This window comes from Calypte anna, chromosome 3 (assembly GCF_003957555.1).
Source record: "Calypte anna isolate BGI_N300 chromosome 3, bCalAnn1_v1.p, whole genome shotgun sequence".
Taxonomy (NCBI): Eukaryota; Metazoa; Chordata; class Aves; order Apodiformes; family Trochilidae; genus Calypte; species Calypte anna.
In genome coordinates, this window is record NC_044246.1 from 6582706 (window position 1) to 6795793 (window position 213088).

General features: G+C 39.1%; 5 protein-coding genes across 11 annotated transcripts; 4 read left to right on the top strand and 1 right to left on the bottom strand.

Annotated features, from left to right (window-relative positions):
- Window positions 1-1554: 1554 nt before the first annotated feature.
- EDARADD (EDAR associated death domain) lies at window positions 1555-17716 on the top strand. Of its 5 annotated transcripts, XM_030448650.1 has the most exons (8): window positions 1561-1634; window positions 5603-5664; window positions 7250-7289; window positions 9683-9783; window positions 9941-9983; window positions 12018-12120; window positions 12554-12599; window positions 15096-15287. In XM_030448650.1, the coding sequence occupies exons 1-8, from the start codon at window positions 1604-1606 to the stop codon at window positions 15198-15200; spliced, it is 531 nt and encodes a 176-aa protein (XP_030304510.1). In that variant the 5' UTR covers window positions 1561-1603; the 3' UTR covers window positions 15201-15287. The 5 variants fall into 5 exon arrangements, with proteins under 5 accessions (XP_030304508.1, XP_030304510.1, XP_030304506.1 ...); XM_030448648.1 differs by lacking the exons at window positions 9941-9983; window positions 12018-12120 and having other exon boundaries at window positions 1555-1634; window positions 9695-9783; window positions 15096-17716; XM_030448646.1 differs by lacking the exons at window positions 9941-9983; window positions 12018-12120 and having other exon boundaries at window positions 15096-17716.
- A 6207-nt stretch (window positions 17717-23923) lies between these two features.
- Window positions 23924-37145, top strand: LGALS8 (galectin 8). 2 transcript variants are annotated; one of them, XM_030448411.1, is made up of 10 exons: window positions 23924-24013; window positions 26457-26593; window positions 29197-29285; window positions 30063-30273; window positions 30884-31000; window positions 32840-32896; window positions 32976-33002; window positions 34156-34244; window positions 36030-36195; window positions 36593-37145. In XM_030448411.1, the coding sequence occupies exons 2-10, from the start codon at window positions 26552-26554 to the stop codon at window positions 36740-36742; spliced, it is 948 nt and encodes a 315-aa protein (XP_030304271.1). In that variant the 5' UTR covers window positions 23924-24013; window positions 26457-26551; the 3' UTR covers window positions 36743-37145. The 2 variants fall into 2 exon arrangements, with proteins under 2 accessions (XP_030304271.1, XP_030304272.1); XM_030448412.1 differs by lacking the exon at window positions 32840-32896 and having other exon boundaries at window positions 36593-37133.
- A 965-nt stretch (window positions 37146-38110) lies between these two features.
- HEATR1 (HEAT repeat containing 1) lies at window positions 38111-74115 on the bottom strand. The gene is made up of 45 exons (XM_030448232.1): window positions 74067-74115; window positions 73672-73850; window positions 72265-72481; window positions 71226-71367; window positions 70608-70709; window positions 69638-69778; window positions 68847-69058; window positions 67713-67846; window positions 66801-66909; window positions 66354-66464; window positions 65821-65938; window positions 64497-64604; window positions 63985-64080; window positions 62922-63010; window positions 62388-62599; window positions 62089-62210; window positions 61408-61605; window positions 60424-60607; window positions 60010-60158; window positions 58120-58312; window positions 57517-57689; window positions 56987-57154; window positions 55573-55815; window positions 54702-54833; window positions 54205-54311; window positions 52499-52642; window positions 51627-51745; window positions 51250-51371; window positions 49706-49834; window positions 48630-48860; window positions 47817-47943; window positions 46574-46743; window positions 45893-45939; window positions 44976-45099; window positions 44644-44784; window positions 44157-44446; window positions 43214-43364; window positions 42541-42699; window positions 41747-41881; window positions 41383-41487; window positions 41126-41294; window positions 40050-40204; window positions 39545-39703; window positions 38750-38858; window positions 38111-38320 (listed from the first exon to the last, which is right to left on the bottom strand). Exons 2-45 carry the CDS (start codon window positions 73811-73813, stop codon window positions 38232-38234), a joined length of 6477 nt encoding a protein of 2158 aa, XP_030304092.1. The 5' UTR covers window positions 73814-73850; window positions 74067-74115; the 3' UTR covers window positions 38111-38231.
- A 13393-nt stretch (window positions 74116-87508) lies between these two features.
- ACTN2 (actinin alpha 2) lies at window positions 87509-154779 on the top strand. The gene is made up of 21 exons (XM_008496494.2): window positions 87509-87953; window positions 111319-111433; window positions 112497-112616; window positions 118670-118756; window positions 119825-119912; window positions 121997-122075; window positions 125392-125473; window positions 128755-128840; window positions 130297-130389; window positions 131336-131566; window positions 132619-132766; window positions 134660-134810; window positions 140286-140394; window positions 141202-141342; window positions 141517-141699; window positions 142734-142868; window positions 143322-143501; window positions 143869-144015; window positions 150981-151046; window positions 151942-152100; window positions 153438-154779. Exons 1-21 carry the CDS (start codon window positions 87819-87821, stop codon window positions 153594-153596), a joined length of 2694 nt encoding a protein of 897 aa, XP_008494716.1. The 5' UTR covers window positions 87509-87818; the 3' UTR covers window positions 153597-154779.
- Window positions 154780-162146: 7367 nt separating this feature from the next.
- On the top strand, window positions 162147-211471 carry MTR (5-methyltetrahydrofolate-homocysteine methyltransferase). 2 transcript variants are annotated; one of them, XM_030448303.1, is made up of 33 exons: window positions 162147-162256; window positions 169484-169698; window positions 171993-172082; window positions 173478-173547; window positions 174881-174973; window positions 175061-175167; window positions 176371-176430; window positions 178112-178206; window positions 181384-181484; window positions 181805-181866; window positions 182683-182750; window positions 183779-183855; window positions 184979-185091; window positions 186077-186217; window positions 186857-187042; window positions 187620-187799; window positions 188958-189074; window positions 189155-189295; window positions 190191-190280; window positions 190916-191068; window positions 191657-191764; window positions 195016-195116; window positions 196552-196619; window positions 197463-197583; window positions 200501-200582; window positions 201341-201439; window positions 202604-202679; window positions 203858-204013; window positions 204721-204917; window positions 207376-207576; window positions 208798-208990; window positions 209747-209859; window positions 209994-211471. In XM_030448303.1, exons 1-33 carry the CDS (start codon window positions 162220-162222, stop codon window positions 210078-210080), a joined length of 3798 nt encoding a protein of 1265 aa, XP_030304163.1. In that variant the 5' UTR covers window positions 162147-162219; the 3' UTR covers window positions 210081-211471. The 2 variants fall into 2 exon arrangements, with proteins under 2 accessions (XP_030304163.1, XP_008494719.2); XM_008496497.2 differs by having other exon boundaries at window positions 169487-169698.
- The last annotated feature ends 1617 nt before the right edge of the window (window positions 211472-213088 follow it).

The window sequence follows — 213088 nt, forward strand, 5'->3', positions numbered from 1 at the left end:
ACTTTCAGTGCCATCTAACTCTCAGCCTGATTATCCATCACTTAAAAGTGTGCCTCTAAGGAAAAGGTAGGGAAACATGCAGAATCATCAATTTTATTTTTGTTTAGAGTTGGTATTACCCTTTAAAACAAAGAAATGCCTCCATTCTTTGAAAATTAGTTTCAATTTTAATATGGAAGCAATCAGCCAACCCATAACTTGGACAGGCTCCAATGATATGGCTAGAAAATACTTTTTTTAGTTTTTTTACACATAATGAATTACAGAAATATTAGTGATCTGTTAGCTCCACCTTGGAGATTAGATGTATAGATATATGTGTTTGTGTGTCATCTAGTGGCAAAACCTCAGTTCATTTCAGGTGAAATAAGGATGATGCTTTGCATCTTCCAAACACCAAGTCAACACTGTCAGCAGCAGAATGATTTTGGTGTACACTATAAGAGCTCACTTGGTCTTTTACAAGAACTCACCAATTCAGTAACAGAATCATTGAAAAAATACTGGTATAAATGCTTTATAGCCAAATAGCAGGATGAGCCACTGTATTTAATCAAAATTCTAAACTAGGAGCATTTTCATCTGTACAACATTTCATAATAGATGTGTAATATGCATGAGAGATAGAAAATTAACTCAAATTTTCATGCTTTGTGGACCAAAGGCTACTTATAGCTATGTCTGTTTAACTTCTTTCTTGCCAGCTGACTGAAGTGGAGCTCTCCCCGTCTAGCAGGGTAAAATTTATCTGTAAAGTAACCTCAATAATAAATGAGAAAGGTGGCTAATACAGTGATGTGGTCTTTATAATAGCAAATTCAGTTTGGTTTTTTTTTTTTTTTTTTTTTTTTTTTTTACAGCAAATAGCCATACATTATATTTCTTTGTTTAGAAACTGATTCCATGCATGGACCCCAATCAAGAAACCTGTATTGCTTTCTACTGAAACTTTCAGTGAGAGATTTTGGCAGACCACAACAGAGACCCAAACCAATTGCAGGTAAAGATTTGACATCATCCTGGTCTTGAAAGTGCCTGTAGCATAAGAGAATGATTTTTAAATATTTGTGAAAAGCCAGTAGCGTTCATGATTGTTGCTCTACATCGGGATCTTAATCTGTCCCTGCACTTCGAGGCATCTGCAGGTGTCCCTTAAACGCTGCTCTGCCTTAAGGCGGTTTTTAAGGGCGTGTATTTCGGAGACCGAGAAAAAGAAAGAAAAAAATCAACAAAACCAAAACAAAAAGGCAACAAGAAATCCGTGATTTTATATTACTGAAGTAACTTACTGCCAGTCCAAACTAGTGTTACTGTCTGACCCCAATGCGCACCCTCTGTCTGCGCTGCTAACCAAACACACCGCTTTCACCCAGCGGAGCGAATGGGCGTATTTCCCGCGGGGAAACGCGGGTCCCCGCCGCTCCTGGGACCAGGGATGGGCGCTCCCTTCCCTCCCCTTCCCTTCGCTCCCCGGCGGGGCCCCGCGCCCGGCCCTACCTGCGGCGGGGCTACGGGTGGGGCGGCGGCAGGAAGGGGGCGGCGCGGCGGGGCGGCGGTTCCGGGCACGTCGGCGGGCGCCGATCGTTCCTGGCCCCGGGACCCCATGGCCGCTCCGCAGGACCCGCTGCCCGCAGGTGAGGAGCCGCGGCCGCCGCGGGGAGCCGGGAGGGAGGGTGGGCTGGATGGGTGGGTGGGTGGGTGGATGAGTGCCCCGCGGGGGCGGCTGCGCCCGGTTCTCCCCGCGGGTTCGGGGCAGGCGCTGCGCTGGGTCCGGCCCTGGGGGGGGTCCTGCTGCTCCGCTTCCCACTCTGGGTGGGAGTGACCCGAGGCTTGTGTGGGACAGGGGAGAAGCGTAGCCCCCCAGGCTGAGGTTAAAAGGGTTTGTGGGTTGCTCCCTTCCCCCTCCGCACAGGCTAATTAAGGATGGTAATAATTTATCATGTGCTCTGCTTTAGTGATTTAGTGCAACTTGTCTTGTCAAGCCTACTCCAGTGTTTAGCGTGTAAGCTACCCTGTGCTTTCTAACAGCACGTTAAAAGGATTTTCTTTAAATCCCAAGCTCTGTGTGTTTAGGAAGCCCACTCTCTTTAATTTACACGGCTAATGATGAAAATGACTTTTCAGTACCTCATCACAGGTGTGCCAGCAGTCACAATTTTTCTCTACCTGTCTGCTTAGAGACTTCAAAACTACAAAGTTTTGAGTACTCAACAGTAAACAGTAAATGCCTGGTGGCTGCTGGACTTCGACTTTTTAGAGAACAGAACATTCTAAAGTGCTTTGCTGTGTTTCCTCCTCTTACTTAAATCTGGAATTCATGTGCCTCTGGTCAAAGCATTGTTGTTGATTTGAGTTTAATCCAAGGGTTTGTCTCTGTGATCATTAGTACCAGAGTGGTCACTTTGATTGAACTGAGTTGTACTGTTAATTCATATGTGTTACTTTGGCATGAAATAGGTCTTGGTTGAACTACATAACACCAGTAGAGCTTACATGATCCACTCACTACTGATGGTGTCAAAGTTATGCTTTGAAAAAAGAGGGAAAAAAGACGGGGGAAAAACCCCAATTTTGGCTACATGGTGCTCTGTAAGCCTCCTCTTTCTTGAAAGTCGAAATGCTGAGGTCTCCAAAGTTCACCTTCAGACACTGCAAGGATGAAGAGCAGATGTAGGATTAAAAGTTTGAATGCGTATATGTGTACACATGTATACATTTGTGTGTAAGTATAATAAGAAACTTTTCACACTGTTAAGTGCAGAGCATTGCAGCTCTGTTAGAGTAGCAGTACTGAACAGAGAGAAACAGTGGTGATGGGTACAGGTCTGCTGCTCCTGTTGCAGACTGGTTATACTGGACAGGCTGAGGCAGAAAAGCCAAGGCAGCCTTTAAGCAGTCAGTGTGCAGGTGCTGGGCAGCAGAAAGGAACCTTGGGAGCAACTGTTGAACTCATCTCATGTCTGTCTGAGTCAATTTGCACGTGCTGATTTCTGTCCAACTGAGTCAACTCATGTGTGGTTCCTGGCAGAAGCATAAGGAGGTAAATATAGGCCAGTGGCTCTGTGCTGTCAGTGGGGAGTAGGGTGATAGTGACTTTTTATTTGAGGGATCCCAGAGGATGCTGTTATCAGCCTGGCTGTCAAAGTGACTGTGAAATCAGGTGCAATGAGTAGTCAGTCAGATGATACCTATATTTCCTGTTGGCCTTTCAAAATCCAAAAAATGTGGATGTTTTACATTGGAGATAAACAGAAAACCTTCCTCCTTACTGTTCTGTGCCTCTGGGTCCAGTGGTATGACATGAGCTACAGAATGCTGTGGGAAAGAGAGGGGGGACGTGGCATTTTAATTGCCTTATTCACAACTTAACATGAAGTGTGTGGATTTCAAATTACCTGCCTGCTATCAGTGGTCAGTACAACCATGGTGAATCATCCACAGCTGGGTTGTGGAGCCTATATTCTGGGTACAAATATTTATATGCATATATGCCACCCAGAGAAAATGTTGGAACTTGATAGTGCTCTACAGCCTAAAAACCATGGAAATTGCTGACAAACTAGAAAACAAAAGGGAAGAAATTGAACTACAGGGAAAGAAATACAGTTTTAAACTATTTTTTGAGATGGATACTAAGTAGGAAAGATGCAGAATTACAGTGACTTTGTTTCTGTGTGAGACTTAGAAAGCAGAAGTCAATTAAAGGTACCAACCTGTACTCCATTCGTTCTTTCAGAGTCATGCTGAGGTCTGTCAAGTCATTTCTTCAAATGCCTATATTCTGGGAGCTGCTTCTATTTTTTTAGAGCTTCCCCCTGCATTGTGGAAAATAAATTACCAGTGTTACAATGTATATTGGCCATATCTTGGAGATGTAGCAGAAGATAGGGATAAAGCCCTTACCATAGCTACAGTAGACAGCAAGGTTCAGCAGGGCATAGACCTTTTATGGGGTCTGCATTCATCTACCTGAAGGCTCCTCTTAATGTTACAACAGGGTTTTTTTGGTGGTTGGTCTTTTCATGTTTTTTGCTTTTTTGTTTTTTAATGCATCTAAAAACCCACCACCAACAAATGGTGTCTTTGCTGATAGTGGAAAAACAGTGATGCCTGAGAAGAGTCACCAAATACTGATTCCAATCTCCTCTTACTGGTTGTGGCTGAAAAGATTTAATATGTACTTGTAGTAAATGGTAAGGGCTTTTATAAAGAGAATGAGAAGAATGAAGTGAAAATCCTACTGCATAATTTAATATACTTTTCAGTTTTTTGAAAGCTTTTGATACTTATCAGCAGAAGAGATTCCTCTAGGAAATGGCAGGGTGATGTTAAATTTCATGAGTAATTTTGTGAATTCTGACTTCCATATGAGATTTGTTTCATATCCTCTGCACTTTTGGTCAGTTACCCAGTATTGTATCAGTTTAGCCCTTGATGCAGAGGGGTTGACATTAAATGATTCATCTGGAGGTACTTTGAATATTTATTTTCATATCCTTTTGACGTTTATATAATTTAAGTTTATATTATGTACAGATAGAATAACAGAATCATTCTGGTTGGAAAAGAACTTTAAGATAATTGAGACCAACCATTAACCTAACTCTGATGAATCCAGTGCTAAACTATGTTCCTAAGCAGCACATATGTATGTCTTTTAAACATCTCCAAGGGATGGTGATTCAGTCACCTCCCTGGGAAGCTTATTGCAGTGTCTAATAACCCTTTCAGTGAAGAAGTTTCTTCTTATATCCAATCTAAACTTCCCCCAGTCCAACTTGAACCTCTTGCCCTGTTGTTGCTTGTTACTTGGGAGAAGAGACCAACACCCACCTCACTACATTCTCCTTTCAGGTAGTTCTAGAGAGAGATAAGGTCTCTTAATCTCCTTCAGACAAAACAACCCCAGTTCCCTTATCCACTCATCATAAGATTTGTTCTTCAGACCCTTCAGTGGCTTTGTTGTCCTTCTTGGAACACACTCCAGTACCTTAATGTCCTCCTTGCAATGAGGAGCCCAAAACTGAACACAGTACTTGAGGTGCAGCCTCACCAGTGCTGAGTACTGGGGCACCATCACTTCCCTGATCCTGCTGGCCATACCATTTTTGATACAAGCCAGAATGCCACTGGCCATAATTCCTGTTTACCTCCAGAATTTTTTATCATTAGGTTTTGTGCCATAATCTGTTGTATTAATAGTATTAATTTTTTTGTAGTAGGTATGTTTACTCTTTTAATTATTGCTTTGAGGAAAAAAATAGAGTGCTTTCACTTGGAGAATAAAAATTACCTTTTAGCAGATTTTAATCTGTATTGTTTTTGTGATTTTTAGTAAATTAAATTGAAAACTTTCATTTAAGTCTGTCTTTGCTAGCTTAGAGTTGGGTTTCCTCGTTGCATGTAGTTTCTCACCTGTGTGCTAGTATCTCTGACTATTTCTAGTTTGTCCTTTTTTTCTTGTTGAAATGTAATATAGCATAGTACATGTAATGGCTGCATAGTTGTGCTTTATCTTGGTCAGACAAAGAGGTGAAATGTGAATTGCCAGACAGAAATATTTTGGAATATGATGTAGTTGATAAAGCTTTCTTATTTCCAGCAGATCATGCAGCAAAAGAGCCAGTGGAGGATACAGATCCAAGTACTCTCTCTTTAACAGTGGTACGTGTTTCTGACACACTTAAAATCATGATGGTTCTTTGCAGTTACATAGTGCAGAAATGAGGGAAAACACTTAAGAATGTTTATTCCAACTGTGTTTATCTAGGGGTTTACTTACCTTCACAATTGCATAAGCAAGTTTTAATTTACTAACGCAGTGCAATTAAAGTGTGAATAAAAATACCAGTAGGTACTTAAGTTGAATTGGCTGCTATCAGCTGAGCTGTCAATGGGAAAGCCTCTAGAGGCTATGACAGTACTATTTTTTTTATTAAAAACAAACAAACAGACTAAAAAACCCCAAGAAATATAGGTTCTGATATTTTTTTTGTCTTTATGAGCTGATGGGATGAATAACCTCCCTAAGGCTTATAATTATAATTAAGTTATTATTCCTTCCTGTACCTCTGGTGTACAGCAGGTATGGGTGAGCCTAAGGAGAGAGCAAACAGCGCACTCTGGTGCTTGTGGAAAGCAGAGAAACGCCCATTATGCCAAGTTTTGTCTTAGGAAATTAAAGATGACAGGTTTATGCTGAGACAAGGAGTGTATCAGGTAAAAGTAATATGAAATTCTCTCAAGTCGTTTAAGGGTTTTTCTTTCTGATGTTGCTATGGATTGTTTACTCTGGGGGGTTGTTTACCCAGCTAAGGCTGTTGCTTTGCTATGGTTTTGGTTTGGTTTTTTTTTTCAGTTGGAAGCTTTGCATTAAGGAGTCAGCAGGAAACTCTGAACACTTCACTAGTACTTTAAATGCTGATCCTTCACTGGGATCTGTTATTGCAGTGTGTGTACATGCAACTGTGTTACCAGGTTTTAATGAAAGATGCAGACATTGTGATGGGTTTTGTGGACTGAATAAATTAGATTCTCTGTTTTCCTAAGTGCAGTTTTGTTTTTTTTTTGAAAGGTGAGGGAAAGTTGCTGTGTCTGAGACAAATTACAGTTTTGTTTATCTCCTCCCCCCCACTCCCTTAAATCAAGATGTCTTTAATGTGTTTGCTTGGTTACAAGCTTCTATGAAAGCCACACCTACTTTTACATTAGGGTAGGGGTCATAAGGAAGAAGGTAAATTTCAGGTATAGTAAGTTATAATGTGCATGGAGATCAGCAGTCCCTTTGAACTCAGTAATTGTAGTTTATTAAATATTGCATTTTAATCAGCTTTTAGAACAGAAGAGAAAAATAATTGTTTTCTTCGAGCACAGTAACATTTTAGTAAAAGCTTGTATCTGCTAAAAGAGCTTTTGATCTCATCTCTGTATCTCATAGTATGCATTACCTTTTCTAGATTATATTGCTACTTAAATGCAAAATTTCTTTCCCTATCTCTGGTTTTTCACTAAAAATTAGTACCTTTAAAGGTACTCCAGCAAAGCAGCAATCTCTTTTACTGTTGCATGTACTAATCAGTAGTGTTAGTAGCATCTCAGTTCCTGTGTGTTACTATATCTGATTGTAGACAGATCAACTAATAGCAGTTTAAGTTATGCAGCTATAATGATGCATTTTTATATAATCTTTCTCTAGAACAATTGCACTCAATTAATGAACATCTGTGTTTGTTTTGCCTTTTTGTGACAGACTGAAAAATATCCTGTCCAAGACACAGGGGTACCTAAAGGTAAGTATTGTATCATAGATCTGTATTGTTAGGAGCAGTAAAACCATTGGTGTTACCCAACAGATTGAAATACTTTTTCCTAGATGGTTGTATTTTAAATGTAGTGTTGTCTGCTGTATTTTTAAGGTCAGTTTGGTGTGTATATATAGAGAGAATTTTTGAAATTTCCTTCCAAAGTCTAGTTTTGATCTCAAAGTCAGTCTAAAACTATCTTAGTTCTCAGTCTGGAAGGAAAATACAGCGGTGGCATCAAAAAACAGTGTTCAGAGGACAGATGGTAGAGACATGATAATGTTAAGAGAATGCTTTGAAGAGATTACCAGTGCCTTCAGGTTATCAGAAATACAATCCAGAAAGTCTTCCTCAAAATTCATTAGATAAATTCCTAAATTTTAGATTGTCAAAGTTGTTTGAAATCTGAGATACTATGGTTTAAACACATTTACTTTAAAAAGAGAAGCTGAGTGGAAGCTGAGAGGAAATTTCAGTACTTTCTGTAGAAAGGAAATGAACTTGGTTTATTTTTAATTTTTCTGCTTCCTCTTGCTAAGTGTAAAAAGATGTGAGTTCTTGTACAGCTTAACGTTTACCCTTTGCAGCTGAAATGATGCAAATACCTCTTAATACTCTGCACATTTCCATTACTAAATTATTATTTTTTTTTCTTAAGTGTGGGTTTTCATTAATTTAGGGTTAGATTGCATATTAGGAAAAATTTCTTGACTGGAAGTGCTGTCAGGCACTGAACAGGCTGCCCAGGGTAGTGGTAAAGTTATTATCCCTGGAGGTATTTAAAAGATGTTTGTATGCTGCTTAGGGGACATGGTTTGCTGTGGATGTGGCAGTGCTGGGTTAACAGTTGGACTTGATGATCCCAATGGTCTTTTCCAACCAAAGAGATTCTATGAAACTCATATAAATCATACTAGGAAAAAATCCCAGATTCTTTTTTTCCAGCTTAGGACTGGACATAATTCCAATTCTGTAACTATTTCTATAAAAATACAGACTTGGAGGTATGACCCTCTGAGCCAGTAAGTGTTGCAGGTGTGCAGGTAGATTTCTGTGTAACACAAAACGAGGTTTGCTTCAGATGTAATGTTCAATGAAAATACATTGACTGGGGTTGGTGTGGGAACTTGTTGTTGTTTTTATAGGTCATTTAATTAATGGGCTGGTTTGGGGCCATAACTCATTAAAGCTCTTAGCACCCTCTATCCATTATGAATTAGGGGTGAGTTGAGGTAACTTTTCATCTTGCAGGACAAGGCTTAATGTTTACATCATGTTTTGATTATAATTCTACCTCCTCTCAAATACAAAACACATTTCACACATAATATTTCCACACCATTGAAGTGGATTTCCACACCATACTCTGAATTTTCAGCCTGATGGTTTTTGAATTTTTTTTTTTTTTGTCTCTGGACCTACAGTGATAAATAATGAAAATGATCCTTATTAAACATTTACCCTGCTGCAGGTGAAATACTATTTGGCTTTAAGTTGCAATGCTCTTATAAAAGCAGAAAAAGAAGAAAATAATGATTCTGGGATGGATGAATTCTTTGATTGAAATCAGCATCTTGGCAGATAAGGAGTTATGTATAGTGTAGATGTAGATGTGTAGATGTAACCTCTTCTAAGCTCCTGTTAAAGGTTAGTCAGCACCTGATCTAGGGGAATTCTGCAAGTAGTTTGCTGATGAGAACCATATTAATCAGGCAGAGTGAAATGAAATGTGTCTGCTGAAGATTCTCATAGGGTTTATGCATCCCTTTGTATCCCATTTTTAGGACTGAAGTGAAGCTTAAAAGATAAATAGGTGTTATGCTGAACTGGAAAATGTGCTTTTCAGTGGACTCCTAGGGCAGGTGATAAACACACTTTGAAACACATTTATTTCAGTGCTTCTGAAAATTCCTGTGTGGTAGAGATAGGTAGGATGGGTGAGCTTAATTCCTAAAGGAGAAAAAAAAAATAGAAAAAAAAAAGATAAATATGTGTAGTACATATTTCAATAATTATCATTGCATGATGAGAAAAGCAAAGCCAAAAGGATTATATTGTTTTCAGCCTATTTTATAGGTCCAGCTAATAATCTCTTTTGTTTTCTGGAAGATGTACATGGCTCTTGCTTCAAAAAGTGTGATGTTTGTTTTAAAAAATAATCTGCTATACTAATATCTGATCTCTGCAAGGATTATTTTTCTTCACACAGTCATGCTCTTCATGATTGTTGCAGTGTCTGCTAATTTAATGTTTTGGGCTTTTAATCCATCATTTCTGGGTGATTGATCGTGATATAGAGTTAAATTTTGTATGCTAGATATCAATAATTTCTGTTTGATAGCCTAAAATTGGTATTTGGGTAGAAGACCAGTGTTTCTTAGTTTTTCTCTTAGATGAGGAATACCTAACAGATCAAGTTACATTGGAAATTGCATCTGTGAACATCAAGACCCTTACATCAGAGTCTGGCTTAATCCAACAGGTAAGAAAAATGCCACCTGGATGTGACCTAAATTACTGTTGACCTAAATTACTGCTGTTGATTAAATATATGTCAGCAGATAAATATGTTTGCAGACTATATCTGGAAAGCATGGAATTACACAGTAAACTAGATCACAAATATCCTTTCTTTTCAGGAGTTCAATGAAGTGAGCTTTTGTGGAGAAGAGCAAAAGAAAGGTTATTTAATCATTAATGTGTACTTTGTAGTTTAAATAGGTTTTGATCAGCATGTAGATGCTCTTAAGAAGAGCTGAAAAAACATTTTCTGTGATGCATACACTCCCTCTTTCCTGCTGAAAGCAGAGCCAGGGTGGAGAATTAAGTGAAGAAGTAAGGAATCCTAGGGTTTTGGACTCCTTATATTTTGCCCTTAGGGAGGGATTTGACTGTTCTGCTTTGACTTTTGGGCACTGCTCTTCCATGTGGAAACACTCTTGTCTGTTTATGAAATCTTACATTGCCATAGGGTGGCCTGCATGCTCAGTGGTTACCATCTTTCAAATGAATGTTATTTGCTGAATTTAAAATTGATTCTCTTTGGGTTGAGCAGCAAACTTGGAGAAGAGAAATGAATGAGCATTTTCCAGTGAGATGAAGAGTTAAAAAGGAGTTCCTTATGCCAGAGCCCCAGCAGAATTTTGTCAGAAACAAACATGGGTTTGGTATGCATTTCACAGATGATGGAGGTAACCATCTCATTCCCATCATCATGAAGAGAGCATTTATTGCCATCTTAGAATCACTGTAAGGATATTTCAGTGTGGTAAGGGGTCTACAGAACTGGAAAAAATTCAGTTTATCTCCAGATTGTGCATGGGCTTATGGTTTTCATTAGACTCATAGATGTTGATGAGATTTTTGTTGTGGGCAAAAAATGCTTTTGCTTAATCCCTTCATCTGATGGACAATAACACTACATTGTTTTATTGGAATTATATTACAAGAAAATTATCTTGAATGAACCTGAGTGCATCTGATTTGATAAAGGTGGATAACAGTGGATAATCAGTTTTGAAAACAGATGTGTAGGTATCCCTGTTTTTCTTTATACTTCTTGCAGCACTAACCACTCATTCTTTTTTGTCAGAAGACATGAGCATTGTGGCATCTCTTAAAGGCATTTAGGTCTCAGATTTTACAATATAATTGTATCACCAGGAATTCATAAAGACTGGGAAATGTTACTGCAGTTCAGGACAGCAACTTGGCTATTGCAAACCAGAGGAAGAGAATCCACTTAACTGTTTTTTTTTTTTCCCCTTTCATTTTTTCTTGTTTGTTTCCTCTGATTCCAACCTCTGAAGAGGCCAAGCTGAGCTCATTTTTCCAATGAATAACACTTCTGAGGATTTTCTCCTAGGGGCTCAGTAATAATGTTCTACCTTTTTAAGGAATTTTTGGGAATGGAGGCAATTACTACAGGCAGGATTTCCAGATTTAGTTTTTCTTAAACTTTGAGTGTTTACACGGTGCCATGAAGGCCAAGTTCATGTTTAAAAATCTGTTGAGAGAAAGCTTATGTGCTGCTGGTGGAAAAGTAAACTGCTAGAAGATAATGTCAAGGATTTTTCTGTTGCAAGTGGCTCAAAATACCTCTTGGTCAGAGAGCAGATATTTTGTGGGGTGAATTGATGTTGTATCTGTCATCTTCTAGTTTTAAAGGAATTAAGAAACGCTGAAAAAAGCATACTAATTTTTGAATTCCTAACGAAGTCTCTGAGCAGTTTGAAGATGGTTTACCTTCCTTATAATTGAACTGTACATGTTCATCACATCAACTGAAACTCTCTGTATTTTCAGTGGATTTCTTAGTAAGGAAGGTGTAGCAGGTAGGAATAGAGTATCTTATTACACTGTATTGTCACCCAGCTGACTTGTGTTTGCATGCTCAGCCTGCAGAAGGTGAAGAAGCCTGCTGTGATAGTTCTGGAAGAATGACACCATACAAAAATATCAACAATACTTTATTGCAGTTATCTAAGGGGAAAATCCCCTTCTGCTTTTATCTTTAAATCCTCAACAGAAGAAATCTATTTCACCTGGCTTGACACCTGCATAGTTTAAGTAAAGGCAGCTGCAGTTTCCCATAGACCCAGGATCAAGATGCTGTCTATCCAGGTCATAGATGTCTCTCTCTAAATAGTAGAATTGAAAAGTTATGATGTGTGCTGCAGTTTCAAGCTGCTAAGTAATTTCATTATCTTTAAATAGGCAAAGAAGTCACTGAGGGAATGTTGTCTTCAAACAGGAGCAGGGTCAGATGTGAACCAGCAAAAATATTGAAGTCCATCTGTTGTCTAGAAAAGCTTCCTGTGTATGTAAAGAAATTTTTGAAAAAAGATCCTCCACTTTTCCTAGATCAATGAAACATTCCCTTACTGCTTCATGTTATAGGCAAAATTATCTTTTTTTTTTTCACTACAAAGCATGTAGGAAACCATATGAATTGTTGGCCAACTGTTGAAGGATTAGGAACAAATTATTCAAAATATGTAAACCCATAGCATATTGTTAATAAAGATTGCATTCTTCAGTGGGTACAACCAACAGGGCAATTTTGTGAGCCAAAGCATGCAAATGCTGTCTGAGAAGACTGCAGATTGCCAGTAATTCCTCAAAACCAGCTATATTCCCTGTCTGATTTTACAAATAACTCAAGATTTGTAAAGCCACTTGTAAATTAGCCAAGTAGATATTTTGGTGTTCAAATACATTGTTTTGATTTATATTTGTTTTCTGCTTTGTAGCCAGAAGACAAAGACACAGAAATCCATACTGATGAATCACTTTCAGGTAAAAATTCAGCTTTACTGTTCTACATATTTTATTCCCAGATTTTCTTTCTAAGTTTTTATTAAAAACTGCTATGTATCATAACCAAGAACTGCCTGGTTAGTCAATGCTGTGGAGCTGTGGAGCTCATACTGGTGTCATTTACAGCTTTCTCTTTGTTCTACAGGGGGTAGTGATCAATAATGCAGACCATAAAAAATGTGTATGTTGGGCTTTCCAAAATCATCCAGTAAAGCCACCTTTGGAAATTATCTGTAAAGAGTTACTTGGAGAGAGCAGAAGCTGGCAGTAGACTGGGAGGGCTTATCACATAAATGTGTGAGATCAGCTGGGGGTAGTGTGTGTGTGGATGATGTGCAGCCCTGTTAATCTAACAGTGAGCAACTGAGAATTTCCTGTTTGTAAGGAAGCTTGTTCTATCATGTAACATTGGGATCAAGCAATTAGGCAGGTAGCTCATCAGTATTTGGTACAGGGCATCTTAGAAAAGCAGAATTCTTCATAATGCTTTTCATAGGTCTGCACATAATTGGCACAAGAAGCAGGCTGGTTTAGTTTTGTTTACCTGTAACTGTGCTGTATGTTTTTTTTACCTCTTCTTCCCTGTTTCTATTGGAGGTTAAAACTTATTCTGGCATCCTTGCAAAGCAAAGGAGATGAAATTCAGATAGGTGATCTCCTGCCCTTTGAGCTCAGCCAGAACTTTGTTTGGGTTATCTTCATTTTGCCTTGTTTGTATAACTAAATCTTAGTTTGAGTGAAGGGAGCAAGTTTTGTCTTATTTCAACAAGAGCTGAGGGTGCACAAGAACAGAATAGTTAATGCTGATATTTCTGTAGGGAACAGCTGCAAGGCCTGTGGAATACCCACGAGCAAAGATGTCACCAGAACGTGTTCCCCTTAACAGGGAATCTAAGTATTTGTATGAAATTATGTTTCTGAAGCAGTGTTGCTGCACGTCCTGACTTGCTGAAGGCTTCAGAAGTTGTGTTTGGCCTGCTAAAAAAGCAAGCTGATGAGCAATGTTATAAAAATAACAATACCCTGTTCTTCCTTTAAGAGCAAAAACCAAATGCACACAGAAGCTATACTCTGCTGAGTTGCTTTTATTAGCATTAAAAAAAAACAAACAAACTTTATGGTCTTTCTGGAATTTTGACACAATCTAACAATAATTACTGCAAATGAAAAAACAGAAAAAAATCCAAAACCTTAACAGATGCCATTTCCTATATGAAAAGGTGGCACTGAGTACCAGATTTGTCCTTTGCCAGAGAGATAGTTCAGGTCTCTTACACTAGCACTGATCCAGCACCTCTAAATTGTGTGTCACTATTTTATGGCTTTGCTTTTAATCAATTTTCTGATTAATATCAGTTTTCTTATTGCAGTGTGCCTTTTAAAAATAGTTTCATACCATGTATGACCATTTACTTCCCTATTTGAAGCTCTATAATAAGGCTGGAGGGCAGAAGCTTTGGAAAGTGCTTTTAAGCTGCATCCATTAATTACTATTCTTTGGAGATACCATATTCTGCCTTTAAGAGGAGCAGGGAGAGTTAAGGTCGCATCTACAGCCAAAATGCTCAAACAGTGCTCTACACCACTGCAATGTTAAAGGTCTTAGTATTATTATTTAACTAGAAGTGTGACTAGAACTGGTTTCTACATGCTTTTGCAGGTTATTAATAGGTAATATTGTCTGATGGCACCACACTGTTCAGAGTGGTGGGGAGGTATTGACTCGTGTGTGGGAGACCTCTAAATGGCAATTTTTGATACTTGATGCAGATTTTAGAACATATCACCACCCACTTGCAGCAACTGGTTATTTTTATTTTTCTCACACATGGAGGACTATGCACTTTATTCCTTTGCATAATGTACTTTTAAAACAGGCTTGTTTGTTAGAACAGGGACAGTTTTTATTTTAAGAGCCCTTAAAAAGCAAAGGAACGTTTCCTACTTTTCATTAAGTTATACTCCAGGTGTTAGTTGTGTTTGCAGCTGTCAGCAGAGATTCTCCTTGTGCAAATACTTGATGTTGTTATGAAGGCAGCAGCTCAGAAGTGAAAAACCTTTTCCTTCATCTTACAACATATGCATACAGGGTGCACATAAAGCACACATGATTCTTTTGGTGATGTTAGCAGGGGTTATGGCAGATCCAAGGAAGTGATACAATTCCCAAAACTGAAAAAGGGAAATAACACAGCTTGTGTACATTAAGGCATTAAATTGCACGCCTTTTCTGTAAGTGTAAATATGTTGCTTTTGAAAATTACTGTCCTTTAGCTTATAGCCACTGAGCATAGTGAAGAAAGAAGTCTTAGAAAGTCTTAGAAAGTTAATTTCATCCGTACTTCATAATGAAATAATGAAGTGCTTCATTAGATATTGCTGTTCTGATGTTTTCAGAGACTGTTCACAGAAACTTTTCTGTAAAACCACAGCAATGGATCCTAACTTCTCCCCTTGTACTGGTTTTCACTGCAGATCTCAAGAAAACCTGCAAGGAAAACAGCACCTGCTCCTTGTGCTTATTCCGTGCACCGACCATCAGTGACATGCTCAATGATGAGGACTTGTTGTACACAGTGAGGCTAAAGCTGGATCCCTGCCACCCAACAGTGAAAAACTGGAGAAATTTAGCAAGCAAGTGGGGGATGACTTATGATGAATTGTGTTTCCTTGAACAGAAGCCCCAGAGCCCCACCTTGGAGTTCTTGTTACGGAATAGTGACAGGACTGTGGAGCAGCTGATTGATCTCTGTAAATTTTATAAGAGAATTGATGTTGTGAAAGTGCTGCTGAAATGGGTGGAGGAGGAATGGCCCAAGAGAGGGAGGAGAACTTACCAGAATGACTTCTAGGTGAAAGTTGTTAGTACCTATGTGTTAAATGCTGGGACTTGCTGCCTCTGTGGTGCATGGGAGATTTCCCTCACAAGAGAGAGCCTGTAATGACAGTTTGTATACTGTGTAAGCTTTATGTACTGTACACACATATATACATTCTGTGACCTCAGGGTTGCAAAGATAACCTTCTGAAAGTGGATGGAATAATGCAGGTTGTGTTCTTGAGTCTACAAATGCATTTGGTTTCTTTGCTGCTGTTTGTAGACTTCCTAAAGCAGAAGAGGAATGAAAAAGTCAGAGCACTGGTTTTACTTGCAGCACTTGTGAATCATGTCAGTTGTGTGCTGCTGCTATTGGGAAAGCCACAGTTAGAAGGCAAGTCTCTTGACCTTTCTGGCAGCCCTCCCACAATTTTATATGTTCTACCTAGTAGAAGATAAGAGGTTATTTTTTTCTTCCATTTTTTTATAAGAAAATCTAAGCTTTATGACACTTTTTTTCCACACAGGGACACCTCAGTGTTCTAAGTAGCAGTTTGCATTTTTATTTTACAACTAACTCAGTGTTTCAAAATCACATTCAGGCAAATTAAGCTATTAAATCTCTTTGATAAATGGGAAGAGATGTTAACAAACCAATGATTTGCTTATTTCTATAATTATAGAGTATATATTTGCTATAGAAGGCATTATGCAATTGAGAGACTTTTCAGCCCATAACCACTAGGGACCAAAAAAGCCCAATTAAAATGCTTTATACTTAGAGTTACTTTCAAAGGTTTGAAGACAATATAGACACTGAGTGCACTTACCTGTTGACTTGATATGCCTCCTGCTTTGCAGGATGAGGTGTTGGCTAATACCTCACCCACAGTATACCCTTAATATTGAGTATAACTTCCCTTTTCACAGGCTGTGGTTTTCTTTACAGTCTCATTGATTGACCTACTTTCTGTCCCACACCAAAGTAGTTGCACTCTTGTGTGAAACTAGCACAAGTTTATGTTTTGATTAAAGCCACTCCAATGGGAAATTCACAAGTACATTTGTCTGCAGTCCAGGTGGTTGGTTATTAAAGCACTTATGGTGGTTTAGACTGGTGGTTCTCAAAGAATTCTGATACACTGATTTACACTGTTTACATTTAAAATATTTTAGAAACTGATCTTTTTCCTACCATTCTCCTGTGTTCTAATGTTTTTTAAAAACTCCTTAAAAGTCAGTTCTACTATATGATGTATAAAGTACTTACAGCTATAATGCCACACTCAAAAACGTTGCTTCTTAATAATTCTCCTAGTTGCTACCCTTGCTAAAAGCATCTCAGACAATACTAATATGTACATAGGTGTATATACCAAAGCACTGGTGAACAGTATGTCAAGATGTGGGGCAAAACTAGAATGGGGTACAGGCTGATGCACTATTTGCTCTTCTCAAGTAGCATTTACTAAGAATTAGTAGCAAAGCTGTGGGAAGTCTAATGTTGTATATTGAGTTTCTGACTGTGAGAGAGTGAAAAGGCACCTCCAGTAATGTTACACTGTAGATACTGAGTGATATGGTTACAGAGGAGCTAGAAGACAGACTAACATTTTCAATGTCAAGTGCTAGTCCTGAAGTGACATAAATTAACTTTATTTTAGTGACTTCAAGAAGCTGAAGATTTACTTTCAAGGTGAAAAGACTGACCTAAATTTTAGGTTTGAATTCTTTTAAAAGCTTGTGGAAAGTCGCAATTTTAAATAACTTCTTTTTCTTAACTATTCCTCAAAAAAAGCTGCTACTCTTTAGAACAGTAAGTTTTCAAGCCATATTTTAAAGAGGATATTGTACTGCTGTATCTTGTTGGGTCTGCAGCTCAAATATTTCATGCTCCTCTTCTAGGAACCAGGTGTCCCTGATAGATTTTTGTAAACTCATAACTTTGCAAGTAATCTTCTCTCTTTAGTTAGGAGCTCTAGAATAAGCTTTGAGGACTATGGTTGTGGCTTGGCTGGCTGCTGCTCTCAACTTCTAGAGAGACATCCCCTGTGTATGTGCAAGTAGCTCATAATGCAGCTTGTCCAATATAATTCCCATATTTTGTATGTGTGATTAGGATCATGGCTCTGTGTTAAGTTGTTGTTCTGAGTGGTGAGTGCCAGCAAAGACACCAACAACTCTTCTCTCCTGTAAAATATTGCAAAAAAGCCTGTGGTATTTTATTCTCTGCTTTGGTAGAAGTCCAGTCCAGCAAGGAGCTGGAGCCCTCACCTAAGAATCACAGTGGAAAAATTAAATGATGAAGCAGCATTTCTGAATCAAGATGTTCAACTGGAATCTATCCCTTTTCCTGTTTTGTGGATAAAGCTTGTAAAACAGAAACACTGTTGTCTTGTGGAAATGAGTTCTGAACCTTTGATGCTCTTGAAAAGTTAATTTCAGCTGCAAGGATTCATGTCTGATGGAAAAAAAGCTGCTTCTAAGAGTTCACAAGTGAATTTGTATAGATTTAGCACTGAAGATTGAAAATGTTAGCCTTAAACTTCATCACACACTGGATTACTCATTAGTATACTTGAAATATTTTTTCATCTTTGTATGGCATGAATTGAGATGTACACACTTTTTTAGTTTTATATCTGTTTACAAGATCTCGGGTCTGAGTGTTTATTCTTATATCTTCTGTTATAATGTATTCTATTTTTAGGAGAAATATAGATTGCCAGTGTTTCACATTATTGTATTTGTTTTTATTACAGATAGGGAAACAGCTGTTTTCTTCCTCACCAGTCACCTTGGAACTAAACTATCAACTAATTGTGCTGTGTAAAAAACTTCATATATACAAGATTCATGGCATCTTAAAGCACGTATGTTTGCAACAGATACTGCTGTTCAAGAAAGGAATATGTATTTTTTAAATCTTTTCCATATGAAAAATGTGTTAATTTTCATAAGGTGATGAAAAAAAAAGAGGTTTATCTAGAAACTTGCAGCACAGCTACTAACCATAGAGAGGTATAAATCCTGCATTAGGTGAACTCTTCTTGAATTAAGAACCAATCTGATAATGAAGGTTAGATAAACACATGGACACTGAAAAGGCTCTACTAACCTTTTGGTTTTGTTCCATTTTGTCTCTGCTGTTCCCATACATGACCTGCCCTCCCATTTAGGGATTTCCAGTTCTTTGGATGGATTTTCTGTGCCTGCACTATAATCAATGGCCCTTCCCATCCACTGTAGCTTCTATGAAGATATCCAAACCACTGTGGTTTATTTCTGAAGCTTTATCTAAGATGTGGTGAATCTGGTAACTGTTCTTCAACAGCAAAGATACAGTCTTGTGCTCCAGGATCCCCAAGTTTTGCTGTGAGGTCAACTACAGGGCATCCCCAACAAAATGGTGACAGTATCCAGTTGACTTAACTCACTGCAAATGCTTCCCTTTAATCTGTGGAGAGGAATGCAAGATAGGTTTGGGGCTGTCCTTTGGAAGCCTGCCATAAAGGATAAGGTAGTCAGCATGGCCCCAGGTACTTGCTTGGAAGGAAGTTACACAGAGACTAAACCATTCTGCTTCCTGAATTGCTACTGAGTAACGGAGAGCTGCAGCTCATGAGCTGCAAGAGATTGTGTATTTTTCACTGTCTCAAACTCAGTGCCTCCCACAGTTCCAATTCAGAATTTTAACAAGTCGAAAAAAAATGTAAAATATGCCTTATGGTGGTTTAAGGGAGGGTAACACTGTTAACTTGTGGCCAGACATAGTTGGAAATTATTTGTCAGACAGCAAAATTGTTTAAACAAGGTCAAGGAAAGTGCATGGCATTTATGTATAGTACCTTAAAGAACAGCCTATTGTAATTTTTGCAGCATATCAAGTTCTCTGTCCACAAAGGAAAAGCAGTTAGTTATTAATAACTAATCTCAATATATCTTGTAATTTAAGTTGTGGGTCAGTTTTTGACAGCTGGGCAGAGCACCATTGAATGAGGACTTGGGCCAGTTGCCTGTTTTGACAGAAAAGTACTTTTCTTTGCCCCTGGGCTCAGCCTGTCATGGTTGCATGGCTGTGGTCAGCAGCACTGAGAAGAAATTATTTGTAAAGGTGGACCCTGTAGTATTTGTACATGTGTTTTTTGGCCAAGGGCTGGGACTGACTCCCTCTTAGAAGAAACTGATGGCAAGCAGTAGCTGTCAAACTTGAGAAGGGCTTGCCTGTACCCCTTGCTGGGGTTGTGTGATTAAACATCTGGGTAGGCTTACCAGGTGGTTTAACCTCTTGTAGATATTTCTGATCTGTTACCAGTCTGTTAAGGGCTCTTGATGAAACCTGCAGAGAGCCATGGAGGTTATTAATATGGTCACAGTGGTGTACACCATATAAGCAGTATGTACAGGGGGGAGAAGCTTCTGGTTCTGGACAGGATTTTTCGTGCAGTATATTCACAGTGATTCATTAAAATGTACTACATGCTGCCATCAGTCATGTTGTGGAGGCCCAAAAGTCATGACATTCACCTAAAAAATTAATCAGGCAAATTCAGTCTGCTTATTAATGAAGATGGTGCAGTTGTAACCTCTGTCTCAGGAACTCCTAAATGGGTGATGATCAGAAGCTGAATGTGTTGTACTGTGTGCTTGCCTTGGTTCTCTTCTCCTCTAGGCAGCTCCTGATGGCCACAATCTGTAATGACCATAGGGTGTGTGTCCCTTTGACTTGATGTAGTCCAGCCTGTTTTGTCCCTACCACACTGCAGATGTTGTGTAGCAAACTCAAAAAATCAGCACTACTTAGGAAAACTCTTAGGGCACTGTATGCATAAAAAAATGTAGCCAGCCATGCAGCCTGCCCTGCTCCTAGACTCAGGTCAGCATAACTTTGGGCTTTGGTGCATTGGCTGGGAAGAAAATTGACAAACACAAGTCCCCTGCTACAGAAAATGTTGGATAGGCCTAAAAGGGAAAAGGGAAGAATGGTTGTTTAAATTGTGGAGAGCTGAACAAAAAAGGATCCATTAAAGGTTTTGAAATGTGTTTATTAGTGTCAAGTCTAGAGACTTCTCTTTTTTAAAAAAGCTCACCATTAATTAAGTGGAATATTTCCCACTAGAAGTTTTCATAAAACTTTGGGCAATGATTTGCTGCCCTGAGAGATATAGGTTGTAGGCTGGGAAGCAAGGACTGCTTAAGAAGTTTCTTTTGAGGAACTAGGATGGAATGTACCCACTTCCTGGCACTCTGCTGAAAAATGAGAAGTAGTGCAGAGCAGGAACAGATAACTGGATGGCAGCAGGTAGGAAAAGCAGCTGGCAGAGCCAAAGCACTGCTGGAGTGACTCTGAAAGGACAGAGCAGCTTGTAATGCAGTCTGGATACAGCCCTGCTGCTCAGCAGGGAAGGCAGACTCTGCTTTGGAGATGTGCAGATGTGAGGTGTTTGCTGCAGGAAGGAAAGAGCAAACATAGCAGCTCCTTTACCAAGAAGTTACAAGAGGACTCAAAATAGTTGTGGTTGTATTCTTTCTATCCAGTGAAGTGGCGTTTGTGAAGCCATCTGTGAGAAAGGATTTTAAAAAGTGCCAGGTCATCAGTTGAGTTGAATTTTCCCAGGTTTCTGAGTGGACTTTAACTGATGAATCAAAACTGTTGGTACCCAAGAAGGAATAGGTAAGATTTGGAGATTAAGAGTGAAAATGTGGAGGAAGCTCCTAATGGCTCCTGCACTGCTGGGTCCTCTCCCAGTCCTTGTGGCTGGGGCAGGAAAGGCAGGTAAAATTTCTTGGGGATAACAGGGTCCTCCCTCAAATGCTTGGCCTCCTTTTGGCCAAGAACAGCTGCTAAATTTGCTTAAGCAGAAACTGCCTGCTTTTGTCTTGACTAAGCATTTCTGTTTCCCCAGCAAGCAAAATTCTGCTGGAACATGAGAAGTCAGATTGCTGACAGGAGTGCACAGTCCCAGCAAGTTGTGTGCAAGTTGAATTGTAGCTCTAAAAGCAAAAGCCTCAATTAGGACTTGGACTGTGGAAATATGGGGAGGCACTGTTGTTTTTCATCATGACTGCTGCTAGTAAATGGTGCTAAAAAAAGCAGTCCTGAGAAATCAGCAGTAAAATGACAGTCTGAACAAAACTGCAATGTAGTGCAAGGCTACTCGAGCTGTAATCCAGCTGACTCATTGCCAGTGGTGCATTAGGTTTGGGAGCTGAAATAGGGATTTTCATAAACTGATTTCATAAACAGATTTCATAAACTGCCTATGGGTCAGCCTTCAAAATTATAATCAGTATCTTAATTAAATATCTGCTTCAATAAAAAACTGCTGCATACTTTAAATTACACATACCTCCTTTGGATTGTTTCCTCCCAAAAGCAGAAGAAACAGTAATAAAGTAGTGGAACTGTATTTTCCATGGCTCGTGTAGAAACAATTCCACTTACTACTCCTCCTTTCAGCATCACTATTTTTTCATTCTAGCCTTTCAGCATCTTTTCTGTCCCTGTTGTTTGGCCCAAACCTTCAAACTTTGAGGTTGTTTTCTAATACTGAGAAGTGAAGGCATTAAATGTACTTCTGTCAGCCCAGTTTTATCAAAACTTTCCACTCTTTAAACTGGAATGCCTGGAACAATAGCTTCAAAGGAAAACTTGAGTGTCAGTTCAGACCCTAAGACCTTTTCTTCATTCTCTTTTTAAAAAGTGTTTTGGAATTTTGTAGAACAATTCAATCACAGGCTTTTTGTTATAACATGATTACAGACAATAATTCTCAGTCTCCTCTCAAAACCATGTCTGATTCTAAAGTATCTTTCCCCACGTGATCTACTTTGCTGCTTTTTAACCTGAATAGCTCATTTCTGCAGTTCTTAAAATAAATGTTATCTCTCCATGAATTAATCCTTCAGATTTGATACAGCTAAGCTGATGTACCTTTTAAAGCAGCTGTCCTACAACTGTAAGCAGAACTCGAGCAAGCAGGTGTGATTTGGTAGAGAGTTTTTTTTGTGTGCTGGTTAATTGTAGAACAGAAGACCAGGTATTATCTACTAAACTCAGCTGCTGACAAGAGGGGCTGGATACTGTTCTGACTTTCCTATAGCCACATGCACTGTTTCCTGCAAGGCAAAGAAAATGCTGTAATGCCTGTAATTGAATGGGATACAGTAATTTAATTTTGTGAGCCTTTCCCATTTGCAGCCTTTAGTTTTGTGGGCTTAATTACCCTATCAGTTTACTAGACTGAAATAGCCAAAACCACATTTAGCAAAGCATGCGAGGAACTGGAGGATAAAAGCACAGCCCTGGGGCCGTGGGTGTAAGACTGATGTGTGTGTACCCAGGATCTCCAGGTTTCACAAACTCCACAGTCCTGACATGACCCAGTGGCTATTTTGGGTCTGGTCACAGGAGATGCATCTTGCTAGGAGCAGACAGGGTTGGGCTGTAACCAGAGAGCTACAGAGGAAGCACAAAGCATGGAGGAAGTGAAGAGCTTGCAGGGAAATCCTCCAGTACCATTAAGGGCTGAATTATCTTAGTGACCAAGTTGTTACTCGAGCTCTTATAAATCCAAACCCAAAAGGCAGGTGCTGAAGTGTTGGGCAAGGGGCCCATGGCCTCTCAGACAGGTGCCGGGCATGGTTTGGTGGGAAGGCCATGAAACGATGCAGCCCTCCTGCCAGGGTCACATCGGATGCACCCTCCCGGGGTAGCAGAGCAATGCCCACCCCTCAGGAAGAAGTCGTTAGCTCTGGGCTGAGCCCAAGGACCAGGTATTGGTTGGCAGGCGACTTAATGTGAGTGTGTGCAGGTGGCCAAGAAGGCCAATGGCATCCTGGCTTGTGTTAGGGAGACTGTGGCCAGCAGGAATAGGGAGGTGCTCATCCCTCTGTACTCAGCTCTGGTGAGTACAGTGTTGAGTACTGTGTTCAGTTCTGGGCACATGGCTGTAAGAGGGACACAGAAGTGCTGGAGCGTGTCCAGAGAAGGGCAACCAAGCTCACAAAGGGCCTGGAGCACAAGTCCTGTGAGGAACGACTGAGGGAGCTGGGGGTGTTTGGTCTGGAGAAGAGGAGGTGAGAGGAGACCTGATTGCTCTCTTCAGCTACCTCAAGGGAGGTTGGAGCAAGGAGGGAAAAAGCCTCCTCCTTAGTCAGTCGTGGTAGGACCAGAGGAAATGGATGGAAACTGCACCAGGGGAGGTTCAGGCTGGATGGTAGGAAATATTTTTTCACTGAGAGTGTTGTCAGACATTGGAATGACCCAGCGGAGTGGTGGAGTCGCCATCCCCATAGGCATTTAAAAGGACCTGATCCTTAAGGACATGGTTTAGTCGTTTGATTATGGTGTTGGTCAAGGGTTGGACCGGATGATCTTGGAGGACACAGTCCGTGAACCTCCCCTCCAGCCGCCCCCCCAGCCCCACCCCGGCTCCTGAGGCAGCGCGCGGGGCACGTTGTGCGCGGTGACGTCACGGGCGGGAGGAGGAGCCGGGCCGGGCGGGGCAATGGTGTCGGCGGGCGGGCAGGGACCCGGGGTCTGCGGGCGCTGGTAGCCACCTGGCGACCTTGGGTGAGTAAAGAGGGAGCGTGGCTTTAAGGGGCGAACCAGAGCGTAAAAGCAGCAGTAACCGTCTCCACAGCGAGTGTCTGCCCGTGGGGGCTGAGGCGGCCCCGGCTGATGGGGGACTCTGGAGCTGAGGGTTGCTCGGAGGGCCTGAGGGAGCTGAGGTGGCTGAGGGAGCTGAGGTGGCTGAAGGAGCTGAGGTGGCTGAAGGAGCTGAGTTTTCCCGGTGAAGTGGGCAGCACTGGTGTTTTGATTGCATGGGGGTATCCATGGAATAATTTCACTTATTCTCTTGTTTGACTTGGTGTAAACTTTAGCTTTTTGGCTTTAAAGTCTGGTTTGAGTTACCCTCATGAAAGACGTTTTCTGCATGTCACAGTGGGACAGTGTAAGAGCTGGTTGTTGACTTTTCTGTTTTTTACTGTTGTGGTGTGGTTTTGGTTTGTTGTTTTTTGTTTGTTTGTTTTGTGCGTGTGGGTTTTGTTTTTCTTGGTTTTGTTTTTTTTTAATTGAAGGGTTTCCAGCTGCTTTGCAGTATGTGAGATAACAGTAAAACATACAGATCTTTTTCAGTCTCAAAGTGTAGTCAGAATGTTGTTCCAAGTCTGGGTTCTTACACTGGTGTGCAGTAAGCCAGTCAACACACAGTGTCAAGATTATTTGCCTTTATTTCTAGTCTGTATTTAACATCAGCCAGCACCCCTTTTGGCACACAGGATCATACATAGAAAATAGTGACAAAGGAAAATCACAACAAATGATCTACCACTCCTATGTATGTGCATCTAAGTGCATGTTTGAAACATTTAGAGAGATTAACAGATTAGCATGCTCATTATTCAGAAAGGGGTGTGATTTTTACTATTAAAATTTGCTAAGGTAACTGAAAATTTATACCTTCATCCTATCAGCTGCTTTAGTGTTCTCACTCATTCTTGCTTGTTTTTTCATCCTGTTACAGGTCAGGACAATAGTTGACGACCAGATATTGCCTTGGGTATCCAGCAGTGGGACCTGAATTGCAATATTCTTTTATTATTGTGACCTTTTCAATAAACAAAGTCCCACCAGGTCTGGCAAAACTGGCAGTCAGTTCTGTTCCAGATTCCTCTTTCAGCAGGCTCTAGCATGCCTAGAGAAGTTCAGTTAGGAGACTGCTGGGCACTGGGTTATAGATCTGGGTTTCTTTTTTTGGGGGTCTGCTATTGGGCTTCTCAATGCTGAAGGGCAGGATTACTGCTTGCTTACATCTTGTTTTTCTTTTAAAAATGAAAGTGATGGAATTTGTCTGCCTTGGCACTTCCCTCTTGTGAGCTGATGGTGGTATCACACCCTTGAGAAGATCAGAGGGCAAAACAGTTATGCAGCATTAGCACCTTTTGTTACCTGAATTGAATTCTAGGCACTGGTCTAAAGTAGAAAAACTGATACCTTTCTGGCCCACATTTCCCACGAGATAAACTAAATGTTGCAATTTGCGACTCTATTGTTGGATCATTGCAGAAGATTAACCCCAGGGTCCTCTGGGACAAGTCACAGGCTTTGGGGGTTTGGTTTGGTTGTGGTTTGTGGGTTTTTTCGTTTGGTTTTTGGTTGGTTGGTTGTTTTTTTTATAACTTGCTAGCAGTTGTCACACAGTAATGATCCTAGAACCCTTATCTTTGCCCTTTCCCTATCTGTCTGTCAGCACACAGTTTGCATGCTGCCTTTACTTATTTCTCCAGAATGTGCAAGAAATAATTGCCTAGCAGTTTCAGTTAGGCCCTGAATTTTGGTCACTTTGTTAGCAGATTTGCTGAAGAAATTTTAGTGTGGAAGTACTCACAAGCTGTTGTTTCATTTCTTACTAATGCTGTGCCCTGTAGTTATTCGTGGAGTTCAGGGATTGTATGTTTTGGAGGAAGAAATATGAAACACCCTTTCCTTCCTTGATATGTCTTTGCCTGGTATCTCTTAACTTTATGTCAGAAAAAACTGAAAAAAGCAAATTCAGGATTGTCGGCCTTGGGAAGTCTGGAAACAGCACAGAAAGTGTTAAAGGAAAGAGAAGTGTTTGTTTTGTTTGTTTGTCTTGGAAAAAAACTCTTTTGTAATGTGTAGCTCTCCCCTGTCTGCAGGCAAGGGTCAGCTGCAAATGGGGATGTTACTGAGTTACAAGTGTTCCCCTATACAATGGTGATTTTTAGGTGGAAGTCTCTCTCAGTGTATGTCCTCTTGGGAAGCTACTAATGACATGGTGCTACCCATTATGCACTGTCCCTTGTTAGACTGGCATCTTGTTTCTTTAAGCAAGCCTTCAATATTTGTATTTCAAAACACCAGCAAATTTTGGGGAAAAATGTCTGCATCATTTCTTGTGCTGGCTTCAAGTTATACCTTGGAGGGTTTCACTTCATAAAGTGTCACTTTGTTTCTTTCTAATTAAAAGCTTTGTTTTTTTTTTTTAAAGGATCCATCCTGTGGTGCTGCTCAGCCAGTGAGTCCTATAAATACATTCCAGCAGGGATCACACAGAACTGACAAACTTGAACTGGAGGAGGAAAGATGATGTCCTTGGATGGACCACAGAAAACCATCAGTAACCCGGTAACTCTCCAGCCATGCCAGCAGCTTCTCCCTTGGGAACTGGGACTTGGCTGTTTTGTGTCAATAGTTACTACTTGCAGTGTTTTGCCCGGAGAGGACTGTTACTGACACCTCTGTGCATCATTCAGTTATTTGAGGGGATATCTCTGTCAGAGGGGACTGTAGGAGCTGATGGTGTTTAGATACTGTGCAGTAAGCAAGCAGACACTTCATGCACAGGACATCCAGCACAGGAAGGAAATTCTGTTGGCCTTGGGGAGTAATTTCATACAGAGCTTATGTGGATGGCTGGTGTTGTGGCAGAATGTGCTGGAGTGAAAGTGAAAGTATGATAAGCAGTGTTTTCACTCCTCTGTAAACATGGGCGGTGCCCTTGTAAAATGTAGGTTGGTTTTTGGTGGTTTTTTTTCGTTGATTGTGCTTGTAACTTCAGTCTGAACGATTGCACTTAGAATTTTCTTTCAAGAGGAGATATTTTCCAATAAATTCTGTTTTGCAGGGAAGACTTCAGCTAGCGCAATTCAGCAATTGCACAGAGTGAATTAGGCAGAATGTTGTTTGCCTGGCTTAGAGTCCGGAGAGTTTCTCTGAAAAGCTGTACTATTCTCATGATGAGGGACAGCAGCCTGACACTGGCATGTGGCTAAAGGAAACTGTGCTTTTTTATGGTATCTAAAAAAAAAAAAAATAGTTCCTTTGAGCCTGCAGGAACTGGTATTGTTAATATTCTGGGCTAGAACTCTTTAAAATATGGAAGTCTGTAGAGTATGTATGTGGAGTGTCCAGCAGTGCAGACCTGCACAGGACTTCCTGACCTATTGCAGCTTTGCACTGGTACAACCTCATCCTTAGTGAATGCCACTATTCAGTCCCAGTACTGGTTCATTGCTTGCAAAGTGGTTAGAGTTAGGGATGATGGGGAAGAGCTTCAACCTTCTTCATAACCCAGCTGGGGGAGGAATAAAACCTGTGTGGAGATTAACTAGAAGGTGGAAGGACTGACCTGTAAAAGGAAAGGGGTGCTTAAAGTTGGGGATTTTGGTTGGAGAGAAGGTGTGAAAGATTTTAGGATAAATAATCTGTAATGGAGAGAGTAAAAGCTCAGCAAAATTGGATGCCTGCAAGGTGACTGATTGAGTATGATGGGTGACAAGACCAGGCTGGAGAGTTCAAAGGGGTAAAAGAGGGCTTAGGGGTCGAAACCCTAAGGTGGGGATAAGGGAGCATTTGGGATTGGGATTGGAATATGAAGGTAGAGTTGGGAAAGATTGTGCTGATGACTTCTGAACAGCCTCCAGAAAAGGCCATGAGCAACCTGATGTTGAACTGTCTTCATCCTCTGCCTGGCTGTGGTTGTCACCTGTCTGAATACCACAAGGTGAAGGTAGTAGGGATGGAGGAAGGAGGGCTATAAAGATTTCACTGTTTCAGTGAATTGTTCCAGGAGACAGAACTGTTCAGACAGTTCCAGGAGCAGAACTGAAAAGCTTAATTACAGCTTTGAGTCTGGGACGTGTTCCTTCCTTCCTGTACTGTTCTGAATCATCCAGAATATCCTGTTTCTTCTTTATGCCCTTGACCCATGTGGCAAGAAATGTTGTCACACCCCATCTGATGGGGCAGTGGTCTGCTACTCAGCAAGCTGGGTGGAAGCTGTGTTATCACAGTCCTTTCCTCCTTAAGACCATAACCTGGTCCTCTTGTTTTATGAAAACTGGCAAGTATTAGAAAAAACTTGATCTTTAAGACCTTGTAAAATCAGTTGACATTGACCAGTTGGCTTTAGAGGTATTTTTGGAGGTCTGAAAGAGAGCTGGGATGCTTATAAGGTCATATGATGTCACAAGCATTGCTCTTAATACACAAGGAAAAATCAGTAGAACGTTTTTGAGATGTGAGGAAGGTACAGGCACAGTCTGTGGTGACAAAACCTCATTAAGATTGTGGTGTTGCTCCCAGGAAATGCTCTATTATGGCCTTGCATATTCTGTGCCTGAGCTTCTGAAGAGCTGATGGGCCAACCTTCTTTCCTCTGAAATAAATACATCCTTTTGAATGTAAAGAAGTGCTTTTGCCACAGCTTCTCTTCCATGGGTAAATAACTTCAATCCATTAGAATGGTTCATTCCCAGCATCCCTGTGTTCTGTCTGTATGTTTATCATTTTTGGAGACTGAACCAGCAATTTCTTACTCTGCTGCATTGCTCAGAGCTACTGCCCCTCAGCAGCAGTGTACTAAAATTAAAATGACCAAGATAGGTGTTTTTTTTCTTATTATTCTTCTTTATTCTTTGAATAAAAACGAGCCTCTTGTGTACAGCTTCTATATTAAGCAATCCAAGCAACTACCAGCAAGCAAAGGGATTGCAGCCTATTTATTTTATGTTTATCACCTAATACAATGTTTTGGTCCTCCTCTACTGCCAAGAAAAGTGCTTTTCTACTGTTTCTTTCAAAAGTTAACTGTGTTTCTTTTCATGTGCTAGACCACCACATAACTAAGTATTAGAATATTAATTTTTAAACTATTCTGTATTTTTTTCTCCATCACAAAATATAATTTGACTCTTTTTTAATCTTTTTTCCCCCCTTCTTTCTTTTAGATCATTCCATATGTTGGGACAATACTTGGCGGTCTTGTTCCTGGAGAGCTGATTGTGATAAATGGTGCTGTTCCTGATGATGCAGACAGGTACTGGCTGTGGTGTCACATTTTGCAGTGTGACCATGTGAACAAGAATGCAATGGAGAATATATTTCCAGAGGTCCTAATTATGATGGCATTCAAAGGTTTGGTCTGGATGCTTGAGATAGCATCAGATGATGGCATTCAAAGGTTTGGTCTGGATGCTTGAGATAGCATCAGAGTGAGTACAGGCTGAAGTGGCTGATGAAAGCTTTGTGATGAGAAGTGGAGAATGAACTAATATTTTACTTTCTCCTCATGCCCTCTTCTCTCTTTTCACTTTGCCTACTTTGGTAACTTTTTTCTCTGCCACAGCATATGTCTGTGTGTCTAAAGAGGTTCTCTGAAACAAACCAAATTGATAACTGAATGTGTGGTGTGAAGGAATTAACTGAAACTGGGATGAGGAAGTGTGGACTTGTGTGTTTGCCCAGTATGGGGGTTCTGTTCCCTGACTTTGCCCGAGGTCTATTTAGTTGTTATACTGCAGATGATGGCAGAAAAGGTGCCCTTACACCATTGCATGATATGAAGAATGACCACTAAATAAATACTTAACTGTTTTAATTTGTTACAATAAATCATGGGAGAAGCTTTCACAAGTGTGTACGACACATCTGGGTTGGACAAATAGAGGTTTGTTTTGGGTTTTTTTCCTTATCCAGCAACACTCATTGTGTCTGACTGGTCTGAGGCTCCACCAGAGAACACAAATACACTAAACTTTTTGGTGATTTCTTGACAAACTGAGCTGAATGTGGTTTGCCTTATTTCTGTGATTAGGTTCCAGGTGGATTTACAGTGTGGCAGCAGCATAAAACCTCGAGCTGATGTGGCTTTTCATTTCAACCCCCGCTTCAAAAGGTCTGGCTGCATTGTTTGCAACACCCTGGAGAGGGAAAAATGGGGCTGGGAGGAGATCACTTATGAGATGCCATTTCAAAAAGGGAAGTCATTTGAGATTGTCATCATGGTTTTAAAGGATAAATTCCAGGTGAGCCTGGGTTGATTCTTTATCTGCAGCCAGTTATCAGGCCAAGAAGTGAGAGTATACTTAGAATAAATATTTAGAATAAAGCCTTAAGTTTCTTTGTTATCTAGGTATAGTCTAACTACAAGAAAGTTTACAAGCTTTTCTTTAAAGAGGTGCTAAAACAAAGCAAACCTTTAATCCTGGATTTCCTCTAAGTTGGATGAGTAGGCAAGTTAATTCCTGCTGTGGTTGCTGGCTACTCTATCCTTCCCTTATGTGCAAAGGATAGGATAAACTTTGGGATAAACCAGTCATGTGACTAGTGTTGTACAGTCTTCTTGGAGGAAATATCTGTGGTGTATTTGTCTTGTTCTGTTAGACTGCACTAATAAATTCCATTAAATTGATAATACCACATTGGTAAATGATCATTTGTGAAATGCAAATTTTATTGGACAAATAAATCTCGAGATCGAGTCATGGATGAGCTGAGCTTAGTTGCTCTGAAATTCCAAGGAAACTCCCTGCTTCTGTAGCAAACCAGTGTAAACCAGAAATATATGCATGCAGTTTGATACTGGCTGGTGTAATACAGTGTTTAATGCAATTTTTCTGTTTCCTGTCTCTTCAGGTGTCTGTAAACAAGAAGCACTTGCTGCTCTACAACCACAGAGTTAGCCTTGAAAGAATAGATACTCTTGGAATATATGGCAAAGTGCACATCATAAGTATAGATTTTGTTTCTAAAGTAAGTTATACAGACAGCTGACTTGTTTGATCCCTTTTCTCTGTCTTGCTAAGCTACAGAATAGGATTTGTGGTGAAAAGGAAATAAAGAAAAGCAGCTGTGATGTGTAATGTCAGTAACAAGTTTTCAGCCCACCTCCCCTTTGCATTTCAACATGTCTCTCTCAACATGAGGATCTCTCTTCCTGTGTTAGTCTTGAGCTTAGGGGCAAAAGTGTGACTAAGTTTACAGCTTACAAAGTTAACAGAACAGATGGTATATGAACTGATTGGATACTGGAGCTAGAAAAGGATTGGACTTTTCAAGGATTGCAGGAGCTCTGCAATGAACTCGTAGTATTCAGTGCTTCTAAGTGACAAGTTCAGCTAAAGCTGTAACTTGGTGCTTGGCTTCCAGATACCAGGTTCAGCCACAGCTGGAACTGCTTGTGCATATAACCCTGTTTTTCCTGCTAAAATGACTAAACTGCTGAATTAAGTGATAAGTGCAAGTGTAAGTTTATTTCTGATAGGTGAGGTGCCCTTTTTTGAAGACCTTGTGCTTGACTTGCACTTGAACAAAACCTTGCTGTCATAGGTAGGGCATCTGGAAATATTTAATCCATTACACTCTTAGACCAAACTGCAGTGAATTTCAAGTGAAGGCAGTGCTGTGCTTCCTCTCAGCTGCCAGCTCTGCTAGAGAATTAAGTCAGCAGGGAGAAACTGAAAGTTGTTCCCTGTGCAAAAGGGAGAGATGCTTCTGCTCTGGAAGGGGGATACTTTTCAAACAGAAACAGAAGGTGTTGAGTTCCAGGGAGATGTAGCAGGTAAATGCTTTTTCTTTACTGCCACTCACTAAAGGCAGCCTGTGTACTCCTCTGTAATATTTGGGTCTCTTCTGTCCCATCCTCACTACACTGTGGACAAAATGTGAGCCTTTTGCTGCCAAATCTCAGATCTGACTCAGCAAACTAATAATTGTGTTGATAGAAGGTGGAGATTTTGGCCTAAAATGGGGCCTAAACATAAAGGTATGTATACTCAGTGATCCTTTGCAAAACCTATGTACAGACTTTTATGGGCCCCATCACTCGACCTTGGGCATGTTGCCAAAATAATGTTACTTCAAAGCTGTGGGAGTCCTGATCTTAGAGGACTGACTCCATGAAGAGCTTGGGGCAAGCAGGTGCTGCTGTAGATTAATTTCTGTCCCAAGCATATGATAAATCAGAGTTTAATCTGTGGTTGCTCATGTTATATCCTTTGGGGAAGAAAGGAGAGGAGAAGAGCAATTGTTTCCTTTTTGTCTTTGTTTCTAATACAGTCTTCTGAGGAAGAACATGGAGGATTGTGTGGGAATAAATAAACTGAAGACACAGTCTGACCAGGGCTAGGAACTGTATCTGTTTGTGGCTGTGTTGCTCATCTGTCCTTCCTATGGGAAAGGACTGGGATGCAGGGGGCTGCTTAGAATCCCAAGCCCCCCTGCACGGACTTGCCCTGCTGGAATCCCTGCCCCAGTGAAGAAAGTGCAGTGGGTACCCTCAGATACTAAGGGGTTAACAGTGCTCTGACCATGAAATAAAGATTCAAACTAAAAAGAAATCTCTAGAAATCTTGATTCGGCTTCAGCAATTGATCTTCAGGACTTTCTCTAGGTTTGTAGGGGTTTGGCAATCTTTTCCTCTACCATAGCCCCAGATCTCCACGTTTGCCATAGCCCTACGTTTCTATGCTTACCTCTGAAGAGAACCCTCTGTATTCCAAAGCAGTACAGACTTTTATATGGTTCTGAACCAATTTTATGTTAAAATTCTATGGTGTTAGCAATGACATCTAAATATCTCTCTCTCTGCAGTCCTTGCAAGGCTCTCAGCCATCATCTCTAGGAGTAACAAAGATAAACACACAAAATGTACGTATGTTTGTAGAAGGTGGAATGAATCTCCCTGGTGTTTGATAAGCTTGTTAATGCTGTTTGTTTTCTCTTGTAGGGGGAAGTGCCAGATGGCTCACAATTTGTAAGTGTCTCGTGTAGACTTGATGCAAATGTGAAGAGTTAAAAAAAAAAAAAGTAAACCCATCTGAATTATTAATGAAAAAATATAGAACAAGGGAATTGAGAATACACTGAGAGATGACCATCAGTGGGGTTTTGTAGAGAGTAATCCTCTTTGCTGCTGTTAGTAGAAATGAAGCTCTTCGTTAAACATTTAGGAAGCCCAGAAGATAAACATAGCTTCACAGCCATAAACAGTGAAATAAAAAGTGAGCTGCCTGAGGTTTTAACAGACCATATCACGTTTAAAACTTTTTTTTTCAAGTAAGCATGCTTAGTTTTCTGTGCCTTAGGAAATACTGGCAAAAACCAAAAGTATTCTGCAGTTGTAGTACACCAAATGTCCCTATGGTAAGGGTTCCATATCTTGGAACCTGTCTGGCTACCTCTTCATCTTGTGGACACATCCACACCTGTGCACGCTTCAGGTGGCTGTGTGCAAACATCACACCTTAGAGTTGGAACTTGCACCCAATTAGCAAGGAGCAGAGACAGAGTGAGTGCTAATCGTTTTGCAGAAAGCTGTACCAGGTGGACAGGATCTGGACTGGAGTAAGGACCATGTTTAAACTGAAAAGAGATTGAGAGCCAGGAATATATACAAACAGAATTTGTGGAGAAAGGGAAGTTGCAGTGAGGGCTGTTGTCACTTGACAGTCTGCCTTCCTCAGTCTTTTTTCAAAACCAAATAATATGCAGTATTGTAATTTGCAAGTAGTGGGCTTAAATACCAAATACTTCTACATTCAGTCCTTTTCCCTGGTACAAATAACTTCTCACACAATGAATAAAAAAGCAGCAAATCAGCACTGGGATTTTAATGGCTTTTTTTCTCTATTTCACCTCCTTCCACCATAAGTGGAGGTAGAAGTAGTTGTAAATAATTTTGAATTTTAAATTTATTTTGAACATAAAGTGGTAGTCCAAAACAAAAATCCAACATTAATATGTTTAACTTAATGTAACTTTTCCACTATAGTTTTAGTGCCCCAGAACATGATGGTAGGAATAACTTTAGCTATAAATGCAAACTGGCAGTTGTAGGCCAAATTTCTTCCTGCCATAGTATATCTTGGTTTGTATATTGAAAAACAGTCACATTTTTTACCTTCCAGGGAGTTCCTTACGTTGGGAGACTTGATACTGCACTTTGTCCAGGATGCACAGTTGCCATTAAAGGAGAAGTGAATAAAAGACCAAAGAGGTAAGCATTACTGAACTTTTTGCTATTTACCTTGGGCACTCTTGAGAATGAGTAGTGTTTTCCATGGCCTTACTTATAACTTTGCATCTGGGATCATATGAAATGACTTTTCTCAGGAACTTGAAGGATACTGCTTTAGAGAGGACTTCAAGGAAGGAGCTCCACTGTGCAAAGTGAAGGTAGAACCTGAGTGTTTAACCTCCTAAATCTGCTTTATTCACAAGACTGTGTGTCTGTTCAGGGTTACCAGTGTGAGCACACATATCATACAGAGGCAGTTTTTATTCTAAAAAGATCCAAAAGTAAGGAGCAGGAAGAAGTAAATGGAAAATGGAGTGAGTTGGATCTGAGTTGCAGGTGTGCTCAAATGCTACAACCTTTCTCTGAATACTTCTTGGACATCTTCCTTAGGGATTGTATAAGAATAGAAGTGCCTAAAACTGACTGATGAAAGCTGGTAGGGGAGAATGAGCTGTCATTTTGATACCTAATGAGGAAAAACTGGTTGAAAAGATGACTTTTTCCCAACATGATTTAAAGGGGCAGGGGGAAGGGCAGCACAACATGGGCAAAGTAGAGCTGAGAAAATATTTGTGCTTCAGCATGCCCTTTGCTTGAAGGGTGGTTTTGACTCTGCAGAAACATGCCTAAAAATGAAGCAATTAGTGCTAAGGATGAGAATCAGGGGTTTTATGTTGTGTGTGTGCATTGCACTCTTGCTTCCTCACAGCACATACCTTCCATGCAGCTGAGTAGCACTCAGAGTTTATATGAATGCTGGAAATCGAGATATCTCATCCACAAGGTCTGAATGGGCTTTAAATTGGACAGGATAATTAATACTTAGCATTTGTTTACTCCCTTTTGCCTTAAAAATCTTAATAGCACATTTCAAGTGCTGAATGTACTGCTTATAAGTGTGAAGAAACTTTTGGGTTTCTTTGGGCATTGCAGGTTGTCTCATCTTGGTGGTTGTGCTTTTAAAGGTATAGGTCTTTATAGAGTTTGTAAGTTACTTTACTTAACGTCTTTTCACTCAGTTCACACTTGTAGATGTTCCTTTTCCTCAGTGAGAAAGAGGACTTCACATCTTGGAAGTGTGGCCATTGCTGTTATTTCTTACATATGTTGTAAATCTAGGCTTCTCAAAGGGAAATAACCTGACAGCTGGAGCTAATTTCAGGAGAAGAATATTCCTTCTGCAAATGCAGTGGGGTCTTTGCCACAGTTTGAAGCATTCATTTGAATGTGGGTGACTCTTCCCTCTGGTCACTCTTCTCCAGAGCACCTCTTTAGGTACCTTGTCTTGTGGACATGTCTGAGGTTGCAGAGAATTCACTCAGCCTGGGCAGAGCTGCACTGCCTACAAAGCAACACTTTGTATGCACGGTGTCCCACCTGCCTTAAATGTATGGAGAACTTTAGAGTCTAACCAGGTAAAACAAAACCTTCCTCTCTCCATTGTCCAAGTTTGGAGGAGATGGTGGAGCAAATAGCACTCTATGTTTGTGTGAGAACATTGCAGGAGAGAGGCACTTGGCTCACCTGCCTCCAAACCTCTTTGCTGAGACATGAACAGAAAGCTGTGAGTGATGCAGCAGATCAGGCAGGGTCATTTGCTGCCTCCAGTGCTGTCAACTTCCTGCTGGGTTCTTCAGGTGAATCATGGCCCTGACTCTGGAACAGTTCTGAGTATTGGCAAAGGGCTTGGTTTACCAAACAAGGGCTACTGCAGCACCTCAATAAACCCTTGGGATAGTAAAACTTTGAAAAAATATTTTCCAGCTTTGCAATAAACCTGAAAACAAGTGACTCAAAGGACATTGTGTTACATCTGAATCCCCGAGTGAAAAATAAACTCTTTGTAAGGAACTCCTACCTTAATGACAGCTGGGGAGAAGAAGAGAGGGAACTTGCTGACTTCCCTTTCAGTCCAGGGATGTACTTTGAGGTAAGATTGACCAAAACATAGCATCAAACTGGTAATTGTGCCCAAAGGATTAGCAGTGGTGCTTAAATGTTATATCACTAATAGAGATTTAAACAAAACTGCTAAACCTGCATTTCAGTGTCTGAAGAATATTTAGAATTATATGGGACCACAAGGAGCAAAGATCTTACTTGGGTTTAATGGCAATTCTCTTTTAAAATAGTTGCAAGAATTGAGACTGAGTTGGACTTGCTGATGATTACATGAATTTTGATGATGTTTCACTTTTAAAAGTACTTCCCATTAAATATTTTTTGTAACAGTAGCAGGGCTTGCCCAAGTCTAGGCTGGATCACAAGGTTGTTTTTCATCTCTTACATCAGCTAACAACATGACTGTTTCTCTTCTTGGTTTTCAGCTGATCATTTTCTGTGAAGCCCACCAGTTCAAAGTTGCTGTTAATGGTGTTCACATTCTGGAGTACAAGCACCGTTTTAAACAATTTGAAAAGATCAGCATAGTAGAAATCACAGGAGATGTTCAAGTGTTAGATGTGAGGAGCTGGTAGTTTTCTATCAGTACTAAAATAATTAAACCTTTTCTAGTAACAGTGCCTCCTTATCAAGTACACACAGGCACTGAGTTGTGCTGAGCCTGCATTTATCTATCTCAGCTCCTCTGTCTGCCTGAGTTAGGTGAGTACCTGAACTACTAATCCTCTAGTTGACAGTAACCTGGCAAGCTGGCCCAGTGTTTGCTCAGATAAATCTGTACTACTGATCCTAGCAATATAAAAATGCTGCATCATACTGTGATACATGTACATACTTGAGGAATGTTCCTATTTAGCAGCTGTTAGGAGAATGATGCAAAGGAAAGAATACGATGTACCCTAAAAGATTCTAAGGTAAATTGCCAGATTTCATGTATAAAAAGTATAAATAAAAATATTTCTGTAGCTAAGTAGCAATGATCCCTTCTTGGTCTACATTTTGTGTTTCACATATTAACTTATTACTATCTCCAGGGTGGCAGAGTGATCCTGACTGAGGAGTTAGCAGTGCCCAGACCACTTAACCCAAGTAGCCCCAGGCTGTCTATGCTGGTGGCCTTCAGGACAGTGTTGTGCTCTACATACTCCTTGGTTGCTGGACAGACGGAGCTGGCTGCTTGTTACAGAGGAGATGGTAGGCAGCTCCCACTCAGTAATGGCAATTGCAAAACTTTTGTGTCCTTGTTTTTATCTTAGAGTTCAATGTGAACATTCCTCTTGCTTCACAGCAGACATTAGTTTCTTTTTCAAGAAGTTCTGTAAGAGCAAGTGTAACTACAACCTTTCCTCTGATGAGATCTAAAAGGACAGTTTCCAGCACCTGATGGGATATAAAATTATATTTATATTGTTAATTCTGAACAGTTGCATTTTGAACTATGCTTTAGAGTCAGTCTTTCTTAGTAGCAGTGTAATGAACAAGCACCTCCTGGTGCAAAACGAGTGGTAATTTTTTTTTGTGAATTCATTAACAGAGCAAGCAATATATTCTTGATCTTCAGGTGATTTCAAAGCTAACCAGTGCAGCAGTTTTTACAGTCTAAACAACAGCTTTAGCTCCTACATGAGTTCTAGTTTCTTGTAACTTCATTTTCAGTATCTTCAGTGGGTTTACCTTTTCCCTTCCTAAAAATGACAGAGAAGCAGATTCTCAGGATTGTAGTGCAGGGGTTCAGTGAGTACCATGCTTACACTGAAGCAGAACAGCCCCTCCACAGAGACAGTAACTGCATGCCCCAAGCACAGGGGAATTCAGTGAGTCTCAGATGTTGTTGTGCTCTTTATGCCCAGCTATCAGAATTTGCTTACAGCTTGTTCCAGTTTCCCACTGTTAAAAAGAGAGCAGTTAAGGAAAATTCACATGAAAAGTCCCTAACCCATCCAGAAATGATAAAGCCAGATTCTTACAAGATTTTATTATAAAGTTAATATCTTAGCTCTGATAAAAATTACTATGAATGACAGTTTGCCCATAACTTGTACATTTGAAACAAAGGGGATGAACTTAGAAGTAGCTTTGGAGTGGTTCTCCCAAAATGACTTCCAGTTGTTGAATTGTCTTCTGACACTGCTGTTCAACTTCTTCACATTCATCTAGAAAAAGAAAGAAAGCAGGAATTAACTAGAATAGTGATTACTGCCCTAGGCAGACTTTGTCACTCACAGAGGCCAGAACTGTCTTCAACCACCAGGTATGAAATAATTTTTCAAACATATTTGACTGAGGACTTAAATAAATTATTTCTACTGTAACACTGATCTAAAACAGGCAACTGGGGAGCTGTGCACAGGTTATAACACTGAAGAAACTATCATAATGTAACTGAATTTTAGGAGGGCGTTGGATACTATCCATTTCATTTTGCATCCTGCACAGTTTTAGCTACCATATACCAATTATTAAGATTTATAACAATTAGAACAATCATCCTGTCTGAATCTTTGAAATAAGTGGCTTTTTTTTTTTTTTTGCCATAGGCCAGTTGTCTGCCTTCACCAGTGCCAGGTAATTATGAACATTACCTTCCATGAGCTCAGCTAAGAATGGAATAGATTCTGGTAGCAGGATCAGGTAGTTCTCTTTCAGTTTTTGTGCAACTTCTACCAAAGCAAGCAGAGCAGCAAATCGGACCTAAAAGAGAACAATAATCTTTGTAAGGAAACAGTATAGTTCCCTGTTTTCTCTCCCCACTCCCCTTCTTTGCATGTAAATTTGTAAAATTTAGCTTTCCCTACTGAAGGGAACTAGTATTAAGCTTCTTTTTAAAATCTCACCCACTGCTGTCAAAGGAAAAATAGGATGCAAGAAGCAGGTATGTTGCAGGAGGTTATTTGATGTTAAGTATTCAACTTCCTGTTACTCTGTTCTACTGTATCAGACTTGGCACAATGAAAAACCAAGGGCTCTCCCTGAATATTTAAAATATCTGTACAAATAAGAGTCTTAACAAAACTTGACAAAAATTATTATATAGAGAATTATTATATAAACACTCTTCCAGTTCCCCCTCTGAAGTGCCCCTTCTTCAGACACAAACAGGTCAGCTCTTGCTCCATGAGATACCAAATCTTTAATAACCTCAAACCCCAGAGTACTGAAGACATTACCACATGGAATTCTGACTGCTAACAGTAAGAGCAGAAGCCATGCTGTAAACACATCTCTCCAACTTGGGAGTAATATAGTACAATATCAATACTTCAATTTAGGCAAGTATTTTAGCAAAGGCTTGACTAATCCAATTCTGGGTTTTGGGGCACTGCTTCCATTCTTTAACACCACAAAGAAAACCAGTTCAAACTGTAGTAACTCCCAACCTTAGAGGAAGTGTGCCTCATTTTCAGCAGGATGTGGTAGTTCAATGGTTTCCAAAGAGAATCATCTGCCATTGCCACACAAAACTGAGCTATGCAGGGTATTAAGTGTGTTGTCACTCTTTCCTGGAACTTTTCATCTCCTCCAAGCATATTTTCCAGCTGTGGAAATAAAAGGCTTGTCAAATAGATCCAGGTGCAGATAAACCCAGCCAAAAGCACTTCTAGCTTCAGCATTCAGGTACTCAAGAGAGCCTTAGTGGAAATGCACTGTGCTGCAGGAGCTCAACAGCATACATCAACCTTACAGAATAAAGACTTAAGAGAATGAGGATAAAAAAAATTAATAATTCAGAGCCTTAGGCAAGGCAGTTAATATTTGCTGTAGTTCTGTGACAATTAAATTAATTTTAAAGGAGGGGACTGAAGCCTGATGGTTAAAGAAAATCAGATGAGAGGGGAAAAAAAATCAGCTATCAATTGGTTTTTTGTGTGTGTTTGTCAGTACCTGATCTACGAGAGGCATCATCAAGGTTTCTGCTCTTTCCTTACTGAGGAACTTCTGGGTGTCAAACAGGAAGAGCTTGTGCAGACAGTCCACAGTGAACTGCAAGAGTAGACAGCTCTTTTCTATGTTCTTCTCAGAGTCAAAGAAAGCTTCATCTACATATCAAACAAGGTGAAGGAAAATAATCATAAAAAAAGCCCCACAGCCTTCCCTACAAGATAGAAACATTATGAATATAGAATCAGAGAATAGCTCGGGTTGTTAAGGGACCTTAAAGATCATTCCAATCCCCTTGCCTGGGTAGGGACACCTTCCACTAGATCAGGTTACTCAAGGCCCCATCCAAACTGGCCTTGAACACTTCAAGGGAGGGGACAGCCACAAGGGTTAGGCTAGTTAGAGGATGTACTGCATAGCAGTTATGTACTCATCACTCAGAACAACAGAGAGGATGCAATATGTTATATGGCTTATAGCTAATGCCCTAGCAGGTCTGACACTGCCACTGCCACTCAGTCAGCTGGGGGTAATAGAGAACAGCCACAGGCTACAGGCAAAGTGATTGGCCAGGACTTGTGGAGAATTTCTTCAAGGTCACTACAAACAGGATGGGCAAATAATTTCCCATACAAAAAAATAAGTATTTTTGCCAAGAAAGCAGAGAAGTCTGAACATACCAGTAGCATAAAAGAGAAGTCAATGAGAGAATCCCTACCCCCAAACAACCAAACCCCAAAAATTCCAAACACAACAAGCTAAAAAAACCCCAAACCCTAAACAGAATAAGTCACTCTCTTTCCACACAATTTCATTCATGGAACTCACTGGGACTGACACTGCAAATTTTCATGTGGTCTCAACTTTACCCTGGCAGCCCAGAGCCCACAGATGAAAAATGTCCTTTGGTTCCATCAGAATAAGAAAGATGCCTTATTCACAACACAAAGGAGAGAAATGAGAGGGATGTGCTGTGAAGTAAATCCTGTAAGACTCAACTTTCAGCAATTATAATTAACTTCTTTCATCAATTAGTGTTAGCCTGCCCATACCTCTCTGCAGTTAGTAACTGAACTTACCAGTTTTAGAAATGTTGACCTGGTCCAGGGTCTCAGCAAATGGCTTCACTAAGTGACCAGCAAAGAGGGTGAAGAGACCCTTGAGCTTGTCTGCAATGCAGTCAGCTATTCGGTGGAATGTCAGCAGTCTGTCTTTGAGGGCAGACTCTGTTTTGGACCAATCAAAGAGCTGAAAGTGAAAGAAAGATTAGCTCTTTCCTGTCTCTGTGCACTGGAAAACAAATATGCTGATGCAGATAAGTTGTATTTAAACTTACCTTAAAGAAGAGGGGTCTGAAAGAAGCTTCAGAAAGTTTCATAACCATACTTATTAGACAATCAATTATGTAAGACTCTGTCTTGCCAACTTCCTCTAAATCATCCTAGAAAAATTAGAAAACATAATTTCCCATTTGAAATGTAAAAATCTGAGCTTTCAAAAGAGATTTTCACTTTGTCTGTTTCAGACTAAACACCTAACCATAATGCTCTCTACCCCAAGAACAACTGTAAAACAGATTATTTGGTATCCAGAATTTCAGAGGACATGAAGAATGGAAATTACAAATACATTTTAAAACAATTGATAGGATTAGCACATAGAAGTTGAACTGCTGCTGTTCATCCCCCTAAAACAGCCACCTCAGCATGTTCTGTTCGGAAGTCCAGGGCTTTCATGAATAATGCTGTCAGCTCAGACTGATGGGAGATCAGGTGCTCCTTCTCCATACCAGTGATGTGCTCCTTCAAAATGCTCATAAGGGGACGCAGGCAATTCTGCCAAGACAAAAGCAAAGCAATGCAAAGGCAGCTGTGATATTGACAGCAACTGAGAAATGTAACAAGGGAATTGGATTTTTGCACTTTACACATTTTTTCATTAAAATACTGTCGATAAAATCAATAAACATTTTTCTGTACTTTTGGGAGGCTTAAGTAGGATTCCTGAAAAGTGTTTGGTCTCTCCTCACCAATACTGAAGATACAGAGTTAAGTGCAAGACAGGGGCAAAGCCCAGATGAAAATCAGGAATCAACCTGTGTTTCTAGCAGATAAATCAAGACCTTTATGAATGGGATGATCTCAGGTCCATTTCTCCCAGGTCTAACTTTCCTGAACAACCATTGTAGTACCCAAGAAAACAGACATAATATGAAGACTTTGCTAGGTTTGGCTGGAATGGAGTTAATTTTCTTCATAGCATCTGATACAGTTCCATGTCTCAGATTTGTGACCAAAACAACACTGCTAAGGCACCAGTTTTTCAGCTGTTGCTTTCCAGTTTTTCGGACTTGCTTTGTTTCTCACTCAGCAGGCTTGTGGTGGGGACAAGTTTGGGAGAGGACAGAGTGGGGCAGATGAACCAAATGTTACACTGCCTTTTTGGTTTTTTTTCCCTTTAATCACAGAGCAAAGGAAAACATTAAAATCCTTACCTTCCGGGTAGTTGCCACTTCACTGTAACACTTTGTAACTGCAGGCAGGAGTATCCGTGGAGCCAGCCTGGTAGCCAGGATAGTTTTCAGTGATGCTACACGCAAGCTGATCTGGGAAGAAGGATCAAACTCGACCACAATCTTTTCCAAGCGAACAACCTGTCAGGAAAGCCAACAAAAGTTAGGGATACTCAAGAGTATTTTTCAGTAGTTGTCTGTTGCAACTGTCAGACAGGAATTTTGCTGTTTGCACCACCTGGAGCACCTCACATTAGGATGTCTGTGCACAGAGCTTCACTGCCTGCAGAACAAAAACAGTGAAAAAATGCACATCTCAGTGGCTGGGGGTCAGAATTACCCCTACTAGAGCTGTTGGATACACATATGATGAGACTATGGATACTAGACAAAGATCCTTCAGGATTCATCTCCCTTTCCAACGAGGCAAGCTACAACCTATCAGAGGGAGGAGTAGGAGACCCTCTTCTATTCTGTATCTTCATTATCTGCATAAGGTGAGTAGATGAGTAATACAGTACAACTGTGCACAGAGTTGGCACACACTCCTAGCTTCAGTTTCAGAGAGAAAAAAGTAATCTCTGTAGCTTCTTCTAGGAACTGGACAGATCCTGTACCCCTTTACGTATCTGTAGGAGTCAGTCAGACAGCTCACCTGCAGCAGGCAATCCAAAAGATAAGGACTCAGGAAGTGTGGTAATGTTTCTGCAACCTTCAGCAGGGCAGTGACAGCACTCAGCAAGTAAATCTCATTAGAGACCAGCTCCTTCTTATATTTTAAAGTCTTCAACAGTGCTGGCATCAGCCTGTGAACCAAGCATAAATAGAGGTGAAACCACTGATCATTTTGAGTTATATAAATCCATCCGTACATAAATCCAAACACTGTATATAAATCCTAGAGTACATAAATCCATCTGTTAAGCCTGCAGGGAAAATCTTCACAAATTTCCACAAGTGTATCTGAGACAACTCAGTATCTCTACTGCTGTATTTCATTTTTCAAAGTTAATGAAGGATATTAGGTTTAGGACCATAGAATCAGAATGGTTAAAGATCATCTATTCCAATCCCCCTGCCAAGTGCCAGGACATAATTCACTAGATCAGGTTGCTCAAAGCCCCCCATCTTTAAACTAAAGATTCAATGACAATATAAAACCTGTATTTGTAATAAGAGAAAACAGTCTTAAAAGCAACAAGTTAGATGGTTGAATTCTTCTTGCATAGGGAGAGTAAAATAATGTAACAGACAGGGTTTCCAACTGTACAGGTTCTCATATTTTTAAATGCAATCTGTTCTACAGCAGAACTAGAGAATATGGTTTAACTTTTCTAAAGCCATGAGGATTGCCTCTCTATTCAGAGTAGAAGACTGCATAAGGAGCCCTGCTGATTATAAAACTCTTACAATTTCCTCACCATCTTCTTAATTCAATGACCAGGAAGCATCTTCAAGCACTGCGAAACTTTATTCTTATCTACACAAATCACACACATGGGCAAAGTGCCATTTGGCATTCATCAGTACTGCAGTAATGCATTCAGTATGACTGATTCCTGCTGCAGTTGGTTATGTTAAAAAGAACCCAACAGTACCTTGGAAGCTGAGGTATTGCTTGGGCTTTCAATGTGCAGGTGACTTCAGCTATACAGAGCAAAGCACTTCCCATCACATTCTTTTCCTCCTTCTCTGAAGAGATGAGATCAATGGCAGTTTTCAGAACAGGCACAAATGGTGCTGGGTTTTCTGTTCCAAAACCTTTGCAGAGTAGCTTGAGGCTGAACAAAGCAGTCTGCCTGTTGATGGCTTGCTCCTCCTCTTCCTCTTTTCTTTTACACTGCACAATAGCAATGAGCTCAGGAACAAGCTCCAAGAGCTGCAGGATCTAAGAGGACAGGAGAACACACACGTTAGTCATACAATTAGAACCTCAGAACCTGCAGGTAGCCTACATCTCACTACTCAAGAGCCACCTGCCAGACTTGGGACAGGTTCTTGATGTCTTTATATAGAGCAACTTCAAGATAAATTTCTCTCCAGCTCCTTCTGCTAAAGGAACTGAGTTTAACCTCTTGGCCTCACCTGGCTCTTCTGCCACTTCGTGCGCTGCTGCACCTTATTGTTCAACAGGTCCATTGCCTTACGCCTGACAGAGGGGAGCTGATTTATCATTAGTCCCCTGATTACTGGGATGAAGGTTTCTGTTGGCAATAAGGCATTGACCTACAAGAAAATACAAACAAAACAATACCATAAATGCTCTTCCAAGCACTGGGACATAGCAGCCTCCACATAAGACAGGCAAACCCTCTTAAATGTCCCACAGGGGTTTCAGGGTTGTAACAAATGTTACAATCATGGCAATGAGCAAATGCAGAAGTGTCCCTGCTAACACGAGCATTAATGAAACCTACTTTATCCAGCACATCATAGGACTTGTTAAGCAGAACTCTCCAGAATTTGGCTGTTGGCTTGTCCACATTTCCTTCCACTGAAGATGCCACAGTGTTTATATAGTGAAGAACATCTTCTAATAGCCTAGATGGAAAGGAAGCATCTCTTAGTAAGTAACAAGGACACTGAAGAAGCTGACTTGATTATTGGAAAGCATAAAATTTCACAGAACAGCAACAATAAAAGAAAATTAAATACTTTATGGAGAGACTAACAGATCACATCTACATATTGACAAGCATTAACAGCAATAAGAATAATAATGCACATTTTAGACAGCTGTGTGGTACCCCCAAATTACCATCTATGTACAATATTTCTACTTAAGATCTCTGAAGCAAAACCAGTCTGGGTGGAAAGAGATGCTTAAAAATGAGCAGTTAGGAATGCAAATTTTAAAATAAGTCCTAAACCCCTTTTTACTCGGACCAAACATAAAAGTTAAGCCTCTGCAAAAAATCCCCTCAGTTTTCATCATCAGCTCTTAAAGCCCAATGATTACAACTGTGATATGTGACTACTGCTAATTTTCTTACACCAATATAGGGGCATCTGTGAATAATGGTTTTTTTTTCCTATGAATTAAGTGATATAGCACAGTAATTATGGCAAGTCTGCAAATAAGTATTATTAGAAATACAGAACGAGTGGATATTAGGTACAGGAATCTTTCTGAACTAAAAATCTCCACATCATAAACCCCCCACAAAACAAAACCCAAATAACTTGCTTAAAATGCATACTGCTTTTTGCTAGGACAACGTTAAAAGTACCCTTGGGGAAAAAAAAATAGTCCAACTGGACTCCACTTAAAAAATATTCCCAGGCTGCAGTAAAAACTAGAAATAAGAGAAGAAGAGCAGAAGATAAAACATACCTCTGTTCCAACTTCTGAAGCTCTTCTGTTTCTTCATATTCAACTATCTGGTTCAGAAAGGAAGAATGAAAATGCCAAGTGTGACACTTACATTAACTTAATCCTTAACTTAATATCCCAGTATACACAAATTTTTTTTCCATTCTGAATGAAATGCCCCCTAACACTGTAATTATGAGCTCCCAACTAAGCCATCATTCTAAAAGAAAATCTGAGAATCTCAGGCAATGCAGTTACAGTAGCAAATACATGTCATGCTGGTGGATGTTGTTGAGTTGAAAAACTGGGAACTACTTCCAGCTAGAGCTGCTGCCTAAAATCTATGACATTTATTTTGTTTTTTCAGAATTAATAGCATGAATCCCACACCAAACTTATAGTTATGAGTGAAATCTCAGAATCCAGAGCCAGTGGGAATCCACTGGGACCAGAATTCCACTTTGTTACCTATCCATCAATCACACAAATGGAATCCATCTAGAAAAATTTTATCAAAAAGAAATTAATATTGCTGAGAGGTTTTGAAACTGTGTCAATAAGGGTGTCAACAAAATACACCAGATAGTGTATTCTTTTATCTCTGAACACAAAGACACCCTAAAAAGCAAATTAAACCCCATCTACTACAGCATGGCACTGTTACTTACTGTGCTCAGTTTAAAAGCAATCTGCCATTATTACCTTTTTCACAAAACCCTGAGAGGATAAAAGTTGTGACATGAAGGAGACTGACAAGAACTTGAAATGCCGAAGTTGTTTGTCTGAGTGAGACTCCACATTAAAAAGCTGCCCATCCTGATTTTCTAGCTTTGTCTTGCATGCTCTTGACTTCTTCGGTCCAGGATCATCTGCTGAAAACATTCACAAAACAAACTTGCAGCCAAGAGAAAGATATTTGATTTCTGATTACAGAAACAAAATAAAACTGAAGTCATATGCCTGTCAAGGACAGTCAGTCTGCAGTACCCAAAACTATGTCAAAGTTCCACAAAAGATACTCTGAAATTGCAGTGGAGATAAGTTTTTCATTTCAAGAGCCTCAAGAGAAGTAGTGTCATTTCACTGACATTCCATCTGATAATTTTATGTGAGGAATCTTTTTTCTTGTTGCTAAAGCTATAGTACACTGGCTACACATGAGACTTCTGAAGAAGGACCACATGCACATGCACTAAACATGTCACATATTTAGGAAAATTCCTCTCAGTGTCATTAACAGGTCCTTCTTGGCTGAAAAAATGTATTCAAACAGCAAATGCAGCAAGTCCTAACTTAAAAAGAAATCACCAACCCTCACTCACCTTCCCCATTGCCCTCTGAAATGACAGATTGGAAAAGTGTTTCATTATTGCTTCACTATATTCTAGCAAACAGAAATGAAACTAAAAACCCCAGAAATTATTGTTAGTGCCTGTGATCTTGTCTGCTATGAATAACAGCTTTTTATTTCAACTAAGTGGTTCACTGTAGCTTCTAAATGAGGATTGCTGTTTGATCTTAAGTGATCAAATTAATCTATAACTAAAAGGATTATAAATAAAAAGTAATCACAGATCTTAGCCATTATAATTAGAGTAATTCAGTGTGCCTTAGTCTTCTGTAAAGAGCAGTACCAGAATCACAGAATGGTTTGGGTTGGAATCCTATGGTTCAGTAACAGCCTTAAAGATCATCAAGTCCCTGCAGTGACAGGAACATCTTCAACTATATCTTCAACTTATCAGAGCCCTCTCCAACCTGGCTCTGAATGTTTCCACCAACATTCAGTCTGGGTCACCTGTTCCAGTGTTTCACCGCACTTATAAAAAACATTCTTCCTTCTTTCTAGTCTAAATATACCCTCTTTTAGTGTAAAAATATTACCACTTTATCTTTCTTGTGAAAGGAAGGTTTACATGCATTTGCTAGCTCTCTTTGTGGTTACCTTCTTTGTTCTCTGGCAGCTCTGTCAAGTACTGGATTATTTTCATAATGCTCTGGAACTGGGAACGGACATCAAATTCACAACAGATGGAAATCCAAAATTCAGTGTCTGCTTCCAAAACAGCATCCTGTAAATGGTTTAGAAAAAAAGAATTATTTCAAGAATCAAAAAACCCCAAACCACCTAAAAAGAAGACTTAAAACCTCCTCAATGAGTTTGTGAAAGTGCCATGAGCTGGAAACTACCAAGGCTGACACCCAGGGTAATGCCAGCAAGCTCTTGGAGACAACATAGTTCCAGAGGCTGTATAAAGAGACTGAACTGCTACAGCAAAGACAGTATTTTCTCTCCAATTTTCCTTTAATAATTCTTTTAGTTTTCTCCATAAACTATGCTTTCACCCAATCAGAGGGTCTGCCTACACAAAAGCAAAATAGATTTTTCATTTTGGTTTGTACAGGAACACCAGTGTCATGTTTCACAAACACGGGTAAAGAAAAAAAATGAAAAAAAATGAGCAAACTTTAAAAATATTAAAGCACTTCATAATTAGATTATCAGCTCTTCAGGTCAAGCGTTGCTGTATGATATGGTCTGATTTACTGTTCAGGCAACAGGACAAAACAATCTTGTATCTGTAACAGAAATCAGTCAACATCACCATTAGGTTCTGCTACAGCACAAGCTCAGAGCTCACCACTTGTGTCAGCATAACCTAGGAGCTTATCTTGCACCTTCTTAAAGGCAAGACCAGGAACAGAAAGGGGGAGACCAGTTGCATCAGGAAAAAGTTGACCCCACTAATCTTCCAACCTTGTCTGTGCTTGATGTTGCAGTCACAGTTTTGGTCACATACTGCTCAAAGAGCAGCACCAGGAGGACCCAGAGGAACTTTTCTCCCCCCACTGTAGTGATGAGCTGGGTCAGGATGGGCAGGCGGCGGTGCTCGGGCACATGGGGTAAGGCATCCACAAACACACGAATGATCTTGATCACCACCTCTTCCACACTTCCTGAGGACTCTGACAAATCACTGTCTTCAGCCTAGGTACAAATAGGTAGAAGTTTTCTTTCTTGTATATTCAGAAAATGAGAGAAAGCACTACGTGCCTGATAACAGTATTGCCAAAAGCATCACCTCAAGGAAAATACAAGTGCTCCAAAATAAAGTTTTCAGTCACTCAGTTCCTTTTCAGTGTTTAAGGAAGATGCTTCAAATAGAATTAAAAAACCCCAAACAAACAAACAAAAAAATACTATCTGGCATCAGCTGAAACATGCAGGACATTTTCAAGGGACAGCAATACAACATCCTTCTGAAAAAGGAAGTTCCCTTAGGTAGGGATTGGGCTTCAAGAGCCTAGTAAAAACAGTAGGAGTAGGCTACATGATCTCAGGTAGTTCTAGGACCTCCCTATATATAATAATAATGTGTGCCATGGATAACTTGTCACAGATATTTGTGATGATTGCTATGAATTTTTTTAAAGAAAAAAATAAATTAAAAAAAATTTTTAAACTAGTAACCTTATTTCTTAGAGAGAAATCTGCAAGAGGATGCAAAATGTGTATAAATACCATTAAGAAATACACCAGGAAATCCCCAGCCCATTGCTAGCAGAATTATTTTTTTTCCAATTCATTTTACATAAGAAAAGTATATGGCACTTTCTGCTACTTTTATGATGAAAAACTTTAAGCATGTTTAAGGTTCTCATCAGGTACAGTTGTGATACTGTTTTGGCTAAATAATCTAGTATCTGTCTCAAATAATCCTAGAATAGGCTACAACTTATTCTGTCATTGAAATTCTAAACCATTTACTCTACTTTATAGTAATCTTATTGCTCATTTTTTTCTACTCTTTTCCATTAAGTAGACAAATTTACCTGGATCAGAGCAGGAATAACCATCTGCACAGTCTTATTAATCACTTGGAACGTGTAAGTATCATCCAGACGCAAGACATTTGCTCCCATAAATGTAAAAATAGGCATAATGTTATGGAGAACTTTATCCTGGATAAGAAGAGAGATGAGATTAGTTTATTTTTTGAACCTCATGGCACTTCTTCCCCGAAATACCTCTAGATTCCTATAAAAGAAAAGGAGAATCATTGGTATTTGCTAAAATCTCCATTTGTTAAAATGTCTAGTGCCCCTTGAAGCTACTTTGTGATTGTCAGAGTTCTAAATATTATTTAGAAGCCAAGACAGATTCTGAATTAGTAACTGGAGAGTGGAAACTTAGGGTTTAGTCTAGTGGAATCCCCTGTATTCTTCAGCTCAGTGCCATGGTAGTATGAGAGGCTAAATCAGCCATGTGGAGATTTGCAGAAGCCCAAAGGCAGATTCCAGCAATTCTCAAAGCTGTCCCACCCACCCTCTTTATAACTGTAAAAGTTCTGCAATATCTACAATCATACAATGGAAAATAACCACACTCAGTTTAATTTTCAGCTTTTTCTGGGGGCTAGAGTGTAATCACAGTAATTAATTTTAAGAGGGCTGGATTAGAGGTGTCACCTAGTTTAAGAGTTAAGTTTCCTAGCCAGGACTTAGAGCAAGAAGTTTTGGGACAATTTTTTATTCAGCTTTAGTGAATGGAAAGAGGGTTTTGGATTTAAAAACAGGGAAGAGACTCAGGCAAAATATTTCTTTGTATTTTGACTTTGAAAACCTTTCAAGAACCAGTATAATGTAGTATAAAGGCTCAGTTCTATGGCAGGTGATGGCAGTAAGATGATAAATAAAAAAAATATCCAACAATAACAAAGCCGAATCCCTCAGTAATTTGTCAAAAACATTCTAGTTTTGTCTTTTGGGAAAAAAAGCTATATTCCCAAATGTGTGAAAAAAGTACTGAGGTAAAGATAAAGACGTTGAGTTTGATACATTTAGATAAATTTTTGTTTTTTATAGTTTCAAAGCAAAGGTTCTTATTTAGAAGAGTGTACACTCAAATTTCAGTCCATAGAACAAAAGGCTTGCTTTTCAGCTGATTAAAATTAGACCAGCATGAGTTTGTCATAAACTACAACAACATTTCTTGGTGTTGTACATGATAGGAATCTGTACAAATACATGAGATATTGGGCCAGGTGTTCTCTCTCTCTCGTGTATAAAAAAGCAAGGGAGAGAAACAACTGTGCAAGGGATCTTTAACCACAGCAGGAAGGTGAGGCAGCTCTTGTCAGAAAGCTCCTTCCACTTCTAACACCCTTCATTGCAAATCATAAATGCCTAGTTTCAAAAGCATGAAGACAAGAGGTTTGTTTTCAAGTAAAATGGAATTTATAGCCCTAAGAGAGCAGAAATGTGTAAAGTTTTCCTCTTGCTCTTTTCAGAAATGTTATCCTCAAAGAACAGCTCTGTAGGCCCTTCACTCTTCCCCATATCTGGAACCTGAGACATAAATTCCAGGTAGTGCTTACAGGAAACATGCCAGCAACAGCACCAAGGAGAAGCAGTGCATGGTGGTGTGTCTGGGGCATCTTAGAAATCCTGATGCACTGAACTATCAATTCCACGTTGAATTTTTCTTTGTCAAGGATATCTGCAAGTAAGAAATATTCACTGATTAAAACACTAACGGTCAACCACGTAGGAACAAACACTACATTCAAGTACAAGTTTCATACCACACCAAATGGATCTACAAAAAATTAAGGCAGCCAACTCGTGCATTTTGTAGAGGAATCTGTATTCTTAACTCTACAGCATAGGCTGAGAGAAGAAAAAACTTAAATGCCACTGTTTTAAGGCTCTTCTGGTGAGAAAAGTCCCAATAAATGAGTCTGACAATTTTTACCTGGTGAGATCTTGCTGCCATTTGAAGACAATTTCTGACAGATGCTTAGCAGGCAGCTGAGGATTAGCTGCTTTGTATACTCCATATTTTCTTCTTCTGATGCCATAGGTTCCAGACACCTACATAGTGTCAGAAAAAGAAAACAGAGATTGCAAAAGGAGTCAGAAAAGTAAGCGACCAAAATGCACACTAAGATGCATACAAGAAGTTGCAGTCTTCATTCTGTAGAAGTTCTACATGGAAGCTTCTAAAAAGTGTTTGCCAAAAAGTATCTCTTTTTTTTTGTTTGTTTTTTCAAATACACCAAACGGTCTAGCAAAAGACATCTAGCAAGATGAAAAGTGTAAGATGATTATATGAAATATGACTGCCAGACTATATAAAGGCAAGTCATAAGGAAAAGAAGACAAGCAGCCAACCTACATGTAAATTTTCCTAAGTGCCTGGACAGAGGCCTGGTAGGTAAAGCAATAGTTTTTTAGGTTGCACTGGATGAAAGCTATTCCACATGGTTTTGGGAGGAATCTTAAAGCTTAAGAATATTATTTGAATAGATCTGCAAAAGACACAAATCCTGTCACCTGTGCCAGTTTTAGCAGAGATGCCCTCCCCTTGAGAAACAAACCCCTTGCACCAAGAGCTACACATCAGGCACAAATCTTAATGAGCCCACCATGTTCTTTAAGGCACAAAAAAGTCCTAACAGCTTCTCATTCTCACCATCTGAGCTAACTAGAGGTTCAAGTATGAAAAGGCAAACTAAGCTACAAAACATGGCAACAAAGCAGAGAAAGCAGCTCGTGTTTTAATGCTGTCTGGTGTCTGCTGCAGAGGAGAATGCCCAAGGGCTGGTGTGAGGGAGGAACGATTACCGGCTCAGCAGGTTAAAAAGTGCAGGTACCAAAGCCTGCGGACGCCTCAGCTTCTTCTTATGCTGCAGCAATTCCAGGATAAGCATAACTCTCTGCCAGCTGAAGTGGCTTGTTTCTGGTGCCAGTTCTGCATCTTGAGGCTTTCTGGAGAGATAAGACAAACAACCAGGATTTACATTTGCAAAAGAAATAGTAGAGTGCTTCAGGGTATAAACGCATCATACTGCCCCTCATGTCTCCTGGGAGAGGTAGCAAAGTGCAGGCTTTTGGTTGGAACAGTAACACATTTTAAGCAATTAACAGAAAATCATAGAATCATAGAATTGGCTGGGTTGGAAGGGACCTCAGAGATCATCAAGTCCAACCCTTGATCCACTCCCGCTGCAGTTCCCAGCCCATGGCACTGAGTGCCACATCCAGTCTCTTTTGAAATAACTCCAGACACGGAGAATCCACTACTTCCCTGGGCAGCCCATTCCAATGGCTGATCACCCTCTCCAGAAAGAAATTCTTTCTAATATCCAACCTAAACCTCCCCTGGCACAACTTGAAACCTTTTGTGCCCTCTTGTCTTGCTGAGAGTTGCCTGGGAAAAGAGCCCAACCCCCCCTGGCTCCAACCTCCTTTCAGGGAGTTGTAGAGAGTGATGAGGTCTCCCCTGAGCCTCCTCTTCTCCAGCCTGAACACCCCCAGCTCCCTCAGCCTCTCCTCATAGGGTCTGTGCTCAAGTCCCTTCACCAGCCTGGTTGCCTCCTTTGGACCTGCTCCAGCACCTCAATCTCCTTCCTAAACTGAAGGGCCCAAACCCATCCAGAACCCAGAATCCAGAATCCAGACCCATCTTGAAGAAACAAATAGAGCATTGCCTTCTATGTATACAAAACTTCTACATAACAAAAGACTTTTCTGAGAGAAAAAAAATCAAATCTATTACCAGATAACTGTCCATGGGCTGATGTGCTTGCCAGCCACGAAACTTGGGTCCTCAGAACTACAAACTGCCTAACCACTGGCTATGCAGAGAATGGAGGGTGCAAGTGTGTGTGTTGATACTCTGACAGTTTACAGATGGATTCATCTAGTGGGTGATGATTGTTCAAAAAGGTCAAGTAAAGGAAAATAACAGCTACTGCAAGTCACACCAAGAGAACCAACTCAAGATCCCATTTCAACAACGACCAACAGCTGATGCTTAAAAAAAAAAAAAAAAAAAAAAAAAAAAGGGACTGTAATGGGCAACACAGCTCCTTTCTTCAAACAAACAAAGTGATCAAAAAAATAATGATTATGTTAACCTTTTAACTGAGATAAAATACTGCTTTTCTAACTAACAGGAACATTTTGATGAGCATCTCTTTGCTCCAGTCCTATGTATGTGATTTCTTCATGCACCTTTACTGCTAACCAAGTTTAATACCTACAAAAATGCATCTTGTTCAGCTGTGTCAAACCAGATTCTATAAGAGCAAACATGAACACTGAACTAGTGGAATTTTTTTTGTTTTGTTAGTTTTGACTATGGTTTTACTACTTCTCACACAGCATCGGGGGTTGGTTTTCTCCTAGTAAAAGCAACTCAGACTTATTGCACTGTAAAGTGAAGAAGAAATCCAAGCTTATGCTTCCAATACCAACTATGCAATGTAGTAAAACAAGTGGTGCTTTCAAACTGTACAGGTAATATTTTGAATTTCTAGTTATTTTACCTCTGTTGCTGCATTTTCTGCCTTCTTGTTTGCTGAATAGTGGACGGACTTCTGGCTTTCTCAGGAGGCTCCAGTTCTCTCACTATCTGCTCAGCACACACTGAAATCTGAAACAAATGAACAATAACTCAAGTACTAATGAACTTAGTACAACACACATCTGTGCCCCCTCCCTTTTCACATCCCTTTCAAGAACATACAAGATAAATAATCCACATACTCAGGTCATACCTCAGAAAACGAGAATCAGTTCAGTGGAAAAAAGTGAGTTTTGCTGAATTTATTCACCTGACTGACACTTCTAAAGAGATGCCTTCTAAAAGCAGTCATTTAACAACATTTCCATGCTATTAATATAGTTATATTATGTGAAAAATTGTTTCCAGTTGCTTTCATGCTATGAATGATATAAACAAATGAGTGTTCCTGAATGCAACAACACAGAACCCCTGCAACAGGGCTGAACATATTTATCTGTTACAGAGTTTGCTACTTACCCCTTTAAACACACTGCTAATGGTCTGAGCACAGAGTGGGTTCTTACAGTTTAACAGTAAATCAAACAATGCTTTCAACAGCTTCTGTTGCACCATCCCATCTGACACAGCTGCAAAGAATGGTTTAGTAATCTACAAAAGAGAAAAAAGAAAAGATGCAGAGGATTAATGTAAGAAGGTAACAAAATCACAAGCTATGGAACTTAGGCATGCTGGATGATGTATGATACACCTAACCACACATGCTTGTTCAGATGAATGTATGTGATAAAATTTGCCTATTAAAAATGCATTTGTATACATATCCAGGAATCCTTAGATGCAAAATACAATTTTGAAATATCCATCAGACATACTGATTCCTGAAATTTTTCACACAGCTTGCCTGGTGAGGGGAACAAACTCTCTGATGATAAGTATATACAGATATCTGGCTAATAAAAGGTCTGAATTTGTTGGCTCCTTCAAAAGAGGTTATTTATCACCTACTGTACCGTCTTGACAGTTTTTTCTCAGAAGAAAAACAAGAAGTCCTGCCTGAATGACAATAACTAAGGTATCTTAATAACAGTGGTATCTGCAGGCATTGATACACATATCCATCTGCACACAAATTCAATGATATTGCTATTCTCTACTTGTCAAAATGCACACATAAAGCAAGCAGCAATTTCTCCCAGTAAATTTAAGAGAGAAAGTTTTGCAGCATGTTGAGATGTTTCAAAGAAACTACACAGACCTTGAAAGCATTAAAAACCAGACAGATCAAAAGCTATGGACTCCTTAACACAGAAAGACTCCTCAGAAATCCAAACCTGAATACTGCTGTTTGCTTTGAGTATAAAAATAAAGAACTTTCATAAAGCCCTACCTGCCCAAGTGCTGTGATTTGGAATGGTGGAATTTCTTCATAGATTTTCTTGGCAGCATGCAGACTTTTGAGAAATAAATCCAGACTCTGCTGATTCGTGCAGAAGAGGGGTGCTGAATATTCAGTAAACTTCCCAAGGATGAGATGCAAAAGAACAACTTCATCTTTCAACATTGCCTCAGGTTTCTCAAAGACCTTGTCTAGCAAGCGGTCTAATGCAGGCAAGAGGTGAGAAAGAATCATCTGCCAACACAGGAAATTCAGACCTCAAGTTTTTATCCATTCTCATTTTAACAAAATTCCAATAGGACAAAGTCACTTGACTGCAACACCCCCTCTCTGTTCAAATGCAGTATTTTATGCAGCAGCTATTCAAGAGGAAAACCTCAAGATTTATTGTGAGACTCCCATGAGCACATGCTCATTTGCCCCTTTTCTATTCTCCTTTGCAGAGCAGGATTTGGTGATTTTAAAGTACAGACACGTTCCACCAATTTATGACTCCTGCCTCCTACAGAACCCAAATGTGAGGTAAGAATGCTCTTCCTATATGCAGTTCACAATCCTTTGAAGACACATACAACTGAACAGAGCACAAAACACATATTTTCAATCATTTTTTGAACAGTAAGACATTTTCATAGAATCATAGAATTGGCTGGGTTGGAAGGGACCTCAGAGATCATCAAGTCCAACCCTTGATCCACTCCCGCTGCAGTTCCCAGCCCATGGCACTGAGTGCCACATCCAGTCTCTTTTGAAATAACTCCAGACATGGAGAATCCACTACTTCCCTGGGCAGCCCATTCCAATGGCTGATCACCCTCTCCAGAAAGAAATGCTTTCTCATCTCCAACCTAAACCTCCCCTGGCACAACTTGAGACCTTTTGTGCCCTCTTGTCTTGCTGAGAGTTGCCTGGGAAAAGAGCCCAACCCCCCCTGGCTCCAACCTCCTTTCAGGGAGTTGTAGAGAGTGATGAGGTCTCCTCTGAGCCACCTAAATTTTCTAATTTTACAGCACTTTCAAAATTATGAATACAGTAAATAAGAGGAGATTAATACAGAGAAGTAAAGTTGATAGTACTACTTAGTACCTTACAATTCCATGCAGAAAACCAATGTAATGCATGTCTTCTGGAAGAATCTTTTTCTGAAACAGTTTTTTTAGTAATATAAGGGAGTTTCCTTAGGAACTCCAGTGCAACATTCTGCAGCCCTTACACTCCTGAATGGGTCATGCAAATATTTTATGTTTGCTGCTTTGCAGCACTACTGCACATTATTAGAGCTGTCAACTTAATGTCTAATAGCCTAATACACTTTGAAGCTATTTGACAGCATTATTAGTAAATGAACTTGATTTCAGCATTCCAGTCAAGTGTGGAACCCATAAAACAGTAAGGAAGTCCTTACCTCACCATGGATTTCATGAAGAATTTTCATTAGGTTTCTGGCAATGTATGATGGAAAAATAGGGTTCTGCACAGAATCAAGTATGTTTTCCAAAGCTTCCAACATTTTTTTCTTCTGAGATTTCTGTTTTGGTTGTGTCTCAAGCTCCTCAAATAAAGTTCCCATAATCTGGTTCATTAACAAAAGTAAAAATTAAGTTCTTTCCCTGCAATAACAATTTCTTGAACTAATGTTTATTCAAAGTTTGCATAATAATGTGATCTAGACACAAACAGAACTCTTGATCTGTAAATAAACCACAAATTATTACCTCTTAGTAACTACCTTCTCAATTCTATGTAATAAATAATTAAATATCTTTATAGGAAAAAAAATTAAAATTAAAAAACTAAAAAGTCTGTCTACTATAGTATACAGAGAAAATTAATTTTCCCAGTTAACTTCATTTCTTATAGAGAAAATGGGAGGTCACAGCAGCAGACAAAATTTGTACATGTTAATTAACATGTACAAGTTATTAACAACAATACCTGTGTTATGTATGTAGGGTCAGATACAATCTCTTCTGCCTTTTGTTCCAAATGCTGAAGAACAGGATGGAACAGAGACTCTTTTACCCCTCTAAAGGAATGGAGGCAGTTGAGAGCAGCCCTTCGAACTTCACTCACTGGGCTACACAAGTTAATTAGCAAGGAGATCACCACTGCAAAAGGAGTGAGGGAAGGAAGGAGTAAAAGAGAAGAATAAAGAATCAAGTGAGTGGTCAAAATTTTCTGTGTCTGTCCTTAAAAAGGCATCAACATGAATTTGGAATTAAAATTCATCTCTTCCCACTATACACGTTTAAACTGTAACCCACTTCTCCAGCTCAGGAGAATGTTTAATGCTTGAAAGATCAGAAAAAAGTGGTTTCACCTACTTCTAACCTTGGGCTAGTAACTGCAGCACTGAATCAGCAAGAAAGAACTGCCTCAGCCTACTGCAACTGAATGTAAGTAACTATATATACACTCTTCATGATAGAAACCAGTAAAATTGCAGAAAATTTAAAAATACTGTCTTATGTATTTTTTTTTATTTTAAGTAATATATCTTAAGTCTTAAGATGAGAGATAGATACCCTTTTACTTTACCTGGAGATGATTTTGACAGCAGCTGTTTCTTTTTTTGGTTTGTCATTGATTCAAGCAGTGCATAGCCAATATACAGAGCTTGAGTCTGCAGCATTGCATTGACTTCATAGTTCAGCTGATTTGAAAGGTTATAACTGTAAGTCCATAAAATTGAAAGGAATTTGAAGAGACTCTCTGGATCTTTTAGATGCACCTTAAATGTAACAATAACAACAAAAATTAAAAAAAAAAAAAAACACCACAAAGAAATCCCCAACAACAACAACTAAAAAAACAACAAAAACCAATTTGTTCAACAACTTCAACTTATTTGGCAAACTGCTGCTTGCATCACCTGATAAATCACTTAAAGGAGTACACAGAAAGAGAACTGAGGAGTTTCTTTTCTTTCGAAAAGAAACAGTTACCAAGTAAAGGCTTTTGGATAAACAGTACTTAAGTGAACATACAAGTCCACTTTGCTTAAGAGCTACCTTAACAGATAACCTGTAGTGTATAGGTATGTAAATACAAGCTTTTTTTTAAGAAAGTCATAACAGACTTAAACCACATCTCTATGAGCATTTGTATAGTCTGTCCACTGTGCAAGAAAACTGTCATGTGTAAAACAAAGAACTCTTATTTCCTGTTTTGTGCAGCAGTAACTTTGTAAAACTTTGCTTTAGGAACTTTTAGCAAAGACAACTTCTGATTTTGAAGCAGTTACATTGTCTTCTAATTGTATCCCAAATCAATTTGAAGTTCTTGCTTACTACATTGTTTGGCAATAGCAAAACACTTTCTGTCTGCAAGATGTTCCCTGGAAACCTAAGTTTTTCTTCCATCAAACAGAAGAGACCACTCAACATCCTGCAGATTGCAGCTACCTTGCCAGAGCAAATGATTCAGTTTCCAGTATATTCTTGCCTGTTCTCTTTTCCACAACTCCACCAATGTTCAGGCTTTAATTATATTAACTTTTCTAGAGTGGGCAGAAATAACTGGCTTGTCCCTTTCAAATCAAATTAAGCACTCACAATTGGAGAGCAACAGTACTCCACAAATAAAAGAAGTAATTTATTACTGCAGCTGCTGCCTTTGCCAGGTCCTAGAACATTACTAACCCCATCCCACAAACCTTCTTTAGTCCCTACCTTCTCTTCTTCTCTGATATGACCTAGCTTGGTCAGCCAAAAATCCCGATGTAACATCCTTCCTTCTCTGCTGACAGCCTTTTACTAGCCAGGCACTGAACCAGTCTAATAGCTCAGTGTCAATAAACTCACTAGATCTTGCAATGACTGATATTTAGGCAAAGTTATATACAAGAATTAATAGCAGAAACAAGTTTTGTTATGGAACCATTGCTATTCTTTCATTCCTCTGTGTTTGTCATGTGCTGTTCTTGATGAAACATGATCAAATTGCACCTGTGGCTCGATACTAATTCCCTTATTCTCTTCACAAATCCGAAGAAGATTCAGATTTAGGAAGACTCTCTTCACAAAAATGTATGAGTCAATGCAGGTCAGAAAACCTGAGATGCTGGTATAAGGAAACATAATTTCAATTTTTTTTCATTTAAAAAACCAAAACATTTTGTAGACCAACAGTCTGCTTTGCTGCCAGGCAGGAGCAAAACTTGTATCTCCAACTTCATGCTCTTGACCTTGCCTTGCACATTGTTTTATGTTTTCACCTTTCCCTCAACATTTATTGTTGCTTTTATTTTAGCTTTCTATTGTTACCTTTCATTAGGATTAACTAATGAGCTGAATCTCAAGACTTAGATCTCAGTGCTAACACGCCACAAACAGCATTGAATGATCAGTGCTCAGTTTTCCTTTAAATTCTGTAACTGCATATTAGGTGATGACTAAAAACTGAGAGCAACAAATGCAAAAATAATACCTTGAGAAAAAGATTCATCAGTGCTCTGTACTGAACAGCATTGCTTCCCTCACTAGCTCCACAGACAAGCAGGTCAAACAGCCCCAAGAGGAGATGCAGGTAGTCTTGGCCATCTTGATTCAGAGATTCAGGATTCCACCAAGTTTCCTCTAAAAAATACAGGTTAGAAAAAAAAGAGGGGCTGCATATGGAACTCCTTCAGAAACCAAGAGAAAGTGGACATCTCTAGTTAAAAGACAACACATTTGGTTGATTTCATGTTCACAAATCAGTAATCTTTACAGATCTCAACAACAACAAAGGAAGGTTAGCAAAGCAAGGCTTGTGTGTTTCCAGCAATTTTTGGGGACAAAAAAAGTAACTTTCCTTCTTTCCTTCATTGATATAAAAGACAGTCAGAACCTTAACACCTACCTTTTGAAAAGGATGAAGGAGGTTTTAGGCCATTAATGAAATTTTTCAATAGTAACAGAAACATAGCTGACTCCTCTGCATGAACAGTTTGATCACTATTAAGCTTTTCTATATATGCAATTAACAAATCCTTAGATATCCAAGTTTCCTCTACTGCTTCAACTGACCAATTTAGAGGAGCTTCCTGTGAATGAAAATACATTTTAATGTATATTGCCACGATTGCATGCAACACAAGACAGACATTTATCACTAAAATTTATCAATATTTTATTTCCAACCTTATGAAGTGAATTACATTTCTGAATTTAAAGTTGCTTCTGCATTTTTAAACATATGGCAGCTCTTACTACCATAATTAATAATGTACAGAAGTGAGGTAACAGAAGAGTAAAATACCAGTCTTTCTAAAATATCTCTTCAAAGGGATAAGGAGTTATTTACAGCATTTTGTGGAGATTAAACTGAATCCTTTCATCTAGCTCTGTTCCAGGAGCACAATCCCTCTATTCCAGACATTTGTATATCTAAAAATTCCTCACTGGAACACTCTGAGGTTGGAATATCTAATTACCATGTGTGTGTGGGTGAGGGGGTGTGCACAGAGAAACACAGCCCTCCTCACACGGGATTCTTACACATGAAAAAAACCACTAACTGTTTCAAGAACAAAATAAATCCAGAAAACCCCAATGGGAAATACTCAGAAGAATACAGCAAAAAAACAAGGCAGCTGAGAGACACAGAAATAGTATGTGAACCTTGTGTTCCTGCCCTCTGATGAGGCATTAGAGTGGTAAAATAAAAGAGCAACTATTAATGGGAGCTTCTAGTACTCTTGTCACAAGTGTGGTTTTGATCTGGAAAGAAATGAAAGTGGGATTTTCAGTCCTTCTCAAAGTTTCTGAACTTCTTGTTCTCCAGTAAAAAAAAAAAACCTACTTCTACATTACAAAGAAAATGTCCAAACTTTTTGCATCTTACCTCTGCAGGATCACAGGCTCTGAGATATTTTATTTTTTTATCCAAGAAATGGAAGACTCTGATAGTCACTGGAAAATAACTTTCCTTCCTCTGTGTATTGCAGCAGCACTGAACAAGCACTGAACCAATGATATGAGTAGTTACTCTCTGTCTCACACTCTCAGACTCTGTTTCTGCAACGAGTATCAGATCTTCAACCTTGGAAAGAGGAGTGGGGGAAAAACAACACGAGGTCTGTAAGACAGTGGGGCTTCACTATGGACTTTGCACTGTGTTTCATTTGCATGTTCAGTTAAATCCTTGTTACATTCTACCATCAGTAACAAGTTACTGTGTGCTGTAATGGTTCTCTTTGGAACCTGGGAATGTACAAGCATCTGTTTCTATGAAGTACCCAGAAGTATAACTGCTTATTCTTTAGAATTTTTTTTCAAGACATTAAAAATTACTGCAATTTACTTACACTAATCATCTGTCCAAATAGGTACAAAAAAATGGTTTATCTGGATTGTATTGGAATTTGTTATTTTACATATATATATATATTTGCCTAGCAACTTGATGATAGCATACTAATGCTATGAGAAACACATACAAATTCTTCTAGGTCAAATTTGTTCTACTGCAGTGACCACCTGGAAAGTAAGATTCCCTAGGGTTGGGTTAAGAAGGTACACATACCATTTTCAATAGTAAGGAAGGTTCCCCTGAAGTCATGTTTTTGGAAAGCAGCTGGATCATTTTCTTGTTGGCCTCTCCAATCAGCTCTGCAGACTTGCTGGATTTAATTGCCTCTTCAAGAGCTATTCCAAGGAAAAAAACCAAAATCAGACAATATAGGTAAATAAATCCTCCTGATGGCTCAATGGCTTGCTGATGACAGCCAGACTCCCTCAGTAAGTGTTTAGGTTCCATAGGGAGGATGTCCTAAATTGTCACAATTTAAAAAAAAATCAAATTAGTTACAACTAATGCTTTACCTTTTGGCCAGCCTTTCAGTAAAGGGTGTAAGGAGCAGAGATCAGATTCTGACAGACAAATGGCCATTTTCCAGTCTGAAGATTTTGAATTCTCATTAGTGATTACCATAAAAGGCAACAACTGCATTACTGCTTCATCCAGAAGTTCTTTTTTCTCTTTCAAAATCTCCTCTTTGACTAAAATTTTTACTGCTCGTTCCAGAACCTTGTACCTGGAAGAGAACAAGTAGTGTTGAAAACCCACTGCTCAATCTACCAGCAACATTTCTTTGATTTGTTCTCCATCTGTCACAGCAAGTTTCTGAATTCAAACAGCAGTGAGATCAAGTAAGAAATTAATTGGAAATGGTATGTGAACAATTGGAAGATTTCTCCTGTAACTCATCAGAGATATAGCATAACAAAAAGTATTTGAAGTTACAAAGTTTTTCAAGTATTCTTTATAGTTACTTTTAAAAAATGTAATTTATAGAGACACAAAATTTAATTTATACAGACATTTATATAGCACACTGAAAAAAGGCACAAACATACCACTTTCCATCCTTTGAAAGATCAGCTCTCTGGAAGATGTTCAAAAGACTGGATACTACTACTTCTGGATTGACTTGCTTCCTGAAAGTCTAAAAAAGTAATAAAGAAAATGAAATTAAGGTATAATGAAATACAAAATAACTTACCATATCATAAAGGAAAAATCTATCTCCTATTTCAAGTGGAAACAAGGATCAAATATCACTGAGAGCATTCCTATAGAGGATGACTGTCAGGGTAAACAGGAGTTACAAGGCTGACCAGCGTGCCCTCTTGATATGCTAAAGTATAGGGAATTTACCAAGTGTAGAAATGTTTGGTAAATATTATAAACAATATGCAAACCATTTCATAATTAAACAAGCATTGCTTTTACTTTACATAACACCTGCATGGAAAAAAAATGTAAGTCACATTAACAGAAGATATTAAATAAGCACTCATGTGCTTCTGTTCTCATTTTTTGGTGACTGAGGATGAATGAACACACAAGACCAACTGCTAATAATATTTTCCACTACTACGAGTTGAAGCAATATAGAAAGCCTGTTACTCTAGCTGGAAACAATCAGTACAAGATACCAGAGCCCTGTCCAGTAAACCTGAGCTGGAGTTCAGGGCTTTGCCACTATCAACTGACCAAATGACTCTCATGGAAAAACTCTACTGAGCACTTCTCACTAGGGTAATGACTTGTCCCTGCACCACTTTCCATCCAAAAGGCAGATAACATGACTTGTGCTGTTAGAGAAATACATGCAGGGTAAGCAGGAAGCACACTGCAAATAATATTCAAAGGCTGTAGTAAGCTTTAGTACCTAGATGAAAAGAAAATCAATAAATTCAGGCTAACTGCAAATGCTTTGGGAAAGATCAGGAAGCAGAAACTTGGAGGGGGTGGAATTGTCCTGCAGTAAACGCAAGCCTCCTAAATTTGTGCTGCTTTATCCCATTAAGGAACAAAAGCTGCATGCTAAGGGCATTTACAGTGAATATATTTCAGACACACATATTAAAGACCTGGTAAAATCTCACCTGACATATCCAAAGATACACAACTTACCTCCAAAGAGCTGAGAGCAGACATTACAACATCCCTGCTGTCATCCTTGAGCCGACCAAAAATTGCTTCTTCTATGAAAGACTGATCAAAGCCTTCCTACAGAAAGAAAGTGAAAAAAGAGCTAAAAAGGATAAAAAAGCATTTGCTGGTAGCACAGCTTACAGGCTTTTAATAAAATCTCTGAATCCTAGCACAAGGAAAATAGTAATGTCATCTAAATTAAAGCTGATGGGGTGACTAACTTCCAACAACAAAAGAAAAAAACCAAAACAAAGTATCCACTAACTTAAATTTTATTCTACAAACAGCTTAATAAAAAAGAATTACATCAAGACTTCAGAACATGGAAAAATGACAACAGGAGTCTACTGAAAACACCAGGAAAAATAGTGAGGATGACGTATGAATAGTTTAACATACCACTTGTCTGCAACTGATCTGTTTGGCAAACAGTTTTTTCAAGACATTATATGTTAAGTCAGCTCTGTAAGTGGGAGATTCAGGACACAAACCTTTGATGTTTCAATAACATCTTTCAAATGCTGAAGAGCTAGGACCCGCACAGCTGGCTGAGGATGATTCAAACTAAGCAGAAGGGAGGTATCAGAGTCTTCCAGAAACTGAAATACAGATTTCAGAGTGACTCACTGCATGTTAAAAATACTCTTAAGTATATATAAGGATAACAGGAAAAGTTCTTCCAGCAGTTTTTTGTACCAGAAGAAAACCTGCGTAATTAAGACCAAAAAACCCCATCAATTATGGAGCAATAATGTTGTATAACTGTTTCAAATTTGGTCCTCTTCACTTTGGCAAACAGTTTTTAGAATACAGCTCAAAAAGTACAGTAAGCCACAGACACCTTTTGTGTCCTAGAAAAGCACTACACTTATCTAAGGATTCTGAGAAAGCTCTGGTGACAATGTCAGTGTGACAGAGCACAGAGAGAAACTGCTAAAAAGGCATCTCTGCCAGTCCAAATGAGTGCACTTATCTCAGGAACCTTAAAGGCTAGAAGGGAGTCATATGCCTTTGTTCTGCATACCTCTTTTCTTGTTAATCCTCTCACTATTCTGTCACAGAATCTCTGCCTTGGTTAAATCAGCACAAAAATGCATAAAGCACTCCTTTATGTAGTTGATCATATTTTCCTAGGTGCTTTAATTAATTGCAAACAACAGCCACAATACTTAACCATCTCTTAATAATAAATTTCTTGGACAGATCTGGTGCACTCGTGGTTATTCTGTGTTAGGCTGAGTTTCAACTGCTCTTCAGAAATGGCTCAGGAAGGACTCTGTAGTCACTCTAATCTTCTGTGTGACTGCAAACATTCATAAAAATCAGTGCACAAAAAGGACTGAGCCACCTTCTCTCAAGAGTGATAACTGTCACCTTTCCCAAAACAGACACTTGTAACAGTGATATCATCTTGTAAGTAAGAAGAGGCCTAGCTGGGCATCACCATTTTGACACTATCAGCCAGTACAGTGTATGTAATGGCCATGCTCCTAAGGAGAAAAAATTATTGATAGCAACTGAAGCAGGTGGAAAAGTATGAATTTAACCTAAAAAACCCACCCCAAACTGCTCATATAAACACAAACCTGAAAGATCCAATAGCTTTTGTTTTTACACAGTTTTGATCAAGTCCCCCCTCCGTCCCACCCTCAAATCACATTAAAGTTTTGGGGTTAGGTTTTTGAGGGTTTTTTGGTGAGAATGATAGAGACTTTGTTTTGAAAGAAGACAAGAAAGCAGAACTTTACCAAAATATCCACCTTCTGACAGTACAACCAGATAAGAGCTAGAATCACAAACTGAGCTTCTACCTACCTTATATTTGCCACAGCTTAATGACAGAGAAATAAATTGGTGAAAAAGAGTTTGGTCAGCCTCATCTGTACAGTCTTCCAGATGCTTCTCCAGCACAGAGTCTAAGGCTTTAGGGTACCTGCCAACAGACAGATTCTCAAGATTTTCCACATAGCATTATAGAAGAACTAGAATTTACTGGAGCAATACAGGGAAATACAAGGAAGCAGAATGCACATGCACTGATCTCAACCAGCTATCTGAAGTAGCTTTGCAAAGGCAATCAACCATTATGTCTGAAGGCAAATGAACAATAAGCAGACCAAGTAAATAATGAGCAGAAAAGTTCATGGTACACAGCAAACAGCTGGACAAAGCCAGTTAGTCTGTGCCCATGTGCTACAGTGATAACAAAGTATTTAAGGACATATCAGTAAAATCAAATTTGGACAAGGATTAGGAGTCATTTATTTATACTGTATTTCTTTGCCAAGATCATAGCTGAAAGCACCACTCTACAGACTGTGGGTCTGTCATAGAAAAATGGAACTTACTTTATCTCCAGAAGTCTGATAAGAGGAAGCATCTTTTGATTGAGTGTAGCCATTTGGGTGGGATTAGATTCCATCTCTGTACCACAGGAGATAAACTCTTCAAGAAACTTTCTAAAATTACAAATAAAAGAAAAAGGCACTTTTTTTTTGGACAGTACAGTTTCCATTCATGTTATAAAGCACACTGCTAAACAGGGTAGGAGGAATCTGCATTACTTATTGCAAGGACAGATTTGCTCCTTGCCTAAAGTTTCACTCTCCCACAAGTGCTCCCTCAAGTGCTACAAGCACATCTCTTCTTGATTACCAAATGTTTGAGTATCAAAATCCAGGTTTGGACTTGAATTATGAACTCACAAAAACATAGAATACTAATGCCATAGTCAGGAATTAGCTGTTATTAAACCAGAAATTACTGCAGAAAAAAAATAACTGAAGTCAACTCACGAAGCCAACAGGTGATCCAAATCCTTTTCCAGTGGTATGGTCTGAATAATAGCTTCAAGATGTTGGATGTAAATCTGATTCTCAGCCTCCTCAGCTCCTTCTTGTTCCTCTAAGGACAACACATAATCATAAAAAATGAACAATAGTTTGATATTAAACCCCTACTGAAAACAGTTAATAGCTTGGGCAGACACCATCTGGTGAACCAAGCACACAACTTGAGGACCTTAATATTCATTGATACTGGCACTGACCCTCCCTGAGCTGCTAGCAGTGTTTTGTACCAACACCATTAAAATGCCAAAGGCTGTGTTGCTATCACTAAATTCAAGTATGCTTTGGAATGTTCCAAACCTGCTACCACAACCTGTGCCAGCAACTCCACATGGCATTCCATGGTGTGAATCTGGACCTTCCCAACATAAGAGCTTCCCCAGTCATGATTCAGCAGTTACAAGTCCACAGTACAAACAGAATTACTAGTGCAGACACGGGCTATCACTGCATGCCAGTCAGCCTTTCTGTCCCAGAGAGGTCCCAGGCACATTTAATTCATCAGGTAAACATGGATCTCCACTACTTAAACTACATACAGAGTACAGGTAATCTACGTAAAAACTATTTTGCTGTACTTTAATAAACCTCTAAGAGCCAGAAATTCCACACATCAAAATCAGGTTCCTGCTGAAATACTGCAAATCAATATCTAAATCAAATTGATGGATATAGCAATGCCTAAAATAGACTCCTCTGTAGGGTCTGGAAAAACAAAAACCAACACACATTAAAGTCTTCAGATGTATTAGCACAGTTTTCATGGCAGAAGCACCTAAAATTACACAGCTGTAACAGTGACCACAGCCATCTGTCCTTAAGACTTAACACAACTGTACAAAATGTATCCTGACTTACCCATGTCACTTCTCATGACAGTGCAAACAAGGTGAGGCAACAGGTAACGCAGAAGGGGAGAGACATCATAGCTTGCTGAAAGGCCTTGCAGAAGTGTTACCAGCTCTGGAGTTTTGCACAGATAGTGAAATGGCCTGCACAACGGGACAGGGAAATAAGAAAAGAATGGATGGTCATCTGGGTTACCAACACTTTCAAACCATGCAGACTCCTAAGGATTCAATTTTCAGCACCAGGTAACAGCTTCGTTGTAAATAAATGCTGAAAGGATTCAAAGGATTCCACTTTCTTATGGTCAGAATTTTTGGGCACATTTAAAATCCAACAAGCAAACAGGGCACTGCCAGTCATATTGAACACAGCTGCTGCAATGGCACAGTGAACGTGCTGTTTTTGCAAAGTTGGTAGTACAAGAAAAAATACTCCTATTGACTGCACACAGAGACATCCTCACATTCCAAGGAGTGTCACCTATTACCCAGCAACAGCAAAAAGACTGAGAAATAACAGAGCTCAGTGACAGGTGATGTTCAAGGAGAGCAGAAACAGTGTCTCTTGCTAGCAGAAAAAATCTCTCCTCCTGCTAACAGAACAGAGCTCTTATCTTGTCTCCTTTTATACCCACCTGCCTGGATGCTGCATAATGCAGCAGCATGCCCCTCCTTAGATCCCAAACTTGAGTCTTTTAACCCATTTGCCTCTTCTTTGACTGTCAAGCATCTGGAAGGTAGCTGCTGTACTTACCCAGCAAAGATTTACTGTTGGAATACCCATGCTAACCTCTCTGCCAGTAAGCAAACTCCCTGTGCACCCAGGAGTTCCACCACAATGTTCAGTGCAGGTGAACAGCACTAACTCTACCAGGGCAGACTGATGGGAATGACAAGCAATACTTCCAGAAAAATACCTGGCTTCTGGGACCAAATAAGTGGTGGAATAGAAGCATTTACACTTCAGGTGGCTACCCAGTGAAAGGCTAGAACATGTTTTTCCCAAGCTATTTAAATAACCTTACATTTGCACTACCATTATTATGCTGGTTTCTCTTCCAGAATTCCCACTTTCAGGTAAACCTTTCACTGGCAGAGCTTTTAAAAAGTGGAAAAAAATCACCCTAAATTCACGTAGACTTACTTTTTCCCCAGTTTGTCTCCTTTCTGAGTTTGCAGAAGTAGGTTCAAGCACGCCAACCCATCCCTGACTAGTGAGGGCACTTTAGATAAATTCTTGCTTATCTGTAACATCAAGGAATGCACCAAGGAAGTCTCCACTGTGACTTTTACTGTAATCTGGCAGATTATCATGTATGTTGCTGCTCTGTAATCCTGGATAGAGGATTTCAAGCCCTAGAAAAAGACACAGGTGAATTTGTAACACACACATGCACAGAAAAAAAAAAAAAGAAAAAGTGTAAATTAACATAAAAATAATTTTAATTTTGACATCCATGGAATTACACCATCATCTTCTCCATCTTTTAAGGGATCTATAAAGTCATCTTCCAAGAAGAAAAAGCTGTCATGCAGGGTGCATGCATACAGAATTCATATTCATTAACTGCTGCTCTGTTCATTAGCAGAACAACAATCCTGGAGGAAAGAGGATGTTACAGCAGGCTGCCCACTCTGACTCCATTTCCTTGCTGTTTAACATGATAAATCTCTAAGGCAAAGAGGTTCTTTATAACTGTATTTTCTTTCAGCTCCATTCCACACAGCAGAGGAAACAGAACCCTCAGAAGTGTTCATCTAAGGTGTGAGCAAACATTATGATTCATGAACCTTCATCTCACTGATGCTGCAAGGCAGGCTAAGTGTAGGTGGATATATTTCAGAGAGAATGTCTCTCAAGTGTTACCTGCAGATGCATGTCTGTGGAGCACAGTACAGTTACTCACTCGGGAAGTAACATAAAGCTTCACATACCTTTTGGATGTAAGGGAGCAGCATAGAGACTATAGTGTCTGTTATCTTCTCTGCAGCTCCAAGAGCTGATACAACAGTGGAGGCATAAAACACAAGAAGAACTCTCAACTGAGCTGAGTTGCCAGGACACTCTGAAAAGACCTGGACCACACAAAAATTGTTCAGACATCAGAAGTGGAAAAGCACACAGAACTTCCCTCCAAACCAAAAAAAGCCCAGGAATCCAGCATGTAATCTCTACCAGCTCCTGCTGACACAGCTGAAGCCATCACTTCCCCCTAGCACTAACCCTTGGCAGAGGTTCCTGCTCCCCCTTGCACACAAGGCAGAAGGAAACGGGTGCTATTTCCTCAGCTACAGTAGATAATCATAACAAGGTAACCTAAATCACTGCTGATTTTGTGTAACATTCAAGACTAAGAACTGGAGAGCCAAGAAACTGTTTGGTGTATGTTTAACACTCCCTACTACATCTGTGAACAAACCATGTTACTCTGCTTTGCTTATTGCATGTGCATCCTTGTTCTCCAAGTAACTGGAACTGTTGAACATCTTAATATTCTGAGACTGTAAAATTAGTTCTTGATCTGTTATTAATTGAAAAAAAAACCCCACTCACTTTACTAATGTTCTCAATGTTAAGCTGTCATTAATATTTGAAGGCATATGTTTAAAACACTGCTACAAATAGCAGAAAACAAAAGAAAACAACAAAGAACCTTGACACAATACAGTATCTTAAAGTAATAGAGCCCTGACAATTTTTTCTGCCATGGCTCACTGGTTCTCTGCCACTCCCTGACAAGAATTTCTCACAGACTGTCATCAAACAATAAGAAATTTCTGATAATGACTCCTTTTAATATTTGATATATAATTCAAAATATTTCTAAATAGCATAGTACTTCACAAATACAAAGATGGGGAAAACCAAGTGACAAGAAACAAAGTTCTACAATAAGTGACCAACCTTCACAGACTTTGCCACCAGCCTGCAGATGAAGTCCATGAAATTCAGGTCTTTGTAGCAGTGTGTGATGACAGTACCCCTTGCCAGTGGGACTCCAGGTTTCTTTAGAAGGTGGAAAAAGTAAAATTAGAGCATCCAATGGTAAAGTACCCAAAGTAAAAATTAATATAAACTCTAAATTAATCCTACAAATCAGTTAATAACATGAAAATGTAAATTAGCAATTGAAACCCTCACATCTCCTTGGAATTTTCTGTATCTATATTAAGACAATGAAGTATTACATATAATCTATATTGAAATAAACATATATTTAGTAATGGACATATCTTCCTAGTAGCAGCAAATACTTGTACCTTAAAAGCTTACTTTTTAACTTTGGCAAAACAAAGAGTAATTACAATCACAGATTGTTGTAATCAAATTTATATTTAAAAAAAGATGGCAGAAACAACACATGGGCATCCAGGCTCCATCTCTGAAATTAAGTTTTTCAGTACAGTTCTACAACTAAACACAAGAACAGGTGAACCATATTCATAAAGCCATTAACACAGTCAAGATATTTATTAATAAAGTTCCCCATGTTCCTCTCAACTGGCATGTTAAATACCTTACCCTTATTGGATCCATCCAATGCCATTTGTGAGTTGGGCTTTTTATATCTAAAAGTTGAATAACTCTGACAAATAAGTTGGTCTCATGATAGGGGAGAACACAACCAATCAAACTATCTTGATTGTAGAGGTGGATGTGAAATCTAGGAGGGAAAGAAAAAAGTATAAACAGTTAAAAATCATCTGGAAGTCCAAAACCAAAAGATAAAGTCAATCTTCTCCAAACACTTGATTTACTTGCTTTTAAGCAAGACAAAATATGATTGTCACACTGATGCAGACAACGTGGTTCACCTACAATCCCAAGGTGGCCCAAGCCTGGGTGGGTTACAGCAGAGAAACAGAGGCAGCAATTTTTTTCCCCCACTATCAATAATTTAGGTGTCTGTAGGGCTTAAATTACTTCAGTTTCTTCTGCATAGATTTCAGCATTAAACCAGTCACTGCAATAATCAAATACATATTTTGGTATAATACATATATTAAAAAAATTGTGATTCAAAGGTTGTATCAACCAAATCCCCCACTCTTCCATGACATGAAATACATCTGCTGCATCTGGACAGCTTAACCTACATAGACCAACACAACATCACTTCACTGGGTTTTTCGTTCAGCCCTTCCTACACAAAAGGATACTTTGCTCATTTAAGAACACAAGGCCAGGCTATTCATAGTTCACAGTTAACACAGAAAATCAGCTACTTTAAACAACCTGTTTCAAAAAGTCCATGAATGCCTCTCTAGTTCCTCTGTAAGATGGCTTGAGGTGAGCAAACTTGGTGAAAGCCAGGCAAGGAAATAATTTCTTTATTTGGAACACCATGACAGATCAGAATTTTCACAGAAATTTATCAAGACAAAAATTTAATTGGCCAGGAAGAACATCTGGATCCATCAAGACTAAGTCCAAACAGTTACTTTTAACATTTTAAGCTGAAAACTGATGTAGAAGTATTAAAAATTGTTCTCATGGAGGGAAAAAACCTGGCATTTCTAGAAACCTTATCTATCAACATACAGGATATTCAGTGGATTACCTGTGAATTAGCCATTCAAGGCACTTCTGGGCTGGCTTAAGCAGAAAGTAAGGGGATAAGTGAATCAGGAACAATGAAATATTCTTATTCAGCTGCTGATTTACTGCTTTAGTCTGAACACTGCGTTCCAGGGCTTTGGACATTGAACTAAACAAACTGGACTGGAACTCTTCAAACGAAGGATCAATACCCATGAGCTCTTCTAAGCCAGTGCATCCTGTGGAAAAAAAAAACAAAAAAACAGAAGATTGCTTTAAATGCAACAGTTTTATTCACCAGTTCTACCCACCTACCTCTTCCCTGGCCTACCCAACACTTCTTTGCTGTCCTGGCATGTCATCCTCTCTAAGCAAACCAAGCCAAACCAAACCAGCACAACAAGCATAAGCCCAAAACTTTTGCTACACTTAAAACTATTCCTGAACAGATGAAATTAAATTCATGGAATGGTTTGGCTTGGAAGTGGCCTCTAGGATCATCTAATTCCATCCCCCCCTGTCACGGGCTGGGAAAATCTCCTTGGACTGCTGACTCTTCCCAGTCACCTTTTCCTTCAGGAACCCAGAAACGTGCTTCAAATGTGCTTGCCCCTGTGCTCAGCCCTGGTGAGACCACAGCTTGAGTCCTGTGTCCAGTTCTGGGCCCCTCAGCTCAGGAAGGAGATTGAGGTGCTGGAGCAGGTCCAAAGGAGGGCAACGAGGCTGGTGAAGGGACTCGAGCACAGACCCTATGAGGAGAGGCTGAGGGAGCTGGGGGTGTTCAGCCTGGAGAAGAGGAGGCTCAGGGGAGACCTCATCACTCTCTACAACTCCCTGAAAGGAGATTGGAGCCAGGGGGGGGTTGGACTCTTTGCCAGATGACTTTCAACAAGACAAGAGGGTACGGTCTTAAGTTATGCCAGGGGAAGTTTAGGTTGGATATTAGAAAGAATTTCTTTCTGGAGAGGGTGATCAGGCATTGGAATGGGCTGCCCAGGGAAGTAGTGGATTCTCCGTGTCTGGAGATATTTCAAAAGAGACTGGATGTGGCACTGAGTGCCATGGGCTGGGAACTGCAGCGGGAGTGGATCAAGGGTTGGACTTGATGATCTCTGAGGTCCCTTCCAACCCAGCCAGTTCTATGATTCTAAGAGGACCATCTGGAGTGATGCTGACTAACCTCTAGTTTCTTGAATTTTTCTTTTTTTTTTTTTACTTTTTTGAAGATGGGTTTCCCTTTCTCATTTATTATTCAACTTTTAGGGTTTTTTGTAGTTCTTTTTGTGGGACTTTTCCGTGGGGTCTTTCGTGTTGGGTTTGGGGTTTTTTTGGGGAGAGGGGAGGTTGGTTTATTTATTTTTTTATTTTTTCAATTTTTTTTTTGACAGATAATTTTTAAAGTCACGGGAACCTAAACCGCCAAACTCACCGATTGCAAAAAAGGTGTCCCGGTCAATACCAGCAGCTTCTTTGGGGCTGAAGAGTAGGGACGCGGCCTCGGTTCGGTTCAGAAGGCTGGGATCGGTCTGGGGCAGCGCCAGCCGCTTCAGCTGCTCCGCCAGGGACGTCATAGCTCCGGGTTCCGAGACAAGGAGCTCCGACAGAAACCTAACGACCCAAAACCCCCGGAGGATGAAGCAGCTCCACCGACACGGTGTCCCCCAGGCCCCACCGCCACTCAGGGCTGCACCCACCCCCCACCCCCCGATGGGCCGGGCCCGGCTCAGTCAGGCCCAGGGAGAAGAGGTACAGCGGACAGAGCAATGACACGTGGTCCCGGTTCCGGTCCCGGTTCCGGTCCCGGTTCCGGTCCCAGACACCAACCTGACTCCCGCTGCCGGGCCCCACGTGGGCTGCGCGCACCCGTGACCCGGAAGCGCCGCTGTCCCCGGGCGGAAGAGGGAAGGGAAGCGGAAACTCCCGCCCTCGGGACGCGCGGCACCGCCCTTTCCCCTCCCCGCCCGCTCTGGGGGCGCCGCTGAGCATGCGCCGGCTGCAGGCGCGAGGGCGGGAAGCTCGAGGGCTGAAGTGACCGTTGTGACCGTTACGGCCGTTGGCGGCGGTTTCGCGCCTCCCAGCGGGTGCCTCAGAGCTCAGCGTCTGTGTGGAGGCTTCGTGCGGGTGTGAGGCAGGGGCCGAGCTGCCCGCGTCAGGGAAGCCGCCGGTTGGTGTGTGAAGGCCCTCAGGGGATGGAGGATGGAGAAGCCGCAGGGAGGTGTCTGTGGCGAGGCGTGATGGCCGGCTTGTGCTGAGCCCAGCCACGCAGCGAGTCTCTGCGTGGGGACCCACTAAGCCAGGGCAGCGTGTTTTAGGAGCAAGGACACACAAATGGAGTTATCCCACCTCAGGCTATGTCCGTGTCTGGAGGGAGCGATGCCAGGAGAAGTGCTGGAGCAAAGGTTTTGAATGTGAGTGTATTTTATGGCCTAGATTCCTGTGACAGAACCACAGGATTATATAGAGTGGAAAAGTTATTTATCTGATCTAGCCCTAGAGCAGGGCCAGCTTGGAGTGAATTGCCCAGTTATGTCCAGTTTGGAGTATCTCCAAGGATCGATGTTCCACAGCTTCACTGTGCTGCTCACCCAAGGTTTGGTTGCCATAAATCAAAAATAAATTCCTAATGTTAAAAACCATGATGTCTCCCACCAGTCTGCATTCGGGGCTGCAGGGTTGTTCTGCTCCTGTAAGTTGTTGCACAAAGCCAGAAATGGAACATGACCTGTGAGAAACCAGAGGAAGCCTTGGGGGGGAAAAAAAAACAGAAATAAACCTCATATCTGTTGATGCCAGCAAATGCACAAAATGATGCCAACTATAACAAATACAGCACCAGATTAGTAAAGTTATTTCCATATATTTTTTGGGAGCTGAATAGCTATGGCAAAAATAATGAACTTGTTTGCATAGTTAAGCTGCTTTATTTGGCAGTCATTTAGCATACAGCAGAAATGCAAAAAGCTGTTAAAGAGAACAGTTCATATGCTTTATTTTACACGTTAGGAGTATATACTGGTTTAACATGACTCTTTGATTGCATTAAGTTAAGCCTTTGGAGGAGTGGGAGCTTTGGAGGAAATGAAGCTGGATGTCTGACTTTATGCCTGATTATATTTGCTGATGCCTTGTCAGAGAGCATGTATTAACTGTATATATTGTGTTTTTCTGACATGGTATTATCTGGATGTGATGCCAGCAGCTGCTGGGCTGTTAAAGTTTGCTGCTGCTCCAATTATAACTGTTAAGGTGTTGGGAGGATATTACTGATTGAATGGTATCGTTATTTTTTGTAATTGTTCTAACATTGAGAATCTAATATCAGCAAATGAGCTGCCTAGAGGTGGTGCTAACCAGGAGGCCAGTTTGTTGCACTTTTTTCAAATTTTCTATAGCTTCTTTTTCCTTTATGAAGCTTTCGTATGACCTTATTTTTAGCTTATTTTAAACATGCATAAATATGCATGTTTCCTTGTCTAAAAATACCAAACATTAAATACAGTATAGACTTTGCAGAGGACAGAAAGCTGTTTCATAAAAACCCCACAAAACCAGTAGTTTTTAGCAATGTAGTTTATTATTTGAATTACTCAATCCAGAAAGATAAACCAGAAGTTGTAGATGCTGAAATGTGTTCAGAGTTTCCAGTACTCCTGTCTCACTGTGCTCTTTCTCCCGGAGAGCTGCAAGGCAGAGGTTTCATACCTTTATGCTTTCTGTTCTGTCCTTGTCTGGTTTCAGAGAAAATCTGGAATATCCTTTGGAGGAACAGGGACACCTCCTGCAGAGGGACAAATATTTTTTCTTGATTTCATTCTTTAAAAGTATTTCTTGTGAAAAATCACAAAAAAAAAAAGAGAAAGTCTTCTTATAGGGAAAAGGAAGAAGGAAATATGCTTAGTTAGCTTTGTAATTTCCCAGTGGTGAAGCTGAGTACCACAGAGGTTTGCTCCATGCTGGTCTACAAAGAGATGCTTTTCTGAACTTAAATCCAAGCCTGTTTCAACCAGTCCTTTCAGCTCCTTGGTGCCTGCATCACTGCATAGTGAGTCTGTATGGGTGGAGTTCTTGCAGCCATTCTACAGCTGAGATCCTATTTGCTGATGGCTGCCATTAAGCTGCATTCAGCCTCTTAGATTGCCTGTTAAAAAATCTTTGAGGTCTTGAAATATGAATTGTCATATGCTCATTTTTACTTTGACAAAAGTGATCTGTTTCAAGGTTTTTTTGTAAGCCTATTTGCTTGTAGTGTTGGTGTGCTTGAAAAGATTTGATTGAGAAATTCAAACGCTGTTAAACTTTATGTCTGGATAAATTTGTGCTACCACTGGAGCATATATAATTGGTGTCTTTAAGATCCAGTCTTTATATTCCTTCACTTCCAACCCACATCTCCAGCTGTGCACATGCAGAGCTCTATCTCTTTTGGTAAGTAATGCAGCCCTATAGGAGGAAATTTGTAGAGTGAACTGGTGGGAAGGAACCCTCATCACACTGTGTGCCTTTCTGAGGTTTTATACAGACAGGAGCTTAGTAGCTGCCCTGTAGTCCAAATTTCTATTAGGTGCACTCCTGGAATGTGTGTACTGGTTTGGTTTTATACGTAGACAACAGATAGGAAATAATTTCATTTAAAGAGGAAAAGGGAATAATTTCTGATACAAAAAAAAAGGAGTGTTCAGTAGCATTCCATTGTAATAGATCAAATAGGTGTAAAAATTAATACTACCTACAATTTACTGTGTACATGCAAAGCTAGAGTGTGTTTGTATTAGGTACTAGTAAGTACTCTCAAAAGCTTATTAATTCATTTACTATGATGATGCTTTTTTCTTCTTCTACCACCTCCTGTAATCTAATAGGCCACCAGGATTTCAGTTTCTAAAATGGTTCTGAAGGAGATAGGAGAGAGCCACACTCTGTGTGCTTCACTGTCACTTGCTAATAATCTTGGGATGTTCCCTGACATTTCCCCATGCCATTTCTAATAGAGAATGTGACAGTGCCTGACATCTAAAGTACGATCTGATTGCAGTGTAATGAAGTATTATTAACACCTTTCTAGGATGTGCAAAGGAGACCTTAACTTAGGGTGTATCAAGTTCCCTAACTTTTAAAGTAAAAGTAGGTGTTAACAGATGTGTGTGTTTAATGTGGGTATCAGTGTGCTAAGTGACCTGTAAACCAATCGGTGTTCTAGAGCAGTGGCTCAAACATCTTATAAACCAGGGTAATCTAATTGTCAAAGGATTTATTTTGTTTTGCTACTGGTTGTAGGAGGCATTCCAAGTTTTTGTAGTTTTGGAGGCTGTGTAGTTAAATCTGCTGCTACTCTGAGCTAATCTGTGTCTTTTTTTCTTAATTTATGAACATGTCTGCTCCCCATTGGAAATTTATAATTTGTAAGAATACATCTGTGGTCTCTAAATTTATAGAGTTACTGTAATTATCAGGAAAAACAGCACTTTATGTGTACTTTAATGCTGTAGTAGTGTATTTTTCTCTGTTTTCAGTTATTTCTGCTCTGTGTGACAATGCAGCAGTCAGTCTTCAGCTCTGGATATTGTGAAATGATGAGACTGTACCCTTCTGCAGTCCATACATTGTTAAGGCCTTGACACCGTTATTCCATTGGCTTAACTTTTTTAGAATTTGGGGCCATTGTATCACATAGCAACACAGATAAAATGAGAGAGTTAATTTTCCTTATCTCCCCTTCCTCCCTTTCCTGCTTTATGTTAGTGAGGCTCAGGAGTAGTTCTGATGAGGTCAGTGAGGTTGCATGAGTGGACAGCTAATGTAACTGGAGGCAGAGGCAATCAACCATAATTTGGTGGTTGTTGAGGTTTCAGGGAATTGCAGTTCTCATTGTGGGAACAGGACTGAAGGGAGAATAAATCATCATTTGAGCTGAAAGGCTGGAAGAAGTTTCCTTGCTAGTGTACCAAGCAAATCATCAACCTACTGGCCACAGAATCAGGCAGTATCAGGCAGTATATTTCCCTAGTTTTCCTTTGAAAAGCTATTGCCACTTTTCCCAGCCATAAACTCTCCTGTGTATCTGCATTCCAGGTCTGACAATAAATTTGATCCCTCTGGATAGGGTGGTGAGAGGCAATTTTGGGCTTTTTACTGTACGAAAATCTGTTAAGATAATATAAACTGAGGGCTTTTGAATCAAAATTGTCAAGTCCATTTATGAAAAGCTACCTGTGCCAGGCAATCTACTGAGAGTAGGTATCATAGATCTACTGTGTGGTAGTTGTGAGTGACTGCATTGAGAGAAATTGATAGTCAGAATGTAGCAATGCTGCCCTTAGGGACTTGGATGTAATAAGCAGTAAGGAGTGTTGTGTTTTAGAGATGCTTCATCTTTCATAGCAAGGCTGTAAACAGTAAAATAGGAAATAAACTGAGCAATGGGTAAAAGGAAAAAGGGATGAAGCAGGAATATGCTTAACACAGCATACTTTCATACTGCAGTATACAGCCTTGGTATCGCCTCCCTCAATTGCCTGTTATTCAAGCAAGTGACAAGCATTGGAATAGCAGTAGATATCATATGGTGCAACTACCCATTCCTGACATGCAGCTGTTCAGACCTCTATTTGCTTGCCAGACATCCATTTGCTGGTGGTTTTTTTGGTTTTTTTTGTGATCTGTATTCAGTAGCAGAGAATATATATCTCATTTTTGCTATTTAGTTATATTCAGTTATATACCCACTCTGTAGAGTTTATTTATTTTGCATATTTTTTTTAGAAATGAGTTATGCATAACTGTGAAGAACTGAGCTTTTTTTAACCTGGGTATACGTGCATATATATGAGAGATACTAATATTATAATATCTAAAAAGTATCAAAAAGCCAATGAATAGATTTCTGTGATACTGAATTATTCACAGTATCTCCAATTACAAAAATCCTCAAGACTTCTCTGCATTTCAGTGCTCTTTAAAATGTTTGGCTTTTGTATTTGTTTTCATAATGCATTGGAAACTGTGCTGTTATGTATCTTGTGAATTCTTGCAGAAAGAAACATCAGAGGAAACGGTATGTTTGATTTAGATGGTGAGGGCATGCAAATGAGTTTCACTGACTAGCTTAGATCTTCAGATTTGCTGATTTATTGGAGGTGTCACATTTTCAGAGTTGAAATAGTGGCCCAGCTGTCTCAAGATGATGTAAATACTCTGTGCTTCCTTTCATAAATAGTCTTCACAACTGTAAATGTTCTCAATAACAGCTAATAACTCTTATGGACAAAAGCATATGTCAATGTTTTTGCCAATGCATTTCTTACTGTCATTCTGCATGTATTGTGTTTGCTGGTGATTTGAGAGTTCTCTGCAGAGAAACTACTTGAGAGACTTAGAGGCCCAGTGACATCATTCCTTGAACACACTGAGAGGAGGGTGCTATTTCTGCAGAAGGCTTGACAGGCGATTAGTTTAGTGGGTGAGAAGGCAGCCCTGGTCTAGAAAATGTAGTGAAGGGGGCGTGTGGTGCCAAGAATCTGGTGATTCTGTCACTGATGCTGATACATCTCTTTTAGATAAGACTGGTGGCCAGAGACAAAGCAGTTCCTGCTGTGATGCTCTCAGATACGGCACAGGAAAGGTTACACTTTAAATTCTTTCTCACTTTACTTATGGTAGAATTCCTTGCAGTACCTGCTCATTCTTCACAGCATGGTGATGAGAGCTGCCTTGTTTTAATTGGTAGAGGGGAAGCAAAGCATTTGAAAAGTGTAGCTTGTTTAATCTTCAAAATATGCCTGGTCTGTCAGTGGTCACTCATTTAAAGACTTTTGTGTGAACTGCAACAGACAGGTATGAGATGCAAAACATGGTGGTTTTTCTTGAGCAGAAGCTGTAGTGGATATAGAATTGATAGGCTACACTGAAAACCGTTAGTGCTCTCCTTAACATTTTGTATGAACTGCCTTCCCATTCAGAACTCATTTATAATGAATTAATTTATGGTTTTATCATGGAAAAAGAAGACAGAGGAAGATGTGTGCAGACTATCTCAACTAAAAAATGAATTCCAGAGTTTACTATAAATACATGTGGAGCCTTACAGCCTGTAAGGGTAGGTTCACCTTTGTCCTAGTTGCTGACTGCCACCATTTACTATTGTCCATATAAACTGGAAAAATACCTAGAACAGCATCTGGCTTGAAAAAGGAAAACCCTCTGAAGTTGGTTCAGTTATGAAATTCTGATAGATTAAAGCTATTCCAGATTTAACTATGGGACACAACAGAGATCTAGAGTACACATTAGCATAACTGCTGCAATTTTCTTATGCACAAACTGGTTTCAAAGCGAAAAAGCATGCAAATACTCTCCTCCTCTTTTACTTCTGAACAGGACTTAATCATGGAGAGGTGAGCCAATTAAGAAATGAAGGACTTGTTCATTTTCAGAGGGATTGGGAATATGCAAAAGCCTTTGTGTGAATAGGTTATTGCTAGTACATCTCAAGAGCAGCCAGTCTCTTACTGGAAAGTATGTTGTGCAAAATTGCTCCTGAGAGCAATCATAGTTGGGCAGGGAACAGGTGTCTTCAGAAATTGGAAAATCCAGGCCTTGCTGCTTTCAGATCAGGAATGGCAAGAACATTGCTCATTTTATCAGTGCTGATTCTTAATACAGTTGAGTGTCAGAGTAATGCTTTGTTGGATGGGATGTAAGGACAAAGGAAAAATTGCACTATACGTGTTGCAAAAAGAACTCAATGTCCCTGCTTGGCAGTAATTCAATTGTACTTAAAGCTGCCTTATACAGGGATGAATTCGTCCCTTTTTGGTAATCTTTTTATTGCTCCCCTGGAAAGAAAGTAAGTAGCTAGTGCAGCTAGAAATGAGGGCATTGAGACAGCAACCTGTCTAAGGTCATTCAGTCAATCTGTACAAAGTTTAGAACACAACAATGTCTGATATCCTATGCCCATAATCTCTACCTCATACCTCAGTGATTTAAAACCTGCCAGGTCTCATCTGTGCCCTTTAGATAATTACTGTATGGAAACTCTGACTTAGTGAATGTTTGTTTCTAGATAAATAAAGGCATGCTGTATGTGCATTCCATATCTGACACACTTTTCTGTTCCCTTTTCTTAGTGTGACCAAAACTATTGCTGAAAAATGTTGTGCTTTTTTAGACAAGTAGTCTCAGGTAAATCAGTTGTCAGTCAGAAGCAGAATCACTAAGGGATTTTTTTAACTGGTTATATTCATGAAGTACAAATTGTACAGTAAGTTGCAGGCTTTCACATTGCCCTAGTTGCACAGTTTCTTCCTTGCTTAGTACCTTTATATGATAAGGCTAAGCCAACAGAAACCAGAAACACAGCCAAGATTCTGAGAACACATAATGGTGTGAAGGTTTCTTCAGAAGGTTTGTAACAGGCCATGCTATACCCCTAGTCCTGCCTCTTGCATTCTCATCACTGAACCATTTATAAACTCCTGGATCTGTCTCACCATTTTTTCCAATCTTATGCCAGCACTATTTGTAGTTTCCCCACCTGTTACTGTGTCTGTTACGTTGTGTCTGCATATTGCTCTACAACTTGTGTGCTAACAGACTGACTGCAGTGTTGTATATAAATTACCATATACATCTCCCATTTTTTCCTATGATGTCACATTTCTAATCTATGCAAAGTATCACTCAAAGCTTCTGATACTGAGTTCATGATCTTAATCTGTCTTTTTGAGTTGCCTCTACCCAGACAAGAACCACTGAACAGGAAAGACACCCTCAAGAAGCTAACTCAAGGGATAAGGGAGTTTGGGTATCATGGTTTCTTCTGAACTATTTAATAGAAACATGTCAGAATGTGAGGTCTGAGGGCACTTCTCATTCATTAAAGCTATGATCTTCTGTCGTGCTCCTTGGCAGTCTCCATCACTAGAGGGTTTGCCCTCTGCTACATTACATCTTTCAGCACTCAGATTGCAGTTTGTGATTGTTATTATGTATCACAGTCATGCCTAGTGATACTGTGGCAGAGACCAGCTGAATGTTTCCCGCTAGTATCTACCTTGCAGCCTATCTCAGAACCGGGGCCATCTGTGCAGGCTACAAAGCTGCAATTGTGGCCCTACACACACTAAGGACATACCCTCCAAAGTGTAAGAGACCCTGAATGTCTAAGCAAGCCTGACATTCTGGAATAACACTTGGAATTTTTGGGTTCAGGCTGCATACAGACCTGAGAGACATACATTGAGATGAGGGGATGTACAGTAGCTAAAGCACACTACAATTGCAATTTTTATGTAGCTTCCTAAGGGCTTGTAGACAGAAGAAGCTTCTGCTCCAGAGAATTTGTATTCTAGGTGGACATTAAGGCCTAAAGGAAGCATTGCTGACAATATTTTGGAGATGACAGAGCGAAGCACCAGGCACTAGTTTTTCTTTCTCTCAGTGAGAGTAATTTAATGGGCCAACACTTTCCTTCCCCAAAAAGTTTTATTTCAATTGACTTGCACAAGGTCACACAGGGGATCTTTAGCTGGTATGGATCATCACCCCAGGTCTCAGCCCCGTGATTTTCCTTCTGCACAAAGGGCTGGCAAAAGCCAGTGATCTCCGTGCTGTCAGCATTTTCTCCGTACTCCTGAAGCCCAAGCTATGCTTTGGTAATGTTTGTCCTATAAATGTTTCTTGTTACACTTCATCCATGGCTGAATTTCAGGGACAGAGTAAGTTGCTTCTATATATAGCTGATGAAACACTTTGGGATCTTCTGACAATGTCAGTTACTACTGTGAAGCCAGCAACACATTTTTTCACCTCTTTCTCTATTTTTATTTCCAAAAATGTAATTTGAAATTGCATACTTAAAAAAAAATGTATACTTAGCTTCTGTAGAGTGAATATCACAAGTAGCTTGGAGATTTTTCAGAGTCAAAGTTTGTAGCCCTTGGTCTCAGATGTGGGAGGGCTGGTGTGGTCACTGCTCACAATGCTTTTCCTTAGCTCAGGCAAAAGCAGAATTTTACTTCTCAGATGGGTGCTTCTCTTCTCTTCGTGTCTTTCTGCCTTCAGTCTCTGTGTTCATTTCAGAAACATGAAGCGAGTTTAACATTTATTAGCATTATCTTTACATATTGAATTTAATGCCTTGGGTTTTTTCTTGAGTTTATGAAATAGTGTGTTTCTTAGCTTGATAAAGGTGCATTGTTTTTGTGTATTGGGGGGAAAAAGGGTTATTTCTTCCAAGTGCTAGTAAAAAATAAATGCGTTTTGTACCACTCCCCACCTTTCTACTTAGCATTGTGTGGGAAACATGCTTAATTTTAACAGAATCCAACATTTTTGACCAACCTAAATTATCAATGTTTTTTAATTATTCCGCTTTTTGGTGGTTAACCTTTAAAGTAGTGGATATTTGCTACTAGGAATAGTAGCTTTTAAGTGACAGTTTGACATGCTTTGAAAAGGGTTTTTGACCCCTCTCTTAATATTCTGCTAGCAGTTTACACAAGAGAATAATCACTTTATTTTCTTTTATCTTTCATTGGCTTCTTTCGGGATAACCCATCCTACTGTTCTTTTTCACAAAGAAACAGCTTTTGCCTAGGGAAAGATGAATGCTGAAAGACTCAGCAGCTTATTGAGTTCTCATTAGATTTTTTATCTTCCTGTGTCCTCTCTAAGACAATTTTGGCACATGTTCACATGGAGTTTTTGTTGTGTTCCCACACACAAGTGTTACAGCTGAAAACTAAGCAGCAGTTGATTGTTTCACAGGTGATTAAGTAGAGAAATCTGGAAATTCTTATTGTAAATCTCATGAATTTCAAATAGAATAATGTTTTGGGCAAACCTTGTTGCAATCTGTAGCATTTTTAAAGTTTTATTTAAAAGTTGTTTTTCTTCTCATTCAAAGGTTTTTTTGAGAGGGAAAAGTAAGCAGCAAGTTGAAGGGATTGAAAGTCTGATGAACTTTGAAAATACTGAGTTCAGCCACAAACCTGTGCCTTTTAGGAAAGTTCTGACCTTGTTGTTTCTCTTGCATGAGAAATGAATGATACTCTGCTACTACGGTGTTCTCCTGGGGTTAAGGCATTTTCCTGGGTAGGTCCTTAGAAGCATTTATGTTAGGATGAATTACAGCACCTTTGGCCAAATAACAGATAAAAATAGTTAACAATTCACCTCTGCCATCTCCATTTCTGATCTTTCTGGGCCACTTTGTTCCTTCTGATCTATTTTCCAATTGTGAGTATTGTTTTTGTCTTACCACATTGTAAGATATCTGTCATTTCTGCCTCAAATATACCTGCTTACTCTCAACAGTCTTGCCAGATCAACTTAAAATTACATATCTATATGGTTCACTTTGTTTCTTCTTTTTTCTCTACTTGGGACTTCTGCCCTTTCTTTCCTGTTGAACTTATTTATTTCTGTTTTGATTTCATTTTCTTCCTCCTAAGGCACACAAAGGTTTCAGCTGTTCAACTCTGCCAGTGGGTATAGTCCTAACCTACCCTTGATGTGGAAATAAGCTGATTGAAGTGCACTGCTTTGTTTATACCACTCTGCTGAGCACAGCTTTCCTTTTCTCCAGGTGAGCTGAGAGAGGCATCTCCCTTTCAGCTTCAAGTTTGGCATCAGAGGTCCAGTTTGGCTCTCTTTCTACTATGGACCTCCATTCATATGATTCTCATTACCATCTGCATAGTCCATTTACAAAATTAAATTAAAGTAGTGAATAAAATACCAGATACTCCTCCTAAAGCTCCAGCTATAAATATCTCCACTGCCTACTCATGCTGTCTGATTAAGGGGCAGTAAGCTGTTATTTAGGGAGCCTAAAACAGGTCAGATACCATCAGGATAGGCAGGTTTTTTAAAATGGGGATGTTACATTTAGCTTCATGTTTCTCAGGTAAGAAGTCCAACTCTCAAAGTTGAAGCCCACTATTCTGACACTTTTAGACTTCCAGACACATTTTTTCATTCTGAAATATTTTTTTCATCCAGAATGAACTAATATAACCTACCCAAATTGGACTTTTAAATACGTTCTCCTTACAGGAAAATGTGGGTTTATTCCTATTTAGAATTAACTTGAATTTTTTGGGTTATTTCTTTCATTATGAAAGTACCAAGTTCACCTGTGTACCAAGTATACATGAAAAAATGAACAGTGCCTATGTGTCAGTTTCAAATAAATCCATTTATTTTGTAAAAAAGCTTAATAGCCTTATTTCAGAATATACAGGTAGATTTCTCTTTGAATTCCAGAAAACTAGGCATGGTTCTGGCTCCTAATCCACAGTGTGATCAGCCATTCTTTGACTTCATAATACCTGTTTTTATTTCATGACACGCTCACTCTGGCCTCTGTTACAGGATTAGTGCCAAAAAATAAAATGTGGCCATGAACTAGCACCTCCCTGGATGAAGTCCTTAGTGCCTGTAAAGCTCATCTGAACTGCACAGTGGTGAGTGGCTGGGGTATCATCTGACTTCATCCCTGCTGATCTCCAGACAGGCAGTTCTGGGGACAGGCCTGAAGCTGGTTTCAATGTCTCTGATGAGGTAGGGAATAAAAGGTCAAAGGTTTTTGCAAGTGCAGAAGGCAGCTCTGGATCCAAGCGTTACAGCTTTATATATATACTCCTGGGACTTCCCTGGCTTCTTCCTGCTTTTCCTTTAGAAATTTCTCCTGTGCTCTCTATAGTGAATAAGAAATGTTTTTAATTACTTCAAAGGCTTATATAGTCATTTAGGTTATTGAAATTAGATATGTATCACAAACCATATTGACTACACAGCCATGAAATGAAACCATACAAATTACACCAGCATACACACAATGTGTACATGTTAATTTTTTTTTATTTATTTTTGTAATTGTTATTTGATACTGTCTGAGAGTGTCTTAAGAGGGTGCTGAGCTGCACTTGAACAGTGTGTGGTCCTGACTTTGCTGCTTAGATTTGGAATTCGAATCTTTGACTGTTTATCTTACAGGATCTATGTACATCAGTCAGTCTTTGGAAGTTCAGTTTGTTTTAACTGCATGAAATGCTGCAATCTTCTTCTGAATTCCAGCTTGCAGTCCTAGAGCTGCATTTATGAAGTTTGAACGGATGGGTAGGTATTAGCTGTGCATGGATACATGTTCTTCTAAATTGCAAAGATTTAATGGGATAGAGGGCGACTTGGCAAAAAATAGATCTGTAGTTAGCAATATCAAGTGGAAGACATAAATGATGCAGGTTATTCATTCACATTAGATCAGAGACCTATGGTTGCTTTTACTGAACAGTTCTCCTATCTATCTGATTGTCTTTTTGTCTTTTGATTGTCTTTCCAAAAGCTCAGCTTTGGTGAGCATTATCTTTTTATAAAAAAGTTTGAATTGTATCCACTGTGGATACTGCTAGAGAGGACGACCTTGGCTGATGAAGAACGTAGTAAACTTGCCAATTCCCAGAGGAAACATAGCTGGCAGGGCAGCTCAAATGATATGACCTGAGACATAGAGGACATGCTTGCAAGGCTGCTTGATCTCAGTGCTATCTTTTTAGATTTTACCCTGTGGAAAGCATGGGGGAATGGTTCCTGTCACACATTTATAACGTCATTAGTTCCATTTCGTATCTGGTTCTTGGTGCCTGAGGAGCGTGTTTCCTACATGTTGCTGTTCTAAGTTGTGCTTCCATACTTTCCAGTTTAACTCCACACCTGATGTTTACTGAAAATTCTTTCATGTCTTAAGTGTCCTTTTCTGTGCTGACTCTCGTTATCCTTAAGCTGAATAGGAAAGTGTGAAGTGTGTGACTCGAGTGTTCTTTCAGACTACGGACTAATGATAAACAATGTCAAACTACATTAGCAAGTCATAGATGGCTCTTGAAAAGCAGAAATATAAGACAGCAGGAAAAAAAAAAAAAGTATATATATATGTGTATATAAATATATGTATAGCCGTTATTTTACCCAATTGGAAGGATAGACTGGCAGACGGGTGGACTCTATGGCTTATGGGAGGCGAGTTCCCTTGTCAGCCTTGCCCACTTGCAGGCAGTCCCGTTGGCCTGTACGGGAACACCACAGCGCTGGGCGCGGTGCTCCTTCCCGCTACTGCCCCGCCCGCGGGGGCGTCCCCTGTCCCGGCCCCTGTCCTGGCCCCTGTCCCGGTCCCGGTCTCTGCTCGGCGGGGATCTCTCACCACTCGTAACGGGGCTGGAGCCGCCGCCGCGCCACGTGACATCCCGGCGGGGATAATAAGCCGCTGCCGGGAGCAGCGCTGGGCTTCTCCGGAGGGTCAGCCGCAGGGACCGACAGCAGCAGCAGCAGCAGAGAGAGAGAGAGGGAGGGAAGGTCACCAAGGTCAGCACATACCTGACAGCTGCAGCCTCTGCTCTCAGCAAGACTCATCAATATTCACTTCCTGTCACTTTGGAAAAAAGACCAAAATTAAAAAAAGACAAAAAAAAAAAAAAGACACTGTAACCCATCAGCAAGAACACTAAGCATTAAATACATCTCTATATATTTAAACGTAGTAGAAGCTACAGCAGCTGAAGCTGATCCCCTGCTAACATGAGTAGCATGAACCAGATAGAAACAAACATGCAGTACACCTACAACTATGAAGAAGATGAGTACATGACCCAAGAAGAAGAATGGGACAGGGACCTGCTCCTGGATCCAGCATGGGAGAAACAGCAAAGGAAGGTCTGGAAATAAAGTAATGTGTGTCTGTGTATGTGCCTTTGTGTGGAATTATGTCCTCTTTTATTGCTATACTGCATATGGAATTCCCAGGGCTGTGCAGTAAGGGGTTCTGGTTTTGTATGAGAGTATATTTTACATCGTATAGAGAATATATATAATATATGTGAGCTATGCTATATTTTAACTATCAAACATTCACTTTTTGAATTCTTAAATTAAAGTTACGTAAGATGAAAACGATTTAAGAGAATTAGCACTTTCTTTCTATGTTACACTGGAAATACTCTGTCAGTACCTCTAGATTTATATAATAGTATTTCAGTAATTTTTAACATCACATCCTGGGTCTTTTGGAAATCGGACTCTGGCTTGATGTATGTGTCTGATAGCTTTTCAAAAACAGTAAATTGCAATTATAAACAGGGAGATAAATGAGATGGTTCAAAATTGGTGTGTAAAAAAAGTTTGCAGTATTTCTGAGAGCAGAAAAATCACTTTTGATATTGTGATCCTGTGAGTAAGCTTGTACTAGAATTTACTCTTAATTCTAGTTGAATGATCTGATGAGGAAAATAGTGGCTAGAATTATATACAGACTCTACTTGGAAAACTGTGTTTCATTAATAGATTCCCCCACGCAAATTCACTGTCTGTGAAAAAAGGGATGTAAAAAATCCTTGGAATATATAAAGGAAATGCTTCCTGCATTTTAGATGTAAGAAAATAGTTATTCCAGCAAGTATTGCATTTCTAAACACAGATTATAATGCTAGCAGCAGTTTTGAGTGATTTGGTACATTAGCAATAGTTGCAATATCAATACAATGTCTTATTTCAGAGCACTGAGTGTTAAGGAGCATAAATACTGTACGAAATACCGTAAAGGATTTGTTACTACCTAATGTGAAAGGTGATGTTGAAGTCACAGCTGACAGATCTGGGATTAAAAGGTTATTTGCTGGTTACAAGAATAAAAAAACAAAAGAGAACAATGAGGTTGGCTATGTTTTGTGGTAGGTTAGCAGCTCACTTCAGAAACTTATGTAGAAGTTATGCATTTATATCTGATGACAGTGTCCAACCCACTATTACAGTCACAGCTTTATAAAAGCTGGACTATAAAAATATAGCTGTAAAAGTAAGCTGGTAGAGTTGTTGGGACTGATGGGTTTGCTTTCCATTAGAATCAGTAGAGCCAATATTTTCCTCTCAGTTTTTACCTGTAGCCTTCCTCCTCCTGTGAGTTTTATCTGGTTTTATTAATTTTCCTACATTCACACCTGTTCAGATCCTGCTGTACAGGTACAGTGGGAGAAGTTTTGGGCTAGGTTGAAGTTCACTTTTCTTTATCTGCCAACTCCTAACCAATTATTAATAGCATCAACACTGACATTTGTTTTAAATTGACACATGGTGATCTATTAAATGGTGAAGGTTTTTTTAATGTTTTATAATGAGAATGAAAACTATCTTAATGCTTAAGTGCTTCAGTGATTTGAAACTACGCAGCCCTAACAGGTCATAGTTACATCTGATTAAGATTAAATTGTCCAGCATTTCAGAGAATGCTTTTCTTAAAACAAAGAAATAACAGGCAGATTACTGGAAAATCTAGTGCAAGTTTTCTGCAATGCAGATAAATGATAAAAAATTAGAGTTTGGGTTCTGTAGACTTTCTTATGCTTACAGAAGATCAGGGAGTAGTTAGTACAAGACCCCATGGCAATTTTTTTTTCCCATTCATCCAAAGGGACAGTGCTTCAGCAGAAATTCAGTATCCACATTGGTAAATTCAAACAGACTTTGCTTTACTTCCACAGAGAATCTGTGCCTTTGCTACTTAATGTGCCAGCTCCTGGGGCTTTGTTTTAATGTTAAAGTAATGCCATATTTAAATAAAATTCAGGAGAGGAAATCCATTCCTTGTCTTGGAAAGGAATCTGGCTTTATTAGTCAATGTAAAACAAGTGCTTTCATGATAAAGAGTCTGATAAACTTTACAAAATTTCAAATTTGTGTTTTTCTAGTTGGTGCTAAGACAGCTGCACAAAGTGCTTCTTCAGTTCCTTATTTATTAGGAGAAGATTACAGATTCATGGACACAGATCTTTGTTTTAACTGGTAATATAATATTGAAAAGTGATCTCAGCGGAGTCCTGGCAGTTGGCAGCATATATTTTCTATTGGACAATCTTGGAACAAACCAAAAATAAATGCCATTGTTTCTATTGTGGGCTGCCCTCTCCAGACTTGCCATTTCAGTGATATGCCTGGTATGAGATCTGTCAACAGATGCTGGTAACACATGATGACGTCCATAGGATTACAATGGATGTGACACCTAATTATAACCATGGTTCATAGAGTATTACAGTCTGCTGTAATCCAGGCTCCTTGGTGGTTGCAGATGTCAGAATAAATATAAAGTACACTATAGGAAAGGAAGCTGAGTTGTAGCTTAGCTCTCTCTCAGTGTGAAGAATTTAAATGCTTTAGTTGGAGTAACATTTAGCCTGTATCAAATCAAGAAAACACAATTTGATAATTTGCTGCATTAGACACTTGTGGTAAAAACCTGAACAGGATCATATGGTTGGTAATTTCAGGCAGAAACTTAAAAGAAAGATGAAATAGCAAAAAATGTTTTTATTTTGGATGAACATGGCTTGACAAGGAACTAATTAGATATCTACAGCCTTGCTGTCTTCTGAACATGTAGATGGCAATCACGAGACTTCCCAGTACCCTTCGCTGGCCACATGTGCTTAAACAGCAGTTGAAAGACCTATAAATGTGGCCCTTTGTTTCTTCAGTACTACATAGGTATGAAAAAGTGTTAGAAATCAAGAAGTCTGGTCAGAGGGGGTGGGATTCTTTTCTTCACTCTGCTCTGTAATCTTAGGGAAGGTCACCTCACCTGAGACCTCTGTTTTTGCACTGGTAGAAAGAAGACAGCAGTGGTATTTGTAACATCTGATAGAAGTGGCTGGTTCTGTGGTATGTCAGACTAGTGAGTAAGCTGTCTTTCAGTCCCTACCCTGCTGGGCTGGAGTTGAACTAAAAACCATACTATCTGATAGTGGCAGTATTAAAATCTGATATTTCTCTCTCCATGTTAAATTTATTTCTAAAGATTTTAAAATAATCAACAAACTTCATGAACCTTTTAGTTTTCCATAGCCTGTATTCCAGTATAACCATAAATAACACAGGAAAATGCGGTGTCCCTTAGCTTAGGAAACCAAGTCCAACAATGTTACTCAAAATACTGTATTGTTTGCAATGTGTTTGGACCACCAACACTGCTTAGTGAGCTCTGTGTTAAATGGTGCTCTTTCGTTCTAACTTTTGCTATAAATACTTTATAGTAGGGGTTTGCTTTTTAAAACTTTGACTTAATGTGGTTTGATAGTTTTTCAAGGAACTTCTAAGCTTTTGGGATAAAGATCCAAACATTGTGAAAAAACCTTTCTTCAGGATTGTTGTCCTAAATCACTAAGCTGGCTCCATGGATTTCATGTGCCTTCTTCAGTCACACACATCTCTGACACTATTGCACATGCTCCTTGCCTTACTATTATTATTTTTATAGATGAATGATCTAATTCTAGCTTGCTCTATGGCCTGATAACACCACTTGGTTAATGCAGAAGGGTTTTAACTCAGGTGCCAATGCAATTTCTAACCATTTTGCTGATTTTTCACACTGGTGTAGAATGAAAACATCTTAATGACATTGAATGCTGCGCATGGGTGAGAACTTTGGAAAAGATTCTTTAGGAAAAAAAGCTGTGTCTTTCCAGTCTTCAGCAGTATATATTAGATGACGTTTTCACTGGGAGCTATAAGGATTTCTCTGTGTTACCTCCCTTGGCTGGTAATACAACTCCTGTTGTCCTTGCAAATAAAAAAATGCATTTGAAAGCTATATGGGTGACAAATTATTTGGAAGAAGCTACCAGGACTATGAATTAGGACATCCTTTTTTTTTCTGGTTTTGCTTCAACTTCTGGTTTTAAGTTCAGCAGATTTGACAGGTTGATTGCAGCCTGAAAGAATAATTGACCTTGTGTACAGCCTGGCTTCATTGCCTATAAATAGAGTTACAGTCAGTGTCCTGGGTCATGCTGAAGTTTGTGTGGTCTTCTGTGGATGAAATCTAAATTGATTTCAGATCCACAACCTCTTCCTGGAAGAGGTCTACTCATAAGTGAGATGTATGAAGTAGTGGAAGGAAACAGCTTCATTCTTCCAGGAAGAGGAGAGAAATAACCAAGCCTGAATGAGCGAAAAGGAAATGTGAAGCAGGAAAACATTGGCTGGAGAGGCTGGATGGCAGCAGCAAAATTCAGTACTGCAGAACCATCCTTATCTATTTACAGGCTCCAGATTTAAATAATTGTCATGGAGAAAATAGCAGTACCTGCAGTCTATACAGGGCATTCCAGCCTAGGCCTTGCTCTTTTACTGAGTTTATCCATAAATAATAAAAGTTGGGGGTTTCGTTATGGGTTTGGAGGGGTTGGGGATTGGATTGGGTTTTTTGTTTTGTTTTCTTTTTGTAATTTTTTTTTTAAGACTGTGAAAAATTCTTTTACTGAGTAATAAGACTTAGGCTTAAGCTCCAACAGCAGAGAGAGGTACCCTCTCCTCTTCAAGTGAGCAACAGGAACAGGGTCAGGATGAGAGCTAGCAGTGAATGGAGACTTATGAGGGAGGCAAAAGGTGTGCTCCTTTCTGGGATAATACCAGCCTTCTCATTACATATTCCTAGTGCTTTCTTGTTAATAGTTGGATATTTCTTATAGAAATGGGGGTCCTGGGCTGAGTAGCCTTAGGACACATTTGAGGAGGGGATTACATTTGTTAGGAGGAAAATCTTCCAGAGCTGAAAGCAGAATGCTAGTCAGGGGAAACATCATGTGCTATAACTGAGTTCTTCACTGCAATTCTCTGTCTCCCTTTCTGTTTATACACAGAATGATGTATGTGTCTTGGGAATTCTCTAAGTTGAAATACAGGATTTTCTATTACTACTAATAGTTATAAAAGCAAAAAAATTCACCCTTTTAGACCTATTTTTTTCTGGTGTTCAGCCAGTACTGTGATGTCTTCTGTAGAAGAAAAATGTCTTGCCAAGTGATACACACTGCTGTGGATGCAGAGTTTCAGCACTCCAAGGCCAAATGCTTCTTCTTCAGGTGCACTGAGAATTTTCAAACAGTGGATACCAAAATCCCTAGTATTAAAAACACAAATGTAAACTGTATCTTCTTTCCTTTTAAATCTTGGGTGATCTGTAAGTGACTTTCTCAGTGGTTGATAGCCCCATATAAGGTCTGATGCAGAATGTGGTAATCAATGGACATTCTTATTTTTTTTCTTGCCTTTTTCTTGATTTTTCATCAAATAGTATAACTGTCCTAAATATTAAACTCTGATGCAACAGAAGGACATAGAGTTGCAGTTGTTCCAATCCAGTGAAAAGCTGCCATGAGAGTAGGGTAGAGGGACTCTATAGAGATATGGGATGTGTTTATGGCTTGTTCTGTATGATTGGTCTCTTGGAGGTCAGTGCTTGTTAAAATAGTAACATGTTAAATTCCTCTTGCTGATGTTACTTGCATGGAATGCTGGTTGAGAGAATCATGCTGAAAGGATAGTGGAAAGGATAGTGATATTTTGTCCGTGTGCTTCATATTCTCTCTTGGAAGCTGTTAATAAGATCTGCAGCTAAAGAGGGCCTTGACTACTGTGGTGCTGGTGTATGAAAGAAAATTCAAAGATGGCTGTTAGGAAAATTCCCTTAACTAGAAATATTTAAGGCAGAGTTATTTTTGAATAGGAGGGTTTTCTTTATCAATACTCAGTGCAAGAAACCAATGTATTAATATTATGTTTTCTGTTTAAACTCAAACAGCCCTCTCAATGCTTCTGTTTCCATTTCCAAGCCCTTTCCAGGCTCTTCATGCTTTTGTTAGTGTTACCAGATGGATGATTCCTACAGTCCCAATTCAGCTGTTGATTGTCATTCCCCTCCAAATATCTGTGGTTATGAAAATAAATTAAACAGAACCATTTTATAATGGGAAGCAAAGGCTACCTGCTCTCACAGACCTTCCCTGAAATCTGTATAGTAAAGTGTTCGCTGATAGACCCACCTCATTAGTGAGACAATAAGGATTGGAAGAAAGTATGGATCTAAGTGGGTATCCATAACCTGCAATCAAGGCTCTTAAGAGCTAGAGGGAAGCTGTATGGTGATTATGTATATCACCAATTTCAAAATCAAAGTAAGACAGCTCCACAAGCTGAATTTTGGCTGTTTTTAACCAATGTGGGTTTTAACCAGAATTCAAAATATTCCATCAAAGCCCTTTCATCTTCTTACAAGTGGGACAAAAGGGGTTCCATCATTATGATGTAAAAAGGGGATACCAAATACCTGACATAAAATTCATTGCTGTTGCATAAATTCTGGTCTGTTTCTGTATTGCACTGTATGGTTCTATTGAATTAATGTAATGAGGGTGAGAATTATATTTCTCTTTAATTGTGAACAAAGAATACTATATAGATATTGGTAGTGCTTTAGAACTTGTACAGAAGAAAGCATTATGTTTGTATCTGGAATGAAAGTGGACATGATGCAGGAGGAAGCATGTCAGTGAAGCAGAATTAGATGGGAATTTGTGCTGCTTAGCTTTGTTCCAAGTCAGAAGATGTCCCTCCTGCATGTTACTTTATATCCTTGCAAGCAAACAAATATAAAAGTGCTTACACAGTTGGGAAAGCTGAGTTGTGTTGGATGGCTTTACTGCCAAACATAATTTCTTCTGAGCCCTAATTTATTGGGATAAACAATGTGTAACTGATTTGGAATTTCTTCACTGTGAGTAGTGAAAAGTTGCTGAGTCTGAGTGAATGTCTTCTATGGTTATGCATTCTTTACTCTGTGCTGATACAAAACCAAGAATGCATTCTCATCAGGCAATCCCTTTCCTCCTGAACTACATTTCTTTTAAAGTAGTTTGGGGTGATATTCAACTCTTTAATGTTGGAAGAGCAGCATGTCATTAAATGCTGAGATAGGGGTGTGTGGTGACTTTTGTTCTTACCACTGAATTTTTTTGGCTTTAAATATGCCTCATGTTGAGAGACTTGATGCATAAAGCTGCTCATAACTGTACAGGTACGATACAATGCTCTTTATCCACCTGACAGAATTAGGTAAGATGCCCCTTTCCACAGCACTTAACCAGCAAATACAATGTTATGGTCACCCATCTGTACAAATGCTATAGTAGCTCTTCCTGCTAGTTCTACCAGTAACTCTTTAATACAGATCAAGATAGCATGGTCCTAGTAACCCTAAAACTACTGGTATGAAAGAATTACTGGGCAGGTGTTACTGCTCTGCAGCAACAGAGCATTTGCAGAAATAGAGGTAGAAGACTCTGAAATGCAATCTTCTCCTTTTAGGAAAGTGTACCACTTGAAATGTTTAATTGTAGAAATACACTTCATTCTTCAGAAAGCCTCTCCAGAGGGAAGTAGAAGCTGACAGTTGTCTGGCTAATGTTTAGTTAGTTTCTATTTTTGGACCTCAAATTTCCATGGGTGCACACAAGTGAGAGAATTACTCCTAAATTTATGTCCTAAGCGCATGAATGGGCACTGCTGCTCTTATGTCTGGTCCCTGTTTCCCCTGCTTTTCAGTTAGAATGCTGTATCACTTTGTCCAAAAGTGGTTGTAATACTTATATAATGGCTTTACAAATGAAAGTTCTGTGTTTCCTGTACCTGATATGATTAAGATTTTTCTAGTTACTTCAAATGCTTCCTCCCCTCCCTACTGCTCTTAACTGTTAGAATCCCTTCAACTTGAAATCTGATACTTATTTCTCTTGACAAACCTGTAAGCAAAATCAGTCTGCTCATCCATTCCTTTGATAGCAAGCAAAACCTAATTTAGAGCAGATGGCTTCTACTCTGAACTGCCCCCTAGACAAGCCTCGCTCACCCTCACTACCATAGCAGGAGTCTGCAGAAAGTGGCTACCCTCGTCTAAAATTAGCCCCTGTGATTATTTCTTAAGCATCTAAGGAAACACTCATATTTTTAATAGGTGTTGAACACCCAGGCATTTCCATTGACGTCAGGAGGAACTTCTGTCCATTTTGCACTTCTGAAAATCAGGCTGCTATTTTGGAACTCACAGAAAGGCTTAACCATCTTGCATGAAGTGGTATTTTTTAGCTCCGTTTTATGTTTCATCTTGGCACCAGTGTAGTTTTTCACTGCTGCAAGACTTAAGACTTTGCACTCCTTCATTTGAATAAAACTAGTACCCAGCTACTCTAAATACTAATTAAAAAAGATACAGGAATTATTGTGTAGCTCTGGGGGATTATTTCACCTAAATGAATTTCTTTAGGCTGTGGAAAACCTCTGTAGTCCAAGTTTATCTTCAGCTGTATCACCATGTGTTTTCTTTGTCAGAGCAGCTGAACAGCTTTGACCCTACTCTGTAGACTTCCAGTCCCCTTCATTTGCTGGTACAATGATCTGCTATAAACCAGATCACTGAAGAAATTTGAAACAACCCCCCCTGTTCTTACCACTTCTTAATCCCAAATAATTTCAGTAACGTAGTTTGCAGCACAAGAAGCTCTGTCTGTACACGTACTTACTATACACAATGTACTTATCATCCATCTAGCATTAATATTAAAAGACAAATAAAATGCAATACCCCAGGCTGTCGTTTATTTGCTTTCCTTTTGTCTGTAGCCTTCATTTCCATTATTGAGCACAGGTCCCAGCATGGCTCCTCTTAATAATAGATATGCTATAAACAAATAACTGTGAGTTTAATTGACAACACAGTTGGCTATCACAAACACTGTACTGTCTAAAACACAGTTGTTTATGCTTTCAGCAGTTACAACCATCACTGTTATTTACCCATCTATTCTTAGCTAAGTGCTTGAGACCATGTTACTTTGTTAAATTTCATATTCACTTCTGATTAAGCCATCCAAAGATGGCTTTTTATTCTGTTTTTAAGAAAACCTCAGTAATTTAGGAGCCTGAGCCTCACTAAAAATTATGTAGAAACCTTGGAATTTTTCTGAAAGTCTGCTGGCTTTTAAATATTTTTTTAAATGTTACTTTATGGGTGATGCTTCATAAAAAAACCCAGCGCTTATAAAATGAATCTAATATGTTTAAGAAATATCTTGAACAGCAGAGGTTACCAAGTTCTTTAAAAAACAGATTCTTAAAAAAATCATGAACTCAAAATCTATTTTTAAATCATCAGTAACAATAGTAAAGAAATTAGCCTGGACAGATGCTTTGTGTACTGAGAAATACTGCACTGAATAACCTCGGGTATGTGCCACAGAAGAGCTTTTTTTTGCATAGTTGGGAATTAATGCATGAAGTTTTCCTTTCTCTCTAAGAATCTCAACTGGAACCTTAGTTTGAATTACAAGTGAAACTACATTTGGTCATCTTCAAGTGTAGTATGTAACAGTGCAAAGATGAATTTTACTCTCTAAATTTCTTGGGGTCTGACCCCTGACATACTTTTCCCATCATTTATTGGTGTCAGGGACTTAGAGGTGTGAGCTGCTGTGTGTGGAATTGAAAAAACTATAAAAATCTGTTTTAGCTTTATTAGTCAGGAGACCTTTTTTTGGTGATGGAAATGTTTTGAAGGATGTTGATGAATTGGATAGGAACCTGCTTTTATACCACTCTGATTGAGTGCATTGACCAATTTATAATGGATTTACTTCCTTACCTGGCAATGTAGTATATAATTACTGGATCAAGATAGCATGGTGAAGAAAATCAACAGAGAAAGCAAGAGAAAGACATTTGGAAATCCAGTCTACTAAATCCTGGATTAGCCTACTTTAATTAATCCTTCTATTTCCAGAGGGCATACCTTTAGTTCCTTCCATACTGTAATGTGTGAGTGTTTCTTTCATCTCCTCCTAAATAGTATTTGGTCATTTAGATTCATATCTACTGAAACAAAAATGTTAGCACTCTCTGTGATAGCTCAGGAGCTCTTGTGAAACTGGGAGGAACACTGTAAGACACAGCTGGAGGAACAACTGGAGACTGCAAAGGAGAATAGAAGATGTTTTCTCTTTATTAGAAGGGTTTTTTTGGCACTGATAGAGTAGTGGTAATGCATATTCTTTGTTTAATATACTTGAGAGAAAGCCCCAGGCTGCGTAAAGGGCTTTGAAGCACACCTGCAGATTTGTCCACCACAATTTTTGAGACCCTTTTTATATTGTCTATAATTTGGGTTTATCTCTCCCCAGGGAGAGGCCAATATAAGAGGTAATGCTTTTATTCCCCAACAGTGAAGTGACCACTTGGAAAAAAAATAGAAAGAGAGACCAACAGCTGGTTTTCTGCTGTTTTGTAAAATAAAGTAAAAACTTAGAGTTGCTGAAACAGCTCCTTTCCAAAGACATTGGCATTTTTACTGTGAATGCTTTTTGAAGATGTCTCTTATTTTGTTGATATCTCATGAAATACAAATGCTGAGCATGGAAGGTAGTGCTTCAGAATTAACTCCTTCTGAGCCATGTCAAAATGAATGAATTTCTTTATTTTTATTATTTGACTCTAGCAGTTAAACTTTTAAATGAATATTTTGCTCCCATGACATTCACCTTTTTCTTTCCTTGTGTTCCTTAGTTTTTTTCAGTAGTCATCTCCCTGACTGGTTGAGGAGAGGGATCTTTTGGACAGCATATTTTGAAATATGAAGTTATATTTCTATATAAATGCAAAAATGCACTCTTTATTTCATAGGTGATATTCCATTAAAGCATTTATAAAATGTGCACAACTTTTCTTTGCTTCACCAGCTTTGTGCAGTGTAGTGGTAGATGTATTTTGATGCTCTGACAACTGAATGTGAGCTGATTTATTTGTAGTTATCCACTGCAAAGTTTTGTGGTGTAAAGTGGTCAGGAATGCTGTGTATGCTGTTAGCTCCACAGCCATGCTACCTCAGGTTGCAATGTCGGAATTACTCAGTTTTAATAGTGTAAATTCAAGCTCTGCAAAGTATGGTGTATTGGAACAGAGACTTTTTGGCTGCTGTGCTCTAAAGTTAGGTTACCCTATTAAAGGAAAATAGTGTTGTGCCATGCAAATAGTTGGCAGTCCTCAGAGGTTGAGTCTGGATGCTGCACACTCCCAGTCACGCTGTGTGGGAGTACTGTGTCTATGGAAAAGACACAGGTCCTTGTGGGTGATGCTTCTCTGTTTCTGCAGATTTCAGTAGGAGACATTGTGAAGGGCAAAATTTGGCAGTGTTGCATGTAAAAAAAAACCCCAAATCTGCCATGATCCCTTAATTTTTAAATTATTAAACACTAGACACAATATGACCTCTTGAAAGAGATCAACATGTCCATAAACTTTTCCTTTGATGGAAATAAAAAGTCAACATCTGAAAATTAATAGAATCAAAAGCCATTCATCTAAAATAAATTATCCAAAACTTCTCATTTGTATGTTTCAATTAGTCCCTCTTTTGGTTTTTTGTTTTGTTTTGTTTTGTTTTTTAAATATCTGCTTCCATTACAGAACTCTGTTCTGAATCCTTGTGCATCACAGATACTTTTTAAATGAATATTCATTTTGTGAGGTTTGTGAGATAAGAGTTCTTTCACTTGCCACAGCATTTTGAATTTGCAGGATGTGCTGTACAAGACTGTAAAATACTGCACAGTCACTCAATTTTAGAGATGAACAGGGTTCTACTAATTATGCATTTGTAATTTTCAATCCGTGGTACATATTTACATTTCACCTCTACTCTGGGATAAAGATTTTGGACAGATATGCAAAGAGGTTTTACTACATGAAAGACTGCTTGAAAGATGTACAAAAAGCTGTGGAAAAGCAAAGACTTAAATGCTGAGTCTTTAGTCACTGTCTGTCTTTTCACTCTCATTAGAGAATGCAATTTAATATGGGGGCTATTATAACTTGGAAATTTGTTAGTAATTTGAGAACTTTATGTTTACTTCACAGATTATACCAGTTATTTACCATTCTGTAGTGCTAATCTTGTACCTTGAGCATTTTAATGCATTAATTATATGCAATCCAAAAAATTCAGAGGTATTAATTCTATTATGACAAGATACTAACATACCTGTTGTTTTATATAGAAGACAAAGAGAATAGTGTAATCAGAAAGATAGTGTATTATTGTAAATGACATCATACATATTGTTCTTGAAGTAGAAGGGAAAATGAAGAGGTAAGATCACTGCTAAGAGCAAGGGGTTGCTCCCCATTCCTTCACCTAACTACAATGAATTATCCACGGCTGCTATAAGCCAGCTGAATGTTGCCATTTGGGCAAAGGGTTCTTAAAGAGTAGTGCCTGAATGCTGTTTGTGACCATCTTTTATCAAGGAATCATGCATATGATGCAAATGAAGAAACTACAATGCAAAATAGTCCTTCATACCCAAGAGAAAGCTGATTTGCAAAATCCTGACCTTTGCCACCTCTTAGCAAGGTGGTGACAATATTAATGAAAAGTTCCAGGGTTGCAAAGCCTTCAGAGGGGAATATTCTAACAGCTCCTATACCCCAGCTCATGATGAAAGATAACCTTGTACTGAAGATGGACTTTTAATTTATTGCTTGGGGATGTGTCTGGGGGGAACCTTTCACTTTTAGGTCAGTGTTTTGAACCCAGGCCAGGTGAGTAAGTGACAAGGTTGCTAATACACACAGGCTGTTTGGTAATGTCTATGAGGTGATTTGTATTCTCAGTTTAGCTCTCAGGGGGACAGGTGTCCCCATCACTTAAACCACCAGAAATGGCAGCTTCGTTGGTGGTGCCCAAAACTGACCTTATTAGTGAGAGGTAGGGACAGTGACTTTTCATCCCAGAGGTGAAAGCTAAGAATTTCTGTATGTGAAAATGTTTTCTCAGATTGCATCTGTGGGGTTATTCACAGTCACTGCTATTCTTAACAAGTCCCTGAGCAACTTCTTTCTCCATCCCTAAGTGGCTGTCAGATATCATAGTTGACTAAGACTTTATGGAGGGAAGGATAACTGTCATGCAACTAGATTTACAGTAATAGGTAACTGCTTTATGATAAACAACTAACTTTGGTTTTTAAATGTAGAATTACCTCTAGATGACTGAGAATGGATGCTGAAGATGTTAGTAGCTGTTACCTGTTGTTTTCCATCTGTTCAAAGTAGGATCTGATTTTGATTAATTTTACAGTTCTTTATCTACAAGATATTTAGAGTTTTATCAACTTAGTAATCTTTCTTGCTGCTATTTCTCTTTTTGAGTTTTTTCAGTATAGTGTTTGAGCACCTCAAATATTCCCTTAGAATAATCCCTTAGAAAGTGACATGGGACATGGGAGGCTTTATTATTCTCCTTATCCTTGAATGCAGAAGGAAGACGCTTAAAAGTGCTTAGCTGTGGCTAAAATCTGCTCCCATAGTTGTTAAAAGGCTTTTAGTCCCATATGAGGAATCACGGGTCATAAAATGCTAAACATCTTGGACAGTAAAAGCATTTTTAAAATGGCTGTCTTAAGTGACTTAAAGGTTGTTGCAAAGTTAGGAAGAAAATGCAAGTGTCAAGATCTCTTCTCCAGGATCATAATACAAATTTCAGGAAATCTCTATACCCATAGAACATATCACTACATCCACTTCCATTTTAATTTGGTTTACGTTTAGCTTTTTACTTCTGCCTATTGACTTTGAATCTTCTTTCTCTCTATCCTGTTACATTTCTTCATCTTTGTTTCTTTATTATTCTCTATCTTCACCCTTCTACTTTCTTTTTCTCCAGTAGCCCTGACAATTTTCCAGTATTATATTTCTTTTTTCTCAGGTACGTTAGGGAGTCATAGGAAAGCAGGAGAGGAAAATGGGGATCATCACAGGAAAGAACACCTTGACAGAAACAAAATCTACAGCCACCTGTTGCATGCCAAGTGCTTGGATTCCTTAAAAGGGTTGTTCCTTGGTTTGTAGTCCCTGTATAACATATACCTAAGTTTGTAGGGCTTTTCAGCTATAGAATCCAGAAGGAAAACAAATCTTGTTTGTTCTCATTTTTCAAGGCTGCAGTGTAGATGTTGATGAGGCTGGGAATTTTCCATGAACATCACAGAAAGTACGAGTGGGAGAATCTGGGAAAGCATTTTAGTCCATTCCCCTACTTTGGGCAAAAGCAAATATGCTTGTGCTGTTCTTGACACCTTTATCAGACTTATCTTAATGATGTCCAAGAACCATAGAGTCATAAAATGATTTCAGTTGGAAGGGACCTTAAAGATCAAGTATTTCCAACAAAGCATTCCACATTTACCCAGCCAATGTCTTCAAGTGCTTCACTGCTTCTAAAGTTAAAAATTAATCTAAATCTTCCTCATTATTGTTTCTGTTCATGACTATCAATATTAAGCTCTAACTCCAGTGAGCACAGGACTGATTTATTCTCTGTTGTGACTTCTTAAGTATTACTCTCTCTTCAAACTTCTCATGATTAAACTTGCCCAGTGGTTCTGTATTTTTCATAAATTAAGTTTTCTAGAATTTTATTATTTTCATGGCTTTTTCATGCATTTTCTTCAACTGGGCCATATTCTTGAATTTTGTGCATGAAACAGAGTTAATGCCTTTCCAGCACTGAGAAGTTTGGAAGAAATACTTAAGGTATTGAGACACACCATTTTTCTACATAGACATTCCAATATTCTATTTGCCTTTTACAAAAGCACAACATTTTTTAAAAAAACAGGCTAGGTTGTGATTGACTCCCCAGATTCTTCTCTTCAATGCCAGTACTTCTCCATCCTGTGTTTTTGCAGTTATTGCTGGAGGAATGCAGCACTCCAGACTTCTTGGTAATCTGCATCTAGTTTGCTTCAGGTCATTTCACTGATTTGTCAAGATTAGTGTGAATTGTAGCTCTGTGATGAAACATGCTTACAGACCCATCATTTTCCTGTCATATTCAAATGTTAGAACCATACAATTAATTCTGTCATCTAAATGACTAAGTATAGTATAGGAAATTGTTCAGGTCAGATCCTACAGAAGTATACTTAATCAGCCCTTCTACTTACTAGTGAGCCATTACTCACCATTAGTAGCAATAAACTCTCCAACTTGCTAAACACCCTTTCTCACTCTTTTTTTTTATTTTTTTTTTCTCCCTAATATGGTTTAGTGTTCAGTTTTCTTAGGTAAATAGCTCTCTGTTGTTGCAACCAACTCAGTTAGATATGTAACACAGAAGAGATCTGCTTCCGCTGAGTCCTGGTGGAGCTCCTTTAACATACTTTAGCTTTACTAGTGGAACTAGGACCAATGGCTAGAGTTAAGACAGACAAAAACGTGGGTGAAGAATGTGTGTACCTAAATGCAGACTCAAGACAGGTAGCACAAGTTTTTGCTTGCTTGTCCTTGCAAGTTTAGTTTTTTAAATATGTGATTACATTCTGCAGAAGCTGATGCTTGTTGACTAGCAGAGTTTCCCACTTTTGAATAAATAAAATATGCCAGACCTTTTATCACTTATAACACTATTTCTCCCTTGATTATTAAATTTACCACATGTAATCTTACCATAGACCACTCTGGGCTGCTTAGAGATAGGAATATGTTAAGAAATATTCAGAATTAAAAGAATGCACTAGTAGACAGTATTTTTTCCCTGACAGTTCCTTTGTTTTTCTAATTAATTTACCTTAACAAATTGAGTAGGTTGGAGTTATATTGTAAAGACAAGAACAGGCAAAGCTATCTTACAGTTTTTATAATGCATGATAATGCTTTTACTAAAGATATTAATTGGATTCTTGCCTCTTTTATTTTGACATTATTTTTCTGAGTGGGGTTCTTGTATTTGGTTGATTCTTGAAATTCCAAAAATGAAAAGCAGACTTAGACCAGAATTGTCCTACAGATCTGAACACTTTTTATTTTCAAATGGAATTTTAAGCATTGCATGTGCTCCTGCTTCTAAAATGTCAATGTTTCAGATTGAAAATGCATTTAAAATAGGGAGAATTATTTTAAAGTGGTGAAAATACGCAAGTGGACAACCCTATTGGACTGCAACTCACATATTTGGATCATACAGATGCTGGTTTCTGTACAACTTTCATAAGGGGTGTCATCAACAGTAATGAAAAAGAAAGAAGCTTCCTTCAGGGAGTAGACTTGTTGTAACATTACACTGATGGTCCATCAAAGTCCTGAGCTGCCTGAACACTTACCTCAATTTTCATGCTTTAGACTGATGCTTCTCTCTCACATGGAAAGATTGCCTGCAAATTTCTGTCTTTATGTTACCTCAGGTGATCCAATAAAGATGCTATCTGTCTGCTGCTAATAAAACTTGAAATATTTTTAATGTTTCAGCTTATTCAAAGACCTTGTGAAGCCTCTAAGCTTATTTTCTCCCCCTAAGAAAAAATAAGGCTGAAGCAAAAACAGTGCATGCACTGACCCATACTGAATTTTCCATGTATCTTTCCATGTCCTGAGTTTTCTTCCATTTTAGACCAATGGGACAACATAATCTTTCTGTGTAATCTCCTCTGAAAGAAAGATCTCATGATGTCACCCATAGTAGTCTTCTTGCCATTTCTTGGGTTCAGGCTTGCTAAATTATTCTTTAATGGATATTTACACACTCTGTTGTGGTGGTTTGGCTTTTTTGGGAGGGGAGGGTTTTGTTAATCGTGATCACTGCAAACCAGACATACAATCATTCAGTGCGGGGCAAGGGTTGCATGTTTTACAGGAAGCCCTATGTAGAGAAACAAGATAAACCAGGTGCCTCGAGTTGCCAAAGAGTGGGTGTGAGTCCACCTGTGCCTGGTTAGGGCAGGCCCCCTATTACCAGGGGGCCAATAAAGGTGGAACACACACCCACAGGGGAAATTCACTCTGGTGCGAGGCATGGAGAGGCCAGCAGCTCGTCGAGCCTCTGGAGCAAGAAAGGTTCTTCCCGCTACGCTTCTACCCCGGAAGCGCTGTGTGGTGGCTGGAGTCCTGGAAGAGACCAGCAGCTTGTCGAGCTTCAGGAGCAAGAATGGCTCCTCCCGCTACAGCCCTAGACCTTCATAAGGTTGGGTCACCTGCTCTGTAAGGTGGTCTCCACAGATTCTTCATGCAAACAAAATGCTGAATGCTAGCAGTACATGTGATGTGCTGTGTTGATGACATCTCCGGTGAATTATAAAATTAAGGAACTGTGGTGAAATTCACTTAGTTACTGGAGCAGATCTACTGCTGGTGCAGAGGATGCTGGCTTGTCATCTCTGATACCATATACTCAGCTCTATGGATGTGCTGCAGCAGGGAGGCCTTTCCCAGCTTTGGATCTGGGGACCTTGTGATGGAGTTTCTACTAATGTCCCTTGTGGGATGGTTCTGTACCATCCTTTCTGCTGGTCCCAGGAATTTGGCTTTGACATATTGCCAATGGTTTGAGGGTTTCCTTTTCATGACCTTTTGGAACAGGTTAAACATTTCTCCTACCTTAGCCTTCATGGCATCCTTCACTGTGTGTTCCCTGTGCTTCATTTGTGCTGCTGTGCTCTGGTGTGTTCAGGGATGTGATGTGAGGTCTGTGATTTAGTGATAGAATCCCACTGTGCCTTTTGAGTGTTTTGGTGTGATCCAGTTGTACTGCTGAAACACCTGATATAGTTACTCTATAATGCATTTAGGCTTCCTGTGTAAAGGAAAATAAAATCAAGGGGACAGTTAATAATAATTCAAACCAACAAGTAAGGTGAAAGATTTTATTTATTTTCAATTCATACAAATATAGTAATGCAGCTAACATACTAAAAGTACAGCTGATATCAGTGTTCTAGGAACATCTAAAAGATGCCATGTGTAGTTATCTGTCTGCATCAAGCTATTTTATAAAGTCTGTGCAATTTGCTGCTGTCTTTAACCTTCATGTCCCTTCTTTTGGAAGCAGAATTAAATAGTTAGGAGAACGAGGGCCAACACGGACTGTATCCCAAGCCCAGAGAAAAACCCTGATCTTGCAGTCATTAGAACACTGTGTGGACACAGGAGCTAGGGGATCATCTTGCAGATTCACAACTTATATTTTAAAACATAGATAACAGACAGATGGGAAATTCTTCAAGGGGAAACCTCAGTCTGGCCTAGTGGGAATGTTCTGGCAGAGCTCTTTCTGTAACACCCTTGCCATGTTCTCAGAGCCCAGTAATGTTCTGTATAACTACAGACTGAATCACTGCAACCCATTTAGCCTAGAGGTAATAAAGACTCTCAGCTAGCACAAGTAGAGAGGAAAAATACTTTAGAAGAGGAGCTAAAAAGCACAGTTTTAAGAAATGAACCTGAGACAATTAGGGATGACACATATGTATATAAACAAATATGTTGAATGTTTATATTTAAAGTTAATTTTCTTCAGGTGTGTTCTGCTCTAGGTATTAGACTTTAAAGTCCACTTAAAGTGAGTTGTACTTCTGGTTTATAATAATCTGTATTATTAATAATTTACAGACACTGGAATTACTAGATTTCCTATTAATGCAATATTTTTCATAACTCAGGTTAAAATTGGATTTTGTCTGTATTTTTTCATGTGAATCCTACAGAAAGGCTAGAAACTCAAAAAACAAATGACTCGTGCATCACTTGCTCTTCTGAAAGGGGTTCAGACAAGCTGGTACATCCTTTTACAATCACTATTAGGTTTTAAAACCTGTAAATATTATAGTAGACAGAAAATTGTTTGAGTTGGAGAGAGTGAAAGGCCATGTTACTTTGTTATGAGATATACATACTGAAGCCCAAAAAGGCCAGCTTTCTCTGTTTCAATACTTAGTAGGATATGAATCTCCAACCCTTTACTGGGCTGGATCCACTTCTCATTTTTAGTTCAAAGTGCAGCTAAATAAATCTTCCTGAATGTGTGGAGTGTACCTACTGTATATGTCCCCATGCAAGTTATGCTGCTGTTCTGGTGATGTCCATTTTGTTTCACTGTCAGTGTCAAACTAGAAATTTAACCTGTATCTTCAGCAGGTGGAACAAGCTGTCTTGTGACAAACTGATGGATAAGAGAGGGTGGTAACTGGTGCTTTCTTAATTCTCTTTGTCCCTATTATCACATGCACACATGAAACTTGTTATTACATGCATCTTGTTTTTTTGCTTTGAAGCACTGTCAAAAGTATGTTATCATTACACTCACATAAAAAGAATGTGTGGGCTTTCTCAGGAGTGTAAGACAATTTGACTCTCAGAGATATCACTTTTCCATCAAAGCATTTTTCGTGTCCATTTTTCATGTGTAAACTCATTTGTCTATAGTGAACATACACCTATTACTAGTGGACATACCCTATTTTTTTCAGCATTAGCTGCAGTTGATTGATAGTTGATAGCTCCTTTTTCTACCCTTTTGTTGCAATTCTACTTCTCAAGGCCTTATAGCATTAAGTGGCCTGAGGTAAGTTTTTCTTTTCCTCAGATACACACTTGTGTCAGATCTGTGAATCCAGATTATGAAAGATAGGCTATTGGCAGCCTTCACAATGGGGCTAAGTGGGTATAGAACATAAAAAGCAGTCCCTTTTCTGTAGTTAGCTTTTCTAAAATAGACCTGTGACAGCAGTAGACAATTCATAGTGCATTAAAACAACATTTACCTGTGGGACTGAAAATTACTTGGCTTCCTGCCCTGCATCCCCTCTTCTGCAGTCTCTCATCTCAGCAAAGGTTTCTTCTGCAATAACAACTTTTGAAAGGAGAATTTTTTTATTGTTTTAATTTGTTGAGCCTCCTATGGTAAATAAATTCTAAAAAGAAATGCCTAGCTTTCTAGGAAGATATTTGTATCCCTCCTGGTATTACGCTTGGTGCCTTCAGTCCTGCCTTGTTTCTCTGGGCAATGTGATACTCTGAAATGTGCTCTACCAGTCAGCAGAAAAAGGAATTTGCTTTGTCTAAGTCATTTAATAGCTTTTAAATCCCAGTGGATTACAAATTTGCAGGGTGTACTGTATGCTGGTTGTATCTTGATCTCCAGGACTTAAAGATGCTTTGAATTGTTTCTTAATAGCTATGAATAGAACTGTTAGTTAAAGTCAAAGCAGTGAGAACAAGTGGTATCACAATAAGAATAGAAGGGTGAGGGCTAGATAAATGAGGGATTGCAGAAGCTGTTAAAATTTGCAAGTTAAATTTTGCAGCAGCTTTAATATAGACACTTATGGATTGCATCACTGAAACAGCAAAAAATTCCTGAAGCACCATTCCTATGATCAAGTTTGTCCTGGGACAATAAGCCAGTTTGGAAAGTACCAGGCTATGAAGTCACATGCCAAGAGTCTGCTGTAATGTACTGCAGTGACACTTTCTGGGTGGCAAAAGGCACCTCTCATAAGGGGATGGCACCATTCTGTAACCCTGTGCACTGGTAAAGCACAAAGCTCTGAGAAACGTTAGTTTAGAAAAAATACAAACTTCTTACTCTCAAGATAGAAGATAATCTAAGCTGTCTAGACAAAAATGGTCTAAATAAAGACTCCACGCACATTAGAATGCTTAAGTAGAAGTTGTTATCTCATGAATGGAGGCTTTGTAATTCCAAGTTTAACCTTCAGAATGTCAAACTCCAATATTACTGTAAAGAATCTTAAATAACCACAAAAATAAAAATGCAGCCCATAAAACCAGTGACTGCCATCAAACTATGTATTGAAAACAGTTCGACTCTTCAATAGTAGCATCTTTTCCTTGTTTGTATCATAGCAACTTTGGCTTCCTAGTGCCTTCAGAAAATCAACAAGATTGAGAAGAAAGTATGAATCGGATTTGTACTTTTAAGATTTCTCAACTGGTGGGATCTTTTCTATTGAAGTCTTAAATGGAAATTGTGGAAGTCTCATTCACTTGAGTGATGCATGGTCAGAATGTTCACCATAAACGTCTAAAAGAAGAGAAGGAAATGTCTGAGGTTTTTGTCCAAGTTTCTCTTTGAGTTTAGCATGGTGTGCTTGGAACAATATCTTCTTAAGGTATGAAATCTGCCTGGAATTTACAAGATTCAGGCCCAGGGAAAGGTTTTGCCTTCATCTACTGGTCTTCGTTATTCTGAGACATCAGAAATTAAATTGTACGTATAAGAAAACTCAAAAAAACCCAACCAAAACCCCCCTCCAAAAAAAAACAAGCAAGAAAAAAGGTCAAAGGATATTTATATTGATGGTGGGGATTTGGGATGTATTTTATTATTTACTATTTTAAATATTATAAATGCAAAGCCTCTGCCACTGTCCCAAATGCCATCCTTGTCTCTAAATTGGAGGCACATGGACGAGATGGATGGACCACTTGGTAGAAAAGGAACTGGCTGGGTGGTTGCACTCAAAGAGTTGTGATCAACATCTCCATGTCTAAGTGGAGATCAGTGATGAGTGGTGTTCCTCGGGTTTGGGTTGGTACCAGTGTTGTTTAACAGCTTTGTTGCTGATATGGACAGTGGGACTAAGTGCACCCTCAGCAAATTTGCTGATGACACCAAGCTGTGTGGTGTGGTTGACACACTGGAGGCAAGGGAGGCCATCCAGAAGGACCTTGATGGGCTTGAGAGGTGGGCCCATGCCAACTTCATTAAGTTTAACAAGGTCAAGTCCAAGGTCCCCTGCATGGGCTGGGGAAATCCCTTGTGAGACCCAACCTGGAGTACTGTGTCCAGCTCTGGGGGCCCCAGCACAAGAAGCACATGGAGCTGTTGTAGCAGGTTCAGATGAGAGCCACAAAGATAATCAGAGGGCTGGAGCACCACTCCTATGAAGACATGCTGAGAGAGTTGGGGTTGTTCAGCCTGGAAAAGAGAAGACTCCAGGGAGACCTAATAGCAACCTGCCAGTACCTGAAGGGGCTACAGGAAAGTTGGAGATTGACTTTTTATAAGGGTGTGTTGTGATAGGACAAGGGGGAATAGTTTTAAGCTTAAAGAGGATAGATTTATGTTTGATATTGGGAAGAAATCCCTTACTGTGTGGACGCTGAGACAGTGGAACAGGTTGCCCAGGGAAATTGTGGATGCCCCCTCCCTGGAAGTGTTGAAGGCCAGGCTGGATGGGGCTTGGTGCAACCTGGTCTGGTGGGAGGTGTCTCTGCCCATGCAGGGGGAAAGCCCTGTTTTTCAAGGTTCCCACCAACCCAAACCATCCTATGATTCTATAATTTACAATGTTTTTAGAACTGCTGTCATTCAACATAGCAAAAGAAGGGAAATTCCAAGTATATGACAATTTTAACTCAACTTGGCCTTATATAATTATAATCAAATACCTGGTGAAATACCTAGTAAATACAAATCTGCTTTATATATACTAACAGACACTGAAAAGGAGAATTGGTCAGCAGAATGAGAAGTCTAATTTTAACTGCTGAATTTTATAATAGATCATGTTTTGATTTCATTCACACAAAAGGTAATGTGTATATTACTTTTGTAGATCAAAGGAATTAGTTCTGCTTTTCATCTCTACAAATAAAAGGAGACTTGGTTATTCTCTGTAGAGAGAGAAATGCTCATGGTTGCTTCTGTGACCATTTTTGTACCTGTATTTGTTTGCTTCATGGAGTTGTGGTAGTTTTCTGAAAATGATATAGTACAGTTTAAAAAAAAATCTCCTGCCTTAGAAAAGGAAGGCTGGAGCTGCACTGTCTGAATGTGAACTTCTGCACCTGAATTATTGCAAGCTTTCAAAATCCATTCTAATTGTCCATGCTTTCAAAAGACATTCTGTTTCTCACTGTTACAAATAGGAGCAGATGCAATTCTGCTGGTATCCTTGCTGTGTAAAGTCTCTCTTCAGTTACTTCATCCTGAAGAGTGTTCTCACAACTTCATGCCTGTGAAAAATGCTTAACTTGTGCCTGGCATGGATATTCTGTGTAAGAATTGCTTGACAGATAAGTGTCAACATCAAGTTGTGTGCTCATAAGATGTTATGTTTAGTAATATCTTAGATAAATTTTGCCTTTATGTGTAGAACTTTTGGGGGTGATGTATTTAAAAGCTGAATCTAGCACAAAATTGCTTCTAATCAGGCAAATCTTTGCATCTTTGTGAACATCTGGGATGAGAATTTTGAACTCAAGCATATATAGAATGAATAGGAGTTGGACATTCAGATTGCTAAGGCATCAGCGAAAATCTCAGATACAGTTGTTAGTAAGATGACTTAGCAGTTGTCTTGTAAAATGCCTTGTTGACAAGTATTTTTTTAATTTAATATTACAGACGTTTACAGCCTGGTGCAATTCCCACCTCAGGAAGGCAGGCACACAGATTGAGAACATTGAGGAGGACTTCAGGAATGGCCTCAAACTGATGCTCCTATTGGAAGTTATCTCAGGTTGGCTAAAATAATGTTTGCTATGTATTTACAGAATGCTAACTGAATCAGTTTTAAAAGAACAAAAATGATAACAATTCAAAACAGTGAACAGAAATGCTTAAGCAGGCTGAAAAGTGAGATGTATAATGTCTTTGCTTTGCTTTTAATGTCTTTATTGGATTAAAGTGATTCAAAAGTGAGTGCCTAACATAAATTTAGATCAATATTTAGTCACCAGTAAAAGGTGTAATTTTTCAGAAGGGTGGAACAGCCAAGAACTCCTTTTGACTAACTGATATAAACTCAGTCTGTCACTCATTTTATACTTTACCCAGAGGGGCAGTCCCTGAGGTACACTCAGAATGCCCCTGAATGGGAAGGGAGTAGCTCAATTTACACTCACACAGGAAAGGTGAAAAAGGACAGGAAGATTTTTAAGATTGCTTCATGGAAAAGAATTTATGTTTTTGCTGGAGATTTCGGTGTCAAAAGAAGATCTTCAAGTGATCAACCTTCATGAAATGGAGAGCCATATTTTCAGAAATTAATCTTGTTTGTGATAATTTGAAAAGATAAATTCATTCAAACACAGAAATTGTCTGTTCTGTTGTACTGAATGAGGTTGTTAAAAGCCATTGTTCTTGGTCAGATGTTGGAAGGATGTTGTGGGTACTCTGCTGCATAGAGTCCAGCCTCTCTCTCTCCAGTCAGGCAGATAAGGGTGATGAGCTCTAAGAAGATACTGCCTTCTTAATATTCAGCTACTCTAGCACAGACAGTAGCAATGAACCAGAAGTTGACTAGCAGGAAGCATTCATTTATCTTCCAGATATGTTTAGAGCAAATATAAAAATTTTAGTCTGTTTTTGCTGCTACGTCAGAAAGATCTAAGTGAAATGTTTGAATTTTCTCTTCAGGGTGTTCTTCAAAGCTATTTGACATTCTTTCAGAAAAATATCTGTTAAAATAATTGCTAACTTTAGACAGTGTTTAGGGCACGTTCACTCTTGAGTTCCATTCTCTTAGGTGTCTGTAGAGAGATGTATGGAAAAGTAAACACATTCAATTTGTTATTCTGCAGGGGAAAGACTACCCAAACCAGACAGAGGGAAGATGCGCTTCCATAAAATTGCCAATGTCAACAAAGCTCTGGATTACATCGCCAGCAAAGGAGTGAAACTTGTGTCCATTGGTGCAGAAGGTATGTGGCAGAACTTGACAATGCACCTTAAGTATTGACATTACAAAAAAGTCTGACAGTGGCCCTTGGCCAAATTGCAGGGGCTGTTCTCCATATAGGGGTGCCTCAAAAAGCCCTTAATATTGGTTGCTGAGAAATACCTGAGAAAGTGCAAGAGGTGGAAATTTGTGAAAATCAGGGGCATAAGTGGGCTCTAAGAATAGTCTGTCTCTAATATTAAATGAAATTGTCTGTATTTTAGTGGGTGTTCAGATAATGATTTCTTCTATCCGACCATTACTTTTTCCCTGTACATTATTAAAAATAAGGAACCCCTTTAGTAACAAGGTTGGATTCTAGGCTATGCTTCATCTGATCTGGGACCTTTTTTATCTTTAGAAGGTATTGTTCAGACAAGACAAAGGCTGACATCGCTACCAGGTGGCTGGGACCTACTCCTATTTTGAGACTGACTGGATGATTTCTAAAATTCAAATGTAGAGTTAAGGGGGTGATCAAAAGAAATTATGTTAGCTGGGGAGAGACTGTACATATGAAGGAAGGGCCACAGAATGTTATTTACTGAAGTTATTCTTTTCTTATTGTTCCATTATTCAGGTTGTTAAATAAAAGCATGCAGTTGGCTAGTTAAATGCTAATAGATGTAATCTCCAAACAAAAGAATGCAGGCTCTCACTGCAAGTGAACCTATGCTTCCTATGAGATTCAAGTAATCATTTAAAAAGGAAGGTCTGTCTAGAACTAGCTGCTCCACAGAGCTATTTGCATAATGCTTTGCATAGCCATTACCATACAGATGAACGATGTGGCCAGCATGATATCCAACTACTTTCCATTCCATAGCCTGAATGATGTGCTGTTGGTTCTGGGGGCAGCCTCTAACATACCATTAGAGAAAAACTCTGGTTGTAACCCCAGTATCAAAGTGAGAAGCACTAGCTATATTCTGTTCACATTACTAGGAGTTTTAAACTCTATTTATGATCCTTCTCTTCTTATTTTCTGATTTCTGCAGTCTTATATATGGTCTCATTCTGGCTTCCAGAATTTGATCTCAGAGAGTTTACTGTAATTGTGGGTGGGGCAGGAAGATTCAGTAGGTGGGATAGGAGCATCTTTAGAAGTGATGAAGAGATCTATCATCATTCCTTGATGCCACAATGGTTTGTCCTACCTTGCTTGGTTCCTCATGTATCATTCAATTAGTGTTCAGTTTCTAAATCTAGAACTCCAAAATTGTAAGACGTGTATTCTCTGAGCAGAGCATTTATTTGAACTTGCCCTTTATTCATTTGCAACTGAACTGGTTGGGTCATCTATGGTCCAAATCCATACCATCTATCTTTAGGCACATAAGAGAGGCATTTTCTGGGGAATATATCATCAGTGGGGAGAAATAGGCAATTTCCAAAAGCAGTTCAGCTCTCAGAAGAGCTCTAATGCATTTCAGAAGTGCATTGCTCCCTCCATCAATTGTACAAGCAGGCAGGGAGAGCTGGACCCTTTGCTCAATCAAATGAAGTGGAATGGAAAACTATGCCACTACTCTAAACCTCTGCAGTTCAGGTAATTCTGAGGGTGGTATGGCATTGAATGAACAGCAGAGGGTACTGAAGAGACAATTTATGTGTGGAAACGAACGATTAAGAATACAGAAGCCTGTCTGGTAGCTGGTGCAGCAGTACTGAGAGTGCAGAGTGTGTGGAGCAAATCAATGGTAGTTTCTGTCATGCCATGCCAGGACTCTGAGGCTTTCTGTCCAAAACCAAGAGTGCAGCAAAAAGGGAATCTTGTGGGACAGAGTGGCCGTACTTTCTGAACATAGTTTGCACAATGTACTAATGTTTTCACACCTAGGTTCTTCAAGCAAGGTGAGAGTATTTAAACTGAGGTACATCTACAGCTCATATATGCTCCTGCACTCCCATCTCCCTCATTTTACCCTACTTAATGCTGCTAATTACTGCCAGGGTGCTCAGAGTAGGGAGCAGTGCTTGACTACTTTCTATATCACTTGAGGGCAAAGTATCTGGGATAGCTCAGATCAGTCATTAAAACCATTTAAACTAACCCTGCTGTTCTTGGCAGCAAGTGGCATGAGCTTAGATCCTCAGTGATCTCCCAGTGGGAGTAAGGCAGAACAAGAGGCAGCAACCTCTTCCAGCTTCTCAGCCAGGTTCTGCAGGGGGTTGTCTGTCCATGCACTCAATATTTCTTTCTGTATGTAACAGCAGACAATAGTAAACCAGAAGATGAAGGTGATGTTCTTGGCTGTGCTGCAGGCTTCTATTGTATGTTTCTGGAATTCTCATTCTGTAAAATCAAGGAATTAGTAGCAGAAATTAATTGATTAGCATTAAAAAAACTTAAAATTCTTGGAGCCGGAGAAAAATCTACTGATACTGTCATAGCTTAGGTGTGGAGAGGAACTGTCATTGTAAGACATTGCACTATGTTGGGTATGGCTACTAACACATTAAATTACATCCACGTGGGCAGAACCAGATAGATTTGTGTGCCTTCCACTCCTACTCTAAACAGGCTGACCACAAAGCCAGCTCTGGCCCAGACATGCTTAGTGCACTGTTAAGTTAACCACATCACCTCTACTAAATTTGTTATCAAAGGCACAGTGCTGTGCTGATGCAGCAATGCAGTATCACATCTGACTGGGTACAGTTTCACAGTGTGGGCTCTCAGGCACCAGTGGGTGCTTAAAGAGTCTCTGTGCCCCCTTGTCCTGCATACTTGCTCCCACACTACACAGCCCTGCCCTACCACTTGGGCTGACAACTGTTTCTGTATTTGTGCTGGAGACTGGATCAGCAATCTGATAGGACACTTCATGTCTTTTCTTTTCTTGCATTTTTCATCATTATTAATTAGGCAGTCATTATTTCACAAAGATGGAATGAGTGCCAGCAAGGAGGAAGAGCACAGGTTCCTTAAGTTTGTATTGTTTTCCATGTCCTTAACCCCTTAACTCACTGCCCCTGTATGTGAGCACAGGGCATATGGGCCTGCCTGCACCCATCTGTTTTGGCATTCTCTGAGTTACATGGATGCTTAGAATACTTTTTTATTTTCCAAGCATGAACATTTTGATCTAAATCTGCTGAGGATGATGTTTTATTATCTGATATGCTGAGTGGAGAGCATGTTAGCTCAAGGGGACCAAATGGCATTTAAAATGGGGCCTGAAAACACAGAAATAACTGAGATTCCTGTGGGACATCAGTACACGGTTCAATTTAGTATTAAGGGGCCATGGATATTCTTTAAAGCCATGATTACTGTTCTGAGGCTGACTTCCTTGGACTGTCTGAGAAGTGGGAAGAGAGGGGTGATCACCTTTAACTGTGATGCCAAGCAGAAGTCAAATTTGGCTACTCTGATCTGTGCTGTGGAAGAGTCTCTTCACTGGTGATGAAATGAGACTGGAGAGTCAACAAGCTAAACCAAAAGCAGTGAAAGAAGTCCTTATGAGCTATTCATGGTTCAAGAGTTAGAAGTTTTCCCTTAAGTTTTCAAGAAGTGCAATAACTCCATTTGCAAGGTAATTGCATCCTGAATGAAATGAACTGAGTAATGGAGAACCACGAAAGATAAGTGTCCTGTTAATGGGAAACACTTCTGTATTGCTTCTCTGGGGAGTGGGGAAATATTAAAAACCAAATGATCTGTGAATCTCCTACCAGAAGGTTAGAATAAAAAAAAATTAAATAGAGCCAAAGCAGAATTTAAAAAAACAACAAAACCAAGCTAAAAACTTTAAGAACATGCCATACTGCTTTTGCTTACCTTTTTCCCTGGACAGTTTTTGTTGTTTCTCCTTCTTTTTCCTTCTCCCCTTTCCTGTCCTCATAGGTCAGCAAGATGTTTTTCCCCACAAATCCAGTTTTGCATTTATGAGGTGCAGGAACTGTATTTCTGTCAGACCAAGCAGGTGAAAAAAATAATGAAGTCTCCTGTTGACCTATAGAGGAAAGCTATAGTAGTTATTCAGTTATTTTTTTGTCACCAATACTTTTTACATTTAGCAACTTTGTTTTCCTTCTGTTTAGGGTTTTTTTTCCCTTTTGTCTTTAATACGTGTGCTTTTGGGGTTTTTTGTTGTTTTGTTTTGGTTTTTGTTTTTTATTTTTTTTTAAGCTGGCAGTAGATAATGAGAAGCCAAAGCTGGCAAATTGCTTGAAAATTCTCCAGAGGCACACACAGAAAATTTCCTCTCTTGCTGTTTCATTCTCTTTGCATGTACATGAAGATATGCAAATGAAAACAACAATGTAGTCATTATGCAAATCTAAGAACTGATTGCCTGACAATCAGCAATGCCTCCTGGGTATTTTAATTCATTTATTTTACATTTGATGAAATTCTTTACTGTGTATACATATCAGACATCTGAACAAAATTAACTACTTGACCAAGGAGGAAGGATGAGAGAAGTAGCTAAATGTTCTGATAACCATTTGGTCTTTTTTGGCTGAAAGAATTTAGTTTTGAGGGTTGAAGAGACTTGAGGTCTTTCAGGGACAATAAAGCAGTAACAATGCATGGAAGGCAGGCAATGTGAGGTAAGAATTCTGGAAAATTAACAGAGAACCCAAAGGGAAAAGCCAAAAAATAGCCATCATATACAAGTTGGATTATCACACTAGCAAAGTAAGAGTAGACCATTGATGGGTGACATATCTCCTACCACATTTGTTAATTCCATAGGTTCATATGACAGCTTATGCCACATACTACTGCAATGTAACATGTATCTTGTGTCTTTGAGCTAGCAGCTGCTTTGTTCTGTAAAAACTGCCCCTGGATTCAGGAAACTTTTAAGTAACAGAATGACTTTCATTTTCTACTGACACTTCTATTGGCATTTGATGTTAAATTGAGGAAATTCCTCCTGTTGCAAGTTGTTCCTCCTCCTTCCCCAGAACACCAGTGGGCCCCCAGGCAGCCACAGCTGCTCAACTTCTTGAGGAAGGCTGGAGGTGACTTTCAAGTAGGGAAGAGCAGCTGGTGCCTTCCCTGCTCCCACTGGTGTGACATGACTGCAAAGGCAGTCTGCAGTTGTCCTCTCTCATTGTCCCACCTCCTCTGTTTACAGTACTGGACTGTCCTTAGAGTCTCACTGTGTTCTTTTGAGTCTCTCACCATATTTTTCAGATTGATTGAACATTATCATCCCACTTAAGTGGTCTGGCAGTACCTTTTTTGGTGTTGAGAATTCAAGTGTTATTTTTGTTCATATTGCACTATAAGAGGACTGTATTCTATAGCTTATAGAAAGGAATCTCATGCATATGTGAGAAGGGTTGGAGAAAGCACCTTCCCAGCACCTGTCTTGTAGGTAGATTCAAGTATTGCAACAAATTGGAGCCTCGGAGGTAAAAAAACCCTATTTATATTAAAGATACATAAATGTGCATGGGTAGTAGAGCTGTAAGACATTACCATCTCTTGGCTATGTTTCTGAATGGCTTGGTAGGAAGCTATGTAGCTGAGTCTCAGGAGCTTCTGTGTCTCTTGAGTTACTCTTCATATCTAGTGCTGGCACTATAGCTATAATTCTCACAGAGGTCTAAATAGTATATGGGAATTTTTTAATACTGTTTTATTTTAAAAAATACCATTAGTGTGCTGTAGTTTCTAAAAATGTGGGGTAATACCATATTTTTTTCAGTTCATTTGTATTTGAAAACAGTTAAGCTGATAATGTTCAAACTTTAAATAAGTATTTCCCTTCAGTCTCTCTCTAAAAGAGTCAGCCTAAAAGTTAAAGTGTTGAGATAGTTACAACTACTTGGGGAAAAGCTTTTTATCATGGAAGGGTTGAAGTGACCTTAACCTCAGGAATCTTCAGTTCTGCTGCTAGGGTAGCACAAGTGTGAGTTTGCTGAAAAATGAATGCAGATGAATTCTGTGTAGATAGAATTATGGTAGAAATGTTTATTAGATACAATATATATTTTATTAAAATGTGTGACTAAAATAATAGAAAACAGAAAACACATTCTAAATACTACTGCTCTCTCTTTTTTCACCTTCAGAAATTGTTGATGGCAATGTGAAAATGACACTGGGTATGATCTGGACTATCATCCTTCGCTTTGCTATTCAGGACATTTCAGTGGAAGGTAATAGTAATAATCAGGGATTTTTTTAAAAGATATTTTAATATGAATTGCTCATTAACTGTGATGAGCACTTTAAAAATGAATTATTTTTTTCACAGAAAGTGATACTGCAACTTCCCTACCTGGTGATAAAATCAATTTTGGGAGGGGAAAAAGTAACTACTATCCTTATTATGACAGAGATAATGATTCAACTTTCTAGATGCATAGGCTCTGGGCATTTTTCACAATTATAGAGATAGAAATATGCCTATGATTATGAGCTCTGGTGGTCTGAAATTCTGCTGTACTCTGTGTGGGGATCCTATTTCCAACACACTTTTTTAGTCCTGTCCACTTCTCACATTCTTTGCAAATATTATTTGATTATATCCCTCTTCTGTCACTTTTTTAACCTCAGAGCTTCAGAAAATTTTTTCTTGACTTTCACTTGGTAACTGGCTCCAGAATGTGTGTGGTAGTTACAATACTCTTTAAATCAAATTTATGCTGTGAAAAGTCTAGAATTCTAGAAACTAATCTCAAGTTTCAACAAAAGGAGAGTAAATTCAAGCTCTGCATGCTGTCCTGCCCATAATTTGGGCATAATTTGGGCAATAATATATGTGGAGCTAATGGCCTATTTGATCTCTTTTGTCCTTATGCATTCATATGCCCATAGGGTTCAGATAACAAAGGTATTCAGCCTTTATACCTCCGTGTAAGCAAATGGACTGTGACTACAAGCATATCTAATGTAGGCATAAACATAATATTTTGTGTCTATTTCTATTATATTTATATTGGGTATTTTTCTCCAAATATAAATTCTGCTGTACAGTCAATATAATTTTCTAAACATCCAGTATCCCAGAACTACTGTGTGGGCTGAGACTCTAGTCTGAGTTGTCCCAGTTGAGTTGACCTGTGTGTCCTAATGGAGCCTCCACTATATGAGTGCCTTTTAATATTAAATGTTGGCTTATGCCAACCAGTTTCAGGTCACTGACCAAATTTAAAATGACAATAAATTAATCATTTGAGCACTTTTAAAATTTTTCTTGTTTTATTCCCTGGTGTTATATACAGAGACCTCTGCCAAAGAAGGGCTGCTGCTGTGGTGTCAAAGAAAAACTGCTCCTTACAGAAACGTGAACATTCAGAACTTCCATCTTAGGTAAACTTAATTTATTTCAAGGGGTAGATGCAGTCTGAAATATTTTAAGTCAATTTTTTTAAGTCAATTTTTCAACTCAGTTTTGTAGGTATATATATGACAGGAGAATTTATCCAGACTGAGAATGTTAGCCAGACTTTTTTCAAATTCTCATGCTCTAGGTTCAGAGTCTTATTTTGATTAGTCTTTGGCATTGCTTACCATAGTTTTCATAGTTACTGTTTAAAAAAAAATTCCCTACTACAAATAGAATGACCATATTATATTGTTAGAACTCCTTGGTATATAGAAATATCTGAGTACTGCAGCATAGTGACTTGGCAAATGACTGCTTTCAGATTAGAGCCAATGTGAGTTTAAACTGTTCTTGGCAAAAATACCAATGTATTGTGCATGCAAATATCTCATTATGAGGAATCAGTCTTTATTATTTTGTAACATAACTATAAATAAAGAGTAAAAAAATGCACTCAGTGCAAAACAGCAGTACTTTAAATGTGGGTTTTTTTCAAATTCAGGAACACTACCTATGTTGAAAAAATTAGTGAAGTTTCTGCCATGCACTTCTGTTTTCACTAAGGGAGTTCCAGGCCATATGGAGGCTGCCTGGTTTGGGGATTTCACTGGCCTAATTCCTGTAGCTCTGCTGGTGACCCTTCACTATACTACATGGCTTACCATTTGCACTATTTAACTATGTGATCTTGCCTTCCCTGAAACACTTCTAGTACTTACAGCAAGAGTTGTAAGTATTTACTCTGTATTGCAGTATTTTGGTGTTTTGAATTCGTTCTTAACCTGCAGCACCTAAAGCATACGTAGAAAAAGAGAAGATATGGTTCATGTGTGCATCCACAGAAAAAAATAATTTCTTTGATTTACAGTCCCTGTACTGCCTGTAAGAGATCTAAAATTTTATTATGTTATTTCCTTGAATATATAGAGACAGAACTTTATATGGATGCAGGGTATACTGTAAATTACAAGTAACAGATTTTTAGTGTGTTTTTACATATATATATATATACATACGTATGCTGCTGTGGGGAAATCACCTGGAATGGAAGTACCCTGATTAATGTTTGGGTTGATCAGTTCTGAAAGAACCACTTTATAATGAGCTGTTCAGGCCATTTTAGCCTATGACTTTTGGAAAAAAAAAACTTTTGTTAATTTGGTGCTAATTTTGATTCACTTTTACCTTTTGGATGACTTTATATTATACAATGTATGTATATTCTGTTTAATTATATTAAATTTTTCTTGGAGATAATTCTGTTATTTGAAGTATCTACCCAGAAATCTCAGTGACAGGGATTCTAACACAGTCTTAATGTGTTTAGTATCACATGATTGCCTTGCAGGATAAGACCTCAAATCTACAGTTCCTGTGACTGCATAAAGTGTTTACATTAATTATCCTTCAGGATAATTGCTTCAGGCTGAAAGGAACCTCTCATAATCTTTCCAAATATTGGTAGCTTCATTCATTGCTTATTCTTGCCTCAAAAGGAGGTGGGCCTGAAGTCACACCAAAGTGAGAGCTCAGATCAAAGCAGTCACATGGATGAAATGTTTTAAATAAATTAAACTGATTTATGACTTCTTGCTTCTATGAGCATAGCAATGTTGTGCCATTAAAATTGCCTGAAATAAGTGACACATAAAAAGCCAATTGCTTCAGTAAATTCAAGTAATTGCAGGTTTGCTTTCCTTTTATTTTTTGCAAACATGCTGGAAGTGTAATATGGCACTGTGCACTTTCATTGATGAATGTGTACTCAGAGCTATCCTGGAACAGTGCACAAATGCAGCAGTGAAATCAGGGACTGTTGTGCATTATGTATGCTGAGAAGGAAGTATGATGGAGTCCTGAAGTGTATATGGGCTATAGAGTAAGATATGTACTACAGGAAAAAGTACAGGAAGAGAAAAGCTCAGAGGGGTGAGAGTTGGCAGAACAAAAGTATCAAGATTTGACAAAAAAGTTCATGCTTGATTTTAAGCCGTAAGCAAGGATCAAACTGTAATATGCCATGAATATTTTAACTAATTTTTTTCCATTCTATTTTTTTGTTGTAAAGCTGGAAAGATGGCCTTGGATTATGTGCACTTATCCACAGACACCGACCTGATCTTATTGACTACTCCAAGCTAAATAAGGTCATCAGTCTGGGTGGTACAGCATGCTGTCCTGCAGTGATTTTGCTCACTTCTGGTTTGCTTAGCATGTTTTCTAAAAGACAAGCAGAGGAGTGCATACTAATTCTGATGGCTTTCTAAGCTCCCTCCAAAAAAGGCCAGTGGCATGGAGGAAAGGACCTTGTGACTTTCCTATGTCCTTCTTTCCTTCCATTACAATGACTTTGTCATTTTATTACAATCACCTGGTCCTCAGCTGCCAGGCAGTTGTTGAAGTCTTCTACACTGTCCAGTATGGCTGCTAAATCAAATGCATTGGAATTCTTCACTTGCCACTGATAATATGGTACAGTCCATCTTGTTTTATATCTGGTATAAATGGCTGTAGATTTCAGAGCAGTGAACAGAGAGCTGGTAATAAATGCTAAGATTCCTTACAACAAGCAAACCCCTTGGTAATCAGGAATACTCAATAAGCTGCTAGTCCAGTGCAGAAAATATTCATCAATTCTTAGATTATACTTGTACCCATATTTCCAGAGAGGTGGAAATGAAACTGAAATCCTAACTTCCTTAAGTAGTGCCTCATGGGGATTACCAAGCTATTTTATTACAGCGTCCTACTTAAGGCAAAAGGTATGTTTTCTAAAAGATACCAGCCACTTTGGTTTGAGAGGGAGGAGTGAGGAAAAAGTAATAATGTCAGAATTTCTGGGTATCATTACTGAAGTATAAAACCTAGAAAAAAAGTGGACTGTTGCTGTTTCACACTAGTTCTTGAACATATTTGTATTGTAATTTACCATTTTTGGCCCTCAGGAATGAATGTATCTTGAGGTCTCATGTAAACACCAGTAAAACAGAAAATTTAATATCTGTTGAGTACAACTCCTCATTGAGGAGAGAGTCAGGTAAATCAAAGACTGTTTTCCATTCCATGCCCTTCCATTACAGATTGAACTTAACAGTGGAATCAACTGCTATCAGAAAGCCTTTTCTGAGGGAAAAATGAAACAAATGAAATTAAAATATTTGAAAACTTTAACTGCCATATATATGTTAAATTTTTGCTAGGGTGTGCAGTGATGAAAATTAAATGAAATTATTCCTAAACACACAAGTTTTTAATTTAGGCAGTTGTTAAAACAACTGCAGTTCTGAACCAAGGGATATGTTCTGTGATTCTATATACCACCTTTCCTATGGATGAACAGATTAATGGAATGGCAGCTACCTGTCTCTGTGTACATGTGCTGAAGCACTGCACAAACAGAAGTGAGTTTGATTGAGTTTGTGCTTTGAAAAGTACTACATAGTACTAGGAAAATTCACGGTATAACCTTCCTATACATGGGTGCTGAGAAGTAAGCAGATCTGCATCAGTGTTACTATTTCCCTCTTAAAGGTTTCCAAAATAAGAACAGGTCAGGTTTCAAACTGAGGCTGAGCTGTGGCACGTAAAGCACATGCAGAAAAATCCTAAAATAGATTTTGCTTTTCTGGCCTGGCTGTGTTTGATTGACTGCTCATTTTGGTTACACTAACAGCTGTCTTGGTGTCTTATTTCTTGCTTTCTTGCCTCCTGCATGCTGTCTTTTCCTTTTCTCACCAATGTGTTTTGTGTGAACTTGTAGCTGGAAAGATGGCTTTGCTTTCTTCTTGACGATGCCAAGTTAGATGTGGTATTCCTTTAGCTGTAGTTAGTATGGCATGTAGTTTTGTTTAAAAGCATGGGTGATGGAGAGCTCCTCCAATTATTTAGAAGCCGCTGTGATTTTAAACAAATCCAGTGGGGCTCTATTTCCTCATGGACTTAGTGCCAAGCACACAAATGGAGGTGCTCATCACTCATCAGTAAGCAAAATATTTTAACCTAGTCAATAGGTCTCCCTTAAGTTTAGTGTCTTTTTTCCCCTATTTATAGTGAGTGCTTTTGTATACATATGTAGTAAATGTTGTATTACACACAGTGTCTTGTGTAATGGCAAAAATAAGTTTAAATACTGTCCACATTTTAATGTCAGTGATGCACAAAACTGCTAAATGATGATAGACTGAGAACTTATGATTAGAGAGTTTGGATTCGATTATATCCAAATTATTAGGTTTCAAAATGTAAACTGCCTTATAATACATTTTATTGAACATGCAGCTTAAAAAGGAAGGGCTATCTAATATTGTATGTTTATAAAAAGACATGTCATGGTGATTACTGCTTATGATACCTGGCATATGTGTGTGCATGAGGAACAGATTTCTGTGAAACTTAAATAATTGCTGCCATTGCATAGTAAGTAATCTTACTAAGGTCACTTCCAAGTAACAAAAGAAGCATAGATCCTATCAGAGGAACTGTTTGTATTCAAATGGAACACCTGGAAATTTCTGACAAGAATCCTGTTAACATTTTTTCCAGATCACTCTAGCATCTCTAATTTTGCTCTTCTGAGTTCTTTTTTCCCAACATCTCTCTGTAGACACTGACATTGTTCAGAGTGGCTACAATCATTTAGCAGTTTGTGAATATGTGGAAATAAAATAGCATTAATGGCATGAACTGCCATTTCACACAGGTTTTCTGAAACCTGAGGTGAGAAGGCTTTCTTAAGAGCAGCCATAATCTGACATGCTCTTCTGTTGTCAGCAAGAGCTGTCTATAGTGTAAGACACAAAATATTTGTTGTGTTTCTGAACTATGCTCACTTCTTCCTTTATCTTTCCTTCAAAACCCAAAATCTCAAAACTAGAGGAAGTTCTTCAGTTTCCACTAATATAAAATTCATTTTATGGAGACATTACAGATTTGTCTATCCCAGCCAAAAGTGGGAAATTTTGCTCCTCTGGAGAACTACTATTCTGTTCATGGTTGATTCTTCTCATGCATACACCTCATCAACAGGGAACTTGGTAGAATTTGTTCCACTGTAATACAGTGGATTACAGTGTAGTGTAATACAGTGTAATAGATTTTAAACCATGCTGGACTAATTTTGTAGTATAGGCTACAGGACCAGAGGCCATCACTCTATGTTTTACTGCTGTACCTCATCCAGAATCAGCTCAGAATGATGAGTGTACTCTGAATATATTATCTGTTTACCTCCAGAATATATGTACAGCAGAGTCACAGTGGTACTTAATAACAGTTTTCTTTTGAAAGTATATCAGTAGATAGAAAAAAACTTCACATACTTACACTCTGCTTTTCAAGAAACAATAGTTGTGACTCCAGTTTACAATTTGGGAAAACAGAGAAAGTTTTAGGGTACTTACTGTAGTCTTGCTTCAAGGAAAAACTTTTGTCTTTGACTAGTTGTGGTTTTTTTCTTTAATGCAGGATGACCCTATAGGAAATATCAACCTTGCCATGGAAATTGCTGAAAAGCATTTGGATATCCCTAAGATGTTGGATGCAGAAGGTGAGAGTTATATCTTGCTGAAGTCTGAGCTACTCACAAGCAGGAGTAATAAATAAAACTTGCTTTGCTTTCTATTTAGAATCATTCCTTCCATATGAATCATGATGGAACAACCTGCTATGTGTTCTAGCAATATTTTCCTTTTTTATATTTCCAATTTTTCTACGTGTATGGGTTAATTTAACTTATTATTTGTTTCACTCTCTATTGTTTATTATTACTTATATTTATTATTATATCTTGCACACTAACCTCAGCACATGGCACCACTGTGATCAATGAGGTAAAATGCAGAATCATGATGATTCTTGCCTTTAAGAAATTAAGAAATTAAAATCAAAGTCTAATAAAGGGAAATGCAACTGTTGGCAGCTTAAAGATTATTCAATTTTTAAAATGTTTAAAGGAGAGGGCCAGAAACAGAACTATAAATATTTCAAAATACACTAAGAACCTGCGTCCTGTAAAAGAGAGCTAAGTTGAGAGAAGCATTTTTTGGTTTATTTTAATTGTAAACCTTTTGCAGTGATAGGTTGAACAAATAGTTTCATGCCTGGTTTCTTCTACAGTTTATTGACAAATAATAAGGAAATAGTTCTTAAAATTTCCTGAATTTCTTCAAGAAAACCAAACTTTTGTTCTCCAGACAAAAAATGGTGCCAAAATACTGGAATTTGCCTACACTAGTTCCAGCTTTCTTTTCCAAGTATGCAGAATCTTTTTTGGTGGCTTGTCAGTAGAGCAGTGATAGAAGATGAATTATCCACAGTATTCAAACTCACTTTTCTGCTCCCCTTGTAATCTTTCAAAAGAGGGAAGGTTAGGCCAATAGAGGATGATACAGAAAATCCAGGGTGTAACCTATTCATTGAAGAAGTTTCTTGGTTTCACCTTCATGCTTCAAAATTAATTGTTTTCATTTTTGAAGCACCACCTCATTATTTTTCTCTTAAATACTGATGCAAGGAATTCTTTACCTTACTGTCCTACTGTCATTCTCCCTTCCTTGTTTTTTTTCTTTACATACAATATAAGAAACCTCCTTCTCCCTCAAAGGATTTTCCGCACATTCTAGCTCTTATCTTACTATTCTCCTTGGTGTGGGGTGATGGTGGGGAATGAAATCATGCTTCTTCTAATACCCTCTAAGTATTTGCCATGACTTTATACTTTACTTTAAATGTGGTCTCAGTCAGAATCTTGCAAAGTTTTGTTCACAACAAGGTGAAGTAGCTGCAAAATCAATAAATACATTGGTCCTGTACTTAGACATCTAACTGTTAGGATTGGAAATTGTCACATCATTCCTGGATCTTTTCACACCTGTCTCTTCCCACTCCTTACATTGGCAGGAGTCCTTGCAGATTGCACTAGCATCATTCATCACTCTGCTAAAATTGATGTAAACCCACCTTTTTCTGCCTTTCTCTTTTAAGTAATGAACAGGTCCATTTTTACCAATATACCCATTCCTTAATTGCACCCTCTCTATGCTTTCACTATTTCATGCCACAATAGGGACAAAGCTATCACCTAGCCAAGCCAAACTCCTGTGATTTATACTATTAACTAAAAAGACAAACTGTTGCAGGGATTCACAAATGGAATCTCTCCAAGCTTTTATAAGCAAAAAATCTATTTCTGGACTGCAGGAGTTCTACAGGTTTCCAGTATATCAATATGTCCAATATGTCAGCCATGGGGACATTGTACTAAAATACACTGTTGTCTCTCCTGTTTTGTGACTTTCTGTGGTTGTGTTTAGCTCTGGAATGATTCAAGTGATTTAGGTGAAGTTTCTTAGGAGTGACAGTTAAGCTCTGCCAGCCATGCCATCTGCTTGGAAGTTTCTACAAACCAGAAAGCAGCAATACCCTTCTGTACAGATGTTTTTCCATTTAAGGGACAGTTATAATATCTTTTCCATTTACTGGTATCTAAAGCTCAGATAGCTTTGCACTGATATCATTAAACATATGCAACCTGAAAAATGGTTTTGAATCCTTACAGCACTGAATTGGCTTCATCAGCACAATGTGATGGAACTGTGAGAATTTCTGAGCAGTTAACCCTTTTCTCTCTACACAGATATAGTAAACACTGCCAGACCTGATGAAAGAGCCATTATGACTTATGTTTCCTGTTACTACCATGCATTTGCTGGTGCTCAGAAGGTGAGATTGTAGATGGATCAGATCTCATCCTTCATCTTCTGTCTTGTTTCTCTCAGCAATTTTCCCTCTTCTGATCTTTTCCTCACTAGTTACTAGGGCAGCATCTTAGAGCCGAGCTCCTTTCCTGTTGCCTGATTTCTCTGTGAGCCACAGAGCCAGCCATAGTCTACCCATTTGTTTCATAGAAACAAACCTTCCTCTCTCATCTTTCTGTATTGTTACTAATAATATCCAGTAGGTTTTTGACCATCAGTTACTGAATGGATTAAAGGACATTATTCTCTAATTGAACTTGTGTGCATTCATTTGAAGAACCTTTTAAAATGTCAGATGGAAATAAGCTCATAGTGAGAAAACAATTTCAATAGCAGAATGCCATCTTTTTTCCCCTGCTGGATATTATTCCTGCTACAGATGACAAAAATCATCATAACAAATGCTCGGAAAATAAATCCTTCTCTTGTGCTTTCAGGATTGTTTTTAAAATGTTAAATGATTAATGGTAAGTACAAACAACAACATAAAATGTTGCTACTGTGAAAAACAGACACAGAAACATACAGATACAACTCAGGAGAGCCATGGAATCATGCCCTAATGTAAAGAAGGAAAATTTTAAAAAGCAAGGCAGCTAAGAGCTAGACCTACTTCAGGTATTAGTAATATAAATAATATTAATATACAATGTTAAGGTTATCAGTAATCCACATGTAGCTTCCAGAGAACACCTCTCCAGATCAAAATATCATCTGTCTTTGTTTGTCTTAGTCAGAAACCCCTTACATTCCAAGTCACAAGTTATTAGTGTGCAAGTTCTTAGACAGATGGTCCTGGTCACTCCTCTTGTCACAAAACTTCAGGATAAAGATTAAAGAATTTCTATCTCTTTGTAAGAACTTCTGTTAGATTTCTATTATACATTTTACTCTGTAACCATCCATCAATCTAACACTAAATTTATTACAGCTACATAATGTTTCTAGAGTGCAGAGCTATGGACAAGAAAACAATCAGTGACACTATGTTGTGCCTTTATTTATTTATCCTGTTTTCTACTCCACAATTTTTTTTGTTTGTTTTGTTTTAATTTCTCCCACCCTCTTGTAGATATTGTGAACACTCCCAAACCCGATGAGAGAGCTATCATGACATACGTGTCCTGCTTCTACCATGCTTTTGCTGGAGCAGAGCAGGTATTAATCAATTGTCCCTTCAGGTTGCTGTGCTTTTGATTGGTTGTTTCACATTTCCACTACTTTATTAAAATCCCCCTAACTTAGTACTTTGTGGTTTCAATTAACAATTGCAAGTATTACTTGAGCACTAATACTTGTTTTTAACCAACATTTGACCCTGTTTTAGATAAATGTTGTGTAGCAAGTTGAACTTCTTTAATTCCAATGCACATTCCTGTTTCTTACTTTGGATCTTTATTTGGTGATTATAAAGACTATTTCAGAAAAACTGTACTTGAAAATACTGTGAAATGAAGTTGTTTCTTGCTACATCAACATCTTATGGATTTGCTGCATAAAAGAATGTTTGACTTGTAGAGATTGAGACTATTCTAGACTTACTTATGCCAAGTAGTAATTTAGGGCTAGATTTTCAAAGATACCTAAAGATGCAGAAAGGCACAGAAGGCATCAAACACAGTATTTCTGCCTGGTTCCCATGGAAGCCAATGGAATTATTTGTGGATCAAACAGCTAGTATAAGAGGCCAGAACATCAGCAGCAGATCTGTCATACAGGCTGGGATACTCATGAATGTGGCATTTCCCTCTGTTTTGCTTTCTACATTTCTAGTCTACAAGTGGACATAGCCCAACTTATGTGGGAAAAAAAAAAAGAACCTGTAAAGTAGTAGATGATATTTTTCCTTCATCCTCAGGATTTGATTTCTCCTCCTGTCTGATAAGGCCACCTACACCTTCTCACAGCACAGCTGTGCTGTTTTGCCTTCTTGCTTCTAGGTATGAAGGTTTTTCTATTCGTGCAAAAAGGGGAATTCCAAATAATCTGTAACAGAGGAGTCTCTACAGGTATTTATTTGATTAGATGTACACCAGACTCATATTTGTGTGAAAGCATAGATATGTGTTGTCAAACAACTAATGTAAGTTTTACATATGGCAGAGCTGCACAGTGCCTTCAGAAATAAATTTGGCAGGAGGCATGAAAAGATTTGCTGTCAGTGGTTGAGCTGTTTATATTCTCAAGGGTATATTTACATATGAGATGCAGATATAGAGTGGTCTGGGACTTCTGAATTGTATGTGGTGTCTTTCCAGTGTGACTAACAAATTTAATACTTTTTGGTGTTTAAAGAAACTAACCTAATAGGATACTCTTAAGAATGACCTAAGTCATCTTTGAAAGTAAAAGATTTATTAGACAACTGTAATGGCAGTGTGAAATTCCCCCTGGTATAATAATGGTACTTTTGTGCTGATCTGTGCCTTATTCAGGCCATTGTTATCTGTTCCTACAAGGAGGGTAAATATATAACTAACTTAGGAGCATGAATTACCAACTATAAAACAATGTGATTTTTATTTGCAGCAGCCAGATTTTCTCTCTTTCTCCAAGTCTTGACCTTTCTCAGAATGTTTATGAATCCATCCTGTTTATTTGCTGTGTTTTACAGGCTGAGACTGCAGCTAACCGGATCTGTAAAGTGCTTGCTGTGAATCAGGAAAATGAGAGGTTGATGGAAGAGTATGAGAGACTAGCAAGTGAGGTAAAGACAGCTGTATCTGTGATGTCCTGATGACTGTGTTCATGAAATACTGCAAGCTGAAAGATTCATTCATGTACAATATGGGGTAAATCTCACAGTGGTATGGTTCAAGGCTCAGTTGCCCAAGATGACAAGGTTCTGTTGATTGCTTTGCCACTCTTTTGCCTGTGGGACTGTCAGCAAGTCACTCATTCTTATTAATGTACCAAAAAGGGTGTTTTGGGACTGTCATCAGTCTGCCAAGCTTTCTGTCTCTAAAGATAGCCATCCTTGGCCACATGGGGAACATACAGGCTCCTGTCACTCCTAACAAGCCCATTGGCTTTCTCTACTGACAAGGTCTGTCAGGGTGTTCACAATGCACCTGTCAACATGGCAAGTGAATGAAGAAGGGAACACATAGTGCTTCTCCTGTCCTTTCTTGGTAAATGGCAAATTTTTTGATTCAGGACTACAGATGTGTAGTTCACAGCTGAGAGCTCCTTGTCTTTAATGCATAACCTGCAAAACCCACACTGAGATCATAGACACAGAATGTAGCAGTACATTGGCAGTGACATATTTGTGAGGGGAGGTTTTTATCTGTCTGTTCTGGTCTGATATACATGACTACTGGAGACACTGAGACTTTTTCAAGTAGTGGGTGACTTTACATAACTCTAGGTTTGAGCTGTTATCTACAGACACCTTGCATGTGTGTTCATCTTCATGAAAATCAGGACATCTCTAGAAATTCCTAAAATATCTGGGCATATTAGTTAAAGAAGTATTTTTCAGCTTTGAAAATATTGTGCTTCTTTGCTATTTAAGCACTGTTACCAACTGAAGTCAATAATATTAAAATGGAGCAAATTTGATTAGGATTTGTGCATTCAATATGATCTTTTTTGCTGTTATTGTTGCTTTTCCATTGCCTTTATTTCAATTGCTTGTATTGGTTTGAAAGCTTCTAGAATGGATTCGCCGGACAATTCCATGGCTGGAAAACAGGACCCCAGAAAAAACAATGCAGGCAATGCAGAAGAAATTAGAGGATTTCCGGGACTACCGCCGGAAACACAAACCTCCCAAAGTCCAAGAGAAATGTCAACTGGAGATCAACTTCAACACCCTGCAGACAAAACTGAGGATCAGCAATCGTCCAGCTTTCATGCCATCAGAGGGAAAAATGGTTTCAGTAAGTACAGGAGAAATCAATATCCCATTCTCCTTTTCTATCAACATTCTCACAAAAAAATTCAACCCAAGAGATCAAAATACCATTTTAATTAATTCTCAGAAACTGTAGGTTTCATTTAGGTACATTTTTATCCATATCTTTTTACACATTCCCTTTCATTCTAGAATCTTGCTTTCTCTCAAACATGTTCCTGCCTATTTGAAGGCTTTCTCCAAGAGCAAATTGTCTTGAGAAATGAGATGATGCAGAGCTTTCTTTTGGAGTGTTATTGATATTTTTCTATCATGAAGTAAGATATTGTTTATTTAAGCAAAATTTACTCATCAGTCTTACAGAAACGGATATTGCTCAATACATGTTTTTTTCTTTCTTTTAAAATTAATTTTTTTTTTCTTATGTCTGTGAGTGTAAGAGTAATCAGTACCAAGAATTCTCATCTGCTGATAAGTATTGTGACTGTGGGTCAAAACATTTTTTATTTACTCTTTTATTGTGGTTTGGTCTGATTTGATAAGCAGACGACTGTCTGAAAATGACCATTGTCCTCTCCCCATACTTCAGCTTCCTACTCATACCTTTGAGTTTCCAAGGAAGCTCCCAAAGGTTTGTGCACCACAGAAGATTAAATGAGTTTGCATTCCAGACAAAATATGCACCAAATCCTCCTGTTACTTATTATTTTGCCATTGTCAACTTTCAGGAGAGAAGCACTTTTATTTTGGTAATAGGTAGGTTTGTCAAAGAAGAACATGCAAATTGTAAAATGGGAAGAAAATGCAATATATTGTGAAGACACTGAACGTGTACCTATGCTTGAAATCCATTTGTATAGGGGTTCCTTTCATCAGAACACACTATTATTAGCAGATATCTGAACCACAAGGCTTCCTGAGCTGCCTGACATTTTCTATGGTTCTGTGATTTTTACAAAATGTGGATAATAAAACTCTGCTTTTTGGAGCAAAATTGTGAATGATTCAGAAATCTGCAAGTTTGGATAAAAAGAGGTTGTCTTTTTATCCCCTCTCACTCATATATTCTCTTCACAGGATATTGCTGGTGCTTGGCAGAGACTTGAACAAGCTGAGAAAGGGTATGAAGAGTGGCTGCTGAATGAAATACGGAGACTGGAGAGACTTGAACACTTGGCTGAGAAATTCAGGCAGAAGGCTTCCACTCACGAACAGTGGGCATATGGTGAGAGGAGATGGCTTTTGACATTTTAAATGTTTGAGTGTGCAAAGTTGAATAGTCAGTGCTGAATATAAATCCTAAGTATTTTGGACAGTTTTAGAAACCTAAAATAATAACAGATAGAAGTTCAGATTTTGTTGACTGTCGTCATGAGCCTAAATTGTAGGCATGTTATTAATGAAATTTAACAGTAAAAATTGTGCTCTTGTGGCAGTGAGTCAAACTTAATGAAAATATTCAGTGCTTGAATACAGGGCATTACTGCTAATGGATTCCTATGTATCCATACACCAGCAATCCAACCAGGACTGTAGTGACACCACTGGTTGAGTGTGAAATTATTAACAATTTTTCTGAGTTGATTATCATAAACCACATATTCATGGAATGGTTTAGGCGGGTAGGAACCTTAAAGATCACCTAGTTCCACCCCTGCATGGGCAGACACCTCCCACTAAACCAGGTTGCCCCAAGCCCCACCCCACCTGTCCTGGGACACGTGTGGGGAGGAGGCATCTACAGCCCCTCTGGGCAACCTGTTCCAGTGTCTCACCACCCTCACAGTGAAGCATTTCTTCCTAATGTCTGATCTAAATCTACCCTCTTTCAGTTTGAAACCATTTCCCCTCATCTCATTACATACCCTTCCAAAAAGTCTCTCTACAGCTTCTCTTGTAGCCCCCTTCAGGCACTATAAGTCTGCTATAAGCCTGGGGCTTTCTCTTCTCCAGACTGAAATGATAACAGACCCATATCTGATTTGCTCCATACCCTGCATTACAACACAATTATAGTTCAGTTTTTTAATGGTAACCTAATCTGACATGTAACAGCTATAGGACAAGACACTGGCACAGAGTTTTCCTGGGGACCATTAAACACAGCTCTGCTCTATCATCCTGTTGCTTGCTCTGACAACAGTCTTCCTACTTCTGCTGTGCTTCTTGTAGCAACTAGTCATCCAAGCAGTACTAATTAAAAATATACATTTTTTAAGATCTATCAGTAATTCCTTGTTCTCTGCATAGGCTGTTTATACTGCTCTAGAATAGCAAGTATTACATTGCTTGAGAAGCTGGCATAAAAATGGTAAATTGGCAAAAACTGGGGACTCTAAACCGTTGTGATACTTCTGTAGACTACACTTGCAAAACCAGAAATCACACTACTATGCTAAGCTTCAGTCTTACTAATGATCCATTCTTGTATTTCACATGCTGCCTTCAGTGAATTATTCATTTCAGCACTTTAAAAAAAAAAAAAAAAATCTGTCTCTGCCTTTGTACAAAACACTGCATTTTAAAGTAAAAAATGTCAGCCTATTTACAAAAGGCTGGAGAAGCAAAGAGGAAATCAGAAACTGAAATACTGCTCCTCAGTAGCTCCTGCGTTGTGCGAGTGCATCTATACAGACAGCTCCTCCAGCTTCAGCTCACCAAATTGCTTTACCCAGCTCTGTGAATTCTAGAGCCAGATGAGACTGTTGTTTCATTTGCTATGCACCAGCTTCTGTGAAGTTTTCCCTGCATAACAGCCATAACATGTCACCATGAGTAGTTTATGCACAGAAAATAGGCTCTCAGGCCTGATAAATATTGTCGTTTCCTGTCTAGTACCTGCTTGGCAGCCATTTACAGCTTTGAATGCTTCCAGCAGCTGTGTTACAGGATGGACTCTGGTTTACTTTCAATGTGTGAAAAGATTCAAGCTGTAAAAAGCCAGGAGCAAGTTCTCAGCCCCAAGGTGTTGAATAGAAATTTGATTTCAGTCGAGGTGGGGCTTCATCTCATATGTGATTTTCACCACACCTCCATTCAAAAAAGTTGACTAAGTTTGCCATTCCCCTAACCAATAAAGTAGTAAAAAAAAGATTAATATTTTAATTTCCTCTCTTAGGCAAAGAGCAGACCTTACTTCAGAAGGACTATGAATCTTCTACTCTGACAGAAGTCCGCGCTATGTTAAGGAAACATGAAGCTTTTGAAAGTGATTTGGCTGCTCACCAGGACAGGGTGGAACAGATCGCTGCCATTGCCCAGGAGCTGAAGTATGTTCCATTTAAAGGCTTGCAGCTGCTGACATTTAACTTTGTGATAAACTCTTTCCAATGCATTTGATAGTGTCATAGGTACCAACGTAAGAATTCCAGAGATAGCTTCATAAGTATATTATCTGAGCTCGTCACTGAGACCTTTCCCTCATCTCCCCCTTACCCTCAACCAAATATAGATATTCAACTGACAAAGATTACTTTGAAAACAAACATTTAAAAATGGGCTTAATGGTAATCTTCTAGCATTTGCTTTACTGATGAGTCCATTGTGTGTTAATGGGAATGGTGGAGGTGTTTATTTGTCAGTTAATATGGTCTGCTGAGAGGTACTGGCTATGAGTTGTTTAACTCAGAAAAGAATTTGTTACAGAAATTACAGATGAAGCATCTTCACTTTAAAACCAAGTATTTTTCCACAAGTATATTGGTCCTTTCAAAAGTCTTCACATTTTTAAATTGTCCACATAGTATTTGGTAATGCACTGACTTTTCTGAAGATTTAACTTTCTCTAGTATACTTATTTCACGATCTTTTCATATTATAATTGAAAGTGCCATTGCCTCCATTTTGCAGAAAGGGCTGTGGGGTATATGGAGATGAAATAACTTGCTCAGTGTCACACAAGCAATCAAGCACACAAGTTCTTCTGTAGGAGAGCAAGAATTTTCACCCACAGTTCCATCAACTTGGTGACAGGACCAACACTTGCTCACTCAGCATACTATGCTCAGATTAAACACTACTGAAGCTGAGGAAAATTCCACAACTAATTTAGGCTACATCTGTATTTTAGCACCAGCTCCGTAGCTCAGGGATGTAAAAAGTGTAGGCCTGTGACTGAGACACAGAAGTCATGAATGTTGGTGCAGTCACTCTGGCATTCTTATCAGTGGAGTTTGCTAATTTGCTCTTGTTTGTGGGAAGGTCACTAATTTACCTGTGGGAAGCACAGTTTTGTCAGCAAAACTCTTGCCACACTGACAGACTGTAGTGTTACATACTAATGTTCCTGTTCTAGAAAAGTCATCTTAGTGTGTGCACTAAGCTAATCACATTTGGGTTTATAATCTTATGCAGCTAATTGCAGTGGTTTTGTCCTGTAAATCTGTGGCACTACTCTTGATATTAGCAGTTTGGCACATACTTACATTAATTGCTCACCTGCAGTATAAATCTGTAAATCCAACAGGAACAAATATGCTTTATAGTTTGAAACCAGAGCCAAGATGAAAATTCTCAGACTCTACCCTTGGCTTCAGCTCTCCAAGTTCCAATTTCTCACTTTCTCGAATAGACAAAAGAGTTACTTCTGAAAAATCAAAAACATCCCTTTTTTTACCTTTGTGAAGGACCATGATTCATAAACAGCTTCACATTCATTAACGTTTTCAAAATCTGAAAGCTGTCTAAAAATGTCGTTCAAACGTGATAGCAGCAGCACTTACAGTATTTGTATCATTCAAATGGATTTAGGAGACAAATCCTATTTTCCAAGATTACTGAAAGAAGTAAAGCCCAGTGAGCAGAGTAAGTACTGCTTTTTGTTAATGTGAAAGGAGTCAGAAAACAAAGAGAATGGAGATTTCACTAAGTTGTGGAATTATTTGTATTCTTCTATATACTAAAGAAAGTTTCTGAAACACCTAATCATTGTTACTTCAGCCTCAGCTTTACAAGTGATGAGAAACTTTGGGAATGCAGTACACATAGCACAGCATCTGCTTACCAGCATTTTGAACCTTGTGTCCTTTACCTCTGGTGAGGCCAGTGAACACTGTACCCTGTCTATTTTAGGACTGTCTCTCCTCAGTTGTTTCAGTAATTTGCTGTGTGAAGTTAAACAAGATATTTGTGGCCTGGGCTGCAAAGGTGCTGAAAACCTGTTGCTTTTGGAGATGCTCTAATTTGACTTCTGCTTCTCCATGAAATGGGGCTATCAGTGCCTGATTTTTCACTGAGATTTGGGAGTCCTTGGAGAACATTGAATGAAAGGTTAGAAAGGTCAAATTTTGCTATTAGTTGCAAGCAAATGGGCACCTTCTGTTTAAATATTGATTTTAATTATTGATACATAATTCCTCATGCAATGAAATTATGGTGGAAAATTCCAATTTCTTTCTCCATTCATATTTTTTTGAGCAGGATTGACTAATGTCTGCATACTAAGAAGTGCATTGGCACCTTACCTATTCAAGTCCGTGTGGGTATTTCTTTCTTTGTATTTTTTTAACATCACTGGGTCAGGCATTTACAGAATTTATCATCATGTGTGTCTAAATTCCAAGTCAGAACACCTCCATGATTTGTCTTAGTCAGTCTTTTGGCTACCTAATGTTGGTATTTCAAAGGACAGCAATTGCTGTGTGACCTTGAACTCTACCAGTTATAGTTTCCTGTCCCGATACTTTCTGCTGCAGCAGCTCAGTCCACTGTGTGCTTAAGGTTAAAGTTGCTAAGACGTTTTTTATTGGTCCTTGTTAGACAAAGGATTTGTGTGTATGTGCAAGCAAATTATTCCAACCTGGCTGCTGCTGTCAGATTGTTGTGTTCCAGCCTGAGTAGACTTACAAATCCTGAGTAATAAAGCATGACAAGGCTCAGATGGGGCTATATACAAAGCTGGAAAAATTCAGGCATTTTTAAAATGGAGTTTGCCATTTAGGACATAACAATGCTTAGTACAACTGGAGTGAGCTGTGATATGAAGCCCTGTACTAATTTATGCTCTTGTGGGCTCTTTCCAACATTTGTTTTCAATCATCAAGATAAAACTTTTGAAATGTTTTTTAAATATCCACCACTTCTACTTTAGCAACTTATTTTCAGCCAAGAAGACCACAATCTGTAACACTGATTTGCAGAGCCTTTTTGGTTCTGGAAACCTGGGCTCAAATTGTGCTTACACACATGATTAACATGAGCCTGGTTCTAAAGCGTGTTGCTCAGCAGGCTATTTTTGTGACACTATCACTGTTCCTAAGGTGATCTCATAATTAAGTGCTTCTCTGGATCAGGACAAAATTTGAGTAAATTTTTAATTTACAAAAAAGAACGAATTACGTGTAAGATCAAGAGGAATAGCTTAATGATTTTTAAGTTCCAAGACTAATAACCAAAGGAATAGAAAAGACTGTTCTCTTCCAATCTCTACAATGCACATACAGCAGTACTTTGTGTATACTTGATAAGCAAAACTTTTACAGGATGTGAAATCTATCCTCTTCACAGCTTCAGTGTTGAGAGAGATACACAAATTAAGAGGACAAGGAAAGTAAATCCATGTTTATTTCCAAGTAAATAATGTCCTCTGAGTTATTCCTTCCTCTGTTTCTGATTCAAGCAGAAAAATGTTCTTTCACACTTATAATACATTTATTTGAATTAAACTATAGCAAGCCCAAAAAAGCAGTGCAGCTACACTGTTTAATGCCACTTGGTGAATTAATGATTTTTGAGTCACGGGTTCCCTTTTTACAAGTTGTTTTGATAATATTTTTCTCCTACCTATTTGTCCACAGCACATATCCCTGGAAGAAATTGGATAGCAAAGATCTTGTGGGGAATGACTGAACTTCCCTGGCAGAGCTTGCGGAGGAATGTTGCACATTACCTTCCAGGACTTTGACCAGAGCTGGTACAATCAGTCCCTCACTTTCATGAAAAGATACCCGCTCTTATCCTCATCTGTCAAAGGAGAAAAATGATCCATTGAAGTAAAATTAAAATTTGCATTGCTCTCAGGAGTGTGACCTGGCATATCAGGAAAAATATTCTGCCCATATTCTGGTGTATTAGATTCAGTATGTGAGAAGAGACCAGAATACAAATCTCCACATCCCATCCACTTAGTGAGCTCACAGCTCACACAGAACTATCACCTAATAATCTCAATATGCAATAATAATAAAAAAGCCAAATGACTTCCAGCAGCAATAAAACAGTGTCCTGTTTCATCCAAAACTCCAAGGTTTCTTAACAAATAGATGGCTTTTGTTGCATCCATTGAAAGGTAACAAAAAGGCTTGCTCAAAAGGAGGAAGAAAGTTTTCAGGTTAAGGAGCCCTTGTATAGTATGTCTTGCTGACAGTTTTCTTCTCATATGAGACAGTTCTGCTTTCACAGTTTTGGGCTGTTTTTTTATTTTTATAGAATTGTTATGGCATTTTATTTTTACTTTCACCAGTGGATTGATTGCAGCACATCTCAAGCCTCTTTTAAACAGAGTGGTTCACATCTCAACTTTATCCCAAACCACATTGCTCTGTCTGAGCTTAGAAGAGGAAGCATGAACACTCTCCTTGCCTTACAGTGTGACCTCTTGGAGGAAAGCCACCTCCGTTCTTGTTTTGATATCTGTGATTCTCTAAATTACCTTCCTCTTGCCAACTACCTAAAGAAGAATTTTTAAAAGAAAGGAACAGATTATATCTGCATTTAATGTCTTGTTCAAGCATTAAAGTAAATCTTAGCTTCGTATTGCCATGTTGTCACATAGTCACAATCTCTGCAATGTTTACTTCTGGGCAAAGTGTCCTCAAGGAGCAGCCAAGAGCTAAATTCAGTGGCTAATGATACACCAGTAAGAGTTAGTTTTCAAAGTGCCAAACACATGTATTTTATTATGGTCTTGATGGATGCAGCAAAATCAAGGGGATTATCTGCCACTGACTGAAAAAATTCAATTTGAAACACTCACCGCAGAATCTCAGGACAGAGCCTTAAGAAGTTATTCCAGTTTTAGGCAGAATAGTAATTTGCTTTCAGGATGATACAAGCCTATTAAGCAGGTGAAAAAGCAATGCTAACTACTGAATCCTTTGTGGGTGCACAGATTCATGCTGGGCACATGTGGGTCTGGATATTCCTGTTCTCTGAGCCAGCCATTTCTAGAGTGTAACTCTGTGAGGAGATCCTGCACAGGAAGATAAAAACTGTTCTCTTTGATTTGGCAGCCTCTACTAGTATTGCCAGGCCTGTGAGAGAGACTGAATGCAACCCAAGGTCTGTTTCTCAGTTAAATAATTTCAGAGCATATAAGGCTGGAAAAGATCATTGGATTATTTTAAAAAAAAAATCTGTATTTCAGGCCAATTAAGTTAAAACCAAACCAATCTTCAGAAACTTGATAAAGCTCCAGACTCAAGTGTTCTGGTCTTCATGAGATCAAACTGTTAATGCCACAGAAATAGTAGAGATAAAGGTGGTTAGAAACCTCAGTTGTCTTTATCACCTGTTTGTCACAGATGGATGCTTGATTTTTCTCACAACAGAGGAAGTTGATGCTATCCCTGTGTTGTGCTTCTTGAAATGATGATTGTCTAGACCACACATCTCTGTACTGCAGGTCCTTTTTACCTGGAGGACAAAAGAGGGAAAGAAGTACCAAGGGCCAGTGGAAGAGTCTAGAAAATGCAACTGCTTCTGTCTTCCAGAAAGTCACACAGATTTTTGTCTTCACTCTTTCTTAGTGAACTGGACTACCATGATGCTGCAAGTGTCAATGATAGATGCCAAAAGATATGTGACCAATGGGACAGCCTGGGAACACTTACTCAGAAAAGGAGAGAGGCACTGGAGGTAAACCATGTAACAACAATCAGCAGTTCAGCTGAGGCAGGGAGAGGGAAATAAACCCTTTTTTCCTCTCTGAAAACAATGCCATTGAGCATCCACTTTGGTATCTAAATGGCAAGAAACCCTTTCCTCAGATCTCCATTTCACTTTGCTGTGGTTTTGTGGTTTCATCAGATTAAATTGCTCACAGCAGACAGGACTCAGTATCCAAGGGTGGTTCAAAAGCAGCAACAAATGGAATGCAGCTTATAGCACCACTCATTGTGAATTTCATGTCCAGCAAGGATAACAAAAGTCATTAGGTGCTTACCTTTTCATACTTTCCTGAGCTTAATCAGGTGAAGTACAGGAAAATGGCCAGCACTGAGTTAGTTTTTAGGTACTGAAGACTCCAAAGCACTGAGATACTTTTCAAAACTTTTTTTCTTCAGAAAAGAGGTAGTCATACACATGTATGCCAAGGTGGAAAATGTATTCCTCTTTACTCTTAAAATAAATCAGTAAATCAAGACTAGCAGATTTTAACTGATGTGCAGATAGATCAAAATAGCAAAAATACTTAAAATATAGAGGAAAACTAATTCCACCTGCTATCCTCCAAAGTCATAAACCCCTTTGAATGTACTGGTTATGAAAGTACCTTTACAGCAATTTGTCATTTTCCTGGAGCCTTAAAGCAGGTGGCTGAATCAATGCAATACAATCAATTGCTTTTGAAAAACTGAAGCATGACTGTGCATGGGTGGGTACGTGTGTGGAGCTAGATCTTCCTCTGATAACAAACAAATGTACCTTTCCCAACCCATACAGAGGACAGAGAAATTGCTTGAAACGATTGATCAGCTTCACCTGGAGTTTGCCAAAAGAGCTGCTCCTTTCAACAACTGGATGGAAGGTGCTATGGAAGACCTACAGGACATGTTTATTGTTCATAGCATAGAGGAAATTCAGGTAAATTGTTGTCTATTATTTGACTTAGTCATAGAGAAAACAAGACAGGAAGCTTTTCCTTCTTTGAGAATAGAACACATTTAAAAAAAAAAAAAGATATCCGTCAGCAGATCTTCCAGATATTTGTAGAAACATAGAAGTTTTCATGCTTTCCTTCTCTTTTTCTGCTTTTAGAGTTTAATCTCTGCACATGATCAATTCAAAGCTACTTTGCCAGAGGCAGATGGTGAAAGGCAGGCCATACTGTCAATCCAGAATGAAGTTGAAAAAGTTATTCAGAGTTACAGCATGAGAATAAGTGCAAGCAATCCTTACAGCACCATTAGTGTGGATGAAATTCGTAACAAGTGGGAAAAGGTAATGTATGCTAAATACAAAGAGGATATTGTAAGAGTGTTCTGGTTTAGTAATACTGAGAATATTCAGATAACTTGACAGTAGATTTGTAAGCTAGTCTATATTATCAGATGTTGTTTCCTTATGTTTGCTAGACTCACTTCACCATCCCTTGCTCCTTTTTGGCTTTTTGGCAGGGCAAGAGAAGCCTGTTTTGGGGCTAGGGAAGAGCTGGTGACTGGCCAGAGGAAATTATTGTAATCTCAGTATAAAGAGTAGTTCATGTTGCTTTTCACAAATTCTGTGAAAAGTTAACATTTTTGGGACCATGAATGTTCTGTTGAGTTAGATTGAAATTAGCAATTCCTTAAAAAAATGCTGAGGAGGGATTAAAGAGGGTTTTGTAGAGTAATCACACTTTATTTTATGAGGAACTGAGACTCAATATGCTGAAGGTGTGATTGGACAGAATGTATGAATTTACCAAATATATAAACTTACATGGACAAGAACACACCCTCAGTGGGTTACCAAAACCAAGCAATAAGGACTAAATTCAGAATCTCCTAGGGCAATCCAGAAGTAAAAAAAAAGTATTAGCAATGTATTTGAGAACTCCACATATACACGATGGACAGAATGTGTCTCATGTCATCCTACTGTATGGCTGTGCTCAAACAAAATGTTTTGCACTTACTATTCTTAGAACAATTACTTACACACTTTAAAATCACCTGTGGTTCAAAAGAAAACCAACGTAACTGCTCTAATAGCAGTTCAAGGTAAATGCCTTGAACTTTAATCCAGCCAGAGGTGAGAATTTCTTCTTTCTTTGTGCCAATCTCTCTGGTCAGGCTGTTCAAGACCATGTTAGCAATTTCTTGGGTCAGCACAGAACTGGCAGATAATACAAGGATCATGTTTCTGGCTTGTTCCTCTGATACCAACCTTCAGGAAAAAAAAGAAACATCACTAGCTGTGGACATATTTGTTCCACTTGCTGTTGAAGTATTCAGTTGTGCCTTCTCACACTTGGTGCTTTCCCACTGGAACAGGTGAAGCAGCTGGTGCCTCAGAGGGATCAATCCTTGCAGGAGGAACTCGCCCGCCAGCACGCCAACGAGCGCCTGCGTCGCCAGTTTGCTGCTCAGGCCAATGTCATTGGGCCATGGATCCAGACCAAGATGGAGGTGAGTGTCAGACCCTCAAGCAGAAGATGACCAGAAAACTGGTTTTTAATTTTGTATCTCTGCTTTATATCCAGGACAATAGCAATCTTCATGATAGTTCACTGGCTGTTTGATCCTGAAGTGTTTAGTACCCATTAAGATGACTTTTAGAACTGTGGAAGCTTGTAGAGCAGGTGATGTAACTTAGAAACATCAATCACTACACAATTATTATTTCACTTCTGCTTTCTGCAAAGGAAAGGTACCAGGATCACTGGGTTCTCTATTCCAGAAATTTATGTGCCACATATATTTTGATGTGTTTTCTGTGGTAAAATTTATTGTCTCTGCTGTATAAAGGCTTTATTACTGTTGCTTCTTAGTATGAAAATATATTTATGTAAACATCAGTCAAATCAGCAAACCTGAAGCTTAAATTTTTTTTTGGGGGGGTGGTGGTGTTTCTTTTGCCAGGAAATTGCCCGCAGCTCTATTGAAATGACAGGGCCTTTGGAGGACCAGATGAATCAGCTGAAGCAATATGAGCACAATATCATCAATTATAAACACAACATTGACAAACTGGAAGGAGATCATCAGCTTATACAAGAAGCTCTGGTGTTTGACAACAAGCACACCAACTACACTATGGAGGTAGATATTTACTCCCTTGTATTTGTTTTAGTTTATTCTGCCCTCTTCTGACATAGAATTGCCATCCCTCATCTGATGAGACTGGAACAGAGGGTGGAATTTGACAGACTTTCCTATTATCTCACAAGTCTTGTTTTATTTTCACTGATTTTTACTTTCACTGAAGAAGTACCCATTTAGAAAGTTACTCCACATCTTTTCTGAATGTCATTTTTATTTCTGATGATCCTTGGTCATACTGAAGAGTACGTAGTATGGAAAAAGGTATCATAAACATCTAGAACTAGATTTTTTGCTTACTGCACTTTTTATAATCTTAGAAAAATATATTTGATTCTTTAATAAATCAGTATTTTCTCTCTCATAGCACATCCGTGTTGGATGGGAGCTCCTGCTTACCACCATTGCTCGAACTATCAATGAGGTTGAAACTCAGATCCTCACAAGAGATGCCAAGGGTATCACCCAGGAACAAATGAATGACTTCAGAGCATCATTCAATCACTTTGACAGGGTACAGTACTCCTGCTTTTTCTCAACTAGCAATATTTATTGTTCCTGAAAGCAAGCTTTGTTTCATTCCAAATGAAAGCCTGCAGTTGAAAAAACTGCAAATGCAGTAGCAAGGGGCTTTTTTTAAAAAACAGCCAAAAAGATGATTGAACAAAGAATTTACAGCCTTATGAAACCGTAGCATAGTACAGGTATGTTGAGGATTTATTTTTACTCTTTAAATGTAATGTTATAGTTCTGCTAATAGGGTTCAGTATTTTTTCAAATAACAAGCAGAACTGGATAAATATGTTTGTTTTGGAAAATAACCAGCCCCTTTATTTTAAGGTAGTGCAGCATGCTCTATCTACTTGCCAGCAGCTTCCACCTCATGAAATTTAGCTGTAATCTCAGTGAATTTTTTTTTCTTTTAATCTAAATTTGTCATCCTAGAAATAGATTTGTAGGAAATGTAGTTGGAGCACTGATAGTTGTGAAGGAAAATCCCTTCATTTTCTGTCTGGAAAATAAGATGATGGTATTTTCTGTTATCTAATCCCAGGTGAATAAAAAAGGTAGGAATGGAAACACTCTTGTGAAGAAACTTAACTCACTACTTCTGTGAGTTATGCAGTAGTCATGGACAGAGGTTAAAAAGATAGCTATTAATAGACACAATAAGAAAATACATGCAGGTAGGCATCTGACAATCCCAGCTGGAGAACAATCTGTACATGTGTTAGCTCTGTTGGCTCTGCTCACATGAAACTGCCTTCAAAACTAAATTCACATTTCACAAACTGAAAAAAGATTACCAGTATGCAGCACCAGGCTGCTGTCCCTTTCCCAGTACAGGATCTTTCAGTTAGAGAATCCCTAATCCATACTTAATCTCTGATTTATATTCTGTTACTATGAGTTGTCTCCTTCAAGTCATTTCAGGATATAGCAAAATGCCAGTTTCATTTCAGTGATGTTCTCTTTTTCCAGCTCTACTCAAAATGGTTACACATACCTGGACTTGTACTTGATTTGGATTGGATAAGGAAAGTCATAGTTTGCTAAGTGTTCTTCAGAATATCCTCAATTGTTTAGAAAGAAAAGCAGAATTGCCCAACCTCTGCTTTTTGAAGAAACACACAAGCATGGGGAAGTTTAGCTGGTTAGCTATAGAAATCAGAAACAGTTTTTATGGAAAACCTTAATGTGATTCTAGTGCAGCATAATTCCTTTTTATTTTTTCTAAGGAAAGAGAAGATAACAGAAGCAGAGATGAATTTACTGAGGTGGAAGGAAGTAGCATACTAAATGGTTTTCCTAATGCACTGGAACTGATAACTGAACAATCAGAGCTTTTAAAAGCAGACAGAGTACTAGGTCTGGATAAATTACATGCCAGTATTTGAGAGACCCTATTAAGGGAGAGCAGGGTCTTTGCACAAAGATTTGACAGCTCCCTAATTATAAGGAATCAAGGCAACTTAGTCCTAGCATATCTTACACTGGATGGCCATTTCTAGCTTCCCTGGATTTTGTAGTTCATGCTGGCTCAGTGACTGAGGAGATATGATAGGCACCTCCTGGTGCCTCAGAAGGTCTTCAAGGAAGAGGCTAAATCCTACACCAAACACCCCTATTATTACAGATCTTTAGGCTTTACAGGTACAGAAAGACTTTGAGATAGCAAAAGATTCAACAGAGCAAGACCATAGGAGTGGCTGTATGGCCTGGAGGAGGGTGTTCAAGTCACACAGGTGCAGGTAGGTTGGAGATGACAATAATGTGCAAGACAGAAGTGCTTCCCAGATCCTAGATCCTTGCCTGTCCCTGACTGTCGCCCTTCTTGAGGCTATAATGAGTTATGGTTTCAGGCAGGAAACCTGAGTGGCCAGGTCAGAAGAGGAAGGAGATGGATGCTTCATCACTTTCTGTGGCCTCACTTACCTGGGCTGGGAATGCAGCTTTAGATGTAGACCTCACCTCATGACAGATGTAATCCAGAGGCCTTAAAAAAGAAGCCCAGAAGGAGCATGTTAAGGGAAGGACCATTTGCATCCCCTTTCTTACACCCCTTCCCTTAGCACCAGGCATGGGAAGTTGGTCTAGGAGGACTTCTGCACCGACACAGTGCAACAATTATGTTCTTAGCAGCATAATGCAAGTTAAAGAAATGGAAGAAAGTGATATCTAAAACCAATCAGCCATTGAGCCAGGCCTTCTGTGGGGGACAGGTAGTAGAAACAGTGATAAAAGAGAAGCTCATAGTGATTACATTAAACTTTAACTTAATGGGCAGATGCCACTCAATCTACACAGACTGGAAGACATTGAACAAACATGTTTGAGAGTGGCAGACTCATTTCCCATTTTTATATTCTTCCTTTGTCCTTGCACTCTCAAATATTAATATTTAGTCTTGGTCAGTAAAGGAAACCCAGGATGCCTCAGGGCAGAAAAACTGTGAAGTCTTTAAACTTGGCATTTAGATTGAGAAGGCAGTAATGGATTCTTTTATGGTCTTGGTTACCTTAGATAGAAAAGAATATGAAACTGTATCATCTGAATGTAGACACTAACATGAAAAATCCTAGCTTCTCAGTGTCAGATGGAATTAGTAGGGTATGCTGTAATTTTTTTGCACTCAGCAGCATTTCTGAATGCTTGACTTAGTTTAAAAATTACACCGAAAGAATTTGACTGCTATTCTGAATGATGAATAGCCAGAAAATTCCCTAAAATGAATACTGTCCCTGACAAGTAGGCTTTAAATACCTAAGCATGACAGAAACATTTATGCATGCTATAGCTCTGACTTCTTGAGCATTCCTCCAGCTTAAGATGTATCTTGACATTTGGCTCTTAGTATGTGTTGAGGATGTCAGCAAAGTACTAATATGCAGATTAGCTCCCTTCACCCTTTTAAAGAATAAATACACATAGCATTTTTTATTGAATGCTTCTAAAAAAACCTTATTTTGCTTATAAATACAAGGCATGAACTCCTATTTTCCTCCTCAGGAAGATTATATATTAAAAAAATAATAATCTTACAGTTCATAATCCACGATGGGGCTTAATTCTGCAACTGTTAAATAGAGGTATATAATTGGATGAATTATCTAAATGGCTTCTACAACTTGAGTATTTGAAGAAAATTATTTGGTAGTTTACAATGTTTGTTCTTGGGGCTACATGCCCCTGATTCTAAAACTGCAGTGAGAAAGTGGACACCATGCCTGTAAGAATTACAAGGGCAGAAAGAGTTGTCTTTCTTTTAGCACATCCACCAGGTATCCCCCCTGGGAGAAGGGGGAAGCCCTCTACACACACTGGTACCCCAGAGGTTATTCCTGAGGATGCTGCTGCTTACTCATACTCCTTGCTGAAGGTTGTGCCTACAGGCACAATCCAGTTGTAGGTATAAATATAAATCTTTAGCATTGCTGGTACTTCCTTCCTTAATGTGACTGCATAGAGAAAAAGAGAGAAAGTAGGACACGATGTCTGAATCACAGAAGTAGTTTAGAAGTGTTCAAAATGGTGCATTATGCTGAATTATAGTATGCAGACAAACTGGGACACCAACAAAGATTTGTTGTCAGTCACTGGTTTTGTTTTACCACGGGGATTTCTTTTTCAGATTCAGTATATACAGTAAATTCTAAATAACATTGAGAAGTATGTGATAAAATATCTGCAGCTGCTCTGCATGAATGATCCTAATGGCTGTTAACATATTCTACTATTGATTTTTGTGCAAAATACAGATTTTAAGTAGAGGCTCTGCATGCAGACCAATAGCATCATGTCATCCTATATTTTACTAACAAAAAGACAAAAGCTCCCTGTCGAAGCTCCCTGATCAGGTTTATGCAGCTCAATCAGCATTCAAGAAACTGAAAGACATGTATAAAAATGGATTATTTTGACTCAGAGGCTCACTTGTTTTGTAAGGACACAATTTGCAAAGGGGAAAGAAAAGATTGCTGGGAACCAATAACAAAACAAGGAAGGGGGTTTCAGCGTTTGTGTTGGCAGGAAAAGATGAACAAGGCAAAGTTATTTTCTTTGCTTTAAAAAACTCATTTCAGTGCTTAATGTAGATCTGCAAACAATAAAAATCAACATAGAGAACCATTTCCCAATGAGAAAGCCCTTGCATGGGCTTGATCTGTACATTAGTTGGAAAATACCATTGTGTCCCAGGAAGCTCTAACATACTACAAGGCAAAGATACCATTTTAGGCCACATATAGTGCAGACTGAAAAAATTAACTACAGCAATGTGAGAACCTGGTATACCACGTGACACAACTACTTGGGCCCTCCGTGGGAAGTCCCATATGACTTGATGATGGTAGTGAGGCCCAGCACAACCATCATGCTCCTCTCCTAAATAAAATGGTTTCTTGGTAGATATGCTGACATCTCTCACTCCCATCTGTCCTCCACAACCTGCTGGGCAGCTATTGCTGCCACGTGTGCCTGGTTAGGGAGCTCATGCACATATTGACCACCCACCCCCCGGGGTAGTCAAGTAGCTGATAGTCCTCTGTCCCCCTGGTAGAGAAGGCAGATGGGCAGGATTTGGGTCTGAGCTCCCATTTTTATATCATTTTGTTTGCAGACACACAGTAATATCTCTGGCTTTAGAAATAAGGTAAAATGAGCTGACTTCACTTCTGCCACAGCCTGTCTTTAGGGTGGTTTTTGAGAGTTTCAAGCCAGCTTAGATTAACATTTTCAGAACAATAAAATAAACCGTTTTGAATGCTTCATGGCAGAAATTATCTTGTAAAATGGAATTATTAAAGGAAAAAGCTTCACTCTGATTATGGCTTTTAAGTAAATGATGCTCCACCTTTGCAGCTTTGCTTTATCTTGTCGTTGGCTTCCCACTGTTATTTGTCATCTTCCCTTTATGGACCCAGTGGAGGCTGCTGCAGAGGGAGTCAATCTAAACACAGCATGATATGTAAAAAATGCATGGCATTATGAACTTTAAAAAGCAGCACTATATCCTTTTAGTATATTAAACAGACCCAGTGCATTTGTTAAAAGTCCTATAATTTTAGTTATGCATAACAATATAGAAATTCTGAAAAATAAATTATTCATCCAGCAGGCAAATCTGTAGCAGACAGAAAACCTTGGATCTTCACCAGACTCTCAATTTGTAAAATCAATAAGGGTAATAATTTTTCATCTTAGAACATCTCCTTAATTGTATTCATGTTAACTCAGTCTGAAGTGCATCTCTGATACGAGATGTACATCTTGTATGAACAGGAAAAGAAAAGTGAGCCAGTCTGGTTTTAAGAAGATAGTGTCAATTTCTTGACATGCAAAATGGGAAAAAATATTGGTTCAAAGCAAGAACTGAGTTTGATGTAGTGTTATGAAGAGCCATTTAACCTGGAATTCAATGGGGCTTTTTAAAGTCAGTTTTCAAAGCAAAACCTTATTATATAGATTATCAAAGAAGACATAAAACTGAAAATAAGCTATGTCAGTTATAAATTTTGATCTAGACAAGAGGTCAATTGTTTTACACTCGTACTGGCTTTTGAGATAGGTATATTCAATTGTTAAGTAATATTATGAGATCAAGAGTGAAGTTAACAGTATCTGAGTTAAAAAAAAAAAGCTTTCCCCAGGTTCAGTGATCTTTTTACTGCATCTCATGTACACTGTATGAAGAAAGAAATGAAAGAAGCAAATGGCAGATGAATAGAAACTGCCTTATCAGCAAAAATATTAAAAAAGCACCTGTAGGAGAAGCACAGTTTAACCCTGTAGTTAAAGACCCTCTTCCAAGAAAAAACCTAAATTGCAGAAGTTGTACACGTTTCTAGGTTACTCATTGCAATATGTTGATGTTATGTTTTCATTAACTAAAGACAGTTATTAATGCAAGAGCAGAATATTCTTTACTAACCAACTAACCTGATCTGTGATTTTTCTTTCTTTCCTTTCACCTTCCCAAATGCATGACCTGTGGTGGAATGCTAGGATGAATCTGACAATCTACAATCAGATGAATTTAAAGCCTGCCTCATCAGTCTAGGACAGGTTGGAAATGACCTGCAGGTAGAGCAAACTGATACTGTTCTCTTTTCAGAGAGGCCAATATAACAATAGCCAAAGAGGCTGGATGTTAAAACTCCAAGATATTGGTCATAACATTTTGAAAAGATCCTGTCTCTGAGAAGAAAACTGGGTTAGATGGACTGTCAGCATGCCTTGAAAATGTATTTTTCTATGGATACTTCAAAGATTTTTCAGACTGTTTCTTTTACTTGGTTTGAGATGTTTTATATGTGCTCTGCTACATAACTATGGGGAGATCCTATGCTTCTTGTACTCAGACTTTTGCAAACTTTCTTGTCCTAAGATTCAACACAAACTTTTTACTGCTCTCTCCTGATTTAGGGTGACACAATTCTATCCAAACCACTACATTATGTTACCACACAGAATAAATATTTATCTTCTCACTATCATGCCATTTAGTGTTTACTCAGCTCTGACCAAGTAATACCACAGTTACATTGTTGCCTGCAAAATAAGCAGCCTCCTTTTAGACAAAGTCTTCAACTGACCTCCTCCAGGGAGGCAGCTTGAGCTTCTCCTGAGTTTACTGGTTCAGTAACAAACTTTTCTCCTTGCCCTTCTCTTTGTCTTCTCTGGTTGTGTTCCTTGTATTCTTGTCTCATTCCCTTCCTCTTCTCCCATATCTCTCCCCTGACCTTTCCTGGTGTTACCTTTTGTGGTGCAAATGTCTGTTTCCTGTGTGTAATCTGTTAGTTACTTCTTCCTCCTTTAAAACTGATGATGATTCTGGTGACCTGCTTGGGCAATATCAATTATTACTATTCATGCACTGGATCCAATGTGCCAATGGTCTAAACTCGTCATCTCTCTGGGAATTACCTTGGATTCTTCAAACCTTTCCTTCTATATTCCTTATGTTGTTTTGGTCAATAGAGGAAGAATGGATTGATGGACCACGATGATTTCAGAGCTTGCTTAATTTCAATGGGTTATGATTTGGTATGAATTTTAATAAAAAATGGCACCTGATTCTGCTTACAGCTTATACCATTAACCACAGCAACACTAAAGTTTATTTAAATTGGCATAATACTAATAATGTAATTTACACTAAAGATAGTAGTTTAGTGTTTCTTTGCTTTTTGTTTATTTTCAAATTGTTAAAAAGGAAGTAAAAAGTAAAACTAGATGCTTGAAAACCATAATCTGTGGTCTTCTGTATTGCTCTTTGAATTAAGGAAACTTTAGAATTTGAAATTAACAATTATTTAATGTTGGTTGCTTTTTTTCTTTTCTTTAACTGCATGAAGAAGATTGAGTTTGTTGCTGTTTAATTCTCATAAACTACATTTTGGGGTTGCATTTCGTTTATCTATTCTATAAGTTCACCCTTTTAGTGGAAAAAAGGATTAGCCTTTGGTGATCTGTCCTATATTTGGCATGAAATTCTCAGAGCTGTTTCCCTTGCTTCTTAGTTCAGTGGGTGTGCAAGTATTCTGCTTCCTGGGCTGTTGTTTCACCTCCCTGTGCAGTACCTATATTACAGTGGTTTTAGGATTGGGTAAAAAATCAAATGTAAAGTTAAAACAAGTTTAACGGGCATTGAGTGAGGGTGGGACTGGGGAGAAGCTGCAGAAAGTTACTTGAAAGCTACATACTGCATATTTAGGCCAAAGGATACATTTTTAAAAAACATTAAGTCCTGTTTGAAAAAGAGGGGTGGGTATTTAATATCCCAGATTTCATTCACTCTGACATTTATGTTCCTGAGTCAGGAAGCTGCTTAAAAAGACTTTAAAACCAGTGGTTCCTACTGGGTCACTAGAGATGGGGGCTGTTGGTGATTGATATTATGGTGACCATTTTTTTTTGTGTGTTTTGGATTCTGTGAAAGGGTGAAGCTGAGTTTGCCCGAATCATGTCTCTGGTTGACCCCAACGGGCAAGGAACTGTGACTTTCCAGTCCTTCATTGACTTCATGACCAGAGAAACAGCAGACACTGACACGGCTGAACAAGTGATAGCTTCCTTCAGAATCCTGGCTTCAGATAAGGTCAGTCATTGCCCTGCTGGCTGTAAGGATCTTATAGCTCTCCCATTTAGCCATTCTTTGCTAAAAGGCCTCTGGAGCCTTGATTTGCTTTCCATTTTTAAGACTTTAGAGAAAATACTTGATTTTTCTTCTTGCTTGGAATTAGGACTCAGCTCACATGAATTCAAGGTCTGGTCTTTATATCACAAAGTGCCAGCATAAAATTATGCATCTTTAGACAAGATTTAGACAGCTTGTCTGCATAGTGGATGTATTGCATAGTAGATGTATTGTATATCAGATTATTTCAACACAACCACCTTGATTAGACGAGAACTCCTTCTGCCTTTTACACTGTCGTTTGGGTGTTTCAGTTCCAAGTTTGGCCCTCTGGAACATAGTTGCACAAGGCTATACTTATCTGTGAGCCATGTTGTGACCTGACAGCTCACTCAGCAGGGTGATGTGATGAGGAAGGAGGAGGTAGTTACTCTCCTAGGAGGAGCAGGAGGAGGAGGTAGTTACTGCATACATGGAGGAAGCTCCTGAATTTGGCACACTTCTCTCCCCACAGCCAGATCCACTGGCGAGTGAGTGGTGTATGAAGATGAAAGGGGGGGATAATGGCAGTGCAAGAGCTTCTGGAAGAGTCAGGGCTATAAACAGTGCTGCCAGGAAACCAATCCTGTGCTGTGGAGAAAGGAAAGATCACAGCAGTACAGGTCTATTTGCCCAAGCTCGCTCTATTGATTTTCTCATTCTGGCTGTTTGTATTGATTTCATGAGCTCAGTTACTGTGGACCATGTTCTGAATTCCAAACATGTTCTCAGTAGAAATTAATGTGGAAGATGAAAACCCAGGTCTTAGGATAAAATGGTTTTCGTTACTTTGTTACTCTACATAATGTCAAGACTGTTAACAGAGGGTATCCTTCATAACATAAATGCAAGCTATTAAGCACAATAATGCATTGTTCATTACAAGTATATTAGGACCTTGCAACTAAAAGGATGTAACTGAAAATGCATCTGTCCTGTCACTGAGGAAGGGGCAGTAGTGCACTTTGGAGATATTGCCTCTCTGTTCAGGGATGAGCTGTATCAGTAGCAGTCTATCCGTGGCTGCACAGTGCTCAGTAGCTCACATGAACAGTCACACATCCTGAGACTGGATTTTAACTTAATCACTTATACTCCCTTTTAGCTCATCATTAGGGATGGAATTGACAGAGAAAAATATTGGGTCTCATTAAAACAGTCAGGATGTCTTAGTTTTTGGTCACAGCTACAGAAAAACACCACTCTTTGTGTCTTTGAAGAACACACACTGAATCTATCCCTCCTTTCCTCCCTCCCAGCCTTACATCCTGGCAGATGAGTTACGTCGAGAGCTGCCTCCTGAGCAGGCTCAGTACTGCATCAAGAGAATGCCTCCCTACACCGGCCCGGGCTCTGTTCCTGGGGCCCTGGATTACACTTCTTTTTCATCAGCACTGTATGGAGAGAGCGACCTCTAATTCTGTAATTGGCCATATTCATGGTAGACACTAAAATTACCCACCTTATTGCCCAGATTGCTTCTCAAAAGCTTTGACAAGCTGATTTAAAAAAAAAAGTTTTACAAACACAGTAGGTATTGTCAGTGTTAAGCGCTGGTAACTAAAGTAATTAGTGTATAGGAAATGTGTGGCACGCTAGGTTTCTGCTTTGTTGGTTTTAGGTTGTCTGTCCTATACAATGTTATAAAATATATAGAAAACCCACAAGAGATTAACTATGGAAATATCCATTCAGATAATAGAATGTAAAACCTAAGAACACTGAAACTCACAAAGTACTTCTCCATTTTCAAAATGTTTCTATGCCATATGTGCTTCTTGTAGGATGTTCATAAAACCACATTAGAAGTCATGCTTTTTTCTTTCATAGAGCAATATAATTTTTCTCTAAAGATTTCCAATTTTGTATGCTTCTGCTGATGAAATTTAATTAAATAGTAAAATGAAGTTTTTCAGGGAAGAAATATATCAGCCAAGTAAAATACAAAAATAATCCAGAATGCTGGTATTGTCTCTTAAAGATGGTTTTCTCTTATCACAAAGATTTGTAATATAGGGGGGGTGGGGAAGTTGAAAAGCTGATTGAATTGCAGGTGTAGAGTTCTCCAAACAGTACTTTTCTTTTAAGCCTTTAACTTCTACAGCTGAGGGAGTACAACTTTTGTAATCAGAAATAATAAGGAAGCTAATTTCATGTGAGCTGTTTTGTTTTGAAACCCTCATTCTTGTTTGTGTTGGGCAGTCTTTGTTTCTCAGTATAAGGACACCAGTCCCTTGCTGTATCAGTGGGCAACATTCATCTCTATCCTGCACCATCCAAAATGCCATCTGAGCAAATGTAGTGTGATTGTCTTGCAGCTTTAACTGTCCAGTATTTAGAGTCTGTCTGGATTGCAGGCAGTTCTGTCTGTATAATGCTCCTGTGCACTAGTTGTTGTACTGTTGTGTTGTTGTTTTTTTTCCATCTTGAAAAATGATAGGAAAGTAAAAGCAGTAACTTTTATACTTGAATCCTACCGACACTGAGGAAATGCAATGTAATCAAACAAAACTATTTACACATGGTGAAGTGAGCTGTCCAGCCCAGTGCTATTAAAGCAATGATGTGCCTATTCAATAAAGTCTGCTTTTCAAAACCTTATGAGACTCTGTCATTGGCAATCATCTGGTGGTTCTCTAACAAGTAGAAATTGCTTCTCATTATTAAAGAAGGTTTGAGTGTGCTAAATGCAAAAGTTCAAAAAGGTCAACAGCCATGCATTTCTGTACATTGTGTTTGCATGAGCAGTCACAATGAGCTGGAGAGAGGTATGGCCACATGAAGTGAGCTGGAGCTCAGAGTAAGTGTGACAGAGTTTCCATTCAGGTCACATGAGCACAGATGACCACTGCTTGTTAAGACTCCTAGCTTAGATTGATTTCAGTGAGAACAAGGCACTAATGCTTGAGAAGATGTTTGCCTTAACTTTTCTGTATCTCTCGTTTTCCTTGTGTGCAGATGTTAGGTATGTAATGGTGCTTTCACTGGCCTTTGCTTTGAAATCTATGGATGATTCACATTCAGTCCTAAAGCAGGCACTCTGCAGGTAAGGTGCATGTAGTGGCAGCATATTCAAAACAATCCCAGAAGAGAAGGTCAATCACCAAATCGCTCTTCCTCCTCCACCTTGTGTACAAAGGCCAGGAGAGAACTTAGAGGAGTACTGGGGCTAGAATCACATCTCCTGCAGTGCATGTGCAGCCTTGCACACTGCCAGAAGCTGCTGCTGCCACTGCTGAGACTGATGTGTAGCACAATCTCTTCTGGTGATGACAGTGTCTGTACAACCCAAGTCAGGAAGCTCTTCCTTAGAGCAATGGCATTTCCAACTAAATGACTGCTGGGCAAGCTGAATCCTATTAAAAAAAAAATCCATATATCTGTCGTTGTGTTACTCGGTTTAATTGTCGGGCCAGTGTTGTCACAGTTTAATGCAACTTGAAGAATAAAGCATTGAGCTTCCAAACATGGCACAAAAGCAAAATCCCAGTGCTACAGGGAGGATTATGGTAAAAATTGGCACAGAGAAAGTTTATATGATATTTCTATAGAGTAACATTCATGTTCTCTACCTGATAGTTTTTATATTGTGGTATTCTTAGTATTTTTAGGACTATTCATCCATATTCTGTTATCCTTTAACTAAATGTTCTGTTGATCAAAGCATGTGAAAGATACCGTTTTCAGCAGAAAATGAAAAAGGCTTCTGCAAAGTGGTTTTCTTTCATTTCCACATCATGATTCTAATTTTTAAAGTAGAGAGAACAGGACCAGGGGCAAACAGCTGCAGGGATTAATTATCCACCCATATTTGCCTAAAAATGTTATACCATATTTATTGCCTTAATATGTCTTTTGCATAAAAAGAAGATGTATCATAAATGAATCATAAACGTTGTCTGGGGACAACATCCCATGACAGTTCTAAATTTTAGCTTTTTCATTTGCTAAGTGAAGGTGACAAAGTCTGATTTGCCACTGACACACAACTGTCCTGCCCAGCAAACACATACATCACTTGGAAGTACTATGTCATTATCTGAAGTGACCTGGGAAAGAAGGGGCTGAAATACTTTGATATATAAATAAAAAATTCACAAGTATCATTACATTCTTTAGCCATTGTATAATAGTTCATTTCTCCCCCACACACATTTTCATTGGATATAATTGCATGTGCACATATAATAAGATAAAATGATGCTTGTGGCAAAACCACAAATTTAAATTTTATTTAAAAAAAGTAATACATTTTTAACACTTCTCATTCTTCTCCTTAACAATCAATACAATTGTATCAGCCACTTATACTTGAGAAGTCTGGCCCCAATAGCATCCCAGCTTAAATATTTTGATTATGCTTGTGCAAAACCCTTCCTCCAATTGAAAATTAATAAGTGACTTTTTCATTGTACTTCAGCAAGAAAACCCAAACCCATTAATTTTTGATTGACCCCAGCTGACTGCCCTGCCATTCTCCTTCCTCAGGGAGCTTGGGTGGGTTTTTTATAAGGCTCTGTTTCTTCAAACCAGACCAAGAACTAAGATGGCCCAGTTAGCTTTATTTGCAGAGGACAACTGGAATACCTGTAGTGGAATAAGTTCTTCCAAAGTCATTTAGCTCCTTATGGCAACACTTAGCCCAGAGTCAATAACCCTTTTTTATGATGGTGGCATTTAACTGAAGCTTTACTCTGCAGCCAGGATTGTCTTAAGAAGAGGCTGTTCATTTGCCTTTTCTGTCTTTCTGAGAGCAATACCTTCTCTTCTCAGGTTACTTTCCCTTCTAACCCTGTCAGCAGCCTTTTCTACAACAGCCCTTTTCCCACATCTCACAGATGTCCTTTAGAGCTTAAATGTTACTGACTGGAGATGTTAACTTAAATCTAGTTTAATGTTCTCAAGGCCCCCTTGAATTGGATTTTGAAGGGAGACACTTTATTTCTACTTGATCAGAATGCAGTTATTCTTGATTTGTACTAAGGAAATAAATAAAGTTGTATTTCTTTTTATTTAGGATCTTTAGCTTTACCTGCTACTCCTGAAGTACTTGCTAAATCAGACTTTTAAACAGACAGCCTCTCCAGCCACCAGCTGTATATGAAAAGATGTTTGTGTACTACATGGAAAATGAAGACATAAACCACAGATTATTCCACCAGCACTTTCAGAACCTTTCAGTTTGCTTTCATAGGGGAAGCCCCTCAGCCTTGACTGCTTTTGAGGCACTGGCTGTTGGATGGATAAGTTCATAAATGTCTTTCTCCAACTACTCAGCTTGTGGATATCTGGCCACATGGGTGAGAAGCTCTGCCAGGGAGTAAGAGAACAGGAGGTACTTTATGAAATCTCTTTCTACAATCTTTCTGGGCTGATCAAGGGAAGATGTTGTCCTGCTCTGGACAGGGGCAGTGCAAATCAGACTTCACCAAGCTGTGCAAATGGGGAGAAAGAAGCTGAGAATCTCATGCAGATCCACAGCAAAAGCCTTTCCAGCTCCCTGAGGTCAATGTTGAGCAGGTTTTCCTCTGTGCACACATTCAGCTCCATGTGACCTGGCCCTTGTCCCCATTTCCCATGCTGTCATGGGGTAGCTGTCAAGCCTGCAGGGGTTCTTCCTCTCTTTTTATGGATTTGATGCAGATACTTGAAAGGTCCATGCTGAAGGTTTTTAAAATGCTGCAAAATTTCATAATGGTATAAAGCTTGTAATGAGTTGAAAGCAGCTGACACAGTTTGCTTTGTGCAGCAGTTTGGATAAGATGCAAAACTACACTCCCTGTTGAATTCCAAGTCCTCTTCTTGCCTGCATCTCAGCACTTTGAAGCTTTTATACACTTTTTGATCAACATAGGTTCTCTAAACAGATGCAAAAGGTTATATTCAGTTAATTTTATTGTGTTTGTTTTCACTGTGATGGAAACTCCAGACTTTTTTTAAAGTAGTGAAGTCAAAACCTCTTTGGTAATCAGAATATATTTGTTAATAATCTTCTAGGTTGCATGTGATTTACAGGCTATCTTAGCATCTGGAGTGTTCTTGGAATTGATCTTGAAACAATAAGATTACTTTTGGTTTCTGGTAACATAAGGTGACATAAATGAAACAAATAATTTGTATTTGGATCACAAAAAAATATCACCCTCTAAGTTGTTATAAATTATTAAATGTAAATTGTTGATTTTCAAGCACAGAGGAAATTCTGAAAATAAAAAGCAAGTGGCATATTTTAGTAATTGGAAATAGGGCAAGAATCCAGCTGCAGCAAAACAAGACAAGTGTAAGTAACCTTCTAGAACAGAGTGCTAAAAGCTGTGCTCTGAAATCAGATTAATCTCTTTTCTCTTTCAGATTTCTGCATCGTGCTGTGAATGCTTCACTCACATATAATCCTCTGAAATAAGACTGTTCTTTAGCAATACCAATAATACCACTGTTCTTGTTTAAATGAGGATTATTTATATGAATGGTCCATTAAGAAATGCATCCTCAGGAGTAACAGCAGATAATATGGGAACAAAAGGCACATTTTTGTAATGACTGTTATGGAGGTATCTAAAATACATAATCTAAAGCTAAAAGAGCTTATGCTAAAACCCCTTCTCTGATCTTACACACACATAAGTTGAGCACATGAGTGTGCTCATATGAATATATGGGTATGTGAGTAACAAACTGGTGAATCAGATCCTTGGCACTGGAAAAAATAATGGAAAAAAGATCACTTTGTTTACTTCAAACACTACCTGGTTTAGAAAGATCTGTGAGAGTTTAGCTGTATGTGGGGAGGTGGGCAAAACAGTAATGTGAAAATACCTTCTAGTACACTTGAAATACCAGAACTCAATCTGATATAAAGATTTTTTTTAATAGTTTTGATTTTGAAGCATCAGTTATAAACACCTTCAGAAATCAGGATTCTCAGCATGAGGGCAGATGTTTGCATGCAGAATACTTTGTTTGCAACAGATGTTGCGAATAAAGCTCATTCCCAACAGCTTTAGAGCTTACCACACATGGAAATGGCCTTTGCTTTCTCCTCTCCTTTACTCCATTGCTCCAGCAACCCAAGTTGCTCCTGGTGTTATTCTAAATGTTGGAAAGGGAAGAGCATTTTGACAACCAAATGTAGTAAAATAAAACCAACACTCTGTAAGACAAAGTAAAAACTCTTTTCAAGCCTAAGGGGATGCTCACTGCAAATCCTTAAAGGTTTCCTGCAAACACATCATGTGTGAGAGTTCATCAAAGAAACAGTTCAAAACTCTTAATAACTGTAGGTGTGTGGCAGCCCTGGCAGGGACAGGGACATGTGCTGGGCCTCTTGGCACCGCACAGCATGGTCAGAATTGAAACTCAACCAAGAAAAGGGACCTGAAAGTCCTCTAACATTGCACCATGTCTTATGGCTGAAACTCTGTGTTGAAATTCCTTTGTTGGATGATCTGATTTAATAATTGCTACCCTTAAGTACTCATTCCTCTTTCCTTCACCCTCTAGAGTGTCTCTTGCCTCAGTTGTGCTCATTCAGTTGTCTGTACAACTCCAGTCTCTCAAGCAGGCCACAATCTGAGGCTGGGAGGCTGCTGCCCTCCCTTCCTGCTGTTGCTTCTGCATCAGCTGCAGACAAATTGGATCAGAGATCTGTTCTCACTGAAAACAGACCCTTAAGGAAGAATTAGGTAGCACCCACACAAGGAAAAGAGTGGAAATACATGAGTGGTACAGGGTGGAATCTGGGACTGATTTTCATGGCACCACACAGCATGACTGGCTCAAACTGGTTGTGGTACTGCAGAGTTAATGGGATATGAGAAAAAAGCCTTTTCAAAAGCACCTTCAAAATTTCATTTTTTTTCCCCTTAGTTTTTCCATTGACCTACTTTGCAGCACAGTTACACAAACAACTGCATCAGGACACGCAAGGATGTGCTGAGCTGTGGTACAAAGATCTTTTGCCACAAAGCAACTGTGGAGACAGTGAGCTCTCTAACCTGAAGTGGTGCCAGAGAAAACTTTCAGTATGTTATTTGGATGACAAAAGGTCAAAGGCTGCAGTAAGTCAACCAAAGAAATAAAACGCCTCAATGAACTGTTCTGAAAGCATTGTCCTTCTCTCCAAAATACATAAATTCTGTGTAAAAGTGATAAAATTTTCCAGTTTCTGGGAGTACACGACTTTTGCTTCTGTTCAGTGTGTCCCACTTGTTTTGTTAGGCTTTTAAAGTTTATGAGATTTCAGATTTATGAGATTGTATTTTAGGCTCAAATTTTGGGATATATCAAATCTGCAGTGGGAGGTTGAGCTGGTCACTGCAATGATGTTCTGAAAGGCCAGGTCCACTCTCCTGTGATGCCTCCTGGCATTCATAAGTGGATCATGGCCTCTACAACTGAAGCTGAACTGCTATCTAGTTGATTTGCAAGCTGCCTCTATTCTTCTGAAGCTGAATTTGACATATACATCATTTAAACTTATTTTTTTAATCTTTATTTGCATCACCATTGACCCAAGTGACAGCTTATTATAAAAGTCCCAAGACTGCATTGGGCTCAGAAGGTTTGGAATCAACTGGTTTTGTGTCTGAAAAGAAAGTTCAAGCGTAAGCATTTAGCCTCTAGGAATCATCTACACTTAATGTCTTTCAACTAATTTTGAGAGTCCCAAAAATTTTCCCAGCAAAATGCAGAAGCTGTTATTAAGCATGGCACATGTAGAAACACATAACCTTAGCTGATAAGTTTTACCATTGCCACACAGACCTGAGGCCCAGCTGTCTGAAGGAAGGAAGCAAACATAGTTTTTTTGCTGTTAACACAGAACCAGCAGCCCCTGCACCTTCACCTGCACTATTTGCTTCACTTACTTAATGACACAGCCAAGGAAAACAGGCAAGGTTGGTAAATAATTCATTTTACAAACTTCCTTTTCCTTTTTGTATTTTGAACTCTTAGCTAAAGGACAATGTTGTTCAAGTTTGTTACTGGCATTTGAACTACTAACACTTTAAATGAGTGCAGGTGTCATTCCTCTGAGCTGACTCCCAGAAGCAAGGATTTACTGCACAGTGTCAGGTTCATGAGGCTGCTCTGCAGCTGTGCCAGCCAGGCATCTCTTTGAAAATCTGAGTCCCCAGGTAAGAAGTTTGACAGGATGGATCTTCAAAGACTATGAAAGTGAAACTCTGGGGTCAAAGTAAAGCACATTTTATTTGTTTTGTTCAACTGTCAAGCAAACTGTGCCTTTAATTCCTAGAACCCTTTACTATACGTTTCCAGGTTTACGTGCCAGCATCACGCTCCGGCAAGCCTGATTTCCAGTTTATGTGAAGCAAATTTGCATTTGCTTCCTCTCAGTGCTGACGCAGTCTTTAATCACAATACAAGTGTTGTATTTGAAACACTTATTCCCCTCCCTTCAACTTCCCACAGAGACACAGCTCATTTTGTTTAGCCCTGCCTGGCGGCAAAGCATTACCCGGTAGCCAGAGGGCCACGTACAGCTACACAGAGCCCTTAGTGCCAGCACAGTCAGCAGACCGGGCTTTGCTTTTCCCACGCAGCCCTAAGTGACAGAGCCGCCACCCCCAGCCCGCACAAAGCAAACCGGCTCCTCGGGCGGCTTCCGCCTCACTTCCGACACCTTCACCGGGTCCCGCCGCGCCGTCCCGGGGCAGCAGCTTCCCGGGCAGCCCATAACGGGCCTGAGCGAGTCCTCCCGGCGGCGATGTGTCCGTGTCCGTGTCCGTGTCCGTGAGGCGGGCGGAGCAAACACCACCCCCACCCCCACCCCCCCCGCTCCCTTACTCCTCTCCGCCGGCCTCGCGCCCCCGGGCCAGCGGCCGCCGCTCGCGGGGGACACCCCGCGCTTCCTGCTCGCGCTCTGGGCGGAGCTCGCGGCGCCTGAGGCGGGGTGTGCGGTGCGCGGTGTGCGGAGTGTGTGTGCGTGTGCGTGACGCTGCGGCCCCGCCGTTCCTGCTCGCAGCGCGGCCCCCGCCGCCGCCCCGGGCCCTTCGCCCGCAGCGGTGACGCCTCCGCAGCATGGAACCCACGCGGCCGCCGGGCGGCCACCCACCGGGTAACGGGAGCGCGTGCGGGGCAGGGGGGTGTGTGTATGCGTGCCCAGGGTGCGCGCGTGTGCGCGCATGTGTGCACGCGTGTGTGTGTGTACGCGTGTGTGTGTACACGTGTGCGTGTGTGTGAGATGGCGGGCCGGGCCCTAGCCCCCACACCCCGCTCTTTTTCCTCCCTCCCAGTTGATGGCGCCGGGCCCGGGGGGAGCTGAGGAGCCGCTTGCCCCTCTCCCGGCTGTCGGGCGGTGTCTCTGGGAGTAGGCCCCCCGCAGTAGGGGGCCCGGAGGGCTCAGCCGCCCTCCACTCCTCCCCTCAAGGGAGGTTGGAGCGAGGAGGGAAACAGCTTCTTTTTGTTGGACTGTTGTAGGACCAGAGGAAATGGATGGAAGCTGCGCCAAGGGGAGGTCCAGGCTGGATGTGAGGAAATACGTTTTCACTGAGAGGGTTGTCAGGCACTGGAATGGCCCAGGACAGTGTTGGAGTCACCATCCCTGGAGGCGTTTAAAAGGCGTTTGGACCTGGTCCTGAAGGACATGGTTTAGTAGTTAGGATTATGGTGTTGGTCACAAGTTGGACTGGATGATCTTGGAGGTCTTTTCCAACCTAAACATTCTGTGATGCTGTCTTTCCCCAGTACCCGTTTTCACCCGCATCTCTGTACCAGCTCAGTCTCCCTCATTCTCTGCATTTAACTCGAGGCGAAGCGGCGCTGGGCAGCTCGGTGTAGGCTGAAAGGGACGATCCCGACCCGCAAGTGCGGGGTCTCTGGCGGTGCGGGGTGGGGGCGGTCGCTGCTGGAGACCCCGGGGCAGAGATGGTGCCTTGAGAGAGGACCTGTTCTACCCAGAAGGGCTCCGGAGGGTGCTAGGACCCCCGTGCTGCCCCATCGGATGCAGTTAATGTGATAAAATTAAAAACAAAAAGCCCAAACAATAACAACAATAAACCAACTGTTCTAGAGCCCGCAGTTTGGTATTAGGGACTGGGTGTCCTCCTCCTCTGGGGCTTTAAGGCAAAAGTGATGCTTCAAGGATTGAACAGAAGTCGTTGGAAGGGGAGGAGAGATAAAATTAGCTGCTGATCGATAGTGTATTTTTAAGTGGACTCTTCTGGCAGTGGCTGCTTTCAGTGGTGCTGCTACCTGAAGAAATCACAAGCTCTTTCTTTTCTAATATTTGTGAGCGAATACCTACTGCTGAGCCCATACATCAGCTTGGCCTTGAGTCCTTCAGACGGGCCTACAGCCCTCCTCACTGCAGAGCTCTGTGTGGTCCTGGCTCCTTAATCAGCTTTTGTGGTCGGAGGTTTTCCCAGATTCCTCTGGCAAAGGTGAAGTTGATGTGCCCAGCCCTTTCTCTGGAGCTACTTGGGATCAAGCCATCACTGGCAGCTGCAGAACTGAGTGGGTTTGCCTGAGATGGGAAACATAGGAGGGTGTTTCATCAGCAGCTTGAGAAGTGGTTGCAGTTGAAGAAAAGTTCTGCTGAGCTAGAAGCAGTAGATGGTGGTGTGTGTGTCTGGCTGTGGCGCAGGGGACCTGCATTTGGTAGCAGGCTGTGGAGAAGCTGGGCAAAGGGCTTCTCCCTAACCTTCAGGGCACGTAACAGAGTGAGACTGTGCTGGTCTGGAGGCTGGTTTGTTTCCTACCTGTAATGACTGTAATGATCTGTTGTGAACAGTTTAATGGCAGGAGTGGACAGTTGTGGTTATCATAGAATCATAGAATCAACTGGGTTGGAAGGGACCTCAGAGATCATCAAGTCCAACCCTTGATCCACTCCCGCTGCAGTTCCCAGCCCATGGCACTGAGTGCCACATCCAGTCTCTTTTGAAATATCTCCAGACACGGAGAATCCACTACTTCCCTGGGCAGCCCATTCCAATGTCTGATCACCCTCTCGGTAAAGAAATTCTTTCTAATGTCCAACCTAAACCTCCCCTGGCACAACTTAAGACCCTGCCCTCTTGTCTTGCTGAGAGTTGCCTGGGAAAAGAGCCCAACCCCCCCCTGGCTCCAACCTCCTTTCAGGGAGTTGTAGAGAGTGATGACGTCTCCTCGGAGCCTCCTCTTTTCCAGGCTGAACAGCCCCAGCTCCCTCAGCCTCTCTTCATAGGATATGTGCTTAAGTCCCTTCACCAGCCTCGTTGCCCTCCTTTGGACCTGCTCCAGGACCTCAATATCTTTCCTAAACTGAGGGGCCCAGAACTGGACAGGAAGCTTTCTGAGCCTGGGATTTGTGTGTTTAGCTGGAGACAGAATCAACTTCTTTGTTATTCTGGGACATCAGTGACTTTTGTGGCTATCATTTGCCTTTCAAGCTAACTTTGTAAATGCATCAGCCACACAAGTGTGTGTCTGTGCATATGAAGGCTGAAATGGTACTTCAGGGAAGTTGCTGACATGGAAGAGGTCATTCATCACGATGCAGACAGGTGAAGTGGTAAGATCCAGTGCTCCTCTTTTTGGGTAGGCAGGATAACAAATGACTTAGCAATAGGGTGCTGCTGCTCACTGTTGTAGAGGACCTGTCTGCCATCTGTTGCTACAGTTCATGAAGCTCTTTATGTTGCCAGAGGGCATCCAGTTGAAGAAGATTTAAGTAATTAACCAGCAAGTAATGCTAAGTCTGTCATGAGATGTCTGTGGCAGGCCGATAGCAGGAACGTCCTTTCTAGCAAATATTGTTCTAATTTGTGCGTGCTGCGTGATAATTTTTTAACGATGGAGGAACTTTTGCTTGAAGCTGTTGCAGGACAATGCTGGTTTGTTAAAATAGGAGTGGCCCTTTTTCCTGTTAGGACAGGACCTGGTCAACCTAGGAAATAGGGGATATTTTAAATACCTAAAATTCCTTGTTGTTCTTCACTTTATGTTTTTTCTCGTTCACATGATGAAAATATAACACTGTCACATCTTGATTGGTTCCTTATGAAAAGCTTTGGAAACAACTGGTAATGCTTTATTCCTTTCCAAGTATGCCAGATCATTTTATACTAAGAATAAATTTTTAATGGATGTGCATAAATAATAAAAAAGTGCCTTTTGAGAGTCATTGCAGGCATCAGAAAAATGTGGTTTTAAGCAAACTGTAAGCTTTGAAGTTCTGTTTCTTTTGGAGAAAATGCATTTATTCCTTCAATTCTGGTTGGGATAAGGAAGTCAAGGAATATCATCCTCCTTTATCCCCTGGGTTGTTTAGTTGCTGCACTGTGAAAATGTTACATAACAGTTGGGCAAGATTTATAATTTCATTTTTTGGCAGAATGACAGTAGTAGTGAACAGCTGTACCAGAGGAACACTTTGTGCTATGTAGTCTTACTTGGAAAAACCTACAAGGGGTAGAAATTGTAGCTGATTTCATTTCTCCTTTCCAGATTAGACATTCCCCTGTTCAAGTGATCTCAAGCCAGTTTGCCTAGGGGAGGTAAAGTAGAGTGTTATGATTTTTTTATTCTGTATTCCATATCCCACTGGATTTTAAAGCCACACTATTGGATCACTTTTGTTCTGTCTTGGTATGGTTATAGGATTATAAACTGGTTTGAGTTGGAAGGGACCTTAAAGCTCATCCAGTTCCATTCCCCCTGCATAGACAGGGACATCTCCCACCAGACCAGGTTGCTCCAAGCCCCATCCAACCTTGAGCACTTGGGCCTTGAGCACTTCAGGGATGAACTAGCCACAACTTCCTTGGGTAACCTGTTCCTGGGTCTCACCACCCTCACACTAAAGGATTTCTTCCTAATATAGAATCTAAATCTCCCTTCTTTCAGTTTTAAACCATTGTCCCTCATCCTATCACTCCACACCCTTCAAACAGAGTCCTTCCCAGCTTTTCTGTAGCCACTTCAGGTATTTGAAGGCCACTTTAAGGTCTCCCTGGAGCCTTCTCTTCTCCAGACTGAACAACCCCAATTCTCAGCCTGTCTTCACAGAAGGGGTGCTCCATCCCTTTGATGATCTTTATGGCCCTCCTCTGCACCCACTGCAACAGCTCCATGTCCTTCCTCTCCATGCTGGAGACCTCACAGCTGGACACAGTGCTCCAGGTGGTGGCTCAGCAGAGCAGAGTAGAGGGGGAGAATCACCTTTTTCCACAGACTTCTTTTGATGCAGCTCAGGATGTGGTTGGCTTTCTGGGCTGCTGCTAACTAGTTCCAGAACACTCCATAGCAATGCACTTCATTTTGAAGTTTCAGTGGAGTGCAAAAATCAAGGTCCAGGACCTCCTGGGTCCTGTTACGACTGCTGATTTGCTACTATTTCTGTTACAGCTATAGAGGCAGTTTTTCTCCAGGACACTTCTGAATGGAAAAAGGAATCTGGTTCACAAAACTCACTGGTGATCTTTATAAAATTGTCATCAAATTCTAGCTGAGCAGAGGTAGGAAAAGGCTTTGTAAGTGAAAGAAAAAAAAAAAAAAAAAGCTGACCTGATTTTTCCTGCTTAGGAATTTCTCCAAAGGTTTTTTTTCATTTATTTTGTAATGAACTTTTGTGTCCTGTCTGTACTGGAAAGGGCAAATTTATGAGTTGAACGATGAGTTAAGATGATGGTACTTGTTTGCAGAGATGACTCCCTGCCTCTTCCCATTTTTTTTTTTTCTAAGAGCAGAGGTAAAGACTTTCTAATGGGACTTTAAGGAACTGATCCTCTCTGATTTCTGGGCTATTTTTGGACCCATTTGCATACTTTGTTTCCAACTTGAAAATTGCATCATCAGTGTGCCAGATCATGGCTCCGGATAGTTCAGGCTCCTAATGGAAGAGGAGTCAAGTGTTACCTATACAAGGACAGGTAAAATGGGTTTTGCTGAGCTTGGGGCTTTGCCATTTGTTTCTTAAACTGGAGTCCCCAACATCAGATGGACACAGAGCTCTTGGAACATGTCCAGAGCAGAGCCACTAAAATGCTCAGAGGGATGGAACAGCTCCCTGTGAGGACAGACTGAGGGATTGGTGTTGTTCAGCCTGGAGAAGATGAGGCTCTGAGGTGACCTTGGAGCAGCCTTCCAATATCTGAAGGGGCTACAGGAAAGCTGGGGTTGGGCTTCTGACATGGGGGTGTAGTGGGAGGACAAGGGGAAATTTAGGTCAGACATTAGGAAGGAATTTTTTCCTGTGAAAGTGGTGATGTTTTCAAGGCCAGGTTGGATGGGGCTTGGAGCAACCTGGTCTGCTGGGAGGTGTCCCTGCCCATGCAGGGGGGTTGAAACTGAATGAGCTTTAAGGTCCCTTCCAACTCTAGCCATTACTGCAGTTTTCTGAGCTGCTGCTGAAGAAGCACAGCTTTGGAATGGTTCTTCAGAATAAGATTCTTGTAGAGCTGGAAGCAGAGATGAGGCAGAAGTCTTTGCTCCTATGAGCAAGAAAACCTGTACACTGAAGCAGCATCTATTCAGATAGGCAAGGTGTAGAAAAAGCAAACCAGACTGTGATGTGCAGGATTTAAAACCAAACAGCTGACTGTAGATCTTTGCTGCACTGTATGTGTGAGAAGATGAGAGGGAAGCATGTAGATAAAGGAACAGAAGGAACAGAAGGATAGGAGGACGGGTTCTAGGAGGGCTCTGATGGCCTGGCTCTGCTGTCTGGGCTGCAGCTCTGGGTATTAAGGAGTTGACTTAAAGGCTCCTTTAAAGCAGAAGCAAGCTCTGATGTGTGTGTCGCACTGGGATGGAGATCTTGCAGAACACGAGTTATGCTCTGTGGGAGTCTGCCTTGCACTCATACTTTCAGATACAATTTTTTGGGTCTTGCTTCTGCAAGTCTTTAACTCAAGGACTGATTCTATTTTCATGAATAATTTGATGGTTTAATGTGAGTATTTTTAAGCCTCTTGTATAAGAACCTGCTGAGCCTTCCTGTGTGGTGTTGAAACTTTGAACCTGAGAGGAGGATGCCTTGCTTTTTTATATTTTGTTCTCTCTTCCACTGCCTCAGTCTTGTTACAAAGCAAATATTGACCTCTTCTTGCTGAGACTACACTTTATTTAGAGCTGTTTATCCAGCTCTAAATTGTTGTGCTCTGTTGGTATAAATGAAACCTTGCAATACTTCTGGTTTCATCTCTCCATTGTACTCTTTAACAGTACTGATGTGACAAACAGAAGTTGCATTGCAAGACCACAGAAGGAAAAAGGTCATATCAGTTAGCAGTTGCCAGTGATTTTTAAGCATTATTGTTAGTAAGTTGTAATAAGGTATAAAGATGTTCCTGTGCTTCAGAAATAATTTTTTACAAGTGTTTTGATAGTAGTGCATAACCAAAATGCAAATCAGGTGTGAGTAAGCTCGAGCTGAATGAATGAAAGAGATGAAAAATAGCTTATCCTTGATTTACATGGTTGGGAAAGATGAGTGGGGTTCTGTTCTTGTAAACTGGGTTTTTGGTAAAGAGGCTGTTTGGTTACTTTGATGTTTGCATGTTAGTGTCTGTTATGAAATGACTCTGTATGTTCTAAAGAGGAAAAGAGGATTACTGCTGTTGATATTTTTGTGTTTGTGTTTCGGATTTTTATTTTTTTTTAATGTTCATCATGGGCTTTGTTTGGCATCTTAAACCACTACAGTTCTATGCCTTCATTCCTGATGATAGCTCTGAAATTTTTAGGTTTTTTCAGTCATATTTGTCTCATATCTGGCAATTTGTTCTGGCGTTTGCTCACTAACAGAAGATCAGAATTTGAATTTGCTCTTCTAATCCTAGAAAGAAGTGAATTTTGGATACAGTTGAAGAATTGTTTTTATTTCTCTATGCTTATGGTATAGGCAATTAAAGTAGGTTTTTTTAAAGTAATTTTTTAAATTCAGTTTTTATTCAGTCTTGTTTGCACTTGTGTACCCCTTACAGTGGGGTGTCTGGTACCAAGAGGCAGCTGTTCAAATGTTGCTATAGTGGAAGTCATCACACTTGGAAACCAGTTTATATAGACAGAAAGTTTGGTGTGTGCCCTTGTGAACTTCTGGTACTCTTGTTTCTGCAGCTGACTTTGTGCTGGTGACTGTAGTGAGCTGAAGGACCAATTGGGTCTGATTATATTTAGATAGATGTAGCTGTTACCTGACATCATGTGATTGCAGCTTTAGGTGAAGTAAACCAATTACTGTTTGATTTCAGTGTAGGATTTGTTACTTTATACCATTTATTACATGGGAAGAGCTCAGGTTGCACAAGTGTGTAGATGGGGAGTTTCAGAGCTTCTTAATATTGGATTTATTTTCTTCCAGCAGATACCCAGAGGAGCATGGAAGGTGAAATTGAATCAGTTCTGCAGGAACGGATAATGGTTTTAGATGGAGGCATGGGTACCATGATCCAGCAACATGCCCTTTCAGAAGAGGATTTCAGAGGGCAGGAATTTAAAGCTCATTCCAGGCCTTTGAAAGGCAATAATGACCTTCTCAGTATAACTCAACCTGATATAATCTATGACATACACAAGGTAGGTGGTCCTGATTTCTTCCTCTTGATAAGGTAAGGAAGGAGAATTTTACCTCTGACCTCCCCTTTTCCATGCCACAGGCTGCTGGCTCTCCTCTGTCTTTTGGGGATGGAGAAGAGAGTGCTAGGTAACCATGGGAAAAAGAATGAACAGATTTGACTGTTCTGGTTGTGTGAGCACAGTGTTTGTGTCATGGTTCTTTATGTTACCAGGGCAGTGTTGTTTTTAAATCCCTTTTATACTTACATTCGTGATGCATTTGTATTTATCGTAGATTCTGATATATTTAATTTTTCTTTCCTTTTCTCCTCCTTTAATGCATTTAAGTAGGACACATCTGAATTCTTGATGCATGTTTCTATAATTGTGTTAAAGTGCTGTTAAATGTGGCAGCCTGGAGCAGGCCTCTTCTTAGTTAATGTGTATATGGGTTTTCCAATTAGTAGATGTGCTTCCATATTCAGATTTTTTTTCCCTAGAGTATTGAAGTGTGGCCCAGAGAGTAAAATAGTGTAGGACTGATAATTAGGAGTTTGCAAACAAATTTTATCATTTTCCTGTCTTCAGTTAAGACTTTGAAAAACAGCTTCCTAAGCCTTGTATTTCTTGAGTTGCAGGTATTTATAGGTTTTTCTGTAATTATTGGAATGTTTGAATAGCATTGCAACTAATTGCTCTTCAGTTGAAGCCTCATATTTGTTCTGGATTTTTCCAGTAATTTATTAAAAAGATCTTTTTTTTTCATTGCTTAGAATCATAATCAGCTTATGCTTGTTAAACTTGGTATGTAATCTGTATTTTTATATTTATATTCTAATGGCCACTCTTTGGATTTTAAGAATGACAAGCTGCAAAGAATCAGTCTTTGACCTGTACGAATTTCTGGAGGAAATATTTGTAGATTGAGTTTGGTCCCTAGGCTGTCAACTCTTCTTTAGTGTTTGTGAAGCTTGGAATTTATAATAGCTTGTGGTTTTAATCAGGTAAGCTGGTTCAGCAGTTGAATTTTGCAGGTTTAGCAGAGCAGTAGTGATGTGACTTGAGAGTCAATGTACTGAGTCGAACAAGTAGCATTCTGTTGTCCCTCCAAGGCCCTGTTGGATTTCAGTATCTTGAGAAGTAAACATTACTTGCATGGAAAAGTAAGACACGGTGGTAAAGAGAGGTGGTGTATTTTTCAAGGCAAAAATGATCTCCCTGCTTTAAGTGCACTATTTTCTTCTGTTTTAGTAGACAGTAAAGCCGAAGTGGCAGATCTGAACTAAGCAAAAGTTGGTACAAAGCTATACATGTTTAACATTTTTCTTTGGCCTAGATGATTTTTTAGAAATTTCATTGCTTGGTTCTACTTACTGTACACATAAGAACTTATATATTTTCATATAGGTGTTTGTAGGTAGTGCCATATGTATCCAGGAGAAGCTGAAAGAAAGCATATTAGTATGCAGAAAAAAATGTTAAAGCAAATTTAATTCTTTTCTCCTGTTACTTGGATCAGGACTTTGTTTGCCATGTCAAATCTGCTAAACTCATCTACTTCCTGCAGGAAAATCTGAGTGGTTTCTGTTTCATGTTTACAACTGTATTTTTGACTTAGTAGCACTTGAAATGCCCTAATTTGCTTGACTATGCAGGGGTCATCTAAGGGTTAGCCTGATCAAAAAGAATTAGTCACAGAGGAGAACAACTGATAGGAGCCATGAAAACATGGACTAGAATCTTCAGAAGTTTTTCAGTTAGCATTGATTTCATTTTACTTTGGGAATTAGACAACCAAGAGCAGAAGGCTTAATAATTTTGTGAATCTGGGCCATTAGTTAAACTTGAGATGTGATCTGCACAAAACATAATTCTCCTGTGTTCTGTTCCATTATGCTCTTGTGCTTCTTGGCTCCTTTCAGAATATCTAAATTTTTTAATCCTCTGTTGCTGTTCACCTGGTGCTCTTTCTGATTCTGCTCATAGCAGCCTTCACTTGGTGATGGCAATGGGACTATGTCCCACCATGTCCCTGGGCCCAAATCTAGAATGTGCTGCAGGCGTTGGACTCAGTGGCAGAGATGACTATAAATGTCACTTGTTTAGAAGTGTGTCTGATGCTAAAACTCTGGAAATTGGTTCCATGGAACACTGTTGCTTTAGCTGTGTGCCTAAGAGTAAGGCCTTCAGCATTTAATCTATTTTGAGTTAAGAGATGACTTTTGTCGTATGAATGAGGCAAAATAGCTGGAGACTTTCATTCCAGATCTGAGTTCTGGAAGTCTTGGAGCTTTTTATTCTTTCATGTCTTGCAGGAGTACTTGCTGTCAGGTGCTGATATCATTGAAACTAACACTTTCAGCAGTACCCGGGTTGCACAAGCAGACTATGGCCTTGAGGATCTGGTAAGAGTGCTAAACTATTTATACCTTAAAATGTTAATGGAGATTTTTGTCTTTGTGGCCACATCAGCTGAGTTCCAGAGTCTGTTGGTATTGTGTTTATTGACTGCATGCAGTCTCTAGACCCATATGATGGGATTGTAGATCATTTCCATTGTACACAATTGTACCTGCTGTGTGTGCCTGTTGTTGATGAAGGCACAGGCATATAGATCAGAATCAGCATGATTTGGGTTGGTAAGGACCTTAAAGCTCATCCAGTTCCATCCCTCCTGCATGGGCAGGGACACTGCCCCCAGCCCAGGTTGCTCCAAGCCCCACCTAATGTGTCCTTGAACACTCCCAAGGGATGGGGAAGCCTCAACTTCCCAGGGCAGCCTGTGCCAGTGTCTCACCACCCTGATAGTGAAAATTTTTTTCCTAATACCTGACATAAATCTGCCCTCCTCCAGTTTGAAACCATTACCCTGATCCTATCACTACATAGCCTTGTAAGAAGTCCCTCCCCACCTTTCCTATAAGACCCCCAGGTACTGGAAAGCTCCTATAGCACCCTCTTTCATCTTAAAACCATACCCCTTCTCCTATCACTCCATGCCCTTGTCAAAAATCCCTTCTGAGCTTTCCTGTGGCCCCCTCAGGTACTGTCAGTCCACTGTAAGGTCTCCCTGGAGCCTTCTCTTCTCCATGCTGAGCAACCCCAACTCTCTCAGTCTGTCTTCACAGGACTGGTGCTCCAGCCCTCTGATCATCTTCATGGCCCTCCTCTGCAGTCACCCCAACAGCTCCATGTGCTTCCTGTGTTGGGCACACCAGAGTTGGACACATTACTCCATGTGGTGACACACCAGAGTGGAGCAGAGGGGGGAAATCACCTCCCTTGACCTGCTGGTCATGCTTCTTTTTATTCTAGATTTTGTCTGAGCAGTCCCAAAATGTCTCAGTTCTCTCAACAGGGATGTTTGGCTTCTGTCTTTCCAACTTAGCAAATGCCACAATGAAACTGCTTTTTTCCTGTTATTTGCATGTTGTTTGTGCTGGTGCATACAGAAGTCCTATCAAGCTTGTATTTGTCATACCTGTTCAGTGTTACAAGTTGTTTTGACAGTTTGAGAGATATGTGAAAGGAAGTACCTGGAAATACACTACTCAAATTGTATGATTAGCAGCTGCAGGCTGGGGTGCATGTAGGATGGGACCTGCCATGTAACTCTCTTCCTGAGATGTATAGAGCTGCTCCTTTTGAAGTTTTGTAATAGTGTTTATGTTTATTTGTATGGCTTAGGGAGCCTTCAGAGTGCATTGAAAGCTGCTGAATGGAAGTGTTGTGTTTCTCTGAGGATGAGTTATGCTGTACTGAACTAAAGGCTACTCTGTAATTTTCTGTAATTGTTCCAGGCGTATCGGTTAAACAAAGTCTCTGCACAGGTGGCCAGAAAAGCAGCAGATGATATTACTGCTCAGACAGGTAAACCAGGTTTATTTTCATTTCTTATTCGTTTGTGGTTTTGCTATAGTCTTTGAAATGTTGCTGACTAGAGGATAGCTGGATGGTTTACATCCTGGGAACATATTGCAGCCATGCAGACTCATTAGTTAAGGCACAGTAGTGATTTCACATCTCTGGTCACATCACACTCATTTCAACGTGTCTGCAGGATCTGGTCCTTAGTGTGTTCTGCAGGATGGCTACTGCTGTAAAAAAAGGGCAGTGAAGCTGGTGAAGGGTCTGGAGAACAAGTCTAACGAGGGTTGTGCAGCACTGGAACAGGCTGTCCAGGGCAGTGGTGGAGTCACCATCCCTGGAGGTATTTAACAGACTTGTAGATATGGTGCTTAGTGGGGGATTTGGCAGTGCTGAGTTAGTGGCTGAACTTGATGATATTCAAGGCCTTTTCCAACCAAAACAATTCCGTGATTCTATGTCCTATACCTGCCTGTTTTAGACTACGTGAGCAGGGACACTCCATATGACACTCCAGATATGTTCTAGAGAAAAAAAAATTCAGCTGGGACAGTACTATAGAATTAGAATAGCTGATTGTAGGTTAATATGAATTACCAGTTACTTTTACTGTAACTCTCATGGTTTGGCTTTACTCATCAGCTACTGTAATGTGTTTGGTATGTGACCATCATCATTAAAAGTTCAGTGGTTTATCTTCTGGGCTTTGTGTGAGAGGAGCTTGGCTCATTTATGCTGCTACAGACAATGCTATCTTTCAAAGAAAAGTAATTTCCACTTGTATTCTGGTGTCAAAATGCCAAGCTAACAGTGCTGCTGCTGTCCAGATAACACCTCACTGATGGGATTTGTAGTATGTAATAAAAATCTAAGATTTGAGATACACTTTTAAAAAGTGTGTTTGGTTTTTTTATGAGCACATGCCAGAGTATTCAAATCCAGTTATCTAGTGAAAAATGGCAGGACAGGTCTGAGCTATGCATTTAAAGTAATTGAATGAAACTTCCTGTGTCAGAGACAAGTGATGCTGAGAAGAAAATTTAGGTGAGCCAATTGACTTTTCTGTACATGTTCTGTCTCATATGTATACTGAACATCATGTTGGATAGAGTTGAAATAAAAAAGTGAGCTTTGCTGGATAATCTTGTGCTGATCAAACTCTTGATTTGAGTCAGGAGTTTCTTATAGTTCTTATTTCTGAATGATATGCATGTCTTGGTAACCCTTTTTTTTTACACTGACATGGCCGTCAGTGGAAAACCAGAGGTAAATTATGTTGTGGTGTGGGTTTTTTGTTTGTTTGTTTTTTCTTTTTTTCATCTTTTTCTTGGTTTAGGAATTAGGAGATATGTTGCTGGAGCCATGGGTCCAACAAACAGGACACTTTCTGTGTCACCATCTGTAGAGAGACCTGATTACAGGAACATAAGTAAGTATTTGTAAGCATTAAATTATGTTAGGCATGGTCTTGAAGGAGATACCTCCAAGTGGAATTAACATAATTCCTGTTCTACAGCTTTTGATGAGCTGGTTGAAGCCTATAAGGAACAAGCCAAAGGACTCTTGGATGGAGGAGTTGATATTTTGTTAGTGGAAACCATATTTGATACAGCCAATGCCAAGGTGAGACTCCTAGAAAAAACAGTAATACAAGTATTTGGTTTAATACTTCAGGAAATTCAACATGGTACTTGTAAGAGCTGTCAGCTCTTTTTAAATGATAAAACAACTTTTTCCAGAATTTCCCTTTGCCTTTCACCATGTGCAATTTATATCTTTGTCTGTCTCAGCCATCTGTCCTGCTATTCCCAGAAGCTCTGCTGTATTGGAAAACATCTGCAAATGCATCTGATGTTTGTGTTTTTCAGTGGACATGTCTGCCCAAAGGATGCTTGTTGATACACACTGGAGAGGGGAATGTCCAGTGTGTCTGTTTGCAGGCATGGGAAGATTAGTGAGACAGTCCTGAAAAAAATGCAGGTTTTTTTTAACTCTGACACTATGCCACCAGCTTTAAAAAAGACAAATGGGGATTGGAGACTGAGCAGGGTAAATCAGGAGGAATGAAATGTTGAAATAGGCCACAATTCATGTGGTTTTGACACCTCCTTCTTTATCTTGTAATTGTTCAGCATGGCTGGTGGAGCTGTCTTGCAACTGTTCTGCACTTTTTTGTGGAAAAGTCTGTCTGGATATGCACACAGCATTTCTTAAGCCTTTTGTCACAGGCTGATAAACATGTGCAGTGGCATGACTTGTCCTTTGCAGATTTGAGCATTCATTGTGGAGGTTTGGCTAGGACCTTAACATGGTGCTGAGCTCATGTTCACATGGGAGTTTGTTGCCCTAAGGAGTAGGGACCTTCCAAGGGGTCACTGGAGTCCTTACTTTTAAAATTTGTAGTGGTTTGAATCCTTCACAAACTTCATGTCTCATCAGATTCAAGGGCACTGAAGGGCTGCTGAGAATACTACGTACAGCCATGTTTGGGGTGGGGTTGTGCTGTAGACACGAGGGAGAAGTACATGCCAATGGGATTTGGGTTTTGGAACAGTCTTGGTTTTATCTGGCTACCAGCTTTTGGAAGTTCCTTTCTACTTGTTACCAAAATGTGTTTTGGAACATCTGGAAGATGTTAGGGGCAAGGGTAGAACCTTAGCAAGTGTAGCAAGTTCTAACAGACAATATGAGGGGAGCAAGTTGCATAAACAGCCACCAGAAATGGTAAAAAACCCTAACAAATGAGCCCTCACAAACAAAAAACCTCCAACAGACTGAAGAAATCTTGAAACATCCATTAATATCTTGACACTTTTTCTTCTGTAGGCAGCTATTTTTGCACTCCAGACATTGTTTGAGGAAGTTTATGTTCCCCGACCCATATTTGTAAGTATATATGACTTAATATTTTCATATACTTAGGCTTGGTTTGTGAATTAGCTGAGATAGCAGTTGATTAAAGCATTTCAGAATGAAGAAATAAGTGTCTCAGAAACATACTTTTTTCATGTAATTGTGAAAGGAAAAGCTCCTAGGGAAAGAGCTTTATGAAATCAGCCTCGGGTAGCTCTCTCCAGCTTATCAACTTGCAGACTGAAGGATGACTTCACTCCAGTCTGTATTCCTTATGTTTATTTCCACAGGAAAAGGTCTGATCATAATTTTTTTTTCAGGCTTGCTCTCTTAAGGGTAGTAAGAACCTGAGGAGTCCATGTCTACTTAAGTGCTTCATACCATTCATTCATTATTTGTGTTACCTCTTTGGTTTCTGCTTCCTTAAGTCAGAGGGGAATTGGAATAGCATACAGCAAAGCATTAGGGGTTTGTATGATAGCCTAGTGATGTCCTATGCCTTGTCTGTCTTTTTCTTTGTAGTTCCTCACATTTTATTTTTCTGCTAGTGAGCTTTGAAATAGCATCTGTAAAACTTCTTGGGTTTACTTAGATAAAGTCCTCAAGCAGTAAAGACTACTTTAGAGATGTCACTACTTAGGATTTTTCTTGGGTTCACAACTTTGTATTTCATCAGCAGTGAATTTTCACTTTTTAATCATTTAAGTAAACTAGCATTGAGAGTTCTCTGGTTATGTAGAGTTGGCTTTTTATTTCATTATCCTCAACAGAGGGGCCAGTCATCTTGGCTGCCTCATTCTCTGCTCCCTTTCCAGTTCAGTTATGTTGAGAAGTGCAACCCTTAGCACAGGTCTGTCTAGGATTCCACTGGTCACTTCCCTTGTCTGAGTAGTTTAAAGGAAAGTAGCATCAGTATTAAAGCATGTTTTAGAGTAAATAATGAATTTACCTTGCATGGGGTTTTCTAAACTCATCTTCCAGGAAAAAGATTTTTAGGATTGGGATGGCTTTCCTGGCTCATTCAAAAGACTCCTGAATTCTCAACTTTATAGTTGAGTTAGGATTAAGACATTATTTATTCTGTGTACATCTTTCTGTATAATACTCAAGAGGTGGATGACTATACAGGTTAAGACTTCTCTCTCCACCATGAACTTGCAGCATGTGATATTCCCTTGCAGCAAAAGGAGTAACTTGTTTGTAAGGCCAGCCACATGTCCCTTCCCCCCCCCAAACAACCAGACCTGAGACCTGAAATAAAAAAAAGAATGAGGTGAGGAAGATGGGAGGGGACCTGTGACTGCTGAAAGCTGCCTGAACAGCTACAGCTTGGTTCAGAGGCCATCATCAGAGTGGTACTGGGGTACTAACACTGCTTTGCTGCTGAATGTTTGTTTTTCTTAGTGGGTTTTTTTTCTGTTTTGGTTTGGTTTTGTTTTTTTTTTCCTCTTCCCTCTCTGTTTCTCCCCCCACCTCCTCCCAAGGGGGTGGAGAGAGGAAGAAAGAAGAATGGCCAAAGGTTTGCCTTACCCCTAGCTAAAATATTTAAATGTTTAGAGGGAGTTATGGGTTTAATTTTTCTGTTTGGGTTGTGCCTCATCACTTTGAGTGGAGTACTGGTCCCTCTGCTTTGACTTCTAGTTGTTCAGCCATTTAGATTTTAGTTTTTATTGTTAATTTAATTCTTCTTTCTCAATGCTCAATTGATACTTAGGTTTCTGGAACCATTGTGGACAAGAGTGGGCGTACCCTTTCAGGCCAGACAGGAGAGGCATTTGTCATTAGTGTTTCCCACAGTAATCCACTTTGGTAAGGAAATGCATCTTTCTTTTAGTAAATTGTCTGTAGATTGTGATTCTTTTCTGTTTAACCTCTTGCTTGCAGCTAAATGGAAGCTGTAGTAGCTGTGTTCATTTGCAATCATGTATAGCAAATGTGCCCTGTTGTTTCCTTAGTAGAAACTATGTTTCTGAAGAACACTGAATTTTTAAAATATTGCTCTAAATAATCTGGGGTATTGCATTTGCATCAGCTACTGAAATCAACATTTTGACAAAGCATTAAAAAGAAATAAATCAGAAACTGTAGTTTGCAATCTCCTATTGTCTCAGATGATGCAAGAAGCTAATTTTTAGCAGGACATATCTCATTCATAGAATGAAACAGTGCCAGCCCAGAATGTCTCAGGGTGACCTGAAAGAGCAAATTACAAGATTTCATTCCAGTGTTCTTTCTACAAAAATGTAGATATTCTCTGAGCATTTTTCTCATTTATTTGCATTGTTTTTTTGAGACATGATGCTGCCATTTACTAACATTCTTTCCTTTTCAAGCAGGTAAGTTGAAAAACTTAAAAGATTAAGACTTGTGCAAATATAGCAGATTTTGGACATTATGCAATGTTTCACATGTTAATTTGAATACTGTCCCCTTTTTTTCTATTCCTCTGATTTTTATGTTCTTCTTTGCCTCCACTTTACCATTTCTTCTCTCAGGTTGGCTTTTCAGACACAAATTTACACAGGAAATAGATGTCTTTTTTCCTAAAATAGTCTAACTTAAAACGTTTAATTCACTGTTAGGAGTGCATGTCATGCATGTTGTGATGAGCTATTGTTTGTTTTTACAAGAAAATTCCAGTTAAAACAGGCAATCTGTCAGCTCAGTGATACAAAAGCAGAAGACTGCAGTCACAGCTTTCCTGACTGCCCTTGAGGCTCCACATGCCCAGACCAGACGGTGCTCTAGAAGTAACATATGGATCCTCTTGGAACAGGGTGGTAGTTGACTCCTTCTCTCAGCATCACAGCCTAGTGATCCACATTTGGCATGAGTCTGTCTCAGATAATCTTGCTCATAACTGGCTTGCTTCTGAAGAGGAGAGAAGGGCACTGGAGCAGAAATCAAGGCTTTATTAAACCATATTTCATAAAAGCTCTCTTATCCATCCGAATGCTTAGAGCCTGTTTCCCATTTTCACAAAGGCTACTGTACAAAACAGTGACAGAAGGGTTTTAGCTGTGGGAGCAGATTCTATTTATCGTTGTTCTTGTTGCCAGAGTGGCTTTAAGGTTCTGTAAAAGCTGATCAGCAGTAGTTTCCTAGGGATCAGGTTATGTGTGTTTGCCTGCTTTCATTTGGTTTTTTTATGTCCTGTTTAGGGTGATGTGTTCTCAAGTCAGTTGGGTTTGGATCCTCTCTAGGGAGTGTGCTTTGTGTCTGGTTGATTTATAGGATGGTAACTGAGAAACGTGTGAGCTGTGCTGTTAGTGCTGAAAGCTGAGTGGCAAGCTGCTTGATGTGAGGGGTGCTCAGATGTGACATGAGCTCCCTTCATGTTTCAGCTCCTGTGATTGTTTCTACTGTCGTAGCATTCAGAAGACATATGCTAAGTTCAAGGCTCCTGTGTGGTGTTTGATTTGGTCCCAAGGGCACTCTGTAGCATCAGCTTTCACAGAAGCTGTGTGACTGCTGTGAAGAAATGAGCAAGGGAGTGAAGTGATGTTTAAGATGAGGCTGTAATAGTTGTTACACTAGGGTAGCAGTGATAGTGTACCAGAAGTCTGGTTCAAGGCTGTTGGCTTTTAATGTATGGATAACAATTTGCTTTTCTCAAATGTTTTCTTTCATGGTACTGTTGAGTGCTGAGGGGAGATGATACTGGCCACAGAGGCCACTTTTTGTTTCTGAATGAATGTATGTGTCTGAGCCAAGTTTGACTTGGCAGGTTTAAAACAGGTAACACTTGGATGGTGTCATAATTAATTTGTCAGTAGCCTCAGTAGTGGGTAACATTCAGGCAGTCTGGAGGGCCAATACTCAGTTAAGTCAAGTCAGAACATCAAGAAGTGCTTGTTCGGTGAGTGTGCTGGCTGCTTTTCCATTAACTCCCTGGAAGGTGAGGTAAAGAGAGTTGCAGGTGAGTTTATCCTCAGAACCAAAGAGAGTTGGATATTAAATGTGGAAGGGAGAGATGAAGCTTCCTAACAGAGGAGAGAGATGAAAAGGGGGGAGTGTGAGCTGGAAGCTTGTGAGTTGGATGACGTAACAGTAAGGCACACTTTGTGGCTCAGTTATTTGGGAGATCTGGCTGTTATCCATTCCTGTCTCAGTGGATTAGCTTGCATCCTCTGTGAGACCATTATTCCAGGAGAGGAGAAAGCTTTTTTCCATCTTCCTCTTAGAGCAGCACTGTTAACACCTTTCAAGTTTTGCTCCTAAGGTGGTTTTCTGATGCAGAGATCAGGAAATGTTAAGATCTCATGTACTTTCTGAAAGAGAAATTTCCATTTCTAAGATTGATGTAGACATTTTAAATGCAAATCACATTTATGGATCTGTTACTGAATGAAAGGAAACACGGTTGTACCTTTTATACTGGTGAAATTGTCTGAGAGATTTATTCATGCAAAAATACTTCTGCTATAGTGCTGTTTAGGTTACTCAGATGTAGCAGAGCCAGTTGCCCAAGCTTGGTGTTGCCATGAGGCATCTTGTGGGAGGCACTTGGTTTCTTGCAAGTTTCACATAATTTATGTGTAATTTTCAAATTATCAGGTAGGGGCTTAAAGCAGGTCTTACTCTTTCAACCCTTTTCATAGTTCTTGTAGCACAAGGCTCCTTTCCAATCTGTCATTCTCATTCCTCTTGTTCTCTCTCTCACCTAGAAAATACAGAGCTGTCGTGTTGCTGCAGTTGCTGTCAAAATGCTGCCACTTTTCCTCCTGGATTTTCAAAGGAAATCTTGATGTACTCTGCCCAGTTCAGTTCAGTTCAGTCCCTGTCTCTCTTGGGCTTTTCTTCCACCTGAGGGTTCTCCTTTTGCACAGTCTTGCTGTATAGATGATGATGATAAAAGAAATTGGAGATCAGGTTGGTTTTGTTGTAGATGATTGCAAGTTAGCAGTTGCCAGCACTCACATTTATCTGTTTTCTATGTAAAAGGTGTTTTAAGCTCAAAATAATTTTTGAAAATTTATTTTCCAGCATTGGCTTAAATTGTGCATTAGGGGCAGTTGAGATGCGACCATTCATTGAGGCAATTGGAAAATGTACATCAGCCTACATCATCTGTTACCCCAATGCAGGTCTGTTTGGGATTGTGTTCTGTGCTTACAGGCAGATGAAATGTAACTAAGCCATTCCATCTCATTAGTAAGAATAATAAAGTTGAATTAGCTTGAAAATGTGATTGGTTTTATTATTAAAAAGAGGTTAATGATATTTAAACTACAGAAAGGAACTGCTGCTAGTTCTGACAGTGAACCCAGAGTATTTTGTTGTGTGGTTGATGAGGCATTTTTTTCCTCATACAAGTGTAGCTACTTTAACTATGTCTTTTATAAAATTTAGTTCCGTTCTTGTGGGCTTCAGGCAAGTTGTAATACTAGAAAAATTATGTTTCAAGGTCTTCCCAATGCTTTTGGTGGTTATGATGAAACTCCAGAAGTGACTGCCAAACACCTAAAGGTATGAAATATGTCTCTTGAAAGTGTCATATCTGGTGTACTAGAAGAGAAGAATTCTCTTCTTATGTGTATTTATTACAGTGCTTTGGTGTGTTTTTGATTTTTTTTTTTTCCTCAGATGGATCTGTGTTATTTAAATTGTTTGTAGACACTTTGCTGAACAATAATGCTTTTGAAATTCAAGGGCAGGCAAAACTGTTCAGGAAACTCTGAAAACCTTCATTACTTTTATTTCCACACTAAGCAGTTTTCATGCATCTTGATCTGTGGATGTTCTTTTGTACTCCTATGTCCTTACTTTTATATTTGGGAATTTCTGAAAAGCCTGAGCAGTTTTTATGAATTGGCAGAAGTTTACAGAGTTGTGTGTATAGAAACTACTGATGGTGGTGGTGTTGCAGTGTAGGGTGTTCTTCCATGTGCCACTTGATCTGTCTAAGACAGAACTGTCTGGATGGAGCTTCAGTGTGTCAGCAAAACCATGCTGTCTGCTGCATGATAATTCCTGTTTGTGATACAGTATAACTAATCCTTGATACTCACCCAAGCTTCCATCTGGCCTTTGGTATAAAATAGGCCAGTGTCAAATGATTGGCTGGTTGGCCTTGGGAATCCACATCTCAAAAAATCCTAAAGGGAAGAAATAGTACTGGTGCTTTAATTTAATGTTTTTCTTGTAATCCCCCTGAATTGCTTAACATACAGAGAAGAAAATAGATATATTTACCAAGAATATATATCTGCACATATGTATGTATGCACATAAAATATACCATTATTAACTTGAGTCAAAATTATCTTTCCCTCACTTTTGCAGGATTTTGCTTTGGATGGTTTGGTCAACATAGTTGGAGGTTGCTGTGGTACCACACCAGCACACATCAGGTATCTCATGAGTTACAACTTTAAGTACACTGGGAAGTAAATTAAGTGCTGCTTCAGTGGAACAATATTCCATTGCTTGTCTTAGAATTTCCTGAAGAGATGGATCACTTGAATGCCAATAGCAGCAGTAGAAATAAGCTGGCTTTCATAACCATGTGTGTTGGGAAGATTATGTAGAGGGATGATTTGAACAAGGATTCTTGTTCTGTTTTGTCATCTAAAGCAGTTTTGTAATTACTCCTCCCTCTTTACCAATGGATAGAATTGACTCCCCATCTCTGCTCTGTTATGTTGTATGTTCTTTCTGGCTTTCTTAGCCACAAGGCAAAGCTTAAGATTTCCTTTGATGGTAAAAGGAAAGAGAGTGTGGAAGTGTGGGAGAAAGATATCTAAATGGGAGACCTGGGAATGTTGCACATCTGGTGCTACTCCTGACCAGTCTGAAGGAGTGTTTCATATCTTTATACCTAGAAGTAGGTCAGTGGGAAAACCTCCCTTTTTCACCTGAGTGAAAGAGAAGGGGTCCTTGTGATTCATTGTTACTCCAATGCAAACTGGGAAGAGGGGGTACATGAATGACACCATCTGTCTCTCCTAACTGGAGCAAAGAGAAGGTCATTCCAGACTCTGAGAAACAAGTTTCAGTGCAATGCTTGTTCCTTGGGTTCTTTTACTTCAATCAGCAATTGCTCAGCTCAGCAAATCATGACCCTTAAGTCATTGTTGTTGAGGACTGGTTCTGATATTCATCAAGATATTCATCATTGCTATAGTATCTTGCATTTTGTGTTTGATAAATCTCCAGCTCTGTACAATCCCTCTAAGTACCTGCCATAGGATCTTCTGGGAGTGTGTTTTTGCCTTTGGCCACACAAACTGATAGTAGCTAATTAGTCTTTTCTAAAACAGGGCTAAATTGGAGATGCAGCTGTATGTCTAGGATGTTCTGCTTGTGTCTTGTCTGGAGTGGTTTAACACTAATTGGAACTGTAAACTTTACTCTTTACTTTCCTCTTTCTGTAACTCAGGAAAATTGCTGAAGCTGTGAAGTTCTGTAAGCCTCGTGTTCCACCCTCTCTCTCTCAAGGATACATGCTGCTGTCAGGTAAAATAGAATGTGACAGTCTGAGCTTTATAACTCATGCAGTCTTCCTTTATAAATTTATTTGCTGGCTTCTGCTGATCAGAGCAGCCCTATGAGTTTCTGATTAAGCCTGAATCCAGCAAGTCTATAGATGTGTAACCAGATTTAACTTTTACTGCTTGGGCCAAAGGGTTAATGGAGCGTTTCATTACAACCTTGTATGATGTAACCAAGCATATTTAGTGTGTAAGTCTCAGTCACTTTGTAATGGTGAGGATCCTTATCCTCAATTTGCAACAGGAGACAGTTAAGCTGAGAGACATCAGGTAATTTGACTGCAGCTGATGGCAGACCTGGGATGAGATCCTTGTTCACCTGCTGTGAGACAGCTGTCTTATGTTGCCTCAGATGTCAATCCAGTTGTATTGGGACAGTGTTCCAGCAATTCATTCAGGTCTGGAACACCTTTTGTTTTAGCAAAGTCTAGATCTGTGTGTCTCTCAGCCAGGCTTTTTAAGCCTTTGGGACATGTATCCAAGTAAAACAGTACTTCTTTTTGGAGGTATTTTAATCCAAAAGTCAAATCAGTTTAGCATAAATTAAATACTGGCTGTCCTGTCATTTCTTGCATTACCTTGTTCTGTTCTTCTGTAAGGTTAGTTTGCCTCTGAGTTTCCTGCTACCAAGGTTCTCTCTTGGCTCATTTCTTTGAATTTGGGAATGTGGTCGAGAGCTGACCTTGTCAGTCATTTCAGTGGGCTTCTTCTCTGGTGGTGGTTAAGTTAGGAGATAATGTACTTGAAAATTGAGAGAAGATGTGTGTGTGTGTGTGTGTGTGTGTGTGTGTGTGTGTACATACACATGGATGCTTAAAGGACTGTAGCTTCACATTGTTTAATATTGAACAAATTGGCTGTTATTTCTTGCAGGTCAAGTAAATTTTTGACCCTCACTGAGGAAGGACAGAAGCCTTTGAGCATGTGTGGTGGCAGTTTTATCATTTTATTTCTTTGCGAGTTACTCATTAGATTTGTCCACATCTCGTTCTTAAAGACACCTCTATTTCACAGTTTAGAAAAGGGTTTTGTCTCTCTTTTTTTTTCTTTTCTGTCTTTACAAATATGTTCAAAAATATCTTTTTAAGGTCTGGAGCCATTCAGGATTGGGCCATACACCAACTTTGTTAATATTGGCGAACGCTGCAATGTTGCGGGGTCACGGAAGTTTGCTAAACTCATCATGGCAGGCAACTATGAGGTATACATTTTAACAATACTCCTTATACCTAATGCTCTGATTTTTCATTGCTTCACTGCACTCTGTTATTAGTTGTTTGTTTTGCTGGCACAAAGCACTACTCTATACATTACAAGTGTAAGAAAGCAAGGAAAATTCACCTTCTCATGATCTTTTGTTACTGTGCTTACCAGCTCATAATAATTTTGTGAGAAGGGTTACAAGGGCTTTCTTTTTGGTTTTTTTTTGGCAAGTGTTGTGGGACACATAGGTTTCCATTTGGAATTAAGTTACACAGCTGCTGATGGTTTAGAAAATGCCCTGGTCTGTGCTCTTATCTAGGGGAGGAAGGAAGGAAAGGGGGTGTAATCCCTCCTTCCAACATTGATAGGCTGTGTCACTGTGCAGCTCTTACTCCCTTTCCTTCCCTTCTCCAGCCCTGGTTAGCATTATGGTTGCATCTAATTTTTCTATACTTTGATCACTAGTTCCAGCTTGCTAAATGAGAGTTGCTACATAAAATGTTGCTTAGAAGATAATTGTTTTCTTGAAACAGCTACAGGGCAGAAATCAAAAGCCTGGAGGGCTCATTCTTTACTGATGTAAATTGTTACTATACCATTCAAACAAATACTAAATTGTCATTTCTTGAGAGCCAAGACTACTCCAGAGTGTGCTCTGCTCTTCTTTTTGATACAATAAAAATCAAATCCCTAACTTGTTTTTTAGGAAGTCTGACTGTTACGTTCTTCGAAGTCATGAAGTAGGTTAGAGCTGTTACATAAAGGGATTACAGGGTGTTAGGGATTGTGAGCAACTACAAATCTTTTTGTTTTCTGTCTCTTCAGTCTGGAGAGTGACAAAATGGGAAAGCAAAGGGACATGGGTGTTCAGATAATTTGCAAATGGTTGGCTGTGTGCTTATTTTGAAGAAGTGAAATTATCCTGGGAATGACTAGGATTTATAGTATTAACTGTCATTTTGGTTTTTTACTTTCTTCTTTAGGAAGCCCTGAGTGTAGCCAAATTGCAAGTTGAGATGGGGGCCCAGGTACTTGACATCAATATGGATGATGGGATGCTGGATGGCCCTGCTGCAATGACAAGATTTTGTAACTTTATTTCTTCAGAACCTGATATTGCAAAGGTTGTAACTGAGGCACTCCAAAGTACAATAAAGTATATTTTTTTTTTAAGTTGGAAATTGCCTTGTAGAAGATTTTGATATTGATTTGTTGAGTAACCAGTTTAAGTAAGGTGTATATGTCCCCTAAGAAGAAAAGGTACTGTAATAGGGAAGGCCTTTGGGGCAAGCAGGTTTTAACATTCTCTATATGATTTCAGATCAATACATACCAGTCCTTTGGGTTGGTTAGAAAAGCTGAATGCAGATTCATTTGCAGAAGTTATGAGCCACAGTCTATATTGACTGCCTAATGAATGGTATTGCTTTCCACAAAACTTAAATAGATGTGGATATAGGATGGTTGGAAAAGATGCTTTGGCAGAGTGTGTTCTCTAAAAATGAGTCTGTAATTCAGAAACACAAAGCAATACAGGGAGAGGTCTCTGTATGATATGTCATGAGGTTGCCATAGAAGCTATTGTTTTAAATTTGCTCTGAATTTTGCATTTAAAGCTAAGTGCATCTACAAATACCATCTGGAGACTTTTTATTCTTAAATGCTGATTAATGTGTGCAGTTTTATCTCCAAATGGACAAAGAACACATGGAACTCTCTTAGCTTTTATGTATTCCCCTGGCTTACTTCTCTGTCATTTACAGGTGCCACTATGCATTGACTCCTCGAATTTTTCAGTGATTGAGGCAGGTCTGAAATGTTGCCAGGGGAAATGCATTGTAAACAGCATCAGTCTGAAGGAAGGTGAGGAAGACTTTTTGAAGAAAGCAAAGAAAATTAAGTTGTATGGAGCAGCTGTGGTTGTCATGGCTTTTGATGAAGTGGGGCAGGTAAGTGTCCCTGTAAAAGATCTTTTTCCTCTGGAGTACAAGGCTCTCTTCTGCAAGACAAAGTTGTTTTGTTTCATTGACAGAAGTGATTCAAAGAGGTCTATCTTGTCCTGCAATACTTTTGTTCCTGATATAGCAGCATTTCTTATGATGCTCACTTACTTGAGGAATCCAGGTACTGTACTGTTCTAAGTGTAGCTCTGGTAGCACAAGAGTGTGTGTGTCTTACTAATCAACCATGCTGAAGTCTTTCTTCCATCATAAAAGATTTTTTAGTTCAGAAATGGAGTTTTGCATAAGAGTGGAATTTTTGTGAATTAATTTAGTTATGTAAAAAACACATATTAAAATTTGCATAGGATGATGAAGTTTTGGGGAACAGAATTTCAGTGAGTTGCACCAAAACTCCATGTGTAACTGTGGTGATATTTTTAATACTAAATTCTTGTATATAATCCTTTTAATATTAATGATGTCCAGATTTTCAGTTTTGAGTCATTGGAACCATAAATTATTCCTGGGGAGTTTATTTGTTTTGCTGTCTCTAAGTTTCATGTATATTATTTTTCTCCACTAGGCAACAGACACAGAAACCAAGATTTCAATCTGTTCCAGAGCTTATCACCTCCTTGTGGAAAAAGTGCTCTTTAATCCAAATGATATAATATTCGACCCTAATATTTTGACCATAGGAACTGGGATGGAGGAACACAACCTGTATGCCATAAATTTTATCAATGCTACGAAAACCATAAAAGTGAGTTGTAGGCTTATTTTAACTTGTGGTATTTTGCTGAGGTAAATTAAAAACCCAAACCACCACACAAGACAACATTCTCCACCCCAAGAATAACAAAACAGTGTTGCAAAATCAGACAAATTTAGATTAACAAGAGAGTCCACTACTACGAAGTCCAACTGTTCCTCAATATTGCTGTATTTCCAGAAAAAGAACTTAAAATAATGAACTGAAATATATTCACAGAACTATCTCTAATACAATATCAATTTCATGAGGTATCAGTCATATTCATGTTCTAGCTAAAATGGCTTCTTTGAAGGTATGTGAAAGGTGCCTTTTTAAATTGATAACATTTCCATTACTTTTGTCCTATTGCTTGTAACCTGGGAGAGGAGACCAACACCCACCTTATTACAATATCCTTTCAGGTAGCTGTAGAGAGGAATAAGGTTTCACCTCAGCCTATTTTTGTGCAGAAACAACAAAACCTCAGTTCCCTCAGATGCTCCTTGTAAGACTTGTTCTCCAGACCCTTCACCAGCGTTTCTGTTCTTCCTGGGTATCTAAGTGATGTAATAGCTCATTAAGCATTTTCCCTTGGATTATGGCGCTTCATTCTGCTCCTCTCTCCTGTCTTCCAGCCCAGGGTGGCTGAGTATCCAGAAAACCACTGATCTTCCTAGTAAAGACTGAGGCAAAGAAGGCATTGAGTACTTTGGCCTTTTTTTCATCCCTTTTCACTTTGTTTGCCCACCTCATTCACTGAAGGATGAAGATCCTATTCCCCCTTTTTTTTTTTTTTTTGTTCCTGCATAAGCTAACAACATCTATGTAGTCTCCCTAGGTTGCCTGCCCCTTTCTTCCAAAGGCCTTAAACTTTCTTTTTTTTTCCCTCTTACTTCCAACCGAAGCTTTCTGCTCAGCCAAGCCATTTGTTTTCCCCACCAGTTCATCTCAAAGCCCATGGGGACTCCTACTCCTGCACCTTGCAGATTTCCTTCTTAAAATCATCCTGCCTTCCTGGCTGGAATTGAAGAGATCTGAAACAGGGAAGAGGGAAAGGAAGCAAAACCAATGCACCACAGTTCAGTGGTTAACTGTTTTATGAGCTTAAGTTTTTGTTTTGGAAAGCAGTTTTCTAAAAAACTAAACAACTATGTGCAATTCCTATAGGAAACACTTCCAGGAGCTAGGATAAGTGGAGGTCTTTCCAATCTGTCTTTCTCCTTCCGAGGAATGGATGCCATCCGAGAAGCAATGCATGGGGTGTTCCTTTACCATGCAATTAAGGTATGAGGTGCTTTTGGCTTCTGTATGCACTTTGTAGGTGTGCAGTGCTGTGTCTGACATTCCATATGGCTTTATTTCAGTATGGAATGGACATGGGAATTGTGAATGCTGGGAATCTGCCAGTGTACGATGATATCCAGAAGGACTTGCTACAGCTGTGTGAGAATTTAATCTGGAACAAAGATCCTGATGCAACAGAGAAACTTTTACATTATGCTCAGGTAACTTGCAGTTTTAAGCTTTGAAGAGGAGCTTATCACCTGGGTTTTAACACCTCCCTGCTGATGATAAGTAGAACGGCCTATAAACTTCATGTCAAGCTAACAGTGGGTGTTAGAAGTTACAAATTATGCTACAAGTGGTTGAATTAATAATATAGAATAAAATGTGAACCCTGTTCTTTAGGTGCTTTGAAAGATCCTGCTCTTCCAGGAGCCTTCCTGGGGTGGGTGCTTAGGAGCTTTCTTGCATTGTGAGGCTCTTTTGGCCTCTGCTTTCATAGGAAAGGGGAGTGTGAGCATACGGCAAAGAGAGCATGTGAGGGTTTGGGACAGTTTATGTGCATGAGAGACAATAGTTCTGTAGGCTGCCTGCTTGCAAACACATTTGTGATATGGAGTAACATAACCCAATCCAGCAGAAACTGAATTAGTGCCAAATTAATTAGAATTTTTAAATGAAGTGTAGTGTGTGGGCCAGGAATCAATTTAAATTATGTTCCCAGAAGTAAAACCCTTAGAATTAGTTATTTCATCATTTGAAGAATGTGAAAATTATTAAACTGCTCCCTCCTATTATTATTGTTATTATTATTATTGTTATTATTATTGTTGTTATTATTATTGTTATTAATTATTGTTATTATTATTTTAATTTGTCTGTGTTTTGTTTACATCTTAACTGAGGTATCTACTCTTTGGGGTGCATACCTCCTAAGTGTCTGTAATTTATCACAGGTGTTTGCAGTACGATTTGTGCGCATATAAAAAACCCTTTTGAATAATCTATTATTATTTTATGAGTCAGTACTTGAAATTATCTTCACTTCTCTAAAAGTTGTCTCTGTAGTTGTACTACTTATGGTTGCAAGCTCCTACAGATGTCTTTCCTCTGTAGAATCACGCCCAGGGAGGAAAAAAAGTTGTACAGACTGATGAGTGGCGGGAAAGCTCTGTGGAGGAAAGGCTGGAATATGCTCTCATCAAGGTGAATCTCTGCAAAAAATTGTCCTACCATCAAGTCTCAGAGATATCATCTCAGCTCAGACTTGAAGGGACACCCTAGACTTTAAAAATTCTTCAGCTGCTGTTCTTTTAAAAGCTACTAATAATAAACAATGTATTGAATTAATACATTTTTAAAATTTAATAACAGAGAAAATGGTGGTAATTCGTCTTGAAACTTCACAGAATGAAGTCTTTGATCCTTAATATTTTATTCTGTTACTACTAGTAGTAGCATGCTGCTTTTACTTTCTAACATTGTGCTTTTGCTTTCCTGGGTTTTTTTTTGTCCTTTAACAGTAGTTCACTGAGCAGCACTTGTGCTGAAGAAGCAGTCTTTGACTCTTTTTCTAATGATATTGTTGAGAAAAACAAATAAACCTGTCAGTGCTGGGGACTCTTGTTTTGAGTAACTTTATATCCCTAGATACTTAACCCTAGGAATTAGATTGGTTTTTTTTCAAAAAAAGCCATATTTGAAATACACATTTGAGGTAGTCTTAAAGACTATCAGTATCTAAAGTATCTGTTTCTACTTTGATTGTATTTGTTAGGGGAGAGGGCAATTAAATATAAGCTGTATTTCTAGCAAGATAAAAGTTTCTCTTTTTTTGCTAGGGCATTGAGAAGTATGTCACTGAAGATACAGAAGAAGCAAGATTAAATCAGGAAAAATATCCTAGACCTCTAAATGTAATCGAAGGGCCTTTGATGAATGGTATGAAAATTGTTGGTGATCTTTTTGGTGCTGGAAAGATGTTTTTGCCTCAGGTAATGGGAAAATGATTTTCTACATTATGCTTGTTTGAAAAATTTAGCATTGTAAACTGCAGCCAAAACATTCTGTGCTGGCTGTTTTTTCAGGTATAGCACACAAATTGTAAAAATTCAGGTGCTGCTAAAAAGCAGCCCTAATTTTTATTTGCTTTCAACCTTGAGTTACTTTATGTAGTTTTACATGTTTTTTTTCCTATCTTCTTGGGGGTTTTTGCTTTATTGAAATGCAGTTTTAATCGTGGGCCCACAAAATAAAACGAGAAGAAAGATCTAAATTAAAATTTCTGTGTGTAGAATTTTCCAATCCTGGCTCTGTTTGTAACTTCCAGTTCTGTTGTGAGTGGTCCAAGTGGTTGCACTGTGAAAGTACCTGGTATGTGTAGAGCCTTAATCCAGGTGGGCCAGCCTGGTACCACAGAACACTCTGCAAAGCTGGAATCTGGGTTTGCAAATGAAGTTTTTAATATAACTAAGTGTATTGTTTGATTTGGTATAAAAGAAAGCCTAAGAGAAATTAGAGACTATTCCTATACCTGATCTTTATTCCTTATTCCCCTTCCCGTTCTCTGTTTACCTGTGCAGGTGATAAAGTCTGCTCGAGTTATGAAGAAAGCAGTTGGGCATCTTATTCCCTACATGGAAAAAGAAAGAGAGGAAAGGAGAGCTGAACGAGGCAGCACAGAGGAAGAGGCAAGAGAGTCCTTTGAGCTGGAACTTTTTTGTAGCATGGCATGACAAAAATTGAAATGATTCTTTGCTAATGGCTTTTTATTCAGCTTCCATGCAGCAGGGTTGATGCAGTCATATGGACATCATTTGAGTAGGTCTGAAACTCATGTAGTTCAGGTTTTGTGGAACTGTGCTTGCTGTGTGTTTACACTGTTGTCACAAATTTCTGGTAAGATGCCAGAAGCCTTTGTAGGCCCCTTATATACCACTGTTACTGCTTGTAGGCTTTTAATTCTAGCATTTTTTAATTTATGAGACTTCTAACTCAAATTTGCTTCTATTTCTTCTCACCCCAGTGAACTATGGAGCTCCCTTTTACATATTCAAAGCCTGTTTCCATGTTGATCTTATTCAACTCTTCTCCGTAGCCCTGACCATTTTCCCAGATAAACAACCCAAATTCTCCCATCCTTTTTCTTTACAGATTGGGATTTTGAGACCTCTTGTTATGATGGAGCAGTATGCTCATGGCATGTGTAGCCATGACCAAGTTGAAGGGGACAAGAGCTTATAAAAACAGGGTCTGAATGTAGTTGTCTTTTCAAAACTGTCTTTTTTCCACCAGTTTCTGAGGACTAATTTTTATGTAATATATAAAATATATGTAACTGAAAATATCCAATGATTTTCAGGTCCTTGTGGGCCTTTCCTTTAAAGCTTGTCCTGTTTTACAGCCAATAGTCGGTGATGCCTGAGAACAATTTCATCCACTACTGTTGTTTATACTGAAACTAATATTTTTTTCCAAATTTGGTTAAGGGGATGAATATGTGATAGGAGCACTGGGAAATTAAGGGATTGCATGTTCCTTGTTTCTCCCTACTAAGGAGATTCTTTTCAATAAATGAGAGTTCAGATGATTTGGACAAAATCCCCTTTTAAATGCTCATGTCTGCTGTTTTCTACTGTATTTATAAAGTGATAGGTGCTTACAGTTTAGGTTGTTAAATAGTTGTCTTCTTTTCTTTGTCTGACTATCAAATTTAGGTTTGATGTACAACAGATTTTTCTTTAGTCATGTGAACCATTCTTTTGTCCTCATGAGTTCTCAGAGTCAATAGCTATTACCAGGATCTAATATTAGACACAAAATGAACAACCCAGAAATTGAATAGTAGAGTTTCTCTCAAGTACAATATTTGTGTATTTCCTTTGGTTCTCCTTTTGTGGACTTTTGAATGGTTTCTAACTCTTCCCTGGAAATCTTCTTACACTGAATCTTTCCATTTGTTGTGGACCTCTTGTGTGATTGTCCAGCATAAATGTAATGAATGCAGCAAATGAGATGACCTGATAATCAAACCTGAGTAATCTTCATGGAAGAAGGAGAATGCCTAGACTTTTCCCCAGGCTCTTTATGGATGTGAAGGTGTCTTCTCTCTGGTACCTCAAGCAGATCTGTTCTCTGGCTGTCATGAGTCACCTTCCTATGTGTCATCTCCCTCCTGCTCATGCTGTTCTTCTTTTATTTTGATTCACATGAAAACACCACTATTTGGCACCTTGTTTTGTCTTGATGCCTTTTGAAGTCACTTTAAAACTACCCCACTGCTTCCAGGAGCACTGGATTAGGATCTGTTGTGAATCCTCTGGCACTTAATTCTTTGGCTAAAAAGAAGCAAAGTGGAATTTGAGAGGTTCTTACAAAATATAGCTGTCTCTGAAGAGATTGTGAGATATTCTTTGTGCTGAGGAGAGCAGGAGATAAAAAGTAGGGCTTCTGTCCTGCTTCCTCTGCTGACTGCTGGGCAAGGGTAGTGCCTTCCTCTCCAAAAGCTGTTGTCACTGTATAGAGAATTGGTGAGAGGGGAAAAAAACAGCTGCATCTGTCTCCAAAGTTAGATATTGACTTGAAGAAAATGATTTGCAGACTCTGGTAGCTGATCTGCTTGATGTTACCCAGGCTACTTTAACCTCCAAGACACTTTTAGTCAGACATTGCCAGGAAATGCAAAGCATTGGGAGGTACACTTGAGGATAAATAACTGTGGCTGTGGATCTCTATCAAGATTACAAAAAAAACCCAAAACAAAATCAACCCATTGGATGTGTACCCAGAACTTAAGGACTTCCTTGAGACAGTTGAAATCACAGTGTGCCCTAAATAGGGTTTATTTAAAATAACATGAGCTCTGATCCATGTTTGTTGCCCAGCACTGATTTTCCTTGTCATGTGCAAATCCAGCTCTTACGTTTCTTTCTTGGATATCACTAGTTAAATAGTCAGTAGTTATTGGGTATGAAATACGTGGCCAACACTTCTTCTTTCTTTCTTTCCCTAGTTCTTAATATCTTTTTCCAGTTTTTCTTACATTCCAACAGGATATTTTCAGCTGCCCATTTTTTTAGTGGTGTACCAAAATGGCTGGCTTGCAGATCTCCACTTTGTGTTCTCTGTTTCCCAGTCTTTTGTAAAATGGGAGCACTGGGGAGATAATAGATTTTGGTAAACAGCAGCATTGGTGGGGATTCAAGGATTATATTCAACATATGTGTTAGGACCATGGTAAATGTTAGTATCACTCTTGGTACTGTATAAAGTTTTTTTTTCCCCCCAGAAAATTGCAACCACAGAAGCAAAATTGCAGCTACAGGCCTGGGATCAGTTTGTGTCAGTACAGCTTCCCTTTTTCAAGATTCTTCTTTCAGCCTCTTTGGTCAGCTTGGGTAGTTTGAAGTAGCCTGATGACTGCAGTGAAATGTCTCCTTTGTGCTGCATACAGAAATAGCCCCTTCTGCTATTGCTATTACCTCTCATTCTTCTCAACATTGCATTGGAAGATTGTTCGTGATACACAGTCATGTAATTATGAATGTTCATACTTCTTTGTTTTAAATTCTTAATCTATTTAAACCCTTTATTGGTGAGGTTTCTATTTGGAGCAGAGGTACCTTAGGAGCTCACTTACTGCACTGCAGAAAATGCTACCCAGATCTGAATGGTTTTACCTGCTATTATATTATTTTCTTTATACACAGGTGTTTGAATATCATGCATGCAATTCGTAAGAATTATTCTTGTCCACGTTTTTATTGCCTGGATCTTTTAAAATACTCTTAAATATGACTGTATTAGCTATACTATGCTTTGCAATTGCTTCTACTACACTAGGAGTCTCAGTCATGGATTGGGAATTACACAGTTGAAGATCTGTGCAAACCTACTGGGCATTCACAGTATTTTTAACTTGTGTTATTTATTCAACTTTCAGGATCCTTATCATGGTACAATAGTACTAGCAACTGTCAAAGGAGATGTACATGATATAGGCAAGAACATTGTGGGAGTCGTTCTGGGCTGCAATAACTTCAGGTAAAGAGACCAAGATTAGGTAGCTGGGAACACAGCTGTACAAGGTTTGCTAATTAATATGTTTGGGTAGCTGCAGCTGTGGTGATAATAGAGGTGGGCATTTCATAGGCACTGTCCTCTGTTCCCCAAGTTGTGGTTGGGAACACCGATCATACCAAGCTGTTACTAACAGGGAGGCAAGAGAGAGTATAATCTTCTCCTTTGGTACTTCTTTTTCCTAATAAATTGGCATCTGAGATGAGCAGAGCTTAACATCAACAGGAATGTAGATGAGAGCATCATTTTCTGTATTTGTTTTATATTAGTAGAATAAAGTAAATATGATGTCATGAGCAGATGTGTAATGTGTGAAGAAATCGGATACAATAATTGTAGTAGGCAGGCATCTGCATGTCTTGTGTGGTGTCTTGGGAAAAAGAAAACTTCTAAGATTCAAATCATATATTAAGTATATTTTTCAAGCTGTTTGTTACCTATGAGGCTTTAAAAAAACTCACTTGGGCATGTTTTTGTTAAATAAGAAATAAGATTCTCATTCTGTTTCTGAGCTTCAAAAGACAACTTCAAGAAGAGCCACCCCTTTCAGGGCCTGTGCACATGCAGCAGGCCTGGAGGTCATGTTGGAATGAACGGGCACATTTCCATCAGAGCCCTTTGCAAGTGTCAGTCAAATGTTGCACAGAGCTGAATCTGCTCTGGAACTGTGTCTTACTGTTCAATCCTTTAGTGTTGTTTTTGTAATTCAAAATTATCTCTTTTTTAAGCCAAAGAGTTGAAGCCAGTAGCAGTGTATATGCAGTATGTTCTATTTCAGTGTTTCTTGAAGTTCAGTCGGGTGGTTTCAGACTTTCTTGAGCCTTATTTAGACTTAATAAACTGAATCCATAATGTTCATTCATCAGAGTATGAATGAGGCTAAATGAAACTAGCAGGTTGGGGTGGTCTACTTGAAAAAGAAGGTTAATAGGAATAAAATGCTAGCAAGGGAAGTTCAGTGTCTCATTTCACAAAATGCATGCTTTAATGACAAAAAACCCAAACCATAATGTGAATCCTCTTACATTCCTGACATAAGATATGATGTCTACAAAACCTTTCTGTATTGTCCAAATAACCTGAATGCTGTTGCTGTTGGTTACAGCTGTCACTCGCCACCTCTAACCTCTGGTAGACTGATGTCTACTCTTACATTTGAATTTTCTTATCTACTTTATCAGCTGGAACTCTGACATATTGAAAGTTTTGCCAGACTGAGAGGTATTTCCTAAATTAAAAACCCCAGCGGAGGTCTTTAGATGTTTCTTTGTTTGTTCCTCTTAATTTTAACTTCAATTTTAGGCCAGTCATTTACAGTAAGAGCAATGTATTTGCCCTTTAGTAGAAATTTTACCTGTTTTTTTAAAAGCATCTTGTGTCATCTCACTTCTTTTCACAGAGTTATTGATTTGGGAGTCATGACTCCATGTGATAAGATACTGAGAGCTGCTGTAGAGAACAAAGCAGGTATGGAAAGCTTTCATTAGTATCCCTGAACTGTTTCATTTTAAACCCCACTCACATTTTTTTATTGCTATGCATTGCATTCTTGTGCTGTGTGTGATTTGGCCAGGCTATCTGCAGATAAATCAGAGCTTTTGCATTAACAATGGTAATTGTCACTTCTCTGAAACTTAGCAAGGGAAACTGAAATCCTGTATCAAAAGGACAACTCCATAAGATATGTATTAATATTTTTTTCACACATGGATAAATGGAGACTTGGAATGGTTGAATAACTTCATGTTGGGTCTTAAATCAGTAAAAGAACTTGGCACTCAGCCTGCCAGATATGTGAATGTGAAATCAGGAATGAATTGTTCTAATAAATAATAAACTTTCTGAAACAAGTTACAGTTGCTTTGAAACAGTCAATTGCATCTTGGAAAAGATTGTGTGGAACATAGGTGGTGAAGTTTCAAAGAATTTGCTGTTTCGAAGAGCAGAGCTTGTAATTATTTTGTCTTATTTCTTCCCAAGTGCCAAAATTCTGAGGTTTTAAGCTTGCTAATCAGAAGCACTATATATTGCTGAAACAGTACAGTAGGTGTTGAGCATCTGTGAGGATTGAGGAAACATCCTAAACTGAGAATCTGACATTGCTTCCATTCTTGGAAAGCTTTCACTTTCTAATTAGGTCAAACTTCTCTTCTAGACTGGCAGCTCCCCTGCTTTTTATCTCACTGTTTTCTATCTGGCACATGAAGCTATTTGATGGATGAAGGAAGCTTTTGCTGTAATCATGTCTGTGTCTTTCTAGAGTGAATTTGCTAAACTTTTCTTGTATGTGTTTTTGTGAACCTGCAATAGATATAATTGGCCTGTCTGGTCTCATCACCCCTTCTTTGGATGAAATGATTTTTGTCGCCAAGGAAATGGAGAGATTGGCAATAAAGATTCCTTTGCTGATTGGAGGAGCAACTACTTCTAAGTAAGATATCTCAGCTGGGAAGATGGGGGATGTGTATGAAAATAGTGTTAACCAGGGAAAAGAAAATTTATAGCCATTTCTTTCCCTTTCCCTAGTTGTCCCTCCGTAACACATGTACTGGTATGTATATACTTTAGACTAAATATTATGTCTTATATCAGCAGTCCTAGAATATGGAGGTAAAATGTAATTAGGACTCAACAAATAATGGGCATCTTAAACATTTCATTTTTGTGAATGTTATGTATTTTGCAAGTGTATATTGTATGTGAAAGTATTACATTCCCTTCTGAGAGTTCACACACACATAGGTGTATGAATACAATTCTGTTCTTCCAAGGAGTTAAATGATCTGCTTTGATTCACCAAAACATTCTGAAACAGGCAGGATTTTGAGATTAGAAATGGTCATGCTGACTTCAGGGAGCTATTATCTTTAAGCAAGTTATTGTGTTTTCCTGCATCACCATTCAGCACCATGCTGGTTGGGTTGAGACCTCCATCCTGTTCAAGCAGGGTGAGAGGGAATAAATTCTAGCTGCTTGCCTTGAAGTAGTCACCATTTTGCTTTGATAGACTGAGCTTTTCTGTTCAGATCTAGTTCTTTCAGGTCTTTTCAAATGCAGTAATAGAGCTGCTATGATGTCCTGAAGATCAGTGTTGACAGCTCTCTGACACCCAGTATTAATATTACCACAACCGTGTTCCAGGCATGTGTAATGGCCTTGGGTCACACCTTGGGAACTGGTTGATATACAGAATGTTGGGTTAGGTGACAGCTCAGAAGATTACCAAGGTCAATTCTTGCAGAAGTAGAAGCTATTAGCAGTGTTGATTTCTTTTTTAGGGTAGAACATATTCTAGCAGAACCATTAGCTCAATTTATTCTGAGTTTTGGCCTTAGAAATCATCCCATAGTTTGACAGACAGTGAAGGGAAGGATCAATACCTGTCTCTTTTGCTCTTGCAGTTAAAATTAAAGGCTAAGTGTATAAATTTTCTCCTTCTCCAGATGATTCTTCTTTCTTCTGGGTTTGATACTGAGAACAAACATGGAGGGGTTTTTCTCAAAGGGGGGGGGAAGGCTTTTTATTTTAAGTGAAGGTCTTAGGAGAGCCATTTCTCTCTGTCCTTTTAGTGTTTATACACAGGGTGTTATGGCCTAGTAATTGATGTCAAATAACCAGCATCAAACAACTTTGTATAATTTATTCACAGAGATTAATGTAGCCAACAGCAAGGCAGCACTATTTTTATGCTTCCATATGGAAATTCTTGAAGAATTAATGTATAATTTTGTTGATATAAATAGTAATTTAATTCATGTGAACTGTACTTATGTATGTATTTATGCATCTGCCTGGACACGTACAATTTCTTTAAAATATATGTCAAGTAAACATACTCTTTATGGAAGGTTGGACTGGTAGTACATGTAATTTATTGCCAAGTTTAACCTCATGTGTGCATTCTGGAAGGCTGTGTACATGTCAGAGCTTGCTAAGTGATAAGTGGACATCATTATCTGGAATATCTCTGGAATAATAGGTATCATTTCTGAAAGGGTGGAAAGTGAGGTTAGTTTGAAAGAGGCTGGGCTTCAATCTACTGAATCTATATAATAAGAGTTTCTTCATAACTTACAATAATTATGATGTTTGCATTCTTACTCTACTGCTTTGGGAAATCCAGATGCTGACAAATAATGGTGATAGATTTGTTGTGGTTATGCTCTTTTTAAAACAGTAGAAAACCAGTATGTACTAGTTGACCAATGTCACTGTAGGGCCATGCCCTCTTAATTTCCTTTGTTTCTATCAAAACAGAAGTTACAATATTTTTTTCTAGAAAAAAAATTGAGTTGCCAAGATCAAAAGTGGAGAGAAAAAAACAAAACAAACTAGAAGCAAATTAAAAACAATCCTGGACAGCTGGTTACACAGCTGTATTGCACACTCATTGGTTACCACCATGTCCAAGTACTTTAAATATTTGACAGAACCTGAATAAAAATGGGATCTTTGCTGTGGAAGATTGCTTCCTGGGTTCTGATTTAAATTAATTTAAAAAATTGTGCTTAACTTTAGCATTCAAAAAAGTAAACTGAACTTTGACTTGCAAGGTCAAGTTCCTGCACTTTCTTGTACGTTTTGCCAGGAGGTGGAGCAGCAGGGGTAGCAGCCAGCTGCATTTCATGTGACAGCTTAGGCTTCAGTTTAGGACTCCGAACTTCAATTTGATCAACAGAGTACTGTAATATAGAAGTGATTCTTTATTATTTACTGAATGATTTTCATGAGGACTGGAATATGAGTAAATGGATAAATTGTGAGGTTTTTATGTGAACAACTTGACTTACCAATCAGGTGCAAATTTGTAGTATTTTTTGACCACTGGCAGAATTTTTTCTTCAGGTGAGTCAAGAGCTTGTGCCTCCAGCCCTGTAGAGCATTATGGAAATAGAATAATCATGATTGAAATATATTATTCTAATTGGTAGACCCAGAAACTTGTATGTGAGAGGGGAAAATATAAGATTTGCAAAAAAGATTAAGAAAAAACGGTCTTTGGTAGACTTAGTTTGGAACATACTCACTGGATTTTTCTGAGACTTAAAGCAATGAGTTGCTGCTTTTCAGTCAGCTGGTAATCAGTGAGGGAATGGGAATGCACATTATTTTGAAGCATTCTGATACTTTTGGAGAAAAGTGCTTATGTACCTATTATTAAATACTGTGTTTAGTCATCCATGCATAGCACATGGATGCATTGCTTTCCTTTTGAACTTCAGGTCTGTGCATTAAGTCAATATTTATTAATTTTACTGGTGGTTTTGCCTTTCTTGTTTTGTCTTTTATTTTTTTTTTCTTTTATCTTTATGTTGTGAAACACTCACTCTTTTTCTTTTTCATTTAAGAACACACACAGCTGTTAAAATTGCCCCACGATATAGCGCACCTGTAATTCATGTCCTGGATGCATCCAAGAGTGTGGTGGTTGTAAGTTCTAAGTTATAGCTTCTCATCCATGCAAAAATATATCCTCTGTTTTTTCTGTTGTGCCTTTCATCCTTTTCTCTAAGGCTTTCCATTATGGCAGAAAATTGAAGATGGGTGACAGAGGCTGGTTTCTGAACTACTGTCACTTCAGTTATCTTTTGCTGCCATGTGGTTATCTCATCTGATTTGTGTCACTGGATGCCTTTGTCTAAATGTCCATTTCTCTAGTGAGGGTGACATGTTTTACTCTGAGTCCCTGACTGGAATTTTGAGATGTTTTATAGTGAAGAGCAATGGGGTTAGATGTCATTTGCTATTCTCTATTTTGGATGTATTTCTGAAGTTGGTGATATGGCAACATCAGTAATGATGAACTGAAGGTTTCTGGGCTGGATCTCTCTATCAGACACATGGGTAGTCTTAGCTGGCAAATACCTGCTGGAAAGAAGTAGGCCAAGCTGTGTGCTGTTTCTACAAATATTCTTTAAAGTGTTGGAGTATTCTCCTCTTGGGTCTTTCCAGAGCCAGACTTGGCTCTGCTAATACTACCTGTGCAGTAAGACAGTACTATCAGTAATTTTAATGTTCTTAAAATATGTTTTGAACCTAGTTTGCAAGTTATTGGTAAGGCTTAGTTTAGTGTTGTTGAGTGTAGTTGGAAACGAGTTTGAAAGATAATGTAGTGTGAAGAGCATACCTTATCCTTACTGTACTATGGTAACCATATGTACTTAGTGCTTTCTTTTAATTTTTTTCAGTGCTCCCAGCTCTTAGATGAAAGTTTAAAGGATGATTTCTTTGAAGAAATATCAGAGGAATATGAAGAAATTAGGCAAGAACACTATGAGTCTCTCAAGGTACAAATACAATAGCTTGAGCTTTTTTTGGTTGAAGTGGTTGGCACTTGTCTCATTAACTCTTAGTTTCAGCTCCTTATGGAGACCTTCAAGTATATTTGTGCTGATTAAAAGCATGCAGTAGAACTGATGGAACACTTCCAGAAGTGCTAATGAAATCAAATTTTCTAGCCTATAGGGGAAATTTTCTCTAAGTCTAACATATATTCCAGTGGGCAGTCAGTGGTATCAAGGGCATCCTCATGTAGCAGGCAGTCATGTCAGCTCTGTGTAGCCTACAGAACAGCAGTGCTCTCTGGAGCAGTAGCTGGAAACAGGGAACTACACTGGGGTAACTAACATGGCACTGGTTGCTTTTGCTGGTATTAAGCCACACTCTAATGAGTATTTTACAACACAATCCTTTGCTCATGTGTTCATATGAACATTTGGGTTAGGGATCTGAACAGTCTTAGAGTAGAGAGCTGAGGCTGCCATTTTAGGAAAGTGAAGAGAAGGAAGCAATGGAAAGTGGAGATGGATTGTGCAAAATGACAGTGGGGAACAGTTAATTTATGAATCCTTTGAGCCATAGATAAACACAGGAGCAAACTGAAGGTCATCTGCTCTTACCTTCACTCTTGATAAAGAACGACAAAGCTTGAGGCCTACTGCTGAGAACATCTGGCTTGACCAAGGGAACCAGTCACAGGGAACCAGTCCACTAAGCTGAGTGTATCACTCTTCTTTGAGTAGAGGTCAGCATGATTTCTTAATGGCTGTAAATTGTCTGTGCCTTTCAGAAGGGTCAGTAATTTGCCCAGAGGCTTGCTGTGAGCACTGGTGATGGTGTCACTGCAGTCCTAAACTTTTTGCAGGCCATAGGACAGTATCTTGCTGTACCTGTATTTTCATGTTATTTAAATAAAGAATCTTCTGGTGTAGTTCAGAGGAAGTAGAAATCTGGTAAGCCATTTTCACTAGAAGTGTACAGAAAAAAATAGCAGTATGATTGTGATGCAGTCTGGCTTTATATTTGTCAACTGGGGGTTGTTGCAACTGAAATTGTTGTCAGATCTGTCATGGAAACCACTTTGAGCAAAACACTACCACTAAGTCAACAGTTGGAGTTTATGTGTCTGAAAGATGAATGGCTTTGTGAAATTAACCTTTATGTCCATACAGGAAAGAAGATACTTGTCCTTACAGCAAGCTAGAAAAAAAGGTTTCCATAATGACTGGTTATCAGGCCATAAACCAGGTCAGCTTAAATGTTGCCTCTTCTTGCTGTATGTTTTATTTTATTTATATTTTTATTTTATGATTTTATTTTTATATATGTATTTAATTAGAGTATGCATCATTGAACTTCAGGATATATTAGTGTAAAAACTTGAGTAAATAGATATCTGTCTGAGCAGAGATTTATTTTTTTGCATAAATTTGTGTGTCCCATTTCTGCTTTATGTTTTTACAGTGTATTTAAAAATATTTTAATAGTTAATTAAATCTATATGCTAATATATATGCATATAAATTTTTAAAAAATGTATTAAAAAAACCTAATACAACAAGTTATCCTGATAAAACTATAGTCAAAGATAAGTCTAATGCCTGCCTTGCAAAATAATGTTGGACTGGTTCATGATTTGCAAAGCTTACTATACTATATTTAAGGAACACACGTTGTGACATGGCATTTATATTTAATTCCTCCTCACACTTACTCCTACTCTTCCACTGTTAGTTTCTGTACCAGTTTCTTTTACTTATTTTTTAAAATCAGAGAGTAGAAGTATAAAGAGCATCCCACAAAAGCTGCATCCTACAATGAAATTAACACTTTGCTGCTTTCTGTCATTTCATTTTCAAGATGCAACAAGATGCTAATTTTCAGTAGTTTATCTTAAGGCTGTTTTATCAATTATTCACAAAACAAGTGCAAAACTTATGGCTACATCATAACATAGATCCATTTCACTTTTACCTTTGTGCACATGCATCTCAACAAATGTGTAGTGGTTGCCAAAGTCCTTATAAATCAGATACTAATTTAAAGAAGTGTTCTACAAGAGGACATAATATGTCTGTATAGAAAGTGGGATTTGTAAATATGAAAGATATATGCCCATATGTTATATATTGTTAAGTTGTTTAGGTTTTTTTGTCTTCTGTTTTGTAGATATATATGAAAGAACAAAAAGCCTCACATTTTCTATTCCAACTTCTGTTTGCCTTTTATGCTTTTTTTAAAAATCACATTGTTACTGTAGAGTATGGTATAACTTGGGAGTGATATGAGAGTGAGAATTATTAAGAGACTGACTTTGGGAGAGATCATTTGGAGTGATAGAGGCTGGCGAGCATCAGTTATGCTGCACTATAAAAGCAATATAAAATTACTTCCATCATGCCAGATTGTTCTTCTGATTCCTACAGTTAAACCAAAATTCCTTGGCACGAAAGTCTTTGAAGATTATGACCTGAAGAGGCTGGTAGACTACATTGATTGGAAGCCTTTCTTTGATGTCTGGCAACTTAGGGGAAAGTATCCCAACAGGGGTTTCCCTAAAATATTTAATGATAAAACTGTAGGTGAGTATTGAAATTGCATTTCTTGCATGGAAATAATCCTAACAGACCTGCCATGCTGCATTGAGATCCTGACTGTTCTGCAAAACATAGCAATAGTGAATATCCATGGAAACCTCGTGTCACTAAAACAACTTCTTCAAAACAACACCTGGTAAACCAAGTTTTGGCATGGGAGGCTGAAAAATAAGTGGGGGAAAAAAAAAGCTCAGTCATCTTGTTTAGAATTCACCCACCAAAACAAAGGGAGATATTTTAATAATTAAAATGGCAGCAGAACACTTAAAATATTTGTGTTTGCATTGCATGTGAAAGTGACAAGAGAGTGCTCAGCTCTTTTTTGAAAATCCAGTGGGCCTTGAAGTTCATAACTGAACTGCAAGGATGACACTAAAATCAGTGTTCTGCATCTGCTGCACTGCAGTCGTATAGGTGCACCCACAGGTTCTCTGTTGCTCATTTTATTCTACATCCTCTGCCTCTGTTAGAATGATGCTGACTGAAATGTTTTGGGTATTTTTCCCCAAGATACATGTTTTTACAGCTGTATGGACATAATTACTCTGCTGTCTCTGTTTGCTGTAGCTAAAAGATGGTTGCAGTCATCAGAGAATTACCTGGAAAATGAACCAATCTTCAGCAATTCTTAAACCCATTTGCCCATCTGGGAAAAACTACCTTTTCTAAAGGATTCTCTCTTTTTTTGATAGGTGAAGAAGCAAAGAGAGTTTATAATGATGCTCAAAATCTACTGACAACATTGATTAATCAAAAGAAATTTAAAGCCAGAGGTGTGGTTGGGTTCTGGCCAGCTCAAAGTGTTCAAGATGATATCCATTTATATGCTGTAGAAGAGGCAGTGGGATCTTCTGAACCAATAGCAACATTTTATGGCTTGAGGCAACAGGTACAATGAAAGAACATGTTAAATAAAGTGTTTGGGGTTTAATTTCAAGAAGTGCCTTATTAAAAACTGCAGAAAATGGTTGTTGCAATCTTTCTGAAATCATTATCTTACAATTTCTTTCAGTAATAACAAGATCTTATTAGTGATGACCCCAGGTATTTCTATTGTAAGAGCTGCAGTATTTTGCATTGTTGTAGTTGTACAAAATGCTTTAGAAATTTGACATCTTCAGATGTGATGTGCATCTTCTGTCATTTTAATATTTAAGATGTGCTAAAGACTGCTGTATGAATTCATCACATAGATCTTGTGTGCTAAATTACAAGTAAACCTTAATTCTTTAGTATTCCTGGATTCTGCCTTAGATGAAAAATTCTGCTTGATTATGTTAAAGTTTAAAGCCACTTACAATTAAAATACCTGGAAAATAAAGCTCACTAGAGACAAGTATTTTTCACAGTCTTAATTTTAATGTAAAATTTCCCATATGAAGAAGCAGTTTAGAATTTGTTGGCTGCTAATTCTGTTTGAGAGTATAATTATTCTAAGTATTTGTGCTTGAATCAGGCTTCCCTAGATATGCATTTATTTTGATAGATTAAACATTTTCAATATATTGAAATCTTTCCTTCTTCCCTACCTTCTGACTCAGCTTCTTCCTAGCTCACATGTTCAGAGTGATCAAACATGACAGAAATAAATGTAAAAAATACTTAAATTTCTGAGGTGCAGTATTCTGTGAGGAGAGTCCTGTGCCATTTTTGAAGAACTGTACTAAAGAAACCGTGACTTAAAGTTTATCTGTCCAGAGAACTGGAACAGAGTATCTGTTGCATGGAGATGGAACTAGTGTACCTTGACAATCCATGGCAGAGATTTATATAAATTGTTCTCAGAAGCCTTCAGGCAGGACTGTTCCAGGGCCTTACTACCTTGTTAAACATTTTCATATCCCTAGTAAATCAAGTTTACTACAGATTATTTTTCTGGCCATTTCCCAGGGTTCTCTCCAGAAGAATTTCTGATTTGATGTTCTCCTTGTAATGGTTTTTACTACTAGAATACTATTATTTTCCTTAGTCTTTTTGTCAATATTCCCACTTCAGGCTTTCCTCCAAAGTTAAGGCCTCTCTGCTATTTTGGATAATGTTCTTCTGGACCCTGTATTTTGTCTGCATCTCTTCCAATCTGTTTTATATAGTTATTTAGCAGAGGCTTCGACAGGGCATTGCAGAAGAGAATAATTGTCTCCTGTTTTTCATATAAAACGTTTCTTTCAATGCAGAGTTCTCTCTGTGATATTGGCACTATTAATGATGTGATGCAAATTCAAAACTTGAAAATTCATTTAGAATTTTCCATAACTTTGATCATTACAAAAGAATCTTCAACTTAACATAGATTTCACCTATGTGGAAAGCAGATATTTCTTCAGTTTTAGGGTTCTTTCTGCAACCTAAGAAGTCATAGGAACTAGGGGGCAGTTGACCATTTTACTTTGTTTTGTGGTGTTCTTGTTGTTTATCAAACTGCAGTTGGGAGCAAACAGAAACATCTTTAAAGTGCTGTTGCAGAATAGGAAAAGGTGAAGAGGAATCTTCAGCCAATTCATTGCCATGAAGTAACTTTTATGTCTCTGTAAACTGGGTAGATTTACAAGAGCTGTGCCACTTTTTAAATAGCATGTTCTCACAGTGAATACACTGGTAAGATCTCTGACTGTAAAAGTTCTTGTTAGGTGCTATGGCCCAGACACCTTTTTCTATTCCCTTTTTTGTGTTTTGGAAAAGGATCCAGTGAGAGAAATATTTGCTATTTGTGTAAACCCAATTGAACTTTGCTTGGGATTCGACTTTTCAGTAGTGAAAGATGCATTTTGTTTTTTTTTGCATGTGGCTAATGTAAACCTACATCCTAGGGTGTTGTTTTGTCCCAGTTTCTGAGCATATGGCTTGTAGCATAAGAATCTAGGAGTATTTATAAACCTACAGCCATTCTAAAATGGGATTTGCTGAAGAATTCTGCAGTTTGTATAACTAAGATGCCAACTATCAGCCATCAGTTTTGTTAACAAAAGTTTCCATCTGGAGATGGAAAATTCCTCCTTTTACTTAATGGTTGGCACAAGAGTGTTTCTTATTTTGTTCCTTAACACATCTGAAGAATAAGCTGCTAAGTCTTACTAGCTGTAAATAGAAGCAAAGCATCTCTCTATATGTACTGAGCACAGCATCTCTGTCCTTTGACATTTTGTTCTTTAGTGATCCAAACACCCTTGGAATAAGAGAGGTGTTTTTTCTTCTAATTCAAGAACAAGAAAGCCATCATGGCTCAAAAACTAGTTTGGTGTTTGACAATTTCCTTAAGTCCTTCATTCTTAATACCGAGCTTTAGATAAATAGTAGACTAAGATTTAATATATTTTAAAATATTTGTTGCATTGTTTCTGTTACTTTAGGCTGAAAAGGACTCTGCCAGCACAGATCCATATTATTGCCTCTCTGACTTTATAGCACCACTGGATTCTGGTGTTTGTGACTACTTGGGCCTCTTTGCTGTGGCCTGCTTTGGTGTGGATGAGCTCTGCAATGAATTTAGGAAACAGGATGATGAATATAACATCATAATGGTGAAGGCTCTTGGTGATCGGTTGGCAGAGGTATGGAATTTCATTGTGTGTCCTTGAAAAGCTTTTGATTGTGTAATAAACCTGCTTGACACGTTGCTATTTCAAGTTTTAGCATAAATGTAGACTGTTGCCTCTAATGTGTGCTCTGCATTAAATCTGAAAGTGAACTGGTTCTACTGAAACTGGCTTGAGAGGAGTCTGAGCCAGAGGGTTCTCTCCTGTCCGTATCTCCCAGCTGCAGAAGCATCTCTGAGGTCTTTATGAGGATTTTGATGTTTTGATGTTTACATTTTAAAACAAGACTGTTGAAAAAGAACTACCTTTAAATCTTATTTTATCCACATGAGAATGTGTTAATGTGTTTGAACCCAGGTGTGACCCAACAATTATATTACTTAGCTGTAGACATGCCTTCTACTTTAATGGTGACCATGGTGACATACCCAGGGTTCAGGTCTTTTTAACAAGTTTTAGGCTTACACACAACTACTCAAACAAAGCTCTAACTGAAGTGGTTTAGAAAATGCCAAACCTTCTGTCTTACTCCTCTATCCCCATCTGCCTGGCCCCATGCTTCCAGCTAAGTAACCATTTTAAATCTTAAACCTTTGGTGCAATGCAAATGAGGTTAGCTCTAGCTACAACAGCTCAAGCTACAAAAGCTTCAGATTTTTTACTAGATCCCATCTAAAGATAATTATTGAATTGGAAATTATTCCTGAAGCCAATCATTGCAGGCAAAATACTGGAAATAGGAAGAGCAGTTAAGAAAAGCTTCTGCCCACTTCCAGCTGGAGGAAAGCACAGCAGCATTTCCTTACACCTGGCACTGGCATGGATACATAAATGTTGTGCCCTTCCACAGGTGGATCTGGATGAGATACCCCGATAGTCAGGACCTAGTGACGTCAGTGCTGTAATGAGGTATTGCTACTGCAGGCTGATGAACTCCAGCTTTACCAGTTACTTGTCCACATGTTTACCTCTCTGAGTATATAGGATTTCAAAGCAGGACAAGGCAAAAAAAAGTCTTCCAATAAGAGTAAAACTTGAAACAGTTGAATTTGCAAAATAAGTATTGTATATGAGTTTTAATGCTATCAAATTTCTCACCTATGATAAGAGCCCCCTTAAAGACTAAAACAGGAATGGGGGGAAAGTCTTTATATTGTTTATCCTCAAAAAATGGCATCAATCTGCACAGATTAAAACAAACACACACAAAAAAAATTGTTTCCATTCCATTCCAAGGCATTTGCTGAGGAGCTGCATGAAAGGGTCCGGAGGGAATTCTGGGCTTACTGCAGTACTGAGCACCTGGATCTCTCTGACCTGCGCAGGATTAAATACGAGGGAATCCGCCCTGCCCCTGGGTATCCAAGCCAGCCTGACCATACAGAAAAACTCACTATGTGGAAACTGGCAAACATTGAGGAGACAACAGGTACCTCTGTCTGCTCCACTGAGATCCTGAAACTGCTTTTGTGTGAATAAAAGAATGAAATGGTAGCAAAACAGCAGGTTAGGTGGTGCAGAGCTATTTTAAAAAAGGGAAATGAAGGGGTTTAGGGAATTGCTGTCTTCCCCTTTCCATTGCCATTTTAATTTTGCCTCATTCAGGGAAGACTTTGCAAAATCCTGACAATGCTTTTGGTGAGTTATGTCCCTAATTAGCAGATTACATGCAAACAGGATTTTGCTGTCCAGACAGAAATTCTGGCATCATTGATTGCAAGAAGTCATTCCAGATATACACAGAAAGAAAGCCAGTTCAGCAATGTGTTTTCTGGGCCACAGAAACCTTGAGATGGTGACTCTTAAAAAAACAAATTAATTCCATTTGTTTTCTTCTATTCTTTTATGTGTCGGGCCTTTCGCTACTGCTTCCACAATTCCAAAAATGCCTTCATGTATTTGAGAACCAGTGCTTACACATTCTGTTTGCCAAAATGTTTTTTTTTTTTCCTTCAAACTCTATAGTTACTCTACAGTAGACCTGTAAGGACAGTCTGTAATATATTTTAAACTATGTGTAGTTTTTTTTTAATAGAGAAGAAATGGTGGGTTTTTTATTTTGTTTTGGTTTATCTGAAAGCTTCCTGGTTTTTGAATTTGCCTGAAGTTGATAAAACAAAACAAAAAACCAAAAAACCAGGCTTATTATCAGCTGAGAGAATAAAATTTTTATTCTCTTTTCCAGGCATTGGTTTAACTGAATCACTGGCAATGCTTCCTGCTTCTGCAGTTTCTGGCCTCTACTTTTCCAATCCCAAATCCAAGTATTTTGCTGTTGGCAAGATATGTAAAGATCAGGTAACTTGGACTGTGCATCGTGGTAATGTTACATTATCCAAAAATGACCTTATGAGAAGGTGTTCCAAAGAATTCTGTAGACAGCAAAGGGTGGAGTTCCCAAATCATCATCATGTTTTGTGGTCCCTTTGCAGGTTGAAGATTATGCACAAAGAAAGAAGTTGTCTGTGGCAGAGGTCGAGAAATGGCTGGGACCCATTCTGGGATATGATACTGATTAATTGTGGCCCTTGTGGGTGAACATTTTGTTTTAATGGTCTACTTGCCAGAAGGAACAAGAAAATCCCAGAAGAAAACCCTTTGAACTGAAAAGAGCTGCCTTCCCTTCGTCCCAATAACTTCCTTTAAAGTTTTTAATTTTTGATCAAGTAATTTATATTTCAGATCTGCCCTGTGCTGTTGACTTGGGACTATGTGTGCATTGCACATCTTTTAGTCATAGCAATATATTTTATTTATTTTTATTTCTTGCTCAAATACTTTAGCTGAGCAGCTGTATGTAGGATGAGATGTAGAAGCTGCAAAGCCCTCTTGTCCCTATGAGGGCTTTGAAGTCAGGGGCAAGAATTTTTGTCCCATTGGCTATGGATATGTGGAATGGAATTTGAAGACTTGTTTAATGTGGTTTGGCAACTCCAGGTACAGAAATATGATATGATAGTTTTGTAAAGTCAGTAAATACTTTACACTGAGTGATCCAAGAACATCTGAAGTACAACAGATCTTTAAAAATGTCTGCTCCATACTTAGGCTTGTGTTTGGAAACATATGTTGTTTTCTTTGAGTAATATCAGGTTTTAAATTACTTTATGACAATGATTGTAGTTAGAACTATCAAATGATACAATGTCCTGGAGCAATATGAGAGATGTTCTATTGTCACAGAACATGAAGTAGGATGACTGAGCCCATGGGGTTGTCCACCTCATGCTTCCTTTTCCTTTCAACAAGGCACAGTCTGTTTCTACTCTGTGTAGATGGTAATGGCACTCCCTACCTTACAGTTATGTTGTGAAGCTTAATTCATATTTAAACAACTTTTTGTATGTGAAAATTATGAGAGAAGGATCATTATTACTACAGACAGACAGAAAGCTTGGAGTGGACTCCAGTGTCTTACAAACTCCTTAAGCTTCTGGGTACCTAGGTTTTAAAAGCAAACAGTAGCAATACTAACAGTTGCAATAAGTAAGAGTTGGTAACAGGCTTGTTCTTCACATTTAACTCTTGAGTGAGCTAATTGTTCATAGCTTTTAATAGTCTTGAAAAGTGCCTCAGGTGTTATTTAAGTGCTAATTTAGTAAAATATTATGACAGAAACGCTTCGTTTTTTGGTATCTAATTGTGTAAAAAGACCAAATTATAAAAAGAATGTTCTTATCTGTAATCTATTAATAGCTATATAGTTTTTGTAGTGTCTTCATCTGACTTAATGCTAGAACAATCATCTTGTATTGACAGTTTAATAAAGGTTAAGCTGTCAATGATGTTGCCATGTAAGAATCCTTTAAATGCCAACAAAAAAGTGTGTGCAATAGTCTGAACAGATAATGTCAAAATTAATATGCATGTTGTACCATGAATCTGAAAGTATAAAGGCTGCTGTGAGGTTCTTAAATTATTTGTGTGTGTTCTTAAAGGAATGTTTTTCAATATGTCATCTTTTGAAGACTTACAAAAATAATTTCTAAATGGGTCTTTCACCTTTTCCTCCCCCTCTATGAAAGGACTTGGGACATGTCCTTGTTGCTGGAACAGTTCATCATTAGAATGCTCCTTTAGATTGCCAAAAACGCAGTAAAAAAATCCTAATATAAATGAAAACTTGTTGCTGAAATAGGTAGCCTGTAAGAATTGAAATCCTCTTTGCTTTCTTTTTTGTAACTTGCACTTTCAGAAACCAACTTAATGCCCGGAGTATCTCTCTCCACCACTCTGTTCTTACATTTGGAAGCAGAATGCCACGTTAGTCTGAAATTTTAGTTGTGTGAGTGAGGTCAAAATTTGACTTGTACAGTTTGGTTTCTTTATTTGTTTTTTTGGAATCAGTTGCACACAGTTCAGTGCATACAGCTGTGGCAGAACCAGCCTGACAGAGCAGTTGGTGTTTAGCAGTGGTGGTGTTTACCCTGTGTACAAACAAGGGGTTTCAAATGCTGTGCAATTACTTTAGCCCTTCACACGTGGTATCATACACTGATCATCATCTTCACCTTTCCCTCCAAAACTTGTCATTGTGACAGCCTGTTTGGAAAAATTACTCCTTGTAATTATGCAAATGTTTTTACTAAGAATAATATCTTTATTAGTTTGTTGCTTTAAATTGTCAGCTGATACTTTGAGTAAACTTCATTCTTGTTTCCAGAACAAAGGTAAATTGTGAAGGAAAAGGGTCTCCTAGTTTATCAGGTAGGAATGTTTCAGTTCCATGAAACTATCTTGAAAAGCCATTGTAAGAATATATCTCTGAAGTTGTGTCCAGTTTTGTGTCCAGTTCTGGGTCCCTCAGTTCAAGAAGGACAGTGAACTGCTTGAGGTCCAGTGTAGAGCCTCCAGGATGATGAAGGGGGTGGAATATCTTTATGAGGAAAGGCAGAGGAAGCTGGGTCTCTCCAGCTTGGAGAAGAGGAGGCTGAGGGGTGACCTTGTTTTACAAATCTGTAAAGGGTGAGTGTGAGGGCAATGGAACCAAGGTCTTAGTGATGACCAACGCTAGGACATGGGGTAAGGGATGCATGGTGAAGCATAGGGGGTTTCATGTAAATATAAGAAAAAGCTTTTCCACTGTCATGGTGATGGAGCACTGGAACAGACTGTCCAGTTGTGGAGTCACCTTCTCTGGAGACTTTCACAACTCACCTGGATGTGTTCCGGTGTGACCTACACCAGGTGACCCTGCTCTGGCAGGGGGGTTGGACTCAATGATCTCTCAAGGTCCCTTCCAACCCCTAACACTGATTTCTCTGAATTCATGAAATGGAGGGGATACTGTCCAGGAAAGACTTACCCAGTTTTAGAATACATAAAAGATCTTTTGTGGTGCTTTTCCAAGTACTCTAACAAGGGTACAAGATACATGTAAGAGATGACAAAAAATTAAGAATTCTTTTTAAACAATTCTGGTTCAATTCTTGTGAATAATTTACTCTGGATAGGGATTTTTCATTTTATTTTATTTTTTTCTTTAAGCCAGGCCAGCAGCCCAGAGATGAAGTTTTGAAGCACGTAT

Bases quoted from the DNA above. Each gene is read 5' to 3' on its own strand.
- EDARADD (XM_030448646.1), top strand. From the start codon at position 1,604: ATGGCCGCTCCGCAGGACCCGCTGCCCGCAG. The intron at 5,665-7,249 runs GTACGTGTTTCT...TTTTTGTGACAG, and splicing joins GTACTCTCTCTTTAACAGTG to ACTGAAAAATATCCTGTCCA. The intron at 12,600-15,095 runs GTAAAAATTCAG...TTTTCACTGCAG, and splicing joins TACTGATGAATCACTTTCAG to ATCTCAAGAAAACCTGCAAG.
- LGALS8 (XM_030448411.1), top strand. From the start codon at position 26,552: ATGATGTCCTTGGATGGACCACAGAAAACCATCAGTAACCCG. The intron at 30,274-30,883 runs GTGAGCCTGGGT...CTGTCTCTTCAG, and splicing joins TTTTAAAGGATAAATTCCAG to GTGTCTGTAAACAAGAAGCA. The intron at 34,245-36,029 runs GTAAGCATTACT...AATATTTTCCAG, and splicing joins GTGAATAAAAGACCAAAGAG to CTTTGCAATAAACCTGAAAA.
- HEATR1 (XM_030448232.1), bottom strand. From the start codon at position 73,813: ATGACGTCCCTGGCGGAGCAGCTGAAGCGGCTGGCGCTGCCCCAGACC. The intron at 44,785-44,975 runs GTAGGTTTCATT...ATTTTCTTGTAG, and splicing joins CCTATGATGTGCTGGATAAA to GTCAATGCCTTATTGCCAAC. The intron at 40,205-41,125 runs GTAAGTTCAGTT...TTTGATATGTAG, and splicing joins GGTCAACATTTCTAAAACTG to ATGAAGCTTTCTTTGACTCT.
- ACTN2 (XM_008496494.2), top strand. From the start codon at position 87,819: ATGAGTAGCATGAACCAGATAGAAACAAACATGCAGTACACCTACAAC. The intron at 111,434-112,496 runs GTTGGCTAAAAT...GTTATTCTGCAG, and splicing joins CCTATTGGAAGTTATCTCAG to GGGAAAGACTACCCAAACCA. The intron at 119,913-121,996 runs GTAAACTTAATT...TTTGTTGTAAAG, and splicing joins ATTCAGAACTTCCATCTTAG to CTGGAAAGATGGCCTTGGAT.
- MTR (XM_030448303.1), top strand. From the start codon at position 162,220: ATGGAACCCACGCGGCCGCCGGGCGGCCACCCACCGG. The intron at 172,083-173,477 runs GTAAGAGTGCTA...TAATTGTTCCAG, and splicing joins ACTATGGCCTTGAGGATCTG to GCGTATCGGTTAAACAAAGT. The intron at 202,680-203,857 runs GTCAGCTTAAAT...TGATTCCTACAG, and splicing joins GTTATCAGGCCATAAACCAG to TTAAACCAAAATTCCTTGGC.